Source organism: Colossoma macropomum, unplaced genomic scaffold (genome assembly GCF_904425465.1).
Source record: "Colossoma macropomum unplaced genomic scaffold, Colossoma_macropomum, whole genome shotgun sequence".
Lineage (NCBI taxonomy): Eukaryota > Metazoa > Chordata > Actinopteri > Characiformes > Serrasalmidae > Colossoma > Colossoma macropomum.
Window position 1 is genome coordinate 11,535,490 of NW_023494795.1, and position 288,358 is coordinate 11,823,847.

Here is a 288,358-nt window from a genome sequence, read left to right on the forward strand (position 1 = left end):
GCGGTAATTTGGTGGAGTTGTACTTTCATATCGATTCACCCATAAAGAAACACTCAGTCTCCCTGTCTCTCCTGCACATCAGCACCAGCCTGTTATTAGGATAAGAAACAGCTGAGCAGGAAACTGAGTTTGTGAGAATGATGATCAAAATGATCCACAGAGAGACAGGAGTGAGTGGAGCTCCGGCACCAGTACAGCAACCGAGACCTACAGTTAGCCCACCTTCTCCTCGAAATATTACGACTTTATTCTCGAAATATTACGACTTTATTCTCGAAGTCTACTGTTTTTATTTTTTATTAACAGTGGCCCTAAAACGCCGTCGTGCTCCTTTGTATTGGTTTGACTATAACTAACTTTTCAAAAAGACAGCCGTAGTAACTGCAGTCGCAGTGTTAGGAGTGTTTGGAGTCGGTAGGCGGCGCTATGTCACCGCTGTGTCCGTCATCCGTCAGTGAACTCTGCGAAGAAGAAGCTCAGTTCAGTTCCAGGTTAGGGTGGCTGTGTGTGGAGGTCGTGGTCAGCAGCGCTGCGCGTCTGTACTGGACTGAGCTGTTAAACCCGTGTGAGCCGTGTTTTCACAGGACTCTCTAAAGCGCGGCTTTGTTTTCTGGACGTAGTGGCTGTTTTATGAATTAGAGTCAGCAATGTCGCAAGCGTCTTCGGGTTTTAACCCGACTCCCCAACAGACACATCGGAACACGCAGGCAAGTGGCCAGAAACGCCAGCAACACCACCACCACCAACACTAACAACACCAACAACACCACTAACACCACCACCAACAACAACACTAACAACACCACCAACAACAACACTAACAACACCACCAACAACACTAACAACACTACTAACACCACCAACAACACCACTAACACCACCAACAACACTAACAACACCACTAGGTTAACACTAACAACACCACTAACACCAACATCACCAACACCACCACTAACTACACTAACAACACTAACAACGCCAACAACAACACTAACAACACCAACAACAAGAACACTAACAACAACACCAGCAACACCAACAACACTAACAACACCAACAACAAGAACACTAACAACAACAAGAACACTAACAACAACAAGAACACTAACATCAACAACACTACCAACAACACCACCAACACTAACAGCACCAACACTAACAACACCAACACCAACAAGAGTATTCATAATAATATTAATCATGCATTTTCTAAACCTAATATTGCAGAATATGAACCACTGAATTTACTGTGCTTCGTTCAGGGGCTTGAAAACAAACCGATATCAGTTGATGTTGAGCTGTTCCTGCAGCGTTTATTATGTTTATGTATCTGTAAACACTGTAAGACAGTAACGGTCCTTTGCTCCTGTTTATTCTGCCCTAGTTGTGCTCTTTACTGGGCTTTGTACTGCTGCAGTAGAAGAGTTTCACTCTGGGATTAATAAAGTGATCTCTCTGTCTGTCTATGTATCTGTCTATCTATCTATCTATCTATCTGTCTATCTACCTGTCTATCTATCTATCTATCAGTCTATCTACCTGTCTATCTATCTATCTATTTGTCTATTTATTTACCTGTCTATCTGTCTGTCTGTCTATCTGGCTATTTGTTTGTCTATCTATCTATCTGTCTGTCTATCTGTCTATCTATCTGTCTATCTATCTATCTACCTGTCTATCTATCTATCTGTCTATCTATCTGTCTATTTATTTAACTGTCTATCTATCTGTCTGTCTATCTGGCTATTTGTTTGTCTATCTGTCTATCTATCTGTCTATCTATCTATCTATCTGTCTATCTACCTGTCTATCTATCTATCTGTCTATCTATCTGTCTATTTATTTAACTGTCTATCTATCTATCTGTCTATCTGGCTATTTGTTTGTCTATCTATCTATCTGTCTGTCTGTCTATCTATCTGTCTATCTATCTATCTATCTATCTGTCTGTCTGTCTGTCTATCTATCTATCTGTCTATCTACCTGTCTATCTATCTATCTGTCTATCTACCTGTCTATCTATCTATCTATCTATCTATCTATCTATCTGTCTGTTTATTTAACTGTCTATCTATCTGTCTGTCTATCTGGCTATTTGTTTGTCTATCTATCTATCTATCTGTCTGTCTATCTGTCTATCTATCTATCCATCCATCTATCTGTATGTTTATTTATCTATTTACCTATTTGTCTATCTCTCTGCCTGTCTATCTATTTACCTATCTGTCTGTCTACCTGTCTATCTATTTACCTATCTGTCTGTCTGTCTATCTATTTGTCTATCTGTATATTTCTTGTTTCCAGTATTTTAAAATGACTGGTCTGAATCATCGCTGAGTGCTGTAGTGATTCGTGTAGCACATTTCTTCACCTCCAGTTCGACTACCTGCTCTGGAAGAGGCTGGTTTAATCTGTCCTGTCTGTGTGTGTCGACTTAATCCAGTCTCTTAAAGAGCCTTACCCAGAAAAACCTCCAGCTACCCTGCTTCTCCTCTTAATCCAAACCAAAATGTCGCATGTTGTTTCTTCTAAATTTTCGTTTCACACGGAGACTCGGGTTGCTAAAACTAAAACAGTGTATGTGTTGTCTTGATAAGTTAATAGTAACTTTATTCACTGTTATAAAGTGGATTGTGTTTTGCTTTCTGCTATTTTGCATCTAGGGTCCTCTAGGAGCGGCCTACATTCCCACTGAGGATGAGAAGCGTGTCTTTAGAGAGTGTAATCGTGAGAGCTTCTACTACCGATGTGAGTGATTTGCACCTTTAATGGTGATTTATGCTCATTTGCGCTTCACCTTAGAATCATTGCGTTCTGCTGTCTGTTTCAGTCTGTATAATAAGGTTTTTGTGTTCTAGCCCTGCCATTGTCAGCCATAGCGATTGCAGTCACTCAGGTGATGGTGTCTAGAGGTGAGCGCATGTCCTTTTCTCCAGTTCTCTTTGTTGTACTGGTGTGTTACCTTGTGCCTGTCTTATTGCAGTAGTTTTGGGTGGCCTTCACTGCTGCTGTCTCTTTTTCAGGAGTGTTATCTCCATCCCCGAGATTTGGGTCCCTACCAAAAGTTGCTAGTAAGTGACATGAACTATATTTTACATCAGTGGCTCCAGACCCTGGATGTGGAGCACCCCTGTCTTGGTTATTTCAGTGTTTTGCACCTTTAAAAATCAAATATATCCAATTTTCCATTTAATCCAAGTGGTAACTGATCAGTTAGTCAAACATTTGGAGTCCAAATTTTACTTCTTTAGTTTAGAACTGGAGCAGTGGGGCTAACATTGCTAGCAAACGATAGAACTCAAAAGTCACCCGAATAGTCTAAATGGTTTCTGTACAAACACCATTTTTCGACCTGCTCAGACTGCAGTTCATTATGATTAGTTGTACATTGTTTTAGAAGGCAGTACAGTTTAGTGTGAACTATAAAAAATAACTGTATAGCTGAAAACTACAGGCAGCACCTTTATACACTGATCTAAAATCAGTATTTGTGACAATGACAGTCATAAATACAAAGGAATTGTGAATACTGGCCTTGGTGTTGTCCAAGTGGTGTTCTGTAGTGGTGGAGGTTTTGCTCATTTGTGTGGTAAACAGTCATACTGTGTGCTAAACCATGCATTTTTACATAAATCATGTGTTTTAACATTTGGGTGTTTGGGTGACTAGTGAGTTCTGGAGTTTGTTAGAAACATTAGCCTCTTAGCTCCAGTTGTAAACTAAGGAAGCAGAATTTTGGACTCTAAACATGTCTTGGCTGATCCACTACATCTAGGGTAAGTGGTGTAAATATAATGTTTTTTTTTACAAACTATTTCTTTAAGTTCGTGAGCCTACAAGTTGAATCAGGTATTGTCTGTCTGACATGACAGATACGCTTCCGCTTTAATCAGTGTGGCAGTCGACTGTATGTGCTGTCTTATGTCTGCCTTTTTGTCCTGCGAGTTTGTTTTATTTGTTTCATTTATTTATTTATTTATTTTTTACATTGAGCATTTTTTTTTCTAAATTCATTTCAGATTCATGATGTACTACAGTGTTTTGATCTTCTTGCTGCAGTAGTTGCACTGTACTGACAGTGTCTGGTGGCAGCTTTTATGATCTCAATGTAAAATAATAAGATTGAAAAAAGATTTTTTGCACAGATTTCTTTGTGTGGATGCTTTTTCACATTTTAGATTTTTTTTTTTTTTAGCTCCAGTCTGATAGAGGATAAGCAGAGTTTTCTTCTTAAGACTGTTATGATGAAAACAAGCCTTTCACCTGAACCCAAACAAGGGAAAACACTTGGTTTTGGCACAGGTCTACAGTGATGTTTTAAATGTGTTGTAAAACTATTTATTTAGAAAATATCAGAGGATAGAAGAACTGATAATCTGACCTAAAAAGGTGACGTGACAGAGCGGATTCAGAGTCAGGGTGGATTGGATTGATGTTGGCTTACACTTCGCTTATGCTGATCTCATGTTGCATGTGTGTCATGTCTGGTGTGAATTTGGGGTTATAGCAGGGTAAACAGAAAGGAACCACCATCTTACACCAAACATAATTTCTTGTTTGCAGTACTAGGTCTACAAGACGTCCTCAATGTATGTATTTGTGTGCAGTTGCTGGCCTGTTTGGCTATATGGGAGGAAAGGTGTCTTACATGAAGATTTGTCAAGAAAAGTTTAAAAACCTGGAGAACTCTCCACTCGGAGAGGCACTCCGGCAAGGACGCCTGCGTCATGTACCCCCTGAGTAAGGACTGCATTCCGTTCTTTTCCATATACCAATAATGTTTCTATACATATATATATAATATGTGTGTGTATATATATGTGTATATATGTATGTGTATGGTAGCTTTAGCTTAAGTTATCAATAAACTATTGTGATTATTCCATTTTGATAAAGCTAAATGTTTTATATGGACTCATCCTGTAAAGAACCAAAGCTTAATTATGGTACCTAATTTGTGTTTATTCTTCTGATGAACCAGGCTGAACCAGTCGGAATTTGCAGATCCAAATCCAGCAGCTCCTCAGCAATCAGGCTTTGAGACTGCATTCCAGGCCAACTCTCAGCCAAATCCCTACAGCAGTTACTCCAGTGACTATCCCTATAGCAGCCCGTCTTCTTCATATGACCCAGCGCCTTTCAGCTCTGGACTGAGTGAGCCTGCGCCGTACAGTTCAAGGGATGATGTTGCCCCTCAAGGTAAAACTACTATTAATTTCCTTGTTATTGTGGTGATTAAGTATCTTTTAAAATGATAATTTGGCCAAAATAAATTACACAGTCTTCCTAAGCACTGGCTATGTTGTCAGAAGATTGCGTGTTCTATTCCTGCGGATGCCACAGTCATCCGGGAAGTCTAAGAGACCATAATTTGCCTCACTCTCTCTGGGTGGGTACGATGTCCTTCACCCCATATCACTCAGCATGATGCTCACCAACATGGGCATCTGCTAGGTGACGTAACAGAACTCGCACTTGGCATTCTTGTCCCACTGTGTTCAGCTGTCCAGTGACGTCCAATTAACAGCAGTTCGAAATGATAACCAGGTGGAACCACATGCTTCCCAGCCTTGGTGTAATCATGCAGTGGGGGAGACTAGCTAGCAACTGGAACTGAACATGCCTAAATTGAGGACAAAACTGGGTAAAAGTCCTAAAAAAAAAGTCAGTAATTTTTCCCAAACTATCACTTTTGATCAACAGGGCAATCTTTTGAAAGACAGTGTCACGTCATGAATAAAGGATGTGTTTATTGCAATTTCCATTGTTCTTTCCAGAATATTGAGTTATCTGACTCATTCAAATTGATGGTCAAATTTGCCGTCCTGTAGCTCCACCTTACCAGGAAGATGATGCTCCTAAGAAAAGGACAGTACTGTACGAGGAGCTGCGCAGTAAAAACAGGGAGAACTATGAGGTCACCCTCACGCAGAAGGCTGAAACTCATCTGAAACCACAGGCTGAGGTGCCGACACCAAAGAATGAAGGTGAGCTGGTGCTTAATGGAAATGATCATCAAATTTCTCACGTTTAAAAGATTTTTGGCTTTGGTTTCAGTCATGCACCACTTTTCTAGAGAAAGTCACATTCCACAGGTAATGAAAAACTACTGTGGAAAACTCTTCGCCACATCAATGCAGCTATTAAACTAAACATTTAACGTTTAGAAATACAGATATCATTTTTTTTCACTTAAGACATAAGACATATTGTCTGAAGGGTTTTAAAGAATCCAATCATAGATCAGCACTCCTAAGCCCTGTTTCAGTTCTCCCAGCAGGTTAGCCTCAGTGAGCTAAACAGCTAGCCATGCAAACTTTCCAAATACCGAACGTTTTTTAAGAAGTTTGAGTACAACGTTCATAACGCGTGTGAGTAATTGCGTTGTCTGTCTATAATCTTGGAGTAGAAAAGTGGTGTAAGGCCCTTTTCTTGTTAGCTGTGTAGCCGTTAGCATGCTAACCAGCCAGCTAGCAGATGGAGTAGTTTGCAACCTAAAGCCCAGTAAATCAAATGTTATGATTTTGAAATGTTATAAAGTAGTTTGTTGCTATAAAAAAGCTTATAAACAGCTTTGGTGCCATAATTTTCTGGGTTTGAAAAGGGAGACGTGTAAGGTTACAATGATTTCTCGATCCCTCATCCCTCCGAGGGCTATTCTAACACCCTTCACTTGAGCTAATAAAGTAGTGGAACAGCCCATAAGTTGACGCTGGGGATTCCTTCCCCTGAGGAGAGATGATGAGTCCAAGTGGACGGGGGCTTGTTAAAACCGGTATTGAAACAGGAAACTTCTCTCATGAGCTGCATCAGATGTGTTTCAAGAATCGCTACAAGGATGTAAAGTAGGCAAAATAGGAATATTGCTATATACGGTTGTATGCAAAGGTTTGGGCACCCTGTATCAAATGACGTTTTGTTGATTTTCGAAAGTTAGTTAACTTCTGCATGTTTTAATACACAACTACTGTTTATTTAACATGGGGAGTTTAGGTTTGTCCTCTTTAATGTAATGTGTTGAATTTTTTCACTTAGAAAACCAACAAAACATGCCATTTGACTGGCGGTGTTCAAACGTTTGCATATGACTGTATATGCTACATGTAAAGTGTGCATTTAATTGACATTATAAAACTGGTAATCTCACCAAAATACCACACAGCATGCTGTCAAGTGTGATTACATTCATGTAACTTAGTGACAGCAAGTAAATGCACAGAAGTGTTAGGTTGTGCTGTACCATGTATGTAATGAGCTCATATTTCAGTGAAATTGGGGGGAAACGTACAGGGCACAGTGTGTCTGTTCTGTAATTATTTATTTTTTCATAGGGAGTGAAAGAAGCATTTTTTTTTTTTTGTACACAAACACAGTGTCCCTGTACACATACCCCAGTGTCTATTATTTGAGCATGTCGCCAGCTACAAAATGATGCAGTACTTATATTAGGTATAGTAGAGACGTAATCATACACTATCATGTCCAATATACATGTTTTATAATGTTTTCTGTTGTCTCATCAGTTAAAAAGAACAAGTATGGTGACGCTTGGGACGAGTAAGACAGCCCTGGAGCTCCGACTGCCCTCTGATTCCTGTGGGGTGAGAGCAAGTCAGCGATTTATCCAGTGCAGTGCAATGCAGCTGTTTTAGAAGATGCATAAGATACTTTAATCCCACTAAAACCCAGAGCAGCGTTTGGGGTCTGTTTCTGAAATGAAAATAAACAGCAATATTAATGGGTTCAAAACATTTGGCATTTGGGGTCGAGAAATGAAGATATATATATATATATATATTTTGCTTCATCAAATAGTTTCAGAAGTAAGTCAGGATGTTTTGTGCTTTTTGTCAGTAAAGGGGGGTTTCTTGGTAAATGGTGGGCACTACATACATTTCTCTACTAGTGGTAATTTCATTGAAAAACATTGTCATGAATTGTTTGCCTGTGGAACTAGCCATAAAAGTATTATCAGGGATTTTCCAGAGTAAAAGAGAATGATTATTGTTTTAAGTCTAAATTTGTAGAGTGTTCAAACAAACTGAAGAAATAAACCCAGTAGTTTAATTTCACTCTCTTTTTACTGAATAAGGGCAAAATTGAATGTGTTTTGAAACAAAAGTAATGATTAAAGCTTGAGCCAGAGTGGACGTGCTTTTGGCCTAAAAGCTGTATGAATGATTTCTTCAATGTAGTCTCTGTACAGTCTTCATATTCATTATCAGTGTATAATTTTGCTTTATGATGGATGACTGCTCCAGCTCCAGCACCAGCAATGTTTCTAAAACTGGGAATGAGTGTGTTTACGAATGAGAGAGATTTTGAAATTCAATGCTCATGTACAACAACCACACACTGATTATTCCAGCAACCAACATCATTAAACTACATGGATTTCTGGAATCTATGGATGGTTTGTGTTCTTTATTGTATGATTTAAACAGAATTAAATGTTATATCTGTAAAAAAAAAAACAAAACAAAAAAAAACTATAACCCAAAAATTGTCACTGTCAGGACAAAAATCTGAAAATGCTACCTGTTCTTGACAATGTGTGAACCTTTCATGATGAATGGACCAATAGAAATGGTTTAAAAAGTTACGCAGACTAAAATCTTCATAAATCGTTATAAGTTATGACCAGTTTTACCGTTTTGTAGATACAAGGTTTTGCTTCACCAGTAACGTGTTAAACACCTGGCCAGATGACAGATTTTCATGATTTTTAAAGTGAGAAGAAGTAAACGCAACATCTGCAGCAAACTATAAAAAATAACATGGTTCTGCAGATGTTGAGAACAATAAAAGCTTTATGGTGAATTTCAAGTGCACTATTACTCACTTTTACTGCGCACTGAATTATTTAATGCCTGTAGTCTGTCTCACTAAATCACACTTAAAGGTCTTTGAGCTCAGATTAAGGCTTAAATTTGGAGCAAGACAGGACAGCCTGTACTTGGTAATAAGGAGTGGAAAAATTATTGATTCTTGATGCATCACAACTCTCTTCTGCATCAATGTGTATGAGGTCATAAACTGACTTTTACATGTGCTTCTTTAATGTACAAGCATCACGTGTCTTGCATGTAGGTTACATTCAAATTCAAATGAGCTAATGCTGCCTGTGAAGATGGATGGACATAGAAAAAGTCATAAGCAAGCAAGCAAAGTTTATTTATATAGCGCTTTTTACAACAGGTGTTGTCACAAAGCAGCTTTACAAAACAAAAAAATCAGCATTACAGAAAGAAATCTGGGTCCAAGCCCCCATGAGCGTCACCGATGGCAACAGTGGCAAGGAAAACCTCCCTAAGAGAAACAGAAAGAAACCTTAAGAGGAACCAAGACTCAGAAGGGGAACCCATCCTCCTCTGGCCGACACCGGATAGTAAACATTGTTAGTATAAAGTATTATAGTACAAAAACGGGGTAACAGGTGGAGCAAATGATTAATTTGATTAGTTCATGCAGCATCAGCAGCAGCATCAGTGGGGTCAGGATGTGAGGGTGAGGTTTACATGGCGTTGTACAGCATGAAGCTCAATGGTGGTCAAGCCGGTCCAGAGGGCTGGCAGCAGTGGGCACCCGATCAAGGCAGAAGAGGCAGCAGCATCAGACGCACAGGATGGGCAGCTGTTCAACTCGGCAAAGATAAGAAAGAAAGGAAAACACACAGAGAGTCAGTTCTGTAATGGGTGACTGATCACAGATTACAGTGTTAGCAGAGCAGCAGAGACTCTGGCAGGTCTGACAGGGAAAACTAATCACCAAAGGCTTGACTAAATAAGTAAGTTTTTAGCCTAGACTTAAACACTGAGGCTGTGTCTGAGTCCCGAACATTAACAGGAAGACTATTCCAAAGCTGGGGGGCTTTGTATGAGAAGGCTCTCCCCCCTGACATAACTTTATTAATTCTAGGTACTAATAGTGAGCAGCACCTTGTGATCTAAGTAGGCGTGATGGTTCATAATGGGAGAGAAGTTCACTCAGGTACTGAGGGGCGAGTCCGTTTAGAGCTTTATAAGTCAGTAAGAGAATTTTATAATCGATGCCAAATTTAACTGGTAACCAGTGTAGGTTTGATAGAACTGGGCTGATATGGTCGAACTTTCTGGTTCTAGTAAGAACTCTGGCTGTAGTGTTCTGGACTAGCTGAAGCTTGTTAAGGCTTTTGCTGGGACATCCAGCCAGCAGGGCATTACAGTAGTCTAGCCTTGAAGTAATAAATACATGAACTAACTTTTCTGCATCCTGTAGAGAGAATGCATTTCTTAGTTCTTAATAAGGCTATATAGAAAGAAAACCCTACATGTGTAAAGAGTATTTTGTTATATTTGCTTTTTGGTTCCCTGAATTTAAAGAAAATCTAGCTGAAATGTTACAGATTCACAGCCCTAGTAATCAGACGAAAATAAGAAAATGATATTCATAGTTTTTTTGCCATTTACTTGCCCCAAGTTTTGTATTTCGCTGTTGTCGGAAAAAAACTTTGTTTCTCCAAAGTGGTAACTTTACAGGAGAAGGAAAAACCCTACTTTACTTTTAATGTAAGTCAATGGAACCAGACTTCTTTTCAAGTAATTTTGGGCCGTTTTTTGGTCCATTTGTCATGAAATTTGCACACGTTGTAAAGAGCAACAGGCGTTTTCAAATTAAGTTAAAAACTGAAAAACGACAAAAATGGAGATGTGAGGTTTTGTTCCGACAGCAGCGATTCGATAGAAACAAATATGTTGATAAAAGTTAATCCCAGTTTGTGTTTCTGTGTTCAAAGAAGAATAAAGTTGACTCTGTGTTTAAACGGAGTTGCTTAGCGCCCCCCAGAGGCGAGTCGAATTAAATGCCTCTGCTTCTCAGCGGCTCAGTGAACAGAAGTTTGTGAGGTTGGTGAGAAGCGGACACTCCGTTATTACGGCCCGTCACAGACACGGGTCAGAGTCTCTCAGCGTGTTTGTTGCCGATGAAAAACTTGAAGATTTAAGTTGATAAAAATGAAGAAAAGTGTTTTGACTCTCCCCGTCGGGGAATCGAACCCCGGTCTTCCGCGTGACAGGCGGAGATACTGTCCACTATACTAACGAGGATGAGGTACTAAAGCCACTCTAAAACACTGCCTCAAGACTCATTACTGCCGTTATAAGACAGTGTAGGGAGGGCTGATGTGGCTTCACCTCAGAGCGGACAGAGCTGACTGTGTACAGAAAGCACATCCACAGTCTAACACCCGTGTATCAAACACAGATCAGGCCCGCAGAAGTGTTTTCATTTTCTATCAATATTAGACCGTTTCACGATGCTTCAGCTTCCTGTTCACTTCATTGTGTGCATTACTGCTCTATAAGCCATGTTGCCGGTTATTGTAATGTATTAAATCAGATCGGGCCAAGCTAAACCAGGTTTTCCTTACAGGGACAGCGTTTTTCTGTGTTTAGGATCTGTTATTGGTTCCATTCCATGCAAATAAATCCCTCTGAAATTTCAGCTTCTTATCCATTTCCTTTTACGCACGTTTACTCATTGTGCCATATTGCCAGGTACGTCTGAGATTGGAAAAAACTATTCAATTTAATCCCATTAAATTTAGATTTAGATTAGATTGAAATCTAATCTATAAACTCACCCTTATTTTTTTCTTCAGTCTCACACTTTAAACTACTGGCCATGAAATGAAGCTTTGGAAATGAATTGAAGGAAAATCATATATTTACAGAATTAAATATTTTATTCCTTTTTTAGTCATAATCTTCATGTTCACAATGGTATGACGGACCAGATCTGACAAAATGAAAAATAAATCAAATTAAAAATAAATGACTTAGTAAATTCATATATGAAGTAGAATTGCAAAGAATAATGATGATAAATCTAAAAATAAATAAATATACATAACAATTCATATATAAATGTATAAAATCTTATATAAATGAATGTCTGCATTTATTTATGTCTATTTAGTAATTACCCTTCTCACTAATTTTTTTTTTGTTATTTATGTTTCTTTATTAACATTTTTTTTTGTTTTTCTATTAATTTTTCTTTTATTAATTTATTTCCATAACTATTAATTTCTATATTTATTTCTCTATTTATTTCTGTATGTCCTTGTCCTTATGCTAATAAAGGGGCTGTCAGGCAATGATGTCACAGCGTCTTAATATTCCTATTGGTTGATCGATGTCAGATTCTGGAGATCGATTGTTCATGTCTTGCTCTCTCAGCGGTAACTGAAGACGAGACAGTAGAGTAACGGCTGCTTACAGCAGCAGACAGTCAGAGATCTGAGAGTCTCGGCTGATCTGGCTGAAAATGCAGGTCCGGATTATTCACTCTTTCCTGTGGAGGCTGTGGGGACAGTTTGATCCATTTAGCTGATCTGCTGATTCAGAGGTCGATCAGTAGTATTCAGAGCTTTGGAGGAGGAGACTCATCGTCTTTTTCTGCAAATTTCAGATCACCCAGACATTCGGATGCCTTTCTCACTCACTGCCTGTGGAGACATCCAGAGTTATTTATCGGCAGGTTTGTCTGTTCGTGGCACTGCGGCTCTTTATGGAGTGAAAGAGCAGTTTAATCAGCTCTTCTCATCCTGGTCTTGATTGCTAAGCCTGAACGTGAAAAACACGCCCCCTCATTATCATATGAACGAAGAAATACAGAAATAAATAAATTAATGAAAAAATAAATAAACGAATACATGAATCAATGAATAAAACGAACAATGTGTTAAAAATATAGATATGGAAAAAATATATAAAAATGGCATTAATGAAACAAAATAATACAGAAATAAATGAACTGAGAAATATATAACTGCAGAAAAAGGAAACGTGCATAATTACAATCACAATAAGCAATATATACTTTATTTAGTTTTTATTTATTGATTAATTTACTGAGCAATTTATTTTTACATTTTATTTATTTTTTAATTTGGCAATCCTGGTCCTCCATAGAAGAGAAGCCGCGAACAAGGAGCTGACTTCAGCCTCGTAGCACTGCAACGTAGCGTGCTCTGACTTTCCTACCCCAACAACAATGTATGGGGCAGCGGTTACAGCTCCACACCAGTCATATCGCCAAACACACTAACTGCATCTCAGCTGCAGCCAACATAAACACCTAACGTCAGAAATGCAGTTCCTTCAATATTTTAAGTATTCATGTAATGTTTTAACATCTACTGCTACTAAGTGTCTGTATTTTATTACTGGAGGTTTTTTTCGTACTCTGAATAAACAGTGGCCTGCTTGGGTTTTAATACGACACTGATTAAAAACTATACATATAAATAAACACTGTTTCTCCGGCCCACAGATTTGGGGAGAATTTTTAATTTGGCCCCTTTCATTGTTGAGTTTAACAACTCATTGTTGAGTTTAACATCCCTGCGCCAACAAATACGATTCCATACACTACTGTACTATTGGGAATGTCTGAATGAGTCCGTGTACAGCTTGAGCTCTCTGAGTTAGTTTGTTCTGTTTTTCACCAGTGTAGGAAGCCCCGCACTGAAGCAGGGCATCAAAAAATTAGTTGATACTCATAATGTTCCTCCCCACGGAAATCTTTAGTAAAAGGCGAAAGATTTATACGATCTGAAGAGAAACAAGAGTGAACTGAAGCTGAGAGCGGGCGGCTCAGCGCCTCACTGACAGCAGCACAACTCACAGTTACGGCAGACACACAGTGAACACCACCAACACACTACAGTTCACCCAAAACACCGTAATAACTATGTAATAATCACTAATTACATTTGTTAAACCATGTAAACAGATATAACATTGATATAAAGTCAAACTGTTGTGTGCAGTGCATTATGGGAAAATTGCTTCCACTTCCTGGTTTCCCACGTGGTTATTCCTGAGAGAGAGAGAGAGAGAGAGAGAGAGAGAGAGAGAGAGAGTGAGAGAGAAAGGGAGGGAGAGAGAAAAAAGAGAGAGAGAGAGAGAGAAAGAGAGAAAGGGAGAGAGAGAGAGAGAAAAAGAAAGAGAGGGAGAGAGAAAGGGAGAGAGAGAGAAAAAGAGAGAGAGGGAGAGAGAGAGAGAGAGAGAGAGAGAGAGAGAGAAAGGGAGAGAGAGAGAGAAAAAGAAAGAGAAGGAGAGAGAGAGAGAGAAAGGGAGAGAGAGAGAGAGAGAGAGAAAAAGAGAGAGAGGGAGAGAGAGAGAGAGAAAGGGAGAGAGAGAAAGAAAAAGAGAGAGAGGGAGACTGAGTGCTGATTACTTTTAGCATTACTGCTACTGAGTGCTGACTGGTTAGCATTACTGCTACTGAATGTTGACTGGGTTAGCATTACTGCTACTGAGCGCTGACTGGTTAGCATTACTGCTACTGAGTGCTGACTGGGTTAGCATTACTGCTACTGAGTGCTGACTGGTTAGCATTACTGCTACTGAATGTTGACTGGGTTAGCATTACTGCTACTGAGCGCTGACTGGTTAGCATTACTGCTACTGAGTGCTGACTGGTTAGCATTACTGCTACTGAATGTTGACTGGGTTAGCATTACTGCTACTGAGTGTTGACTGGGTTAGCATTACTGCTACTGAGTGCTGATTGGTTAGCATTACTGCTACTGAGTGTTGACTGGGTTAGCATTACTGCTACTGAGTGCTGATTGGTTAGCATTACTCCAGTAAGAGTCATATGAAAAGGTATTTTCTGGTAAATTTCATCTTATGCATACAAAATTTAGCTATTAATATCAGTGACTTTACTATAAAGTGCTCATTGAGGTTAAATAAAGGGTCATCAGAAGTAATAAAACATAGTGACTTTTAAGGCTAATTTCTTTACCACTCTTCCTTTTTAAGTCTAAATAAAGATCAACGCAGATAGAATAAGAAAATACAGCAAGATTCTGTAGCCCCTTTACAAAAACACAAGCCTCACTCACACTGAAAAAATGACTAAAAGTGCCACTAACGGGGCCGCATCTGTGTAATATTTTATAGCTGCCTTATAAAATTACTGTTATTTTTTATTTTTTTTATTTTTTACGGTTCTAAATTCTGATTGTCTGACCCGCGTTCGAAGCCTTTGTAAAGTACTCATATACGCACACCTATGACCGCCTAACAGCAACTGAACTCTGTTTAAACTGAGGGGTTAACAGTCTGTTTTCTTATCTAGAACCTGGCCAGTCAGCTAGCTAACAGGCTAAACAATGTCATCATTAATTTGACAGGCTTGAATTAAAGTACTTACAACATGATTCATGTAAAACTACAATATCGCTGCTGTCGGAAGAAAACCTTGTATCTCCATTTTTCAGTTTTTACATAATTTCATGATGAATGGACTAAAAGAAATGACCCAAAATGACTTGGAAAAAAGTCTGGTTCCACTGACTTACATTAAAAGTGAACAATGTTTTTTCTTTCTCCTATAAAGTTATGATTTTAGAGATACAAGGTTTTCTTCCAACTACGGGGATATAGAAGTCTAAAGAATGTCACTTGAATGGATTACACGCTTCAAATGTCTGTTTCAGTCAGTAGTCGTGTCAAACCCAGGCCGAATCCCAAACGCCTTCCGTACTTCTTAAATAGTGTGCTAGCTATGAAGTTGAAATTCTAGCTTCTACAGCCAAATAGTGCACTGTTTGTCCAGTACGGATGTGTCTGAATCCCAAATTATTTTTATGACTGAAATTTTGACTATTTCTGGCTATATTTTGCACTGTTTGAGTGCAGAAGTATTTAAATTCTCATGTAGTGCACTATGTAGGGAGCGGGGCGCCATCTGAGATTCAGCCGCATCACGAGAAGAGGGGTGCCGTTGGATTCAGTGGCTCTATACACTGTAATCCCGCATTTAGTTTTAACTCAAATAAAATGAGTCCGTTGTACATAAAACTCAGTATATCCCACATATTACTCAACAATTTTAAGTTAAGGGAACGTTTTTGATGATTTTGTACACCGAAATGACATTTTTGAGTTGAATTAACTTATTGCTATTTAGTTTAGTCTGTTGCCATGGCAACTTTGAAACCCCCGCATTCAAAAATGGCAATATTTCTGTTGGCTTTAATTGTTTCTTTCTCATTAAAGTTGCTCCAGCTAAAACTGGGTGAAACTAAGTAAGCTGTAAAATGCAGTTACATGTGTGTTTTGTTAACACGATTTTAACGTGTATTTCTTAAGTGTATATTTCTTTCCCATTGGCTCTGGGCGCCGTCTATTTGCATATTGAGTGTTTCTTTCCATTTGTTTTATTCCCTGTCAGTGTGCTTTCATTCCACCAGAGTGAAGATTGATGTTCTCTTTGCTGATGAGCGAGTGTTGGTATTGGTCAGTGACCATATTCACAGTAAAGGTTAACATTTCGGTATTTGACAAAGGGGTCAATGGCATTCAAAAACATTCTCAATTGCCCAATGAAACATATAGTTTAATTGCAATATCAAGACGTTAAGTTAAAATAATTAGAATTTATGAGTTGTACAAACGTGTTTATGTTAGCCTAACTCAAAAATTATGGTTATTCTAACTCAAGTTGTCGTTCCACATTACTTATTTTTTTTAAGGCAACCGGTTTCTTCAATTTTTTTTAAAGTAAATTCAACTTATCCAGGCTTACAGTGTATAAGACTCGGGGTGGTAATTTGGTGGCCAAAAAGCACTTATAAAGCGGTATAAAGGTTTTTGCATTAAACAGCGATAAGCTATGATATGTTCATTGTTATACGACAAAAAGTTTAAGATGACCACAATATACAGCGATGGGTGACCGCATTTTCTGCATTCAGCAGTCCATGGTTGCTTGGCAACCATAACGTACACTAAGGAAACTACATTTCTTGGTGAAACATTTTTTATGTTGATTATTATTAATAATAACTTAAATTATTTTTCTAAAAATGTGCATTTCATCATGTTTTATGTTGGCCGCTTGAGGCCGTGCGTTACTGTGATTTTATCATGGGAACAGTGTTCTTAGGTACTACCCGAAGCTGAGTGGCTAAAACTCCCTTCCCCGTGATAAAATCACAGTAAAGCACGACCTCAAGCGCTTATTGATTTAATTTACTACAGTAACCCTATTAACAGAAATTAGTTGTGTAAATAAAAATCTTCTGTAGCTTTGTTGTTACCCTTAAGTAATGAGAGAAGACCATCAGAGACAGAGTCACATACTCTCTTCATTTCAGCATTTGAACTGATATTACCAATCTTTTTACAAAAGTCAGAGCAGGTAATAAAATGATGGTTATCATCAGGTAACTGTTGAATCAACGAAACCCTATTACTAAACCATAAATGTGAGAACAGTGATCTTCCCTTATAGGTAATGTGCTCATTGTTCCAGAAAAAAAGACTGATGAGGTGAAAAACTGTGTTTGTAAATTAATACCCAATTTAACAAAGCTTGTCTGTGAAAAGCTGATAGTTTTATGGGTGGCGTTGTTAACATTGTAAGGGCACATGAGCAAAAATGTACTTTTCAGACGAGGAAATTAGCTGTAAGATCACACATACTATCAGGATTTTTGAGGAGGCGTCTAATCCAGCTCATTTTAATAGTTTAGTTGAGTGTGATAGCCAAGTCCAGGACATTAAGTACTGTATCAAAAATAAATTTGTGGCTGATCGTGTCAAATGCCTTGCAAAAATCAAGAAATAAAGGAGTTACCTTCTAAGATTTCACCATAGTCAATGAGGTCCAATATCAAATGAACATTGTTTGAGATAGGGCCACATTTTATAAATACACAATGATTTGGACTTATAATAATGTGTAAACCCGCTTTAAGACGTGTAGCCAAGACAGACGAAATGATTATTTACATTTACATTTACAGCATTTAGCAGATTATGGAAACATTATTAAGCAGAGTTATAGGACACCAATTATCAATGGACAGAATGTGGTCATCAGGTTCTGGAGTTCGGGTAATGACCCTTTGTCTCAAACTAAGGGGAAACTCTTCCTTAGTAAATGATTCCTCACAAACAGCAAGAAGAAAGACAGATTTCAGAAGTCAGCCCATCATTTCTCCTGAAACATTATTTTTCAGGCTAAGATTGAGAACATTGTTTTGAATTCATAATAAGCAATTATGGGGTCTATAAGCGAGTTAAATAACGGTAAACTATCAGGGTGATTAATTGCTTTATATTTAGACTGTTATAAGAATCAACAACACAAATAGGTACTGTACGAATAGTTTCCCTGATCTTCAGTCCTCTTAACAAACTATGTAACCTTTCTTTTCTCAAGACCAAAGAAGTAACGGTCGCCACATCGTGGCCGCTTTCATTAATGGTCGCCACATTGCGGACTCTTTTATTAACGGTCGCCACATCGTGGCCTCTTTTATTAACGGTCGCCACATCGAGGCCGCTTTTATTAACGGTCGCCACATCGTGGCCTCTTTTATTAATGGTCGCCACATCGAGGCCGCTTTTATTAAAGGTCGCCACATCGTGGCCGCTTTTATTAACGGTCGCCACATTGCGGACTCTTTTATTAACGGTCGCCACATCGTGGCCTCTTTTATTAACGGTCGCCACATAGAGGCCGCTTTTATTAATGGTCGCCACATCGTGGCCGCTTTCATTAATGGTCGCCACATTGCGGACTCTTTTATTAACGGTCGCCACATCGTGGCCTCTTTTATTAACGGTCGCCACATAGAGGCCGCTTTTATTAATGGTCGCCACATCGAGGCCGCTTTTATTAAAGGTCGACACATCGTGGCCTCTTTTATTAACGGTCGCCACATCGAGGCCGCTTTTATTAATGGTCGCCACATCGCGGCCGCTTTTATTAATGGTCGCCACCTCTTTTATTAATGGTCGCCACCTCTTTTTTTAATGGTCGCCACATCGTGGCCTCTTTTATTAACGGTCGCCACATCGTGGCCGCTTTTATTAACGGTCGCCACATCGAGGCCGCGTTTATTAATGGTCGCCACATCGTGGCCGCTTTTATTAACGGCCGCCACATCGTGGCCGCTTTCATTAACGGTCGCCACATCGTGGCCGCTTTCATTAATGGTCGCCACATCGTGGCCTCTTTTATTAAAGGTCGCCACATCGTGGCCGCTTTTATTAACGGTCGCCACATTGCGGAAGCTTTTATTAACGGTCGCCACATCGCGGCCGCTTTTATTAACGGTCGCCACATTGCGGAAGCTTTTATTAACGGTCGCCACATCGTGGCCGCTTTCATTAATGGTCGCCACATCGTGGCCTCTTTTATTAACGGTCGCCACATCGTGGCCGCTTTTATTAATGGTCGCCACCTCTTTTATTAATGGTCGCCACATCGCGGACGCTTTTATTAACGGTCGCCACATCGTGGCCTCTTTTATTAACGGTCGCCACCTCTTTTATTAATGGTCGCCACCTCTTTTATTAATGGTCGCCACATCGCGGACGCTTTTATTAATGGTCGCCACCTCTTTTATTAATGGTCGCTATATCGCGGACGCTTTTATTAATGGTCGCCACCTCTTTTATTAATGGTCGCCACATCGCGGCCGCTTTTATTAACGGTCGCCACATCGTGGCCTCTTTTATTAATGGTCGCCACATCGTGGCCGCTTTCATTAATGGTCGCCACCTCTTTTATTAATGGTCGCCACATCGCGGACGCTTTTATTAACGGTCGCCACATCGTGGCCTCTTTTATTAACGGTCGCCACCTCTTTTATTAATGGTCGCCACCTCTTTTATTAATGGTCGCCACATCGCGGACGCTTTTATTAATGGTCGCCACCTCTTTTATTAATGGTCGCTACATCGCGGACGCTTTTATTAATGGTCGCCACCTCTTTTATTAATGGTCGCCACATCGCGGCCGCTTTTATTAACGGTCGCCACATCGTGGCCGCTTTCATTAATGGTCGCCACATCGTGGCCTCTTTTATTAATGGTCACCACATCGTGGCCGCTTTTATTAATGGTCGCCACATCGCGGACGCTTTTATTAATGGTCGCCACCTCTTTTATTAATGGTCGCCACATCGCGGCCGCTTTTATTAATGGTCGCCACCTCTTTTATTAATGGTCGCCACATCGTGGACTCTTTTATAAATGGTCGCCACATCGCGGACGCTTTTATTAATGGTCGCCACCTCTTTTATTAATGGTCGCCACATCGCGGAAGCTTTTATTAATGGTCGCCACCTCTTTTATTAATGGTCGCCACATCGCGGACGCTTTTATTAATGGTCGCCACATCGCAGATTCTTTTATTAATGGTCGCCACATCGCAGATTCCTTTATTAATGGTCGCCACATCGCAGATTCTTTTATTAATGGTCGCTACATCGCGGAAGCTTTTATTAATGGTCGCCACATCGCGGCCGCTTTTATTAATGGTCGCCGCATCGCGGAAGCTTTTATTAATGGTCGCCACATCGCGGCCGCTTTTATTAACGGTCGCCACATCGTGGCCGCTTTTAATAATGGTCGCCACATCGTGGCCGCTTTTATTAACGGTCGCCACATCGCGGCCGCTTTCATTAACGGTCGCCACCTCTTTTATTAATGGTCGCCACATCGTGGCCGCTTTTATTAATGGTCGCCACATCGTGGCCGCTTTTATTAACGGTCGCCACATCGCGGACGCTTTTATTAATGGTCGCCACATCGCGGCCGCTTTTATTAATGGTCGCCACCTCTTTTATTAATGGTCACCACATCGCGGCCGCTTTTATTAATGGTCGCCACATCGCGGAAGCTTTTATTAACGGTCGCCACATCGCGACCGCTTTTATTAATGGTCGCCACATCGCGGACGCTTTTATTAACGGTCGCCACATCGCGGCCGCTTTCATTAATGGTCGCCACCTCTTTTATTAATGGTCACCACATCGAGGCCGCTTTTATTAATGGTCGCCACATCGAGGCCGCTTTTATTAACGGTCGCCACATCGTGGCTGCTTTTATTAACGGTCGCCACATCGTGGCTGCTTTCATTAATGGTCGCCACCTCTTTTATTAACAGTCACCACATCGAGGCCGCTTTTATTAATGGTCGCCACATCGCGGACGCTTTTATTAACGGTCGCCACATCGTGGCCTCTTTTATTAAAGATCGCGCCATTGCGGACGCTTTTATTAACGGTCGCCACATCGTGGCCTCTTTCATTAACGGTCGCCACATCGCGGACGCTTTTATTAATGGTCGCCACATCGTGGCCGCTTTTATTAATGGTCGCCACATCGTGGCCGCTTTTATTAGCGACCTCTGCCCCTGACACGTTTATTAGCCACTTCTTCTTTAGCATATTTTACTCATCTACAGATCTGTGCTGAGACGTAAGATGAGCCACCACTATCTGAAGGGATTTTCCATGGGCTGTAGGTTTGTGGCGCTTTGTGTTTGGGGTTAGGAGATGAGGAATCACTGGAACCGCTACATTCCGTTGTAAACTGCATCCTACAAGAACTGCCGGCTATAACACTTTATGACGAAGTAAAAAGGAAAAAATTTCGAAGTAAATATTAACCCATCACACGTTACTATTTAGCCTCACTAAAACTCTGTGTAGTCATGTTGGCCTATTATTTTAGTTTTGTACAGTGAATATTTAGCGATGTGGCAATTTTAGTTTACTTCGTGGTTGTTTGGTTGATGGAAGGATTTTCCTGTTTTTTTTTTTTCTTTTTCCATCCTTTCATTTCACTCATCAGTGAATTATCCAGCATCCAGCATTTTTTGAAGTGCTTCTGCTTTTTTTCAGGTGCATCTATTCTGTCCTGTTCACCGAACTGCTCTGCCACCTGAGAAGTTCAGTAAATTGGTGAGGGGGGATCAAAGTCAGAAGCCCCTTTCCAACAAGGCTGAGACTGAGAATGAAGTGAGAGATTTAAAGGCATGAAAACATACCCGATATCTGTAAAAAGACATTTTGAATTTGCGTTATAGTTCTTAAACATTAAATATTAAATGAAATAGTAAATATATTAACTATATACAATTGAAATGAGTTACTGCCAAATTAATAAATCCAAATATAAACAAGAAAAAAAAGAAAAAAGTAAAAAAAGTCATATATAGAATAAACATGATATAATTCAAGTGTTCTTTATTTGACACTAACAAACATAATTTAATACAAGTGTTAAATACTTTGCAAACATTATTTATGTCTTAATAATGTTGATGTTCATGGTTTACTAATGTTATTAAATGTAGTAATTAATTTCCAAGAAAGTATTACCAAAACAATTGGTACAGCAAAAGAGGAAAGAAAGTAGGAGAGGAAATGCAAAAAACTTGGACTCTTAATTTATAAGACAAAGACATCTAGAAGATGAAATGTTCATTACACAATTAAATATTGAATGTTGTAATTTCTACAATAAAACTGCTTCCCCCGTTATTTCCATACACATTATATTATAAATATATATATATATATATATATATATATATATATATATATATATATATATATATATATAAAATATAAAATATATAAAATATATATTTGCAATATATGAAAATGGCCAAAAATGTATTTCTTAAATATATATTGTATGAAATTTTAATAAAGGTCAAAGATGTAACTAAATATAAATGAACTAAATGAACGGTACTGACTTCTGTGTTTTGTATTGTACTTTGCATTACGTATACAGTAAGACTCTCACACAGAATGTAGAATATTTTTCACATGGCAATATATTCCTGAAGTGCCTTTTGTGAATGTATTTTGGCGTGGATTACAATTTATTTGAAACGTAGGTGTAAATTTAAAAGTGTCGGAGCAGCGCCGGTGAAGTGACGGTCGCTAGTAAAAGTAGCTCTGAAGTGGCCGTGCAGAGGCCGTCGATAGTAAAAGTGGCCGCTTCCTGCTGCCACAAGGGCAGCCACTTCTGCTCGTCACCCAGCATGCAGAGATCCAACTCCTAATGTTAAATAGTGCAGCAGTCACTTTCTGGTGCCTGAAGCTGCACCATTTAAGGCGGAACGGGAAAATTCGAACAAGAAGCTGCTGATGCACCATTTAAGGTGGAACGGGAAAATTCGAACAAGATGCTGGCAAATAAGTAGCTAACTTCAGGTTCGTGTAAGAAGGCGCCAACGTTAATCTATAATGAATATCTACACGGATTAAGGAATACTATAACTTACTGAGCTACAAAGCATTAACCATCATTATAAATAAATAAATACTACATAAAGTTCAGATCCCCTACATAGACTAATAAATGAAACAGGCTTAATATAAAACCAGAGGAAAAACAATCACATCAACAGGTTCTCTGTGCTTCACAAACCACACAGCCATATCTACATAAACATCCTATCCCGCTTTCTGAGAGCAATATTCTTGACATAGTATACTTTTGGACAGTATCTTCTTTAAACTGCCGCTCTGTAATGGTACTGAATGCAGTCCAGCAGCGATGCTGACCGCCAGCTCTGTAGAAGGCCAGTCAGGTGAGGAGATTTTTGCCAGTTCAAACACAAAAAAATCAATTCATTGATACTTGAATTCTTGTAAATGTGAGTTACATAATAAAACATCTTACTAAACACAGGCAAGGACACGGAGGTGGAGAACCTGAAGGACACTGACAGAGCTGAAGAAGCAGGTCTGATAAAGGTTAGTGGTCAAGAAGAAAGTGTTGTAAATTAATAGTGTGACGTTGTGCAGAAGAAGAGTCAGGAGAGGCCAGAATTGAGAAAATATCATTTTTGTGCTGTCAGATGTCACTGTGACCATGTCACCTAGACCAGGGGTTCTCAACATTTTCCGCCCCAAGGCCCACCTCTGTGTATCTACAAAGCATAACGGCCCACAAGAAAACTAAAATCAGCTTTTTTTAATACAACTTGATTTTTCTTTTCTTAAATGCTGACACTGAAAACCTGAAAATTAGGTACTGACAAAGATCAGATTGGCCATTCTGATTGTCAGCAGGTTTGCAAAATTTGCAGGTATGTCAAAAAACATGAAATGTGTTAAAACCCACATGGTTATAGTGATCATATAGTGATAGTGTCAAAAAAGAAAGAAAGAAAGAAAAAAAGAATAAAAAATATACAAGGTAGATGTAATTTGGAGCTGGAATCCATCGCGTTATCACTGAAAACACTCCACTGGCTTTTCCAAAAGAGTGACTGTTTGGTTTTGAGTTGTCTCGAGTTTTGAGGGTTTTTGTGATTAATTTGAAATACTAAGTTAATCATTTTTCCACTTATGTTTTTATGACTTACAGTGATGTTACTGGCCCAAATCACTGCCTCACTCTGAGTAAAGGCCCACAGACCACTTCAGGATGCTTCACGGCCCACTGGTGGTCGGCGGCCCGCAGGTTAAGAAACCCTGACCTGGACTATTAAACATGTAAGTGCAATTACAGGACAAAAGTGCAATTACAGGACAAAAATCACACTTTATCTAGTTGCACAAACTGAGGCTGTACCAATCTATAATCTGTGTATTTGAATAACATATTCAGGATCTGAAGCTTATCTACGACAGAAGAGATAGCATTGCTTAAGTTTAATACCTTTGTTTGATTTGTGCTTAGTCCACTATGAAGAGACACATCTTCTGTGTGACAACTTGAGCAAATAGCTGTTTTGTGATCAATTTTCCACCTTACTGGACAGACATGTTTGGGCCATTAAAAGTATTTCTCTACAAGCAACTTCAATGCCCTCAGACCCACTTGGACTTAACCCCTCTATCCATAAATCTCTAGTGATGCCACTGGTGCTATGTGTGCAGCCTGGGCATCAGGCTGCGGGTAACGATATACCTGACTAACCAGGGTCCTCCCTGAATAAGAGGCCCTCCAAAAGGCTTGGAAATAAACTGATTCTGGTGTCTAATTTTAATGCTATAGCTATAAAGTTAAATAGTACAAGACTGCATTTTCCACAATCATCTTTCAAGTTCTGCTTACCCAAGTGACGTGTTATACACCTGGCCAGATGACATATTTTGATGATTTTTGAAGTGAAAAGAAAAGAACACAACATCTGCATAAAAAATATACGTATAACAATAACATGATTCTCGAATGGTAAGAACAAAGAAAGTGTTATGGTGAATTTCAAATTGTCTAAAATTTTATTTTAGGCCCCAACAGTAAATATTTTTACAGTATGTTAAGAATTTAGCACTGTCAAGGTTTACTATTACTCACTTCTACTGTGTACTGGATTATTTAATTAACTATTTAATTATTTAATTAAATCCCCTTTTTCCCCACTCAAAGGCCTTTGAGCTCAGATTAAGGCTTAAATTTACAGCCTGTACTTAGTAATAAGTAGGAGTGAAAAAATCATTTGTCTGCGTCAATACATAAAATGTCATAATCTGACTTTTACATGAGCTTCTGCAGTCATTTTTATTATTATTTTAATGCACAAGTATCAAGTCTTATGTGTAGGTTACGCCCAAATTCATATAAGCTAATGGATGCATCATGCATGATGGGCATGGAAAAAAATCTAAATGTAGGCCACAGAAAGAAAACCTTAGATGCATAATGAGTATTTAGTAATATTTTCTTTTTGCTACGCTGAATTGAAAGAAAATCTAACTGAAAGGTTGCAGATTCACAGCCATTAAATCAGACAAAAATAAGAAAATGATATTCCTATTTTTTTGCCATTTACTTGCCCCAAGCTTGTATTTGATAGAAGCAAATATGTTGATAAAAGTTAATCCCAGTTTGTGTTTCTGTGTTCAAAGAAGAATAAAGTTGACTCTGTGTTTAAACGGAGTTGCTTAGCGCCCCCCAGAGGCGAGTCGAATTAAATGCCTCTGCTTCTCAGGCTGAGTGAACAGAAGTTTGTGAGGTTGGTGAGAAGCGGACACTCCGTTATTACGGCCCGTCACAGACACGGGTCAGAGTCTCTCAGCGTGTTTGTTGCCAATGAAAAACTTGAAGATTTAAGTTGATAAAACTGAAGAAAAGTGATTTGACTCTCCCCGTCGGGGAATCGAACCCCGGTCTTCCGCGTGACAGGCGGAGATACTGTCCACTATACTAACGAGGATGAGGCGCTAACCTCTCTCTGAAACACTGCCTCAAAACTCATTACTGCCGTTATAAGACAGTGTAGGGAGGGCTGATGTGGCTTCACCTCAGAGCGGACAGAGCTGACTGTGTACAGAAAGCACATCCACAGTCTAACACCCGTGTATCAAACACAGATCAGGCCCGCGACACAGTCCAATCCGGCCCGCAAAAGTGTTTTCATTTTCTATTAACAGTAGACCGTTTCACAATGTGCTGCACTACAGTACCCAGCATGCACTGCAATGTAATGTGCGCTGTGACTCTCCTACCCCAACAACAATGTATGGGGCAGCGGTTACAGCTCCACACCAGTCATATCTCAGCTGCAGCCAACATAAACACCTAACGTCAGAAATGAAGGAACTTGCAGCAAAAAAGAAGGCCAGGTGTCTAATTCAAGCAGATAGGTAGGTTTAAAAGACATGGGGGCATTTAAATTTTGAAAATTTTAAGTATTCATGTAATATTTTAACATCTACTGCTGCTAAGTGTCTGTATTTTACTGCTGAAGGTTTTTCGTATTTTGAATAAACAGTGGCCTGCTCGGGTTTTAATACGACACTGATTAAAAACTATACATATAAATAAACACTGTGTCTCCGGCCCACAGATTTGGGGAGAATTTTTAATTTGGCCCCTTTCATTGTTGAGTTTAACATCTCTGCGTCAACAAATACAACTACATGCACTACTGTACAATTAGTAATCTCTGAACAAGTCCACGTACAGATTGAACTTTTTGAATCAGTTTGTTCTATTTTTCACCAGTGTAGGAAGCCCCGCACTGAAGCAGGGCATCAAAAAATTAGTTGATACTCATAATGTTCCTCCCCACGGAAATCTTTAGTAAAAGGCGAAAGATTTATACGATCTGAAGAGAAACAAGAGTGAACTGAAGCTGAGAGCGGGCGGCTCAGCGCCTCACTGACAGCAGCACAACTCACAGTTACGGCAGACACACAGTGACCCCCACCAACACACTACAGTTCACCCAAAACACCGTAATAACTATGTAATAATCACTAATTACATTTGTTAAACCATATAAACAGATATAACATTGATATAAAGTCAAACTGTTGTGCGCAGTGCATTATGGGAAAATTGCTTCCACTTCCTGGTTTCCCACGTGGTTATTCCTGAGCGAGAGAGAGAGAGAGAGAGAGAGAGAGAGAGAGAAAAGACAGAGAGGGAGAGAGAAAGTAGAGAGAGAGAGAGAGAGAGAGAGAGAGTGAGAGAGAATCGCTCCGAATAAGGCCAGATAAACTCACATAGCTGATGCATTTCACTATCTACAAAACAGCTTAAGCATTACAGCACCTGTGAAGGATAAACCGAGTCTATCCTTTATACAGAGCTGCTTTACTCGTAGTTTGTCCTTCACACAAACATTCCACCATCTGACAGCTGACACAGCACACCTTCACTGATTTACTGCTGTTAACTCACAGTATCTTTTAATTCAATAAAACCATTCTTCAACTTTCAGTGGTTTTCTCTAAATCGTTCAGATTTTATTCCCAGTTTTTACCTGGAAACAGACTGTTTTTACCTGGAAACAGCATTCTCAAAGGGGAATTCCAACATTTTTTCATGAGTGAGAGGTCTAGCTATACTGATATACTTTTATGGGCTAAACTGTTGTAATACATGCAGAATGTGGTTTGACATTGTCTTGCTAATATAAGCAAGGACTTCACTGAAAAAGATGCAATCTAGATGGATATGTTACTCAAAAACCTGTATACATCGTTCAGAATTAGTCACCCATGCCATGTGCCCTAATGCACCCAACCCCCCCATACCATCATGGACGCTGGCTTTTCAACTGTGTGCTGACATCAAGCTGGGTGGTGTTTAGCCCAGAGGACGCAGAGTCCATGATTTCCAAAAAGAAATTAAATTTTGATTTGTCGGACAACAGGGCACTTTTCAACTTCACCTCAGTCCATCTTTAATGAGCTCAGGCCCAGAGAAGGCGGCGGCGTTTCTGGATCCTGTTTATATGTGGTTTCTTCTTTGCATGGTAGAGTTTTAACTTGTATTTGTGGATGCAGTGATGAACTGTGTTCACATACAGTGGTTTTCAGAAGTGTTACTGAGCCCTTGCAGTGATTTAAACTACAGAATCGCATCTGAACAAAGATCACGGCCAGCCAATACTTGTTTTTGGCTTTGTCCCTTGCATACAGAGATTTCTCCAGATTCTCTAAATCTTTTAATGTTATTATGTACTGTAGATGATGAAAAGCGAAAGTTTTTTGCTCTTTTAGAAAAAAAATTGAGAAAAGTTATTACTGAATTGTTACATTATTTGTCCGTGCAATCTTTCACAGAGTGGTGAACCCCTCATCATCTTTACTTCTGAAAGACTCAGCCACTCTGGGATGGTCTTTTATACCCAATCATGTTACTTGTTACTGGCCTGCTGCCAATAAATCAGCAGGTGTTTTCCAACTTTTGTCGTGTTGTCAGCATCAAATTCAAAATGGGCACATATTTTAAAAAAAAAAATTCTCTTTTTCAACTTTTGATATGTTGTCTTTGTACTATTTTCATTTAAATATACGATTTAAATGATTTGCACATCATTGCCTTCTGTTTTTATTCACATTTTATACAGTGTCCAAACTTTTTTGGAAATGAGGTTGTATTCACTGAGAACTTTTCATACCTGTGGCAACTCAAAGTGCTTTACAGACAGGTCATAAAGCTTAACAGTAGTTCAAGAAACTTTAAGTATTGATTTAAAATCATATAAGGCAATGACACAGATCAAATTCTGAAGATAAATACCAAAAGAGATGTGGAGCCTTTTTGCAACTTGACTTTAGAGCCTGTTTGGACACTCCCTCATCTCTGTACACCTCTGTACGACGGATTGTTTGAAGGGAGTGGTTTATCAGGTATGGGGGTAAAAGTTAAACAAAAACGAACATGGCCAAACAAATGCACTGTGAAGGAAGGAATGGCAGGGCAATAAAACAATGAGGGTATGATATTTGTGATGACACTTCCGCAGCTGCCTGACAGCATGCATGGCGTCAAAGTCACAGCATTGTGATAGTCACAGGAATAACATTGTGTAGGTCTTGTATGGAGTGAGTTCTAAAGGTCAATATCTTCCAAACATTTAATTCTGCTTCTCTTCAGTTCATGGTCTACTTGATTAAGAGAGAAAAAACTCAGTGTGCCAAAAAACGATATAAGTATAAAGTATAGAGAAAGTGTACTTAAGTGATAGTATGGGTACTGTGTCAAAATCTGTTTATGTTAAAAGTGGCGCTAAGAAGCCTGAAATATACTCAAATATACTGAAAGCCACAAAGCATGTAGCTTTAAGCTTAATGAAGAACATTTAAGTGGTATGTGGTATGTGATGTGGCGACATACGTAGACAAAATGCTGTGTCTGATCCACTCATAGCAGCGCAACACACACTAACAAGCCACCACCACGTCAGTGTCACTGCAGTGCTGAGAATGATCCACCACCCAAATAATACCTGCTCTGTGGTGGTCCTGTGGGGGTCCTGAACATTGACGAACCGAATAAAAGAAGGGCTAACAAAGTATGTAGATAAACAGATGGACTACAGTCTGTAACTGTAGAACTACAAAGTGCTCCTATTTGGTGGAGCTGATAAAATAGTAGATACAAGGTTGGTGTACTTAATAAAGTGGCCGGTTGGTTGGTATTAACGCTATATTATGATTAATACCACCTTTATTAGAGAAATATTGTTATTCTTTTAAAAAAATCTTTTTCTATTAAAAATGTTTACAAATGGACATCATTTTGGAATTAAACTTTTATTATTCAACAAATCAGCACAGCTTTACTGTGTAGTATGGAGAATAGTGATTGTATATTTTTACATGTTTGCCATAGGAAGAGTTCAGCATAATGGACAGAGGATGTTACATGCGGTGGAGGAGAATTGGGTCAGCAGTTCAAAATTGCTAGAGATTGCATGACTAGGCTGGTGGGAAGGGCCTTTTTAATGTGTAGCCAAGGAGGGAGGAGCCAAACGTGTTTTTAAGGCAGAGGTGAAAAAAGTGGCTTGAGTACGCACTGAAAAAAGGAGTGAGCAGGGGAAGTGGGTAAGAGACACAGCTGATAGACTGCACGTTCTGAGAGACGAGGAGAACAATGAGCACCCAAGCAACTGAGAACACAGAAGGAGCTCGGGTTAAAGCAAAAGCAGGTTGGGTGGTAAGTCTGAAAAATATGGGTTGAGTCTGTGTTTGAGGAAGATAAGCAGTTGGCTGACAACTGAACTTTGTGGCTCTCATAGGTGGCACAGCTTACAAAGATGCTGAGTGTTTAGAGTAGTGCTGGGCAGCGCTGATAAAATTCAGTATCACAATATTGTCTTAAAATACATTATATGTCCAAAAGTTTGTAGACACCTGCTTGTCCAGCATTTCTTCTGAAATCAAGGGTATTAATAGGAAGTTTGTCTTCTTTTGCTGCAGTAACAGTCTATGCTCGTCTGGGAATGTTTTACACTAGATGTTGAAACATTGCTGTGAAGATTTGATTGCATTCAATGAGCTTTAGTGAGGTCAGGTACTGTTGTTGGATGATTAGTTGATGATTGGGTCACAAACATCCCTTCAAAGGCAGTGGATGGAGCTCCAATACTCCAGAGTGCACAGTTTCACTGCTCCACAGCCCAATGCTGGTGGGCCTTATACCTCTCTAGCTGACGCATGGCATTAGTCACGGTGACCTTAGGCTCATGTGTGGCTGACCCAGAGAATCCCTTTCTATTGACAATGCTTTTCTACAGAGATTGTACTGCCTATGTGCAACTGAATGCTTTTATGGGCACTGGATGCACCATAAAATAGCTGAATTCACTAAGTAGAAGGGGTGCCTGGATACTTCTGCACATACAGTGAATCACAGTATCAGATGATATTGAAGTGTACATCAACAAAGTTAATGAACCTATTAAGTTTTTGTTAATAAAGTAAAGGGGAATTCTACCTATTTAAAAAAATCTACATAATGAAGTGGTTTAGATGCAGGCAAAGTCATTTGGTGTGGTTTGATGTAAAATGGTTCACTGAAAAAAAAAATTGTCAACCTATTACAATGCTTGTGATAAGAACCAGGAATCACCATATCTATAGCACAAACGTAGCCATTTTATTTACCACCTAAAACCATCAGTGGACCCATATATGTCTTCTGAGTTTTTGTATGTAATGTTGATAACAGTAAAATAGTGGAAAATCTTAAAATATGTTTTCTTTTGGTGCTATTTTGCCGTGGAGTGCCCTATATGTATTTTAAAAGCTAGGTTTTAGGCTAAACTCTTGTCTATAGAGGCATTAGACACTTGAAATGTCTGGTCCCCATCATCGTTGGTGTAAACAATTCTGACTCAGCAAGTTTCTCTAGAATGGCAGATTTCATTTTAAACCTCTTTGAAAAACTTGTTTACATCTCACCGTTTCAATTATGCTGAAATTTTGAAAAAGAACTTCCTGCAAACTGGTGCTCTACGCCAAAAGTATCTCTTGCACACCTGACACAACGGGTTTGATTGTATTGTTGGTAAATCCACTGCAGTTCAATATTTCGCTGTTGTTGGAAGAAAACCTCGTATCTCCATTTTTGATGTTTTTGAGATAATTTGAAAATACCTGTTGCCCTTTACACTGTTTGTAAATTTCATGATGAATGGACTAAAAGAAATGACCCAAAATGACTTGGGAAAAAATCTGGTTCCATTGACTTGCATTAAAAGTAAAGTAGGTTTTTTCCTTCTCCTGTAAAGTTACCATTTTTGGAGATACAAGGTTTTCTTCCAACAACAGTGATATGTTTTATTACCTCTCAAACTAAAAGTACAGATTGCTGTGTGATACTCATCCTAATAGTGCACTGAAAAAAACAGTGTAGGGAATTTATATGATTAAAATATGTCAATTAGCTGCACATAATTAAAATACCTGAAAGAAAAAGATTTGGAGTTTTAACAGCTCTTTTGTGACTTGTTGTCCCATGTTGACTATAGTGTCCCATTGGAGACAAGCATATCCACAGGGAGGATGTGAGACGGGTCTGGAAGGAATGTCAAGAAGAGAGCTTCTGGTACCGAGGTACAACACACATACAAGTCTCTTCACATTGACTCTGACCTTTAGACAATTTTTAATCTCTGTTGTCTGATAATACAACAGCGATTAAATTCGTTGCTGGTTCATTCTCTCCGTGGTCAGATAAAACAGTGATAAAAACCTCTGCTTTTGTTGTTGTTTACTTTTTTGCATAATTTGAAAACTCCAGTTATCCTTTGCATTGAGTATTCAGACCTTAGATATATACAAGGATTATGTTATGATTTCTATCTATTTAAACCCAAGGCATTAATTGAGATAGTAATACACTAAATATATACAAAAATCATGATTCTTAGGGTACTTTCTGTTTGGAGGTGGCTGTCCCAAACCCTAACTCCTACATTTCAACTTACATTAATATGTACATTTGTAATTTTATTTCAATACTTTTTAAGAGTATTTTTGATTTCTTTTAAAGTGAACCCGAAATATGTAGATTTATCATAAGTTTCATTTTTCAGTAAAAAAAACTCAGGTTAAAAAAATGTCCCACTTTTCATGTCACTACCAAAAAACAAAGAGTTTTAATTTGTATGCAGCACCTTGTTTTAGCCACACCCCCGCATTTTAGAGCAGGCGGTGAGACTGCATCCCTGTCCCTCATGGCCACATGGTGAGCAGTTAGATCCCATTGTTTTGAAGTAAATGTGTCCCAAAGTCTGAAAATCAGTAACATTAAGAACTGTCACCACTTAAATACATATTTTTTTGCAATTAAGTAAACTCTTTTGTGTTTTAATGAAAAATATTATGATTTTATGTGTGTATATCTATTCAAAGCTGTGTTTGCTAGTCATGTACTGGCTACCATTTTTGAGTCCTTCTCAAAATGAGTTAACTATTCAGCACTGTTATTACCGAAACAGTCTCTGCCAAAAGGATTGGTATAATTTCTGTAGTGTTATAATTATTTTGTCAGTGACAAAATGCAATTCAATCATTTTTTTTAATTAAATAATAATAATAATAATAATAATAATAATAATAATAATAATAATAATAATAATTAAAGTGTAGGGACACTCAAAGAAAAACGATTTTAGCCTAAAGTCCAAGTCAGTCAAAGTCCAAAATATGTTTTCATCTCTGACTCCGAACCAGTTTGGTATCATGATACACATAGTTTGAAAATATAGCCTATAGAATAAGTGGAGTTGTGAAACAAAGGAAAAAGTTTGGGAGGATGACTATGATGGAAGCTTCTGCTCCCTCCTGTCTAGTTTCCTAGAAATTCTATCTTTAGGTGGGTGTAACTAGTTACATTTACTCAAGTACATGTACTTAAGTAAAATATTGATGGATTTGTACTCTCCTGAGTATTTTCAAATTGTTCAGCTATTTGTACTGAGTTACAAATTCTTTTTTTTGTGTTTAATTTCATTCTGTTTTGTTGGTGACAACATCTGTACTGCTTTGTAATCGGTCACATCTCTAACTTTGGAGCTTGAGCATTTTATTTTAGACTAAAAGAATCCAAAAAAGAGAAAAATAGAGCCATACAAACTTCAGTTTCTATGCTCAAATATTCCGGATTTAAGTTCCACTGCAGTTCTATATGTTACTCAGTACTTATACTAAGTAACACAACTTTTAAGTTGTTTTAGGCTGTTTTATTTAAAGGTACTTTTACTTTTACGTGTTTACTTTAACTCATTGTACCCAAGCATCAGCACTTGAGTACTGATTTATGGCCAACTCTGCTGTGATGTCATGAAAATCAACATTACATATACACACCTATGTAGCCTACAGCAGTGTAGCTCTGCCCCTTTACATTGAAGTTCAGCCCGCTTTTTGAATGAGGCACAGTTCTCTTCCGCTCAGGCATACAGCCTCCTCTCAAACTACAATCGTATGTTGAGGTCGTAGTCTAAACTCACACCGTTTAAATGATACTAATTTATATATTTAAAAAGGTTTAAATCTGCACAGTACATGATGCAGCATGTGTTAGGCTTTGTGTGTATGTTTTCCAAGCCTAGTTTCCAAACTGACCTAATCAGTCAGTGTTTACATCTGGCTTTGGGTGGAATCACTTCCACATTAGCCTTTTGCGTGTGAGTTTCAGCCACATCCCCCTGACAGCAGTTGCTCAGACATGTTGTGTGAGCTTACTGAATGGGAGGAAACTGGCTGTGGGCCCAGATGTCTCAATTTGATTATCCTCAAGCCATGGCCGTCACTGGTGGCCTGACCTACAGTTGTAAATACTGCAGATCTTCACCACTGACAGCACTTTCAAAACTACAGTACTTGTGGTTTGTCTTGTAAATGTAGTGCAGTGTCATGACCTCATCTCAGACAAACCTGTAGTGTATGTACACATTAACACAGAGCAGTTTGCCACTCTAGAATATATTATTTCTCTCTAGTCTTTGTTGATAGATTCTTCAGGCTTTGAAAACATGAGAGCAACTTGTATACTTCATAGGGATATACTAGATGCTGGGTATATAACCACTCATTTATACTGAATTGTCATATGCAAAAGGAGGATAGAGACCACAGATTATATGGCCTCAGATCCTGTGACAAAGCACTGAACTTCAGTAGCTCCCTTGTGAAGGTTAAATATTGTTATATGTTGTCAATATGAATATAAATAATATTCAATTGTATTGTGATAGATTCTCAATATGTTACTTGTTGCATGTAGTGACAAGTGATGTCCTGATTGTGGTATGCAAAAGTCTGAATCCCCCCCTTTCAAGTTGTTTTGTTGATTTTTTGTTGAAAATGTCCTCACCAGGGAACAAACTGTGGCATTTTTCTGCAAATTTAAGGGCACAGTTTCTGAATTTACATTTTTGAATTTAACATATTAGAAAAAATAAAACCATAACTTTTGCACAGGCCACATTTTATGTTTTATTTGTTTTTTTCCTATGGTTAGAATAAGAGAATCAACAAAATGTGCAGTTTGACCAGGGGCGCACAAACTTTTGCATGCGACTGTAGTGATGTTTTGAGCTACGGAATTTTCAAAACAGTATTTTCCCCCCCAGCTCTTCCTCTCTCTCTCGGAAGCATGGCCGTCACTGGTGGCCTAATCTACAATGGTAAATATCGCAGCTCTTTACCACTCACTGCACTTTCAAAACTATAGTACTCGTTTGCCATGTAGATGTAGTGCAGTATCACGTCCTCATCTGCAAACACTTTGGTGAATGTGTTCAGAGTAGAATCACTCCAAACTTCAGCTTAGGTTTGTTTAATACTACCATAGGCCAGGGAAGTTGCTTCACTCATTATTTTGTAACTTGTGTCCACTGGACGGTAAAATAAACACACTCACCATCTGACTCAAAAAAGAACATGGAATTCTCTTGCATATGAGCAATTGAATATTTTACATACTCAGAAGAAGACAGAGGATCAAAATGGACAATCACTGGCCACTTCACCAGAAACACCAGTCTTGTAGCTCCACCTTGATGGTGTACGTTTTGTTTTCATATCCAGAAATGATTCCAGCAGACCCAAACTCTGCAGCATACTGTATGTTTGTTCACAGGTGTTTGGAAACAGTCAAAGAGGTTTGGACCATTCCCTAAACTTGCAGGTAAGTCCCTTAATAAACCAAGGAGGAAATGATTCATTTATATTTGTGTGCAGCTAATTTGTCAAAATCCAGTTCAACTCCAACCTGTTACTTGTCCACTCCGCACTCATATGTTAGAGCAGAAGTTCCCTGGTCAAGTCATGACAAGTTTATTTACACAGCGCTTTTACAACAGCCATTGTCACAAAGCAGCTTTGCAGAAAATCCAAGCCCCACTGAGCAAGCCAACAGCAAAAGGGGCAAGGAAAAACTCCCAGAGAGCAGGAGGGAAAAACCTTGAGAGAAACCAAGACTCAAAGGGGAGCCCATCCTCCTCTGGTCAACACCGGTTAGAAAAACAATAACACAGCACGAGCAAAATGAATAGAGAATAGGATTTTACAATTAATATATAGTCTGATTTAACTAGATTTAACCAGATTAAGTATTTACACAATCTGATTTAACCAGATTAGCCAGTGATAACCGATGACTACTGTTAGAGGCCTATCAGAGTAACAATGAGAAACAAATCTGTGAAAATCTGTCACTGTTAGCAGTGAAAACCAGTGACTACTGTTAGAAGCCTATCATGATGATCTAGTATGAATGTGAAAAGAGCTGAGCGTATTGTGAGGCAGGTGAAACAGTGTCTATGATTTAACCCTTGTGTGGTGTTGATGTGTTTGTTACTCAGTGGTCTGGTGGACCCACCACATTATTGCTTTTTAAATCAATACAGCCATAACGATTTATGTAAAAATACCAGATGTTTAAAATATCACAAGTGACCAGTGTAGGATTCTCCTTTAGCAGCTGTAGCCAGTCAGCAGCCTGTCTATGTTGTCCACCCTCACACACACACACACACACACACACACACACACACACATATACAAACACACACACACACACACACACACACTAACAGCAGGTCATGTAGGAGGAGAACAGAGTGAAGGACACAGCACCTCCACACTTTTATTCCCAGCGGGTTCACCCAACACCACATGTGTAATATAAATGTGTAGGGGGTCAACAGTGTGAGGTCACTGAAAATGGGTTATTTTATATGCTCTTCACAGAAAATGAGCAAAGACCAAGAAATCTGAGGTTGAAATAATAATAAATTGCATCTTTTTCTCTTTTGGTAAACATTAAAAATGGGTCCCACAGACCTGAACACCACACAAGGGTTAATAGTTTGAGTCTGTACAGGCATCGGTATCACCAGAAAGGTGAGCAGCATGCAAGGTAAGGCTTTTAGTACAGCATTAGACAGCAGGAAGCTCAATAGTGGTCACACTTATGCTGCAGTACCCCTGCCCTGCGCATTTAAGTGTTTCCCCTGCTTCCAACACACCTGATCCAACTAATCAGCTCAAAAACAATGACCCTTCAAGTAGGTGTGGTGGGCGCAGGGAAAACACTAAATTGTGTAAAGTAGGAGGAACACCAGGACCAGGGTTAGGAACCTGTGTGTTAGAGTTTAACTCAAATATAAAATAAGAGCCTTTAAATCTCCCCTAGTTTACTTCATTGTCTTAGCTAGTCATTTCATTCTCTTCATGCGTTTTTTGTTCAGATTCAGGGATTCAGACTGAATTCTTTTACAATTGTCAGTGAATAATTGGGCTTAATGATTACTACAATCACTTTGAACAGTAACACTTGAGTATGAGTGACCTGTGTGCTCTCTTCTATACTTCAGTGGCAGGTATTCTGGGTTATGCGATTGGGAAAGCTTCTTACATTGGGACATGTCGAGAAAAGTTTCAGAAGCTGGGACCAGAGTTCACCAATGGCTACGGCCCAGGCTGGGGACCAGGCTTTGGGCCCCCAGGCTTCAGAGGTAGACACAGGTAAGCAATTGTAGAAAATATTTTGACAATATTGATTCCATTTCATTGCTTTTTCCATTTAAATTTCTCCTATAGCCTTAAAAACTCCTCAGTTTTTTACAAGCCACGACTGTTTCAGTCTTGTCAGCTTTCGAGAAGGACCAGCAACTAAATCATTAACTAAATTATCAGTTTATTAGAAACAACTGCCTTGTATCTCATTGGCCATTTAATATATGTATAGGTGTGTTTTGTGGGTGTACAGTTTTGGACTGTAGCCCATTTGTCAGCTCCACTTTACCCCATTCAGCTATGAAAAGAGACCACAAGAGCACTCTTGTCCAGATATTATTTGAGTAGTTGACCGTTCTCAGCACAGCACTGGCAAGTGCTTGTACAAGTCTATCAGGCACAGTGCTGTTGAGAGTTATCCAGCCAGCAGAGGTCCTGTGGTCAGAAAAAAGGGTGACTAACACAAATTGTGCATGTAAAAAGGTGTACAGAGCTACAGTCTCAAAAATTCCCATCAGTACTGCTGTACCTTATACACTCATACCAGCACAACACACACTAATGCCACTACCACACTGGTGCCACTGCTGTGCTGAGAATGATCCACCAGCGAATATCTGGGCCAAATATCAGGTGGTCCTAAAGGTGCACATGTCCCACAGTCTAATTCACTAATTCACAGGACACACTTCTGCAATTCTATGTATCACTTTTTAAAGTTGTATACTTTGTGGATAATTTGGGGTTAGTAATTTACAATTTTCCCCTTTCCTGAATGTAGTCCATCAGCCAAGACATGCATCTGTCTGAAGTACGCTTCTTTACTTTTGTGCTGGAGCTACGAGGCTAATGTAGCTAATAGGGATGTGCATTCTGACTAGTTTTGATATTCAAGTGCCCGTAACGGTTCATGAATGGATGAGCGTGGAAGGAAAAATCAGCAAAAAACAGACTTTGGCTGATATTTAGGGTTTTAGGTTCACCTTTTTAGGTGACAGCACTCGTGTTAGCAGCATGCAGATGAAAACATGTTTCTTCTTTCAGAAATATCTGAGGAAAATTGGTAGGTTTTTGTGTCAGATGAGTAAAGAAATCTGCCCCAGATGAGATAATGAGCTAACAACAGTGAACTAGTAAAACACTGGATGCTGATGAGGACTCATCGTCTACTTACAGGTGGCGTTACCTGCTGACAAAAGCAGCTTTGAATTCCGTGCTGGTCTAAGCTGGTTTATTCTGGTCTGATGCTGGTTTAGCTGGTCACCCAGCAGATCATGCTGGTTGACCAGCATACCAGCATCCAAAACACAAAATATGCTGGTTTTGCTGGTGACCAGCCATGCTAGCTTAAGTTGATTTGGTCACACTTTATTTGGGTGGTCCCCAAAGATGCTCTACAGAGACTTAAATCATTAACAAACTTTCTGGTGATGTTCAGTTGATTGTCATCAACGTTATGGTTATGGTTTGGGTTAGGAGTAGGTTTTACCTTGAGGTTAAGGTGAGGGTTAGGTTTTGGGTTAGGGTTAGATTTAATACATTCTTTCACACTAAACTTCAAATTCAGTTGAATTTAATGGATATTTAGTTGAATATTACTTAAAGGCCAACTGAGCATTCACACAGCACCTACAGTGAACCATCCAAGTAACACTTAACTTCACAGTCAGTTGCATTTAATGACTATTTAGTTTAATGTTACTTAAAGATATACTGAACATTTACAAAGACTCTACAGTGGACCATCCAAATAAAGTGTTACCGTTGATTTTTCAGCAGTGTTCCTCAGGGAAGACGTACCATAATATAAGTTTGTCTGAGAAATATATTTTCACTGTTTCTTGACGTAGCTAACATCAGCTAGAGGAACTTATTTAGACATGTCAGTGATAAAGCTGTGCTATGACTCCTTAACAATGCGTTCTTGCCAATGTGCTCATAATTTGGAGTAACACGTCAAGTCAAGTCAGCTTTTATTGTCAATACTACAATATGTACAGGACATACAGAGTATTGAAATTGCATTACTCTCAGACCCCATGGTGTAAACACTAAACACTAATCGTAAACACAATAAACACTAATTGTAGAAAAATAGAATAATACAAAATAATAAATAAACAATAATAATAATACAAATAATATAAATATAAGAAGGTCTTGAAATTAACACTAAAGTGACATAAGGCACATACAGGTCCGCGGGTATAAACAGTGCAAATATAAACAGTAGTGCAAATTGGAATGAGCTTATGGAGCAGTTAAAGTGATGAGTGCACAACAGAAAGTGATGGGTGCGTAACAGTCCCTGGGAATGTCAGAGTTTAGTATTGGGGAGTGGGGGTCATAAAACATAATATAATAATATAAAAACATAATATACATATACTTACTATCAAATATAAGCAAACTCTCCACATTTTACATTATTGGAGCATAAAACTGTACACCTGTATATTTGGATACTGGATAGACTGTATCTTCCCATGATGAAGCAGAATAGCCAAATGGTGATTTCAATATTCAAATACTGGCATCTTCAATGGTTGACTGAGTACTCAAGTCCCCATGCACATCCCTGCTAGCTAACAAGTAATGGAAGGTTACCTCTCACCACTATAGAACTGTGCAAACTGCAGGCCTAAATCATGACACACTTGCATCAAATTATGTAACATCAAACAGACTCGCTTATGTGGTTTCTGACACTGTTATCTATAAAAATGGCCAAAAGTATGTCACATAAAAACAGCAGTTATTTTGAAGCCTGAATATTGTGTGTGTGTGTTTAGATACCATGACTTCAAATACCTGTTTCCACTGACACTTTCTTTACATTGTACATTGTTTTTTCAGACACTGCAATCATGAATGTCAGGAGTGTCAGAAACTAGAAAAACAAACAGCTGGAGCAGCAACTGAAACACCCACTCAAAGCTGAGGTAGAGTCCCCATATAGTCAACATATAATATATACTATACATATACTATACACACATATACTCCTCACTAGAAAGCTGATCTCATATTCATGCTGTAATACTTGTATGTTTCCATTACAGGTCACCAAATGTCCTCGCAGAAACTTCTGACTAAAATAAGCTTCACCACAAGGGGGAGCCATACCAGAAAACACAGTTGTACAGCGTGATCACAGAGATACAACTTATCTACATAACAAACTTAAAAAAGATGGTTCTTCACGGGTTCTTTTGTAAAGAAAATGGTTCTATTTAGAACCATTTTATGCTTAATGGTTCTTTGCATGCATGGTTCTTTAGACTGAATGTTGAATATGGTTCTATATATAAAACCTTTTTGAAAATAGTTTCATAAAGCATCAACCAGGGTTCTGCTATTGTTACGATGTCAAGCTTGTAACAACAGAAGAACCCTTTTTGGTGCTAGATAGAGCCATTTGCAGAAAGATTCTACATAGAATCATATACAACATGCCGTTTCACCATGCAGAGAACCGTAAAGTATGGAAATGGTTCTATATAGAACTCATGGTTCTAAATAGAACCATTTACTTTACATCTTTTTTAAATGTGTACATTAAAAGACAATAAAAAACAATGAAAAATATGGTCCACGGCTGATCTTTTCCCAAATTTGTATGCTTGTACAGTACCAAAAAGTGTATGAGAGCAATGAGGAATGAAGAACTTACACAGAAAGTTTTAGAATCTTGAAGATTTTAAAAGAAAGAAAGACATTCGACAATTAAAATGAAGAAGACAAATCTGAAATTCTGCATTATTTCTATGTCACTATTCAAACTGAAACTGACCGCGTTAAGGCTTTTGTACAAAAAGGTCAAATTTTTTTTGTCTTATTCCTTCCATTGAAGCACATGTTCACATGACTCTCAAGAGGATTTGATCTACACACATATGGAATCCATACCTGCTTGAATGCACCCTGTCATTAAAGCAAAAGGGGAATATTATATTATTATATTAAGTTGGAGCCAGTGTCTGCCACAGGGGTCTATGCTGCTAAGGGCCTCCCTGCCATCTCCCACTGCCTATACGGCACTGCACTGGTCCCCCATGCTGGACCTTGTGGGTATTGGGCCGCAAGGACCAGAAATTCTGAAATTCAAGTAATTAATCATAGATTCTAATTTTCACTCAAATTATTATGCTGATATTATAAGTAATGAGGACTCCCCTTTATTTTGAGTGGTCCTATTTAGATGAAATGAACACTCGACAGACTCTCAGTGTCCAACTTCATATCTGTAGATTTTAACCTTAGAAGTCACTAAACATATAACAGGTAATATAGACCATCTCAACATCTTCAACAAGCTGTTGAAACTGGATTAGGTTTAGGTTAAGGTTAGGGTTAAGATGGGCGCCAGGGTGAGGGTTAGGATTAGGTTTTGGGTTGAGATTAAAGTTAGTGTTAGGATTAGGGCCAGAGTGGTGGTTAGGATTAGGTTTTGGGTTGAGGTTATGGTCAGGGTTAAGATTAGGCCTATGGTTAAGGTTAGGATTAGGGCCAGGATTAGGATTAGGTTTTGGGTGTAGGTTAAGGTCAGGGTTAAGATTAGGGCTAGGGTTAAGGTTAAGGTTAGGTTTTGGGTTAAGTTTAAGGTCTAGATTTAGGATTAGGGCCAAGGGGAAGGTTAGGTTCTGGTTAAGGTAGGTTTTGCTTAAAGGAATTGACATATTAAGTGTACTTCATTTAACATATTAACAATACATCTGTTTAATGTAAGTAACGAGTCTACAAGATATTTACTTCAACGTAGTCAGATGCTTCACTACTGCTGCTTCACTGATTATTGCTTGATGTGTTACTGATTCTTTGTTAAGAGTTTATTAATCATCTACAAAGGACCACTCAAAATAGTGTTAGAAAAATTTGTATTAAAATATTAAAAAATGCAAAATAGAAACATTTTCAACAGTGATCCCAGACTTTTGGACCCCCCTGTATGTAGGCCAATATTTCATCGCTGTTTCAACATAACCTTGCGTCTCCAAAATAGTAAATTTACATGAGAAAAAAATCTTAATTTTTCATGTAGGTCAATGTAAAAACATTTTAGACAATTTCTTTTGGCCCAGTTGTTATGTAGTCTTCACACAATATAAAGGGCAACGGGCACTCTAGGGCACTCTATGTGCCAAACAACGAGATTTTATGGGCCTTTTATCAGGTAAAACATTAAGTTATTCAGTGTAGCTCTCAAACATTTTTGTTGATTTTATTTTGTTATAGTTTAAAACATAGCATTAAAGACAACCATGAGATAAAAGCAACTCAACATTATCACAGTGCTACAGTCAGACAACCTGGACCCTAAAATCTCTCCATGAGTTCTTTGAAAAACAATATATTTTTTGTCTCTTATATTATAGAACTAGCAATCAAAATGAATCAACAGATAGCTGCTTCACAATAAGCAGCACCAGAAGAAACACATGGCAGCAGTATGAAAGGCCTACATGTAAAACACTGCATAGAAAACAACAGACGAACACCACAGTGATACTTTCATTCACAAGACCACTGCTTTAACCATGTAAATAGATTATTGAACTAGTTAGCCTATTTTAGCAAAAAGGTAATGTTCCAATCCACAAGGCATCCTGGGCCGTTTACAGTGAAGCACAGAAAGCCCCTTCCCAGGGATGCTACAGTAAGTTGGATTTAGTTTGGCATACAAAACTAACCAGACATGGTTTCTACAGTAGTTATGTGAGTCTGTTTCTCAACCTGTATCACACGGAAGGTTAAACTTGCACAGGAGTTGTCACCAGACTTCCTACTGGACGTCTACCTTTCAGTTCAGCTTCAGCACAAAACTCTGAAACCCACAAAAACATCCCACCCACCTGATAAAAGCCCTCTGAAAATACAGGTTCATTTGAGCAGGTGTAGCCAATAAGGGTTGGAACTAAACCATCATGTAACAGAAATGTTCTGACACCTGATTCAACTCCTCTTTAACTTCAACTTTAATTAATTACCATGTTTATTTGGTGTGTTTGACTGGCCTCTAGCTCTTCAGGTCCAGAATTGATGCTGTACGGTGCCACAAATACATTACAGTGCTTTATGTGCTATGCCAATATCAGGGCACAGATATAAAGGAGCAACCTTTAAATGATCTGAAAGGCAGCAACAAGAGGAATGGACTTTGACATACTGTATTCTCAAACTCCTGGAGAGGGTAATGGGAACTGTATGCACAGCGGTCAGTGTGATATCTGACTACATTAAGGAGGAATTGCATGTGACCAGCTTCAACTCTGATTCTTCAATAATTTATCCATTAATTTCTGTAGCTGTTTCAACATATTTGTTGTGGTTTGAACTGACTGTTGAATACAGACGAAGTCTGAAGCTGGTCTAAAGTGCTGTGCTCTGCTGCCATGCTTGGGATCTTAATGCCTTGCTAGAAAATGGAGTCTAATGTAGTCCAAACTGAGAAAATCAAATTGTGATGTTGGCTATTACAAACCATCACGTGTATACGGCCGTACTGCGAGCATAGAGCCCAAAACACGAAGCTATTGACAACATATTTTCCATTAACGGTGCATCTTCATGCGTGGCATGTCTAGCCCTGTCCCCTCCCACTGTATAGTTTAGGAATATGGTCACAATCTGGAGATGAAGCGAATAGCCGTCGTTATTTCGGGCCAGGACGCAGCGCCACATTTTGGGGTTGCAGTCGACGAGCGTTCTTGCATGAACAGCAAAAGTCCAAGAAGACGATGCGAGACGATCGTAAACAAAGGAAATGAATATTTATGTGATATGTGGACACCTCGGTAGCGGTGGCCGCGGAGAGGAGCTCTGCAGCAACGCCTCAGCTTTTTTCAAAATGATCTCTAGTCAGTGTTGGTTGTACTTTTAACGTAGTTTGGGCTTGTAAAATTATCGTAGGGAGTAAAACGCTCCGTCGTAACTTTCTACAAAAATATCTGTGAGGAAATGGACGATCACGCCCTACAGTAAACAAAACTGGCCGACTCGACCAATAGGAGTGCGCGACAAGCCGAATTTAGTTTGATTGACGTGAGCTCCGACCACTGTTATTACCGCTAAAGGCGGGCTCGCGAAGCACAGTAGCCAATGAGGTGTCACCTTGGGGCGGTTTTCTCCTCTGCACGAGGAAACGGTCGTAACGGATTTGTCCGGAGAGAACCTTCGGCCAATGGGCTCGTTCAGGAGGCGGGACTTTGCTGGACCGTTGGCCTATCACATTGCTTCTTGGGAGGGCTTCACGTCTTTGTGTGCGCTACGAGTGATTGACACTTCCCTTAACCAATCACAACCGTCTGTGGGCGTGGTTACGGAACCTGCCGTCCACCTAAATCACTCGGTGGGCAGGGGGAACTGTGACATATCCCGCCCACTGGCCGGTCTGCAGCTGCACACAAATACAGTTGAGTGTTTCATAAAAATGCACTCAGATGCGACAAGTAAGTACAATAGTGTCTTAATAGTGTTTTTTTTCCCAGCGTTGTCGATTCAGGCAGCTAACTGCAAACTTGTTGCACGACGAGGCGTTTCGGCTGATTTCACGGAGGCGCCCCGGTAGCGTTTGACGCATTTTGTGATGTTAAACCAGCCGATATCCGAGCGATAACACAAATCAGGGGAGAGCCTGAAGCTCGCTGGGCTCTTTGTATTTCTGCCTGCGCTGTGGCGGCTGATCGCAGCGACAAAGGCACTGCTTCAGCTAACATCGCCTTCGCCCTTTTCGCTGAAGTCGTTACCCGGAGAGGGAAAGCGGTCTGAGAGAAGGTATCAGATCCTATTCAGACACAATGCACTTGTAGTCTAATGACCCTTAATACCTCAGGGATCTTCTTCGAGCTCCGGTTCGCCTCGCAGCTCACTCGGCTGCAGCGAACACGTTGCAGGAAATTGTGTAACATCGCCGTATTAGCGGTAAATAGGTCAGTTTTTCGAGAAAACTGCGGAAAATTACAGGGGGTGAAAATTGTGACGCAGTTGTGTAAAAATGTGCAGCGCCTGCGCGCGTCTCGTGCACAAAGTGCGAGCGCCGTCTCTGAAAGCCTCTCGCAGAATTACTGAACGCAGCGGTTTAGACTCCTCCGATTAGAGAACGAGTTGTTTTTTGGAGCATTTGGATTGCATTCATCAGTTGGGGTGAGTGTCAGGAGAGAGGGGTGCCGAATAAAATGATCAGACCCGGGCACTCTGGGAAGTGTAGTCCGCCTACCCGGCCGCGGGCGTTCGGGAAAGGAGTGGGGCTACGTCACCGGGACTACAGCTCCCAGAAGCGCTTTCGCTCCGAAGATACTTTCTAAACTCGTTGCAAGTTGTGCGTGCGTGCGTGTGTGAATGTGTATGTGCGCTGTTATGCTAGGTATGTGGTCAGTTCGGTGGCGGCGTTCAGCCCGAGTGTTTTCGGGGCTCAACTCGCGCGCTCCGTTACGGTGGGAATGATCCACCGTGTGGTCGCGCCGCGAGCCCAGCGTCTGGAAAACGTGCGCATACGTGCTGTATGTGCAGCGTTTTACATCTGCTTCTGTTTCTGGCGACTGCGTCACAGGGTCGCGAGCAAAATGTGTTTAGTTTGCACTTCAGTGTGAAACCTTACGGGTTCCTTCCGTTTTTCTATAACCTACGTTCTGCTGCGTGTGGTCTATACCCACAATGTTGACGCTTGTGTTATTATATACATCCAGCGGCGTCTCCGTTCCTCTGCGTTAATGCCACAACAGTCCTCATTTCAAAGTGCGTTAGTTGGGCCGCCATCATTGTCTTTAGTGTTTCACTGCCTCAAACTAAACCTGACATGGGGGTTGTTTCACAAAGCTGGATCTCCCAGTTGGCCAGATCACTTAAGCCGAATGTCAACCCTGTCCAATAGGAGAGGTGATGGACATTCCTGCTGGACACTCCTCTGTCCTTTTGACTTAAATGATCCCGTTTACTGACCTTTTGCTTTGTGAAATGCCACCATGGTCTAAAATGTTCATGTCGAGCTGCTCTTGCTGACACTGACCTGTTTATCTTCATGTGTGTGGAGATTTTACATTAAGGGGCACTCCAGCCAAAATTAAAAATTCACCTATCACCACATCTGTTGTAAACATGCCTACTCGCCTTGTGCAGCTGTGCTGTAGTAAAAGTGAGATTTCTTGTGTTAAAGACTAGATGAACCCTTTTCTGATGAAGGTGGTGGATACTTGGAAGCAGGCTGTTTGAACTATTCACACTTTTATAGAACATTTTTGAAAATGGTTCTACATAGAACCAAAATAGTTCAGTTGTTACGATGTCAGGCTTGCATCAATAGAAGAACGCTTTTTGGTGCTATATAGAACCATTTTCAAAAAAGGTTCTATATGGAACCACATTCAACACATTCTCTATCAATTTGAAGAACCATTTAAGCATGAGATGGTTCTAAGTAGAACTCATGGTTCTAAATCTATAAAGAACCATCTTTTTTAAGTGTGTTCCTTCAACAAAAAAGTTTGATGACCAGTTGACTTCAGTGCCATGCTAACTAGCACCACAGATATGTTTATTCGCCTCTACATCAGTGGCTAGCAGGTTTTCTAAGTGCTGTGGTCATTTCTAATGATTGTGTGAGGTATTTGTGTAATGCATGCTGGGTACTGTAGTCAAAGACATGATAGAAAGTTGTGAATTCTGTCAAAGCATTGAGGCTGAAGAGTGCGATGCTGCATAACAAAACATGTTCAGCGCTAGTTTTGGGTCGGAATTGCCTCTTAAGGTTATTCACAGCATGATTTGACTCAGACAGCACAGAGACTGTCAGTGAATTGTTTGTAACATGTTGTTATGCATGTCCATAAACCGCTTCATAAATCTATAGGAATAAATATATATGTGTGTACTGCAGTCAGTAGCCCAGTTTCTGACTCATAGCTGATGCCTTCATTCTATTGGCTGGCAGAGGGGCTTCAACCCAGAGGGCAATGCAAGCGCACTGGAGCAGATGGCTTGCTTCCACACTATGTATGATGTGCTAACGTTTGAAGACGCGCATGCACAGGCCAGCGAGCACGCACGAGTCATGACCCACATAAGTTGCCGTCCGTATAGATTAATTAGATGTGTGTGTGCAGGTGAGTGATAGGTGACTGACGTTTGCGCTATGGCTGATCCTGCACCTCTCCCTCGCAGATTTTCAGCTGAACTCCCACTTGTCCACACTGGCCAGCATCCACAAGATCTACCACACACTGCACAGGCTGGTAAATACACATCCTCCTCAACTTCTACACATCCAACTCACAAGGTCATCTCAATGAGCTACAGGTTTCCAAGTCAGACACGTATTCTCTAAACACAGCAGTATTTTAGACTATACTCCAGGTCGTCATAGCCAGGCTGCTTGGTTTTCTCTGTGTCTGTAGTAGTTAGATAATTAATCTGACTGACCAGTGTCTGTTTTGGCTTCTGTCTAGGCCTGAACTGAACTTTGTCCGCGTTTGTAACAACAAGTCAAGCTTCACATTCAGACCGACCAGCAGAGCCTTGTTGTTTCCTTATAATCGTGAAATGAACCTGGCAGGACTATCGTTATCACTCACCTAGGAACATGTAAAAAGAAGGATTGCATTGGGTTGAATTTGCTAGTAATTTTGGTGGAATAGTGTGGTTCTCCTTACTTTTTTGTGATGTGGGAGGATGTGAAAGTTCTTTGGTGTAGATGTGGGCGTGTGCTTTTGATTAGCTACGGACTGTTGTGCATCATTCTGTAATCGGCATCTTGCCCATTTTAGGAACTCCGGGCCTGAGCAGATTTCCTCTGCTAGAGAAATGAATGAGATTTTGGATTTGTCATGCCCTGTGGTCAACAAAAATCTTTCACACCTGATGCATTTTATCTGATGTACATTGCCCCCTAATTTTTACTTGATCTTCCGCATTTCGAGGGCCTTTAGGCCAAAATACAATTATGGTATATGCTACGAGCAGGATACCACTCTTGAGCACTGAAATAACCTCACTTGGCAAACTCTAGCTCCTCAAACTGTAGCTTGCTATTGCCAGTTTAACTGCCACATTTGATAAAGCTTGCTGGTTTCTGTTGGTGAGGTTGTTAGTTCAGTGCATAGCAGTGTTAGCTTGCATATAGCAGTAACCATATTTCCGCTCCTTGAGGACTGTGTCGCTCAGAGGATCTAGTGACGTTTGGAGGAAAATTGTCCGTATGGCAAAACATATCAGCTTTGGAACGTTCTTGTTTACCACAGGGCACGATAGCAGCGGTTTGCGAAAAGCCCTTCATTTTTCTCATAGAGAAAACCAGCTATGACCCAGAGTTCCTAATATGGGTAGGACACAGACTGAAGAGTGACGACACAACTTCAGTAGACTGTTTTGAAAAAGCATAGAGGAACTGTAAACAAAGATGTAACTGACTCTGACTAGTCATGTTTGAGTTATTGCTGTCCTTCAGCATGTTTGCTGCATAATATGACAGGCTTTTAAATTCTACTGAAAACGTGGTAGAATGTTCAGTTTGGCCATAAATGCCCATTCGCTGGTCATGATGTAATTCAGTGAGATGAGAGGAGATGTTTCAGCACTTTAGATCATTGTTTGTTGCATGATTTGCAGTCGCCTCAGGGCTATTGCATTTCCTGCCCTTGAGATTCTATTTGATGGGAGGAAGCAAGGAGCATCTGTAAAGGTTAGAGATTGGAGAAAAAGAGGGAGGCATCCTCCTACTTTCCTCACACACTCACACACACACACACACACCACACTCTTCCCCTGCACGGCAGTATGCTAATTTAGTTGACAGTCTGCTGCTGTGTTTGTGTGAGAGAGTGTACAATGCTGTTTCTTTCTCCTCTTAGAATCTGACCGAGGACGTTGGGCCAGACACTCACGCCACAGGTAATGACCTAATCACTTGCCCATGTTCACCAACCTTTTTCGCTTACTTAGTCCAGAAAGGTTTTGTCCAGCAGCCTAAAAAGTCAACTGACCAAATCTATTTGTTTGTCTTTCTCTCTGTTAGCCTGCTGCTCCCGAGCCATGCCCCCCAGGAAAAAGAGGAGGCCCACTGCAGGAGATGACCTGTCTGCCAAGAAGAGCCGCCAGGACAAGTATACGTCACAACTCATCCATTCATCTCATTCACTCATAAGCTCACACATGCAGCCTTGAGTCTGTCCACACACACACGTTGTCTATACTCATCCTGTTCATCCATCAGTCTAGTAGTGCAAATCAAAATATTTCATTTTTTAAACAATATTAATATAATATTTCTATTATATTAATATAATTTAATCTTTAATGTATAATATTTTAGTGAGTAGATTGATTTGCATAATCCAATTTAAAAACTAGGATCTGATATCAGTTGGCCATTACTGAGGTCCAGTGCATTTTGTTGGTATCAGCAAAAAATCCCACCGAAAAAGTACCGATATTGATTGTCTCTACAGAGATTTCCTAACAGACAGTCACCACCTATTCACTTCTATTGCAGCAATACAGGCTGAACTTGTACATTTGAACATAAAACATGTCCTAACCTTAACATGAAGATAATGTTGCACAAAAAATTCTTCTTATTCACAGTTTCCTATTGATAATTAACAGTCATAAAAGCACAGTCAGTAAAGCAGAGTTTAACTAAAATGGAATCTGATTACTTTTGACCAAATAAAATCATATCAGCTGATATTATTAACTGTTGGAATTTTTAATTGCTTGGCTAGAAATGGGTAACGGTGACAAAGTTTTCATATTGCCTATTAGAAACCAAATAAAATTGCTGTTGCAGTTATTATGTATATAAGGATGTATACATCCGTAAACCATGGATATCCCTGTAGAGTTCATGTGTCAAACACAAGGCTCTATCCGGCCTGCAGAAGTATTTTAATTTTCTGTTAATACTAGCCGTTTCACAATGCGCTGCACTACAATCCCCAGCATGCACTGCAACATAATGTGCAGTCTGACTCTCCTACCCCAACAACAGTCTAGGGGACAGAGGTTACAACTCAATTCTACACAATTCTACACTAATCACATCACCAAACACACTAGCTGTGTTTCAGCTGCAGTTCAACCAACATACTATATTATAAACATTACATACATACGTATGTAATATATGCCTTATACACAATAGACACTTAACGTTTGCTCAGCAGCTCAGAAACTGAGCCCAAGTCTTAATGAACTGAGTGAAGGAAGGATGCCAAGTGTCCAGTTCAAGCAAATAGGTGGGTTTAAAAGACTGAGCACCTGGGGACATTTAAATTTTGAATATTTCAAATATTAATGTAGTATTTCAAGGTCTACTATAAGTGTCTGTATTTTACTGTTGAAGTTTTTGTTTATTTTGAATAAACAATTGTTAGCTTGGGTTATAGCAAAAAAACCCAGGTGTTCTGGCCCACAGATTTGTTTTTTTATTTTATTTATTTATTTATTTTTTTTTAATATGACCCTTTTAGTGGTTGAGCTTGACACCACTGCTATAGAGGGAGGGGTGTGTGTGTGTGTACATGTATGCATACGGGTCAGTGTATGTGTGCTATGACCTCTCACTGGACTTATCTGTTGGTTTCAGCGTTTACAGAAAACAGGAGCCGTCACATATTCAGGAGGCCGAGGCTTTTTCCAATAAGAGATGTCTGGAGTGGTTCTATGAGTATGCAGGTACATTCTCTTCTCTTGCTTTCAGTTTATGGATGGGTGATATGGGCATTTTTACAGTGCTGTGTAAAAGCCTTAAACATACGAGAAAGTGATATCTCAGTTCTGAAAAACAGTCATGTGTAAAAAAATGTTTGAATAACCGATTTTGATATGCAGTGATGAACCACGACTGTTAGAGCTGGGCCTTCAGTTCGGGCTAAAAACTCGGTTAAATCATGAGTGAAAAACTCACCTTGGTAATGCCAATTTGTGCTAATGTCCCTATGGGATTTTAGTAGTTTGTTAGAGTTAAGCTAAAGACAATTCGCATAAACTTTTTCGGCCATTCTAGATTAAATGCAGACATTTGAAGCTTCTAAGAGATGTTTCATGTTTTCTTTGAAGCTTGTGACAGACATATTACGATATATTTCACTTTTTTCTCAATGGTTCTTTCAGTAGAGATGCTGGCATAGAGCTGCTGCTGCTGTTGGCTGTTTCTAATGCTCCACTGATTATATTCATATTCAGTGACGTTGATTCCAGTGTCACTTTGTAATTATGGCGATGGTTAATCTAACACGTCAAGACTTCTTGTCAGTCCTAAATAAGAGGAGAGCTTACTTGCCTATATCTATCTAGATATCAGAGGAATTCTACCAATTCCTCCAATTTACCATTGGCCATTTCAAGAACTTCGCCCTGTTTTCTTCTAAAGTTTAATAAACAAGAATAGTACGGGAGACTGGGAGACTCCTCACGCTACTCTCGCCTACTGTAAAGTTAATATAGAGTTAATATAAAGTTAAAGTAGGCTACTGATGCCTGCTGCTTCAGCGCTGGATGGGCAAGCGGTTGAGATTTAGGAGGAAAACTAGCTGTATGTGTATAGGAGACAGAAAATGCAATGTTTTATGTAAATAAAATAAAAGCTGATGTCATTGCCTTAGTTTGATAACTTTTGTTTGTTAGGCTTAGATGAGCCAGTGAACTGTGTGGATTGGCTGCAGGGTTCTGTGTGAGCATCGTGTTGATCGGCTGATTAGTTTTGACAGCCTTTGCATAGCAAATGTTAATACTGATATTACTTGCCAAACACTGAAGTTATTAAACAGTGTCATTTCGGTTAACTGACATAAAAAGACTAAATAGGGGACTACAGAGTAGAGATTTTTATATTCTGATGTCTGCTCTCACATTAAAATGTATGTAAAAAATATTTGATTCTCCTGGTCATGAAAGTGGCGATGCGGTCGTACAGCGACATCACATGGGACAGACAAATACCTGCTTCAGCTGATCAAACCTTCGTTAAATTAAATCAGGTGTGTTGCTGATGGATTTGAACAAATCTGAACAACGGCTGGAGTTCACCGCGAAGTCATGAAGCAAACTTGTGTTTTTCTAACCAGTATATTAACTTTTTGAAGACAAAAATTGAGGTGTATTTACTGTATTTATGTTTATTCCAGTGTTGAATAGTGTTTTACTGGCATAAACACACACACACACAATCTAAACCACTTATCCTTCTGGGTCACGGGGGGGTGCTGGAGCCTATCCCAGCTGTCATTGGGCGGAAGGCAGGATACACCCTGGATGGGTCGCCAGTCCATCGCAGGGCAGACAGACAGACATACACAGTCACACACACACCTAGGGGCAATTTACCAAGTCCAGTTGGCCTGACTGCATGTCTTTGGACTGTGGGAGGAAACCCACGCAGACAACATACACACAGAAATGACCCTGGTCACCCGGCCGGGGATCGAACCCAGGCCATTCTCGCTGTGAGGCGACAGCGCTACCCACTGTGCTATATATTGTAACAGTGGTAAATGGGTATGCATATGGGTTTGTATTAGATAGAGGGTCATGTATATGATGTGAAATGCGGAGTGATAATTATTATAAGTCTGCATGTTTGTGTATGCATTGGTCAGGTTGTGATGACGTGGTTGGACCAGAAGGCATGGAGAAATTCTGTGAAGATATCGGAGTGGAACCAGAAAATGTATGACACTCATCATCATGCTAAATATTATATGCAAAATGAAGGACACTTCGGCCTTGGTCTTTAAAGGGCTCATAGCAGGGAAAAACGAATTGGAAAATCAATTCTTTGAAATGAAAGAGTTTAAAGTAGTATGTAAACGTTGTTAACATTTCAAAGCATATCATTCGCTTCCTAGTCCACATATAGAAACTAAGCCTGTTTTGAACGCACTGTTTATGTGATGTCACAAAAACCTACGCATTTACATATTCAGCCTGCAGCAGTTTAGCCCCTCCCCTTCACATTTAGCTTACAAGGAGTGTCTTATTGAATGTGGCACAACACAGGACAGTCAATCAGAGCAGACATCATTTACATGTCATAAAGGTATTGTAAAAAAAACAGCCTGTCTTATTCCAAGGGATAATAAGAGCTTGGAGAATGGTCACATGAAAAGAGTTTGAGACTGTTTTTTAATACTTAAAATCACACACATGTCATAAATGGACATCTGGGAAGAATTAAGTACAAGAAAAATGTAGGATATGGGTTGTTTAACAGACTTGTGGACCCTGGAACTAATCCACAATGGAAACTCCCTTGCGCTTGTTTTTGCTAAATTAGATTTTTATTTTGCTGTGGTCTTTGAGATGAATTCCAGGGAAAGCCAGCCATTAGCTCCACTGTGCATTGAAAAGCATTGGCAGTTGATCTCAGTGAGGTCATCAGGTGATTATTATAGAATTACATGCTCGTGTATTGTATTATACATTACTTTGAAACATAGGCCCCATTGTAAAAGAGCATTTAGTGTCCCGTAGTGGAATGCATTATGATTTGTTAAATTGGATCATTTGATTTAAAATAAGGGAGATAGGGACAATAACAGCTGGGCCCAAACATCTGTTCTTATAATCCTAAAATTCGTCTGTTCCAGTTATAACTAAAGTTGATGTTTAAACATATTTGTCCTTCTGTTTTTCAACAATAAGAGGAAAAATTGGTGATGAACATGGTTGTTCAGCATTTCCCCCTGTGATAGTCAGGTTTGTGAGTAGTGTCACCATTCTCCAGACTAACCTTACCCTTATTCAGCATCTGTAAACTCCACACTTGTTTATTATCTATGAGGCCTATAAATACATCTGAGTGTGAGACTCTGATTTTATGCGTGTCTGTGTGTGTGTACAGGTGGTGATGCTGGTGTTGGCCTGGAAGCTGAATGCCCAGAGTATGGGCTACTTCACCCTGCAGGAGTGGCTCAAGGGGATGGGCTCATTGCAGTAAGACAGTCTTATGATGTGTTCAGGACAAAGTTGGAGCTAGGAAGTTTTTGACTTCCATGTAGGAAAAAAACATTTGAATTGCCACTCAACTCAGAGTTTCTCAAGAACTCTGGGTTCTCAGAGCTGCAATTGCATGACATCACGTCAACATGACAGTGCCTATAGAACAATAAGGAACAGCATATTTTCAGATTTTTAGACAGACTTTCTTTTTGTGTATGATGGGCTATTTGTGTGATCTATCTAAATGCAGGAGGATACTTAGAAAATTGCACGCTTAAGTCGTACTGTACGTTATTTTTAATCGAACTTCACGCCACCTAAACAAGTGCTAGAGTGCTGTGAGCATCCATTTTTTCTGACCTCGAATAGCTGAAGTTGGGAAGCTGTAAAGTTTAGACGTCTGAGTTTCCAGGTGTCACGAACGCAGCATTCAGCACTTTTTGCTTATCGTTTTACATACTTATACAACTTGTTTATTCGCACCACATCTGAAGACGAAGCTGTAAATACTATCTTATCAAGTCTCTATGATTATTTGATTTGCTAGAAGAAAATACACTGCTGTTCAAAAGTTTTGAATTACTGTTTTAAATAATATAAAACTGATTTGGTTGTAGACAAGTGTATTAAATAAATCTAATATGTTATTCCTGTGCAAATTCACAGGTTTAAAAAAAATTATAGAACACTAGGACGCCATAAATGAAAATAATGAAACTTTAAATGTGTCCGGAATGATGAACATAGCTGTAGAAGATTGTACAATGACTGAGAAAGCTGTATAGCATTAAGAATCAAGTTACACCAAAACAATATATCTAGGAGTCAATGTAATGTAAATGCAGTTTTCATAGAAGTCTTAAAATATTGATTAAAATATCTCAAAGTACCTTTTGGCAAATAGCTTGTAATGCAGATTGTACAAGTTATTATTGTATATAAAACAAGCATTCTTAATATGACAGGTGATTCCAAACTTTTGAACGGCAGTGTAAGCGAACATGCTCCATTATTACCAAATTTAATTGAGGTGTATATATCTATGCGAGCACAATCAACACCTGGAAATCGACAATACTGTTACTTAAATGTCCTACAATACTCTTTTCATGCCAAGTTCTTTCTGTGCCTCTTAATCGCTCTCTTTCTCTCGCTCTGCCGTCAGATGTGACTCAACTGAAAAACTCAGGAACTCTCTAGACTACCTGAGGTCTATCCTCAACGATGCCACCAGTTTCAAGCTTATTTACCGATACGCCTTTGACTTTGCCCGGGTGAGTGAATGCTAATCTGTCCTAGTTATCTTCATCTTTGAATCACCTCTTCATGCTCAGCAGTGGCAAAATGCAGCAGAAAGTCTGAGTTACTTGGTTACCGTTACTTCTACCTTTAATAGACAGGCTACAAAACAAGACTGTGCCAGACAGTGGTGCTTTATTTTGGATTGTAGGTCCCTATATCTGTTTTTCTTTAGCGCCTCTCATACAAAAAAAAAAGAATATATATATTTTTTTATAATTTTTTTTTTTGTATGAGAGGTGCTAAGGAAAAGTTTCAAAGTACAGATTTTACCTATATATATATATATATATATATATATATATATATATATATATATATATATATATATATATATATAGGTAAAATCTGAGGTATACCGGAAGAGACAACAATTGACAACAATTCGACAACAGACAACACTGAAATGAGATGAAAACCATGAGAAAGCACAAATGAATAGATTATGTTACTTACACATGTTTACAGCCTTTAAAAGGGGCCCCTATGAATGAGGCTTATTGAGAAGTTGGTATTTCACTTAAAACAGACTGTGAACAAAGCCCGAGTGTTTACTTCAGTGCTGTTAAAGGATTCCAAGTTTTGATGGAAGAACTCTGAAGGATATGGACAGTAATAGTATTTACTTTCATTTGCAGCCACCTTGCAAATTAAGTTCAGGCTCTTTGGTACTTTGTTCAAGGATAATTGTTCTTCTGACTCTCTAGAACAGGGGTCTTTAATAAAAATTCAATAAGGTCCAGTTAGAGAAAATTTCCTCAAGCAAAGGTCCGGAACATCATAATGACTAACTTGCATTATGATTCAGTGCCATATACTGTTTACTGAAGTAGCCTAGTAGTTAAATCAACATCTTATACAGTCAACAACTGAATATCAAATCAAATAAAGTACAATTCAGTCATATTTCAACAACATTTTTTGTCAGTTTTCTCTTTTTAGAGCATGTCATGTGAAATAACCTCCCTCTGACTCACTTTCTTCTCCAACTGCTGTTTCTCACCTCATTCCTCTCGTGTTTGCGTCACTCACTCGAGTCTCAGTGCTCATTGTAATGCACAGATCTGATTGGCTGAGTTACGTTACGTGTGATATTTACAATGCATGCGATTGGTCTGTGAGTCTCCCGTTCCGCTAAACCGGTACCTAGAAAAGCTACGCCGATTAAAATAGGACCACACCGTTGAAATTAAATAATTCTCCATAGTTTATCGGTTATAGGTCCAGGTCCGCATAGGACAGAGTCTGGGTCCAGACACGGACGGCGGTCCGCCTATTAGTGACCTCTGCTCTAGAACTTTATAGTGACATTCGCTATATATCGAATATAACTGAAACTGAGTGTTTAGATATCAGCTATACACTGCATGCTTTTATTTCAGTCTATTTATGGTGCATTATATGTGCATAAGTACCCAGATTCACTCCCTTCGTAGTGAATTCAGCTACTTTAAGGTGCACCCTTTTCTCAGACAGGCTGTTACTTGTGCATATACAGCTTGTATGACCTCAAACAAAAAGCATTGCAATAGAATGGAACCCTCTGAAGCAGCCCAACATGAGCCTAAGGTCAATATGCCCAGTGCCACGCATCTGTTAGAGGGGTATAACGACCCCCAGCATTGGGCTGTGGAGCAGTGAAACTGTGTTCTCTGGAGTAATAGAGCTCCATCCAATACTGTTCGGATGAGTTGATCTAGTGTTTTTATCCTGAACTAATCATCCAATATCAGTACCTGACCTCACCTATGCTCTTGTGGCTGAATACAATCCAATCCTTATAGCGATGTTCCAACATCTATTGTAAAGCCTTTCAGAAAGGTTGAGGCTGTTACTGCAGCAAAGAGCTACAAACACCCTGTTAATCCTGTTGATTTCAGGTGAAATGTTAAATGAACAGGTGTCTACAAACTTTTGGACATATAATGCATAACCTCTGACATCTGACCTCTCTGTCTATTAATGTGCAGGAGAAGGATCAGAGAAGTTTAGACTTAAATACCGCCAAGTGCATGCTGGGACTTCTTTTGGGGAAGACCTGGCCACTGTTTCCTGTGTTTAACCAGTTTCTAGAGGTACAGTATGACGTCAGTTTGACCTTATTTACACTAACTTCCCTGTTCTCCCGTTCTTTCCCATTCTCCACCAATGATTTCACAGACTCTAAAAATGTTTTAGCTAATCAGTAGTGAATTCTGAATGTCTCAGTTTTGCACTGTTGGTTCAGAATTTAGTTACTTTGAAAGGCAAAAACAGATAATGAGGTTTTTATGGCTGATTTTGATATATTTACAGCCACTTTATGGCCAGATTGTTTGGCCTCACACTATGTGGGCTAAGTGAATGCATGATATACGCTCACACATTTCCAGTACTTTCTGTTGGCCAAAACTGCAATAGTAATAACATTATTTTCTCTTTAAAAGGCCAAACTGGCATTTAAAAATCCTATGTGAAAAAGTAGTTAAATTACATGAAACCAGATAAGGTGATACATCAAAAGTAAGAGGAAACAACAGTAAATACTGTGTGACTGCACTTGTAATCGTAATACCTGTAATTCACATTATTTATTAATGTTATTTATTTAAGATAATTATTATTTAACATTATTTAAGATAAAATTGCAACAGTTTGACCAAAATAAAAATAATAAATGGATTGAGATCATGCACACCTAATGTTAATTTGTTTTTTGTCAATCTATTATTTAAAAATAAATAAATAATTAAAATTAAACACACACACATATATACATTTCACACACAGTGAAATGCAAAAGTTGATCTGTTATGTAAAAGTAAGTAGACATCCTATACAGCAGGGGAGCCCAAGCCTTGTCCTGGAGATCCTGGAGAGTTCAGATCCAACACACTTTGCTCTAATCCTGGAAATCTTCATTAAGTGGATCAGGTATGTTAGATTAAGGTTGATGCTGATCACTGCAGGCTGGTTGGTCTCCAGGACAAGGATTTGGCACCTGTGATCTACAGAAACCACAGTTTTGCATATTTTAATGGATAATTACTGTTTATGTGCTAAATTTAACATAAAACATGAACCATAAAAAACATAAAATGTGGCCTGTGCAAAAGTTTCATATTTTATACATTTTGTGCATACATTTTTATATTTTGTTTCATTTTTCCCCACAATATATTAAACTATATTAAAAATAAATAGAAATGGGTAAATGTACATTACTGTACATATAATGTATAGGACTGTAAAAAGTCAGTAAAAAGGCAGTTAAATCACAATAAATATAGGAAAAAGTAACAAACATTTGTATTCTGGAAAAAGTATTTGATATGAGCTAGTTTGAAGAACCAATTTTGGTTCCTGATTTCTGCCCAAAGCCCCCAGCCATCGCATGGATTTTATAAATTCCATCACCAGCATATTTGAATTGACATAAAGCAGTAATAAATGGCCAAACCAGGTGTTGGATTATAACAACAAATAATACAGCACAGCAAGGAAGGGAAGTTTGGAAATGGTTAAACAAATATACTGAAATATGTAAAATTACTACTTATTATATTAATATTATTTCTATTTCTTGTAATATTAGTGTTTCTTGTAGTATTAGTGAGCAAATAAATGGTTACTTTTTTGTACTGTTTCCTAGACTGGAAGTTCTCAGCCTTTTCTTCCTGAAAGCCCACCTGTTTATCATTAGAGAGCATGAAGGCTCACAGAAAAACAAAACTTTTTTTGCTTAAAAATTTTTTTTTTGGGGCAATTTTCAACACAGATATTTGAGTGCGTACCCCGAAACAATCAACAGATTACGATAACATTAGCTTGATGTATACCAAAAATCAGGATCAATGGTAGGTCATAAACCCAAATGCATATCTTATATGCAGTGCAATTTACACCAGTTGCTTGTGAGTGGGTGGAGTGAAAGTCCGGGGTGGTATATTTTTAAGTGCAATTGATGCCTCACTGAGGACCACTTGCTCACCTTCACTACAGGCCCATTGACCACAAGATGGCCCACTTGTGGTCTGTAGCCCAGCGGTTAACAAATCCTGTTGTATACTACACAGTTGGCTATTCATCAACAGTTTCATATGTGACCACAGCTTATATTTGTCTTTTTCTTTTTCAGCAATCCAAGTATAAAGTAGTAAATAAAGACCAGTGGTGCAATGTTCTAGAATTCAGTAGGACCATCAACTTAGATCTCAGTAACTATGACGAGGATGGAGCCTGTAAGTGGACATGCACATACATTAACTGATATATCATTGTTGTCGGAAGAGCACCTCATATTTCCATTTTTGTCATTTTTCAGTTTTTGACCTAATTTAAAAATACCTGTTACCCTTTACATTGTGTGTAAATTTCATGACGAATGGACCAAAAGAAACGGCCCAAAATGACGTGGAAAATTGTCTGGTTCCATTGACTTGCATTAAAAGTAAAGTAGGTTTTTTCCTTCTCCTGTAAAGTTACCATTTTGGAGATATGAGGTTTTATTCCGACAACAGGTCATTTGTGTATAAAAATACATCTTCAGACATTAGATTTTTTCTTACCTTCCCTCTATGACTCTGTCTTTATAGGGCCAGTGTTGTTGGATGAATTTGTGGAATGGTACAAAGACAGAGAAATGTCATAGCGACAGCTTCTTTGCCTCGACCACCGACAACTAGAAATTAATCGACAACAAGCACCATGGCGGCAAAGACAGAAATGGCTTAGAAACAACGGTCCACAAAGAAACAAAGCATAACAAACCTGAACCGGCTGGGGCAATTTGTAGGTGTCCTGCCAGTGAAGAGCGTATGTGCGTGTTTGTGAATGAGCGAGAGAGAGTGAGAGAGAGCGAGCGAGTGAGTGAGTGTTCTGTAATGCACCAGTTCACATGTTGCCCTTCTCACCATTCTTATGTGAGGGTCACCACTGGTGATATGTAGGAGAAACGGCACCTCGGCCCTAAATCCCCACCTGATGTCCTCCCCAACATGCAGTGCATCATGGGAAAGCACACAGCCAACCTCAGTGCCGCTCCCTCCCACCCTACTGTGACGTGTCATCTTACTGTGAATGTTTTAATGGGTGTTAAAGAGGGTTCAGATACCCAACATGCCAGGCTAACTCGAAACTTATCCCCCTTTTTTATTCTTAAGGCTCAAACGTAAGAGTGCTGTGTTGTACTCACAGGGCCTCATTTATCAAATACACTCAAGTCAGGACAGATATGTGGTTCGGAACGTATCATTCAGAAGCAGCTTTCATCCTCTGTTGCTGATGAATTTCACCTGAAGGCATGGTGGTCAAACACTGGACATTCTCCTGTTTGTTATATTCTGTGGTAAAACTTTACTAGTTTCAGGAGACAAGAATATACAGGCCTGCAAGAGAAATAATTTATAAAAAACGAATCTTCCTTTGAGTTACATAAATCCCAGACACATTTATAGCTGAATTGTGAGCTAGAAATGAAATATGTCATAAATGGACCCTTCTTTCAGAATATTTTGTAAGTGTTGGATGGTTTTTTCATAGTTCAGATTACTCTGAGACCATTATAATAGCCAATAGCCGTAAAATAGCCACATTATTTAAATTAATTGAATTTAATAATGATGCTGTGTGTCATTTTCTGCTGTTTTCCCAACAGGAAAAAAGGACAAGCAAAACTGTGTAATGTTTGGTCATCATATGAATGATTGCTGAGGATGAATTTTGACCTTGCACATATTTGATAAATGAGGCCCACACTCTGAAGAGAACAGGTTATACAGTACTGTGCAAAACGCAGAGACGATCCTCCATTTATTTAAATTTCAGTCAAAATGGCCATTAAATTAGTGTGCATGTATCATGTACACAGAAGCCTGAACAAGTACATAGATCACATTTTTCAGTATTCAGTCTATCCCACTTTTGCCTTTACTACAGTGTCCATTCTTTTCAGCACACTTGCTTTCAGGCTTTTTCTTTAAGAAATCTGCAGGGATACTTTTCCACGCCTCCAAAGTTCAGTCTTCGAGGTCGGTTGCATTTTTTTTGCTTCTCTCATTTCGAGTAATCCCATACACATTCAGTGATGTTGAGGTTCTGAGAACACCAGCAGCTTCTTTATTTGCTGTCCAGAATTATTCTTCCTTTTCTCTGGAAGGGCTTCTTGACAGCTACACATCCTTTCAGACCCATAGTGTTGAGTTGTTTCTCACAGTGGAAGGATGGATGGAAGCACTTGAGACCAGAGTGGAGCTTGATTTTTCTCCTCTCTCTCAAAGATAAAAACTTTGACTACTGTTTACTGAGTACTGATGGGGACAGTTTTGGGGGTCTAGCAGGTTACACAGTTGTTAGGCGTCCCGTTTTCTCCATATCTTTTAAACTCCAGTTTCGGAATGCCCTGTTTTTTCACCGATTATCCTTTGACTTGCCTCTTCCTTATGTAATTGGATCATCTTATACCCTGACAGCCTTAGAAACATTTCTTGAACAATGAAGGACTTTTACTTAGTGGCCATTTTGACAGGAAATGAAATAAATGAAGGGTGGTCTCTGACTTCTGAATAGTAGTGTATGTATCTGTGCATTGAGTTGGTTCGACTGATCACACTTCTCCTTCTCTTCATTTCTGAATGACACATAGTTTACCTATGTGTTTTCGCTGGCTGTCATGCTTCCAGCGTTGCCTATGGTGGTCTCCATACTGGAGGAAGGATGCCAGAGCAAATTAGCATAGCTACATTGTGTACAGTGTCTCACTGTGTATGGGACGCCCCACATGCAAGTGAGAGTCTGAGGACTCCCTCTCTCTGTACACCAGATCGCTTCTGTACCTCTTTAGCACCTGGCATTAGGCATGAAACTGCCTTTAAAGATTAGACGCTAAAGACGTTTTGTGTCCTTCGCTTGTTTTTATAGTTGATTTAATCGGATAAGTTGACGCTGTTCATCTTACCAAAACCTGTAATGACTCGAAAAGACGATAAAGCAAAATGAATTTCAGATGATCAATACGTCAGAGATCTGATCAAGTGCCAACAGTGAGAAAATGGTTGTTATTAAATGACAATTGAGTTAATTATGTTGCCACTCTTCGTCTATTTGTAGGCCTGCTCCATCTTCTAGTTCTTGTGTTTTCTTTTCTCTACTGTGGCTGGTGATTTGAGACAGCATGGTGAAAAGGAGTAAAACTGCTGACAGTACATAAGCGAGGTTAACAGTTAAAAACAGGGAAGACTTGCCAAAAGTAAGTCTTGGATCCTGCTCCCAGCATGCTCTTCTCTGGCCACCTTGGGACTCTCTAGCCACAGATCATAAGCGTTAAATTTCATTTTTCGCTTACTCTTCATGCTGCTTTCACTTTGGGGAGTCTTTGAGACTCAGATGTGTTATTGTCCCTAATCGAAGGACATTTTCATTGAATCTTGTGTGATTAGTGACTTTAGATTGGAGACATTGCTGCACCCATAGACTTGATTTATTGCCCTCCGGTGGCGTCTGTGTGGGTGCAGACTCCAGTTGAGGCCGAAGTCCAATAGATCTCCCTAAAATTGACCGCTGCAAGCATATATTCTCCATTTTCCATTTCCATTTTCTCCTCCCTTTGTTCCAAACATGTGTTCCTTGAACGGTTACTCATGGATCACGTTAGGTAAAACAATTTATGGAGACTCTTGAAATGTAATAAGCTTCCACAGCAAAGACCTTAAACCCATAGTGACTGTTGCATAGCAACCACTTAACACTCTAGTTACATTTGTAAAATGTTCTGTTGTCTCTGGCTGTGGTGTGAAGCTAACTTGTCATTGGAGTGAAACTACGTGTGCATGCATGCTCCCATCAGAGCTGTCTGTGAATGAATGAGTCTTTCTTTCCTTTATTTTTTTTGTTTGTAAATTTTATGGTTCTTTTTTTTTTTTCCTTTTTTGTACAGGTATTTGTGAACTTGTGCTTAATTTTTTTCCACAGTCATGCAGTCTTAATGCTTTATGAAAATCATGGTTGTGTGACGGTATTTAGAGCTTAAACACACTTGTAACCTCATCTGCTGAGATGTTCCTCTTTGCATTACTTTACTCTCCCACCATTTTCACCAAGTGCTGAACTCCTAGACGTCATTGTGGCATTTTCAGTTTCAAGTGCTGCTCATGTCACTTCCATAATAATGACTGATGAATTGTTTTTTTGTTTTTGTCCGTTTGCTTTCTGACAGATACACAATTTAAAAATGTTTTCCTACATTATATGCAGTCCCTCCCCTTGGTTTCTACATCCTTTTTTTTTTTTTACTTTAAAAGTTAATTACACTAATGTTCATGGTCGCCATGTTGGTCAGAAATACATTAAGGCAATAAATGCATAAAAACATGATGCAAATATATAGATGACCACAAGTAATTTATTTATTTTTTTTTTATTATTACTGATAATAATGAACCTTCCTTGCAGTACAATGAAATGAGAACAGAACCAGATGTCTGTTTTTTGTCTGCTTTTTTTGGGAATTGCAATTACTACACTACATGATTACAATTGGAAAATCAGACTGGGGAAAAATGTGATGCGATGATCAGACGTTCATAATAATGGCTTGACTTGAATGCAGTACATGACCGGAATAACTTCACCTTTCTATGTTTTTCTTTTCATATATGAAACTGTACATGTATTAAAGTGCTGAACAACTTGTGTAACCTTTACACCCCTCTAGAGGTATAACATTCTTGGGTTTATGGTATTGGTTGTTGATGCTTACAACATTTGTTCCTTTTACAGAGTTTACCAGGACTGAGGGATATCAGGTGGCGACCCCAAATTTGTGAACTGTTAAGGAAGGGTTAAATGTTTATGCTAGATTTAGGTACATATTACCAAATTTTACGTGAAACGGCAACAAACTCACTGTGATGTGCATGCTAGTTAGAGACCATACAGTCTAACATTGCCATAGACACTTTTTGTAGGTTCTTTCATATAGCTGTCTGTGCCTCTGAACGAAGAAGGGTCTGCTTTGATAGCATGGTGGTTTGAAAAGAAGAAGCGGATCTCTTTCTTATGACTGTTGTTTTTGGTGGGAACGTTGGCTAATGCAGGAGGCTGAACAATCTCATCTGACTGTATATATGTATGGATGTGTGTAAATGTGTTTGTTTTCACTGTAACCTATCAACATTCAGTATATAAAGGGGTTTATTAACGAGTTGTCGTGCCATTTTGTTGTACATTTTGTCAGTAATTTGTAGGGATGTTGCAGTGCATCCCAATATTGCAATGCAAAAATGTGCATCATAGAGAAAGATCGTTAATTATGGCGTCAGAGTTTGCAAACCATCGGTGCTAGTCAGCAACCCACACCAGCATGTTTACTAGTAAGCTGTGCAAGAACAAAGATAGAAACAATCTTAGTTTAGTGGTATAGTGTAGTGGGTAACACCTCCTTCTATGCCGTAGACTGGGGTTCACTCCCTCCCTGGGTAAGCAACCTACGTTATACCAATAAGAGTCCTTGGGCAAGACTCCTAACACTGCCTTTGCCTACCTGTGTAAAACGATCAAATTGTAAGTCACTCTGGATAAGAGCGTCTGCCGAATGCCCTAAATGTACATTTAGTTTTGTTCAAAATATTAAGAGAAAATCTAATTGTGAATCTAGTATTGAGAACTGAAATGCATCAAATTGCTGTATCTTTACACCCCTAGCAATTTGGATTCTTGCATTATCTTATGATGGTATATGCCTTGTGCTATGTACATGCTGCTATCTAAGAATGGAACATTCTTAAAGTATATGTGACAAAAATGACAGTGTTAATATTCTTCCCAGAGTTCTAGATATTGTTAAGATAACAACAATGTTGCAGTTATCTTTGGATTTATTTTATGACTGGCATCATCATATAGGTCAATTTCATAGGTAACATTCATTCCTTCTTATTGTTTTCTTTAATGTGGAGGTCTTGTGACCAACTTCAAAGTAAATTATGAGAAAAAGAATTAAATACTGAAATTAATTTATATAATTAAAAGACAGCACAGTTCATTATAAGTGTATACTTTGAGTTTCATAAGCAAATGGAAAGCAGTCTGTGCCTTCTTAACTCTTCTAATTAGCCTTGGTATGCAAAGAAAATAACATTTTTTAGTGGTCTGTTGTGAACAGCTTGCACAACTGCATAACAGTAAATTATAAAATTTTACAAATATACATAACACATGAAATGTTTAGAAATCTGTACACATACATATAAAATGTTTAAAAAGCATAATCAAACCACTTTTAAACATCACTACGACTTTTATAAGTTCCTTCATGCAGGGCTGATTTGTATTTTAGGGATGAGATGCGCTTGGCACTTAACCCTTTGGATCCTGGGCCTTTTGCATCCATGTGGTTTGCAGAGCTTGCAGGTACTGTAGGAACACCACGGAGAGAGTGCTCTGAGTAAGGTGGGATTGTGCTTTCATAATGATCTGATGAGCCTCCTTGCTTATCCCTTTCTTGTGATGTGGAAGAAGGAGAGGTCAAACTGAACCCATCCATGGCTCTCCTTTTCTGCTGAAACAGTAATCTCCTCCGTTCCTGCCTTTGACGAGCTTGAGAGCTGTCTCTAAGATACTCTCTGGCATCATCCTTTCCTGAGGAGGTTGGGGGTGTTTTGTTTTCATCCTGAAGTGGAATGTCTGTCCCTAGACTCGTTCTCAGTTTGGGGACTTGGTCTAAGTCAGTGACTGGCTCATAAAGTCCTTTTGAGGTGGGGAATTGCAGGGTTCTTGTGGGCATGGGTAAGTTGTAAGGGGAGAAGTCACTGCTTTCAGTGCTGAGGGGGGCACCCAAACTTGACAACCTTGATTCTATTGACTCTGGTGTAGCTAATTCTGGTTGTGATGAAGTAAATAGTTGGTGAGATTGCCCATAAGGATCTGAATTGGAGAAAAAGAGGGGCCTTTTAGGCCTGGAAAGTTGTTCTAACCTACTTGTTTCTGTGGCTGCTTTCACATCAAATGATGAATCATGTATTGGTGAACGAGCTTGTATCTGATTTTCATTCTGTGGATCAGAAGTTGTAAAAATAAGAGACCGTTTTGGCCTTTGTAGAGTACTGAAAGACACGGGTATTTGCCTGAAGGAATCTTCATCTTTTACAGTGAAATTTACCTCAGAATCCACTGATTCTACACTTCTATCTGATGGTGTGGATATTGGAATTCGGGTGTGAGGGTGTGGTGACAGAATTTGGGGTTCAGATTGCGTGAAGTGAATGTACCTCTTTACCTTTGGAACTTCATCAAGAGATGTACCTATTTGCAAGGAACTGCTTCCTATGGTAGTGGTACTGAACTCTTTCTCAGGTAAGGAATCAGATTCACTGAGCCTTTCTGTATTTGGGTATTTAGTATTTGTATTTGGAGGGCAAACTCCAGTTTGTGAAAACTTAATGTATCTGTTCACTTTTGGAAGTCCATTAAAAGATGTATTCAACTGACCAAATAAGCTGTCTTGGTTGTTTGGCCTGATGTCTTTGTCAGCTGAATAACTGGAACTAACTGGTTCTCTTTTTGTTACAAACTCAGTAGTGACTCTTTCTTTGTTTAAAGATGGTGAAAAAACCTGATTTTCAAGTTTTGGATCAGACTGTGTGAACTGAAGAGATCTCTTTACCTTTGGTATATGATCAGGAGATACATATATTCCTTCAAAGAAATTATCTTTGTTGCTGCTTGGCTTTGCTTCATTATCAGAGGTGTAGTCTGAAGAATGAGATTCACACTGGGTGAACTGAATGTATCTTCTTATTTTCGGAATTCCATAAAGAGGAGTGTCTGTGTTCCCAAAGAAACTGTCTTTGTTAATTAGTTTGACATCATGAGGTGAAGAACTGGTTTGCAGTAATTCTGTTTTTGTCAAAAGCTCTGGTGTAGCTATTTGTGTGTCCAAATACTGGGATGAAGGCTGAGTCAAATGTTGAGATTGTGTGAATTGAAGGTATCTTTTTACTTTTGGTATTCCGTCAAGAGATGTGTCAATTTGCCCAAAGAAGCTGTGTTTATCAGCATCTGCTCTGACACCATCTTCAGATGATGAATTAATGTTTATTAGCGTGCCTGCATGGATCTTTGGTTCATTTGGAGGTGTCAGAGTTTGAGAAAGAGGCTCAGATTGTGTGAACTGAATGTATCTCTTCAGTTTTGGTACTCCATCAATTTGCCCAAAGAAACTGTCTCCCTTGGAGGTTGTAGTGAGCTCGACCTCAGATGGAGGATCGGATCTCACAGATTGTATTTTTGTTGCCAACGTTGGTGTGACTCTTTTTGAATGGGAAGATGTTGATGGTGTTTCAGCTGAAGACTGAGGTTCAGATTGTGTGAACTGAATGTATCTCTTCACTTTTGGCACTTCATCGAGTGATGTACCTATTTGCCCAAAGAAATTACCTTCCTTAGTAGTTGAGCTGAGCTCATTCTCAGATGTTAAATTATATCTCCTAGACTGTCCTTTTGTGACTCCTTCTGTTTTCATAGACGATGGTAGCAGACCTGAAGGTTGAGGTTCAGTTTGTGTGAACTGAATGTACCTCTTCACTTTAGGCACTCCATCAAAAGATGCACCTATTTGCCCAGGGAAATTGTCTCCAGTAGAGGTTGGACTGAGCTTATCCCCAGATGTAGATTCAGATCTCACAGACTGTGGTTTAGTCCCTAACACTGGTATGAAACTTTCTGCCTTTAAAGATGTTGATGGGGACTTGACTGAAGGTTGAGTTTCAGATTGAGTGAAATGAATGTATCTCTTAACCTTTGGCACTTCATCAAGAGATGCACCTATTTGCCCAAAGAAATTGTCTCCAGTAGAGGTTGGACTGAGCTTATCCCCAGATGTAGATTCAGATCTCACAGATTGTGGTTTAGTCCCTAACACTGGTATGAAACTTTCTACCTTTAAAGATGTTGATGGGGACGTGGCTGGAGGTTGAGGTTCAGTTTGTGTGAACTGAATGTATCTGTTCACTTTTGGCACTTCATCAAGAGATGCACCTATTTGCCCAAAGAAATTGTCTCCAGTAGAGGTTGGACTGAGCTTATCCCCAGATGTAGATTCGGATCTCACAGATTGTGGTTTAGTCCCTAACACTGGTATGAAACTTTCTGCCTTTAAAGATGTTGATGGGGACTTAGCTGAAGGTTGAGGTTCAGTTTGTGTGAACTGAATGTATCTGTTTACTTTTGGCACTTCATCAAGAGATGCATCTATTTGCCCAAAGAAATTGTCTCCAGTAGAGGTTGGACTGAGCTTATCCCCAGATGTAGATTCAGATCTCACAGATTGTGGTTTAGTCCCTAACACTGGTATGAAACTTTCTGCCTTTAAAGATGTTGATGGGGACGTGGCTGGAGGTTGAGGTTCAATTTGTGTGAACTGAATGTATCTGTTTACTTTTGGCACTTCATCAAGAGAAGCACCTATTTGCCCAAAGAAATTGTCTCCAGTAGAGGTTGGACTGAGCTTATCCCCAGATGTAGATTCGGATCTCACAGATTGTGGTTTAGTCCCTAACACTGGTATGAAACTTTCTGCCTTTAAAGATGTTGATGGGGACTTAGCTGAAGGTTGAGGTTCAGTTTGTGTGAACTGAATGTATCTGTTTACTTTTGGCACTTCATCAAGAGATGCACCTATTTGCCCAAAGAAATTGTCTCCAGTAGAGGTTGGACTGAGCTTATCCCCAGATGTAGATTCAGATCTTAGAGATTGTGGTTTAGTCCCTAACACTGGTATGAAACTTTCTGTCTTTAAAGATGTTGATGGGGACTTGGCTGAAGGTTTAGGTTCAGATCGAGTGAAATCAATGTATCTCTTAACCTTTGGCACTTCATCAAGAGATGCACCTATTTGTCCAAAGAAATTGTCTCCAGTAGAGGTTGGACTGCGCTCAGCCTTGGATGTAGATTCAGATCTCACAGATTGTGGTTTAGTCCGTAACACTGGTATAAAACTTTCTGCCTCTAAAGATGTTGATGGGGACTGAGCTGAAGGTTGAGGTTCAGTTTGTGTGAACTGAATGTATCTGTTTACTTTTGGCACTTCATTAAGAGATGCACCTATTTGCCCAAAGAAATTGTCTCCAGTAGAGGTTGGACTGAGCTTATCCTCAGATGTAGATTCGGATCTCAGAGATTGTGGTTTGGTCCCTAACACTGGTATGAAACTTTCTGCCTTTAAAGATGTTGATGGGGACTTGACTGAAGGTTGAGGTTCAGATTGAGTGAACTGAATGTATCTCTTAACCTTTGGCACTTCATCAAGAGATGCACCTATTTGCCCAAAGAAATTGTCTCCAGTAGAGGTGGGACTGCGCTCAGCCTTGGATGTAGATTCAGATCTCACAGATTGTGGTTTAGTCCCTAACACTGGTATGAAACTTTCTGCCTTTAAAGATGTTGATGGGGACTTGACTGAAGGTTGAGGTTCAGATTGAGTGAACTGAATGTATCTCTTAACCTTTGGCACTTCATCAAGAGATGCACCTATTTGCCCAAAGAAATTGTCTCCAGTAGAGGTTGGACTGCGCTCAGCCTTGGATGTAGATTCAGATCTCACAGATTGTGGTTTAGTCCCTAACACTGGTATGAAACTTTCTGCCTTTAAAGATGTTGATGGGGACTTGACTGAAGGTTGAGGTTCAGATTGAGTAAACTGAATGTATCTGTTTACTTTTGGCACTTCATCAAGAGATGCACCTATTTGCCCAAAGAAATTGTCTCCAGTAGAGGTTGGACTGAGCTTATTCTCAGATGTAGATTCGGATCTCACAGATTGTGGTTTAGTCCCTAACACTGGTATGAAACTTTCTGCCTTTAAAGATGTTGATGGGGACGTGGCTGGAGGTTGAGGTTCAGATTGAGTGAAATGAATGTATCTCTTAACCTTTGGCACTTCATCAAGAGATGCACCTATTTGCCCAAAGAAATTGTCTCCAGTAGAGGTTGGACTGAGCTTATCCCCAGATGTAGATTCGGATCTCAGAGATTGTGGTTTGGTCCCTAACACTGGTATGAAACTTTCTGCCTTTAAAGATGTTGATGGGGACTTGACTGGAGGTTGAGGTTCAGATTGAGTGAAATGAATGTATCTCTTAACCTTTGGCACTTCATCAAGAGATGAACCTATTTGCCCAAAGAAGTTGTCTCCAGTAGAGGTTGGACTGCGCTCAGCCTTGGATGTAGATTCAGATCTCACAGATTGTGGTTTAGTCCCTAACACTGGTATAAAACTTTCTGCCTTTAAAGATGTTGATGGGGACTGAGCTGAAGGTTGAGGTTCAGTTTGTGTGAACTGAATGTATCTTTTAACCTTTGGCACTTCATCAAGAGATGCACCTATTTGCCCAAAGAAATTGTCTCCAGTAGAGGTTGGACTGAGCTTATCCTCAGATGTAGATTCAGATCTCAGAGATTGTGGTTTAGTCCCTAACACTGGTATAAAACTTTCTGCCTTTAAAGATGTTGATGGGGACTGAGCTGAAGGTTGAGGTTCAGTTTGTGTGAACTGAATGTATCTTTTAACCTTTGGCACTTCATCAAGAGATGCACCTATTTGCCCAAAGAAATTGTCTCCAGTAGAGGTTGGACTGAGCTTATCCTCAGATGTAGATTCGGATCTCAGAGATTGTGGTTTGGTCCCTAACACTGGTATGAAACTTTCTGCCTTTAAAGATGTTGATGGGGACTTGACTGAAGGTTGAGGTTCAGATTGAGTGAACTGAATGTATCTCTTAACCTTTGGCACTTCATCAAGAGATGCACCTATTTGCCCAAAGAAATTGTCTCCAGTAGAGGTGGGACTGCGCTCAGCCTTGGATGTAGATTCAGATCTCACAGATTGTGGTTTAGTCCCTAACACTGGTATGAAACTTTCTGCCTTTAAAGATGTTGATGGGGACTTGACTGAAGGTTGAGGTTCAGATTGAGTAAACTGAATGTATCTGTTTACTTTTGGCACTTCATCAAGAGATGCACCTATTTGCCCAAAGAAATTGTCTCCAGTAGAGGTTGGACTGAGCTTATTCTCAGATGTAGATTCGGATCTCACAGATTGTGGTTTAGTCCCTAACAGTGGTTTGAAACTTTCTGCCTTTAAAGATGTTGATGGGGACTTGACTAAAGGTTTAGGTTCAGATTGAGTGAAATGAATGTATCTCTTAACCTTTGGCACTTCATCAAGAGATGCACCTATTTGCCCAAAGAAATTGTCTCCAGTAGAGGTTGGACTGAGCTTATCCCCAGATGTAGATTCGGATCTCACAGATTGTGGTTTAGTCCCTAACACTGGTATGAAACTTTCTGCCTTTAAAGATGTTGATGGGGACTTGACTGAAGGTTGAGGTTCAGATTGAGTGAAATGAATGTATCTCTTAACCTTTGGCACTTCATCAAGAGATGCACCTATTTGCCCAAAGAAATTGTCTCCAGTAGAGGTTGAACTGAGCTTATTCTCAGATGTAGATTCGGATCTCACAGATTGTGGTTTAGTCCCTAACACTGGTATGAAACTTCCTGCCTTTAAAGATGTTGATGGGGACTTGACTGAAGGTTGAGGTTCAGATTGAGTGAACTGAATGTATCTCTTAACCTTTGGCACTTCATCAAGAGATGCATCTATTTGCCCAAAGAAATTGTCTCCAGTAGAGGTTGGACTGAGCTTATCCTCAGATGTAGATTCGGATCTCACAGATTGTGGTTTAGTCCCTAACACTGGTATGAAACTTTCTGCCTTTAAAGATGTTGATGGGGACGTGGCTGGAGGTTGAGGTTCAATTTGTGTGAACTGAATGTATCTGTTCACTTTTGGCACTTCATCAAGAGATGCACCTATTTGCCCAAAGAAATTGTCTCCAGTAGAGTTTGGACTGATGTCATTTTCAGATGAAAAATCTGATTTCACAGACTGTGTTTTAGTCCCTAACACTGGTATGAAATGTTCTGCCTTTAAAGATGTTGATGGGGACTGAGCTAAAGGTTGAGGTTCAGTTTGTGTAAACTGAATGTATCTCTTTACTTTTGGCACTTCATCAAGAGATGCACCTATTTGCCCAAAGAAATTATCTCCAGTAGAGGTTGGACTGATGTCATCTTCAGATGTAGATTCGGATCTCACAGATTGTGGTTTAGTCCCTAACACTGGTATGAAACTTTCTGCCTTTAAAGATGTTGATGGGGACGTGGCTGAAGGTTGAGGTTCAATTTGTGTGAACTGAATGTATCTGTTCACTTTTGGCACTTCATCAAGAGAAGCACCTATTTGCCTAAAGAAATTTTCTCCAGTAGAGGCTGGACTGATGTCATTTTCAGATGAAGAATCTGATTTCACAGACTGTGTTTTAGTCCCTACCACTGGTATGAAACTTTCTGCCTTTAAAGATGTTGATGGGGACTGAGCTAAAGGTTGAGGTACAGTTTGTGTGAACTGAATGTATCTCTTAACCTTTGGCACTTCATCAAGAGATGCACCTATTTGCCCAAAGAAATTGTCTCTTGTAGAGTTTGGACCAATGTCATCTTCAGATGAAGTATCAGATTTCACAGATTCTGTTTTAGTCCCTAACACTTGCATGAAACTTTCTGTCTTTAAAGATGTCAATGGGGACTTGGCTGAAGGTTGAGATTCAGACTGAGTGAACTGAAGGTATCTCTTAACCTTGGGTACTTCATTAAGAGATGCACCTATTTGCCCAAAGAAATCATCTCCACTAGAGGTTGGACTGAGCTTATCATCAGATGTAGATTCAGATCTAACAGACTGTGTTTTAGTCTTTAACTCTGGTGTTGCTCTTTCTGTCTCCATAGATGACGGTATCAGACTTGAAGGCTGAGGCTCAGGATGTGAGAACAGGAGATATCTCTTTATTTTTGGTACTGGATCCAAAGGCACATCAATCTTTCCAATGAAACTTTCTTCTAAGGAGAAGTTCAGGTGGGATATCTTTGAGTCACATCCTGCCTCTACCACAGGTGTACATCCATGCTGAATTGAAGATTTAGGATCAGAGACTGAGAACAGAAGAGATCTTTTAAGTTTTGGCAGCCGACCAAAGGCTTGTCCTATTGTTCCAAAGAAACTTTCTTCATTAGTGTTTGGTTTGTCATTGTCCTCGGGTACCACTGTCTGTTTGTTGAAGGACAAGCCCAAGATACCCCCAATTTTCCAACTGTCTTTGTTTGTTGTTTTGGATGGGGTTTGAACAGCCTTCTTTTCTGTTTCAGGCCCATTTCTGTTAAACAGCAGTGAACTCATTCCACTCAGTCGTTTAAAGCTCTTTCTCTCTCCCTCCTTATCGGTCTTCTCCTCTATATCTGTGCTGCTTGAGGAGTTGTCAAAGTTGATACTGAGTGTGTTGTTTGGGTTTTTGACTGTAATGACACCCTCGCTATAAACCTCGGGTTCTGTTTTTATCTCAAGTCTCCTTGGGTAGTAAGCATTTTCAGCTTGTTCCTCTTCATCTTCACTGGAGCTACAGGCACCTGATCTATCTATTCTCAAATGGCTGGTAGTCTTTCGACCAGTCCTATAAACAGGATGTACATGGTATTGTATAGGTTCTTCATTAATATGTACAATGTCTGAAGAATCTGAGCTCTCATTCTGGTCTGTAAATGGCCCATCATTAAAACTATCCTCTCGAGTAAAGGTCATATGTACATCTGATGGGTCCAGCGTAATAGTATCTTGTCTGAAACGTGCACCTGCGCTTGGCTCATCAGTTAAAGCATCTTGCTCCAGAGTGGAGAGCTTGTTTCCACTGAGGTCTTCATTTCCTGAGTGTGGACCATAGGTTTCTGATTCTTCATCTTCCTCTGGGTTTACAGTGTATTCTGTTTGTTCTTCTTCAGTCAGACCACTTTCACTTGAGTTGCAGGAACTCAGTTTATCAGACTTATCCACAGACATTTCCTTTTCAAAAAGTGGATAATCAAGAACAGCACGTTGTGTTACTCGGCTGCTTGACCTTGGAGATTCATCAGTGAATGAAAAACTCTCCCCACTATCATTCCATAAATCTGGGTCCAGGTCATCCACATTCTGTTCCTTCAGATCAAACAGTGGGTCAGTTGTAAATCCTGGTATTGTTGGCTCCTGGCCTGTGTTGCCTTCTTTTTCTTCATGTACAGTGGCTACAGGAGGATCTACACTTTGCTCAATTGACTCTTTTACTTCATAAGACTCTAGTTCTTGTGGCAATTCTGAGTGAGATGATACGGGTGAAATGCTCCTCTCTTCTAACTCTGTGGTGTCCTCTTGGTCTGGAATGGGCTCAAACTCCATGATTTTGGTAGATTCAGCATTTGGGTACCCACAAGCTGGTTTAGGTTCTGATGTTTTTTTGTTCTCTTTTCTCAAAGGTACTTCTTTGCTGACTTGTAGTGAGCTGCTGGGATGGCCGCCTTCTCTGCTCTTCAGATCTTCCATCTCAACACAATGGTTTTCAACATTGACAGTCAAGAATTTATTCCCCTGTGTGTTCTCATATGATACCTCAACATCTGTATTATTCTCAGAAGAGCTGTCTGACTTGGCATCTTCTACAGTGACATAATAAGGAATATTTCCCCCACAGTCATTTACTTCTGTGACCCCACCAAATGTCACTCTTGATCCCACTCGCACTTCTTGCACATGTTCATCTGTATCAGAATAGCCTTCATTCACGTATGGCCTTTGCCGAGTGGAGGACGTCTGTGAGTTTGTAGACGATGATGCAGTATCCCTCTTAGATCGAATTTTCTTGCATAATTTATCCAGAAGTGGCCTTACCAGAACACCAACGACAAAGGCCACGATGAATGTAATGAAGACAGAAAGGCAGACAGCTAATACAAAGTCTTGCTGAGGCACAGCTCGCACATTTCTCTGCACATTCAGGCTTCCTTCTCTGGTAAGGTCATCCAAAATATTCTGGGCTTCTCGTCGCAGCCTTGTGTCATGAAATCTTTTATGAACATGTAGATTAAATATTGATACATGCTCTTCCTGAAATCCTGAGACACAGACATAAAGTCCTGCATCCTGCTCTGTGACATTGCTGATGAGAAGTACTTGTTGATTTTCAGAGACTTGGCCATGAGGTGTCCACCAACGAGACTGCATGAAGTCTGAGGAAAAGGCCAACAGAAAGATGTCATTTTCTTAGTAGTGCTTTCCATAACAGCTGTGATGGCTTAAAGAAAAGATTTGGGAAAAAATGTAATTTACACAATTTTCCAATTACCAAGATGTAGTTAATCAGACAACTACTTAATCAAGACATGTTTGGCATCCAAATTTTCTTTCTTTTTTAGTGCGGGAGCTACAAGGCTAGCATTGTTAATGAACACAAAATTAATAGTCACCCAAATCATTCTGTAAAATACTTGTCTAAGTGATTTAGGGCACAATGTCTAATGTGGCTGCCTGCAGCGCTCAGCTACATGGTGAAGTTTTGTTTATTTTTATAGCTCAAAGTAAGTCAAACTATGCACTAAACCACACTGACAAGTCTGAGTGACTTTAATGAAGACCTGGATGTGGGTTGAGAGGACTTTATAAGGTGTGTATTTACAGAAAATAATTTAGATGACTATTGACTTCTGGTGTTTGCTAACAATGCTTGTCTGGTAGCTCCAGCACTGAGCTAAGGAAGCAAAATTTGGACACCAAACATGTCTCAGCTCATTGACTACGTCTGGGATAACTGGAAAATTGTGTAATTTAGATTGTTTGCCAAACCATTCCTTTAATTTTTTAGTATATTCAGAAACTATTTTGAAAAAAAGCATGAATCAATACTACATAGCCCAATTTATTCATTAAGAGTAAAGACTGAAACATTTACGTGATAATCAGTACCTTGTGTTGCACAGGAAAGCAATAATTCTGTCCCCTCATCCACTGTCACCTCCTTAGCAAGGCCTGGTGTGCTGTATACAGGCAGTGGACAGGTAAGATCAGATTCCTCCAGATGTAGCAGATCATTTCCAGCATAATGAGGTGGAGAGAAACACACCACTTTCCATCCTGGATTACCCAGTTCATTGTCGAAGCTTAGCCATCTCCTTATTGTCTTTAAGTTACAATCACACCTCCACCTATTTCCAGAAATGGCCACAAATGTATTCAAGTTCCGTAGAGACAAGTAAGCTGGCAGAGGTATGATGGTCAACAGGTTATAGCTCAGGTCAAGGACCTAGGTGGTACAATGAAAACATTAACTGTTAATGTGTTTCAATTTGAAATTGCTATGACTCATAGTTCTCAATTTAGTGATCATCATTTGAACACAGCAGCTGCTCTTAACATTCTCTGAACATTTCATGATGAATGGGCCAAAATCACTTGGAATAAAATCTCTTTATTTTAGCTTAGATTAAAAATTAAGGACGTTTTGTCTTCTCCTGTAAAGTTACTATTTTGGACAAACATGTTTTATACGTAGTACACTTAGGATGATATTTGATAAACAAAAGATACAGCTCAAAGCACTATTTTTTTCTGTGTATACCCTTTCCTGAGGTTTGTTACCTGTAAACTGGGCAGGTCCTTAAAGGCCTGTGGGTGGACAGTGTTGATGAGGTTATGCTGGAGGTGAACTTCTTTCAGGTCAGTACACCCAACCAAGTCAGCAGGACCAAGTTCAGAGATTCTGTTATGGGAGAGCTGAAGCACCTGCAATGATTTTATACTGCCGAGTCCTGTGGAGGACAGAGACGACAAAGATGTTACATTAGAGGACTGCGTACAGGGCGGATTTATTGATTCTGGGGCTCTAGGCAAAAGACAGGAATGACGCCCTCTGGATACACATTTTTAAATTAGTTAAAGCTCTAGGCTTCTGAATGGAGCAACCTCTACACCGCAAAAAAAGAAATATCTTGGCAAGTGAAATCATCTTCATTCTCATGGATATATTCTATATTTCTCATTATAAGATTGTATTTCAGAATAGGTTATTTAACATCAACACGTCAACACATGCAGTATGTCCAATTTGTATTTTCATGGGGGCCCCATGTGCAAAGACCACCTGGACTGTGCAATAGATATCTGTTTTGTCATCGCTAACTCAGCACACCAGCTTCGCACACTGTCAGGTTGGTGGTAGTGCTGTGGCCAGAGAACTATCACAAAACATATTGCACATTTGACCTAATGGCTGCTGCCATTGCACCCCTGATCTAGGTCACAGGTTCTCAACCCTGATTTTAGAGTAGCCCCTGTCCTCCACATTGTAGTTTCCCCACTAAAACATTTACCTCAGTTCAAAAAGGGGTTCTTAATTAGCTGATTAGTTGGATCAGATGTAAAGGTAAGATGAAAAAACACTAAAATGTGCAGTATTCCAGGACCAGGGTTGGGAATCACTGATCTAGTTAATGATCCTTAGTTGATTAACGTTAGTTGTCAAAAGTGAAATGTCTTAGTAAAAAGGAAGTCATCAGGACGTCATCTAATAAGGTATATTTACATCACTATACATTGTGGAATATTTACTACTGTAAATATTTACTACTATAAATTTACTGTAGTTAAATATACAAATATAAATGCTGTATATACCAAGTAGTCAGAAGGAATTAGGAGCATTCAATTTGATGTTAAAGTGACCCACAGGCCAGACTAGAACCGCCCCCCTCTTCTGATGACATCTTGAAGTTGGAGGAATCTTTGAAAAACAAAGGCTTTTGGGTGGATTTTGGGTGGATTGTTTGAAATGTGTTTTCAAGCTTCCTAGCTTAAACCAAAGGCAGCACAAGTGTGTGTATGCACACATGGCCCTCCAGCACTTCCTGTATAGCCCCCAAAAATCCACCACAAAACAGCTGTGGATTTTCAAAAGTTCCACTCATCCTCAAAATACATCATCATCATCATCAGTTTATTTTCCTAGTCTGGCTAGAGTGTCCCTTTAAGTTTGCTTTTTCAGCTGTCTGGTCAATTTCACCTCATAAATGAGCTGTGTGGCTATCGCTCTGTGATGTAACAGGATTAATGCAGCATTCAATTGTTAATAATAGCTTATACTTCCTACAAATTGCAAATTGCTGTAAAATAGAAGAAAAGTGGAAATTGAACTTCATTGAAAGCAAGTTGAAAATCACTTATCATTGGAATAATAAGAAAGAGTTATAATGTATGACTGAGTTACAGTTTTTCCCCACTAAAGGGCTCATATCCTAAATTATTCATAGTCCACTTATGATGGTTGTGTGAGTTTTCAACTTCCCAACTTTATTATTTAGAAATACACAGACTGCTTTTGATACTGTGCTTTTAAGACTAATACATGTATATGAGCTCTGTTATGACCTGCCCTGTCTGTCTGGCTGCCCTGTACAGCATTCTGGGCTGAAAGTCTCCTTATAACTTCCACATGAATGGGTGGAACAAAACTGCAGTAGGCTGATTATGTGAATAATATGTGTATGTGATAATATGTACATATGTAAATGTGTTGGTATTTGTGACATCATGAAAACAATTCAAAATGGGCTGTTTTTGCAGCTTATCTTCCATGTGCGGACTGTGGAGTTACGGTACATTTTAAAACTTTAATAGTGTTTTCACACTGTATCAAATATTTTAGCCAATAAAATTTTATAAAATTTATTTTCCATGAAATGGGCCCTTTAACCTTCTCCCATTTTAACCAGAATAGCTCTGAGGGCATAATAGTTATGGTTAGGCTGGTTCATAATAAATAGTGTATGTGTATTAACTGCCTCCTCATTTTCTGTATACATTTGCATTATGAGCTTGTTGCTGATACAGCAGTAATCAGACATGGATACTAATGGTCTGGCTGTCAGTGCAAATAAGAGAGAGAGAGAGAAATTGAGAAGTCTGCCTCCTCTATTTTGAGTGCTGTATTGACTGCTGAGCAGTACTGAGGGCCTGCTGGTAAGGGATTCGTTGGAGAAGAGAGGCTGTGCACTGACTCACAAACAGCTGAGAGATGCTGTCATCTGTGTGGGACCTTGGCCTACCTTAATAACACTCATTTGAGTAACTCGCACGGACTTGAGCGTCATTTCATTCCACTCAGAAAGCAATCGGTGGACCACACTGTGATAAAAAAAGAATCTCGCTTCAATTCTAAGCAGGATATGTTAAAATCTGCTTGCTCTCACAGCTTTAGCACACTGCCTTAGGAAACAGAAGCATTATGCCTCAGGCCTCTTATCGAGGGTCAGTCTGGGACCTGGGCAGATTTTCACTGATATTTCTTTCAGTGATTTTTGACACTGCTTTTGAGGAAACAGACCTTGGACCCTAAGCCTGTAATGGCTACGACTGGGCTGCGAATACTGATCCTGGTCATGCCAAACAGCCAAAACCCCTGACCATTAATTAACACCACTGTGAAAAAACACAGAGGTCTCAACAGAGGCACTTGAAAAACAGTGAAACCTTTACAGGAAATAGAAGCTGGTATGTCCTAGGGCAAGTACTGACCTAGTTACTGTCTGTAAGGGAAAACTGATTTGAGTATTGCATCTCTGACATAAAGCCCCATATATAACTGTAAATATGGCAGTACACTGACTGAGCATCACAGGCATAACATGGCTTGATCTAACACCCCATTGAATTAAGTTCAGGTGTTTCAGTCACACCTATTGTATCTGGCTTATATATCAGAACATGTAAACAGTCCTGCAATTTCCATAGACAAATGCGGGCATTAGAATCAGTCGTATTAAAGTGTTAAGTGACTTTAAATGTCACAGGATACCACTTTTTCCAAGTCAGTTCACAAAATTTCTGCCCTGCTAGAACTGCCCCAGTCAACTGTAAGTGCCATTATTGCGAACTGGAAGCATCTAGGAGCAACAACAGCTAAGCCACGAAGCAGTAGACTATGCAAACTCAAAGAGTGGGGCTGCCAAGTGCTAAAGCACATAGGACATGAAATTGCCTGTCCCCTGTCCTCATCACTTACTACAGTGTTCCAAATTCTGGAAGCAACATCAGCAGAAGAACGGGGCATCAGGAGTTTCACGAAAGGGGTTTCCATGGCTGAGCAGCTGCACACAAGCCTAAGACCACTATGCGCAATGCCAAGTGTCGGCTGCAGTTGTTTAAAGTATGCTGCCACAAGACTTTGGATCAGTGGAAGTATGTTTTCTGAAGTGTTTTTTGAATTTGAGTTTGGCAGATAGCAGGAGAACACTACCTGCTGGGATGCATAGTGCCAACAGTAAAGTTTGGTAGAGGAGGGATAATCATCTGGGGCTGTTTTTCAGGGTTTGGGCTAAGCCCCTTAGTTACAGTGCAGGGTCATGTTATGATGATTATGATTATGTAATGAATTGGACCGTTGATGGCCTTCTCGTCAAACATCAGTGCCTGACCTTTCATGTTCTTTTGACTTAATGGACACAAGTCCCCATATACACACTCCAAAATCTGGTGGAAAGCCTTAACAGAAGAGTGGGGGCTGTTATAGCTGCAAGGCGGGGGGGGGTTCAACTCCATATCCATGCAAGGTTTTTGAATGGGATGTCTGACAAGCTCATATAGGTGTGATGCCACATACTTTTGGCCATACAGTTTTGGGCAATTTTTTGAGAATTCAGAGATCTTCTGAAAATAAGTGGAACAAGTAAATGATAGGTGTGGTGTCAATCAGATGACATCATAGCTACTGAGGTCCCACTAACTAGCTGCATGAAGAATGAGTGTGCTTACAGAAATACTAATAATAATGAGCACTACCTGATTTCGGCAGTTTCCAAGTAGTTATGTAAACAACATACTAAGATATATTATATTAAAACCAGATTAAGTCAAATCAAACACAGCAGGATTTTACTCCACTAATCATGTCGTTCAATGCATTTATAGCGTTAAGCTATTTTCTTTCAATTTTATGCATCTGCGCAAAAGCAGAAACATAACTGGGTACAGAAGAGCTGGCCCTGAAGCGGTAAACCCATAAAACTAAATTCAACAATACACCTGAATAAACACATAAACTGGACAGTGTATTCACCCATCACTACCTTTTCAAAGTATTCTGCCCAACCTTGATGGTCTATCATCTGATCATGTGATAACAAATACAATATATATAATGATCTCTCATTTTCAGATGATGTGAGGGCTATGAAGGCTATTTCTGCAGAGCCTGGTGAAATACACAAGGGCGATAATCTTTTTAAAACTTGAAAACTGACGATGTTCCCTTTTCTAACAAACTTTCATAAGAAAAATGGGAGCAGTCACAATCTTAGAATCTGTGCTACGTCTTTAAATGTTAACACCCATTTAAATTGCTGTCAAAATAACCATGATAACTGTGACCACAATACCTGTGATAACTCTGGAATGTGTTGAGATCTTTAGACCGAACCATGCCTTCTTTTACAGCCCCTAATGATGCACTGGAATGTCTGTGCCCAGCCCTTTTACTCTGTAGGTGAGCCATCTGATTGGCTAAAAGACACTAGTGATTCAGGAGAGTCAACAATAAATCAAAGGTCTAGTGATTTCCACGTTAACAAGTGACTGACTATAGAATGGTATATGTGACAACTGCATGCATTGTATCTGTCATTATGATTTTCTTGTGCATATGAGATAATGAATGTCCCCTGAACAGTCTTTGTATGTGTGTGAGTGAATGAGTGGCGTTCTGACCTCCTGGTATTCGTTTTAGCTGGTTCCTCTCAGCGGACAGCAGCTGAAGATCAGGTGCCCACGTCACACAGCGCTCTCTCCTTCCTGTAAGGGTCTTGGTGCCTTTCACACCTTTCCCCAAACACAGTGACAGAGTCTCCAGTGCATTATCTCCCACCCAGAGATGCTGAAGCCCTCTCAAACGGGCGCGACCAGAACCAAGAGGAACCAGAGACTGTAGAGCATTATGGGATAGGTCCAGGGCCGTGGCAGTTACTGGGATCTGCGATGGAGCCTCAGATAGGCCAGATGAGGAGCAGTTTAGGAGTGGAGTGCTTTGGCATAAGCAGGGGGTTAGACATGCTGGCGTAGGGGGCAGTGTGTGTGCTCCCCAAAGTTGGAGGAGCAGGACCACAAGCCAGGGCACTAAGCTGGACACTGACATCCCAGCAGGCCCTATACAATGTAAAGACATGACATAAACAATGAAAATTTAATTGACAATATAGAAATAACACACAATAATTTAATTCGTTGTCACTAGGCCAATAAAAATTTGAGTTTAGACTTCATGACTGAAGATTTTTAGATGTTTTAGGAACTCTAGAATGGTATTTACTGCCCTTTTCAGTACAGCTAAATAACTATTCACCTCTATTATTCAGCATGATTTATCATTCATGTTCCTTTTTTTGCTGTTGTGAGGCTTTTTTGATAACAAAATTTGATTCCCCCCCTTAGTTAAACTTAAATTAGGACAATTCAAGACTTTTAAGAATCTGTTGACAATGTAAATACCATGCAGCAAATCACATATAGGAATTAATGACAGGATAATATACCTCTCTTAATAAGTCTTTGCATTGTTACAATATAAACATAGTAAATCTGATCACACTGACAGTCGTACACGATCGCTAACACTCATTAATACCTCGCTTATACGTCAAAGCTGACATTTACCTTTTATAATAGCAGGTAATAGTAGGTTTCAGCAAAGGTAAAAAGCTTTTTACTTACCTCTCACAGCTCACAGTTGTCAGTTCAGAGAGAATTCTATGGTACCTCCTCAGCTATTATCATCAAAACACTGAGGGATGAGTGAAGAAATCTTTGACTTTGACTCGAACTCGCCTATGATCAAAGTCTGCACAGCACTGCTGCAGCTGAGACACACATGATGACCCACGCACACACAATTGTGAATAGCTTTCTACAATCACTCACATATCTGAGTTAATGTCTTACTCTGGTTTTCTTCCTCCTCAGCACTTCTGTGAAAACAGGCATCACAAAGAAGGGTAAAAATTAGTCAAGACCAAGTCCTGGACCACTTTAGTACATACATCATCTAAACCGCTTATCCTTCTGGGTCGCTGGAGCCTATCCCAGCTGTCATTGGGCGGAAGGCAAGATACACCCTGGACAGGTCACCAGTCCATCGCAGGGCAGACAGACAGACAATCACACACACATTCACACCTAGGGGCAATTCAGCATGTCCAATTGGCCTGACTGCATGTTTTTGGACTGTGGGAGAAAACCGGAGTACCCGGAGGAAACCCACGCAGACACGGGGAGAACATACAAACTCCACACAGAAAGGACCCTGGTCACCCGGCCGGGAATCGAACCCAGGCCCTTTTGGCTGTGAGGCGACAGCGCTACCCACTGCGCCACCCGGACCACTTTAATGTTTTTTTCAAAATATACAAATGAAAAAAGGGGAAAAATTGACGATCATTTGTAGTTCATTATTAATTTAAATTCATTAAATGATATAAATTAATAAATAATCTATTATATAAAATATATAATATATAGCCTAAACCACTATTAATTATTACTAGAGTCTTGGTCTAACTTTTTAAGCATTGTAACGTTTGTAAGCAACTGATGGTGAGATTATTCTCGGTCCCTTCGTCTCTAAAACCTTTTTAGAATCAAAGCCTAAAGTAAACAGAAAATAAATCAAACAACATACATCCATTTTATTATTAAGTGAAAACATAGTAATAATAAAATTACGATCTGCCCTCAGATGTTTGAATTTTGGAAACGATGAACATCAATAAACAAATAAATACCCAGGCAGTGAACAGATTCTGTTTAAACATGTAGAGAAAGAACCGTTTTTACGTTTAGGTTTTGTTGATATTCAGTAATGAAAGAAAAAGACCAACTGCAGCTCTGAGCACTTTCTCACTAACTGCACTTCACCTACTAATTAACACTGCACACTGTTCTCTCATCTATTATGCATAGTATAGTAGGTATCATATGCATAGTAGAACAGTATATATTACAGTATAGTATGCTTTTGCACCTTGTTCACTTTATATAGAATTAGACAGAATGTGAAGCTGCTACACTACCTGACTGATGGCATTTGCTACTGCCTATTGCTATATGGCCACTGTTTACTGACTGCATGTCACTTTTGTACTGCAATATTCCAGCCATGGTGCTCCACCCTGAACTATTCTACTACCCCCAACCCCAGAAGATGCACATACTTATGCCACAGGCTTGTCCACATGCACCTCAGGCTGTACTGCACCTTGCATATTTGTTCCTTTGTAAATATGCTGTCTATCTCTAATTTATGTTATCTTATTCTATTTTAATTGGTATTTCATTCGATTTAGGTACACACTGAATCTCACTGCACTTGTACAATGACAATAAAGGTATTCATATTTGTAAAAAGTTTCAATTAATTAGCTCAAACAGAGGCATCACACTCGGCTGGTCTCGAGAACAATTTCTGAGTCAAAATGATATCAAGCCTGAGACAAAACCGAGACCTTGTACTACAACGTAGGTATGAATGTATTTTTCACAGTACTTAATATATTCTGATAGCAGGAGTGTAATATATTATTATTAATAAATTAATATACACTCATATTATTATGAAAGGCATATTATTATATAGTTGATGTATGATTTATGGCCCTCAATATACAGTACTGTATAAAAGACAATGACCACCCTTCTTTTATTTAATTTCTAGTCAAAATGGTCTTTAAATACAAGTTATTCTACAAGTTATTCATTTTTCAGTGTCAGGAAACCAACAGTACATTTTTTAACAGACAATTACACAGAGCCCTCAACAACTGAATATGTGCTTAGGCAGCTGTTTGTGTAAATGTTGGTGTCTCTTTGAAGGGGAACATGATGTCTGAGTCCTTTGGGAACAGTTTTTGTTGGAGGGGACACAGCACTGGTTAAACCAGCTGTAACTGGTTGGTTTTAAGACTGGCAGGATGCAGGAGTTAAAGTGGCAGTAAGGTGCACAAAAGAAATACTGATAGACTTGATATTACATTCAGTGTTTGAGGCTTTGTGTAATTTTGGTGGCCTTTGCCTTCTGCACAGTACCGTATTATTAAATGATTAACCATAAATGCCAAATCCTCCTCACCTTTGGTGTAGTTTTACAAAAAACAATAACAACAAAAAACAAAAGCTACACATGCCATTTAAAATTAATCCAACATTTATTTTTTTGTAGTTATTTATTTATTTGTATCCAATGCAAACACTGCCATGAAAAATGTAACTGTTTTTACCACTTAAAAATGGAGCTGCACAACTGCCTGTCTGTGCACACACAACACCAAACCAATAGAACAAACCTCTCCATTTCAGATGAAGATAAAAACGACTTAAACATGATGCAGAGTTAACAGCCGTTAGTAAAAATGCAGTACGGTCATCTGAACACTTTGGAGTTTAACAAAACAAACAGAAAAATACATCAAATAAATACCACACATGAACACTGAGACCCAAACACATGAATAAGCCTTATATTGCACAAAATATCAAGCAAATTAAACACAGATGCTTTCTACGGTCATCTTATCAAAAGGTATTATTCAAATCACAACACGCGTCCGCATCAGCTGAAAAAATAACTTCATTAAGCTGAAGTGCATTCATGCCCGTTTTTGCAGCACAAGCGTAAAATACTTTTATTCGTATGGCACTCTGAAAAACTTACATTTAACTGGGCACTTTTAATGCAAGACACTTCAGATGAAACTGTAACATATCAGCTTTTATATGTATCTGTATATATGTATTATAGACTTAAAATCTGGTGCAAAACAATAGCAGGTGTAGGACGGAGATGCTCAACCATGCTTACTCCAATTCAGTGTTTACGGTTGAGAGTAAAAACTGTAAAAAATCTGAAAAACAAGTATGTGGCACAGGCAAGAAGGGAAGTCATGACAACACACAGGTTTGCGAAGAACACTGTCAAAACAGTAACACAGCATTATATGAAGTGTTAAATATCTCTATAGTGGTAACGAGATGTTTTAAAATACTGTAACCCAATCCAGAATACTATCATAATTGCTTCCACACTTTCATTCTTGCATACTGTAGAAGACTTAAGTGATATTGCAAATACCCCATCCTTCCTAACACCAGACAAAGTCTGCCTGCACATCTCAGCACAGTTAAGCACTCAACACTGCGAAAAGGCTCCTTGGGAAATGAGCTGAAATTTGTTCTGAGTCTGCAAAACCGATGCACTGAATTTACTTGATCAAATCATTTCCACACTGACAAAATATCACATCAACACATTTAGTCTTTCCATTTGCTTACTTTTGGTAATAACTGTGTTTATGTAATGTATCTCATTCTTGTGTAAATGATGAACAAATGCAGATCAAGTAACATTAATGCATCACTTCTTTCAGCTGCCAACAAGTCTTGAATTTCAGAAGATATAATTTTGCCTGGATTCATGTAGCCACTGCAATGGAATCAGCCCTCTTTCTTGAAGGATGTCTGTTTTTTCTAGTCAATCACAGCCATAAAGGACATGTTCAAAATTGATTTTAAATTCATGCTCTTTAACCCTTGTGTGGTGTTCAGGTCTGTGGGACCCATTTTCAATGTTTACCGAAAGTAAAATGATGTAATTTATTATTATTTCAACCCCAGATTTCTTGGTCTTTGCTCATTTTCTGTGAAGAACATATAAAATAACACATTTTCAGTGTCTTCACTCTGTTCAGCCCCCACACATTTATATTACACATGTGGTGTTGGGTGAAACCGCGGGGAGTAAAAGTGTGGAGGTGCTGTGTCCTTCACTCTGTTCTCCTCCTACACGGCCTGCTGTTAGTGTGTGTGTGTGTGTGTGTGTGTGTGTTTGTGTGTGTGTCTGTGAGGGGGGACAACATGGACACGCTGCTGACTGGCTACAGCTGCTAAAGGAGAACCCTACGCTGGTCACTTTTGATATTTTAAACATCTGATATTTTACATAAATGGTTCTGACTGTATTGATTTAAAAAGAAATAATGTGGTGGGTCCGCCAGACCACTGAGTAACAAACACATCAAAGCCACACAAGGGTTAATTTCCATTTTATAGCTGAGAAACTTTGCAAGCTAGCAAACTATACATCTAAGATAAACTTTTTGTTTGATGGTTGCACAAACAGGACAATCTTCAGAAAGGTATCTGATTGGCTTGGATGGGAAACCAATCAGATTCCATTCTATTCAGGTGCAAATTTACTCAAGGCATCTGTTACCAGGACTAGCTGCCTAAATACACCTGTGTGAATACACAAAAAACAGTGGAACATATCCTATGAAGCAGTGGTTCCCAACCCAGCCCACAGGGGCTCCCAGATTGGTCCACATTCTTCCATCATCCCTATGTGCTGCAATTTGGGTTGGAGCAAAAATGTGGACTGCATGGGTGGTCCTAAGGACCAGGCTGGGAACCACTGCTATGAAGGGATGTAAGACCCGATGCAGTACAGGCTCTAGCTCCACAAAAAGATGAAAGTTTCACTGAGGAAGACGCGAGTGGAGTGAATCTCAGTGATGGCGTTCATCATGAATGTGCTGAAATTGCTGGACAAAGTAAATCCTGTTACAGTTCACTTTTCTTATTTGCCTGAACAAGAAGAACGACAGGCTTGAGTTTAGCAGGAGGGCTGATTCCTGTTTGATGAAGCAGAAAGTCCTGAAGGTGCTATATTAGAGAAACTTTGTTGTTTTCATGTTACAATGTCAGTCACTCCACAAAGGCTTGGTAAACACTGCTATAATACTGCCCAGGCTGCTTATAAATACATCCAACAGAAATCTTCATAAATCCTTCATTAAAAACAAAACAAAACAAAACAAAAACAAAAGTGATGCGAAAGGGCAGGAAGCTCAAAGTCTGTAAAAGATTGCAGAGGTGACAAAGTCAATCTGACATTAAAAATGACCTTTTTACCTTGTTAGTTTATGTCACTGTTGATATTAAGCATGAGTCATCACACTCGTAAAACAAAATTCTTGTTTTTTGCAATCTTCTATCTAAATATATGACATTTGCCCACCTCTAAAACATCTAAAGACCTTCCCTGATACCGCATTCCACAAAAAAATGCATTATTTATTCCTACTGAAGTTGGCTTTAGTGATAAAAGTCAGAGAGTTCTTTGGCCAAAACATTATAATAAAAGAGGGAGTGCTTATGCATGATAAGGTTTATGGTTATGAGTGAACATTATATGAATGTGTGAGAGTGTATGTGCCAGTTTCAGACTGTGTGTGAGATGAACACACATCATAAGGTGATGAGGTCTGTTAGTAGGTATGGTTTTATATAATCATGTCAGTGGATGGAGCTGTATTTAAGCATGGCTGTGAATCTTGTGAAATACACAGCCATCTCCTGCAGGGCTGTCACGATTACTCAACTAACCTCCATTATCAAAAATGATTCATTAAAATTTCTATTTCTAGATCTACAGCTTTCATAGTTATTTTAGAACTTCTACTTCGTTCCATTCATCATTCTGGACACATCTAGGGTGTCATAATTTCTATTTACAGCATCATACTATTTATTTCAATTCTGAGAAGTTGCACAGGACTAGCATATTAGAACAATCTCATACATTTATCTGCAACTAAACTGGTATTATATTATTCCAAACTTTTAGAGAGCGATTCCAAACTTTTGAATAGCAGTGTATTTTTAAGGATGTTCTAGTTTGTCTTTTTCCAAACGCAATGTTTTGTAATTTGGAAAATCATGAATGGTTTGATACTGTTCACTTAATCCAATCATCCCATTTGGCCTTTAAAAAAAAACAGACTGTCCCATTATTTGTAAAAATAATCAGTAGATTACTCAATTATGGACATAGTTAGCGATAGATAGATACTGACAGCCCAAATCTCTGTAACTGATATTTACAGGGATTCTCTATAATACAGACAGGTGTGTGTGTATGTGTGTGTGTGTGTGTGAACATTTCCAGTGGCGTTCCCCTTCTCTCAGTGTGGTGCCGCTCCACAGGGGTTGTCTGATGTTTGGCAGCCCATGTTGTGGTATTTGACCTGAACTCTGAACAGAGTCCCGTCAGCACACATGCACAGCTTGTACCTCTCCAGACCCTCATCGAAGTACAGCTCGCTGCCCGAAGAGGTGTTTGGAATACGGGACGGACTGAACATCACTGAGCCGTTCAGGACAATGCTGTTCTCCTGCACAAAAAAGGGGAAACACAGAACGATTTAGAATCTCTGCGCTTCTTCGAAAGTATTGCTTTTATAATATATACTATTCGTATAAAGAAAAACACAAACTAATCTAATTTACTAGATACATACACATCGCTACCTACATTACTTATGCTATATCACTACTGTCCAAAAAAAAAATGTATTGCCATTTCTGTCCATTTTTAGCTTAACAAGAGCTGTGCTTGACATTGTGTGAACATGTCACAATGAATGGACCAACAGAAATACTCCAAAATTACTTGGAATAAAATCTCTTTACATTAACTTATGTTAAAAGTTAAGCATGTTTTTTCTTCTCCTGTATAGTTACTATTTTGGAGATGCATATTTTTCTTTGGATAGTAATGATATACTATAAGTAATTGTACAGTAAAACAATTCTTGTGTCTTATGATGGTGAGATTACTGGTAGACCTCACTGCATGTTATTAGTAAAGAAAAATAGTTTTTCCAAATTATACGTAAAGCAGTACACAATAGTATATAAACTGCAGTTATACTCAATAGCAGTCTTGGATTAAGTCCCACTGTCAGTGCTGAAAATCCCTGGAACTCAAGTAGTAATCAATGTCCTGGGAAGCTTCTAGGCAACAAGGACAATACTCACAGCTTTGAGCTCGATATCACCGCCCATCCTGAACTCGACGGTCTTGCCCATAATGAAGACACCCTCGTTGCCTCGGATGATTGCCTTGCCGTCACCTTTGATCATGAGGTCAGAGGATGCGTTGCTAGTGATCTGTAAAAGCACAAAATTTATGTATGTGTTAAAACTTCCTTTATGTCACTAAAGATGCTGAAAGCAATACCTTTGTCAGTCAAGTTAGCATTTATGTACAGTATTTATGGGAAGTTCTTAAAGCCTGATTTAAAATTTTGAATAAATAAACCCTTAACCAATAATCAAACAGATTTAGCATGTAATCAATAATCAGATAGTTAAGCATTGACTAAAAGGAAATATTAATTTCTCACTAAGATGTAACATAGGAAAGGCATTCCAGCTTTAGTGAGCTCTCTGAACTTACACGCAGGTGCCCGAGCGAACCTTGCGAACTATAATATCATGATATCATATAAGAATAACCTTGTAGGATGGGATGGACTGGTACGAACTGGATGAAACCAGCTTTTTAGCTTTTTAAAAAGAAATGTTGTATACATCTGGAAATAAGGGGAGCTAAATAATGAATGGGTTTTGTATCTAATGGAAACTAATGGAACATCAAGTTCGATAAGAACAATGAGGTGACATTATAGCACTCCATATAAGGGTATAAAAAGGCGTTGTCCCAACATTGTATTCGCCAGTTGGGTCTCTTGAAACCTTGTGCCACCTGATGCTCAAATAAAGAAGCCGCCTTTTGACCTCTTTCCGTGAACTCAGCGTCTGAAGTCTTTTTTCCTTTTTGATATTTTTTGAGGACTAAGAATTAAATTAGTGTTTAGTCAGCATTAAAGATTTTAATATTATGTCCGAGGCCTGGGTTTGAAGGCGATAGCCCTTGGTCCCGACAAGCCCCAAGGACCCTCCATGATTTCTTATTAATTAGGTCTACCCTAGTCTTAGAGGGCGTGTGTGTTCAGACCTATAGTTTCTTATCTGTCCTAGGGCATGACGGTTCAACTATAACAAACCCTGGTGCGTTAGTGCGGTTCATTAGGACGAGTAAGAATGCTACCAATCAAACCCTGGTGGGCATCACACCAGCGGACCCACTTCCAAACGAATTCTTGAGCAGGTTTTTTGAAGAAAAGACGCAGCATGGATGAAAGACGGCTATGTTGATCAAACACAGAACATACTATTGTCTCCACTGTCTGAAACAGACGAATCCCTGATGGATGTGTTTGAGCTCTGAATTGGTCATCACAGAACGGATCGCTTCAGTTTTAACTGTCAGTTGTAATTGTAATTGTCAAGTTATCTACCCTAAGATCTGATCGCCTTCTGGAAATTACATTTATTATAATTTATTCTCAACGCTAAGCCACTTTTCACTCATTTTAGAGTCCACAATTCCATTCATTCAATAACCAAATCAGTTTTATAACATGGACAACATTGATACATTATAAATTCTCTCTAATCACTTCTTATCTATATGATTTATGTTTACATATTTTGATTTGATGTTCAATATGTTAGTGTGAAGTAGAACTAAAATTCAACAATGTGTCATTTCCTGCTTTGGTCCAGACTGAGGGAATATAGACTACAGATATAAACAAACCTACAGAAAACATTAAACCCAGCCTACTGTCACCAACCCGTGACTGTGCATTATTTGGTGGTGGAAATTCTTAAATTCAGCATCGGTAGGTTGGTAGCTGTGGGGATGAACAATCCTGAATCTCAATAAATTCAGCTGGTTTCTGAGCAGTGTTTTCTCAGATTTCTATCTTGTAATGACTTGTAATGTCAAGCAATGACTTGAAATGTTCATCCTGATGCTGAAGTCTTTTCTGTAACGGCAAAATTTTGAAATAAGTGTAATTAAAACAAAACAAAAAAACCCTAAACATTATACTTCTAAGTTACAACACTTTACCACCTTATAAATGAGCATTTATATTATTTTCTTTAGCGTTATGAGTTTACATTAACATTATGTACCTGTTAATATTCTTGTACATTAGAAGAAGTATGCAACAGTGAAAAAGGCTGCAGGTGTGTTTATGTTTTACAGGTATGTTTATGCTGTGCAGATGCAGATGCTCACCCTTTCTGTGGAGGCTTTCTTCACGTTGAGAACCTTGACCTGTTTGGGCAGGTGGAACTCGTGGTTGTCGAAGTCTGTGCTGAAGAATGTAGTTTGAGTGCGTGGGTCTGTGAATGAAACGCCTAAATCACTGGTGATAGATGTCTTGTCTTTCTCAACGCTGAGCCTGGTGTTGCCTTGCTGGAACACTACCTACACACACACACACACACACACACACACAAATAATAAAATTCAACGTTACTGAGTCACTGAGTTGAGCTTCATGGAGTAAAAAAGCAACAATTATTTACTCTCATTAACACTGTTTTGAATGAATATATACTGTATGTCCAAAAGTGTCTAGACACTCCTAATTAGTGAATTCAGGTACTTTAAGGTGCACTTAATACTGACAGAGGTGCTCAACTGCGCACACAGAGATATGTATGCTGCCAATACAATGAGATGCTCTGAGGCAGCTGCACATGAGCCTATAGTCATCATGCCCAATGGAAAGTGTTGGCCCAGTGCCCCAGCACTGGGCTGTGGAGCAGTAGAACTGTGTTTACTGGAGTGATGAAGCACCATCCAATATCATTGGGATGAGTTAAAGGACCCATTTTGTACATTTTTCTTAAATTTAATTTTTTCCTTTGAGGTCCACTTATAATATAGGTGTGGTTTTATGTACCAAAAATGATTTTATTCATTCATGAATTATTCATTTTTACAGGACCATTTATAAACCTCTCTTTATTGCTAAGAATCAAACAGTTTTTTTGCTTTTTAAGACAGATGTAAGATAAATGAGCTCTGTTCTCTAGCTGTTCTTTATTGGGCCTCATTCAAAAATCACACAGGGCTGAAACACTCCTTATAACTTCAACATGAATAGGCGGGGCTAAACTGATGCAGGCTGAGTAAGTGGATAAGTAAATTGTTTAGTTCACAGGATACCACAGAAACAATGAATGAAACAATGAAACTTCGAGCGTGACTTATTTGGACGTCAGTAAATTAATTTGAGCATGTGTATAACTACATAAAATGTAAAAAAGTACCCAGGCCAAGACTAAACATATATCCTCCAGACTCACCGGGTTGTTGTTGCCAGTGATGACGAGGTCCTGGTCCTTCCTCCCTCCCACAGTGCTCTTGTGTAGCGGATGGACCACGCCCATATCAGCCTTCTGTTTGAAACGCAGCAGACCACTCTCATGGAACTCCATGCTGTCGCAGCCATTGGGACCTATTCGAATTACTGTCCAGATCACCAGAGTTATCTGATACAGAGAAAGAAAGAAGCAGTATGAGGGGAGACGTTAAGGTAAGTCTATGAAACATCCACATAAAAAATAACAGTGACACTCAGAGGCAACAACATGGCCTTTACCACACATGACTGAACACAAATCTCACTTTCACTGTTAATGCACTGCAGCTCCACTCACAATGAGATTAATGAGCGCGAGCAGGAAGAGCAGGACGATGAAGCACACGGCAAAGTTGCCCTTTCGACCCCTCAGCCCCGTCTTGTGCAGTCTCTCCTCCTCTATGGGGACATATCCAGCCTTGAAGTTACTGTTGTGTTCTTTATTCGCAGTCCTCCGCTCAATGGCCTTCTCCCGCATGGACCTCTTCACTGGCCCATTCGAGCTTTCCTACAGGTAGGACATATTAAATACGAAGGACACATCAACACACTTCTGATTTTCTGTCAATACCTAGAAAAATTTTGATATGACTAGATTTTGGTGTAGGTCCTAAGTATGTAGATGGATGTGTCAGTAATTATTATTATTATTATTATTACTATTAGCATTATGCAACATCATGAACCCAGTTCAGCAACTCTATAACCAATACTACTGAAGCACTGTGCCAGTATCACGTGCATCTCTATTAACCCATTCATGTCCAACAATTAATAAGAAAAACTGCCACTGAACTAATTCTGATTGGTCTACAGTGATAATATTTTGTATAGCTGTACTCTGAATAAACATCTAACAGCAGTACTTGTTGGAATTTGTTTTGATGACATATTTTTATACTTTCATTCACAATCAAATTAGGTTTTTCTATGGTTTTGTAAAATTAGTAGACCTATGTAACAACTTGCTATTTAGCTAAATGGTTTGATCGATTTGGAAATTTCCTTCAGATTTGTAATCGAGCAAGCTTATATAAACATACAGACCACTGTCCCTGCTTTCCAAGGTCTGGTACTTTATTTCAATGCCAAATAAAGCACTTTAGGCTACTCAAAGTCCTAATCCATTTGCATAATAATTTGCATGTCTCAACTTTCCAAGACATACGACAATGTCCTAACAAACTAAAGGGAAAATAAATAAATGGACAAACTTCGGCGATACTGAAAATATGGGACTTTTTTGCCCTACAATACCCTGCATGTACCTCTCTGCAACAAATAGCTTTAAGAGAATATGTTTTATGCCAAAACCTTCTCAAAACTATCCTAAAACAATGTCTGAGGCAACAAGCAGCGTGTTCATAATCATTTTATATCATAAACTTTCTGCGAGGGAGCTTTTAGAAGCATAAAACCCTTCATAAGTCTGGTTCCTCAGACCACTGTGAAGAACTCAGACTTGGTAAGTTTCTCTGGAAGGGAAGATTTCACATTAAACGACTCTGAACGACTTTGTTTACCATCTTAACCATTTAATAATGCAAAAACGTTGCAAAATTGAATGAATTCCCTTTCAAATGGTACTTAGGCAGAATGGTTTTGCTGTCAAACCCAATGTGAGCAAAGATATAAAGTAAACCAAAAGAAAATTGCTCTGTATTCACTTTTTTTGTACTGACTGACAGTCTGAAGGGATTTTTTACAAACAGCTATCAAGTCTGAATAGCTTAGGGTGGAGAACTACTAGAAAGGTTTGACAGACCTTTATTACATTACATCTCTAATAATAATTATCAGGCTTATGAGAACTTACAGTTAGAGTTAGATCTGCTACATACATAACGGTAAGGTGCTCTGACTAATCAGGGCGACCTGAAACCATGTAAGTAAGTTAAGAGCTCTAAGTAAACATGAGATAATTATAAGAGAGCCATTCAACCTGAAGAAGCGATTTCAAGTTAAAGCTAGTTAATTACTTTTATTATGATATTATTCTCTTTCATAAGGTGCACTTAAAAGCAAATGTCTTCGGAAACCAATGTATAAATATCATAAATACATGTAAAAAAGGTCAGTGTGCCTGTAAGTCATGAGGACCCTTTTGATGCTGAATGCCGGCCTTACACCAAACGACTTTTCAAGCGATTTCACTGTCGCAGACAAACATCCATGTCGGAATAAAATCACGAGAGTCTTGTTAGAGTCACTTCGCGCTCGATCGTTTGGTGTAAGGTGGTCAAGTTGGCGGTCTTAAGTCAGTCTTTTTCTCGTCTTAACGCTGCGACAAAATCAGCCGTGTTTAATATTATCGTAAGTTTAAAGTCTTGGCTCACGCAAATAGTGACGTGCCAGGGGCGCGCGTGAGGGCTTGTGGGTGAGTGCAGGTGCGCTGCGCGATAGATAGATAGATAGAGAGAGAGAGAGAGAGAGAGAGAGAGAGAGAGAGAGAGAGAGAGAGAGAGAGAGAATGCAGGCGTGACTGCCTGACATCTCTGTAAAAAACGGCAATTCAATACAATAATCATAAAAACTTAAACTGTAAACTGACTGTTTTGATATTTCAGCTTCAATCAATCAATCAATGATTGATTGATTGATTGAAGCTCAGCTTCACTGAGCCTGTAACAGGTAAGGAAATGTGCAGAGGACTTTAAGAATGGCATTACTGAAGAATCATCCATCTTTTTTCTATTTTTTTTCTGTTTTCTGTTACACTGGTTTTTTTATTCTGTTTGTTTGTTTCATATGGTTTAGTTTGCGATGTGTAAATCTTTATATCAAATTAAAAAAGCATTTTTCAGGTTAATTTAAAGATTCTGGGTGATGATCTGCCAGAGTACACAGCTCTATAGTGAACTAATCTGAGTACCAGATCTTTACACGCCCAGCCAGCTTATCTTCCCATCTGTATCACTATAGAGTGGAAGGAAAAGGGTTTATCTGCTTGTAAATTCCCACCAGGTGCATGATGGGGGTATAATCTCAAAAATGTAGTTGCAGTCTTGTAAATAGTGACACTGCAAGATTCCCAGTCTTTGGAAAATCATAGTCTCTGACTAAAAACGTGACACTGTCTTTAGATGTGAGAGGGTGTCAGACTCTTTCAGAAGTCTTTTCAAAGTCTTCTAGTGTATGGTTAGCTTTAAGGAGACACACAGGGGCGCTTTTTCTCTCTGTCAGTAATGTGTGACTCCAGCCTGTCTGTCTGTCTGTCTGTCTGTGAGTGGGTGAGTAGGGGTAATAGGGTAATATGGGTAACGGACTAAAAATAAACAACACGCTCCCGTTTTACAGTCGGAGACTAACGTTAAATAATAAATGACAGTATATCACTCGTCCCTTATGCTCAACAAAATGATCTACTGAAACACCAGCTGAAGCAAAACGACAACAGAGCCCGAAACTGAGTTTCTCATTAAGTCATTTTTTCCATAAACGCTTTGGACACGAACCGCGCATAAAACCACAAACCCAACAAAGACGACTCGTTCACTGAACATGACTATTCCGAGACAAACCCGGCAAACGGCAGATACATTTCTATCCATAACCAGCGCGTTTAAGGGAAGATAGTTTAACTAACGCAATGAGGGATCTGGGATAAAAACAGACCTGCTCGGACGCCATGTTGACCCTCCCTCCCTGCGCTGTGTTCAGAGAGCTGCGCTGAGCTGAGCGCTCACTGGACTGTACCACTCACACACTCTCTCACACAGATACGACACTGATAAATCACACACACTCACACACCGAGCACTGAGTTCAAAACTGTGCCAATATAAACCACCGTAACGACGGTACAGAGGATATTCCGAAAGAAAACTGATAAATACGCAGATATCCCGCCATACTCCAGATGGTTTGGTCTGAGCCGTAGGATGCCACCAGGAGTTGTGATGCGCTCTCCCAAAATAGGGGAGCCCAAATAAAGGAACAGTCATTCTTCCAGAGACAGAAACGGATATATAACATGTGCAAAACCTCGTATTTCCAAAATGGTAACTTTACAGGAGAAGAAAAACATACTTCACTTTTAATGTAAGTCAATGGAACCAGACATTTTTCCAAGTAATTTTGGGTGGTTTGTTTTGGTCCAGTAGGTATTTTCAAAAGCTGTCAAAAACTGAAAAACTAAAAATGGAGATTGGAGGTTTTGGTCCGACACCATAGGGGCTGCTGACAGAACAAAACCTCGTGTCTCATTTTTTGTTGTTTTCCAGTTTTTTGACATAATATAAAAGTACCTGTTGCCCTTTACACAGTGTGTGTATCTCTTGATGAATGGACAAAAAGAAATGCAAAACGTCTAGTTACATTGACTTTTTAATAAAAATAAAGTAAAGTTTTTGAGGTACAAGGTTTTGATCTGACAGCAGCGATAAAGTTAATGTTTTGGAATGGCCAAGTCAAAGTCCTGACCTTAATCATATATGTATATATATATATACATATATATATATATATATATGTGTGTGTGTGTGTGTGTGTATATATGTATATATAGGATCGATTTCTTGCTGTATGACCACGTTCTCTTGAGTTTGAGCTCTTGGACAAATGTCCTGACATCCTGACATTTTTCATTAGAATTTTCTGGTATAATTCAGAGTTCATTGTTCTATCAATGACGGTAAGCCGTCTTGGCCCAGATGCAGCAAAACAGGTCCAAACCATGATACTACCACCACCATGTTTCACAGATGGAATATAGGTTTTTATGCTGTAATGCAGTGTTTTCCTTTCTCCAAACGCAACGCTTCTTATTTAAACCAAAAAGATCTATTTTGGTCTCATTCATCTACAAAACATTGTTCCAAAAGCCTTCTGACTTGTCCCTGTGATCTTTAGCAAACTGCAGATGGGCAGCAATGTTCTTTTTAGAAAACAGCGTCTTTTTCCTTGCAACCATGCCATGCACACCATTGTTGTTCAGTGTTCTCCTGATGGTGGACTCATGAACATTAACAGTAGCCACTGTGAGAGTGGCCTTTAGCTGCTTAGAAGTTATCTTGGGTTCCTTTGTGACCTCGTGGACTACTACACGCCTTGCTCTTGGTGTGATCTTTGTTGGTCAACCACTCTTGGGGGCTCTGACAGTGGCCTTGAATTTCCTCCATTTGTACACAGTCTGTCTGACTGTGATTGGTGGAGTCCAAACTCTTTAGAAATGGCTTTGTAACCTTTTCCAGCCTGACGAGCATCAGCATATTTTCTTCTGAGTTCCTCAGAAATCTTCTTTGTTCGTGCCATGTTGTGTTGTGAAGATCAGACAGTAATAGATCCCAGTTCTTTAAATAAAACAGGGTGATCACTTACACCTTATTGCCATCCAATTGATTGAAAACATTCATCTCATTTGTTTAATTTGGTTTTGTTTGTCTACTATTAGAATTTGTATGAAAATCTGATGAAGTCAGATCAAATTCATGCAGAAATACAGAAAATTTTAAAGGGCTCATGAACTTTCAAGCACCACTGTATCTGTTAATTATCAGGTTAAGTTGGTGTGTTTGAGCAGGAAAACCTTCAAACTATGCTGCACATCATCCCTCCAGGACTGGAGTTATGTACCCCTGCCTTAGAGGCTGTTTTGTGTGAAAATCCCAGGATGGTTAATGTGAACTTTGCCTGAAGCTGCTGTCCTATCTGCATTATTCCGCCCCATGAGTTTCAGTGGTAGTTCAGTTTTTCTTCTAATAAATCAGACATAATGTCTCATCGTTGTGGTAGGTTTTATTTTGTAAATTATCACATTTCATTTCATTATGTAACTCTCGTTGCTCGATAGTACATGATTTGCTGTTTTTGCTTATCAAATCAACAAAAAATTGGCCTGACAGAGCGGCACTGACGTCATTAATGGGCTGGCAGTGCATGTCAGGCTGAGAGTGCATATCTGCAGCCAGACCCTTCTCATTGTTTTATGTACTACGCTGCTGTCACATGATTGGTTGATTAGATAATCAAATGAATGAGTAGGTGTTCCTAATTAAGTGCTCAGTGAGTGTACATATATGCACATACACACACAGACACATATATGTTTTAAATGAAAATAAGTACACATCCTCTACAGATAACACAGTTCTGCATAGTTTACTGCACAATTACTGTTTATTTTCTAAATTTTACATAAAATGTAATATCTAGGTATATCTAATAGCAGTTCTAAGTTTAGTTTTTTTTTATTCAACCCTAAATTTAGCATGACAATGCAAAAATCCACAAATATAGTTCTAATCTTGGTCTAAATTGAGACCAAAATTGGTCTCAAGTTAGACCAAGATCAGATCATTTTAGATCTAAAGTGTTGAAAATTTCTATTGTTATACTTTGGATAAACCTTTATGGGTGCATTTGAATGTTTTTGTAATTTTCATTCCATTATTCACAATCAACTTAGATTTTCTCTTGTTTCTGTTAAAAAGCAGTAGCTCCTTCTGATCAAAACTGTGAAATTAATGCGTTAATTTAAGTGAAAATTTCACTTTTATGCATTTTAGGTTTGACCTGTCTGTTGTCTGTGACACTGTATTTACATACAATTATTGCATTTCACTGAAATACTTCACTTGATAAAACTTATATATCTGACTACTTGAATTTTGTACATTTTATTCTCTTAACAATATCTGACTTCTTGCATTTTTGCACATTTTACTTAATTTAACAATATTGGCTGCTAGAATACTGTATCAACCAAATATTGTATTCCATGTCTGTTCTGGTTGCTATCTCAGTGACTGCTATGCTCATGTATACTAGACTATCTGCTAATCTGCTAATATGTCATAGTATGTAACATCCTACTTTGCACAATGTACATACTCTCAGCACCATGTACTGGCTTTGTGTTTGTATTTATTGCACTGTACTGTCTGCACTGTGCATATTGTATTGTTTCGCCCTTGTGTTCCTGTGTTGCAACATGATCCTGGAGGAATGTTGGATCATTTCACTGTGTACTTGTATATAGCTGAAATGACAACAAAGCCTCTTGAACCTTGGACCAATTTAAAAAAAAATAAATAAATGTTTGCTCAGGCAAGTTTAGGGATTATATGTTAAATTTCAGATTTGGACAATAACAGGTTGTGTGCATTTGTGGATTAAGTGTAACATTCAAGATTATATACTTTATTTGCTCCTTTATTTCAGTTCAGCAGTGGACTATAGTGTTTTATATGGGAAAGGAGGCTAATTGACCTCAATACACTTCACTGAATGTGTGTAAATAAACTCCGCTGACATCTAACACTAAAGTGTGTGTGTGTGTGTGTGTGTGTGTGTGTGTGTGTGTGTGTGTGTGTGTGTGTGTGTGTGTATGTGTGTGATGACAGTGTGACATTTCAGCATCTCATTACATTACAAACACTGTGACGGCCCATGCGCGCGTCACAGAGAGAACGGGCACGCGCCCGGTCCAGCTCTTCAATGAGGAGTAAAACTGTGAGAGGAGGAGAGCAGCTCCGTTTACTCTGAGCCTGAATGCAGGAAAAACAGCTCCGTTGCTACAACTAAAGCGCGTCCGTAGCATCCGGCGTCAAGGGCAAGAACTCTTTCTGTGTGTGTGTGTGTGTGTGTGTGTGTGTGTTTGTGTGTGTGTGCGTGTGCGTGTGTGTGCTGGTCTCTTTCACAAAGGGGGTATAAATACGGAGCGCACTCGCGCCAGATTAAGTGCCCCGGTCGCTCTGGGACGTCCTAGCAGGATTAAGGGTGCAGGCTAACTGCAGACATGGCAGACACGTTGAGGAGGCTGGTCAACACATCATCATACAGCGTTCTGCAGCAAAAACTGGAGGCCTGGTACAAAGACTATCATGTAAGTCCCCCGTAATTCACGGCTGGTGGAGCCCCGTGGCCTCTTCCACCCACGGCTGGAATCTCCACGCTGCAGAGGCGCAGTGGCTGTAGTAGCTAGGTTAGTTCACCACGTGCAGGCTTAACTCTTCGCCTACCGTTAACGGGGTTTGGACGGTGATTTCTGTTACATGACACAACTGGGGCGTTTCATAAAGCAGGAGCTCTCAGTAAGCAGGATAAATCACACTAAAGTGAGAGCGAGAGTTGTCCATTTTATACTGGTATTGGACAGTGGACTGTTAGCTTGAATTATGTGGCTGACTGAGAGATTCTGCTTTATGAAGTATATCGTTTAGATTATTTATTTATCCTAAGTAAATTTACTGATTATCTAGGTAATTCAGTAATAATTAATAATAGACAATGTTTCCACGGTTGTAGTTCGAACAGAGTGAATAACAGCAGTTAGAGAGTAGTTTAACCGTAGTTGGCCAGAAAGCCCAGAGTTCAACGGAATGTTTGTTTTCGCTGCAAAGATTCCGCGGCAGAGTTTGGTTACTATGGACGCCAGTTGCCAGGACAACGGTGGAGCCATTCCTGAGCTTCCTTGTGGCGTCAGACCGAACGTGCTCGCGCCCCACTGGCCTAGTAATGAAGTCAGAATGAGGCTGCAGCCATAAAATCACTGCCTGCTGTGTCCACAGTCCCACTAAAGACAGCCAAGAGCCTACAGTGGAGCAGGCTAAAACAGGGCATGATAGGCAAGCATGGCTAATTTGGGAACTGTGCCACTTTTCCCTACTTGTGGGTCAGTGAGGTGGTCATCAAGACCACCTTTGTTGAGTATAAAAAATTCCAGACTGTGCTCCAGATAGTAAGCATATATTGGTCTGGTAGCTTGAAGAGGTTGGCAGCCCACTGACTGTAGGCCACTGCTGGTCCACCCTTGGACCATGCAAGTTTAACTAGCTTTTAATAGATTTTGAGTGCACATAGCTTTTTATTTTGGGGAAAAAACTAAGACAATTATTATAAACAATTCAGAAAAAATTAAATGACTAGGCCTAATTGAAACTGATTTTTTTGTTGAGATTGGTTACAGCTGTCTAATCAGCTTTATTTATGATTTTACTTTTAAAATGATTTCCTGAACTATTTACAAAGGATTAGGAAGAAAGAAATGAAGGAAAAATAAGTAAACTGGACTGTGAGCAAAATGAGGAATGAAAAGTGGCATTTTGTCTAATACTCTGCTTTACCACCAGTGGGCTGCCTGGAAAATGGTGAGCAAAAAGCCTGTGGGCCACCAGCTTTGTCATCAGTGGGCCAACAGTGGCCCACTGTCCTCTTGCTATCTGGGTCAAGTTTCAAGACTGGGTCAAGGCTGAGTTTAAATGAAAGCAAGACAGAGTCAAGATCAAGACCCAAGCATATCAAGTCCTGTTTAAGGCCAAGCCTTAAGTTGTTTAAGTTGTCTGCATATTTGCCTTTTTCCCCCATTTGTTTCAAGGTCAGGAATTGACACAAGCATGTGACAAAAATGTAAAGGATGGGTTTTTTAAATAAACCTGGTTTCACGACAATAAATATTTATCAAATTCAAATGGTATGATGTCTTCTCTTCTACTTGCAAATGTAGTATGGATCAAAAGTTTAGAATATGGCTCCAACAGTCCATCACTAAATTTATTCAGATGTGGGAAATTTCTCAGTTTTTCAGAAAACAATAGTGCATTAGTGGCCAGAGTTCCTTGGCGTTTGGTGCCTGCTCTGAATAAATCCATCCAATGGCAATGCGAATTGGATAAATCAAACACAAGCAAGGGCAGTGATCAGCTTTTACGATGCCTTAGTAAAAGTTAGTGCATGTTGTTGACAGTCAGGGGAAAAAAAATACAAAAACCCCAAGACTGGTCTTAAGTACAACTGTAGCCTCTGATGAACTTAACTGACTGAAAGGTGGAAAACATCTCAGATGCACTCTGGTTCATATTGGTGATCTCATGTGACTGCAGGTCATCTCATGTGACCAGAACCTGAACCGCTGCTGCGAGCTGGTGGAGCTCACCTCTAAAATCCAAGGGCAGCTGTTCACTATTCTCAACCTCACCGCACAAGAAGGTACAAATCCACATATAACGCATTCTTTCTGCCACCATAATGGGTTATCTGTCCTCCTTCCTCCTACTCAACCCCTTCTACCTATTTTTATCTTTCATCTTCTCTTTCTCATTTCACCTCCTCTATCTCTCCTCTCATTTAGGCCTAAAACTATGTAGAATGTCCTTAGCTTTCCATTTCTATGAGAAGCAAGTCCTGAGGCTGTGTTCTTTTTTTTTTGGCCTCATTCATGTTTTACTCTCTTCTTCAATCACTCCTCCTCCTTTTTACTAGTGGTGGCTAGAGAATGTATATCTTACTCACCTTTTGTTCAACTCTTGTAGTGATCTACAGACATGTTTTGTTTTGGCTGTCTGGCTTTGAGATTCTTCTCTACCCCAGGTGGTCACTATGCTGGAGTGGACACCCTTAAATCTCGCCTGTTGCCATGGCTGGGTACCTGCTTCACCATGGCAACCTCCTCTGTCTCCCCAGACACTAGTCTCAACCTCATTCAGGTCACTTCACTTCTTAAATATCCAAAATATATTTTGTTGAATCGTTTTTGAACCGTCATAAAAAATATTCTTTAAAGCATGCATTCATTTTTAATTGAATTGTATGATATTATGTTGGCTGGGTTTTATTGAAATATGTCACTTCTTGAAAATAAATGAACTCTGAATGTTCTGTTGTCTGTATTTCATTCCTCTATAAACTGTTTATAGAAACATTTTGTATTGAGTGTATTTTTGAAAATAATTCTGAAATATACCAAAATAATCATGTTGAATCAAACATCTTGAGGTCATTGTAGATTTATAACTCCTGCTGTTTGTGTTAGACCTTAGAAGGTTCACTAAAACTCAGAATTGCAACTAGCTTTTGATGCTCAGTGTTAACTGACATCACCGGCTGGATAAAATCATGGTTTTGTTGTGCTGGTGTGTTGTTTAGGACAACGTGGAGAAGGAGCGGAAGATCCGAGAGCTGTCATTGTCTCATGAGAGCGACATGCAGAAGATAGAGGACCAGCTGTGCTCCACGCGTATACAGCTGGATTCTGTCAAACAGGAGTCAGTACCAGTTTGGTTACAAACACACAGAGCCACACTTCATCTGTCAGTACTGACCAAGAAATGTTGGTCAGTGTTAGACTGCAATACAGAGGCAATACAGGACATATTTGGACATTTGTGCCATACTTAAAAATGTATCAAGGTCATTGTGTTAGTAAACGTATAAAAAATACATGTGTGTGTATATATATATATATATATATATATATATATGGAATTTATTTATTTAGTAGTCTCTGTGCTTCATAGAACTCTTAGTGTAGTCTGGTTAGAGTTCTTCTTCAGGCTTCATTAAAGTGTATCAGTGGTTTAATAGGTAAAGTGTCCAAATACTTGTGGGGGTTACTGTATATGCAAGCATACAGTTTTCTAAGCATTTGCTACTGATGTGTTCCCAGGCTAGCTGATGCTAAGAGTGAACTGGACTCTACCAAAAACAAATCAGCAACTACCCTTCTTGCCACCGAAGATGAGATACTGCACCTCAAAGCAGAGTGAGTTTCATGCCTTTTGCAGATCTGAGAATTAGAAATGACACTTCCCAGGCCTCACATTGCCGGAGCTGAGAAGCTTGTTTAAAGGAACGTGTGTTGGTGCAGGTTGCGGGCGGCCTATGAGCAGATGGATGTGTATAAAAGGAAGCTGGATGTGCTGGAGGACTACGAGAGGCAGGTCAGGTTACTGAGAGATGAGGTCACCTTTCTCACTGCGGAGAAAACCATGCTACAGGAAAGGTGAGTTACACACACACACACACACACACGTATTATAACAAGGTGCCCATCCCTGTTCGTGGAGATCTAGCACTCTATACAGTGCAGTTCTAACCTTAAAGGAACAGTTTGGGAAACCGCTTACCCCAAACATAGTCAGTACAGTCAATGGGCCTCATTCACCAACCGTTCTTAAAAATAAATTTCTTCTTAAAACCCACTTATGCACTTTTCACAAAGATTCTGACAGTCACCAGTGTTTTCTTATTGGGGATTTGTTCTCAGGTAAGAACAGAATCTACACACACTCGAGCACAAAAGTGAGATCAGTTCTGCGCTTTAAGAACACATCATGAATTTGAAGTAGACGTTTTCTCAGGACCTTTCTCAAGAACACATTTACGAAAAACCTGGGAAGATATTGGTGAATAAGGCCCAATGTTTGGTGTCTGAAGTTTACTTCGTTAGTTTTGCAGTGGAGCCAGAATGTAGCTAGCTAGTAATGTAAGCTTATACCAAAATATTTGCTATTACACAACATACATGTCTAAATTATCACACTTGCATCAAACCGGGTTGGGTTGTTAAGTAACCTCATGGTGTCTGATACTGTATTACATATTCTTATGTATAAAAATGGACAAATGTGTGTCACATAGCTGTCCAGCTGACAATTTTAGTGATCAAATGAGACTTCATGGTGATTTGCTTAAAATTCCTAAGGAAAATTGCATTAGACATCTGGCCCAGATAAAAAATACAATAGTTACTCACAACATCAAAACTGAGAAGGCTTTTAGTCTTGGATGATAAACGGGAGAGATTTATCATCCAAGAGATATTAAGGAGATCTCTTGATTTTTCTTTCCATTTAATTTTGTCCACATAATAAAGTCTATTTGAGATTACTTAACAACTCAGCGCAGTTTTAAGGGAGTGTGTCAGGATTTAGGCATGCAGTTTACACAATACTAACTGTGAGATATAATTGTTCATTTCTTGTTAGCTACATTTGCCTCATAGCCCCAGTGCAAGACTAAAGAAGTAAACTTCAGGCACCGAACATGTCTTGCCTGATCGACTACGTTTTGCATAAGAGGAAAATTTAAAATTTGATGTTTTCTGAACTATTCATTTAATCATTATTCAATTGGTCACAATACTAAAAAACATCTCAGCTCAGATGACTAACCTGGTCAGGGCAGTATTTGATGATCTTCTGTCTGTCTCTGAAGGCTGGTGAGAAGTCGTTCCCCCAGTCCTCTCCCGCCACGGAGGAGTCGCACCAGCAGCCCTGTGAGGAGCGAGTCTCCCACTCGAGCCCAACTAACCAACTCGTCCCGCCACGCTCGCCTCGTGTCTCGCTTTTCTGACCTATATGCCACTGAGAGGCTAGAGGCCCAGAGCCTGCTGCGCCGCTACATTGATAACTTGGAGACAGTGCAGAGGATCATCTTCATCGCCGCTGTGGTATGAAGCCCTTAGCAAAGCTTACACCAACTACTAGGGCTTTATGGGTAATTTAGACTTTAATCCTTTTGCTGTGAACGACCCTGTACCTTAATTATGTTTATTTTATTAAACAAACCATCGGCCATTCTGTTTTGTCACTAATGAAACAATCATAACACTACCAAAACTTTACCAAATGTTTCAGTAGTGACGGTTTTCGTTGTGACAATTTTAGCTAATTTTGGGCACAACTCAAGCCATGACTAGCAAACATAGCTGTGAACAGGTAAACAAACATAAAATCATATTTTTCTTTAAAATACAAAAGGGTTTACTTAACTGCATATAAAACATGCTTAGGTAGTGACTATTCTTAATGTTCCACACTGATTTTCAGACTTTGGGACACATTTACCTGAAAACAGTAGGATCTCTTCAATACAGGGGCATGGCTAAAACACTCTTTCAATGCACACACAAACATCAGAGTCATCTGCTAGTGGGGGTCTGAGGCATGACCTCTGTTACAAAATGCAAAATGCATGCAATTTCATATTTCCCCCTGAGAGGTCTCCCAATCCCCAAATCTTACATAGTGCAGCTTCAATAAAGTTTTTTTTAATTAAAAAATTAAACACGTGATAAATCTAAATCTTTCAACTTGACTTTAAAAGAAACCAAAGGTTCTTCAAAATAAACAACATACAAAAATATAAGTATTATTTTCACAAATTGAGATTTAAGGGGTTTGGGTTTGGGACAGACACAACCAATAGAAAGTGCCCTATAAAAAATGACTTTATATATATTTAGCTTATTACTATCACAGTTAATGCCTTAACATCATCCTTGTAAATATCTAATGTCTGAATACTGAATTGATTTTATTTTTTTTTTACTTTGGGACCACAGTTTGAGCTAATTTGGTAGAATGGTCCAGATTAGTGTGCCAGATCCACTTGTTTCCTCTTTTATTCTTTTTACTATACTGTGTTATGATGCACTGTTGCACATATGAAAATGAAAACCCTTTTATATTAAATTCTAATGTGTCAAACAGGAATCGCTCCAGGCTGCCAAACTGGCCTATCGGCAATTTAAGCTGCGTGTGAGGAAGACTCTCTCCCCTACACATGTGGGTCCTGAGAGCCTTGAGGACGCAGTAGTGGATTACATTGTTCGAAACCTTGACCTCTATGACGTCCAGACAAGTGTCAATGTATGTTCTCTACGTTGGCCTTTGCAACTTAAATATAAAGTTTTGTTTTGTTTTTTTTTGTTTTTTTTTTTACATATACAGTCATATGCAAAAGTTTGGGTACTCAAACTTTGGGCACATATTGGAAAAATAAAACAAAAAATGTGGCTGGTAAAAATGTTATGGCACATTTCATGATTTAAGTGTACTTCTCTTCTAATATGTTAAACTCAGCAAATAAATTGTGCTCTAAAATGCCATATTTAAGTTTCCTGTAGAGAATGTGTTTCCTTACTTTCAATTAGAAGATCAACATATACTTTAACTGGGGGTGTTCAAACCTTTGCATATGACTGTGTTGTAAGGCTTGTTAGAGAAAGATGTGCTCCATCTGTCGGTGTAGTTGTGATTATGGATCCATCCATGAATTGCGATGAACCATACTTGACTTTTTAAAAATGTTTATTACTGTCCATAGCAGTCCACATCACTGTGCTGCAAAGAACACTCATAAATGATGACACTTTTTTATTATCATTATTTGCATTGTCAAGTGTAGGTGCAAGTCAGGGGCAACAGCCACTTTAGAAGGACAATAAATTCACCAGCTGCTTAAACAAAACAGATAAAAGGACAACAAACCCCACCCTCATCTGTAAAAATTTTAACTACCATATTATTATAAACATTAACTCACTCATACTAGTCACAGTGCTCATTATGTGGAAATTCTGCATAGAAAGACAGAAAGTTTAAGACCCCATTTACATTTAGATGAAAAACAACCAGATGAAAATCTTACAGTACTGCTAAATTAGTTGCAGTCACCGATCAATAGTTTGCACTGTTGTAATAATATTAAAACAATTCATTGAAGGTACGAGTATAAATTATTCTATTATGATGCTATTACTTTACAGCCTTACATTGATGTGAAAAAAGAAGAAAGTTTAGATTTTAGTGTCTAGAATGACAAACAAAGCTGTAGATGATTCTATAATAATAATATAGCTGCAAAAAGTAAAATATAGCTGTAAATCGTTGAGTGTGAAATTTACAACGTCCCCAGTGTTTTCTGTTTGAAAAGTGGTGATCAAATTGTGGTAGATAACTTGAATAAATTTACTATAAATAGATAAAAACAATGTATTAATTTAATAAGAGGGTGGTATTCCTAAAAATTGAAATATCGAAAATTGAACAACTGAATCAAACCATCTGATAATACAATCTGGGGTCTAGCTTATTGTAATTCAGTCTTCATTGTATAAAATGTTACTAAATTAAACTGCAATTGTTAATATGACAACCGATTCCAAACTTTTGCAGACAACTGCAAATGAAAATAAGCCATCTGGCTAAATCTGGCACATTTACATTATGAAATAATGATGTTGCTTAATAGGTATTGTGAATATTAAATAAACAAATAAAATAAACAATTAAATACAATGATCACTTGAATGTTCATAAAACCACTTTATGTCTTCAAACCGGAGAATACGTAGGTTGGAAGTCAGTTAATATAGTCAGTATTTTTTGCTGATTTTGTCTTATTACAGGACGTCATCAACTCAATGAATGTGAACCCGCGTATCTCCTTCCCTCCGGAAGTGGACTTTGTGCTCATCAGCAGCTTCATCAGAGAGATGTGTAGAATCGCTTTTGCTATGCAGACTCTGGATCCCCCTCTAGACCTCGCCTTCAGCTCAGATGGGGAGCTCTACAGTGACGTTAAGTGAGTGGATACACATTCTTACATGTTTTTGCATACAAACACGCTGTCAAGCTGTAAGATTAAAGGTTCTGAACAGATCCAAATGCAGAGTTGTTTCACACAGTGTAAACACACAAAAACACATATAAACACTAACAGATATCGGAACCATATGACAGACCAAGGTCAAAATACACCGATCAGGCATGTCTTTATGACCACCTCCTTGTTTCTACGCTCATTGTCCACTTTATCAGCTCCACTTACTATATAGGTGCACTTTGTAGTTCTACAGTTACAGACTGTAGTCCATCTGTTTCTCTGCATACTTTGTTAGCCCGCTTTTACCCTGTTCTTCAGTGGTCAGGACCCCCATGGACCCTCACAGAGCAGGTACTATTTGGGTGGCGAGTCATTCTCAGCACTGCAGTAACACTGACAGTGTTGGTTGTCTGTTAGTGTGTGTTGCGCTGGTCTGAGTGGATCAGACACAGCAGTGCTGCTGGAGTTTTTAAACACTGTGTCCAGTCACTGTCCACTCTATTAGACATTCCTACCTTGTCAGTCCACCTTGTAGATGTAAAGTCAGAGACGATAGCTCATCTCTTGCTGTACAGTATGAGCTAATCATCCTGTAGTCCTTCATCAGTGGTCACAGGATGCTGTTGGCTGGATATTTTTGGTTGGTGGACTATTCTCAGTCCAGCAGTGACACTGAGGTGTTTAAAAACTCCAGCAGCACTGCTGTGTCTGATCCACTCAGACCAGCGCAACACACACTAACACACCACCACCACATCAGTGTTACTGCAGTGCTGAGAACGATCCACTGCCCAAATAGTGCCTACTCTGTGAGGGTCAATGGGGGTCCTGACCATTGAAGAACAGGGTAAAAGGGGGCTAGCAAAGTATGCAGAGAAACAGATGGACTACAGTCTGTAATTGTAGAACTACAAAGTGCACCTATATGGTAAGTTGAACTGATAAAATGGACAATGAGCGTAGAAACAAGGAGGTGGTCATAATGTTATGCCTGATCGGTGTAAGCCAGACAATAGAAAGTAAACACAGCTCATAAATATCTCATAAGACTTTTTAAATTGAATGTCAGACAATATATCACTGCTGTCAGAACAAAACCTTGTTTCTCCAAAATGGTAACTTTACAGGAGAAGGAAAAAACATACTTTACTTTTAATGTAAGTCAGTGGAACCAGACTTTTTTGCAAGTCATTTTGGGCCGTTTCTTTCTTTGCATTTATTTTGAAATTTATACTCAATGTCAAGGTCAACAGGCATTTTTAAATTATGTCAAAAACTGAAAAGCGACAAAAATGAGGATATGATGTTTTGTTCCGACAGCAGCGATATGCTATGTTCAAATTGGTCCCCTAATTACATTTCTCTGCACTGGAAAATTAGAGGCACTACATAGAAAATGATTTTAGGGAACAGAATTCATGGTTTAAGTTAATGATTTTGTACACCACCAGTGTCTCTGCAACAGTAGCCACATTCCATTGCACACAACAGAGTGCATTATGGGCATTCCATGTCCACTTGAGTACATGCACTGGATACATTTCAGACACCACTATGTAATGGCAGGCATTTAAAATAGCACACTGAGAATAGGGCATAGTTTTGGACATAGCCATAGACTAGTCTAGGGGTGTCTAATCTTATCCACGGTGGGGCCAGAGGGGCTGTGGGTTTTCATTCCAGCAAAGCAGGAGAACACATGATCAGTCATTGAAGACTAACTAATTAAACAAGTGGAAACAGGTGGGCTCCAGTTTTCTGGAAAGAAAACCTGCAGCCACACCGGCCCTTTACGGATAGGATTGGACACCCCTGGACTAGACAATCAGTAAACAAACAGAAGTAGGTGAGCAAAGTCAACCACAGAATTTCTTAGCAATAGTGACCTCTAGAGGCAGGATGAAAGAGACTTGGGTGAGAGACAAAAACACGAAATTAAAAGCTGAACTCTTATCACGCACTAACAGTTTCTTTTGGACTAAACTAACATTAGAGATACATTTGAATCATCTATTTGAATTATGGTAGCTGCACTTTGCACTGTGTGAACAATTCATGAAGAATGCACCAACAGAAATGGTTCAAAATTTCATAACAGTAACACACATTACCCCCTGTTTTCGAGTGTCACCTTGCCCCTTGGAACTGAGTTACAACAGGTAGACGTTGAAATCTTCCCCTGTGAAATGGGACCCTCAAATAAAGAAGAACATTACTTCATTAACAGCTACTAGCGGTGCTCTATAGGCGACCCATCTTCAATGAAAGCAGAGGAGGGTAAAGTTCTGCAACCTCACTGCTGGTCTGGGGGGGGGCGTTATTTTCACCCATCGGGGGGATTTATTATTGCCCACCCCTAATTCTTTGATGATATGTTATTAGCCAGCTTGATGTTTGAATTTTCCAGTTCCACCTTAAATGGAGCAGTAGTTACATTCTGGTGCTTCAGGCATCAGAACTGCTGGACCATTTAAGACATTAACATACTATTAGAGACATTAGCATACTATCAGAGATTTTTTTTATGCTTGGTATGAAGAAAAGGACCGTAATACCTTGAAATTAAATTAAAATAAGATAATACGATGGTTATCGTAATTTTTATCAGAGAAAATAGTCACAATTGTGACAGTGATGATATTCCATATTCACAAAAGCATTCTAAAGCTCATTTTGTCCACCTCTGTTTTTCTCTCAGGTACAGGCGGAGTTATGACTCGGAGTTCACTGCTCCGCTGGTGGTGTATCATGTGTGGCCTGCACTGATGGAGGGAGACAGTGTGATAGTGAAGGGAGAGGCTGTCACCAGGAGAGGGGCACTGGTATGTTCACTGGAGTAGCCTTAGGCTGATGAACGACTTGTAATTATCCAGTCCAGATGTACATTTAGTGCTTATTTCACACTTCTGTGCTCTGTGTGTTACTCTTTGGTTTAGTGGTAAAATTTTATTGTGCTTTGTACAGTCGTGTGCATAAATTTGGGTGCCCCCGGTCAAATTATGTTTTGTTGATTTTGTGAAAATAAATGAACATATCCTCTACAGAAAACACACTTCTGCACATTTGAATGCGCAATTGCTCTTTATTATGGCAGAAAATGCCATATTTAAGTGTGTTCCCTGTAGAGGATGTGTTAACTTATTTTCACTTAGAACATCAACAAAACATGTCATTTGAACTGACTTTTTCACACAGTTGCATGTTAGTGTTTATAAACTTTGGCCACATGCCTTGTAGATCCACTTTGCTGTTAGACACTGCACCTCTCGAACCTTTCGTCAATGGCCAGTTGAACACTCTTCTGTATTCAGCTGACCACAGAACTCATTTTAGCTGGATATTTTTGGGTGATTTACTACTCTAAGCCCAGCAGTGAAACTGACGTGTGTAAAAAACACAATTACATCACTGTGCCTGATACACTCGTACCAGCGTCACACACATTGCCATGTCACTGTGCTGAGAACGATCCACCATCCTAATCTGGTCAACAGATAAACTGACCAATAATGAATTGTGGATCAAATGATGAACTGAGGACAAATCATAGATGAAAACAGATGTGCTGCCATGTATAACTGTATACCTGTTTAATGGATCTATGAGATAGTTAGAGCTCATAAAGTGAACAGTGAATGGAAGTATTAATGTCTGTGTTTCAAATAAAGTGGCCAGTCAGTGTCATTTAACGGTAGTTTTATGCTCCGTGTGCTTTAGTGGAGAAGCAGAAGCCGCAGCTCCAGTCCAGTCCGCTCTCGCTCAGGAAGCCCCACCCGCACACTTGTAAGTTTCTGTGATGACTGATGACCCACCAGTAATTCTGCCAATCACAGTCGATGGTGCATTCACGCTCTTTTCTGGAAAGCTGGATTTTAGTGCATTTTGTTAAGATGCATGTTTGTTTGAAAGTCATGTTTTATATTCCTTTTGCACATGCTTTCTTGGTCTGAGGGTGAGTACAGAGCTATACTTCAGTGTATTACTGATTATTTAGATAGCCCTCTGTCTCTCATTCTCTCTCTCTCTCTCTCTCTCTCTCTCCCTCTCTCTCTCTCTCTCTCTCTCTCTCTCTCTCTCACTCCCTCTCTCTCTCTCAGATGTCCAGTCGTAGTCGGAGTCCGTCCCCTGGACGTCTCTCAACCAGTCGACTATAAATTTGGCCTTTGAAATTCATCCTGTCAACTATAGCTATAATTCTAAAAACTCTAGCTTTTCAACAAAATCATCATTACCACTAATAATAATCTTGTGTCTTCTTCATTTGTTTTAGAGCGAATAGCAAATTTTACAAATAACTTGTTAACTCTCCACTGCTTGATGTTGCCTCAGGGCAACAAACTCATTTTCCTCACTTTACAGTCACATTATACATTATACATTAGTAATAAAGGGAGGAGTTTGAGTGAGTCAATGAAAAGCATGTACGTGGTCCCACTATCTCTTAGTGAGCACGTTTAAACCTCTTTTTAAACATTTAGTATCAATTTTTTTATTATGAGAATTTGCAGAAATATGTTTGTTGCCTAGAAGCAACGCTGTGCGACAGTAGAATGGATTTAGCCAGTGACAAGCCAGGTCTCACCACTTCAGGGAACATGGCTCTGTATCATTTCTTCCCTTTGTTGCACAATGTTGCCTCAAGAGAACATACCCAAAAGGGCCCCTGCACACATTTTTTTAGTGTTTTGAAATTGAATAATTGGTTCTGAAAAAAAAAAATCAAGGACCAATTTATGCAAGAAAAGTGAATTGAATATATTTTTAAATTGCTCTCTTAATGCTTGCAGTAGAGGGTTAACTTGTAATGTGTACAAACATCCCTTTTTCCTAAATGTATAGAAAAAGTTTACCACCCCTTAACATATGGACTGAAACTTGTTTTCTACTCATGACACCTTTCTTTACACAAAGCCAAAGGCCAAGGCATCAGATCAATACATTAAAATGCGTTCAGTCAGGAGGATGGCAGTATTGCAGGCCCTGGGTGCTAATACATTACAGCAGCCTCAGACAACTATGTCACTGCTTTGCCCCTATAAGGGGAAAAGCTCCTCGATCTATATGATCTAAGGTGAAGGTGCTTTGTCTGTCTGGTAAAGAGCTGGACAAACCTTTAAAGGTGCTACAATTTCAGTCTTTCCTAAATGTGTGTTTTTGTGTGCTGTGTTTTTTAAATTTCAGTGTTTAAGTCATTTGGACTAGTCATTGTGTTTTACAGTAGGGTAGTTACTCTGGAGTCTACCACTCTTAATGCCTGCACAGTAGCACTTTTCTGTCTTTCAGGTGTAAATTCTCTGATTTCAATGCAAAAGTGTGCAAAAGAGTAGGAATCTTTTCCCCCTCCATTCCAGTCTTTAAATATTTATTCAACATTTTTAATGCTAGTTTTATTACACTGACAAAGATTTAAGTAGTTAAAGCTCTGTATAATAATTTCTACTTTATTACAAAATTACAAAGAAACTGAAATGAATGCAAAATGCATTCAATTGATTATTTGTTTCTGGTATAGTTGACAGTGTGACATACATAAATAACACTGTTCTTAACCTTAAACCTTAACTCCAGTTTGGCCGATGTTAAGTCTCATGATCTTTGATGATCCTTCAGCCTCAACATGACTGGTTAAACCACTTTTTCCAGATTTTCCCCATGGTGCTTGTGTGAGTAGAGTGGAATTTGTATGGTTAATACATTATTGTATTTTCTGCATGCTTTGCCACTTTATACTTCTGCCAGACCATTATGTTGGCAATGTGGAGGTCAGTCACTGTTTCCACTGGTGCTAAAAACTGAGTTTACTTCTTCTCAAAGGCACTTGATCTTCATCATCGTGGTCAAAACAGATTCCAGTTTTTTACTTTTTGTTTTTGTTTTGTTAAGGTGCTCATCCTTCATTATTAATGATTGCATTTTGTTTGTTTGCTCTGTGATTTTAATGATTTTGTAAGACAACACTGTACTGTATCCTCAAGATTATTTACACTGAAGCACAAAGGTAAAACTGAATAGTAGGATTACCTGAGAAATGATGTAAGTAGACCAATGACTAATAAATCAAACCTGAGTTTAACTTTGTTATTTTGTTATTATTTTGCTGTCAGTTTTCTGAAATCTGCAGGGATATTTTTCCACACCTCTGAAGTTCAGTCTTAGGACTTGGTTGCATTTTCTGCCTCTGATAGTCAAAGTAATCCCTAAGTCATTCAGTGATACTGAGGTCTGTGAAATTTGTGTGTCTCCTTTTCTCAGTGAGGTTCTTCTTGACAGCTACACATCCTTTCAGACTCATAGCGCTGAGTCGTCTTCACAGTGGAAGGATGGACAGAAACTCCTGTGGATGTTTTCAGATCTGAAGCAGCTTGATTTTTTCCTCTCTCTCAAAGATGAAAGCTTTAAGTCCTGTTTATCTGATGGTGACACTTTTGGTGTCTACCAGGTCTTGCAAGGTTGTCAGGAGTCCCATTTTCTCTGTAGCTTTGAATATATTTCCAGTTTTGGAAACTCCTTTTTTATTTAACTTATTTTTCTTTGACTTTCCTTTTCCTTGTGCAAGTTGATTATTTTATAATCTCCTCAAAAATAGACCATTAAAATAAAACAACTTGTACTTAATTACCATTTGGACTGGATATTAAATGAGTGAAGGGTGGTCTCTGACTTTTGCACAGTACTGTAAGTATGTATATAGCTTTCCAGTGCATTATTACTTGAATGGAGACAAATGCTAATGTTACAAACACGCTAATTGCTGCCATACTGATTTTACAAACTCAGTGGGTGGCCCTTTTAGTTTCTTATTTTCCTGTCTAGTATGATTGATCCCTTAAAAAGATATTCAGCTTTCTCCACTAGGGGTCACCCACACCCTACTGCATTCCCTCCATCCACTCACCTGTAGCTCCTCATGAACAACATAAGCAATAGGTTTTAAAAAAGGACTGCAATGGCTTCCAGCCTGTTTGTTCACATAGGGGATGTGGTCAGATATATTTTTGGGAGAATTATAAGCAACAGACGCTGAAGAAATCACATGTGGCATGTTCATTGATGCTGGTCTACAATTATTTTTTTCCTGCTAGGCCTATAGATGACTTCAGGTTGGTTAGGTAACCGTATAATAGCCAGTTTTGGGCAGAATAGTTTGAAAAAGTAGTGATGGCTGAATACGGAACATGCTGTTCTAAATGTATTCAGTAATGTATTTCATCACACTACATAAAAAGTAACATATTCAGAATACATTTATAATACATATTGATAAGGCACATGGGGAAAAATCCTGCGGTTTCATCTCACTTCATGAAATTAAGTCACAAACTTTGGAACATTGTTTTGGCTCTCTTTGCCTGCTTCAGTCCACTGCTGCTCCTGTAATCCTATATTATCCTATAATCCTATATTATAAATTAAGCAAACAATTCATTATGTCCCAATAAAAAATCATGCAAATTTGACTCTACAGTGGGTGATTTTCAGTGAAAGACTCGGATGTAACTTCATCCCCGAGGTGTTCGATGGGGCTGAGGTCAGGGATCTGTGTAGGCCAGTCAGGTTCTTCCACACTAAACTCACCCAGTCATGCCTTTATGGACCTTGCTATGTGCACTGGGTCAGAGTCATGCTGGAACAGAAAAAGTTCTTCCCCAAACTGTTCCCACAAAGTTGGAAGCTTACAATGCTCAAAATGTGTTGGTCTGCTGAAGCATTAAGACTTCCCTTCACTGGAACTAAGGGGCCTTGGCCACTAAAAAACAACCCCATATCATTATCCCTCCTCCACCAAACTTTACAGTTGGCACAATGCAGTCAGGTGGGTAGCGTTTTCCTGGCATTCGCCAAACCCAGAGTCGTCCATCAGACTGCCAGATAGAGACGTGTGATTCGTCACACCACAAAATATGTTTTCACTGCTCCAGAGTCCAGTGGCGGCACTTTACACCACTCCTTACACCACTTGGCTTTGTACATTATGATCTTAGGTTTGTGTGCAGCTGCTCAGCCATGGAAACCCATTTCGTGAAGCTCCTAATGTGCAGTTCTTTTGCAATTTGGAACTCTTCAGTGAGTGATTCAACAGAGGACAGGCACTGTGCGCTTTGGCATTCAGCAGCCCCACTCTGTGAGTTTGTCTGGTCTACCGCTTTGTGGCTAAGCTGTTGTTTATCCTACGTTCTTCCATTTCAAAATAAAAGCACTTACAGTTGACGGGCAGATCTAGCAGGACAGAAATTTCACAAACTGACTTGTGGCAGAGGTGGCCTCCTGTGACAGTGCCATGTTTAAAGTCACTGAGCTCATCAATGAGTCATTCTACTGCCAGTGTTTGTATATCAACACTGCAAGGCTGTGTGCTTAATTTGAACCACCTGTTAGCAATGGGTGCATCTGAAACACCTGAACTCAAGATTTAGGAGGGGTGTCCCAATATTTTTGTCCATATAGTGAACTACATTAATTTATTAGTCTACTCAGGCTTTAACAGACCTCAGTAATCCTGAGATTAATGATGGATCATCACATTTATGTATATGTCTACTCATTTATATGTCTACTGCCATTTTTCTTCAGTTCTTCTTTAGAGTACATCTTTACATGTCGTGCTAATTTAGTTAATAAACAAGTGTTGCTGATGTTTTGTTAAAAAGATAGTATGTATATTTTAAAAAATTTGTGTTTTATAGGTATTCATCTAAAAAAATAAAAGTTGACTGTGTATTCTAAATACTACAAAATGTAACTTGGACTAAATACAGATACTTAATGTATGTATCCTGAATACATATTCTGAATACTTGTATCCCATTACATCCCAACACTGATAATAGCATCAAGCATTGTTTCATCCACATTATACCTACTTTTTCAGGAATTAGAGAGTAACTAATTGTGTTGTTTGTTATTGCCATTTGTTTGCTTAACACAATCATCATGCAAATACTGCCAGATGCAACATGCAGGGAAACAGTGCCTGATATGAGTCGAATATGAACCCATGAGAAGCACCAGTAATATGTTCCACTGTGGAGTAAATCAAATAAGCAGCCTAGGCTATTCAGGGCCTGTGCATAATTACAAGAGGGTGACTTCAGTGTTATCATATAATCACTTCGTCTCCAGAGCACACACGAACACACCGAAACAGTGGCCGCTGAGACAGAGACACACCGCTAGAGAAACATCCCTGTCCAAAAGAAAGCAAATAAAACTACCACTTAATGGTTGCCACAGCATCACACAACCTCCTGCTGCCAAAGGGGGAGGATGAAGAGAGACTGCGATGTAATTGTGGAACAGCTCAAGGCCAAATCAGGCCAGCAAATTATAAAGCACAGGCCGGTAACACGGCACACACAGCATGAACTCACACAGAGGCTTTTCTATAAAAAGAAATAATTTTCTGAAATGAATGGACGGCTGTATTTTGTCCAGAGCCCTTGAAATACCCTGGCTAGAGGTTATTTTTAGTCCTGTTGCTGCCTGAACTCAGCTGGCTTTTCTGGTTGTGCTCTCTCCTCTCCAAGACCTCCAGCTGGTTGGGGTGGGTTTGGAGACGACGTTCAGAATGCCTGTGAAGCCTGCGCAGCCCTGCGCTAATTATCAGGGGTGCATGTTCCAAAAGCACCCAAAGCTTCCAGGGAGCGTTCACAAACTCTACCAAGTGATAATAACTCTATCCGGCTTATGATCATCAGCACATGTTCCAGTCAGACACTATTTTGTGTTTTTTGTTTTTCGGAAGCTGGAATGCTCCATATCCTAACATTGAAAGGAAGTAAGTCTGGCCTCAGATCAGCATAACAGAGAATGCACACTGGGCTGGTCAGGAAAGACTGGAAGAACCATACACTCCTACAAATAAAGGTGCTAAAAAGCAAAGACAGTGAAGAACCACTTTTACTTGCCTGAAGAACCTTTCAGTGGATGGTTCTTTAAGGAATCATTGTTGTAAATAAGACACGCAAGTATAAAGAATCTTTTTAAAGTTTATCCTCCACATAATAAAAGGCAGAGGTCATCAGTTCAAGTCCTGGAGGGCCACTGTTCAGCACAGTTTTCCTGTTTAAACACACCTGAGTCAATCCAGCACTAGCAGGTTTAGTGGATGTGTTGAGCAGGGAAAGAGAAAAAATGGTAAACCATATCTGTGTAGATGTTTAGCACATATAGGATGATGTATAAGCACAGCTGGAACAGCACTCAATTTGGTTTTTATAGTACAAAAAAGAAAATCTTTAAAAGGGGAATCTTGCTACAAGTAAGATGCCCTGCTGGCAAATCTTTTTACAGAATGTAAAATTTATATAGTATATATGTTTAATCATATGTAGTCTGTAAATTGTTTGAAAATTGTGTTATTGACCAAAGAAAAAAAACATTGTTATATTATATCAAACATTATATTTTAAAATAAAAATTGGGCCCTCTGTCAATTTACATCCAAATTATTCCACTTATTTGTAATAAGCCTTCACAAAAGATAAATGATAATAAAAACATGTTCAATAAAATGTCCATTCAATTGATTAATAGCTATTATAATTATAATTATAATTAACAGCATAATGATATTGTGTATATTAATTTAATGACATTATTGTTATTATTATGAGTAGTAGGAGTTGTAATAGTAGTAGTATGGCATCAATAATTTCAAAAACAATTTATACAAAACAATATCATTCAAAGCAACTAGCACTTGCTAATGCTAATGCTAGATAGCCAGCCCACAGCCAGCAACTTTGACACTTTTTAAAGAAATGGAACTAAGTAATATTTTAGGAGCATTATTTAAAAGGGAGGGGGGCTCTTGGCCCTTGTTTGGTGGGACTCCTTGTCCCAAAACTCTATTTTTACCCCAAAAGAAACAAAAAACAACTTATTTTTCCTCTCACAACCAAATGCACTGCTCCCCCATGATGTAGTTTTAACAACTTTTTTTGTACTTAATATAAAAGCACAGACGACTATTATCCAATGACAACTTAGACCAGCTGACCCAATAGCCATCCAGTGTGTGTGTGATTACATCTGGCCCCAACATTTCATCAGGAGAGAAAATAACAGGGGTTGGGAGGCATCTTACCCTGGTGAACTTCTTCCATCAAGCTACCCTACTCACTCAACTGTGCTGGACACTGCCGCTCGCTGACCAGGACTGATGATCCTTAATGTATATGTTCAATATAAATTATTATCATCTTCTAATAGTTTTAGTAATCTTCATTTTTAAGAGGGTAGTCACTCTGCCGGCAGTTGGCTACTCATTAGAAAGGCCTTGGCCTGAGGTCAGCACTGGCCCCAGGATCCACGGAATGGAAGACAATAGAGATAAACAAGGTTAAAACCTCTAAATGAAAGAGAACTTTATGGGGGAAGAGACGGGACCTGGCACTGAATGAGAGTGGAGAAAAGTGTCACTGGTCTCTTTTGATGTCGACTGCAGTGCAGCATTTAGGATCAATTTTGGTTTTGGCAGGTCTGAATCTGGTTTCTGGTTTGGGGGAGTTCCCATAATTCCCTGTGTCAAATCAGTTACGGCCACTGGGTGGCACTCTTGCTCTACTGGACAGAGGGTGGTGGGTCAAAGCAGTTAGGTTTACTTATGCTGAAAATAAGTCTATGAGCTTAGATGTCACAAATAACAGGGTGTGTACTTAAAGGCAGGAGAAAAGGGGGAGAGAGGACATGGACAGGAAGTTTGAGGTTTGTCTTTGAGCTGTCAAAAGTCAGCATGCATCATTTTCCTATAGCAGCATTTGTGAGCTATGTAATTTAAATTAACAGGCTATTCTCAGTCAGGCCTAGAGAAGACGAGGAGTGAGAAAGATAGATAATTAGAGACAGAGAGAGACAGAGAGTGAGACAGAATGCCAGTGGTGCAACAAGGACCTTATGAGCCCCAGGGCAAAAAACTGAATGGTCACCTTTGTATGAAAATAACATTCAATCAATACAAAAAATTACTATGTAATTTGTCTGTTTACTTGCTTGTTTACTATTGTTATCTCTCAAACAATGTGATGCTCTCAAGACCTGCCCCTCCACCCAGTAGCATCTAATGCTAACCTAAATGTTTACATTATACTGCCTATTTAAGATTAATAATGAATATGTCATATTGCATGTTGTAAAGGGTGTGTTTACCACTGAATAGATGCATTATGAATATGAGAAAGATAAAGGGATGTCAGGTGTGTAGTGTTGATGGAACTGAAGGGCTGCATTCCAAAGGCCACATGACACCAACGTAAGCCTTTCATCACAACTGATATGATTCTACATAGGTATTTATTGCATTTAGCAGACGCTCTTATCGAATTCAGAACCCTTGGCCAACTGTGTTCACACACAGAGGAATTAGACCTCCACATTTAACCCATCCGTGCAGTGAAACACCAACATATATGCACACTGGTGAACACACACACTAGGGGGCAGTAAGCACACCTGCCTGGAGCGGTGGGCAGCCCTATCCACGGCACCCAGGGAGCAGGTAAGTGCCTTGCTCAAGGGCACTTCAGTCATGTCCTGTCGGCTCAGAGGATCGAAACGACAACCTTTCAGTCACAAGGCTGGTTCCCTAACCTCCAGCCCATGACTGCCCCCTCCAGAGGCACTCAGAGAAAGTGTCCTAGCTACTACAAATAGGTTAGAATCCAATCTACTCTTGAGCTCAGACACTGCCAGAAACAAGAGCCAGTGCTGATACCTACAAAGAAAGATGCAGAATACAGAAATAAGACTCAGGATAAGTGCAATACAAACATTTCAAATGCTAGATTAGTGTTCATTTAAAAGCATCAAAAAGTGATGGGTCTCCAGTTGGTGTCTGAAAATGGTGAGGGACTCTTCTGTTTGGACAGCCAGTGGAGGTCCATTCCACCACCTGGTGGCAGGACAGAGCAGAGCCTTGATGCTCGTCCTCCGTGTGCGTTGAAGGATGACAGGCGAGGCCTGAAGCTTGAGGGGCTTGAGGTACGGATCGAACTTTGACCATTGCGTTCAGGCAGGAGGCTGGTCCATTTTTTGGCTTTGTGTGGTTTTAAATATGATGCGAGTAGCTTCAGGACCCCAGTGAAGTGAACGCAGCAATGGAATGACATGAGCGAACTTAGGAAGACTGAAGACAAGCCGTGTTGCTGTATTCTGGATCAGTGGAAAGGGCCTGTTGGCCCGGCAATGTCGAGCCCCCCTCATTGCCACTGGCTTATTCCAACATGTGTCAGTTGTCGTTACACTTTCTGAAGTAAAATCACATAAAAGTTGAGAGCTTTTAAGAGAACTGACGCTAGTTGGATAAGCCATTATAGAAGTTTATGTAGGTTTATGTGTAACTGGTGAGGCATGATGTTAAGAAATTAGATCTTTTTTGTGAGTCATGAGTGTACAGTTGTGTTAGTATCTGTATGAGAGGTCCAGATTGTTGTCACTGGCCCCCTTGTGCAATTGCTCCACCCCCCAACCCCTCATTAGTTACATTACTGGTTAGGACTGCAGAAAGGAAATGTATCCAAAACACCCAAAGGAGGGTATTTAATAGGCCTGTGTGGTTGATAATCAAATTAGCTAGTGCAATGTTAAGGGTGTGTATGTTTTCTGTGGGCAAACATTGTTTACACACTTCCCTGAACTCATTAAAACCCTGCTGGTGATGCCAGCATCAGTGACGATGCAGCAATCGCCACTGCTAATCAACACCAGCTCATTAATGCATGCTAGTGAACAGAGAATAGCAAAAATGGACTAATTAAAAATGAACTAATTAGCTCCCCTCAGCAAGATGGCCCAAGCCCTCGCTGTTAGCATGCCTGCTCAAAGAGCGAGAAAGGGAGAGAGATGGACAGAAGGGAAAAGGAAGTGGCAGGAAGAGTGAGCAATGGAGAAATCACAGAGAAGGAGAGATCATGTTAAGGGCATCCAGTTAATCCAACTGCCTGAACACACAGAAGTTTGGTTCAAACTACTATTGCCAGGCAAGGGTCGACACATGCTATTGACCAGTCACACACCAGGAGAATAAACAGGCAACTACCAACAGGGATGTCCTGTTATAGAAGGTGCTGAGAAAGGACACCGCATAGCTACAGGAAATCCAAGAATGACTCAATATAATCTAGCCTAAAATATGCATCGTTTGTTGCATTAGTCACCATCCTCTCATATTTGTCGTGACTAAGAGAGCTGTATAAAAAGACATTTGGTGAAATATGGCTGTAGTTACAGAGCTCGCCTTTAAAACTCTGAAAGATCCACTGTTAGTCACAGGAAGTTCATTTATGTCTTCTTTCATGGAAGGTCATGCATGATGAAGCATCCAAAGGAGCGAATTGCAATCCGTTGCTCTTGTTCTTTTTAGGACATAAAAAGCTTTTAATATAAGGATGTCCAGGTCAGGTCAAGGGGAGCAACAACAATGCAGAGGTTAATGCTACGAGATTTCTCATTGTTTGATCTAACAAACCCATTCAGCCAAAGCAGGGCCAGATACTAGCTGGCAAAAAAGAAGTATACTCAAATACATCAATAGCATACTTGAAGTATATAGAGAATACTACAGGTACTTTTTAATTTTATGTATGTAATTTATGGAATTGCATTTAAGATATACTTTTATGTTGTTTTATATATATTTAAGGTAACACATTTTAAGTTGTACTTGTAACGTACAGCATTTTTTAACATACCGAAGCATACTTAAATGTTTTTAACTTAAGTGTCCTATTTAGAAGTATATTTTAAAGCAACGACAAGTAATGCAATGAAAGTATGCTTAAGTACATTTTAGTTGCAATATATTTCACATGTCTAACTAGCAATCAAATATGGGTATTGGTATCTGTGTGTAGCAGAATTTTTGTATTAGCAATTGCTTAAGTTAATTTCTTTGCAACATAAGTTGTTCCTATTTAGAACAGAAAAGCACTTGTGGGCATATAAAATATTTCAACAATACTTATATAGTTTAGGTATAAATAAGTTGTGTTTAGTTATTCATAATAACATAGTTAAGAGTAGACATAATTATTTTTCATTAAAGTACACTTGAACGTATTTAAATGTATTTAGCAATACTGAAACAATTTAAAATGTATTTAAGTGCATTTTAGTTGCAGTATAACCCAATAAGTAGCACTGAAGTGTCTTACTACATATGCATAATATATGTCAAACGTTATAACAGTTATGTCTGCAAATGACATACTTAAATATACTTGTGCAACTTAAGTGCTACTTAAGATGTTTGAGAAAAAAAGCTTAGTCTGAAATTGTTTTAAATGCTTTGTCTGTTTTGGCTGAATATCTTTGTTAGCTCAACAGACAGAGAGTTTGGACATGCAGGAGTATGGAGATCCTCCACATGCAGGAGTATGGAGATCCTCCACATGCAGGAGTATGGAGATCATCCACTTGGAGAGGTACAGAGGTCCTCTGCATGCAGGAGTGTGGAGATCATCTACAAGGAGGATTATGGAGATCATCAATTTGCAGAAGTATGGAGATCATCCACATCTAGAGGTATGGAGATCCTACACATTCAGAAGTATGAAGATCCTACACATTCAGAAGTATAGAGATCCTACACATGCAGAAGTATAGAGATTATCCACATGCAGAAGTATGGAGATCATCCACATTCAGAAGTATGGAGATCCTACACATGCAGAAGTATAGAGATCCTACACATGCAGAAGTATAGAGATTATCCACATGCAGAAGTATGGAGATCCTACACATGCAGAAGTATGGAGATTATCCACATGCAGAAGTATGGAGATCATCCACATTCAGAAGTATGGAGATCCTACACATGCAGAAGTATGGAGATCCTCCACATGCAGAAGTATGGAGATCCTACACATGCAGAAGTATGGAGATCCTACACATGCAGAAGTATGGAGAACCTCCACATGCAGAAATATGAAGATCCTACACATGCAGAAGTATGAAGGTCCTACACATGCAGAAGTATGGAGATCCTACACATGCAGAAATATGAAGATCCTACACATGCAGAAGTATGAAGATCCTACACATGCAGAAGTATGAAGATCCTCCACATGCAGAAGTATGGAGATCCTACACATGCAGAAGTATGAAGATCCTACACATGCAGAAGTATGGAGATCATCCACATGCAGAAGTATGGAGATCCTACACATGCAGAAGTATGGAGATCCTCCATATGCAGAAGTATGAAGATCCTACACATGCAGAAGTATGGAGATCCTACACATGCAGAAGTATAGAGATCCTACACATGCAGAAGTATGAAGATCATCCACATGCAGAAGTATGGAGATCCTCCATATGCAGAAGTATGAAGATCCTACACATGCAGAAGTATGGAGATCATCCACATGCAGAAGTATGGAGATCATCCACATGCAGAAGTATGGAGATTCTCCATATGCAGAAGTATGAAGATCCTACACATGCAGAAGTATGGAGATCATCCACATGCAGAAGTATGAAGATCCTACACATGCAGAAGTATGGAGATCCTACACATGCAGAAATATGAAGATCCTACACATGCAGAAGTATGAAGATCCTCCACATGCAGAAGTATGGAGATCATCCATTTGCAGAAGTATGAAGATCCTCCACATGCAGAAGTATGGAGATCCTACACATGCAGAAATATGAAGATCCTACACATGCAGAAGTATGAAGATCCTCCACATGCAGAAGTATGGAGATCCTCCATATGCAGAAGTATGAAGATCCTACACATGCAGAAGTATGGAGATCATCCACATGCAGAAGTATGGAGATCATCCACATGCAGAAGTATGGAGATCCTCCACATGCAGAAGTATGGAGATCCTCCACATGCAGGAGTATGGAGATCCTACACATGTGGAGCTTTTCCAAATGAAAAAGTATGGAGCTCTTTCACAAAAGATGTATGAGATTCTCCACTGTAAACACCACCTTCCTCATCAAATTTATCTCTGCAAATTGTTTGCTCAGGTAAGTGGAATCCCTTACATGCAGGGAGCCGGTTTCCACCTCATTAGCAGTGATGTCGAAACATTCCTTTGTAACCCCTCTGTTTGTGCTCCTGCTGATTCCTTGGGGACACATATGGAAAAAAGCGTTTTGCCAGGAAGAACTTTCTGAGCTCCCGGTGATGGAAACAGCAGGATGGAATATTCCCACAGCCTTCCCCACACCCGGGTGTGGCTTTGGTCTGGGCAGAGTGAGATCCCAGGCCCTGGGGTCAGGCGCTAAAGCTTAATGTGGTTGAGTTTGGGTCAGCAGGGCCTGACCAGAACTGACCAGGTCCAACAGAAGCTGTGACTCTTAGCCCTACCAGAGGAATGTTTACCCAGGTGTAGTGTGGTTGGAGCTGAGGAGGGCACTCACACATGGACCTCCTTCTAGTTCCCTGGAGAACATCTCTGTGAGGGACTAAACTCGCCACACATCGTAAAAGAAAGGGAAAAAGTACACGAGTGGTTAGAGACGTCCTCCCTTCTACCATACATCACTTTACCCATCCATTCAGTCCAACACACTGCTTCTACTGATCCTTCTCTTCCCTTGGATCTTGGGTTTTCCTGTGACAGCTCAGAGGCACCTAGCTGTCACAGCTTTTAAAGCAATGTACCAGCCATTAGTTGAGCTGTCGAAACACTTTACTTACCCGACTTTGAAGAAATAGAGGGAGGGACGAGAGAGAAGTAGGAGATGGATGGAGGAGAGAATGATCGTTGGTGAAATAATGAGATCCACTCTGTGAAAGACATAAAATTCAGTGCTGAACTTTGACAGGAAATGGTTTTAAAGAAATTCCAACAGCACAGGGTGGAACTGCAAGAAACAGCTATGATGGGTCACCGATGATCTACAGAGCTTTTACTTACCTGCAGAGATTTGATCTGTTGCCACTGTTAGAGGTCAGTACGATCTATCACTGTAGTATCGGGTCACCTGTGATGTATTGTCTCAGTTACAGGTGTGCGTCGTGAAAACTGGTTGAGGACTGAAGCTCTGAGGTCAAGTATTCTTTTTCCCAGCTCTCTAGTGATTCAGCATGTGATAAACTCATTCATAGCTGTGTCCTGCTTTGGCATTAGAACCATCAAAGTGTCAAAGATCTACTGGAATTTTATAGCTCTCCAAGTCCAGGCCTAATGGACTAAATAGTCACATTTCCTGCTTTAAAGTGGTCTCTATGTCACCAGGAGATCTTTTTGCCAGATCACAGACTCACAGACACAGGGACTGAGGCCTTAAAGGGCCCAAAACATTAAATATGCTATTTGTTGTGTTATCCAGTGTTATGTAGTGCAGCATTACATCCCTCAGCCTCACCAGTTTGACAGAATTCACAATATTATATTGTTTTCATGTTTACTTCAGTGTTCTTTCACAACAATACTCAACATGCTTTACACAAATATTTGTATGAGCACTGGGAATCCCTGTGGTGTCAGCCAGTAGTGATTGCTAGCCTATACACATTTAAAATAATGGTTCTTTAAGAGTTCTTTAGTAAAGAAAATGGTTCTATATAGAACCATGAATGCTTTGCATGATTAAAGCGTTTGCGTCATGAAAGCGTTCTTCAGACTAATGGAGAATATGCTGTAGATGGTTCTATATAAAACCTTGGTTCTATATAGCGTCAAAAAGGGTTCTTCTATTATTACAAGCTTTACATTGTAACAATAGAAGAACCCTTTTTGGTGCTGTATAGAACCCAAAAAGGGGCACAGCTGGGGCACAGCACATTCTTCATCTACATTTCTCTCTCTCTCTCTCTCTCTCTCTCTCTCTCTCTCTCTCTCACTTCCCCCTCCCTCTGATAGGGGAACTTTGATGCGTCCTCGTTGTGTGGAGGAGCTGAGTTCTCCTCTGGCTGGCTCAGAGTGGTTCCCCCCTCCAGACGAGATCCAGAGACCTGGCCCAAATCCCGCGGTCCAGCCTTAGCATTCTACTAAATCACCCACCACGATGACATGGTTACAGGCGACTGCACTGCACTGCATAAATCAACCATGATATGAAAACGAAGGGAGGGTAGAAGGGAGGTTAGGAAGAAAAGGACGTAGAAAGAAGCAAATACTGCCTGTGCTCTCGACTAGAAGAGTTCATAGACTTTCAACTTGTATGCACTATAAGTTTGGAAGAATGGAGCAAAGTTAAGTAAGAGGAAGGAGATGGAGGAAAATGCTAATGTGGTCAACAATGAATGAATACTAGCATTGTCAACCAATATTATGCAAATAGATTTAAGCTACTGCCCACTTTCATGCATTGCCAGTTTCTATTGTTAGCCATGTTGCATTTTTGGTCACACAATTCATTTATAACAAGTGTGTAATACGGAAAAGTCAGTGTTCAAATTCAAGGACTTTTGTGACTGACCAGCCAAGCACACTTGCTTCAGTGGTAGTGGATGTCAGCAGCTACGAAGAGACAGCATAAATAAACGTGTCTCTAAGGAGGCAGTACAAACTTCGCTGAACAAACAAAAAATGCTTCAATTAGGAATGGCTACAAAAAGAATCTTTAAAAATGACAATATATTAAGCATTGTTGATTATTATTATTATTAAAATTTTGTTTTTCACTTCTTAAACCCCAATTTCCCATCATATTTACAAGCTGCTTAACTGTCAATTAGTTTTCTTTCAGTTCTTTTCCCAAAATGGCAATTATTGCCTTTTACACATCGCCATACGGTCTTCCACGCCCATCATTGACAATATTCATCACCCAGGCCTAGTTCGAAGCATAACCCATGTTACAAAATGTTCTTCCATGTGCAGTTACACATTTTCATTTCCAAATGCCCAAATCTTACATAGTGCAGGTTTATATATACAGCATTAGTTATGCTGCTTTTGAGTGCAACTCAATTGAGTGTGGGACCCAATGATGTATACAAAAAGAACAAAATAATGCAATTTATTATTATTTAAACCTCAGATTTCTTGGCCTTTGCTCATTTTCTGTGAAGAACATATAAAATAACACATTTTCAGTGACCTCAGCCTGTTCACCCCCTACACATTTATATTACACATGTGGTGTTGGGGTGAACCTGTGGGGAATAAAAGTGTGGAGGTGCTGTGTCCTTCACTCTGTTCTCCTCCTACATGGCCTGCTGTTAGTGTGTGTGTGTGTGTGTGTTTGTATATGTGTGTGTGTGTGTGAGAGGGTGGACAACATGGACAGGCTGCTGACTGACTACAGCTGCTAAAGGAGAACCCTACACTGGCCACTTTTGATATTTTAAACATCTGGTATTTTTACATAAATCGTTATGGCTGTATTGATTTAAAAAAAAAAAACAATAATATGGTGGGTCCACCAGACCACTGAGTAACAAACACATCGACACCACACAAGGGTTAAGACATGTTTAAAATTCATTTGAACAGTACCATCATCATATATTATATTTGTACAGTGTTATTTGATAGCATTCAGTTCTTCTTCTCTTCTTTCCTCTGTGCTGACATCACAACTTGGCCTATTCACGTTGTATTACAAATATTGATGTACATCAAGCTCACCATCCAACTTCGAAGTGTGTCTCATGTGATACCTCCTGGTGGAAAAGTCGTTTTTCTGATAATACTTATAGCTGTAATGCAGTTCTTGCAGTTCCTCACTGGGGCTTTAAGTTCCAGGTGTGAGCCACATTTCTCACTGGCCAACAGTGTTAAAACTACTTTGTTGCACTTGGACACTGTGATTCTGCTCATGGATCAATGAGGAACTGCATGTACACGGTATATGACAGTGCTGACAGTGACAAATCTAAAGGTGAATTGCATTTAGCAAGTTTAAGACAAACAAGCAGCTGCACTGATATTAATGAGTTCACAGCAATGTGTTCTCCTTTTCGCTGACACAGGCACAAAAACACACACTCACATGTAACATGAGCACTGATTCATGTGACAGCAGTAAGGCTGGTGTTTATGGGTGGACAGAGGCTTCTGGGTGTGGTAACTGTCTGGGCCCACACTACCTTTTACTGAGGTAATGCCTAACCGGACAGTTGCTAAGGCCAAATGGCTCTCTATTGGACATACAGTGCATTATCTGGAAGTAGAAGCCATTATTTCATGGCTTATGTAGCGCACTATGTAAGGAGCAGGGAGTCGTTTGAGAATCAGTCTCTGTCTCGCACACACACATACACACAGCCATCTCCCTCTCTCAGGGCTAGTTAAACACATCTGGAGCAGAAAGTTGTAGAGTGACCATTCAGTTAGACTTTACAATGCCTAGGAGACAGGCTGAAAGAGAGAGAGAGCGAGAGACAGAGGGAAAGTGAGAGTTATGGTTTGGAAGCGTGAAAAGAGAAAGAAAAGGAAGAGAAACAGAAAGCCCTCGAGAAACAGACACGGGTTCTGCAGATAAATTACACAGAATTTCAGTATGTTTCGCTAGCACTTTCACCTCTAACCTTGTTTCAGCCGCTTTTCCTGTTGAGAAATAAAGAACATTTATGAATATTTGGGGACCTGAGGCAACATCCTACTTGGAGCCACCACCCACCCCAAGTAATTTTGTATACAAAGATGAGGAAGAATTAATATTTTTGATTAGACTTGATTAATTCATTTTGATTAGGAAAAAAAGAATAAATGTTGAAATAAACACATCAAAACATATAATTTATCAGTGTGTGTAGAAAATGTTCTAAATCTGTGCATAAGAAAGTCACATTTATTAAAGGTGTAGAGCTGTGCACAATAATGGTTGACAGATACTACGTCCTCTATACTGCTCTGTTGGGGTGCGGGAATAAATCGATTCTTAGATGCATCGCGATGCGGACGTGAACGATTCTGAATTGATTCACAAATGTCAAAAATCGATTTTCTGAATATTTAATTTATAACGTAATGTTGATGGAACGCAAAAGGCGGAACTGGAAGGGTGGAAGTGCAGCGCCTGGACAGTCTGTGACGGTACATAACAAAAACACAATGGATGAGTGAGATATCCGACCGGCTCCCTCTGCATTAAAGCCAGGTTAGATCAGGAGTCACAACACAAATGTTAAGAAGAGACATTTTGCCTTTCAACAAAGTCAGACCACCTTGGGAGCTACAACATTTAATGTCCAGTATGTGTTAATGTCGTAGTATGGGCTAAAGATATAAACGAGAGCGCAGATTTACTTCGCTCTGCTTTAAGCTTCAGCTCTTCAAAACTAGAAGAGTTTCTTGTAAAATGTCTCAGCGTCCGGCTGTTTTACCAGGCTGAAGTCGCTTCTCATTCGCCAGCTTCTCGTTCTAATTTTCCCGATCCACCTTAAATTCTGCCTTAGGCGCCGAATGTAACTGCTGCACCATTTAAGGTGGAACGGGAAAATATGAAAGAGAAGCGGCTTCATTTTCGCAACTTTTTTTTAACTCTCGTTGCAGATTTAACCAACCGCGCTGCTTGTAAATGCGAATAAGTCCTCCAAATGTTCGTCTTAATCTCTTTTTTTTCGTTCGCTCCTGGCGAGGCCAGACCTCGGGGCTATGTGACCTGCTGTCTGTTCTCGGTCGTTGAGAACCAGGGCTTTCACGCCATGCTGCACACTGTGGAGCCGAGATTCAGCGTCCAGTCTCGAAAATACTCCACTGGTGCGAGATGCAGTTAATTTGTTAGAATAATAAATCACCACAACAACCAAGGTCTATGGCAAGCTATAGTCTATCGTTTGATCCAGACGCATAGGCAGAAATCAATTAGCGGGTAGGCCTCTGAAAAAGTGGGTAGGCCAACTTAGTAGATACAATTTCCAAAAATGTAGACCCAAAATTAGACATGTAAGATGTGCAAGGACAAGGAAAAACAACGCATCAAACTTAAAACCCTGAACCTAATCATTGGAGGAAAAGCTGCCATAGCGGGTATAAAATGTGTTTATGGTCCATTCATGTCTTACCTTTGATGCATTGAAGTAATGTTAGATGTTTGCTTTGACAGTTTCACAAAGCCCATTTAAGGCTTTATAGTAAAAAAGCATTGTAAGTACCAAATTACTAAAGAAATTAATAAAGAAAACTGAACATGATGACGGTAGAATTTAACATACTCTACGGGATGGAATCTCACTCACCTACACATACTGAGTTTGTTGCATCTTTTAATTGCGGAGTGACACACATCTGAGTTGTGAGTTGAAGTTGGCGAGGGCGTGGTTAAAAAAGCATTTAAACCAGGCCAAAAGGGCACGCTTGCAACAGCCTGAACTATGGGCTCCTTGTACTTTTTCAACAAAAAATCAGCCCCTAGTGGTTCAGAGGCCTCATGTGCCTGCTTATACCACCTAAGAATCAGCTCCGGGTGAAATACTTGCAGGAGCTGTACTGCTTGCCGCTTAATGCACCCGTGAGGTCATATCTACTTCCCGCCAAAAAAGCACTGGCCTCACATGCATGATTAACGATGGTGCAGCAGGCCCCACGAGAGGAAAAACGCCATTAGCCGTGACACAACAACCCTCCAGTCCAGCTTGGTCACAACCCAGAGTCCCCCTTGAGAGACTCAAACTCAGCTCTGTCCATCCTTTGGCTGACAGTCAGAATCTGTTATAAAAACGGTTCATCTGCTCGGCCTCTTCACTTGAGATTCCACTGTGGGTTTTAACATCACTGTTCTGCCAGTTTACCTCAGGTTATTTGCTAGTTATACTAGCTTACGCTAATTCAGAGCCTTTCATCAGAAAAACGAGAGCCAGTGCAGCTATTAATAGACCAATGTTTTAGCTTGCGAGCTTGGCCACTGAAAAGGTCACTCAGATGTGATTTTTCAGAAATATTTCCACTTTCCATTTGTCAGGCCTCAGCAGGTTTCTCCCCAGTAATGGAGATGTTAGGACTGACTGGCCCACACATTAGCCTGTAACTTGTTGGACAAGTGGCTGGACAATTCAAAAATCGCAAGCTCTGCAATAAAAAGTTTTCATTTAGAAGAACTAGTTTTTTTTTTTTTTGCAGAGAAAAGTGGCGAAGACTTAAATAAACATTTGTGTGTGTCAAAATGAGCTCAAAGTGATGGCAGCATGAGGCACAAGGGGATGGAGCCTTACTTCATAGGCTGCATTGTAAAAAATGAAAAAGAAAGAAAGAATGACAAAACAGTAACTGCGAGGTAGGAAATCCAATATTTCATATACATGGTTCACTGAAGAAGCTGAAGTGAGTTCTTTATTCACATGGTTTCAGTCAGTGATGAAGGTCACTGGGTTTGCCTTCAGTTCTAATTACCCAGAGAACTTCACAGCCGGGCTGTCTTGTTTCAACAAAGGAAAAAAGTTGTAAGGTGTATATGAATGAACAGCAGAGAGAAGGTAAACGAAAGGAGGAGAGGAATAACAAAAAGAGAAGAGTTGAGCTTGAAGACGCAAAGAGAACAAGTTGAAGCCGTGACAAACCAAGACACACAGACGGAGGTCCTATTAAATGATCCTTTTAAGGGGGGCACTCTGATAGCCATTCCCGCAATCCTAAACAATGTAAGCAATAAGTGCTCGTCATGGGTGCCTATGTGAGCTCCTTAGAAGAAACATATGGGCAATTAAGAGTAATGGGAAAAGCAGCAGTGCATTATTACGTGATTTGAGGCTCGAGAGCGGGAGTGGGCTGGCTGTCCAGGTGTGAGTTTCTCTCTGCCTCACAACACCCCTGAGAGCGGCTATTAAACAGGCTGATTCAATCCTCGCACGGAAAGTGGAGACTGGAAACCGAGCATTATTCAGAATAGAACACCATTAGCCAAATCTAGCCTGCCCTCTGAGTTTGACCAAGGAAGAACAGAGGAGAAAAGAACAGAGGAGAAGTTTGTGGGCAATGAATGTAGGCAGACTGGGAGTGTTGCAACAGAATAAGCTCTGGGAGGAGGAGTGCAGTCCTAACGGGCCTTGTCACATTTAATAAATACAGCGTCTCCCAGAGCTGTGCCCTAATCCTGCCCTCCCAGGGTGCATAGCTAGACTTCCAACTGCAGGAGTTTATAGAGCAGCTGCAAAAGCACTCATACTGAATCAAACAGGCACACACACTTGCTGGTATTAGTGTGTTAGTGAGTACTTCCATTGACTCGTGGAGCTGAATAAAATTCTATATCTAACCAGAAACTTAAGCTCAGTAACTAAAGGCAATCTTATGGCTTATTTTTTTTTTTTTACAAAGTAAAAAAAAACTGTATTTGTGGTGAAAAGATCAGTTTTCTTGCAAGGACAAGTGGAATGTCCTCACTCATTTAGAGCATAGTTTTTTATCTTTCCAATGTTTTACCAGTGAGAAATAGTCAGTTCCTTCTAGGCCTTCAGAGACGGCCTAGTGAATTCTGTGAAATTAAAAAAATACATGTCTATAAATGTTAATTTATTACTGTTGCAACTATTGTAGTAATCCTTGCATGTCACTGTTAAGTTTTGCTTAAAAACAAAAGGGTTAAATTCTTGAAATGGTCAATGGAAATGGATCCGATCATGCCTTTTTTTCTTCTGTGGTATCTATGTAGATTCAGCCAAGTCAGTTCTTTCTTTCATTGGTTAGGCCTTCAGGAGCTGAACTAAAGACCTAACATGCCAGACTGACCAATAACACGATTGGGAACAGTATCAACCAATCATAATTTGATTTATAATGGGTGGGACCAATTCTGTAAAAACAAAGGTCACTGACTGCGGTTATGAGAGGTAGCCTGACCAGTGTATTTTAATCAAAAGTTTAGAAATGAAAAGTAGTGGCAGCTCTGTGCCGGAGCTCTTTACTGACGGAGTCACTGTAAAACTGCTATAAGGTAAAGCACATATTAATATGTCTATTATAAGCTTCATAAAACATAGAATGTCTTTTACATGCTTCTGTGTTTAATCTATGTTCTATATTGTTGCTGTTAGCCTAGCGCCATTAGATTAATAATAGATAAATATTTTTAATAAATAATATTAGAATCCCAAAGGTGGGCTAGCAGATTTTATTAGACATTTATGGCCTGAACTGAAGGCCTAGCTCTAATACTCACGATTCAAAATTGAGTTTTATGTATCTTTGTGTAAATTACTTTGGAATTTTCTAATTAAAAGTACTGCATATTTTTTTTTTCATTTATAAATTTATTATTATTATTATTATTATTATTAGTAGTAGTAGTAGTAGTAGTAGTAATAATGGTAGTAGAAGAATTCCTTGCCAAAATTGTCATGTTTGACAAGACATGATCATCCTTGCTCCTCAAAAAGTGTTCACACACACACACACACACACACACACACACACACACACACACACACACACAGATGCATCTTCCTCTCCCTGTACACTCCTCCTCATTCCAATGTAAAACATCCCTTTATATAACCCAACAAACTTGGAACCTGCTCTACTTTCCTAAAGCCTTCCATGTGTGTCTACTTCAAAATATTTCATACTGGTTTTCATGGTCAGGCCTTTCGCTGGTGACCTGGGGCAGCATATAAAAACACTGAGAGCACATCTTTGAATTTCTAAGCTGCTGCAACCATAAACACACTGCTAAAATACTACTGATTCAGCACATGAACATATAAAACCTATAAAACCTTATAAAACCTTCCATTCTAAAGCACAAGATAACAAGGGTGCCAAGTTCATCACAACACAGACCCATTTCTTTCAGAAACACTGATGTCTTACAGTGCTTTTCTGGCAACACGCTGACACTGCATGTTTAGTTTATACCTAATTGAACCTCACAGGTCAGAAATCCCTCAAATTAACTTGAAATGATCTATTATAGCAGTTGCTGCATAGCTGTGCTCTTAGACAGTGAGCATGGGAGCCAAAGCTAAAACAGTTGCAACATGATTGAATAAAAGAACAGAGGGATTAAATGACAAGCTAGCTAGGAAAAACACTGCAGAAATAACAAAGTCTTTTATCATCTCACAATGGAAAAGTCATTGAAAAAACACATAGTGTAACCAGCACTTAATCAGCTGTCATAAAATGCGAACAAAAAGAATGCTGTAAAGTGGTTGCTTTGGCTAAGAACCCGTTTTGTGGCATCTCCGTTTCTTGCCCCTGGCTTTGTTTTGACATCCACATGAAACCCTTCATGATAACGTTATTGCACCAATCTCAGCAAAGCTCACATGGAGCTGTTTAATTTGTCGCTGGAAATGACAGATTCAAACACTTGAAAGCTTTATGGCTGAACAATAAAAGGCCCCGCTCAAGCAGAGCTGCGAGCCCAGTGTTGTGGTGGAGGAGGCTAATTTTAGGGGCTGCGGTAGGGCCGACAGTCCCGGCTCTGGCTTTTTCCCAGCGCTGCATCCTGATGTGTGAGAATAAAACCCATTGTGCTGGTTCTGCGTCTGTTGCTGGATAAGGGCTGTTCACATAGAGACACAGATACAGTTTTCTGATGCTAAAGGCATTTCCTCACAGCAGAGCTGGGATCCCATCTGTGCGGTTATTTATGTTCCACAGTGGAGTGTTAGGGGAGCGTTTGGGGAGCACGAGCAGGACGTTACGGATATGTTTCCTTTCTCTGGGTCTGGAGAGAACACTGGTCATCTGTTGCACATTGAAGGCTCACTGAAGGCTGTGGGTGCAGTTCCATTTATCACCTCTTGATGGCAGTCTTACTCCATGACACAGAACATACCTCACATCACTCAGAAACCCCTAACAGAACTGGGAGAAAGAAAGTGTACACTTAAGTCAATACACAAGGAAATTGCTTTATGATGTCCGATTCACATTAACTTTAAAACTTATTATTTAGCTTCTACTACAAATGATTCAGTAGCTACTGTGACACTGCAGGACTGTGAATAGATGTTTTGAGCAGGTGATAGTAAAGTTACAATTGTTGTAGCACTAATTTAATTTTGTAGCACATGAAAAAGCCTATATAAGTATGAGAGTATTAATCCCAGTAGGTGACACAATTTGTCATTTTAACAAGAAAAACAACTAGTAGCATGCAAAAGTTCTGAATTTTAATATCAATTTAATGAAATGTACGAACAATGTATTTTTTCCTCAGTAATTCAGATTCTTTACGAGGCACTACAAGCATTTTTGTGCATCACCAAGAGAGGAGACCCACACCAGCAGGAGCTCACAAAAACATTTAGGCCTAGGGCTACATTACAAATTTTTAAAAAGGAAGCATAACAGTTTATTATGTAAATGTAAGGCTAGGAGTAATTTAATATATAATTTTAATTTTAATCAGTTAATTCTTAAAAAGGTTATAGGATATATAAACATAGCAAAACCAGTATACACAGCCTTAGCTTCTGAATCCAGAGACGTCTTTGGGCTGACTGTTTTCAGCAGACAAACAATAAAATCCCAAATCATTGCTGGCTTTACAAACAGCATTACAATCTCTAATGTAAAAACTTTTATACTTTGCAAGTCCTCTTGTTTACAAACATTTTGATTCATTCTTTAGTGCTGAAAGTGATGGACTTCAATTCCCATAAACATTAGAATGTAATGATTACACTTGGAGAGCTGGCGTGGGCAGTGGGGAAATGTTGGATATTGCACACCACATTGTGAGAAGAGTTCCCAAATGGATACCTTCAAACAATGGTTGACCAGCACACCAGCATCCAAAACACAACACATGCTGGTTTTGCAGGCTGTGCTGGTTTTTCATGCCGAATTCCATGAGCACTAAGACTTGACAAACACGAAGACATCTTTTGGCTGATTTACAAATAAAAGTTGACAAAAGTACTTTTCCTTTTGTCAAAAATGGGAAAATGTCCACAGCCAAATGTCTCCACAACTTCACAACAGTCATGTGCTCCTCATTTCACACACATGGCCACAAATACACACATTAATAATATTAATGTAATGGTTCTTCTCTGCTTCCTCTGATGTCCTTGCTACTCCTGTCAGCGCTCTCAGAAAGCACTTCAACCAACGGCAGCAGAAAAGCACTTCATCAATCTATTCCACAAACTCTCATATTCAGTTATACATCTAAACACACCCACACATGGTGCACACACACCATGCGCAGCAGGCAACCGGATGTTTATCGTGTCTTTGAATGAGAAGAGAGCTTTCAAACACATTCGAATATTCTCCCATTCAGTCTTTCACCTTTTGAGCTATTGAGTGATGCTAATGTCTTAGCGAGTGGTGCCTGAGGAGCACTTTCCTGATGTCATTTCCTGGCTTGCACAAAAACAGCACCTGACTAAACTTGGGAGCTGGTTTCCCGAGCCAAAGACTCACATTGATTGCAGAGGGTGTTTACTTTATTAGTTGCTTGGTCTTATCGTAGCCAGTGACGATGAAGTCTCCCTGACGTCAAGCTGTACACAGTGGATTTTGCACTTACGCCACCTGTGCAGGCCCATGAGTCTGTATTGAATGACACGCCAGTCACATCTTGGCGTGTATCGGCCGTTTCTGTTCTGTGTTGGGAACTCCGCAGAGGACACATTCGTCTCAGTGCTGATCTCTTTTTGCTTCACTGATCTCATAGCTTATTTGCATTTGTGTAATATTGGCCCCTCAGTACTCATTCACTGTTAGCAACACCAGAATTTTTTTAATCACCTTTCTCGTTCCTGCGTTTTCTCCTGTTTTCCAAACTTATTGAAGGTCTATGAACCATTTTAGTGGAGAACATTCAATATGAGAGGAGTGTTCAGGGTTGATACATTCACAAAATTGTGGTCAATGTACAATAGTTGCAAAACTGGTTGTCAAAGCGTAAACTTATTTCAGCCATGGCAAAACATGACAGGTCACACAGGTGGGGGTGGGGGCAGTGAAGGGGGTGTCCAGCAAGCATCCAATGTGTCCTATGATGTCCCCAATTCTATCTTTTTTGGTATATTTTTGGGTTTTAAAACAGTTTGCCCTGCTGAAAAACCAGCATGGAAACATGCTAAGTTGTTTTCTGTTGGTTTATGCTGGTCCGATGCTGGTTTAGCTGGTCTCCTAGCATGGTCATGCTGGGAAACCAGCACACCAGCATCCAAAACACAACATATGCTGATTTTGCTGGTGACCACCCATTATGTTTTTTCTTGCAGGGTGATAATTATCTTTGGTGTATTTTTTTTGTTTGTTTGTTTTATTATTTTGTGACTAGACTAGACAGTGTATTTAAAGTATCAGTAAATTTAAGGTGGCAGTAAGTTAAGGTGGCAGTGAATATCTGTCTAGTCTACTGTTTGTTTGTTCTGGCATTGTGTAACACAAATGAAACCATTAGAAATTAAAGCTGTTCAAAATGATAAAGGCACCACTGGTGACATAATCATTTGATGTGCCATTTAGCACAGCTTATGCGGTTTGAGACATAGCTCAGATGATCTGATTGCTGGAATATACACCAGCGCAAAGGGTAGAGAAAAGCGCAATGACAGGGCTAGAACAGCAGTTTATTGCTTTAACACATAAAATGCATTTCGCGTGAGACAGTTTAGCATCCAGTGGAAAGTACCAACCATTTGTTTGTCATTTAAGAGGTCAAGTGCACCACCTGATCTTTAAAGTTTCTCCAAACCAGCCTCATAAACAATTGTTTGTCTGCTGTCTGTATGGACAGAGAAAATATGACAAACAGTGCAGTATTTTTCATTATACTAATGCTGCTCATATTTGTGTGGTGACATTGAGAGTTATGAGGCTGGTTTGCAGAATAGACGAAATATTGAAATGTTTATTGAAACATGGATATAAGCTACACATACACATACAGTCATGTAGGCACGTACACACTTCACATCTGTGGTCCTGAGTCCAGCAGGACAGGGGCCATAAATCCTGTCCTGGTGTGTGCTCTTTTTTAGCATCCCCAAGGGTACAGCGGACCAGAGCACGTTGGTTCCCCTCCCTCTGCTAAATTAATTTCAGTGCTCAGGCTGCTAGCAGGATACTGAACACAGCTGCTATTAGACTCCAGAAATATTAATGCCTGCAGAGGCTAGCACCTCTAACCTCCCCCGACCACACTCATAAACCTGTCCCTTTGATCTCCACACACTCTGCGGTTCTCTGAGTTTGGTCTGAACGGCTTTGAACCACCGATCTGACATCAGATTCTTGTCTGTCTGTTCCGTGACTGCAGCTAGCATTCGGAAAATAGAAAACTGTTTGCAGCTCAGTGAAGTTTCCGCACTCTTTTTTTTCCAGACTTCCAGAAAGTCAGCAAGTTTCCCATGCAGCCAGCACTGTACCAGACCACAGCCATAAATATGGCCCGCAGCTCGACAAATCTACTCTATGGCTGAATATATAACATTATATGGACACTGTCAAAGCAGAACAGTTTTTTCGTGACTTCCACCGTTTCTGTGACAGGTTAATGAATAATCTGTGTTTGTGAACGAGGTAATGGCTGTTTTCTACAGCAGTATGCCACAGTGGGGAGTTTTTTCTGGCACATGATGTGTAGAATACCATAGGCTAACACAAGGTTAGCATGCACACGGGTTGCCAGTAAAAGCCTGCTGGGTAAATATGAATATATTGAGAAAATAGCATGTCAAAATACAGGACGGAGCACATGCAAAATAATATATTCTATTTGTATGTTAATATAAAAGTTACATATCTCTGCTGTCAGAACAAAACCTTGTATGTCGATTATTTTATGTTTTTCAGTTTTAAAAATGCCTGGAGTCCTTTATATTGTGTGTAAATTTCATGAAGAATGGACCAGAAGAAATGGCCCAAAATGACTTGGAAAACAATCTGCTTCCATCGATTTTCATTCAAAGTAAAGTAGGTTTTTTCTTTTTCCTGTAAAGTTACCATTTTGGAGATATGACATTTTGTTCTGACAGCAGCAATATTCTATTTTCATTTTGTCAATATACCAACAGCCTTACTTACTCTTTTGCTGGTAGCTGGTTTCAGATAACCTAAGAAGGTCTTTGATGGTCTATGTGGTTGACAAGCTGGACATCCAGTTGGACTAGATGAAAACATACCCTATACTGGTCACATTTGTGTTTAGTGGATTAGCTGGTCTGCCAGAATGACTACCCTGACCAAGCTGGTCAACCATCTCGATCATGGTTGACTAAACTGGTCATGCTGGTCCTGCTGGTTGACCAACTTGGTCAAGTTGGTCATGGTGGTTGCTTAGTCTAGATGGTTAACTGTTGGGTTTGTTTTTGTTTGCATTTGATGGTTTAGCTGGTCGGCCAAAATGCCCTGCATGGCCCAGTTGGCCGACCAATTAAACCATCAAACTAAAAATGAAAACACACCCTATGTTGGTCAACCAACTGAGCTGCTTTACCAGCTTAACCAACTTGAGCTGGCCAAGATGTTTTTTTCAGCAGAAAGCACACTTTCATATTCATAGGATTGAGGTCTGCTGTGCTTAGTTGACCTAACATGATGGTCATGGACACAAACAAAAACTTGCAGTCAGCATCTGTCACATAAACAATTGAAGACCCTGAAATGACACATGCAAAGCTCCAGTACTTGCTCAGTGTAGCATATCAGTGCACTCCCTTGTAGGTCAGCCAATGGCTCCCTTGGCCCATGTGAGGAGAGTTTCTGCATGACATCCTTCGACCCAGACAGCCCCCGCATTCAGCAGTCATGGTCAGTAGACAAGGTCAGTGGTTGCAGCCTTGGTCCATGTCAAAGAACTCTGTGATTGGAAGCCTGTGGCTAGCTTGTTGCCTGTACTGGTGAGGGAGGATTGAGTTTACCAGACGGGGGGCTGGGAGGATTCAAGTGTGCAGGTGGGTTGGGATAGAGGCTGTGGGAAACTGTAGAAATCTGTGGTTGTTTGTGTATTTTCTGGGTGTTGATGTCAGGCCTAGTCCACATGTACACGGGTATTTTTGAAATTGGCCTTTCGTCCACATACACACTGCTTGCTTTAGGTCACTGAAAATGGACCTTTTGCAAAACCAGTTCCAGTGTGAAGAAACTCCATTTTCAGTGTTGGGAAAACAGATTTTTTGGCTTGTAACATCAAGTATGTGTTCCGTTATCTCCTTTGTTTGATGTCAGAGAGTGTGCCATTATCACCCTTGAGACGATTCTGTGCGAGGGTGGACGTAGCCAAAATGCTGGTTTTAACATCGCTAAGAGGACTTGTTACATGTTTACACATAAATGTACAGTAACTCTTACACTATATTGAAGAACAGAGGCGTCAGAATGCACTACGGAGGTCACAGCTCTTCCCAGCACTCCCTCCACACAGACCCCATAACCAACGTTGCCATTTTTGGATGTGACCTGCTCTGAACTCTAGTTGGTGGGCCTAAGAGGACTAAATTGGCCACCCATGCTCTGCCCACAATTGTGTTCTTTCATACTAACTGTTGCCATATTTTGCAAGCTTTGCAAAAATCCCATTAAATGTAAAAATAACCTGTAGTGCACATTTCAGTTTTTACTAAAATATCTAAAGTTAGAGTAAACAATAACACAAGCAACGCAAGCTAGCTACTGAAATGCTATCGTTAGCTAGCAGAACAGCTTTTCTCTTGCAAGAGGTAATGTTTATTCTTACTGCATACAATGTGTTCTTTGCACATCATACAAATCTTCATGATTAATTTGAGTTGTTGGGGGAACATTTAGGCCATGCTAGGTTACATTCATCCATGGGCTAACAACAGGCCGCATAGCCCCAGCTCTACCTTCACTCCGCTCTGCACTGGATTAGTATAGAAACTAAATTCCCACCAAAATTTATCCCAAAATTTCTCATGATTGTCACCAGACATTCTCTTTACAAGATCACGTCTGGCCCTGCTTGTCCAGAGTCACAAAAGTAGCATGAATATAATTTATTATAAATTATCATTTATGTAGTTTGCTGTTTAATTGTAGAAGTGTCTGAATTGATGCCCTTTTCTGGATTTGGTGCACCAAACGGAGCTGGTCAGGTTTATTATATTCATTCATCATAAAGAATGCACACATGTGAAAACACTGAGAAACCTCTGCGAAGACAGACTGAGAGAGACATGTTGGCTGTGTTTGCGTAGCTGCTGAGGAGACGTGTGTGTTTGTGCATGCGTGTGTCAGTAAGATGAATGACTTGTCCAGCAGGAATATATGTTCAGCTGTGGAACATGTTCCCATGTCTGTTTTGCGCATGTGTCCGTGTGTGTTTGCCTATGCGCGAATACCTGCTGATATCCACACAGACACCAACATGTGGCTTTTTTAAAAAAGGCTTTTAATTTGTGTGTTTATTTCAGCATATATGTCTCTCCGCATGCATGTCTAACTGCAAAAATGTGTGTCTGGTTACATTATTTTGCTTTTGCAAGAGTATGTGGATCGTGTGTTTGTAACTGTGTTGGGGTAATTACTCAAAAAAGTAATCCGTTACAGATTATTAATTATCTTGAGAAAGGTCCTAAGAAAAGGTCTACATCAGATTCATGACGTGTTTTTAAACCGCAGAATTGTCAGTGGGTTTTAAGAGAAAATGCCTTCTTAAGAATAAGTGATGAATGAAGCTGTATGCTACTTTTAACTTCATAGTAAAAATGAACCTAATTGAATTGGCTTGAAAAAGCCAACTTGTTGTTTTTCATTTTTTCCTAATAATATTATTCTGTGGTCAAAATCTTGTGATGTTTCTCCACCCACAGCTTTCAAGAAGCACCAACATTTGCACAGCATTCTTTTAACAAAGGAGTCCTGAAACTGAATTCTTCTTATATAAACCTTATATTCCACCTCAGTCATTGTACACTGATTGGCCAAAATTTTGTGCACCCTTCTTATGTCATAACACATGTATACCACCAACAACCTAGTGACTGCCTGCCAGTGCCCTAGCAACCACCTGGAATACCATAGGAATAGTGTAGCAATACCATAGCATCCACCTAGTAACATCCAAGCAACCACCTGCAACTCAGTGTTAACTGCTTGGCACCATCTTAGCAACTACCTGAGGTACCATAGCAACTGTCTAGCAATATCCTAGCAACCATCTAGCGACCATCAAGCAACCATGAGAAAATACCATAATAACCATCAAACAACACTAAAACAATCACCTTTAATACCATAGCAATATATCTAGCACTCTAGAAACCACATGAAACACATTAAACCACCTTTATTGCTTTATTAACTGCTGAGCATCACCCTAGAAACCACCTAAAATACCATAGCAACCACCTATCAATATTTGACAATGCCCTGGCAACCAGCTGGAATACCACACCCACCATCTAGCAACATTCTAGCAATTTAGGTTCTCTCTTCCTAAGCACAGGGTTCTTTATACGTCAGTATCATATTAGTGTGATTAGATTCTTCAACAGATTTTTTCACTAAGTTTAGCTGTTTTTTGTGTTCACACTGCGCAGCTCATTTTCACAAAGTTGTGCAATGAGGAGTTGCAGGTAGCAGACATGCATGCAAATTACGTACATTGTAATCTATGAAGAGGAATTCCTCGGTTAGACACTTGAGTAACAAAATTCTTATGAACTCAGTAACTGTAATATGATTACATATTTCAAACCTAATGTGTTACACTACAGGAAAAAGTAACCACATTGCCGCAATGCGTTACTTTGTAATGTGTTACCATCAATGAAATTAAAAAAACGAATGCATTGAATTTACTTCATTTAAAGGTCCCATTTCTATATTAATACAATATATTACATCAACATAGTTATTAGCTATTCAACTGTGATGTGATATATTTTAATGTACACATTTCAGTCAAGCACATTTGTATATTCATATATGAGAGGATGTGACTGCCTTCAGGAGTGTTTAAACAGATCTTCATGTAAATGTCTAACACACATTTACTTAGCATGGTTTAGCTCTCTCATTAAGTAGAGCTCTTTCCAGCATGGAGATCATAACAAGGCCATCACACAGAATGACTGAATAGAGCCACCAACAGTAGAGATAATTACAGATCCTTTCTTAGAAAAGTCATCTCATATAGAAACACACTCACAAATTACACAAATGGCTCTTTGAAATGCCAGTTTTAGTTCTTTAAACCTTTATCACATTTACAAAATGGTTCATTTACAAATTGGTTCTTTAAAAAGTCCATGCCATACTTTTTTCTTGTAGTTAATTTTTCTCTCTGAGGTTCGCTTACAATGTTTGTGTGGTGTGATGTCCCAAAAATGGTCATAATTCCTTCTTACATCCCCATTTCCCATTCTGTTTATCCCTTAGAATTAAACAGGCTGTTTCTGTTACAATGCCTACAAGACTGACATACGTGAATGACCCTCTATTCTGATTGGCTGCCCTGTATTGTGCCTTATTAAAGAAGCACTGGAACTCTCCTTATAACTTCCCTGGGCAGGGCGAAAGTGCTGTGGGCTGAAAAAACAGATATTGTTAATGAGTGGTTTCTCAGGACATTACAAAAACAATGAATTCAAACGGGCGGGGTCTTTGCAGCTTAATTTAAATATGTGGGCTGTATGGACTGGGGAGTGAATGGTCAGTTTTGAAAAGCTTTAACAATGAGTGTGTTTACATGCACTCAATAATCAGATCATAATCGGATTTCTGCAGTTATCCGATTATTGAAATGGTTATGTAAACACCATCTAGAAATCTGATTAAGAAATCCGATAAAAAGCCTGGATTTTAGCTCAGTAATCAGATTTCTCAGTGCATGTAAACTCTTACTCTGATTTCTATCGGATTTCACAGTCTGCACATGCGGGAGGACAGATGGTGGATGTTGCGAGATGGCATCAAAAAACTTTTGGAGTGGCGCTGAAACCGAACACGAAATAAAGGATTTAAATATTCATCATCTTCTAGATGATGCATGTTCATATTTTCAGGTAAAGTAGCGCGATGTTTTAAAAAAAAAGCCACGGTATGAAGTTTATTGGCTGGTTGTAAAGCAGAAATCCGATTACTGTCTGACTCATGTAGACCCAGAGTTTGCCATTATCTGATTACTCAAGTGCATGTAAACGTGTTGATCGGATTAATGACAAAATCTGATTTTCTGCAGTTATCGGATTACTGAGTACATGTAAACACACTCAGTGTCTACATACTACATCAACTCTTTCATTACAAAAAAGTCAGTTTTTCATGATTTGGGCCCTTTGAAGAACTGTCCACTGAAAGCTTCTTTAAGGAACCAAAAGTGGCTCTTCTATGGCCTCACTCCAAGGAACCCTTTTGGGCAGGAGCCTTTTTTTCCTTTAACCTCTAAAGCAAATGCATAACAGTACTTCTTAAATGATGTTACAGATATTGCACTTTTGTGTACTTGTTTTGCAGATTTGGCAAACTGAGAGAAAGAAGGGACATTAATAAAGGAGTATTCCAGCGTTTTCAATCTAATCTCTCTGTGCTGAGTCTGTAGCATATAGTCGATTACTACAGACAGTTGTTTCCCAGCACATAGTAAAAGATCAGAAAACCTGTTGACTCAGAACGCTTGCAGTAAAGGCCTTTGGGCATTTACTTCAGTTGATAGACTATGTGTTACAGATGCAGCAGACAGGGATTAGACTGGAAAACGCCAGAGTATTCCTTTAAAGATTTCTGGCATGGAATAAGTCCTCCTCCTGCTCAGAGCAGTGACCGGCACCATGCCCAAACGAAAACACTGAAGGGTGGGGTGCTGCTTTCTCTGGCTCTGTAAGAAAAGCAGCAGAAGGAGGTACAGCAAGGAACACATTTGCAGCTGCAGAACCCAGCAGCGCCATAGCAACCTGAGCTTTCCACTGAAATCAAAATCATTTGTGCAGAGTTTTGTTTAATGTCTAAAAAATACCAATTGATCATATCTTGGACGTCTTGCAGTCTTTGTCCTAAAACACTCATACAATCAAATCCTGTCACACACACTCCCCTACAGATGACGACATTCATAAGAAACGAACCCCCTCTTCAATCCCTAATACTGTTTTATTGCTCCCAGTGACTTTGTCAGGCCAGCTCTGGGACTTCATCTATTTCCTGTTGCTGAGAGATGAGGAGGACTCAGCCAAAAGTCTTCTCTGCTCCACTGCCTCAGAGTGAGGATATCCATTTCCACCATTTCACACTCCAAAAAACCCATTAACACCCTTCACTTAGAAGTGCTTCTTTACAGTCTCAAACTGTGAAGCTTAACTTTGCATTAAATTTGCTAGTAGCTTTCAGAGCTCCAGAGATGATGACATTTGTAAGCCTGAAATTGACCTGTCATGTAAGGTTCCTTTTTGAGCAGCTCTGTCAAACAAGCTAGCAAAGATTCATCATCATGTTAGAACAAGAACAGTGTAATGCATTATGCCTGAGGTTATAAGGCAAATGTATTACTTTTCACATAGACACTGTCAAAATCTTGTCTTCTTTTGGAACTTTCTGAACAATGTTTGACTAAAAATAACTTCTTTTCTGACAGCAAAAGCCATAATTCTTTACCAGTATTTTGGGTATTCTATCCAAGACTCAACTTCATGTCTTTCATGGTCTGAAAAGTAGGTTTTTGCCAAAATAACCAATATAAAAAAAACATATAGATGACTATATTAAAAATATATGTCCAATATACACTCACTGAGCACTTTATTAGATACTCCTACCTTCTATATACATTCATTGCCCATTTTATTGACACCACATACCATATAGATGCACTTTGTGGTTCTCCAATTACAGACTGCAGTCCATCTATTTCTTTGCATAATTTATTATTTCACCTTTACCCCATTCCTCACTGATTAAGACCACAAGGACCACCACAGAGGCAGGCTCGGTCATCAAGTTATGGGCCCCTGAGCACAAATGTTTGGTGGGCCCCTACCTGGCTACCTTTTTTTGGGTGGACAGTGGGTGGACAGTGATTTTTTTCTATGATACCACACCCAATGTAGAATTCAGCTATTTTTAGGTGCGCACACTGCTGATACAGGTGTTTGATTGTGCACACACAGCTTGTATAATCTCCATTGCAAAGCATAGGATTCTCTGGAGCAGCCACACATGAGCTTAAAGTCACCATGCCCAATGTCAAGCATCAGCTAGAGGAGTATAAAGCCCCCAGCATTGGGCCGTGGTGCAGTGGATCTGTGTTCTCTTGAGTGATGGAGCTCCATCCACTATCTTTGGGATGAGTTGGAGTGGCGTTTGTGATCCACAACTAATTATCCAACATCAGTACCTGACCTCACTAATCCTCTTATGGCTGAATGCAATCAAATCCTCACGGCAAAGTTCCAACATCTAGTGTAAAGCCTTTTTAGAAGAGTAGAAGCTGTTACTGCAGCAAAGAGAGAACCAAGTCCCTATTAATACCCTTGATTTCAGAATGCTGGATGAGCAGGCGTCTATATACTTTCGAATTTTAGTGTAGTTCATTTGCATGTAGGAAATATTTGACAGTTTATTTTTCCTTTCTAAACTTAAAAAAAAACATATTTGGGATTAAAGAGGTTTAAAGAGCTGAGAAGTTTGAATATAATGAGTGCAAACATCACAACAAGGCAATATGTGGACTACTGCATTTTTCTAAAGGTAGCATTTTCACATATATCATCACAAAATATTGTTTTAAAATTATGCCTGGTTTGTTTTTAACATGTTATGTAATTGTAAATTGATTCATCTGTGTTACAAATCTTTCAAAAAGCTATGTGCACAAAATATGATGGGCAGTACAGTCTGTACAGTGAGAAGAATAGTTTGCTCAGTAGCTTAGATTCAGATTCAAACCGTGTAATTCTATGAAAATTACTGATGTTGTTAAGAAGAGGTTGACAGCTTATTTAATATTGACCTACAACAATCTGCCACAGCTCCTAAGAAGTTAAAATGAAATAACACTTTTGAGAAATTGAAGAAATGGATCCTAAACACCTCAATATAGATAACAGTCACTGCAATTACAGCCTGCATTCAACAGAGGGCGCTAGAGCTATATTAAAACAAGGAACTTTACTACTTAGGCGTTGTAGGGGACAGCTTATTAGATGAAAGAATGGAGATGAAGTGGGAGAGAGAGAGAGAGAGAGAGAGAGAGAGAGAGAGAGAGAGAGAGAGAGAGAGAGAGAGAGAGAGAGAGAGAGAGAGAGAGAGAGAGAGAGAGAGAGAGACTACAATTATTTAGGCATTAAAATCTGCTCTTCAGGGAATTTATCAGACAGTGAGTATTTCTTTGCCATAAAACAACTATTTTTTGTAGAAATTCCCATCAGAATTTGGCTAAAAATTATTGACATCAGTAATTGAGTAACACTCCACAGAGTCTGATCAGAATCCGAATTACAGAAAATCTGAGAGAAAAAAGACTTGAACAAAATCACAAAGTAGCATGCAATACTATCCATCCCTAAAAAGACAGTACACTGTAGCAGAGTACCCGAGCTCAGTGACTGATCTGAAACTGAGGACCACCCTGACATCCCGTCAGGTACAGGAGATCCTGCCTGCCTTAGGAAAAAAGAACTTTCCAGCAGTGCAAATTGAATAAAACAGAGACAGAGCTGCACTTCCTGACAGAATGCTCAAAAGATCCACAAAGATTTCTTTACAACAATAATCAACAAACATCCCACATTCAATAGCCTCTCTAATACAGAGAAACTACAGTATCTGTTAGGGCAGTACAGAGAGAGCTGCACACTTGCAGCCCAATACGTCCTGACCTGCCACTGTAAGAGGGACAGTGAGTGACCATATCTCTCTCTCACACACACACACGGACGGATACACTCACGCACATACAATTGGTTTAGTTTAGACCATGTCTAATATGTGCGAGTGAATATCGCTGTTGTCAGAAGAAAACCTTGTATCTCCAAAATGGTAACTTTACAGGAGAAGGAAAAAACATACTTTACTTTTAATGTAAGTCAATGGAACCAGACATTTTTACAAGCCATTTTGGGCTGTTTCTTTTGGTCCATTCATGATGAAATTAACACACAATGTAAAGGATAACAGCTATTTTTAAATTATGTCAAAAACTGAAAAACGACAAAAATGGAGATACAAGGTTTTCAGCGACAGCAGTGATATACATATATTTAGAATATATATGCCGGTTGTCTCTCCTTTGCTGCTATAACAGCTTGCACTCTTCTGGGAAGCTTTGTACAAGATTTTGGAGTGTGTCTGTGGGAATTTTTGTCCATTCATCCAGAAGAGAGGTCAGACACTGATGTTGGATGAGAAAGCATGCCTTACAGTCTCTGTTCTAGTTCATCCCAAAGGTGTTCGATGGGGTTGAGGTCAGGGCTCTGTGCAGTCCAGTCGAGTTTTTCCCACACTAAACTCACCCAGTCAGGCCTTTATGGACTTTACTTTGTGCACTGGGACTCAGTCATGCTGGAACAGAAAAGGTTCTTCCTCACACTGTTCCCACAAAGTTGGAAGGATATAATTGTCCAAAATGTCTTGGTGCTGAAGCATTAAGATTTCCCTTCATTGGAACTAAGAGGCCTGAAAACAACCCCATATCATTATCGCTCCTCCACCAAATTTTACAGTTGGCACAGTGCAGTCAGGCAGGTAAAGTTCTCCTGGCATTCGCCAAACCCAGACTCGTCCATCAGACTGACAGCTAGAGAAGCGTGATTCATCACTCCACAGAATACGTTTCCACTGCTCCAGAGTCCAGTGGCAGCGTACTTTACCATCCAAACAGAGAGAAAGAGAGAGAGAAGCAGATTAGAAAGGGGAAGGCAGAGCTGAGGTCAGATGTCAGAGTGTGTCATGGCTAGAGTTGCCACCTCAAAATTCCTGGACGCTCATCAGTGGCTTGATTTTTTACTAAATCAGCAGACAGGTAGCTCTGCTCACCATGCAGTCTAAGGCAGACAGATATCAGCTACAAATAACTGTCCCGATTTTGAGGGTGATCTAAACTAATCAAGCGCATTCTTTATATAAAAGTGGTCTGACTGCATAAAAGAAACAGTTTAAACTTCATATTTGTGTCCAGGAATGGATTTTTTCCTGGACAGGAACCCAAAAACCTGGACAATTCAGGGAAACCTTGGGTAGGTGGCAGCGCTAGCCATGGCACAGTTAGCAAACTCAGGCACAAGATTTCCTCTTACACAACACACTCCAAGTTCACACACAACTTAGAGGTCACACAAACACAAACACACACACACACATTCACTCAGAGCAGGAGTTGAGCCGCAGAGTGACCCAGAGAGTGAAAGAAAGAAAGAAAACATGAATAAAAGCAGAAGAAAGGAATAAAAGGGAGGATGACTAAGAGAAAGCCGAAAGCACAAGACATGCACTGCTGAGGGGAAACAGAGCAGGAAAGGAACACTGAGGCAAACAGCAATGAACGGAAATACAAGAAACGACACATGCTGGATAAACAGTTCAGAGAGGGAGAAGGGCACGTACCTGGCAGTGATGAGAGGGAGAGATGAACACATCTGTCCTTACATAAATGCCCTCGTTCTGCCACTCTCTGCTCTCAGCGCTGGGATCTAATGGGTCTATTACATGTACTTCACTAACAGCATTCTGTTTTCTTTTTGTGTGGTCTCTATTTACTTTACCTTGGAATTTGGCATTCTGGTGGTACAATACATGGACACAAGCATATCCATATGAGCTCACTGAACATCGTATCTCAAAACCATAGGCCTTAATACAGACTTTGTCCACCCTTTGCTGCAGTAACAGCCTCTACTCTTCTGAGAAGTCTTTCTACTAGATGTTGGAACATTGCTGTGAGGATCTGCATTCAGTCAATCACAAAAGTATTAATTAGGCCAGGCAGTGATGTTGGGTGAGAAGGCCTGGATCACAGTCACCGTTCCAAAATGTTAAACAGGGTTTGAGGTCAGGGCTCTGTGAAGGACGGTGAAGTTCTTCCATATCAGACACAGTACATAATTTCTTTATGGACCTCAGTTTATGCATGGGGGCATTGTCATGCTGACACGAGAAGATGTCACTGTATGCTGTAGTAATAAGATTCTCCCTTACTGGAACCAAGGAGAAGATAATTATTCCTCCTCCACCAAATGTTACAGCTAGCCCTGTGCATTCAGGCAGATGACAGCACTTACGGTTGACTGGGGCAGTTCTAGCAGAGCAGAAATTTGATTAACTGACTTGTTGGAAAAGTGGTATTTTATGGTTTATCTATGGAGATTACACGGCTGTATTATTGATTTTATGCACTTGTCAGCAATGGGCAGGGCTGAAATAGCCAGACATACTAAATCAAAGGGATGCCCACATGGTTTTGTAGTGTAGATTAACAATGTAAAATTAAAGCTACAGTCTATAATAGTTTATCCTGTGAGTTCACACAATGACAATAACAACCACCTGCATAAACTGATTCCTGTTAGCCATCATTAAAGTGTCTAAAAGCCCTGAATCTGCACTGGGATTGCAATTAAAAATGATGTCAATTCATTATTTGCAATTAACATCATAAGATGATGAAAATCATGGCTATTAGAATTTTGAAGCAACCACAATAATGACCATAATAATATTTGTTGGAAGAGAACTTTCTTCTACTTATGTATGTATTTGAAATCAAGACAATTCTTAAAGGGGGAATTCCAGCAGTTTTTCAAATTTTCAGCATAATAATCTTTAAGATGTAAAGTAAGTCATTCAGAGCAGTTTGATGAGAAATGCTCCATTCTAGCTCACAATGGTGATGATAAGAACCAGATGTCTATAGAGTTTACCGTTACTTGATGTCCGACACATTGGGCTTCATTCACCAATAATTTTTTCTTAAATATGTCATTAAGAAAAAGTCTACATTAGATGCGGACGTGTTCTCATAACTCAGAACCGTTCACACTTTTGTGCTCGTCAGTACGTGCAGATTCTGTTCTTAATTAAGAACAAATCCTAAATAAGAAAACAGTGATGTGAATGTAAGAATCTTCGTGAAAACTGCGTAAGTGGGTCTTAAGAATGGTTGGTGAATGAGGCCCATTGATTTGCAATAGTTGTGCAGTGTTTGACAATGAGATGACATTTTGGCCTGAAACATGTCATTAAATATCATGGCAGAGTGTCACATTTGGGGGGGTTATAAGGGAAATTAATACCCAAAGAAAACTTGTTTGTTTTCCGATTTACCATCATCAACATTACATATAAAAACTCAGAAGACGTGTAGCTTCACTGGTGATGGATAGTGAATGAAATGGCTGTATTTGTGTTGTAGACATCGAGACCCATTGGTTGCTATCACCACCACTGTAAGGAAGTCAGCAAGTTTCTCTACAATGAACCATTTCACATCAAACCACTCTGAAAGAGTTTGTTTACATCTCAATGATGGAATTATAAAGACATTTTGTCAAATTGGTGCAATCCCTCTCTCTCTCTCTCTCTCTCTCTCTCTCTCTCTCTCTCACCCACACACTTTAATTCATCTGTGTGTTATAAGGAAAATGCTGCAGCACCAAAGGTTTCCCTTAAAGCCCTTTGTGCCAGTAAAAAGAGATTCAAAACCAGTGGTTGTCATCACAGTCTTCCACAGTACATAAAGTTCCAGCTAACTGAAGATGTCATGTTCTGTTCCCTCCCGGGGAGTCTCTCACCCTTTAAGTCAGACAGCACGAGTCAACTCTGGCCCTGCAGACCCCTGAGCGTCCTGCAGAGGGTGTCTGCTGACTGACAAACCAAAACCAGCAGAAGATCACATCTGATCCTCAGCGACCAGTTGGACATAATGAGGCCCACGAGTAAACAGACTGTCATCTGCGTGTATGTTCTGAAGAAGTCTGAAGGAGTTTACAGTTACAGATGTGCTATTTTTACCCACGGCTCCCTCTCTCGTGCTGAACTCCAGGATCTATGTTTGGGTGTGTGAATAGATTGAAGTATCACAAAAATAGCAATGATTCATTACCTCAGAGCTCCTGACAAAGCATTCCAGACAAGGCACAGAGGACAAGCATATACAGTGATAACCATGACTTCGCACTCCCGTAGGATGCAACAAATTAGGGCCAAAATAGCACTGATAGACTGAATGGCTTTATTTGGCTAGAGCATTATGTAAACTTGCTTGCCAAAGAACACATCAGTGATAATGGTGGCTACTATTTCAGGGTTTCGAAATTCAAACAAAAGCTGCATTTACATTCAAAAGCACTTTAAAGCAATTTAAAACCCCTTTATATCTACACTATTTGTCCACTTTATCAGCTCCACGTACCATATAGGAGCACTTTATAGTTCTACAACTACAGACTGTAGTCCATCTGTTTCTCTGCATACTTTGTTACCCTGTTCTTCAGTGATCAGGACCCCCAAAGGACCACCACAGAGCAGGTACTATTTGGGTGGTGGATCATTATCAGCAGTGCAGTGACACTGACGTGGTGGTGGTGTGTTAGTGTGTGTTGCGCTGGTCTGAGTAGATCAGACACAGCAGTGCTGCTGGAGTTTTTAAACACCTCAGTGTCACTGCTGGACTGAGAATAGTCCACCAACCAGAAATGTCCAGCCAACAGCGTCCTGTGGGCAGCGTCCGGTGACCACTGATGAAGGACCAGAGGATGACCAACACAGTGCAGCAGCAGATGAGCTATCGTCTCTGACTTTACATCTATAGGGTGGACCAACAGGGTAGAAGTGTCTAATAGAGTGGACAGTGAGTGGACACAGTGTTTAGAACTTCAGCAGCCAAGATGTATCTGATTTAGTCATACTAGATCAACACACACACGCTAACACACCACCACCACATCAGCTTGGTGAGTGTAGTTTAAATATATTATAAGCCATAATACAGTTGGTCATTTTTCCCTATTCAATACCAGATTTGTACCAGGAAAAGAACCGTCACACCTCAAAATTGAACTTGTTTACATTTGATGGTAGTTTCAATAAATGATTTTAGAAATAATAGTTTTATATCGTAATGGCTTTGATTGCATTTGGATGAGCACTATGAAATAGACAAAATAGACTGCAAACAAATGACAAATAACCAGTTTTGCTTAGGGCCCCTTAACAACCTTTTGATTATTACTGTACAATTATGTTGTCTAAGATGTTTGAGGGAAAAAGCAACTGGTTAATTGTGTTTTAAAAAAGAATGTGCACATCTGGAGCGGAAAAGGCAACAGAAAAGGAAAAGATGAAGAGAAAAGCTTAAAGAATTTTTTTGTGTGTGTGGTGTTAATGTTGTGCTATTTTGTTTTGTCTTGTAGGTCACAACAAGAGCTAGTCGATCTGGCCCCTGTCTAAAGAAGCTGGTTGGCCTGGACAGGGCCCCATGGACCCTCACAGAGCTGGTACTATTTGGGTGGTGGATCATTCTCAGCGCTACAGTGACACTGATGTGGTGGTGGTGTGTTAGTGTGTGTTGTGCTGGTATGAGTGGATCAGACACAGCAGTGCTGCTGGAGTGTTTAAACACTGTGTCCACTCACTGTCCACTCTATTAGACACTCCTACCTTGTCTGTCCACATTGTAGATGTGACGTCAGAGACGATAGCTCATCTGCTGCTGCACAGTTTGTGTTGGTCATCCTCAAGGCCTTCATCAGTGGAAACAGGATGCTGCCCACAGGACACTGTTGGCTGGATATTTTTGGTTGGTGGACTATTCTCAGTCCAGCAGTGACACTGAGGTGTTTAAAAACTCCAGCAGCACTGCTGTGTCTGAGCCACTCAGACCAGTGCAACACACACTAACACACCACCACCACATCAGTGTTACTGCAGTGCTGAGAATGACCCAACACCCAAATAGTACCTGCTCTGTGAGGGTCCATGGGGGTCCTGACACCGAAGAACAGGGTAAAAGGGGGCTAACTAAGTATCTAGAGAAACAGATGGACTACAGTCTGTAACTGTAGAACTACAAAGTGTACCTATATAGTAAGTGGAGCTGATAAAATGGACAATGAGCATAGAAACAAGGAGGTGGTCATAATGTTATGCCTGATCAGTGTAAGTGAGCCTGCCCCCTCAAAAACAAACAACACTAACAGTAAACTGTGTGTAAGTGATGAGTGTGTTTCCTGTAGGGACAGCCATGTACCACATCTACCATAGAACCAGCAGAGAAGCCCTGATGTTACTGTGAGACACAGCTACTGTCTCAGTAGACGAAAGATCTCAAACTGGATAGCATAATGAGGCCTATGACGACTGCATAGATCCAGCAAGGATATCCTTCTCTAATTACCAACACCATATCCTCTGAGACAGACTCGCACTGCGATTTCCCAGAAAGAGGTTCGTATTTCAAGAAAAGTGACCTATTTTATTTGAATGGCATTTAAACTACAGTAGATGCTCAGGATTCCATAAGATTAGTTCTGTGTAATTGGGGCATGATCATACAAACACTCTTAATGCGGAGAAGGATGAGGATTTCAGATTGCCTCTAAAAAAGGACACACAGTTGTGCAAGAATGGTACGTCATACATCCCGGCAGTTACAGTTTCACATTTAGTATCATTCTTTTGTACTAACAATAGAAAGAAGTTTAGTCTAAAGTTGCATAATAGTGATATATTGTGCCCAGAAATCCTCTCCCACATGCATAAGCATGGTCTTTCTAGCAGTATCAGCAACAACAATGAAGACCAGTCACATTAAAATAACACAAAAAATAGCCAAAAATAAAGTGGATGAGGGAAATATTAATATTTTGGGTGTGAAGCGGTTGCAAAAACTGTATTACTGAAAAAAGGGTAACTGGATTAGAGCAATAGGCTGTAGTCTATATAATGATTTGTATTTTTGTTTATATGAAACTAAGATTCAGATCATTTTTATGTGCACCTCCTGAACTTTATAAAACATAAAGAAGAAAACAATTGACTCAGTCAGCTGTCATCACTGGTGTAACAAACATCCTATCTCAGGCTTAAATATACATTAACATAATACGTTTTTAATGCAAGTACTTTCTATTGGTCCATTCAGCATTACATTGATTTAATGTAAAGTTATTCATTTTTCAGTACCAGAGAAAAAAGAAAATTACCCAAAAACCACACACACTCACACATTTTCTAAACTGCTTATTCTTCTGGCTCGCGGGGGATAATGTGGGGGGTTGTGCTGAAGCCTATTCCAGCGATCATTGGGCGGAAGGCACACAAAAACCACAACAATTAAATATGATATTCATTTTTTTCAGTATTTATTGTGTCCGTATTTTGTCTGTATTACAGCTTCCATTCTTTTTAGAAGACTTGCTTTCAGTTTTTTCAAAGAAATCTGCAGGAATAGTCTTCTACCCCTCCAAAGTTCAGTCCTAGAAGTTGGTTGCATTTTCTGCTTCTGCTTTTTCTGCTTCCTAAATGTCAAACACATTCAATGACGTTGAGGTCTGGACTGTGAGGTTTTCACCTGATTGTTCTGAGAACACCAAAAGCTTCTTTGTTTCCTTGTCTCAGTAATGGCTTCTTGACCGCTGCACATCCTTTCAGACTCATATCGTTGAGCCGTCTTCACAGTGGAAGGATGGACAGAAACACCTGTAGATTTTTTCAGATCTAAAGTGAGAGTGGAGCTTGATTTTGTGATTGAGCTTTAAAAACTGTTTATTTGATGGGGACAGTCTTTTGCACAGTTTTAGGAGTCCCATTTTCTCTATAGCGTTTAAATCATTTTTTGAAAACTTCTGTTTTTTCCTTTTTTTCTGCAATTTTCTTTGACTTTCCCCTTCCTTACATAGGGGGATTATCTAATATCTAATCCTCAGAAACATGAGTAATGTGTAAATTGTACTGAATGGTTGTTTGGAAGGGAAATTGCATTGTTGTCCATGTAGGTACTGAATAATAAGGATGTAACGAGGCTGGGAATGTAAGGTGTTAACGGTATCTACCGGTTCTGCATCTTTCCGGCCATTTCACAGGAAGCGAACAATCATGGATTGTGTGAATGAATGTTAATTAACAGTTCTTCTTTCAGACGTATCTGCTTTGGAAGGCAGCGTCAGGTGACAAAGTGCCACAGTGCCAGAATCTCCCAACATAGCAGCTCTTTCATGTTCAAGGCCAAATTGGTCCTCATCATCAGCAGAGTTCTGGGAAATAACAGCAGTGGAGCCAAGTTATTTACTGGAATGACCTTGTGTTTGTGCGCAAGCGACTCACTTTAGATGAAGCCCGCAATCAATATGGCTCGGCTCTGAAATTTTAGGAGAAAAACATGGCCTGTGTGCTCATTGAGAGATAAGAAGCAATGACAACAGAGAGGCTCATGGGAACCATGAGACAACTGGAGGCATAAGTGCAGTGGCACGTACAGACAAAATTCCTTGGAGTGGCAAAGGCGTGGCATGGAGTTTTGGCCCCTCCGACCCTCCATTGACAGCGCCACTGCATACGGATGCACTGCATTTTGCTTTATTATTTTTTAACCTTATTTGAAATCACCAGCTGCATTTAACATTGAGCCAAAATTTCATGATGAATAGGCCAATAGAGTTAAATCATTATATATAGTTATAAATCATTTCTCCTTTAACGTCATCTACATAAATCTTATGCACTATATGTTCAAAACACATCTGAACATCCCACATTTCGTATGAATTCAAGACTATTAATAGGGAGTTTGTCCCCACTTTGACACGGTAACAGCATCTACTCTTCTGGAAAGTCTTTATACTTGACGTTGGAACATTGCTTTGAAGATTTGGTTGCATTCAGCCACAAAAGCATTAAGAGGTCAGGTATGTTGAGTGATTAGTTTTGCATTACAAAACAGCAGCCTAAATCATAACTGCAGAGTAAAATACACTCTAAAAAAAAAAAGATGATTTTCAAAGGTCCTTTAGTAAAGACAGTGATTCTTTATAGAACCATGAACACTCAAAGCACAATTTGCACGCTTAAAGCCTTTTTTGCATCACGAGACGGTTCTTCAGGTTGATGGAGGATGTGTTGTATATAGCACCAAAGAGGGTTTTTGTACTGTTACAAGCTTGACATCATAATATTAGAAGACAAATAAACATGATAAAATTAGTAAACATCAATTTTCAACTTTTTATCGATAACTGTGTCCAGATATTTGTGTTGTTGCACAAAATCAATGGCCGCACCCTTAATAAAGTATGAGCTGGTGGGTGAGACGATCAAAAGCCATATCCTTGGTCTTAGAGGATTTAAGAAAAGAGCTGTATGAACAATATTCTTCTTATTCTTTTTCTCATTATTAGGTTTTTTATTATTTTTATGATGTACTTTATTCATACTCAGATATCGTTTGTCCGTGTGTTTCCAGCTGTTGGGTATAAAATACACTGATCTAAGCAGGAAAGTTCCAGGTAATGCTCTGCTTCGACAGGAAGGACCTTTGCATTTCTCTCCTTAGGAATAAATGTGTGTATGTGCATGTGTGTGTGTGTGTGTGTGTGTGTGTGTGTGATTAATTTCTGAGAATAATAATGTCTTGCCATGAGAAGTGCTGATTAGATGGAAAGATGCATAAAAACAGATTAACACACGTGTCTGCACATAGAAAAACACTGAATTCATCCATTCAAGTATATTAACCGAAGGACACGGACCGAACGCATCATTACTGGAGTTTATTATTGATTCTTATAAGCCTTCAAAACTGCACTTACCAAGAAACTCTTAACCTTCTTTCTCTGATAGACTCCCACAGACAGCTGAACCTTGAGTTAACACACACAGACCTATATTTCTTTATTGTCAGAACAAGTCATAAATAATTCCCCTATGTACACTTTTTTGCAAAGCAACATAAAAATGCATGAAATTTAGTATTTCTAATTTAGCAAACAAGACTGAAGCAACATCCAACATAAGTTAAAGGGCCAATATTCTACAATTTTGATGCATTCTATTGTCTTCCCTGAGGTCCACTTGTGGCCCAAAAAACAGTCACAATTAATTGCAATGACGTGGTGGTGACATGTTAGAGAGTGTTGTGCTGGTACGAGTGTATGTAAATGTGCACTGGTATGTAGGAGGATCACATCACAAAAAAAATAAATAAAAATGGGCTGTTTAACAGTTAGCACGGTGTTCTTTTCATCAAATGCTGTTCTTTTTTAACTCCATACATACCTTTGGTAATTGTGGCCAAAGACATCTATTTTTACCAAAGCACTTGTTTCCTAAATGCCTCTGACTCATCTAAATGTTGTTTTGCATATTTTAGACTTTTGTGATGAGGTTTCAGGGAAGGTCTCCTCTGATGACTCTACCTTGCCAATCATACTTGTGCAAGTAACACTGCTCAGCAGATCGGTGCACCTCCACTTATAAGCCGTTCTGGGAGTTTTCTTGGTCTTACAGATTTGCCTTGACTTCACACTTCCTCTTAACTACTATTTGTTGAAAGCCTGCTCATGCTTTGGTGGCATCAAGTAGTTTCATTTTAGGTCCTCAGCCAGCTTCTTAGAGGAGTCTACGGTTTTTAAGTGTTAGCACAAGGTTTGAAGAGTCAGAGAATTTTCCATGCTGTGGAAATATCATAAGCTAATCTTACCCAACCATGAGTCAATAAAGGCCTAATAAGTTAATGAAGTTCTAAGACTTTATAAGTATAACATTTGCATGACACAATTACAACCCCGTTTCCAAAAAAGTTGGGTCTCTGTGCAAAATGTGAAAAAAGAAGGACTGCAATGATGTGCAAATTATTTAATCCCCATGTTTAGTTGGAAATAGTACAAATGTACTCTGCTACTGCCCAAGCAACTACCACACTGGACAAAGTTTGCTGGTTTGTTTGGGGTATTTTGGCAAGGTTGGCAGTCTTGTGATTCAGTTTAGTCAATTCAGTGTGCAGCAGTGTTAGCATGTAGCAAAATTCATATTTCAGCTCCTTAATGACCTCATAATTTAAAGGATCCTGTAACATTCGGAGGAAAATATATGCAGGGAAAAAACATAACAGGTTTGGAACCTTTTTTTACTGTGGGGAACAATAGCAGCAAATTTCAAAACTTCAATTAATTTTCTCTATAGAGAAAACAGCTGAGACCTGGGGCTCCTAATACAGGCATGACGACAACTACAGAATAATGACTTCACCGGTCTGTACTGTTCAAGTCAAAAGTCTGGACACACCTAGTTGAATGTGTGTTTTTCATAAATTAAAGACATTTTGACCTAAATTCTTATATTTAAATGCTTGAATTTCTAAAGGAAAGTATATAAATACATAGCTTGTAGATGATTTGCAAATGATTTAAGGCCTATATTTAGTTGAAAATAACACAAAGACAACATATCATATGTTGAAACTGAGAAATCGTTTTTGTTTTTGAAAAATATATGTGCCCATTTTGAATTAAATGCCAGCCAGGGGTGCAAAGAAACACGTTCTGAAAGGCAATTTTCATCCTGAAAATGTATTTGAACACACACACACACACACACACACACACACACACACACACACACACACACACACACACACACACACTGCTTCCTGTTATGTCCAGACATCTGTGCTACTCCTCCAGGGAATGACGCATATTTCTTTGCCCTTAAGGCTGAACAGAATCCCCCCTGCCTCTCTCCTCATGAAAATCTCAAGCAATCAAAGACTAAATTCCACTCGCATCCATTCTTTCCACTTCACCTCTTTATCCATTCATCCTTTCATCAAGTCACCCCTGAAACGCTCCAGGTGATGAGAGAGAAATCTTTTGTCTTCATTTAATATATTTCTTCATCAGTTCACAGGTCTGGATGAAGACTATCTACCTGTTTATGCTCCAAGATCTTTTTCAACTGTTATCAGTTTGGTTAAAATGTAATTTATATACCGCTATCATCTATAAGGGTTCTTCTGAACTCACCCCAAACCTGCTATAAAGTAACAGCTTTTTCTGACCAGTTTGTGGAATAATGTACGCAGGACTGTTGCAGATGTCATCTGATTCACAATCTTATCTAATGCTATTCTGATTCACCACTTTAAAGACAGAATAGCAGAGAGAAAGCAGGGAAGTCGTCAGCTGAACACTACAAAACTCCATTCACGCCCAGCACGTCACTCCAGTCTCCCTGACTGCAGCATTTAGCTTTTCAGACATGTGCTCTTATCTAACTGCCAATGCAACCCAACTGTGTTGAATTTCTTAAGGCTTATTATGATTATGTGGTTAACCATTAGCGTAATTGTGCATAATGATAGTTATGCAGACTTCTGTTTGAAGGTGCCTGCTGCTTTTGTGAAGGTGGTTGAGCCAGTGTGCCTGCTACACACATCTGCATAGATGAGGACTCTCTTTAGAAGGACAAAGCATGAACAAAATGGGCTCTTTGACTAATAAATCAATCGTGTTGTCTTTAAGTAAATCAAGATTTGTGGACAAGAATGAGTCATTCCATCCAGTGAAAGCCAAATAAATTGCACAGCAATGTTTCAGCTTCAGTCCATCAGCAATTGCATTCTATCTTGAGATAAAGTCTTTATTTGGTCAAATGTACCCTGAGTTTTGCTGAGAAACACACAGACATGTGAAATTGTGTGTCATTCTGTTGGCTTCATTCCCATATTAGGAACTCCGGGGCTAAGCTGGATTTCTCTTCGACAAAAAATTAATTTGATTTTTAATCATTTGTTCAACTCTGTGGTTAACAAAATGTTCCAAAAGCGATACATTCGTCTTGCATGCATTTTTCACTGAACGTCACTGGATCCATAAGCATTAATATGGAGTTGGTCCCCACCTTGCAGATATAATAGCTACGACACTTCTGAGAAGGCTTTCTACAAGATGTTGGAGAGTGTCTGTGGGAATTTTCGCCCATTCATCCAGAAGAGCATTTGTGAGGTCAGACAATGATGTTGGATGAAAGGGCCTGGCTTGCAATCTCCGTTTAGTTCATCCCAAAGGTGTTTGATGGGGTTGAGGTCAGGACTCTGTGCAGGCCAGTCAGGTTCTTACACACTAAACTCACCCAGCCATGCCTTTATGGACCTTGCTTAATGCACTGGGACTCAGTCATGCCAGAACAGAAAAGAGTTTTCCTCAAACTGTTCCCACAACATTGGAAGCATATAATTGTCCAAAATGTCTTGGTCTGCTGAAGCATTAGGATTTCTCTTCAGTAGAATTAAGAGGTCTAGGCCAACCCCTTAAAACAACCCCACAGCATTATCCCTCCTCCACCAAACTTTACAGTTGGCACAATGCAGTCAGGCAGGTAAAGTTCTCCTGGCATTCGCCAAACCCAGACTCGTCCATCAGACTGACAGATAGAGAAGCGTGATTCATCACTCCACAGAATATGTTTCCACTGCTCCAGAGTCCAGTGGTGGTGTGCCTTACACCACTCCATCCGACCCTTGGGATTGTGCTTATTGATGTAGGGCTTCAATGCAGCTGCTCAGCCTTGGAAACCCGTGAAGCTCACAGCACAAAGTTTATGTGCTGATGTTAATGACAGAGCAGGTTTGGAACTCTGTGGTTATTGAGTCAGCAGAGTGTTGGTGACTTTACGCTCTATGCTCCTCAGCACTCGGCGACCCGCTCTGCAACTTTACGTAGTCTGACACTTTGTGGCTGAGTTACTGTGGCTCCTAAACACTTCCACTTTTCAATAACACCACTCACAGTTGATCATGGAATATCTAGGAGGGAAGGAATTTTATGATCTGACTTGTTGCAACACTGCCAGCCTATCATAGTACCACGCTCAAAACCAGTAAACCCTTGAATGATCCATTCTTTCACAAAAGTTTGTAAAGGCTGCACGGCTAGGTGCTTGATTTTATACACCTGTGGCAAAGGGACTGAATGAAAGACCTGAATTCAATGATTAAGAGGTGTGTCCCAATACTTCTGTCCATATAGTGTAGATGTGAGGATTTAGAAGTAATGCTAAGATTACTTCTCCCAGCAAGTAGTGAGTAAAGTAACCAGTAACTAACACTGAAGACATTCTTGACTAGACAATGCCTTAAGAGTTCTGTCACATCGGATTTATGCTTCACAACCATGTTGTAAATGTAACATATATTCATCATTTCAGTGTGCAGGCCCTTGTGGCAACACAATGTCATTTACTGCATAAAACATCTAGCAGTTAATAAATGGGTCATTCTACAGAAATGTCTATTTTTGTGTCCCTAACGTTTATAGAAATATTACACAGTTTAGGGTTACAGTTTATTTATATTTTAAAATAAAACAATAAGTTATTTTAACAAATACACCATCTTGAGCCACAATTTAGCAATATTGGTTTTTAAATCAATTATCTACAATTCCAAGCACCACAGAAGTGCTTGTCCCCACAGTCATGTGTAAAGGCTGAGGCCATATTTTGAAGAAAAAAACATGCTTTTCTGCAATTTTAATGACAATAATCTATACACGACTGTGGAATATATGAATTAAATAGCATAAGGAAAACAAATGGCAAATAAATATTTTAAAATATATAATGAAAGTTGTTGTCCCCAGGAGTCGTGTCACTGGTGTTACTGCGTAACAAAAAATCTCTTATCTTGAAAGAAAAATCACACTGATGACATCACTTGACTTCCTTTTACCTATTTTCTGAAGATTTATGAGGAAAAGCTCATGGTGAGTCCACTGTGTCTTTCAGTTATCAGAGATTTTCTCATTTAGCTCATGATTTCATATGAATGCTTTAGTTGAAGTCACTGGTGTGACTGACTTTATTCTGAGGTAACCGTGAAAAAATAGAATACAAATGGATTACATTATATATTTTAGTGGATATTCCATGATTGACAACATGTGGTTTGATTCTCTGTAGCAGCCATTTTGTAAAATGCATTTTTCATTAAAAATGTCTCTGGTGTTACCTTTCTTATGTGTAACACCAATGAGGACTGGTAACACCAGTGACACCTATGGATAGATGGATAGGTGGAGGTTAATGTAGAATCGCCCAAATATTCAAGTATCGGCCTTTAAATGCATTATTCAAAGGTGCAGTATGTAAGATGTAGTGGCCTCTAGTGGTAAGGCTGCAGACTGCAATCAAATGAATCAACAATCAACTTCCCTCACCCCTCCCTTTCCAAGAGTGTAGTAAAACCTACGGTGGCTGTCAGGTTTTTTGCTGTTGCCTGTCCTGATTTCACTTTGCTTTTTCATGTTTTCACTTCTTTGACGATGAGGATTCACTCTCTCTTGCTTTTTTGTGCTTAATAATAAATAGAAGCCTTCATTTGTCAAAATTTGGGTTCTCAAACTTCTCACAACACAAAATGCTTAGCCAGCGCCGACAGAAACCACTGATTCCTTTTCTTTCATCTTTAATTCTTTCGTCTTCCAACCGGTGCTATAGTGCCACCAAATTCAAGCTGCCACTTTAACGTAAAAACACAAAAGACACTCTTTAGAGTGAGTGTTTGGTTCCATTCTGGGCTGCTGTAGAAACATGTTGGCACAACATGGCGGCCTCTGTTGGAAGAAGACCTGCTTCTTTGTAGATATGAAAGCCTCACTCTAAGCTAACACAAATACAGTGATTCATAGTTAGAGGTAATAATACACTAATGAAAACATAGTTTTGTATACTATATTTCATTTCTGCTAATAGATTCCCCTAAATCTTACACACAGCACCTCTAAGGCTTCTGCAGGTATTATAAAGTCTCTATGCAGCGTGTATGTAGCTTAAAAAAGTTACTAGATTTCTGCCTTCCTGACGGTGCTCTGCCCTGCAGTGAAAACACTTTTTGACAGAACATCCCTAAATCAGCCAGAGCGAAGCCCAGTGTTACACAACAATGACCACCTAACTAAATCTCCTTCAGTCTGCACTTGTTGGCAGGCAGAAGAGAAACAACTCCTCCCAAAGATTTTCTACATCATTGTATTTAAGGAGCTTCGTATGTGCCGTTACTGATTGCTCAGTGACATCTGGGGTTGGAAATCCACAGAACAGCTATTTGGCAATTTCTTCAGGACAAAATAACAAAAACCAAACTGAGTCTATGCACAGGCATTCGGTTAACAATGTCCAGATGCAATGGACAACATCTTATATTACACATACACATGCAAGGGGAACACTTTGATGCCCAGAAGCTTTTACAAGGATGCAGCGCTGATTAGGAAATTACATGGATTTTGAAATGAGCTGTTCTAGAGAAACATGCTGAGTCAGAGTTGTTCAAAGTGGTGGTGATAGGAACCAGACGTCTGAAGAATTTAACGGCTCTAAAAGCTACCCCATAGGACGATTTTACATGAAATGGTTATGAATATGCTGCCTGATGTCTAAGTCATTGTTTTCCGAGAGTTTTGAGATCAGGTTGTGTTGATCAAAATGGCGGAGAGGTACATGCAGAGTGTTGTAAGGCAAAACAGTCCCCAAAGAAAACTTTTTTTTTTTCAGATTTACCACTATTTTACTATTATCAACACAGTAAAATAAGTATCTGTCAACTGGCCTCTAATGCATTTTGTGGAATATGTGGAGCAGTGATAGAAAGATGAGAATAAAGTTAGAACAGACAGAGGGCTGGAGAGGATGAAAGCAATGACAGAATGAAAGAATGAGAATGAGTGGAAGATCTTTTGCAGGATTGCCTGTTAAACCTATTAACCCTTGTATAGTGTTGATGTGTTTGTTACTCAGTGGTCTGGTGGACCCACCACATTATTGTTTTTAAATCAGTACAGCCATAAAAATGTATATAAAAATAAATTAAAAATATCACAAGTGTCCAGTGTAGGGTTCTCCTTTAGCAGCTGTAGCCAGTCAGCAGCCTGTCCATGTTGTCCACCCTCACACACACACACACTCACACACACTCACACACACACACACACACACACACACACACTAACAGCAGGCCATGTAGGAGGAGAACAGAGTGAAGGACACAGCACCTCTACACTTTTACTCCCCGCGGGTTCAGCCCAACACCACATGTGCAATATAAATGTGTGGGGGGTGAACAGAGTGAAGACACTGAAAATGGGTTATTTTATATGTTCTTCACAGAAAATGAGCAAAGGCAAAGAAATCTGAGGTTGAAATAATAATAAATTACATCATTTTTTTCTTTTGGTAAACATTGAAAACGGGTCCCACAGACCTGAACACCACATAAGGGTTAATACAGTTTTGTGAATCCGGGCCGTTGGACTCTTTAAGTATTAAAGAAAATATAAAAAGTCATCGGTTCACCATGACCTACCCCGTTTTTTTTTCTGTTTTTTGTGCATTTTTTATAGTTTTATTCTTTTCTTATATTGTATTCACTTATGTGCAAACGTTTGCATGCCACTAGACAAATTGTGTGTTTCTGAATTTCATAGTGAAAATAAGTAACACATCCTCTACAGGGAACACACTTGTGCACAATTTCATATTTATTTACTGAATTTAACGGGTGAAAAAATAAAACATACAATATGGCCTATGCAAAAGTTAAGGCACATTTTACATTTCACGCCTTATTTTTTATTATTTTATTACAGTCTGTTAAACTCAGCAAATGTCACATTTAAGCTTGTTCTCTTTAGAGGATGCGTTAACTTATCAACAACTTTGACCAGGAGTGTTGAGTACGTATGTATATTTTGGTTTTATTCCATTTATCTAGCCTGTATTGTGTCATTTAGGTCTTAAAATATAAAAACTATTCTATTCAACAGCCATCCCCAGAGAGGTCAGTGAATTAAGTTAATGTAGGAGTCCTGAGACAACACACACACACACACACACACACACACACACACACACAGCAAACTCACTCCCTGCCTGACTCAGTATCATCACAGGAAGCTTGTTGTTGTGTTTTTGTGTAATGACATCACATTCCTCTCAGTATCTTACACACACACACACACACACACACACACACACACACACACACACACACATTTGTTTCTCTGAATTGTGGGGGCATTACATAGACCTCCATTCATTTTCTGGACTTACCCAAACTTTAACCATAACTACTGCTAGCCTTAACCAAACCTTTATCCCAAACCCAACCCTAACCTTATGATTAAGACTGTGGGGACCAGTTTGTAGTCCCCACAATGTAGCATAAACATGGTACACACACACACACACACACACACACACACACACACACACACACACCAGTGGGCGTTAGATTAAAGGTTTTGTGTTGTGTTGCTGACTTATAGCACTAAGTAGGAAGTGATGTCACGGAGAAGGACTTTCTTTTACACAACGCACTGCTAAAATGATATTTCAGCATATTAAATCATCACTCATCTAGTGATTATAGATTTGATAGAGACAAATCTAGTGATTCTCTTAATGAGATATGAAAACATAATATTAAATATTTGACCTATTTCTAAGTTTTGTATTTGTTTGAAATGTTTTATTCTATTAGCTGTTTATTTTGCATATTTCTAGAAACATTGTTTGAAACAGGCAAAATGATCTTCCAGTAGAGTGATATCCCCAGATAAAATGAACTAATTTTTTTAAGCCAACTGTGTCTGAACACATCGGAGTTAGACCGCCGCATTTAACCCATCCATGCAGTGAAACACCACATACACACTAGTGAACACACACACACACTAGGGGGCAGTGAGCACACTTGCCTGGAGCAGCGGGCAGCCCTATCCACAGCACCTGGGGAGCAGTTGGGGGTTAGGTGCCTTGCTCAAAGGCACTTCAGTCACATAGTGTCAGCTGAGGGGATCAAACCAGTGCCCTTCCGGTCACAAGGCTGGTTCTCTAACCTCCAGCCCACGACTGCCCCCAACAAATAAAATCATCTATGAATACCTTAAATAATCTCATAATATTAATGAGAAATGTTACAATGTATTGACTAGATTTATGATTTTACATGCTCACATTATTAATCAGTCTAGATTTTCTTCTCTTCCCATCTGCCACTTCATTAGTCAACCCCCCCGATATACACACACACACACACACACACGCACACACACACACACACACACACACACACACACACACTCTCTCTCTCTGCCCAAGGCCTTTAATGTCCCTGCACTGAAATAACATTAGTTGAAACCTGTTGCGTGTGTGTGTGTATGTGTGTGTGTGTGTGTGTTTAAGTGCCCACATGAGCAGGAGAGAAACAGGGCTGTGGACACAAGAACACGCCAGACAAAGCAAACGTGCAAACAAAAGCATCAGCACTGATGAAGTGAGCACTGCTTTAGTCATGCTTTAATGCGGGGAAACAGAAGAATCCAGCACAAGCCAAGTCATCCTGACTGTGCTAACCATGAGAACTTACAGAAGCCAGACTCTCCAGGCATTCACACGAGTGCTAATACACAGTCTGAACAGCTCTGCTCAAATGACGTTTTGCTGATTTTCTAAGCAAAGATGAGTTAACACATCCTCTACACAGAACACAATTAAATATGACACTCAGTAAATTTCAGTACATAAACTCTACTCATTCACTAAGTTCAACATATTGCAAAAGAAATAAAACAGACAGAGATTAAGTGCCATAACTTTTGCACAGGCCACATCATATGTTTTATGTTAAATTTGGCACATGAACAGTACTTGAGCATTAAAATGTGCATGATCTGTAGGGGATGTGTGACATTTCACTTAGAAAATCAACTAAACTTGCAGTTTGACCAGGGGCACCCAAACTTTTGCACACAGGGTATAATTTATGATATTACATGATTTTATATTACTGAAAACACTGATTCTAAACTTGATAACACGGATTCTGAACAGCACTGCAAATGTAACTGTGCTTCTGCATGAACAGTTTAGTGTCTGAATGGAGTCTAATAGATTTAACATTTCGCTGTTGTCAGAAAGAAACTTTGTACCTTCAAAATGGAAACTTTACAGGAGAAGGAAAGAAACTACTTTACTTATAATGTAAGTCTATGGAACCAGACTTTTTTCAAAGTCATTTTGGGCCGTTTATTTCAGTCCATTCATCATAATATTTACACACACTGTAAAGAATAACAGGTCTTTTCAAATTATGTCAAAAACTGAAAAACATCAAAAATGGAGATACAAGGTTTTCTTCCGACAACAGCGATAAGCAGGTCTGCAACAAGCCATGTGTGATTTGGGACTCGACACACAAGCTTAAGCGTTTGCAAAGCTTTTGTGAGCAATTCTTAATACCGCTCGCTCAGTGACATCAAGTGAACAGCACTCACTTCAATAGCCGCCCTGAAAAAGACCCACTGAAATTGCAGACAGACACTGATGAGGAATGAAAACAGACAGCATCTCTCTTCAATTCGTCATTTATTTGTAAGACACCACCGTCCAGTCTACAGAATAAATCCTTTTAACATTTTACAGCCTTTAGAATTCCAGCTCCTCTTAGGTTTAAAAATATATATTTTCTTACTATCAGACATTCTACATATCTTTATGTACAGTTGCATCCCACACAAATAAAACAGTTTCTTCTTTTTTTTCCTCGGGTTTTCTTCTGTGTTCCAGTTTTAGAGGAGTGTGTGTGTGTGTGTGTGTGTGTGTGTGTGTTTGCACGCGCATGTATGCAGGGATTTGGCACAAAATCAGTTATGTTTGATCAGTAAGGTGGAGAAACGGCACACGATCACAGCTACAGTGAAGGAGAGTTCAGTACCGTTAAGAGAAGGTATCACATGGAACTATGTACACAACACGCTCGTTTCCTTTCACACTCACACAGACGCACACGCTCGCTTTTTCACACTCACACAGACACACAAATATGCTCAACATCTGCTTCCCTCCTTTGGGATGTGCTAAACAGAAGGCTGTTTTGGAGCAGGCAATAAAAGCGCTAAAGGACGTCTCTGCCTGGCCAACGTAATTTCTGCATAGTCGAGCTGAAGCCTCTGCTAATACACAGTGATCATAAATCTGTAGTGTAGTAACGTTCAAAAATAAAATTCAAAACTTTAGAATCTCGTCATGATAACTAGATTTAATTATTATCAATGTTTCAAGCATTTCAGGAACAAGTAAAAGTTTAATATACCGTTTGTATGCAGACATTTAAACATCCCTGGTCAAATGATATGTTTTGTTGATTTTTTTTAAATGGAAAAAAAAAAAAAGTTAATATGTACTCTTCAGGGAACAAACTTAAATGGTGTTTTCTGCACATTTTAGCACACAATTTCTATTTACTTGCATATTAGAAAATGAAATATTAAGTGTGCCATAACTTCTGCACAGGCAACATCATCTTTCCCACTTTGTTAAATTCAGTAAATAAACAGTAAAGTGTTTGTTAAAACATTATATATAATATTCCCTGTACTGGATGTGTTCTTATTTTCACAAAGAAAATGAATAATACATGTCATTTGACCAGGCATCTTTTTTCTGGTCATGTTATCTGCCTTGAGATGTGGTCACCACTTAAATACGAGGAAATCCGGATATTCATTTGACTTTCTTCATTTTAACTTTTTTCCTGATGCTACAACTTTCTTAGTTATTTTGGAATCATGCTTTCATCATCTGTTCATCATTCTAAAGGTTCTTATTGTTCTTTAAAGCTGGAACTTGCTGTTTAAAAGCTATATTTAAACAAGAGGATTACAGTTGTGGAGCCATAGCAACAGCATGTGAGCTGCTGGGCTTCAGGCTGCATCTATGAATGGATGGGAAGTCAAACTAAGAAAATATAAGTGTTTTACTATAATCAGGAATCAGCAATCAGCTGTCAAATGACGTTGCACTAGCGGCAGTTCGAAAAGATGCGGTGGCTGGCTTCACATGACTCTGAGGAAGTATATCACTGTTGTCGGAAGAAAACCCCAAATCTCCAAAATGGCAACTTTACAGGAGAAGGAAAAAAACATACTTTACTTTTAATGTAAGTCAATGGAACCAGACTTTTTTTCCAAGTCATTTTGGGTCAATTCTTTCAGTCCATCCGTCATAGAATTCACCAACGTTGTAAAGGGTAACAGGTATTTTCAAATTATGTCAAAAACTGAAAAACGTCAAAAATGGAGATACGAGGTTTTCTTCCGACAACAGCCATATGCTAGCCGTCTTCCTCCTAGCGCTGCTAGCATCTTTAGGGGACACCTAGCTGGTGGATGAAATTGGACATGACTAAATTGGGAGAAAAGAAAATGTGTTAACCGTGCTGATGCTTCATTAAAATGTTATCCTTTACATACTTCTTACTAATTTTTTGAGACCTAATTGTTTTAACCCTGGTCCAAAGGGGAAGCATTTCACAAGCATTTTATATGTTTCTACACAATCTGGTTTTATATGACTGAAAACACTGATTTCAAACTTTTGAAGGGTATTGTATCAGTTAAGAGGTAAGAAAAAAAAACAAAAACAAAAACACCAGAACGTCTGTCTGATGAGAAAGGGGCAACAAACCAACAAGGGAATCTTTACCTGTGTGCACAAACAGCTAAGGGGCGTCTAGGTGGCTCCTTATACATAAAACTCTAGTCAAAGCATCAAGTGGGTCACAGCTTGGAGTGCCCGGAGGGATGGGGTTCCACCAGGAAAAAGAACACTGAGAACCTATTCAATTCCAAAGGAAAGAGGAATGGGGGTAATAAGGGCTGTCCCCCCGAGGCAACGTCAGGTTAAGTGCCTTGCGCAGAAGAAAACGGAGCCCAAAGAGCTGAGGAGCACTTCTAGCAAAAACTGAACCACCAAGTCCTCCAACAGGTTGACCAACCACTGAGCTGCCAGCTGCTATCCTGGTGGCATAAAGCTATCCAGAAGCTTGAAACGCACACTCTGTGCTCCATGGATTCAAAATCAAAGACATATTCTGATGATTACAGTTACAATGAGTAATATTTTCACAAGTCTGACATTTTTGGCATTTCTGGAAAAGTAACTTCTGGTGATATCCTTCCACTGCATCTTCATATGTTTTTACCCAGCTGCCATACTGCTATGAGTTTTGTCTTCACAAAAAGACTTTCTAATTTATTGCCCTCACGCCATAATCAGTATCATCACTGTCCAAAAAAAACCAAACAAAAAAAAAATACTAAATGAAAATTAACTTTACAAATAAAGGACAATCATTCCTAACCTAATATAGATTAAATGTAAAGTGAATTCATTCCAAGTCATTTTGGAGCATTTCTATTGGTCCTTTCACCGTGAAATGTTCACATAACGTAAAGAACAGCTCCTGCGTTCAAATGATGTAGAAAAACAAAACTGAAAAAAAAAATATATATGATGTATGTTTTTTTTTTTTTGGACAGCTGCGATTTACTTATGAAGAACTTTAAAGGAAAGATTTAAATGAAAAACTGTACTCACTGTAACTTTAACCACTAAATAAGGTCCAAAAAGACAACAGATCTACATTGTAAAGTATGTTGATTGTGCTATGGTGCAAACGGAGACGCGCGGTTTGATGTGTACCAACTGACTATGTGTATCGCAATGCAAAGCCCTCTCTGACAACATGCTCAGTGCACTGTGTCTCAGTGGGTTTAGAAACTCAGAAATGTAGTTATCTCACACACACACACACACACACACACACACGCACATATATCATGGTTCAAGCCACGAATCAGGAATGATAAACACCACCACAAGTCTTGGTAGTGCTTCTCCATTATGAACATGATTTAACAAAAAACACATGAGAATCTATGTAGCGCAATATCAAAATCACGTGGAATGTTGATCTTTGCCCTATAAACTACCTTACTAAACTCAGTGCGTCTCAGCCCTTCATTTATAAGCTTATGCAAGACACAGTCTCTGTTTCATACTAATATGTCCATTTCTTAGACCTCAATCAACGAGGCCTTCTGTTTTTCTCTGCGTTCCTTCTGAGCCTAGAGACTGTCCTCTCAAACACACATGATGAGTAGTGATAGCCCTCTTTGACAAATGCCCTTCACATTTTCAATGGAATATATTGTGCGCTTGTTCTTAACTTTCCTATTAATAAAGGCTTTATTAACCCCTTTACAGGGCCGGTAGCAGCCATTGTGTTACTGGCTCTGGAAGCTGTCTATTAAAACCATATTCATAACCACTGCCATCACAGTAAGACAAAAACAGATGTTAGCATAAAAAGGTACCTTCTGTAGACAGTACCACCTTTATGGTAATGCCAAGAATGCTTAAAGCAGAGGAAACGTCATATGAGTGAAATAGTTACAAGTTACTTGTGAAAGTACTTCCACTGATTTGTCAACAAGTCTGCATAATTAAACAGTTAAGATGTAAACAAAGAGTGGTTTGATGTGAAACGCGAGTCAGAATTGTCCAGAGTGGTGGTGATGGGAACCAGACGTCTGAACCATTTCATCTCCCTATATCACAAAAAGTTATTATAAGAAATGTTTATGGCCACAATGCCTGAAGCCTGAGACAGTGCTAGCTTTGAGATAAGCTTTTGGCCTAAAACCTATTTTTTTAATCCGTTCATGGAAGAGAGGTATATACAGAGAGCTGTAAGGCAAAATAGTCCCCAAAGAAAACTTATTTTTTCAGATTTACCGCTATTTTACCATCATCAGCATTAAATATAAAAATGCAAAAGATGGGTGTTGGTTCACTGGCTATATTTGGTCACAGACATTGTGACCCCTGGTTCCCATCACCACCACTGTATAGAAATTGTGAGCCAGTACCTTTTTTCTGCAATTAACTCTTTCACATCAAACCAATCTAAATGTCTTTGTTTACATCTCAGCCATGAAATGAAGCAGAAATTTTGAAAAACTGGGGGAATTCCCCTTCAAGTAGCAAATGTAAAACTTCTAGACTAAACCAGAGATCCAGAGTTACATGTGTCAGACTGCATGAAGAACACAGGTTCCCAACCCTGGTCCTAGAGAGTACCACCCTGTGTCCCAACCCTGGTCCTAGAAAGTACCACCCTGTGTCCCAACTCTGGTCCTAGAGAGTACCATCCTTTATTATCTTCCCTGCTCCCAAAACACCCTCTTCGAATGGTGAAGGGCTTGTTAAAGAGCTTATTATTGCATCAGGTGTCCTGGGAACAAGGGAACCACTAAAACACAGGGCAAGGGTACTCCACAACCACTGCAGCAGAGCATCCTTTCATAAGCGTTTGCCTTTCATATCTCTGGGAACCTCAATATACAGACAAAAGTGGATTGGTACTCTTTTCCTGAGCCTCTTGACAGATATAAGCCCAGGAGGAAAGCGGAACCTAGTCAGAATGACTCATCTTTACGCAGGTTTAAACCAGTAGGATGAGCCAGACTTCAAATTATACCAAAAGACTGTGACTGAACTGCTTTTAACCAGTTTTACATCGCACTCTGGAGTGGCTAGCAACAGCCCTGCAAAATACAGCCAGTGGTCTTCAATGGCAGTTAGGTAACAACAGTGTTACGTAAGGAAAAGGCAAGATAAAGTGAGAGCAACAAGCTTCAGCCTTGAGTCTTGGCTCTGTAGGAGGATCACTGTGAGTTTAACAGTAACTTCAAAAGGATGCAGGTTTTTCTTCCTTGAACAGTCGACCACTGATGTAAGGCAAGAAGGGCTGTGCTGACCTCAGACGAGTCTGCTCCAGTAATTTCTGAGTATCTGCGTGGCCTGGTGACCGCCATACGCTTTCAGCTAAGGACTAGATGCAGGCATTAGTCCACTTTTCTTCAGAAGGGTCAATCAAGGCTTGATATCAGAAAAATATGAGCTAGGTCCAGTAAGACCTGATAGGCCCTGTAGTTTAAAAGTGGTAAAGACTGGCTAAAGGTATTGAATGTTTTTGGGTTAATTCCTAGTTTGCTAATTGAACTTATTGCAACCACACACCCACACCCACACACACACACACATTTGTTGTTGTAGTGCATAACAGTCAGCAAAACACATTCACACGTTCATGTCCATGTAGTGTGTATGAAATCACACCATACTCACTAACCACACTTATTCTGTACCTCAAAGTGAAGGGCAACACAACACCTACAGTACGAAGTGGCTACAGACCAGTCTGAAGTAGACCGTGGTAATTAGACCATATGCTTTGGGAGAACACGAAGTTAAGGAGCAGAACAGAGGTGCAGTTCACAAAGTAGGATTTCGCAATTGAGAAAACCAAAAGTGAGGAGTGTCTAACAGGGCTTCACAACATATTGTTCATTAATAATTATTGCAACATTGGGCTTTGCAATACTAATATCATAACCGTGCAATATACAGATCAGTCTTTAACCAATCACTGAATGTTTTATTGTGTGCATCACATATGTTTTTTGGGTGTTTGGATAAATCAAGGCTAAGGATGTAACTTCTTTTGACCAATAAATGACCATCATTATTCAGTAATTAATCATTAAGCCTAAAATCTTCTTCTGAAATCTGACTGGCTGAGGATTGTTCAAATACATATACACAGTTAGATTCTGTCATCACTTGAGGATGCTTTTGATATGGTACAGCACTGTAGTTGTGCCATCATCCTCTCCAAAATGTGGTCATTTTTTAGTAGGCCTGTCTGGCAGAACAATTTGAAAACATTCTGCATTCAATTCAAATTCGCCTATTCAAACAGGAACTGTTGGTTATTGAAAATGAAATAAAATGTATGTTTTTTTAACCAACTGCACCGGCCGAACAACAGTCTACTTGTTGGTTAATCAGTTAGTCATTTACATCCCTAATCAAGGGCCATTAACTTTGGTCAAAAAAATCCAAGCCAATCCTCAATGACATCAAGAGTTCACTGATGTGTTTTAAATACACTGGAAGCTATATTGCAATATAACCGCAACACAGTATTTTATTTATATTGTGCACCCCAGAATACTGAAGTACTGCCTTATTTCCCCCTCTTCATACACACTTTACATTGTTAGAGTCAATTAATTAATTAGCGTCATTAATTTACTCGGGTAATTTTTGACTCCTTTTTCGTTGCAGTTGTAATATTTATTGTAAAAAACTAAAATATCTCATCCTCCTATTTTTTCTCAGTATTGTTCAGTCTTTGTGTCTAAGTGGATATAAGTGGAGGTAATAAGGTGCATTCCTATTGAACAATCTTCACTTTTGGCTTAAGCTATCCAACTCAATGGTAAGTCCTCCTTTGTGAAATATCCCTCGGCTCTGAACAACAGAACACACACATACAACACATAAAAGAATAAATTAAAACATTCTGTTCATACACACATTGGTGCCACATAAAAACCCATAGAAGAGAACCCAAAATCTGGAACAAGAGCTCCAAAAAAAGGACAGAGAGGCCCTGTTTTGGGATTAAGTTACCCAGGAAGAGCCCGTTTACAGGCCATAGCAGTACCAAGATCTTGGAGTGGAGGGTTGAGTTTCCAGACTGGCCACACTGCTTCATGGACACTGCACTGGTTCGTTTCCTTCAAGCTTTCTAAAAGCAGCGCTGAATAAGCTGTCGCTTTGTTGCCTCTGTAGTGTTTTGTTGCTGTCTTCGTTGATGCTTTTGTTTATAAAGTGCCTTCAATATGCAGGTGGACTGACTGATGGTCAGTTTAACAGGAGGATGTTTCCCCACAGAGCAGCAACAACAGAGAGAGGAGAATTCTGGGAAATGTAGTGTTGGCAAAGGTAAGGTTCGAGTGCTATTGGCACAGGTTTCAGTATAAAGAGTCCTGAGTGAGGGAGGGAGGGAGAGGGTGCCAGGGGATGTGGAGATTATGGTGAGTGACTAAACTACACTTTTTCTGTTTCCTTTCTCCCTCTCGACTCTTCATTTCCCCCCTTTGCACTTTCCACTCTCTTTCTCCTCTGTTCCTGTTGTCACTCTCTGGACTGATAGAATAGGATGTATCCTGACTCAGAGTTCTTTGAAATGTCAGAAGTTAAACCATAGAACTCCTCTATTGCCTGTGCATCGATTTTCTGTGTGCGAGGGAGAGAGAGAGAGAGAGAGAGAGAGAGAGAGAGAGAGAGAGAGAGAGACAGAGAGAACAACAAGTTAACACACAAACAGATCTATTCATCATATTCAGTGAAAGCACTATGGATGAGCATTTGGACTGTTTTTGCTATTTAAAACATTCACAAAAACATGTAGTATTCTAATATTTTACATTCTTATGAACAAAAAAACGAAAGAAAGTTCATTCCTTGTTTATAGCGCTTTGCCCCAAGACCTACTTAAGACATTTGTATGGTTTTATGTACTGAGAACATCCATAATTCATTTTTACGTTACCACTTTCCAACCTCTCTCAATTTGCAATAGTTTTCTGTGATATATAAAAATTATTTATATGTTTTTGTAGCTTAGTTTTTTTCATATCTGGACTTTACGGACTGTGGAGTGGATGGTACACTTTAAAACTGAAGCAATGTTTACACGCTACAAAAAAAATCAAAACATTTCAAAACGGTGAGGAAAATGTATTTTTTGTGATATGGGCCCTTTAACACTCTACCAGCTGACACACAAAACAATAACTCGCACAGCTTACACTGTACAAATCTGTCATATTTTGTTTGAGACATTCCATAAACAGAGTTCTGTTTAGATGTAGTCATTGCACTGAAAGTGAGATGCAATATCTGCTCAGTGAAACTTTCAGATGTACCAAACACAAAGGTAATTGATATCTGTATATTAAAATAGTCCCATGTTTGTTCCTGCAAATGTATAATGTTAAATATATAAAAAAGGTAAAGAAGTTTACATATACCTCCACAATGTCATCATCAAAAAGCAGCCAGAAGCCATGACTCTTCACTATGGTTATGTAGTGTCCTCTATTTGGTCCACTGTAATGACACAGATAATGCATTGTCAGGTACAAGAAGAGTGTGCATATGAGTGCATTAGTACAGATTTACAAGAAGTACAGTCTAATTCAAAACAAGGACAAATTAACTGAAAGAAGTGACTAGTAAGCCCACAAATGTCAGTGACAGCATAAAAATTTTCCAGTATGTTTAGGAGCCTCTGTAAGTGTGGGTACTGCATGCATGAGTGTCCAGCCACGCACCTGCCACAGTGCACCACCACAGCGACGAGGTCGTACATGCGGTCCAGGTTGACGGCGTCTCCAGACGTATTGAAGAGCCGCAGCTCGAGGGGGAAGACCACACGGTAGCTCAGCTTAGTGTAGCGGTGCAGCTGCTCCATGTACTTAAAGCGCTTCAGGTGCAGAGCCAAGATCATAGGCAGCTTCTTCACTCGCATACTGGAGACACAACACACATGCTTAGGATTAAGATTCGGATTATTCTCACATACAGTCGTATGCTAATGTTTCAATGCTCTCAGACAAAAAAATGTTAACAACTTTGTACATTTATGATGAAAAACCTAAATATTGATATAATTAATATTACTTTATATTGTATTATAATAGGGTGGCACAGTGGCGCAGTGGGTAGCCCTGTCACCTCACAGCAAGAAGTGCCTGTGTTTGATTCCCCGGCTGGGCGACCCCAGGCAATGACCACTGGGATAGGCTCCAGCGCCCCCCGTGACCCACGAGGATATGCGGTTTAGAAAATGTGTGTGTGAGCATTATAATATACTATCATTTCAATATAATTAATTTGTATAGAAATTTTAATTTCATATTTTTGAGGCAATATACTTAAAGGTAAAAAAGACTTATACATTTTCACTTTGACTGTATTTCTCCAAAACCAAATATATTGTTCTCTGCATAACTCCCCATGATCAAATATTATTAACATTTTGGTCTTGTTCAACTTTTTTAAGAATAAATGGAAAGATGACAATTATTCAATGATAAACCAACTACATCACCTGCCTCAAAGAACTTTCAAAGGCAGTAAATCCAGATATTGTGGTCAACAGTATGAAATCTCAGAATTAATCAGATCAAAGTCTTTCAAGTAAATATGTTCAGATACCATTTAGCCCCATCATTTGATCAAATGATGGGGCTAAAAAATTTACCAGCACGCCCTCACAAATATGTGTGTGGGGGGGGTGCTGGTCAATTTTTAATATATTTATGCATAAAAACTTGAACTCACTGACCGTTTCTGGGCCTCTTGCTTGCTGCAGCAGGTTTCACAGTAGTATTTATATTCACTGCACAGCGTCTCCGTGTTGCTGAAGTCCCTGATAAAACACACACACACACGGATAACAATCACCAAAACAGGGCAACAAGTGATGGTGTAACAATCTTAATTGAGTACTGAATTGCAACTGTTTTGCCGCTGTCTCTTCCAAGACCCTCTTCCTTATCATCTTTCTTAGAAACCAGTGAGAGAGATCAAAACTAGGCATCTGCATACAGCCTATAAGAGTAAACTGTGTGTGTGGGGGTGGGGAGGTGGGATGCTTATGCTATGCACAAAACCATGCAGAAATGATAGGAACTGTTATCTGAAGTGGTTATAAAATCTAGGGGTTGTGGTTTAGGGTCTCATTTTATTAGGACTCACATAAGAGGCAGTGAAGAAGTTCGATTTGAGATTTTGCATTTATCAAACCACCATATAACCAACGCAGCATGCATGTGTTATTAAATGTTCCTAATCCAGAGTGTGTGTGTGTGTGTGTGTGTGTGTGTGTGCATACCTGAGACAGTGTGTTATTGAAGTGTTTTGCTCAACGTCCACAGACAAATCCAAGAAGTCCTCATCTTTACTGCTGACCTGTAACAAGCAGAACCGACAATTCTGGTGAGATTGTGTCCATGCTTGTGCTCTCTTTGGCCAGCCTTGTAAACCTGTTTCAGTAGTTCAAGCATTAGTATCAGCCACAGCCCAGCACAGTAAATTTATACTGATACCGATTATTTGTCAGGTATAAACTTGGTGAAGGGAAACTAGCTGCAGTTAAAAAGCTTATTTTTTGTTACTTTGACTTTTTTTCCCTTGACATTTTTTCCACTTAGGTCACGTAGCATGTGTTGTACTGTGGATATCCTTTTCTTAGGCACATGATGACAATCAGCAACAATAAAGCAAGAAAAATTCCACAGTTTAAACACTGCAAAAGTTACATTTCACCCTATTCAACACTCTATTTCAGAGGTAAGTAAGAGTCAAAGGAACATAAAGGATTAGAGATATAAGTGATTAACTGATTAACCGTTAACCAACAAATAAGTAATTGTTTGACTAATACTAGAGGTTAAACAATGTTCATTTCATTTTATTTCATTTCCAACAAACAACAGTTTCAATTCAACTAAGCAGAATTATATGAGGTCACTTCAACTGGTTCTGCTATGAGCCTCCTAAAAATGAAGCACACAGCTAAAAATAGTGGTGTTCACTTTTTGAGAGGATGACAGCACAACTACAAAGATGTACCATACCAAGTACAAAAAGCTAAAAGCCATCATAAAACACAACTGTCTTGTCTGTCTTTTCTTAGAAAAAGTGTGATGCATGGTGTTAGAAAATCACATACGGATGTGCAAAAATATAGAGAAGGATGCGGTAATTGGCAACAGCTTCTGAGAGATACTGGCTGTCAGCTTTAAACAAAACCAGGTTCTTCTGTAGGGTATGTATAAGACTGACTCTTACTTCATATACACCCTGATGTCTGACCCAATCAGTACTACATTCTACAGTACATACATGGAACACTTTTTAATATCCAGGCTGAATTAGTAGACAATTCAGCTGATTAGCGCTCATAATTGTGTGTATTTTATGTATTTTACAATGTAGCTCAGCCAGCCAGCTTTCAGATCTGGAAGTTTCTGCTTTATAACATATTTTGATGGGTCAGGTCCTTGGTTTTAGGCCTGTTGGTTAACAATGAATCACTGACTAATGATGGCCGGTTGGCAGTCAAAAGAAACTGGCAAATTTGCATCCTTAGAAATTACCTTAGTCTCCCAAGGGTTAAAGAATACAATGAACTACTATCACTCATGTCTTACCAAGCATTTTACTCAGCTCTGCAAAGTCAATTATAAAAACCCAGTTCAAAAAGTAAACGTGATCCATATCTAACCATTTATTTCTCCTCATGTGGCAGCAGTTTTTGGTGTTGCTGCATTTCACTCCTTTTCATGGCCAGAGCAGCCTCTGTTCAGGCTAGGCTGAACTCTGCTGACCAAGTTTTCACACATATAATAAGTGAATAAAGGAGCAGAAAGAGCAGCGGAGAAATAATTGATAAATGCTGTGAGGTATCATGCAGAGAGGGACAGACCCCAATGAACTCAAACTGCCTTAGATACAATGGAAAACTGGGTCAAAGACTGAGAAACATACGAAACCAATGCACTCGTCTCTCCTTTGGCTGGACAAAAAGATTTCATTTGATACTTAAAGACTCATGCAATCTAGAACCCAATCTAGAACCCAATCCTGAAAAAATGGGCATATGTATTTCACATAGTCAAAAACAGAAGCCTGAATTTTGGTCAGTTTTTATATATACTTCAAATGTAATACAGTGTTAGAGACCACAATAGAGTTTATCTGAGATTACTTAACAACCCATGATTTAAGTGTGTAGAGCCTTAGGCGTGCTGTTACACTGTGCTAACTGGAGAGTAAAAGTATCATTACATGTTCATTACATTCTCCAAAACTAAAAAAAGCAAACTTCAGACACCAAATATATCTTGGCTGACATTAAGCAGTAATTGGGAAAAGTACTCTTTTTTCAGCCGAACTAACTAGCAGAAGTAACTTTAACTATTACTGTTAACCTGCAGGCTTATAATTCAGCCATTATGAAAGTGAAAAGTCTGAGAGTGAAAAGTGTGAAACTCCCACCGTCTCACAGTTGAGGCAGCGTGTCTCATTGGTCAGAGTGCCCTGGAAGATATCATGAACCCAGGTGGACTCGGCCTTGTTCTCCGGCTCGGTTTCGGCAGTGACAGCGGTTCCGTTGTTCTTCAGCCGGCCGTTCTGTTTCTCCTGTTTCTTCTCTTCCTGCAGGATGTCAGCCACTGTGTTCAGCAGGTAGTTCAGGAACTCGTGAGCATCCTGCTGCATGTAGTTATCAAAAAGGTCTATGAGGAGAGGCAGAGCACAATGTCAGTAACCGTTGTTGTGGTTTAGCTAGCAGTAATAATTAGTTCCATCTTTGTGATATTGCAGTAGAAGCCAAAATACATGTTTTGTTGATTTTTCAAGTGGAAAAAAGTTAACCCATCCTCTACAGGGGACAACTGCGGGAGTGTTAGTCTGCACGTAGCATATATAGATGGGTGACATATTAAAAGAAAAAAAAAAAAAGAGTAAATGGAGTGGAGCAACATAACGGGTGCAGATGCAGATGTACTTTATGATACACATTCACGCACTTAACATCCTACCACACTCCGTGGCAATTAGATCTGTGGAAAAGACATCAGTAAAGGTCTCTTCGAGGATGATAGCGTCCCCATCAACAGGGCACGAGGGGCCACTGAATGGTCTGATGAGTATGAGAATGAAGTAAATCATAAGCTATGGTCTTCGCATTTTTCATCCATGTGTTGGATATCACTCTCTGCCCACTGAGGGAATATCTTTTGGAATTGTGTTTCATCCCTCCAAGTCTGTGAGAATCTATGCCAAGGCAAACTGAAGCTGTTCTGGCTGTTAGCAGCGGTCCAGCACATTAGCATTACTAAAGCTCTATACAAGTTGGATTAGTTTTACCTAATTGACGAATGCACGAATCTTCAATGTTTAAAGTCTCCTAAGTAATAATTTTGGAGCAAATTACTTTCCATTTGCAGAACCCAGAGCTCCCTCAGTAATAGCAGTCCTGTTCGAATCAACTTCATGGCAATGTAACAACGAAACCCCAGTAACAGACAACAGCACCTCTGTTCGTGGTGACCAGGACACAAAGATAAATACTGAAATAAAGTTTGAGAGTTCTTTTAATCTCAGGTGCAAACCGGGACTGTTAAAATCTAAAAAAGTTTTGGTAATGGCCTAATCAGCAGAAAGAAATTGTGAATGCACCCCTCACAACGCAGTGCGATTTCTGTCTTGTTGGGCAGAATTTGGTAAGTTAAATGGGCTTACTTTACTAGCTTAGTGTTTGTTGGTTGGTTGTTTGGATCCAAGTAATTTTAATCTTGATGTCTAGGATATAATGTTTCCCTCTGGGATATCTGGGGTAATTTGGGAAAAGTTACATTAACCCATACAAATCAGCCAGTCAGCCTCCTTACAAATTACAAAACAGGAACTCCTCTGGTAAAACAATTCCAGCACAAATACACAGTAAAGAACCTTTCTATTTTCTACAATAATGTACTTGTTGTTCAAGCCAGAAATGTATGTGTTCAAGCCAGTGTGCTACATTAAATATGTTTTACAGTTTTATATAGTACCCTGTACAGATATATAATACTGTATTAAAAAATGTTATATAGTTCTAACATTGTATTAATACATCATAACATAACAGTATCATCGTTATCAGCGTTACTATAAAACAAGGTGCAAAAAAGAACATTTCTGAAGCAGCAAAGGTCTCCACTGAAAATTAATTTTGAACGAACTAATGCTAGCTAGCCAAGAGTATGTAAGCTTACCTAACACAATGACATAAAGCACAGGATATTCGACGACTTCTTATTTTTTCACTTTGTATGTATATATTTTATTTGTAATTAAATACTGATAAAAGCTAATTTCAGCAAGCTGTGTTATTCACAGCTTTGTAGTGTACATTCACTTTCATACATTGGCTGTGAGACTCACGCAATTCAGTTTAACCTCACGCTTCGCTCGACGTTTCTCATGCTTTTTTACAAAAGCACTTTGTTTGAATACAAGAGAAAAACATCACGCTAGCTATTCCGTGACTGCTGGTCCATGTCTGCTGCAGATCAGTGGGGGCGGGACCAGTTTCCATAGCAACAGGGAAACAATGAGAGCAATGCGATGCGTCAACTGAACACAGTGCATTTGTGTATCAGAGAATAGAGAAAACCTACATTTTTTAATCTGTCACCCGTCTGTTTGTAGTGATATTCGGGGGAAAAGTGTACAAAACAAATTGACGTTGGAACTCATCAGTTGAGCCACTGAGTTTCAAAAATATTAATTTTTCCCATAGACAAAAACAACTTAGACCCAAGACTCGACTGGATGCTAAGAGCAAATTTAAAAATGACTGTCTGTTCACTAAAACACATACATATAGATCCCATATCAGCAAGTATGAGCGAACAACTGACTACATACAGACACTATGCACATGCAGGCTGTGAGTGGTGAGTGACACTGTGTGTGTGTGTGTGTGTGTGTGTGTGTGTGTGTGCGTGTGTCTGTAGTCAGCTGACTGGTTCCTCTGACAGAGGTCTGTATTGTTCATTCATTGAGAGAGCGATCTGAAGTAAGACAGCAGAACAAGTCTCCTTTCATACCACTCACCTACACACACACACACACACACACACACACACCCTTACACCTGTCTCTCATTCCACAGATACACCATATTACACAGGGGCTTACTGTTAGTATTCTAGAGTCGGATGCTAATTCACTGACCATACCAGGGCAACTACAGACCTAATTAACATACTTTCAAAACCACCTTTGCACATTGTTATATTTCCAGATGTCTATGCTACATCTTTTGCTGGACAAAATGACCAAGAGAGCACATGAAGAGTTAAAAAATTCTCAATACTCCCATCACTGACCACATCAGTAAAACTGCTTTTTAAGGAGACCATCAAGTAATTTCACTTGTGTGATATCCAGGAATCAAACTTGTTTTTTCCGCTCCATAAATAAGCACTACCACTGCATCAAGCAGCTCATGATGAGAGCGCTGATTTGCAATTAGGTAGCCAGTGTGTGTAGCACAATCATGGGTCAGCTTTGGCTTCTATATTCAGTAAGGCTGGAAAATACTTTACCTAGTTTGGTCTAAAAAATGGATAAAGACCTCATTTAAAAATTAGCTACCTGTCATCATGCACAACGATGAAGGACACTGTATGGATTCATCTAATTCAGATAAATGAGAAACACACAGGAAATATTTGATCAGTACAGTTTGCAGTACTTTTTCTTAACCTGCTTAAGTCTTAATCTGCGGAAAGGCAAGATAAGTCCTAAATGAGCACTAACGCTGATGCGCTTTATGAATCCAGTCCCAGCTCACTGTGTATATGAGACATCAAGAAATGATAATAGTTAATTATCAGTTTTGCCAACTGATGAGACTGATGCAATATCACTGCTTTCATCTTTAGACAGTCAGTTATTTTCACATTGCCTCCATTAGTGCCACAAAGTGACCTTTTTAAACTTTTACTAGTATCAAAAAGTTTTGTATCAGATTCATGTGTTCTTGATATAACCCCATTTCCAAAAACGTTGGGACACTGTGCAGAATGTAAATAAAAATAGGATGCAATGATATGCAAATCACGTTAACCATATTTTTAAAGGAAAATAGTACAAAGACTACATATCAAATGTTGAAGCTGAGAAATTTTATTGTTTTTTGAAAACTATATGCCCATTTTGAATTTGATGCCAACAACCAGTTCACCAGTTCGGGGGCTCATTTGTTGTATTTTTAATTTTATAATGCGGCAAATGTTTTCAGTGGTGACAGATCTGGACTGCAGACAAGTCAGTTTAGCACCCGGACTCTTTTAATATGGAGCCATGTTGTTGTAACACATGCAGAATGTGGTTCGACATTGTCAGTCCATTTTAAATGAGCTCAGGCCCAGAGAAGGTGGCAGTGTTTCTGGATCCTGTTTATGTACAGTTTCTTCTTTGCGTTTTAGAGTTTTAACTTGCATTTAAGGATGCAGTGATAAACTGTGCACACAGACAGTGGTTTTAAGAAGTGCTTCTGAGTCCATGCTGTGATTTCCACTACAGAATCATGTCTGTTCTTAATGCAGTGGCGTCTGAGGGCCCGAAGATCATGGCCAGCAAATACTGGTTTTTGGCCTTGTCCCTTACATACAGAGATTTCTCCAGATTCTCTGAATCTTTTAATGATATTATGTACTGTAGATGAAAAGCAAAAGTTCTTTGCTATTTTACGTTGAGAAACGTTATTCTTGAATCGTTGCACTATTTGATCGTGCAGTCTTTCACAGAGCGGTGAACTCCTCCTCATCTTTACTTCTGAAAGACTCCGCCTCTCTGGGATGCTCTTTTTATACCCAGTCATGTTACTGACCTGTTGTCAATCAACCACCAGGTGTTTTTTTTTTAGCATTACACAACTTTAACAGCCTTTTGCTGCCCCCCGTCCCAACTTTTTTGGAATGTGTTGTTGGCATCAAATTCAAAATGGGCAAATATTTTTCAATAAAATTTCTAAGTTTTAACAATTGATATGTTGTATTTGTACTATTTTCAATTAAATATAAAGTTTAAATGATCTCCACATTATTGCATTTTGATTTTATTTACATTTTACACAGCATCCCAACTTTTTTTGGAAATGGGGTATTTACTCACCTATTACATTGCATGAAAAGAGAGATGTTTTAATGTCTACACCAAAATAAGAGCAATATTAAATCTCTGCTTCTTTTTCTTTTTACCCAATTTTACCCAATTTTCTCCCTATGTTCATCATTGCTAATTCCACCTGCTAGTTAGGTCTCCCCCACACAATGCTACTAAGTTGGGAGGGTGTAGTGAATGCATCTTTCTGAACTGCTGCTAACGCAATGTCATGGGACAACTCAACGCACTTAGAGATGAACAATAACTGCCAATTTTGTTACGTCACTTTACAGACACTTGCGCTGAGTAGCACTCTATAACTGATTTGGTTGGGGGGAGGCTAATTATGCTCTCTTGGACTCGACACAGACTCTGCTTCTTTGTGACTGCCAAAAATATGTTCCATGGTCTAAGTGCCAAAATCAAATGCATTGCTTTGCTATAATTTTACTGCTTGTCAGCCATTATTAGCAGCAGCTCATGCTGCAAGAACAATACGAGCACCTGCCGAGTTAAATATTAAAATGGGCAGATTACACAGCCAGTACAGGACTGACGTGCTGCTAGTGGAAGAAAACCTGTTCTGATGTTGAATTCTCTCACTTGGGGCAGACCAACGTAAAAAAAAAAAGTGTACATTTGGAAAGGGACTGAGAGCTGCAATTCACAGATCAGGTGTTTGGTGTGCACTGGAGTGTGGGTGGAGTGTTCACACATCAAAACAGGGTGAACTTAAGAAAAGGTCTAATTGGTTGAAGAAGGTTGGTGTGAAAGCACCCTGAGGTTTGTGAGCTGTAATCTTGGACTATATCTATAATCTGGAATTGCCAGGACTGAATGAGTTTTACCTATTATCATATTTTTACTGGTAAAATGGTTGTAGGGCTGCATGATATGAACAAAACACTAACTGTGATTACAAATTGTGTTTGGGACATTGCGATATATTCATTTAAATGGTGATTCAAAAAAATTCATCTGATTTAAAGGCAACATATTTTTACAACCGTGAGGCGCCTAGGAACCAATTGAAACACGTACCAATTGAAAACACATACCAATTGAAAGAGGGGGTCATAGAGTTTCTGACTGTCAGTGGAAGATGGCTCCCTTCAGTCTACGAGGAGATGCCGACCCCTGAGCAGAAAGAGTTCTGCGTTCTCCACTTCAATAAGAGTGAATCCGTCATAACTGTGCAACGTGATTTTCGTCGGCAGTGAATCTCCAACAGCTCAGAGCGTTCGTTGTTGGTTCCACAACACTGGATGATCTCCGAAATCGCATTGAAAGAGCCGTGAGTACAGAGACTGCCAACATGCTCAATCCAGTATAGGATGAATTTGACTATGGTGTTGATCTTGTCCGTACAGCTGGATGAGGTTCATACTGAGCACTTATAAAATTACATAATAAACTTTAAGCTCACTTAAACTATTTACAGTTTACTGCATTGTTCTGTACAAGTGAAATAAATCATTTTCAAAATCAGATGAATCTTTTTGAATCACCCTATATTAAAATATATTAAACATGCCTTGGTAAATCAATAATGTGAGATGGTTAAAGACTGGCTTTCCTTATTTTGGTCAAAATAATTTAGTTTTGTGGATTTTGTTGCCTTCACATAGGCCTGTGTTTAAACATTTACCATGGTTATTTTCCACACAGTTACCTAAATAAGAGGACTGCGTTACCAGCACACGCTTATTTTGATGTCCTGTCACCACCACCAAACCCCAGAAACAAATAAAAAACAATACAAAACAGGCTACAGACATCATCAAGACTACATCTGTGAAACGTCAGGGAAACATTTGAAGTACTCTAGGATTGTGCTTCGAATATTAGCGTATCCTCACCGTTTTCCTTCCGCAGCCGTGAGATGAACTTCTTGGGCGGGATGACGCCCACCTTCTTCTTCTGTGTGGCGATGCTGTGGAAGAGGTCAGCCAGACAGGTGAGCAGATTCTCCTTCTTCTTCTGCTGCGCCTTGTAGGCCAACACGCTCTCCCTGAACGGCCTGCAGAAATAGAGCGCCTGCAGCACCGAGTTGCAGTAACACGTGTTCCCAAACTGCAAAAGAGAAAGAGAGGGAGAGAGAGAGAATTGCCATCATGCTTGTGCTACATCATCCTCTTGTATTTTTACAGAACAGAACTGCATGTGTAATGTAATCAGAGCTGAGGGAACAAAACGGCAGGATGAGAGTCGGACATTATTTTCTGTTCAATGACAAGCGCATCTTTAGTAGCATTAGCTTTGTCATTCTGGTAAGAGGTAATCTTGGCCAATTGACAGTGATCTCTTAGACCGGGTGCTCTGCTGTTGTGTTCTCCGAAGACAACATTTTCTGTCCTCGAAAATGTTCAGTGCTCGAACTGAATGAAACGAAGAGAACTGAAACGATACAGAGGGCCTGCTTAATTAACAGAAGACCTACAAAATATGACTGAAAACAAGCCTAAGAGTGGGATGGAAAGGGATGCTCAGCAAAATAGAGAACTGCCCTGATACAACAGTAATGTAATGCTGAGTCCATACTATTATATTGGTAACACAGTCTTGGTATGGTTTCAAAAAACAGTTCTGAATTTGAAAGTAATACTGTTCTTTAATGCTGGTCTTGCTCTGCCTCATGGGTACACACACAGCATGTGCATAAACAGTTGGCACAGTTTATTACACAATGGCAAAGACGTCTAAGCAGACCGTCGCCTCCTCTCTGCAGAACTTCTTTAGTATGTAAAAAGATGAGTTTCTGATGCTGTTTTGACACATGCATGTGTTTTAAAATCCATTCATGGGATTGAATTGGTAATTGCAGAATGAGGTTTTAAAATGAGCCTGAGGCACATTTGAAGTCATAAAATACTCGATTTGCACGTTTGACTGCAAACATAAATTATATTATGTATTAGGCTTAGCAGTAAGCCACTTGAGGCTGTTACAGGGACAAACAAAGCCAAAAAGCCCCCAGAGAACAGCATGATCCAGAAAGTTCGGTGGACATTATCACAGTTATTCTATGTCATAAAATCTCCCCAACATGTGACATTTTACTCATATGACTTTTGTTTTAAACTTTTAGTTTGGCGATAAATATGTCAGTGTGAATGCAAACCAGAACTAAAATGCAACAACGTATAATTTTCTGCTTTGCTTCAGACCAAAGGAACCAAGGTTAAACATACTGCTAAAACACATTCCCTTATTTTCACCACATGATGCCTTGTTTGAACAGTCTACGATCAACCATAACCAGTTGTAATTCAATTTTAAATGACCATTTTCCAACCTCTCTTTATCCCCTCTGTTTTTGTTACTGTGCCTTTAAGATTGATATATGATGTAAACAAGCTCTATTCTGAATAACTGGCCTTTATTGCACCTCATTCAAAAAACAGTCTGGGTTGAAACACTCCTTATAAATTCAGCTTAACTGGGCGGAGATAAACTTATGTAGATGGAATAGGCAGACATATGTAAATGTGCTAGTCTTTGTAAAATCACAGAAACAATGAATTTAAAATGAGCTGTTTTTTTGCAGCTTAGTTTCCATATATGGACTGTGTGGACTTCAACAGTACGTTTTAAAGCATTTAACAATGTTTACATCCTACATCAAAAAAAAGAAAAAAGGAAAATTATATGTTTTATGACACCGGCCCTTTAAAAAAGGTATGCTAGTCATATTTATTCAGCAATCTGTTCTGAGTAAACAAACGACATTGTCGTCAATTCTGCTGAAAATAGCCTTCGAATCTATCTGTAAAAGCCCTTCTTGTTGACAGGGTGACCCACTTGTCACTACAGCAGGTCACAACCTCCTGCAGCACTGGATAAATATGCAATTGCTTAATTGCTACTGCAATTGGGTTTGATAATTGAAAACATGACTGGAGTGTCAACATGACCAAGAACAGCTTGTTAACACCACACAGTGGCCTTACACCTCATTTCTTTAAGCCATTCACAAAATACAGCATAAAAACAAGTGCTTTCCCTTGAGTTTCCACCCAGGTCAGGCCTCAGGAGAACAACAGGAGTAGAGATTTTCAGTATAAGTCCTACAAACTGCAAACAATATCTAAATTACTCAAGTCTGGTTAAAATTATTCACAGGCCAACCACTTAAATTGCCATTGTTTAGGCTCATGGTGAAACAGACCTTTCTTGCTTTTGGATGTTTTGATGTGTGTTTTGTGGTCGTATTTGAGCTTGGAATACATGAGTAGTATAAAATGGCTTGATCAGCCACAAACAGAGCAAAGAAATCCTCTGCTTTCCAGAGCTCTCACATGCAACACTTTGCCTTATTTGGGCCAAGCGTGGACATGATCCACAAAATCAGCCCAACTTCCCATAGCCGTGATTACTCTGGCTTGTGTGCAAAAACATGTGTCAGTCGGAAAGCTTGAAGGCGTACGTGACACTTACGTTGACCAATCCAAAGTAGTGTTCGTTAATCGGGAACTGCTCTGGACCAATGTCTTTCTCCAGAGCAGAGGCATTGGTGCCCTAAAAGTGGGAGAAAAAGGGAAGACAGACAGAGACAACAATCATTAATTTAATCATAAATGAAACATTTAGGGTAATGTCCCTATAACTTTATTATAAAGCAACACACGCATCATCATTCTGCACCTTGCAATAAGTAGATAGTGGTGAACAGATGATCAGCCCAGGGCACAAAAGAAGCAGGTGTTTTCTAAATATGTAATTGCTTAATTGGTGCTGTCTTCTCACATGGTAATTGAGTTTTCTGCCTTCACAAAAAACGGTACTGCAGCTCGTATATGTGCGAGTGGGTACGTTTTGTTCTTAATGGTGTCGTGAGGAAAATCAGTACCAGGGCAAAAACAGCCTGTCTCAGGCAGCCAAAGAAAGCACTCTGTCCCCTCAGCAATCTACATAAACAAACATGCCTAACTCGATTTTGCCAAGCAAACTGCCACGCCATGCACGCTTATTCCACGTTCAGCCTCTTTCTGATTAAGGTTCAGTTATATTTAAGCCATAACCACATAAACTGATGAAATTATCCTCATACTGGTTTCAAATCAGCCATCATTCACTGCCAGCCTGTCGTGGTCATGTGTTCTGGGGAAATTCGCTCCATCACTTGCTGTGACCTTACAAGAAAAGTATTTGGTGTTGGGCAGCTTACTTTATGGTTTTCACTGGTACTGTGTGCTCTATGAGTAAAGAACTCCTGATTCTTTGTGTGGAAACAATAAAAAAGCATTGTTTTTATATTCAGGCTACTCCCTTTGCCCTATTTAGTGAACTTTGAAAACAGATGCCTTGTGTGAACAAGTTGGGACAGACAAAATGCACCAGCGAATTAGAAATACTACATAATGAAAAACTGTAGGCACAAGATTTTCAAATTTAAGAAGGAATAGAAAGAAAATTAAACAGCTGGCAAAAATAAACTGATTAATAAGCATGTTATAATAGGCTGACATTCAATCAGCTACTTGTTGCTATCGAGTTTCTGCGACTAATTTACTATACTGGTGATGCACAATGAGTACATTTACATGCACTTAATAATCTGATAACTGCAGAAAATCATATTTTGTCAGTAATCTAATCAACACGTTTACATGCATTTGAGTAATCAGATGTGAAGACTACAGGTCTCCATGAGTCAGACAGTAATCAGCTTTCTGCTTTGCAACCAGCCAATAAACTCACAGAAGACGTGACGTAAATGTAACGTAAAACTCGAACTTCATGCCGCAGCTTTTTTTCTAAACATGGCACCACTTTACCTAAAATATATGAACATACATCATCTAGAAGATGAAGACTGTTTGGTTTCAGCTCCACTCAAAAAGTGTTTTGCTGCCATCGTACAGCAACTCTGCTTGCTTATTTACGGTACCGTCGTCTGTTCTCAGACTGAGAAACACAAAGTAAGAGCTTACATGCACTGAGAAATCTGATTACTGGGCTAAAATCCAGCTCTCTTTACCAGATTTCTAGATCGGAGTATGGTGTTAACATGACCATTTGAATAATCGGATAACTGCAGAAATCTGATTATGATCATATTATCGAATGCATGTAAACGCACTCATTGATATTGGAAACATATCTGTATTAAAGATATTTATTTTTAAAAATATTGGTATCAGACAGATGCTTAGTTGTTTAGAATGTTTAGGTGATGTTAGGCAGCTATGCTAAAATGTAATTTGTAAATGTTTTATGGCATTAATAACGGTAGAAATGTACATTAAAAATATTGGATATCGGCAGCGGCCCACAGTTCCCATATTGACGCATCCTTAATACTGTTTTCAGGTTCTGTATAGATGTAAATCTGTCTTTTTAAAGATTCACTCGTTCCGGGTTATAGAAGCATTAACGACACCCACGATACGCTCAGAAAGGTGTAACATTTAGTCATTCATCACAATAAAAATACTGTTTTACGTAACATCCCAGCCGTAAAATAAGTCACACATATAAATATAAATTCTACATTGATTTTAAAAGTATTTATTCAACAAAGTCATCAACAGTCAATCGTTTTAGACTGTTGGAATCCCTTTGGACTGCTGTAGTCCCCCTTTTGTCCTTTCAGAAATTATCAGACTGGATTTTGGTTTTCTGGTCAAAATTAGGCTGAAAATTTAAAAATCCAGTGTTCACTTTTGAAAGACTCATCCCGGAAGTCTTAAAAATCTAATCAAGCAGATCTCAGCTGAACACAAGCTGAGATCTGACAGGGTTAAGGTTCTTCACTGAGGCCAGACTGGTTACTGGTAATACACTACCAGCCATGACATGCACTCTTATTATCTTTAACATTGTGAGATGGAACATTAAAGAACACATGACTACACGAGACTTCAGAGACACAACGGTACTCCAAAGTTAGACATGGTATTCAATGTACGGTCTTAATAATGCATGGACCTGTCTGCTAGGAAACGTTACTGAGTAAGAGAATAGCCTACTGAATAATCAGGAAAAGTCCAGGGTTCCATGTAAAGTTAAGTGATTGGGATTATGTTCCCCATCTAGTGGGATCTTTCACATCTGCTATTTAAAAGTAAATCTTAATATCCATGACTATCAGATCAGGTCTGTCTAAAGTATTAAATGGGAATTCCACTTATTTTTACATTTTCACAGCAGTGGTGAACCAGATGTCTGACAATTTTTTAATAGTTTTGAAATAAGGTTTCTGCCTAAAATGCATTTTTAAAAATCCATTCAGGTTGGAGAGGTACATGATTTTCCCATCATCACCATGACATATAAAAACTCAAAACGTGTACATTCATTGATGGTTTGGACAGTGAATGAATTGCCTATTTCGCACATTATGTTCTGTGGTTTCTGTGACCACCACAGTGAAGACATCTGACTTGGAGAGTATTTTTTTCAGAATTACCTCCATTTTACCTCTATATTATCAACATCACATATGGTTCACTGGTTGTTTTGCATAGTACATAGCATGACTATATTTGTGCTGAAGACACTGTGACCTCTGGTTCCTATCAGCACCACTGTAAAGAAAGCTGAATGAACCATTTCACAACAAACCACCCTGAACGACTTTGTTTACATTTTAATGACTGAATTATGTAGAAATTTGAAACCGGTGGAATACATTAAACAATCGCCCTTGTCATCGGTGTGACAGCCACAATTTAACCCAACACAACCGATTCGGTCTTAAAAGAACGTCAGAGTCACTGCCCGAAAAAGAGCTATGGAGATGACTGACAGGTGATTGATGCCAAATAGCTGCCCTGTGCTTTCTGTGATGGTAATAACCTGAGAAAACAACGCAGCTTTTCTTCTCTTTGAGGAAATATGAATCCAGCAAGGATTCCATTTCAAACTTAACAGACCTTAAGTGGCCACTGACTCAAAGGTATACACGTTTTGCATTGTGTGACAGAGAGATTAAGACCTTAAATGATCTTTGCCTACAGTAGGAGGCATGCTATACCCACACAAAGGCTATTGAATATCAGATGTTCAAAGGCTTTGGAAACAGAACGGTATTATTGTAGAAGGGGTATGAATAGAGACTTCTGCCTGCATCGTCTCTGACTGAAAGAACCAAAAAGCAGGGTTTTGTTTCTCCTTGAACTTCTGAAACAGGGCTGCACAATACTGCTGCATACTGCGATTATGATATGCCATCATCATCATCACCACAGCAGTGAAACAGAAATGTGACATGGTTAAATACTGGCCTACTTTGAACAAAATTATTTAGATTGTTAGATGACATGAATGCCTTGATTCATCCAAAACACCCACAGACACTCATGGGATGTGGGGGAAGTGACATTTAATAATAATAAGTTTGAAGGTTTATTTACATATTGCAAGCATTGGTGACATCATTTCTGCAAAGGCAAATACTGTTATAACAATTAACGAGAAATTTCACCAGTTTCTGAAACTTTCTGCAGCATTCGGCTTAATGGTGATGTAAACAAAGCCATTCAGAGTGGTTTGATGTAAACTGGTTCATGGTAGAGAAACTTACTGACTATATTTCTCTACAGTGGTGCTGACAGGAGCCAGGGATTGTAATGTCTACAATGCAAATACAGCCCATTTTTAACCAAAATGGCCAGTGAACCTACAGGTGTCTTCTGAGTTTTATATGAAACTGAGAATGACAAAATAGTCATAATTCTAAAAAAATAGGTTTTCTTTGGAGACTATTTTGCCTTACGATGCATCTTTCTGCCATGTATGGATTTTTAAAAACATGTTTCAGGTCTAAACGTTATCTCAACACTATAATAAAACAATGTCTCAGGCATCAGGCAGCATATGGGGCTTATTAACCATGAGTCATAGCTGTTTGTGAGGGCACTTTTAAAGGCACTGAATGCTTTAGATGTCTGGTTCCTATCACCATCACTGTGAGGAACTCAGAGTTTCTCTAAAACTGAGAATGTCGCATCAAATCACTCTGAATGACTTTGTTTCCAACTTAATGATTCCAACTTAATGATTTAATTACGTACAAATCTTGGGGAATTGGTCGAATTCCCCTTTAACAACTATACATTGACCCCGAAAAGTATTTGGACATTTGTGCCATACTTAAAAAAAAAAGGTATTAAGTTCATTGTGTTAGGAAACAAAATGTAACACTGAATGGAATTCATTTTAAACAGATCATTCAAATGCTGTCTTTGTCTTTTTAGCAAGTGTTCATTCAAAATTTTTGATTGTTTGAGCTGGCTTCTGCAGGTTTGTATACAGAATGCCTTTTACATATCAGTTCATGATCCCACAAATGAACACGAGCTCTCCAACATCACTGGAAAAAAACAGCACCACATTTTGACAGCATCACACTTCAACCTCTGTGCTTTGCAGTACCCTGTAAAGACCTCAAGACCCTCTTCTCGATGCTTGTTGCACATAAAGACTCTATTATCAGTCTGATGTTGTGCTAAAGGTATTATTCTCTGAAACAGTTATCTTTTTGATAAACAATCTATTTCCATTAAAATTTACCCATGATTAAAGTGTCCAGATACTTTTTGTGGCCACTGTATATTGTGAAACCCTATTTGAATACTTGTGCACACAAGCAAGTGAAGACATACACATAAACTTGTGATTTTCCTGGACTGGTCGCATCGAATGATAGATTCAATTACACATTCAATTAGCTACAGACAGGCCTACTGCAGAGAACTGTATCACAAAGACAAATTAAATGGCTCAGAGCTCTTTCAGGTGCTTCTCAAGGCCTGAAATTGCAATGTTAGCATCTGACATGAAGACACTGAGTAAAAGGGAGCATTACAATTTATATAGGAAGCATTTCAATATCTCTCAATGTGTCTGTGAAAAAAGCAGCCATGTCTCTCATACACAGACAGATCCTGGCAAATGGTAACATAACTAGCACTAAGGAAGTCTGGCCTGTGCAAACCATGAGGGCTACCATACATCCAACTAAATAATGCAACATATCCTAATCGCCACCATGACTGAAACATCACTTGCACCCACCATCTGCCTGCATGAGTGGGGAGTGTGGATTTCACACTGGGCTGCAGTCAGGCAGGCAGCACTACCAAAACATCCTGACTGAAACTTAAGAATTGCATTACACAAAATCTGTATTATCACATTACATTACTGACTGACTACTGAAACTAAAGACAGACTGTGCCAGAGAACACAAAACTACTTCAGTTCAACAGCTAAATCGGTAAAGAACTGCGGTGCAATGATTCACAAAATTCATAACTATGTCTGATACAATATGGCAAAATGAGAAGTACCTGAAAATCTGCCTTATGTTAACATGTTAATGTTTCTATTCAGGGTTGGGATGTAATGAAGACAAGTATTCAGAATACATATTCAGAATATAGAAATATAGTAGGTGTATTCAGTCCAAGTTACATTTTGGTATTAAATGATGTTAGAAAAACCATCAATGTCTGTTTATGAAATATGGAAGATCTGCCCTCATTGTGGGTTTGCTTAATTGATGTTTATTAAACTTGCACTATAATTAGATCATTATTAAACAGGGTTCTTTATTCACTCCAGTCTGTTGAAAGCATTTTTCAACACCTCTGCATTCAGAATTATAAGACTTGCCTGAAATTATTTAATACAGTGTACTGTCACACTCCTTCTACGTAAACAGAAGAAATTTCCCAGCATTATTATTATTGTGTTATTGCAATAATACGGAAAATATCATAACATAAAATTGTCAGTACCACCCTGCACTACCTTCCTGCAGAGCTCGGTTTAGTCTAACACACATAAGCTACCTAATAAATGTCTTGAGGAACATGTAAATATTGGGCTATATCTCAGAACTAGAACTGAACTTTCTTGGTAGACAAGTCTTCAAAAGAGAGCTCAGGCAAGAGTCTGTATGTCTGGAGAAAGTTGAGGAATATGTAAGAAAGTAAAATTCCAGTTCAGTAGTTTGGCAAAGTGTAAATCAAGAGTCAGGCCAGACAACATCTACAGCTATCTCTACTGTGAGTTGTCCAGTTATTCCTCAACGTGCTTTGGACATTCTGAGCACAGCAGGTCACCACACATCACTCAGCTCAGTTTAAAAACTGGCATACAGCTTAGCAATCATACAGCATTAAAAACTGAACACTGACCTGGACCCTGACTTTCTTTTTCTTTATTAATGAAAAGAATTGTGGGAGCGCAGAAAGGCATTTGAGGTTGCCATGTCTGGTTTGCAGTGACCCTGGTGGAGGGTGGGCCTAGTGTGGTTCGGGCTGACGAACGCTGCTTTGACTGCACATGAGCACTGTTCATTATTTACTGCTGTAAACCATCAGGGGCTGTTTTACATACCTGGACTGCTAAGCAATCTGAATAACTATTCTCCTGCTGTATAGGTTTGACTTGTGCCTCCATTTATCTGGCCCACTGAGAAATCAGTGTGTAAAAGTGTGGTCTTGCAGCATTATGGTGATCGTTGTTGCTCTTCTGTTGTGTGGTTTCTTACCTTATGTTACTGTTTTCATCTATGCTTACCATGCTTACCAGGGTACACTGCAGGTGTGCACTAGAAGGTTTGTATTATAAAGTGTGCTGGTTCATCTCACTCCCTGTTCTCCCTGTTCTGCTGTCCTTAATGAACTCAAAGCTTGCAACACCATAAAAATAAGCTGCTCAAAGTTTTCAATTTAAGTCAGTGAGGGTCTTAACTCATGCTTACAACACAGTGCGCGTGGTCAGGCTCCATGGCAACGCCAACCGAGCCGTGAGCTTAGCTTTTAGCACTTCCCAAAACATTACAAATGACCTCTTAAACAGGGATTATCCTTCTCCTACCATCATGACTGCGTCCCCGTTTTCTACATTAGTCTGATATCTCACTGACACTTCGTTACAAAACATTAAAACAGCCAGCAAACTTGCACTGTGAGGAACTTAAGAGCACTGGGAATTTAATGATGTGTAAACCGGCCTGGATCCTACAGAAGTGACCACCCCCTAATCACACCGCATTCGGCCTAACGGACACATTCATTCAGACCGTCAGCCAAAACACCCAGCATCTTAACTCAGTGCACTACGGTCATGTCAGTTATCCAGGCCAGGCGCTCGTCCCCTCCGGAGCACGGAGCAAACAGGTCAACGCGAGAACGGACATCAGCATCCCCGCACCAAGGAAGCGCTCAGCTAGCTAGCTAGCCGGCTAGCAAGCTAAAGGTCGATGTTAAGATCAGTGTACTTACCATATTACAAATGGAGGCGATATTTCTGACAGTCATTTAGTTCACAGGGTACCCCTCGCGGCCATCTTCATAAAACAAACATGACTGGAGGTTGCAGAGCAGGTAGATCTTGCGCAGCTCGGACCAAGAGGCCAACTGCAGCAGCAGCAGCCCCTGTCTGTCTGTCGGAGAGAGAGACCTGACTCAGACACACGGCATGCAAGTATTCACCGTTCACGCAATATGTGCTTCGCATAAAGCGATATAAAACGCGATATAAACGTCTTAAAATGTTAGCTTAGTTCATTTTGTTCGCTAAAATCGTGCCGTTGGATTAAACCCGCTGAGGTATTCGCAGTAAACATCATCATCGCTCTTGGCAGGTAACTAGCTAGCAAAGTCCGAACGGACCGCCCACGCCCCGCCCCTTCTGACGGAGAGCCGCTTTGGTTCGTGTGAAGTGGGGCGGGCTTAACCGTGATTGACAGATCGCTTGACCAATGAAAGCCAAAGATCCAGTACAGCGAGAGGTGATATTCTACATTTTGGCCATTGACAGACCTTTTACAAGAAGTCAGATTTTTCTTTTTTATTATGAGGAAATACACTTTTTGGTACAACGTAAAAGGGGTGCAATAACAAAGATAACACGAGCTGCATTAACTAGATCCACATCACTGCAGAATCTGCCCAGATTTATTGTCTTGGTAAAACAGTCTATTCACTGAAAAATGTGATAATCCTGAAAAATCAAATTACTAATATAGTTTGTAGCAAGAATAAACAGTGATTTAAAATACTCTGTGTAGAAACCATTGAGCTTTCCAGTGTCCGGTGCAGCTGGTCAAGGCTGGTTCAGCATGCCTGTGCCTTTAAAAGTCCCATAATTCAACTCTCCCTCTCTGCTTGGTTCTGTGGTTCTTCCTCCAAATTTCTGACTCCGGTCTTTCGCCTCTGCTCGCTGTGGGAGATGGACGTGTCTGCGATGGCTGATTCACCTCTAGAAGGTTCGAGATGATTCTTCTGAAACATTTTTAAAAAGGCTTTGCTGTGAAACTGGTGCAGTTGTTGGTCTGGTCTGCACTTTCTCGGACATAATCGAATTTAGTTGCCTTTAGACAGGTTTGTTGAGCGGAGTAGGCGGTGTTGAAGTGGCTTGCTAACTCTGCTAACACGTTTAGCTGGATTACAGTGATGTATGCTAGCGTATGTAATGTTGCTCACCCGTTCGTAACCACCTTCAGCTGAATTAGGGGATCCAAACAGAAAAATATGAGTTTGTGTAATGAATATGCGACCATGTCCGTTCTAGGAACACGTGGGGTGAACATGGTCGGGCCTCTCTTGACCCATGTGGTATAGCCAGCTAAGCTAGCATAGCTTGGGTTTAGTGTAGAAGCTTTAGTAGGCCTCTGCGTTTAGTCTGAAGTCTGCAGTCCTGATGTGATTTTTTTATGTTCTAGGTCTGACTTTTGAGTCACCTGGTTGACTAGGATGACTTTGTTGCTTCCACGAGTGAACCTGTAACGGTAAGTGTGGTCAAGCGTTTCTTCCCTTCCAGTCGGAAGAAATACCTAATTTATCTGATAAATATTCCATAAATGCAATGTTGTAATGTCAGTGTTTTGATCTTTCTATCTTGTTTTCAGGGAAGAGAAATGAACATGTAGCTCCTGGCTGGAATGGAGAGTCCTACACAAAATTACAGCAGGTGAGATTTAGTAAACGTGCATAAGTCCGTTTCATTTATCCCCTTTATTGCCCATTTAAGACCATCATGTCCTAAATGGTTAACACAGGGGGGTAGAAGAACTCTCTCAAAAACCTGAAGTAAAGGCTGAATATTCCTTGCTTCGGATCCTGTCGGGAGAAACAAACCTTTTCTTGCCCAAATGTTAGTTTTCCTCATGCTTAGAATACTTATATCTAACGAACATGGACTCAATTTCACTTGTTCACAGGTGCTGAAAGTGGAAAATGTGGATTGTGAAAATGACAGTAGGCCTGCCACGTCACATGTAGCTAGGTAAGTTAATTTGCACGCCTGTATCAACCCCAGGTTTTTTTTTTTTTGTAAAAAAAGTCCAGATAAGACAGCCCCACATTTTGGGTAATTTAGGCAGCGTTCCCTCCTATGCTTTGCCCACTGGAGGCTGCCTGTGTCTCTAGTGGCCATTACAGGGGGGTACAGTGACCCCTTGCTAAAACAGGGGTCAATGGGCTTCTCCATGTGCCTGGATCCTGGGCGAGGAACACAATCTAAAGATGAGTGTTTTATAAACAGCTTCTTTAAGAATTAATACCCGAATATAAATGAGCTGTAACGATCAGACTTCAGATGTTGAGGATTACTTACATTGTCTGTTTGGATTTAAGCTTGAATGAGTGGTTTCTGATGATTAATGATTAAACCTGCTTACTTTTTTCCTCACCAGGTGCTGCTGTCTTAACCCTGATGGACGCATCTATGCTGTGGCGTTGTGCATTTGATACAGATTGTATAAATTTGTTTAGCCTTTGACTTTGTACAGCATTTGTCTGTAAAATGGAGCAGGTCTGTCAGTTCCAACTGGTTTGCCAAATTGTTTCTGTACAAGTGCAGATTAATGTATAGGCTGTGTTCTAACAGTCCAAATGCCTTTTCTCAGGTACATGTAAGCAAGTTAAAACTTATTTTTTTTAAATAAAAGTTCGGCCTTTATTTTTGTGTGTCATTCTTCCTGGGAGACCTGTGTGAATAATTGTCCTCATTAATCTGTAGTAGCCAGTGAGTCCTCTTAAGATGTGTGAAAAGGTTTAAATGCGTTCTACCTGTCAAGAGTGCTAAAAACACCACAAGATGCAATTATTTGTTCCACTTGTAAGCATAAGGCAGTGAGTCATTCTTTCTAAGACCTTTTTGTTGGGGGCTGATTTTTGAAGATTTCAGGAAATGGGGAGAATGGTTAGGGGTGAGAGGCAGTGGGCAGGCAGTTTTAGCAAAAGCCTTATTTGGTGCACCATTATGTTATGTAATGTGTGTGTATATACTTTGTTTTTAAAATGGTTCTTTACATCAGAATCTCAACTACAGAAATGAGTCCTTAGGGATCCAGCAGTGCTTTATCAACGGCAGTGTTCTGGAGATGCATTTTTTTTTTTTTTGAGATCTTTACTATCGAAGGCCTTTCAGATGGACAAAGTAAGCAGGACGTTTTGGGCTCATTTGTTTGGTTCAATGATTAAAAATGTATCTCGCAACTAGTCCAGCCTGATCCTGTTAATGGATATGATGCATCATATTCTAAGTTTTAACTTGATCTGTCATTGTTATTGTAAAACTTCACCTGAGTGTACAGAACCCTTTGAGGTACCATGTATAAAAAGTGCTATATAAATGAAGATGTTAGTCATTTGTTGCATATTACTGCTCTAGTCTTGGCTATGTGCCTCTGCCATGACCTTAAAATAAGAGCTAACCAAATGGCAGGTTGATCTCACCATCGTAGATATGAAAAACACATTTTCATTGTTTTATGTAATTTAAGGGGGACATTTTTCAGTGACAGTTCTGTTCAAATGATAAATCTATTATAAAGGACATTAAAGAACCTGAGCAGCTTAATCACAGGCATTTCAGGGATGATGAGCCTTATTTTGCACATTATGACCTCTTAGTGAATTATGAGAAATGTGCCAGTTCTATGGCCATTTAAAGTGTAAACGTGATTAATGAGCCAATGACAACAGGGTCTTGGAGGTTTTGATGAGTAATATTGAGATTTTATTACAGGCTATAAGCGAAGTAAGGCTAATGCAGAGAGGAGATGCAGGAAATTGCATTTCATAGTTTTGACAACGGAAGGATGCTTCTCGGGATATAGATAAAGTCAAGTTCAAGGCTAAAAAAAAACGAGTTTGAGTGGAGAAAATGAAATTCCATCTATTTGCCTGTATCATGTACACAGATCAGGCATAACATTATGAGCACCTCCTTGTTTCTGTGCTCATTGTCCATTTTATCAGCTCCACTTACTATATAGGTGCACTTTGTGGTTCAACAGTTACAGACTGTAGTCCATCTGTTTCTCTGTTGTTAGCCCCCTTTTACCCTGTTCTTCAGTGGACCCCCATGGACCCTCACAGAGCAGGGACTATTTGGTTGGTGGATCATTCTCAGCACTGCAGTAACACTGATGTGGTGGTGGTGTGTTAGTGTGTGTTGTGCTGGTCTGAGTGGATCAGACACAGCAGTGCTGCTGGAGTGTTTAAACACCTGCTGGACTGACAATAGTCCACCAACCAAAAATATCCAGCAAACAGCGTCCTGTGGGCAGCATCCTGTGAGCACTGATGAAGGACTAGAGGATGACTGTTCAGCAGCAGATGAGCTATCATCTCTGACTTTACATCTACAAGGTGGACTGACAAGGTAGGAGTGTCTAATAGAGTGGACAGTTAGTGGACACAGTGTTTAAAAACTCCAGCAGCACTGCTGTGTCTGATCCACTCGTACCAGCGCAACACAAACTAACACACCACCATCACGTCAATGTTACTGCAGTGCAGAATGATCCACCACCCAAATAGTATCTGCTCTGTGAGGGTCCATGGGGGTCCTGACCACTGAAGAACAGGGTAAAAGGGGGCTAACAAAGTATACAGAGAAACAGTTGGACTACAGTCTGTAACTGTAGAACTACAAAGTGCACCTATATAGTAAGTGGAGCTGATAAAATGGATGATGAGCATAGAAACAAGGAGGTGGTCATAATGTTATGCCTGATCGGTGCATATTCTAAGAACTGCAAAGTTGACAGAAAATGTGGAAGTGTTATTCCAGGGAAGATAGGATCTGCTCTTCTGCATGAGCAAAAAGGCCTACCTGACTGATCTGTCACACCTACAGCACTGCTAAACTGTAAAGGTTGTGTGTGTTTGTGCTGACAGGACCAGCATAAATGCTACAACCTCCTGTGTATGTAACACCATAACACAACAGAGATTTATGACTGGCTTGTTAGTGAGCAGGAACATTCTCTCAAATCAAACACTGAGTTCATTTGAAACATGGTTGTTCTCAGAGGATTTAATTCAAATTAAACAAGCCTATTAAATGAATGCTGTATTGGAGGAGAGCTGGAATGGAGCAGATATGGCCGGCTGTTTGAAGCTGTCTAAAATGTACCAGTGGTTTATTTGAGAGCTCTGAGATTGACAGCTTCACACATGCATTGGTTTGCTTTGAGTCACCTTTGAGTGACAGATGAACAACTAAGAAGGCTGGAGACAGTGTGTCTCTCCGGTACGCTCTGTTCAGAGCACAGTGTAGAATGTTTTTGGCTGTACTGCTGTGTACATGTGAACATTAGAGCAGTGCCCTTTCAGCTAGACTCTGATCCAGTTCACCACATCAGAGTGCAGAAGCATTTAATGTTGTCATGGAGAGCAAGGCAAGGGTGTGAATTTGAATTTGAGTATTACACCAATCAGCCATAACGTTAAATCCACCTCCTTGTTTCTTGTGCATTTTATTAGCTCCACTTACTATATAGGTGCACTTTGTAGTTCTACAGTTACAGACTGTAGTCCAATTGTTTCTCTGCATACTTTGTTAGCCCCCTTTTACCCTGTTCTTAAGAGGTTAGGACCCCCACAGAACAGGTATTATTTGGGTGGTGGATCATTCTCAGCACTGCCGTGATACTGACATGGTAGTGGCGTGTTAGTGTGTGTTGTGCTGGTCTGAGTGGATCAGACACAGCAGTGCCGATAAAATGGAGAGTAAGTGTAGAAATAAGGTGGTGGTTTTAATGTTATGGCTGATTGGTGTATACTAATGGGTGACGAGTCAAAGTAAATAAACAACAAAACGTGTCTTACTAAGGTGTTGCACCACCACAAGCTTCCAGTACAGCTCCAACAGACCTTGGTTTGTTTTCTCTGGAAGCCTCTGTAACTGTACTGGAGGGATGGAACACAGTTCTTTCCCTTAATTGGTGTTTTAATGATGGTACAGAGCACTGTCTAACATGTGTTTAACCTAGTCATTTTCATCGAACTCATCAAGCCTGTGGGTGCTGAACATGCAGTCCTGTATTGTCTCTGTGTGTACACTGCACATGCACTTGTCCACTTGTAGAGCATGTGGTGATGGATGGCTCATGTGACCATATCACTTTTTCCTCTTTAATGTAGATCATGCCAGTGGTTTTTGCATCACTTCCTCTCAAATGTGTATTCATAAATCTAAATGTGTATTGAAACACTAGTCAGTCGATCAGTCTTGTGACTGAAGCTCCTGCCCCCTGTGCCCAATATGCAGGCTAAAGCATTGTTTTTATTTGCCACAGAGTGTGGTAGGATGTTAATATCTTCATTATATAATGCCAAACATCTGTCTGCATGATACAAAGAGGAGGGTCACCATTTTTTTCAAATGTCTGCATAGTTCTATGTTATAGATGCAAACAAAAGTAATTCAGTGTGGTTTGATGTGAAATTTGGAAAAATTTCATTACAGTGGTGGTCATGGGAACCAGCTGTCGTGATATCCATAACACACATATAACCACTTTATTTATTTAATTCATCAAAACCTCCAGAGAACCTACACCTGTCTTTTTGATTTTATATAATGCTGATAAAGGTAAAATAGTGTTAAATTTAACTTTAGGGACTGTTTTGCCCTATAATACTCTTCATGTTGTTAATGGATTTAAAAAAAAGTGTGCTTTTGGGCAAAACCTGATCAGGCAGCTCAGGTGTCATGCAGCATAATAATAACCATTTAATGGAACAATTTATTGTGAGGGAGCTCTCAGAGGCAGACTTCTGGATCCTGTCATCACCACTGTGAACAATTCTGACTCAGGCTCATCTAAGTTTCTCTAGAGCAGGGTGTACATCAAACCACTCTGAATGACTTTATTTACATCTTAACCATTTAATAATGCAGAATTTAGGGCCAGAACACACCAACTGAAAATTCTGCAACAAACACCAGTATTTTAGTATTTGCAGGTGCCCAGAAAAAGAACTGACCAGCCAAATGAATCAAAATGAATAGGGAGAGAACATTTTGAGTCTTCCAACAATCGAAAGCATGTACGGCAAGCCAACCTTATGTTTCTGTTTTTATGTGTATGTGGGTGTTTTTTGGTGGTAGCACTCAGCAAAAGTCTTAAGATAAACTTAGTTAAAATTCTTTAAAACTGTTCAGTAAGAGTGTTTTTTTCTTGTAAAAAACACAGTATATCATTAGAATCCATTCAAATAAACCATTTTACAGTAAAAAGCTACAATAATTTATGTAGCACACCTGAATTCAGTTAATCAAGTGTGATTCAGAGAAATATTGTTTATGAGAACCAAGTACTGAATGGTAATTATCCAAAAACGAGCTGTCTCAAAGAGAGTATTTGTAAATGGTTAAGATGATACACTGACAGATCATAATGTTTTGTATTTATTCTAATATTAGTGCATTTTCTGAGCAAATACAGACTAACTGGCCAGATACACAGCTTTTCATATAAATGTTGCTGATCAAAAAGATTAATCCGATTTCCATGCCATATGCACCTAGGAACCAATCACATACCAATTGAAAGAGGGGGGTCATAGAGTTTTTGACTGTCAGTGGAAGATGGCTCCCTTCAGTCTGCAAGGAGATGCGACCCCTGAGCAGAAAGCGTTCTGTGTTCTCCACTTCAATAAGAGTGAATCCGTCATAACTGTGCAACGTGATTTTCGTTGGCAGTGAATCTCCAACAGCTCAGAGCGTTCGTTGTTGGTTCCAACACTGGATGATCTCCGAAATCGTATTGAAAGAGCCGTGAGTGCAGCGACACCCGACATGCTCAATCGAGTATGGGATGAATTTGACTATGGTGTTGATGTTGTCCGTACAGCTGGAGGAGGTTCATATTGAGCACTTATAAAATTACATAATAAACTTTATGCTCACTTAAACTATTTACAGTTTACTGCATTGTTCTGTAATGATTTACAAGTGAAATAAATCATTATGAAATCGGATGAATCTTCTTGAATCACCCTGTATTATTATTTATTTATTAATGCTTTCGTTTATTATAATGGATTGATTTATTACTATAGCAAAAGACTTGAATGGAGCAGAGCAGTAAAAGACACTGCATGCTATTTTTGGCCTGTAATAACTGCATCGCGACCATATCTTAGACACACTCTTGTTGTGTTTTAGCAATAGCGAATGTTGTTGGTGACAGCAGGCGGTGGGCCACAGCATTTAGACTGTGATGGATGGTTGGGGGCTTGGTTGGGTAGGTTGCCACGGACTGGGCTGTCAGCGGTCTGTTTTGGCGCTCTGTGTTCGGTTACTGTGATGAGTTTCAGCACTGGGCTCTGCTGTGTTTAGACAGGAGGTCAGCCTCAGGTTATGCTGCACGTTTTTGGCAGGGAAGTTGGTCACTGTGGGGGATTAGGCCTGAGCGACCTGGACACCTTTCTGATGAAGAGCACTACGGCTTGTTTGCTTACACACACACACACACACACACACACACACACACACACACACACAGACAAAACATAAATCACCCCATGGCATGAAAACACACATTGCAGCTCTGTATTAAGGAGGCATAGAGCATTTAGTCCTACTTACTGTTATGTTGACATCTTCAATCAAATATGTAACACAATCTTCACCTTTCACCGACTTTCCACACACACACACAGGCATGGCTCTTTTGAAGTGTGCCTCTAAGCATTCTGTGGAAAGACTCCGTTTGACCTTCTGCAGGTCGACTGAGAAACAAAGAGATGAATTATGGATTATTCTTTCCCCTTCCTCTGGAAAAACAAAGAGTTCATCTCACTCAGTGGCGCTTTCTCTCTAACACACACTGCAGCACAGAGAGAGTGTTGTGAGCAGTCACAGGTCGCATGGACAGATGCCATGTGAAGCAGGCTACTCTGTTACTCTATTTCTGCAGACTCCTCTGTTCTACTATGTTACTCCTGTTCCGGTTACATGCAGGCCTCTGGATCAGTGCTACAGAAATGCGCTCGCATGGAAATGAACCTGGCACAAAATGTTACAGTGAAGACATTACAGTAAAGCATTTTCTGAGCAACGAGTTATGAAAATGACTTATAGTGATGTTCATCATAAATGCCCATAGTTCTAGCAAAACTGTAGTATTAGTTCAGAAATAGACCAGACACTCCATCCCACTTTCACAAAATGGTACAGTAATGACATTTATGTTGTAAAATAATTAGAAGTTTTTTTTTTAAAGTCTGATGATCTACCATCAAAGATAACCTTAGTTCTAGCAAACCTACAGTAATGACACTTTATATTCAAGATAACAAATTCATTACTAATAATATGTTAATATGGCAGTGATTACTGTGTTACTTACATATTAGTCAACACTTCATCATGCATAAGTTGTTAGTTAGTAATTGATTAATTACCCAGCAATTAATAATTGAGTGCACTGTTGGTTTAGTCTGTCAGTTCATTGCTTATGTACGCATGAGAGGTAGTACTTCTGCATTGGTCCTTTATCATTTATCATTACATTTTCCCTCTATCGTGCAGCTGTGTATGGAACACATAGCTCAGAGTTATCTTTACATTTTAATCATTAAATACTCCTTAAAAGATTCCAATTTTTCCTCCGAATGTAACTGGATCCTCTGAATTATGAGGCTGTTAAGGAGTTACATGCTAATTTAAAGAGGCATTAGAGGAAGCTTTGTCAAATGTGGTAGCTAAGTTGCTTTGGCAGCAGTATAGAGTACATTTGGAGTACATTTGCTGGTGTAATATAATAGTGATAAAATTAGTAGACTTACTTTCACGCTATGTCATGCCTGGATGTAGCAATGTTCCTGTTTCGACTTCTTAACAACTTCGTCATTCAGAGGAAAAATGTACACAGGGCAAAACGTATCAGGTTTGCATCATTTTTGTTAATCACAGGGTGCAATAGCAGTGACTTCTGAAAATCTCATTCATTTTTGTCATAGAGAAAATCTGAGTTGAGAGTTCCTAATATGGGCATGACACTGACTACACAATGACAACACGACTTCAGGGGTCTGTGACAAACTAAATGATCAGTTAACATTGTACTCAAATACCAGTCACTAAAGTGTTTCATCAATATTATTGCTAAGTAGTTAATATGTGACATTGGTGCTGAAGAAGAACCAGAGGATGTCATTACTTCTGCTCAAGGAAATGCTCTTTTATTGAACAAAACAGAAAAGGCCTCTGAAAAACAGTCCGATTAGACAGGAAGGTCACTTCTAACTATACAACGTCTCTCTTTGGTACGCACACAAACCCATGCTAACTAACCCACAGACCAACACAACAAAACACAGTCAAGACATAAATACATCTTAAACCAACAACAACAGCAACAACAATTGTCCTTTTAATAGAGGGGGAGGCGGGGGGGGTTGCACATGGCATCTTTGCATACCACACTCCTAAAGCCCCTTGTGAAACATGGAGCAAGTAGCAGGTGTTTCAGTCATAAGTAATAAATAATGCCTAATGGACAGTTAGCTAATACATAAATAATGAGTAATCAATGACCTTCAAACAAATAATTAACTTAATTAATAATTTGCGACCCTTAATATACAGACATATCTGAGCACCGTGTTGAAAAAAACAAAACAATAGTTCTACTGTTCATAGTTCTAGTAAATCCCATATAAAATTCTGTGTAAATGACTTTTGGGTTGGATGCTAAAAATAGGCCTAAAGAAGTTGATTAATTGTGAAAGTTAAAATTGGTCTGTATTTAAATCTGATTAAACTACTACATTTCCAAAACAGGACAGAGATTCCTTTCCAGTGAATTGGAGAGGTCAGCAGCCAAACACGGAAAGGTCCACTCAGACTGTTTGTGTGCTGGACATGTGCTTTTTATTATGTGTTCTGTACCTTCTTATATCCAACATATGTTCAAAGGATTTCACTGAGGGACAAAAATGAACAGTATTTTGCCACAGATGCTTGCGTTGTGCAGACCACCTGAAACCAGTTCAGAACAGCTTCGGCACCCGGCTGAATAAATATGATCAAGTACATTTTAGTAAGCCTAATTTATGATATAGTTGCATCTTCTTTTGTTTTTAAAAGGCTTGGACCTAATACAGTAGTACATTAAGACTTCTTGGTCTTAAGGCTTGGTCCTGATGAATGATCACTGGGTAATACTTTATTTTAACAATGAATTGTCTATTAGCAAGCAATTACAATTTACAGTGGTAAAAAAGAAAATCAGTGTAAATTTACAGTAATTTACTGTTTATTTAAACAGTTAATTACTGTATTTCCCTGCACACCTTCATTTCTAACGTACAGCTCATATATGTTCTAGTCCATCCACAGCCATCTGTAGACCCACAGTTTTACCACATTATGTAGTACAACATCTAAAGACACATCTAAACAGGATAAATCTATCTAGCAAGCTTTTGATAGCAAATGTTTGAACATTATACATGATTAAGAGAATAATTACGATACAACAGCGTAAAACTGTTGATCAGCTATTCCATGAACTGAACATCACATTACAGCAGTTACTGCACTTACACCTGTCATCAAGACTACAAAGATGGCAGTAGCCCAATATCTATTAACTTCAACATTACAGAATGAACAAAACACCATCATAGTAAGTATAACGAACATATCAAATGCATTCAAACATACCTTTGTAGTAAGAACTACATGTCGAAAAAGTCTTCTGTGAAAGAAAAATAAAAGCACATTAACAAAAACTAATTAAATGGCTGGGAAGCTCCACCACAGTCACTGCAGCATTCAGAGACAGGTTGCTTAAGACTGCACAAAGTACCAGCCACTTTCCCAGTATGCTTTGCATATAACTGCTAATTACTGTAAAATCCAACATTTTAACTTACTTGACAAGAAACCTTTCCCAGAATGCATCATTCTTTACAGCAAACTGCTGTATATAAGGATTACAGTAGATTACTGCAAACATTACTGTAAATTTCCATCAGTCCTTTACAATATCATTTGTAGGCACATTTAGACATGTAAATAATTAATTTGTAATTGTTAATAAGATCTTCTATAAAAGAATTATTAACTGTTAGTTTACAAACAAGTCAAACATGGATTGTTTGTAATCTTTCAGATGAAAGCATACTTCAGATGTCTTTATGTGACATCTTAATCAAGGATTATGAACCAGTAATTCACAATGACCAAATGTGCTAGTAAATTTTATACATTGTGGATTCTCAAATTACAGTATGTCATTGTATTTTGCTATGACGTCTTTAAGCTAGTGTCTAAAGTAATGCAGTGGTAAATTAAGAGTAAATAAAGTTCCACTTTAGTTGAGGTTTTGCAAAGTATTCATAAAGATCTGACATTTCTATTTTATCGTTTTCACACTGTATTAAGTTTATAAACATTTGTAACCACCATACAGATCATACAGATTGCTTTAGGCCCCTTCTACTAAACAAGTTACATGGACTTTGACTAAAAGCTGATGAATGCCCTCTTCAGCTCATTTGACTAACTGTGTCATGTGATTTTTACACTTTCAAACACAATGGTCTACTGATCATCTTCAAACTAGTTGTCAGCTGTTTACGGCAGGACATGCAAACATATTGCAAATGAACTGACCTTCTGCTACCACATTTGGTCACTGTGAATTCAGAAGATTATTACCTGTTCATATTCCTGTATTGAAGTATGCTTGTAACTTAAAGATGACAGGTAATTAACATTTCTCCCAAAATTCAACAAACAGTTAATAACTACTTTAGAGAAGACCTTATTAACACTTCTTATGAATACATTTAGAACACATTTCTAAGCTTGCTTACAGATGGTGATGTAGCGTGTTTGGGACATGTTTTTCCTGTTAGTTTTAGGAAGTTATGCTACAGCATTTGCTGGGTTTTTTCTGCAGGGACTCTTCTTGTGAGGCGGGGCTAGCCCACTGGATGTGTGTTTATGTTTTGGAGTGGGGAGAGAAGTTTGTGAGAGAGAAAAACTGTGAGTAAACGTTCTCATGTGTGAGACACCCTGTAATAAAGTCTACTGTTGTGGAAAAGCTTTGCCTCCTTCCGTAGTGGCGAAACGCTACAGTATGTTTTTACTGACCGGGCATTATTAGTAACTGTTAAGAAGCAGAACACTTTAAAATAGGGTGTTACTGGTGACTAAAGCTACTGAAACCACCAAAGCTGCTGATCTTTAATCATTAATATTAGCACTGTGCAGCAGTCGCAGGGACTCAAGCAGAGGAAGCACCTTGTTGGATATAAATATTGTAGCAGACTAAATGATGCTTTCAGGAGATGAAATACAACACAGCTAATTTAAATCTGTCTCAGGAAGCAGAATCAGCTGCATTTGGTTATATCTTGACTGGGTTATGTATTAGGAACTGTTTCTACATTCCACATGAATGCTCTTTTGCAGTAAGTGTGTCTATATGTGTGCATTGCAGCTTAATCCTATTCAGGTCAGGTCATTGTTAATGACTGTCACTGTATTTCCTTTCCACGCCTTCCTACTGTATGTGAGTGTGTATATGGAGAGGGTTGTTGATCGTTAGGCCAGGAGTATGTGGATCAGTCCTACCACAAGCACATGGCTCAAAGTGAGCTAATCGACTCTGATTGGAGTAGAATTGGAGAGACACTTGAGCGATCATGACGATTAATAGCCTCTAATGAGGTGAAAGCAAGCAGAGGCTCTCGCACATCCAGAGGGAACAGTTATGTAAGGGAGAAGAAGGCACTCGGGTCAGGGTACCCTCATCTAAACATGCCTTTTGAGTGTAGTATAAATACTGAAGGCTTTTAAAGTAGAGTGGCATACAGTCAGGGGTAGAAAATACTCAGGGGGGGATGGTGGGTAAAACCTAGGGAAGCCTTTTCAGTTTTGTCAGTGTAGAGACTACTGTGGCACTGCTGTATGATGTGATTATGTTTACAACAGATGTGGCAATGGTTACAGTTTTTTATTTTGGCCAGAGTGTGTCTTTAAATGCCCATCCGTAGTGGAAAAGTGGCAACCATGCAGCCTTTTGAAATGATGCTGTGATGCCAGTGATTGATTCACCATGAAGCCAGTGCAATGTCCCTCTGATATCTTAACAACAGAAGACAAAAGAAATGTTAGGCAAACTAAAGATAAGGCTAGAGTTAAGCGAGTTTTACCAGATGTTATCAGTAGTGTTTTTCTGGTCTCCCACATGCACACAGAGCATGGTGAGACAAATGAACCGAGCCTCAAGTGTTTTACAGGCTGGAGACAAACCAGTTCTGCCTTGGATTCACAAACATCCTCGGAAGAACCTCCTGGAAGGGAGAGCTGACAAACGGGACATAAAAAAGGGGGAAACAAAGTGGCAGGCGAGTGGAAGAAAGAAGAAACAGGATAAAACGAGATCAGATAAAGGCAAGTAAACTGGAAAGATGGAGAAAGAACTCAAAGAAAATGTGCCGTTTGTATGTTTCAGCAGAAAGAAGTGCACTTGAATTAGAGTAGAAATATCTTAATGTACTATTGTATTAGAAGTGAAAGATATTTACAATCAGAATTACAAATACTGGAGTTTTACAATAACTGAAGGCCACACATGAAGCTCCTCTGTCCTGGATAATACACAGTCATTTGTCAATGTGTTGGATGCAAGAGAAATGGACAGATGGGCGACTTTGGATTGTTATAGCTAGACAACTGGGTCAGAGTCTCCAAAATGAAAAGGCTTGTGGGGTGCTCCCAGTCAGCAGTGGTCAGTACCTACTGACAGCGGTCAGAGGAAGGACAAACCACAAACTGGCAACAGGGTTTTGGGTGCCTGAGGCACACTGATGCGTGAGGGTAACGAAGGCTATCCTGTTTAGTCTTAACCAACAAAGTTTAAAGGAGTGAATAAGACAGAAGTTTTTAATGACGGTCACAAGAGGAATGTGTCACAACACACAGTGCATCACACCCTGCCGTGTATAAGTCTGCATAGCTGTCCATGCTAACTCTTGTCTACCATCAAACGCACCTACAATGGGCATGCAAGCAATCAAACTGGACCTGGTCTGATGAGTCCCATTGTCTTTACCTCACGTCCATGGCCAGGTACGTGTGCACTATGTACCTGGGGAAGTGATGGCACTAAGACACACTGTGGAAAGAAGACAAGCTGGTAGAGGGAGTGTGATGCTCTAGGCAATGCTCTGCTGGGAAACTCTGGGTCCAGGCATTTATGTGAACGGCAACAATTTGACATGTGCCACCTACCCAAACATTGTTGTGGACCAGGTACAGCCCTTCATGGCAATGGTATTCCTCAATGGTAATGACCTCTTGCAGCAGGATAACTCTCCCTACCACACTGCACACGTTGTTCAGGAATAAGTTGAGGAACATGATAAAGAGTTCAAGAAGTTTCCCTGACCTCCAAATTCTCCAGATCTCAGCCTGATCGAGCATCTGTGGGATGTGTTGGAATAACTAATAGTCTAATTCAGGGTTGCTCCACCTCGCACTTACAGGACTTAAAGGCTCTGCTGCAAACATCTTCGTGCCAGATTCCACAGGGCACCTTCAGAGGGCTTGTAGATTCCTTACCTCGACTGATCAAAATTGTGTTAACGGCATGCGGAGTACCAGTATTTTCATACCTGGGATTAACAGCGAGAAATATTGGCATCCTACAGTTTTCACGTACCCCTGTTATCACCCACCTTCATAGTCTCATGCTGTCTTAGGCCTATTAGTGGCAAAATGCTTTCTGTGATAATTTTTGGGTAGACTGGCCTGAATGTTACTTCTTTTTTCAGTGCCAATAAATCAACCTCACTGGTATTTTTGATGGCCTACATATCAATAGTGCCATTTCCACTACCTGTTCTGAGAGAGCCAGATTAAGGACCTTAGGCGACACTTTATTTTAAGTGGTCTTTTTTAGATGAAACAAACACTCAACCGACTCTCAGTAACATGTCAAAAACATATGAGGATTAGGATTAGGTTTTGGGTTGAGGTTCAAGTTAGGGTTAGGATTAGGGCCAGGGTTAGGGTTAGGATTAGGTTTTGGGTGGAGGTTCAGGTTAGGGTTAGGATTAGGGTCAGGGTTAGGGTTAGGATTAGGGCCAGGGTTAGGTTGGTAAGGTTAGGTTTTGCATAATGGAAGTAACATATTAACAACACATCTACTTAATATAAATAATGTACCAACAGAACATCTACAAGTTATTTACTTCAATGTATTCAGATGCTACTGCTACTTCACTGATATGTTGTTGAGATGTTACTGATAATCTGTTAAGAGTTTATTAATCATCTACAAAGGACCACTCCAAATAAAGTGTCACCGGACTTTATATGTTGTAGCAGCCTGCTACTGGCTAGTGCTCAGGAATCCTGGCCACAAAAAGGCTTATGGCATGCATGCCCTCCTGACAAAGGACTGTTTGTGTTGTTAAATGTCATTGTCAGTCATAAGGTATGTGTATGTGTTAATGTGTGAGTCTGTGTCAGGAAGTGGGGTTATTGTGTGGGTGTTTTGTGTGGGGGTTGGTCACTGTCAGGGAGAACGGTGTAGCTAGAGGTGACCTCCCCCACAAGTTTAGTATGTTGTCATGTGCCTTTCGTGCTGTGTATTCAATAAAGAGTGCTTCTCACAGCAGATCATGGCCACGCTCTTACTCTCTGCCCACGTCACAACATAAATAGTCGTAACCTATACAGCAGCATACTTGCAACACTTTTAACTCTCTACACAAATTCAGCTTATCATGGCCTTAATGAGTTAGATCAGTTGTTATAGCAGCGTAGGACGTGCTGTGAATACAGTGCAGTATGGTTAGGTTAATGAAGAACAGATTACCGTATGGACTGTTGTGTAGAACACTGCTGACACAGTTTTGCTTTTATGTGCTCTGGACTTACCTGGTCTTTTGACAAGACACAACCAGTTATGCTGAACTATGAGCAGCTGATTCGTTTTGAAAAGCAGGAAACTAGCCAGTAGAAACAGTAGTTCTAATGTCAGTGTACCCATCAAACACACAACATTGTCACAACGTTGTCTACTTTCTTACAACATTGCTACAATGTTGTCAAAGGTGGTGCTGTTTACATTGTCTAGACCACAGATAACATGCCTAGATGCCATGTTGTCTGTTGTTCTCTATCTGAGGTGATACGTCTGCATGTCCGCCATGTTGGAGTGGTCAAGATCCGCTTGTGAACAAATTCACTTGTATAGAGAGATGAAGAGTCTCAGGTTTAAATCAGCCACAACTTCCTTATTACTCAACCAATTTTCACCAAATTTGTTTCGTTATAATCCTCAGACATAGATTAATCTAGCCTGTACGGACTGCTCTCAGTAGCTTCAATTTCTTTAATAACTGATCGTGCTAATTAGCCGTCTGGACCAGCAGGAAAGTATTCAGTCTGCAGCTGATGTTAAAAACTGAGTTTAGCGCTCCGGTAGAAACACAAACTCACACACATCAGCAAATCCATCAATGTGTGAATCAGTTCTAATCTTAATACACATAAAAATAAAATAATCCCCCCAAAACACAGTAAGAAGGACGAAGCTAAAGTTGGCTTCCTATTCGCCAGCTTCTTGTTTGAGTTTTCCTGCTCCACCTTAAATGGTGCAGCAGTCACTTTCTGGTGCCTGAAGCTGCAGTACTTAAGGTGGAACAGGAAAATTCAAACAAGATGCTGGCTGATGCACCATTTAAGGTGGACCGGGAAAATTCTAACAAGAAGCTGGCAAATAAGTGCTAATGTTAATCTATTATGAATATCTACACGGATTAAGGAATACTATAACTTACCTACTACAAAGCATAAATATAAAGTTAAGATCCCCTGAATAGACTAATAAATGAAACAGGCTTAATATAAAACCAGAGGAAAAACAATCACAATCAGGTTCTCTGTGCTTCACCAACCACACAGCCATATCTACATAAACATCACACAAACAATACGCATCACACAAACATGAGCGCGGATCACTGTGTTCCCTCCGTTATATAATCCTATGCTGCTTTCTGAGTGCAATATTCTTGAAATAGTATAATTTTGAACAGTATCTTTCTTAAACTGCCGCTCTGTAATGGTTGTGAATGCAGTCCAGCAGCAATGTTGACCACCCTAAAATGGCGACATTTGCGACATTGATGGCCTGGCTGGACCCAACGCGGCGGCTAGGTATGTCTATCTATGGTCTGGACAAGGTTGCCATGATGTTGTCACATTATCATTATTCAGTAACATTGTCATATGGTGTTATGACTACCTGTGGGCAACTTAGCAAAACTCCATTGAGTTCCTTTCACAATATAATAGAACTGATGAGGATTCTAGGAGGTTGTGGCAACGTACTGACAACGTTGCCTTTACATTGTCAGATAACGCTATCACAACTTTCTGACAAATTACATTTTAACATTGTGGCGATGTTGTGGGCACCAAAACAGTAGGTTGTCACAATGTTGTCACAACGTGACTGTGTTTGCTGAGTAGACACGTGACATTACTTTGTTGCAGGAAAGTAATGCTGTCACATTACTATAACACGTTAATTTGCACGGGTGAGATGAGAACTGGCTGGAGCTGACCAAAGGATAACGTTGCGATTCCTCTCTCAGATCACTTAACCTCCAAAGTAACAACGTGTTAGATAAATACAGCGGTATTAGACGAGTGCTCTGATACTGTCCAACTGTGCTGAGCAGAATAGGACAGAGTGTTCTGATGAAACATCTGGAATCCATCCCAGCATGCCCTCCTGGAACTGACATATATAAACAAACTACAGTAGGTGTGTTTTTGGCTAAGCTGGTATGATTCCTCTGAAATGTCTTTGCTTTGGATTTTCTGTTATGAAGTCAAGAGGACATCTCTCTCACGTGCTGACATTCCACTACTTAAAGACAGTTTTATGATACATGATATATATCACAGCTTATTTATCATGATATGTATATAAGATGAATTGCACCAGTAAAAATTATAGGCTATGAAAAATTATAAGTACAGTGAATTTTTAAAGGTTACTTCCTGCAAAAATGAACTGCTTCAGAAGGAAAAGGAGAAACAAGTCAAACAATTGATAAAAGCAATTAATAAAATAAGTTAACTGCATAATAGATGACAGCTAATCAGCTACTTGTTACTGTGCAGTTTATGGAGTTACTATATGACACTATTTAATATGTTCTGTACAAACTGTAAATAAATATGTGGTCAAAATTGGTCTTTTTTATGACACATGCAGTTTTCCAGTGCTCTAAAAGTACTCACGATATCAGCGAATAAGAAAAAACGCACTGTAATGTAACTTATTATGATAATGACAATGTCATATTGTCCAATCGTAGGAACATGTGTGTTCTGCTGGACATATTTGCACTAAGCCCAGGTCAGTGTGAACAATGCTAATGCATACAGATGTGTACACTTGGATGAACAGGCCGTATGTTTCTGTGCGTGCCTGTAAACGCCACTGCAAACCATGCATTTTAGTCAACAAATTGCACTTTAAAATGTAAATGCAAGTTTTAGGAGGTGAATGAAAGGATGTGAGTGAAAGGAGAGAGACAAAGAATGAATGAGAGAGAGAATAAGAATGAGAGAGTGAGAGAAAGAGAAAGACGGGGGAAGAGAGAGAGAGAGAGAGAGAGAGAGAGAGAGAGAGAGAGAGAGAGAGAGAGAGAGAGTGAGAGAAGCTGTGTCCCATTTCAGGGGCTGCATCCTTTGAAGGACACGGTCTACAAAGGCTGAACTGAAATGAGATGGTCTGCTCTACGGCGGATTTCCTGTTTGTGTCACAGAACCACCATTCCCGCTCTTACCATTGCATAATGAAGCGGCACTCCGGTGACGTTCATTTAAAATTCTTTAAAGATGGAGCCAGAAACTTTGATTTTTGTTGTATTATTAGAGCTGGAGATGCTTCTCTCTGTTGGCTCCTTGCTCCCTAAACAAAACAAAATGTTAGTGTAAGTTTTGCTTCAGACCACATTGTCTTTTTTTAACATTTGTATCATTAGCTATTCAACTTTAAACCCAACACTTATATGTAAAAGTGTCTCCTCAGCCGCCGTTCGCTTCTCCGTTGACGCCATCATGTTATCAAATTCTTGTTGGCATGCAATAAACCTTAAATCTACCCGTTGGATAAATCTACCCGTTGGATCTTTCGTTGCCATGGAAAAAGAAGGACACATCTCTCAACTGCATATAAACGCCTTCGAAATAGGACAGTCTAGTCGCGCCACTGTGACGTAATCGGCCTTCAGATGCTGCCTCTGAAGGACGCAGCCCCTGAATTGGAACACAGCCAGAGAGAGAGAAGGAGAAAATACTGAGAGGATTCTGTCTCTTTTGTTCACCATGCTCTACATAACCTTTCCTTTCTTCTCTACTACGTAATTTTGCCAGCCGTCGGCCGTACCCTGCAGCCCTTAATCTGAATGCTATTCAGAGGTAATGTATATAATATATAGTGGAGGTTACAGGAGCTGGTGTGTCCCACTTTCTCTGGAGTCTGTTTCATTCAGTTCCTATCTGCCATTCTTAGAGTTCAGTTTATTCCTGTTCACTGTTCTGTTTAGTTCCATTATATCCACACTCCACACACAGCTGAGTTTGTTCTTATCAACTTTTGTGAGGTTGGACAAGCGTTACAGAACAATAGCAAAAATCCAATCAAAACTGCACAGTGCATTGTTTTATATATGTAAATTATTCCAGTTGGGGCGTATTCAGTCACTACATTGAGTTTCCAGTTTAAATGACTCACTACCCAAAACTCTATATTGCTGTAGTTAATCAATGCAGCTTTGAAATGACCACATAGTATTTTACTCCATGCTAGTTTTCATGAAAAAAAAAAAGTACAGGGGTGTTACTAGATCAGTTTAATGGGGTCTTTACCCTCCCCTTAGCTGCCCCCCCCCACACACACACAAATAAAAGTACATTATTAATTCAAAGTGAGAGAGAAAGAGAGACATTTAGAGAGTGATAAAGACAGTGAGAAAGAGAGACAGAGTGAGAGAGAGACTGAGTGAGAGTGTGAGTGAGCAATATAGAGAAGAGAGTGAGAAAGACAGTGAGAAATAGAGAGAAAGAGAGAGGCAGTGTGTGTGAGAGAGAGAAATACAGCGAGAAAGCTAGTGAGAAGTGAGAGAAAAGGAGTAAGAGAGTGAGAGAAAGAAAGACAGTGAAAAGAACAGAGTTAGAGAGAAAAAGACAGAGCGAGAGAGAAAGAGAGAAAGAGTGAGTGACAGAAAAGGAGAGTGAGAGAGTGTAAAAGACAGAAAGGGAGTGAGGAAAAGAAAGAGAGGGAGAGAAGGAGAGAGAGAGAGTGAAAGAAGGATAGTGAGAAAAAGAAAGAAAGAGAGAAAGAGTGAGAAAGCAAGAGAAGAGAGAGAGTGAGAAAGATAGTGAGAAAAAGAGAGAGAATGAGAAGAAGAGAGACAGCCAGAGAGAAGGAGAGTGAGTGAGAGAGAGAGATGGACAGAGAAAGAAAGAGAGAGAGAGAGAGAGAGAGAGAGAGAGAGGAGGACTCCTAGGGTGAACCTGAAATGCTACATATGAAGATTCAGTCACCTGAGAGACCAATGAGATGGCTGCCATAGCAACAGTTGGACAAAGACCACAGTGTGTGTTTGTGTGTGTGTGTGTGTGTGTGTGAGTGTGTGTGAGTGTGTGTTTGTGTGTGTGTGTGTGTGTGTTTGTGTGTGTGTGTGTGTGTGTGTGAGTGTGTGGGCACAGGAGCTAAGCTTTACCGCCTGAAAATGAATGGAAGTGTGTGTGTGTGTGTGTGTGTGTGTGTGTGTGTGAGAGAGAGAGAGAGAGAGAGAGAGAGAGAGAGAGAGAGAGAGAGAAAGAGAGAGAGAGGGAGAGAGAGAGGGAGAGAGAGAGGGAGAGAGAGAGGGAGGAAAGCACTGTTGCATTAGTGACCTAGAAATGAAGGCAGTAGGTGGGTGTGGACTGATGTTGATGTCAACACTGATTAGTATTATATAAACCAATATGTTTGTGTCTGAAGTTCAGTGAAGTACTCTGAGCTCCTCCCTCACAGCCTAACAAGAGATACACTCTGCTTTTTGACGACTGCTGTTGTGACAGGCCCTGTGTGGAGCCTGAATAGCTGAAGCTTGTGTCTCTGTTATGCCTTTATTTATCCCATCTTACTATTCATGCTTTCACCACACACAGCTGACACGCAGGCCAGAAAGAGAGTCATGGTATTTTAAATAAAAATAGACAAAAAGCTTGAAAGAAAGTCTAGACTAAGTAAGCCATGGCCTACTTTTCCTGAGGCGCACCACTCAAGCGCAGTGACAACAACAGGATCTTAAGTGCTCCCAATGTGTCTGAAAAGAATTAAGGCAGCTGCGGGCTTGGAATGACTTGTAGGTTGAGTGCTCCCAAATTCCCACATAGGTGTGTATAGTTTCAGCAGAAGCTGTAAAAGAACATCAGTAGACAGTGTGGTAGTGGTCTTGGTCTTGAGACTGCCTCATTACCCTTGTCTCTTGGGGTAAGCAGGACTCCAGCCAAGTGGAAGCCCACCTTCTGCAGTCAGTCAGTGGTGATATTTGACTGTAACTATTAAATATCAACAAAATGTTCAAATAGACTCAATCGGTCCTTTCTTTTCATGTTTAAAACAAAATCTAACAGGGAAGAAAACAGGAACCTGCTAATCTGAATCAATATGCCATCAATGAGCAGGTTTTATCACAAATACTCATGCATTAAAGGGGAATTCCACCAACATTTCCACCAAAATATCTGCTAAATTAAATGGTTAAGATATAAACAAAGTAATTCAGGGTGGTTTGGTGTGAAATAATACAGAGTCAAAATTGTTCACAGTGGTGGTGATAGGAACCAGGTGTCTGAGGAGTTTAATGCCTCTAAAGCACAGATATGCATACCTAGATGCCGCGTTGGGTCCAGCCAGGCACGTCAATGGCGCCACCATTTTAGGGTGGTCAACATCGCTACTGGACTGCATTCAGTACCATTACAGAGCGGCAGCTTAAGAAAGATACTGTCCAAAATTATACTGTTTCAAGAATATTGCTCTCAGAAAATAGGATAGGACTATTTAACGGAGTCAACGCAGTGATACACGCTCATGTTTGTGTGATGTGTATTGTTTGTGTGATGTTTATGTAGATATGGCTGTGTGGTTGGTGAGACACAGAGAACCTGTTGATGTGATTGTTTTTCCTCTGGTCTTATATTAAGCTTATTTCATTTAATAGTCTAATAAGGAGCTCTTAACTTAATGTCATAGTAATTCATTTACAATGATGGTTAATGCTTTGTAGCTCAGTAAATTATAGTATTCCTTAATCCATGTAGATATTCATTATAGATTAATGTTAGCACCTTCTTACACTAAGATGAAGTCAGCTTCTTATTTGCCAGCATCTTGTTCGAATTTTCCCATTCCACCTTAAATAGTGCATCAGCAGCTTCTTGTTTGAATTTTCCCACTCCATTTTAAATGGTGCAGCTTCAGGCACCAGAAAGGGACTGCTGCACCATTTAAGGTAGAGCAGGAAAACTCGAACAAGAAGCTGGCTGATGCACCATTTAAGGTGGTACGGGTGGAAGACATGTAGGTTCACTGGAAGTTTTGGAAAGCAAATAAAATGGCTATATTTGTGTTGCAGTCACTGTGGCTCCTGGGTCCTATCATCCCCACTGTAAAGAAACCTGAGTTGGAAAGTTTCTCTACAATGAGCCATTTCACTTCAAACCACTCTGAATGACTTTGTTTACATCTGAAGGATTGAATTATAGAGAATTTTTGAAACAATGATGAAATTGCCCTGTAAGATAGAGGAGAGAGACATATATTAAAAGGAAAAGGTGATTAAAGAGAAATATCTTTAACCTCACCAGCAGTTGCTTCCAAAAGTTATAACTAAGCAGAACTAAGACTGGATAACCATATGGACCAAACATCTCACCAGAGATCCATTCTGAGAATTTGGCCGTGACCGCTTGAACTCTTTAAATCTGCCACCAGAGGAATTACAGCAGGTGCAAGTCCACACTGGCCACAGTGATGCAGGTCAGCACGTAGAATCTGAGCATTCTGTAGCTACTGTGTTTTCTATCACTGTATAAAAGATGCACAAGGCTTCCTTTATTGTTGGATGTACTCCGGAGTGAGTGCGAGTTCATACAGAACATAATTTGGATTGGCAAGCGCTTAAAATCCCAGCCTTGTTACATATTAAAGCTTATTATCCAGTACCTACAGGGACTTCAGTGCAAACTGGCAGAGCTATTTTTAGGTTATAGAAGTGTGTAATAAAACTTTGGGCCTGCTTGTGGGCTGTGGCCATTTAAGGATTACACAGAGTAACAACTGATGTGTAATCTATTCGTGTTTGTGTTTGTTTCTTCAGAAACACAGTTTGTTATAACAAACAAAATAAAAATCGGCTTTGTAAGAGTACATTCTTTATATATCAAATACATGTGACAACAGCACTGAGAAATCATGTAATTAACAGAGAAAGTCACGAACGTCACATTTGTTCTTCAGGCTTAAAGTGTAAATAATATAATTTATTGGTGTCTATCACATATCAAGAATGTAAATTGTACAACAGAATAATTTCAATTCTTAATCTGGTTTTAGGTCTCACCCACTCCTGGTCTTGGTCTTGACTCAGTCTCGGCTACTGCAAAGTCTTGTGCCCTGCCCAATAGTCCACACTTGCTGAGATAAATGGTTTTAAACCATTTTCTTAGGTGCCTAAGACTTTTGCACAGTACTATACTTATCCCAATACTGGTTAGAAGTGGTCTTGCATTCTCTGCTTTTTTCAGGTTTTAGAACTAAGACTTACTTGGACATTAACTGGAAAGCACATGAACATGATGATAACAGTAGTAGTAGCCTGTGAAGAAAGCTTCCACTCCTCCCACCTCCAGCCATGAATGGCTTTCAAAGCTAGGAATAGTCTACAAAAGCTTCACCTCTGGACTGATGCATTTAAGCTCTGGCTCACCTGTGCACGCCTGACTCTGGGGAGAAAAAGTATGAATTTGTGAACATCTGCAGTCTTGGCCTTTTGACCAGTCGTTGAAGAGAGTGGGTGTCGAGGCCTTCACTTTTCTAAAAGCTAGAAAAATCATGCCGGCCCAAAAAAGTCAAATTCATAACCATCTCCAAATCTTTTACTGAGGAGGCATGCAGCACGCTGTGTGTTTGTACTGGTTCATCTAAATGCATTAATGTCAGATTAAGATAAAACAAAAATTCATCCTCCCCGTCCTCCGTGGCCTCATTTTCCCCACCGTCCTTTCTCTCAGCTCTATCAATGAATGTTTATACAACCTACTTATTACAGCGTTTTGACCAGCAGGCCAGTAAACTCATTATGTGGCGCTGACCTCCTTTCTCTCTCAATTCTCTCTCTTTCACTCACCGTGCTTTGCATATACCTTCCTCGCTTTTCTACTACGTAATTTCGCCAGCTATCAGCAGCACTCAGCAGCCCTTCATTTGAATGCTATTCAGAGGTAATGTATAGTGGATGTTACAGGAGCTGGTGTGTCCTCAAAAGCTGTGTTCTGCATGTACTTTCCAAGCTTAATGGGTCTGCTTTGCTGGGTTCCTATCTGTCATTCTTTCAATTCAATCATTTTCTGTTCTGCTCATCTATCCATATTCCACCCTCAAATCAGATTGTTCTTGATTGTTTGGTGAGAAATTGTAGTGCTTATAGAGTCACAACTTAATGTTGAGTTTCTAGTCTAAAATTCCTCACTACTGAGATGCCTTATGTTGCTAATCAAGGCAACTTGGAAATGACAACCACGTAGCATTCGCCCACATGCTAATGTTATCTACACAAAAATAAAAACATTGTTGTTTGCTTTAATCAGCTTTTTCTCATTATTGTAACAAATGCATGTAACTGACTAACATAAATCACTGGCTGTGTTTACAAGATTTTTGCCATTCTGATTGAACACATTCCAATTACAGACTAAGACTGAGGTGTTTTTATGCTCACTCTACTCAGCGACCTGATGGAAAATCTCAGTTTACATGCTCACTACAAGTAATCTGATCCAAAACGATAGAGTACCACTTAGTGTAGACGCTACCATGACAACGAGCATCACGTGAGTCCAGTCAGAGTGAGATGAGCAGCAGTGAGCGGTGCTTTTGTTTTTAATTACTTTAAAATGATGTCAGACTCAAAAAAACGTACTTTACATGTCCTTATTAAAGAAGGCCGAGAGGAAGACGTCGTGTTTTGAGACACATAAGCTGGACGTCCGTCCCACCGCCGTCTTTTAAAGATCAGAGAGTAAACTTCGTCTCCTCTGCAGACCAGTTTCTGCTCCCGCCATGTTGAACGTTATAATCTTTCACTATGACGTGAACATAACTAATTTTTTAGCGTAGATAACAAGAGAAAAGAAAAAATAACTATCCAAACAGTGTGAAGTGTCACACACATACAAACTACATATCATTTAAAACTAATAATCCACTTAAACTGATGAATTAAAAAAAAATGCTATTATTTTATGATAGTTGGAACGGGAAACGGTCTTTAGAAGCTTGTTCAACCTAGCAAGGGTTGCTATGAAAGGATGTATGGATCGAGAGTATGGATAGGATAGTTCAGTGTAGCTGCGTTCAGTTTGATTCCCTAGTTTGCATCCACAGTCCAAATAAATGAATCATAAAATAACAGTACAGTTAATAAACGGCATGACAACCTGTTGCTCAACACCCAGAAAACCAAGGAGATCATAGTGGACTTTAGGAGCTGAGGTAGAGCGTGTGTCTGACTTCAAGTTCCTTGGTATCCACATCTCAGATGATCTCACCTGGTCCCTAAAGTCCTCCATCCTGGTCAAAAAAGTGCAACAGCACCATTACTTCCTACGGAGCCTCAAGAAAGCTCACCTGTGTCCAGGGATACTGTAGGGCTTTTACCGCTGTACCATTGAGAGCATACTCAAAACTGCATCTCAGTGTGGTTTGGCAACTGCTCCACATCTGACCACAAAGCGCTCCAGCGGGTGGGGAAAACTGCCCAACACATCACAGGTGCTCAGTTACCCTCCACTGAGAAAATTTACCGTAAGCGCTGCCTGGGCAGGGCGAGGAACATCATCAAAGACATTTCTCATCCTAACAGGAAGAGCTTCTTTCCTGAGGCTGTGACCCTGCTGAACTCCACATCATCACTTTAACTGCATCTTTGCACTCACTGCACTGTTATTATGCTTTATATCCTAGTATTATTGCACTCGCATCATATTTGCCCAGTCTAATACTGCACTATTCATATTTGCAACGACAGTTACTGTACAAGTTTACACTGCATGCTTATCTTTTACATATGCTGCTCTCACAGAACATACTACTTACATTTGTACACTCTCCACTCACTCTGCATATATGCATATTGTATTTATACTTGCTTATCTTTTTTTTATATTATTTGTATATTATTGTATATTATTTTTTCACTTTATATGTAAATAATGCAGTATTTTGCACTTCTGGTTGGATGCTAACTAAATTTCATTGGCTCTGTACCTGTACACTGCACAATGACAATAAAGTTGAATCTAATCTAATCTAATCTAATATGAGGACAATAAATGATTCCAGTTGATGATACCTTTGGATGGGCTGCTGTATCAAACATCAGTTCACTGTCTGTGTATATCCTGTGTGAAAATGTGGATGTCTGGTTGATTTGTAGCAGTAAAATCTCTAATATAACATCTAATAGCTTATATGCTGTGCTTGGTATAAGTGACCCAAATAGTCCTTTGTGCTTGGCGTGGTAATTTGCCTCCCCCCCATTTTGGCAGCACTGGTCTGGGCCTACTATGGATCTAAGGTTAACCAGTTGTACCCAGATGGACTAGAAGCAAGCTATTGGGATTCACAGTAGTTTAAATAGCTTCTTTTGAATGAATGTGTTGTTCCTTTAGACTGTTAAGGTTTAAATGTGATCGGCTGTGCAGCACACAGTGCATTACAGCAATCTCCTCAGCTACTGTCCACATAGATACTACAGCCCACTTTATCTCTTGTCCTTTAAACTTTCTTCCTGTTAGCTTTCATTTCCAGGTATCAGTGCAGCGTCCATTGTATAGACAGGCCTGAACAGTTTTAGCATAGATAGGTGTTTTTCCATCATGTTCGTGACATCATTTCCCTTTTATAGCATCTCTTTCTTTTTCTTGCGCAATATTCCTGCAGAGAGCATTTCCTCTGACCTTCCGAGATACCGGCCGACAGAGGAAAAAGACGCTGACCGGACTCGTTTGCCGGTAACACCCATCTTGTTGTGAGGAGCTCATGTGGCAGCCTGTGTGTTTTGGTGACGCACATCACATCTCATTTCCTCCAGTCCCTGGTTGCCTCTCACTCTCAGCTGTCGGGGTGATGGAGTGGTGGAGTAATGGAGTGTGGCATGTTTTAAAGCGATAGTTCAGAGAGAAATCAGAAATTCCACTTACCTCAAAATGCAGTCAATCAGCTGAGGCACGTTTGGTGATCAAAGTTTGCTTCTGTACTTTTGCAGTAGAGCTGCACGGCTAATGTATAATAGAAGTTCATACCCACCAATTAGGATTGTGTGAACTACATTCCTAAACCATCACATACTTTACTCAGCAGGTTAAATGCATCACTTCTGTACCATTAATGTTTAACACTTTTTAACATTAATATTTAAGGTAATAGAAGTTATTCATTGCCCTCGCTACAGGTCAGTCTTATGATAAAGGTGTGAGGTAACGTTATGAACGAACAGTGTTTGGATGAGTGACAAGCTGCCCTCTGTTTTGCACGGACAAATTACATTTTGCACTGGATTCACCTGAATATAACTGTGTCAACAAAACAGCATTATCACATTTTAAATGTAATTTTAAAAGAAGAAATTGATTTTGTTCCTGTTTTTTGATAATGTTCTCTAAAAAACTTGATTTCTTGTATCACCATAAATGTAGGCAGGCCAACTTTTCTTTGATGACTATGTCATTGATGATGGCTGTCACTTTAACTCAGGTGGCCAGAAAGGTGGCCATGCTTCACGTTATGGTGGCACTGGCCACCGCTTGGCTGTGCTGCTGTCTGACACTGCACGACATACTATTATCTATAAAAATGGAAACAAGTATTTTGCATGGTTGAAAGATGTAGTAGAAGCCTTGGGCAAGTCTGGAGAAAATGTGTCATGACTGGGATTTAGGGGTGTAAGAAAATATCGATACACTTGAATATCGTGATATTATTTTTTGTGATACTTTATCAATGCTCAAAATCAATGTATCAGTTGTTCATTAATAGTTTGCATGCAAAGATTTGTGACAGAGAGTGGTTGGCGAGCGGAGCAGCTCATTGGCTGTTCACACTCACAGACTTCATGGACGTACACAAGACTTCTGTAACTTGAGTTTAAAAGCTCTTAAAAATATAACAGCAGTGTTAAAATGTTTTATGCTATTCAGTGTTCAGGAAAGAAATTTATTCTTTTACATTAAAAATGTTTAAGCATTGATAAACTATGACTTTGCTCAAATGCTCCATCTTAACCCATTCATTTTGGACTCGCTCGGCAGCGCCCTCTAGTGTTTGAGAAACCCGGAAGACATTACAGAGTGGTAATTCTCCTCTCTACAAGATCTCTGATGTTACCACCGATGGCTAAATCCTAAAGACATAGACCGGTGTTCTAACAATTACTGTCTGATAACCCCTGTGTCATGATACATATCGTATTGCCAGGTTCTTGCCAAAACACAGCCCTACTGGCCTCTCTGTCTCTACGTCTCTGCACTGAACTGCTGCTCTCTCCATCAGGCCCCCTGCATGCATTCCTAATTCTCTCTCATCCAGCACGTCACTAGTCTCCTTTTTATCACCTCAAGTAAGACTCTTTTCCTGGTCGTTCTTGTTCTTTCTCTTTTTTCTGCTCTCTCTCTGGGCTGAAATTGATTTAGCTGAGCGCATGTGAGAGAGTGTGAGAAGACAGGGGGAAGAGAATGTTCTTTTAGGTAGCTGATGGAGTGCCTGTGGTGGAGAGGCCCCAGGGGTTTCCAAAGGGACTCAATAAAACAGCCGCATTACCCACAACTCCACTAGTCAGGAAATGCTGAGGACATTGCTTAATCACTGCTTTGAAACCAGATGCATCCACACTGACAGAGCGTTAAATACAGAACTGATGAGTCTGTATTTACACCACTGAAGTTCCCTTCAGGCACTTTTGGACAGAGTCTTCTGACAGTTATAGAAATTATAGAAATATGTGCAACAGCTGTTAAATTTCTTATATAATAATATGCAAACATTCAGATGTTCCGGTCAAAGTACATGTTTTCTAAGTTAAAAAAAAAAAATAAATAAAAATGAACGTATTCCTCTACAGGGTGCAAACTTGAATATACCATTTTCTCTGCAAATTTTGGTGCACAACTTCTGTTGAGTTTATTATTTTGGAAAAACATAAAACATATAATATAAAATGTGCAATAACTTTTGCACAGACCACATTTTATGTTTTTTTTTTTCCATTATGTTAAATTCAGCAAATAGACTGCAACTCACTTGAAACTTGTTTGCAACTCAACTGCAACCTTCTCAATTTCAAGTTTCATGAATCAGCCAGTCAAAACGCAGGTAATGTACTACATGATCATCATATCAAACTAAATTATCATCAACTGACACATCATGGATAAGAATATAAAGAAGACCATGACTTCTTGGAATAATGTTGCTTGTTTATCCTTAACCTGTTAGCTTAGTTAGCTAGTTCGCTAGCCTGCTAACATTAACCTAACAGCTGTTTGTACACCTACTTGTGCCAGCTTTTGTTCTGCTTTGTTAGCCTGGTATATCATGATTTCCAAAACTAGGTTATTAACCCCCCCTTTAGAAAGAAATGATAGACAACATGCAAATCATATTAAATAACACATTGGATTTTTGAACAGAATTAAATCATGTAAAGTGAAGTTTAATAAAAGTTTAATAAAAGTTTTATTACACATTTCTGTAACCTAAGAATAGCTCACCTAGTAGCATTGAAGTTCCTGTAGTTACTGAACAATAAGCCTCAGTATGTAATAAGCCTGGGATTTTAAGTGGTTAATGCTGCATTCTTGGGAGTGACAGTAACCAATCAAATGTCAAGGGGCAGAATTAGCAGATCGAAGCTTGGTGTTCAGCATATGATTTCTTTGGCCTGGCAGTATCATTGCTGGTGTAGTCATTCTTGAAATCTGTATGATTTTACCAAATGAAATCCAAAGGACAGAATTAAAGGTGGCATTAATTAAAGAGATCTAAAACATTTGCTTCTCCTTCAATTTAGTCAAGTTAAGTAACGTTTACTCATTAAGCACATGTAGTTTATCAATTTGGTAGCAAAAAAAAGTACCATCAAACGTAAGAACAGCTAGTAAGTGAATCCAGATAACATAACTATAAGACGTAACATTTTATAGCACGCTGTTGTCGGACAAAAACCTTGTATCTCTAAAATGGTAACTTTACAGAAGAAGGAAAAAACATACTTTACTTTTAATGTAAGTGAATGGAACCAGAATTTTTTCCAAGTCATTTTGGGTCATTTCTCTTAGTCCATTCATCATGAAATTTACATACAATGTAAAGGGTAACAGGTATTTTCAAATTATGCCAAAAACTGAAAAACATCAAAAGTGGAGATATGAGGTTTTCTTCCAACAACAGCGAGCAGTACCTCCATTGCACATTGGTATTTGGCTATTTCTCTTTGAAAAATGGCTCCGTTTCCTGCTCAGTGAAGTGTGGACACTCCTACAAGGACATGCCTGAGCCTCAAACACTAGAAAACCTGGCAGGCTCACACCAGCTCTGAATGAGACTCAGCTCAAACTCTGGTAAAACTACTGAACTACTATGACCTGATACTGTATGATGTAAACCCTAAAGAAATAATTTGCCAAAAGATATAATTTACACAGTTTTCCCTTACTCTTAATGTATTGATCAGCCAAGACATATTTGGTGTCTAAACCTTCTTTAATTTTACACTGGAGTTATGAGGCTACTGTAGCTAACAAGTAATGGAAGGTTATCCTACAGATTAACATCATGTAAACCGAAAGCCTAACTATGTTCAGTTGTTATCTAATATAATCTCACATAGACTTGCTGATGTAATTTCTGACATTGTATGACACACAGTTCTCTATATAAATTGATAAGTTGCATAGAGAACAGCACAGTAGTTGCTTCCATGTTAAATTTTATCAGCGTGTCATACAGTGTCAGAAAGCACTCAGTCAATTTGAGACTACTTAACAGCTACAACCTAATACCTGTTTGACTGTGGTGATTTTGGCATGCAGCTGGCACAATGCTAATTAGTGTGGTACTCTTCAATTACTGGTTTGCTACTGTAGCATTTTAGCTCCAGTTCAAGTTTAAAGAAGCAAACTTCATTCCAAATATGTCTTGGATGATTGATTACATTTGGGGTAAGACTAAAGCTGTGCAAAATTGATTTTTAAACTATTCCTTTTAAAGCAGGGCTGCAATTTTGGTGTTGGATCACCACTGAGAGGCTACAGCCTATATGCAATGCTGGCACCTACATATGATACAATATTGCGTTTCTTTACCTAATATTAAACTATACAAATAACAATCTGATACTTCTTGTGCAACTGATAAAGATTCTTCTGGCTCTTCTCTGTGTGCGCATGGTGCATTTTCACTTACGCAGTGACCTCCTGTTTTAGCATGTAGTGCAATATTGGTGTAGGACCCTTAATGGAAAATACTTCAAACGTGAGAGAAATCAAATGATTGCTCTGTTAAGATAAGACCCCTGATAAATGTTACATTCCACAGCTTTCAAATTGCTTGCAGCAATGTTGACCTTTGCAGAAACAATGCTAAGCACAGATTTGTGAATGGCAGAATAAGCATTAAAGGCAGTATTTCCCGTCTATTACATTTCTAGTCTTTGGTGGTAACTGCATGAAGGCCTTGTGAGCTGGCTGAGGATTTCCTGGATGCCCTTATATGTCCATGGATGCACGTCACAGTTGGCAGTTACCCCAATACCACTATAAAGCTTTGTACAATGTTACCTGGACTGAGGTATGTGTATGTGTGTGTGAGGTGAGAGAGTCTGTTCTAATGTCTTATGAGAGCTGAGGGCTTTTACACTTAAATTACTCACCCACGCTGTGCAGACTTCCGATGACACACACAATCATGCGCGCACACAGAAACACACCGTCAGACAGTAGGTAACCTTGGAAATCTAGAATTTTCTTTAGCTTCACAGTCAGCGTCATGCAGCTCAGTCTGAGGCATCATGCAGCTCACGTGCTAGCCCGGCTTGTGTCAAGAAAGAATGCAGTAATAAAATTATACGCCAATTACTGTATACTACAGGTTATCTGAATGGGTGCCTACTCTAATGACGGAAATTAAGTTTGCACTGGTCAGAATGTGGTGGAATGTGTGAGTGGGTTATGCACAATATAAATCTCACAATACCATGTACGGTCACTAGTTATTTTCTGCCCATTTGACCTTGTATATAATAACAGCTGGAGCGTAAGCATGCACATTCTTCTCAGCATTCAAAAGAGTCTGCATGTGCACCTATGGTTTATATATGTATGAGTAAAGCATGTGTCATGATAAGCGTTCATAAAAATAATCTACACCATCACTCTGCATATCGTCGCTGCCCAATGAAAAACATGTATCTCCAAAATATGAACTTTACAGGAGAGGGCAAAAACATTCTTACCTTTCAATGTAAGTCAATGTAAAGAAATGTTGTTCCAAGTCATTTTAGAGCACTTCTATTGGTCCATTCATCATGAAATTTATTACATACAACATAAAGGACAGCTGGTGTGATGTATTCTATGATATCGAAAACTAAAAATCAACAAAAATGGAGATATTTGGTTTTCATTGGACAGCGACGATATGTGGTATAATGTGTATGAAAAGGATCAGTGTGTGTATGATAAGGATGCTTATGATTATTTCTGAAGATTTAGGGGCTCCAAGCCACAATTTAATCAAGAAAAAGACTTCATAAATGCTAAGGCATTACAGGGGAAATAAAATATTTAAAAGATTACTTCCTGTATAAAAAAAAGATAAATAAATAATAAATATACATACAATACATTACAATCTGCATTATTCTGCTCACACTGCAGAAAACAGCTGTGTTTGTTGGATGGGCATGTCCGGTGTTCTTTTACACAGGCAGGTCAGTTCAGGGTCATTTTTTTTTGCAAGCCAAGTTAGCAATGGCATCTTCAGATGTTTTTCTCTCAATACTGTGATAAAAAATGATAATAAAAAAGTTAATAATTATCAAATAACAATAATGAAAAAATGCTTGGCCCTTGGTGGCTTTGGGGCTAAAGAAACTACTTATGGCAACAAATGGCTCTGCTTGTGTGTTTAGTCCAGTAGAATAACAGTGGCTGAGACAGATGTAGCCAAAGTCATTAGTGATGTAATCTTAATAGCCTTGTGGGAAAGGTAACAGATAATGTTGGGTAATTCTCCTTTTATTGAACAACGATTGGTTCGTTTAGTAAGAAGCGATTCACAGTGAGTAGGCTGCCCTGGTACCCCCATGACAACAGTGACACAATCCTATCCGGCCCGCAACAGTATTTTAATTTTCTGGTAGTATTAGCCTGTTTCACAATGTGCTGCACTACAGTCCCCAGCATGCACTGCAATGTAATGTGTGCTCTGACTCTCCTACTCCAACAACAATCTATAGGGCAGTGGTGACACCTCAATTCTACACCATTCTACACAATTCCACACCAGTCATATCACCAAACACACTAACTGCAGTTCAGCCAATGTAAACACTGAACGTGAGCTCAGCAGCTCAGAAATTGAGCCCAAGTATTAATGAACTTGCAGCAAAGAAAGGATACCAGGTGTCCAGTTCAAGCAAGTTGGTAGGTTTAAAAGACTGAGCTCCTGGGGACATTTAAGTTCTGAATATTTTAAGTATTCATGTAATATTTTAAGGTCTACTACAAGTGCCTTTATTTTACTGCTGACGTTTTTGTGTATTTTGAATAAACAATTGTCAGTTCAGTTTATAGCAAAATGATAAAAGTGAAATAAAACATAGGTTTTCTCTGGCCCATGGATTTGTTGAGATTTTTTAACATGGCCCTTTTAGCGGTTGAGTTTGACACCCCTGATCTAGACCCTCCATGCTGGTCTAGAACATTCTATCTCTGCTCTAGCTCCACCCCCTCATCATTGCTGTTACAACTTACACAGTCAGCCTCTATTAAATTTAATATGACTGACGTGAGAAACTTATTGGAACAGATTGTGGTGCTGGTGTAGAATAAGACACGGAAAACACTGTGCTTTAAATGCGAATGCTCTTTGATTGAACAGGCAGCAGGGGAGAAACACCACGCAGCACTAGCTGACACAGCTGGGAAGCAGGCAGGTCACTTCAACTTGTACACTTTCACCTGCTGGGAGGCACTAACACCGCACCAACTTCCCCACAGCCCAGAACATAATGACACAAGTCACAGGTGCACATCTTTAAGCTAACAGCAACAAATTATTTGGAATGAATGTCTCACCTTCCACAAGCACGTTGCTTTCCAAGAGCCAGTAGTGGGGTGCTACAATACTAACAATAATATAAACTATGTACTTTTTCCAAAAACCATGCTGCTATCCCACAAAATCTCATAAAATTTCAAAAAGTGAGTGGGACATAATGTTGGGTATTTCTCATTTTGTGGAACAACTTTTGGTTAGTTTTCTTCTTTTCTCTCACTGTTTAGTTACAGGCAATTCACCGTGAGTAGGTTTCCTCAGTACCTCTAGACAATAATGTAAACTAATAGTGTCACAGGGCTGAGTCTAGACCTTTCAATCTGGTCTAGAACCTTCTGTGCTCTAGCTCCACCCCCTCATCACTGTGTACATCTAGGTCTTGTTATGTCTGTATATGCTGGTGTGTTTAGTCTCCCTTTGCCAAGCCCTGTGTTCTAGTTCCTCTTTTTTCCTTGATCCCTGGTTTATAGTTACTGGAATATCCACATTTTAAATGAACAGTATTCAAATATCTTAATGAGAAAGTGTTTTATACTGTCACAGCTGTGCTTAGAGCTAGCATTACAGATGATCTGTACCTGAACAGCCAGTTGATGTAGTGACTTATCTTTGTGTTTTAGATGTATATGATTTAATATACTATTTGCAATGTATATATTTATTATCTTGTTTAAAATATTTCTGTATTACTCCATTGGCATCATTTAGCTTAACCTAACAGGCGATCTCAAGCTGCTTGTGTCATTCTCTATGGTAAAACATCACACGCTTAGTCAAATCTTACTTAAAAAACTGCCTTACTTGAATATCTTACTAAGTACATGAATACTAAGATGAGTTCAGATCTGTATATCTGAAAAACCAGGCCAGTCTTTATGGAGTCATGAGGAAGGAGTTAGAACAGCTTCTAAAACCTCAGCCTTTACCTGAATTAGTGAATCAAACTGGCACTGACCTCCAAATCAGTTTGAATTACACTGGTCCTGCTTATCCGTCTGACTCTTAATTCTGAATCAGTCTGACTCCCCACATGAATCAATTAGGCTCTCTCTCTGAATCAGTTTAACTCCTACTCACCTCTGAGCTGCTCCAGGCACAGGCGCTTACTGCAGCCTCTCAGCTGCGTAATTACAGTAATTTGCACATACATCTGAGCACATGCCCTGTCGCAGAAAGAGAGCGGGAACAACACCAGCAGAGAAATTAAGAACAACTTATCTCTGTGGCTAGACGAGCGCACTAGACGAGGGGAATGACCTTTGAAGAGACATCCGAACACACACACCCATCCCAAAGTTTAATTTATGCTGCTCCGATAGCCAAGAGGAAAATAGCCACGCAGTCACTTGCACATACACACACAGCTGGGTGGGACGTCCCCTACAATTAAGAAAATGAAAGGGAAAGAGTGGTTCATGTAGACGTTGCAGTTCTGACCCTCGTCTGCCGTGCTGTATTTATGGCCGACTCTAAATTGCTATCTGTGCAGTAAGGCCGTGAGTGTGTTGACACTTGAAAAGTGTTTCTGCTTTTAAGTACAGCTTAGGGTCACGACTCGTGTCGCTATGGTGATGATCACACAAACAAAGGCAAATACCATGTTGTAGTTAAGCCTGAAAATCTAGCAATTAGCCATCAGCCCTGTGTAGGAATATAATCAGGAGAAATACAGAGAATAACAGGATTACATAATGCAAATTATGACTTGCAGTATAATACATCAAAGAACTCCCCTGAATTACCTAAAAGAAAGGTACACGCACTGGTTAGTTTATTAGAAACAACCACCTTGTGGGTCCAATTGGTGCTGTACACTTGAGTCTGTAGCTCACCTCTTGATGCACAATTTGTGTTACTCATCCTCCATCCCTTCATCAATGGTCAGTTTTGGCCATGGAGCCACTCTTGGTTGCTTTTTTTTTTTGGATGGCGGACCACACATAACCTAACAGTGACACTGACGTGTGTAAAAACCCCAGCACTGCTGTGCTGATGCCATACCAGCACCACACACACACCACCATCCCAATACCATGTCAGAGTTGCTGCTGCGTTGAGAATGGTCCACCCATCAGTTAAAATCTGATCAACAGCAGTCCTGTGGTCAGAAATTCACCAGTAATTGTCACACAAGTTGGTGGACACATTGTACATGAATAGATGTGCTACAGTGTTCAATAGCACCCCTATATGGTGAACCTGTAAGCTAGGTGAGGCTCATAAAGTGACCATGAGTGGAGGTACAAGTAGGTGTTTCGAATAAAGTCAGTGTATAAACAGGCCCCAGCTACAGTTGAAGTTTTTAATTAGAAATAATCAAATGCAGTTATGATTTTATTATATTTATAATGTACCAAGCCATGTACTGAATATACTAGAGAGAGCTAATTCTTAGAATATGCAGTTACTGCTGGTTAAAGCAATTAATTTGATTACAATTCTGTAGTCGGTCAAGAATGTGGACGCATAATTCACGATTAAAATCTGTTTCCGTAAGCAGAAGAGGAGAAATTTATTATGATATGAATTAATAAAGTTGTTGTGTAGCATGTGATTTTTTGAAAGATGGAAAATTGACAATTATGTGTCACGTTTTTGTTATTTCATGACATTGAAACAAATGGAAAGAGTTGGAAGAGCAGAATTAAACCTGTCGAGACAGAATGTTTAAATCAAATGTAAATGTAATTCACTGTAAATGCAAACTTTCTATGTAAATAAATATGTATTTGCAAGCATTTGAATAGTATAGTAAAAACAAAAGTAAAACTCTCAGTAAAATAATCAGATGATAAATCTCATAAATCAGATTTATCATCCAGTAAAATGGGTCCCACTTTGGATAACCTGCTATTGGTTACCTAAAGAGGTTCTATTTATTAATCTATCAGAAACAGTGAAACAGTGTTAGATTCAGGGTTAGGGTTAGAACCATGGTAAGGATCAGGTTTAGTTTTTTTGGTGGAGGTTAAGGTCAGGGTTAGAGTAAAGGCCGAGGTTACAGTGAGGGAACATGAGGTTAAATTGAGTAGGTATTCAATTTGAAGGTAAGGTAAGCATGTATAAAGCGTCTACAGTGGGGTATCCCAGTAAAGTGCTAACCTGAAATGCAGCAATATTATTGATATCTCTGCAAGTCAGTTCTGTGGTTGTCCTGGCCATGGTGCAGTTTTCTCAATTCAAAGAAAACAAAATTAAGCAGCCTACACAGCCTTGCGGCAAACAACACTGGCTTAGGCAATATTATAATTATGGCAAAGCCTTGAAAACCTTATAGTCTGTTACACGATGTTTGTCTGCTCTAACAGTCTGATGTGGTGAAATAAGGACTGCTAACCACATGCAACCCAAACAAAGTGCAACACCCTTTGTGTCTGCTGCGTTTGGATGTATTTTAGGCCTCTCATCTGAAGAAACACTCTCCCCACCTTCAGTGGCATTAGAATTCAGCCAGGGTTTGTGAGAGACCATTTTCAGAAACAAATCAGCTGTGGCTTTAAAACTGAAGTGAAAAGAAGATGTAATGCTTCACAGCTGCTGTATGTCTTATAGTGGGAGAGGCCAGGACTGTTTGGAGAACGTCCACTCTCTTTCATGTCTCTGTTTGTTTTTTCATGCAGACACATGTTCTGACAGGACACACACACACACATTCTCAGAGAGGCTCACTTAGACTTAGCACAATAACAAAGATGTGACTGTGCAGAAAAACAGTTGACGTGCACAGACACCAAACCAGATGAACAGCTGAAGCCCACAAAACCACACACACCCACATGACATGCACAAAAACACACACACAGACACACAACAGCTGAATGCCGACACTGAACGGTTGCAGATGCTGACACCAGAACACAGCTTCTGGGACTAAAACACAGTCACAGAGGTAGAGCGACGCACAGGTGCACACTCTCTCCTCTCTCTCCACTCTCTACACTCTCTCTCCACTCTCTCTCCACTCTCTCTCCACTCTCTCCTCTCTCTCCTCTCTCTCCACTCTCTACACTCTCTACACTCTCTCCTCTCTCTACACTCTCTCCACTCTCTCCTCTCTCTCCACTCTCTCTACACTCTCTCCTCTCTCTACACTCTCTCTACACTCTCTCCACACTCTCCACTCTCTCCTCTCTCTCCACTCTCTATACTCTCTCCTCTCTCTCCACTCTCTCCACTCTCTCCTCTCTCTCCTCTCTCTCCACTCTCTCCTCTCTCTCCACTCTCTCCACTCTCTCCTCTCTCTCCACTCTCTCCACTCTCTCCACTCTCTCCTCTCTCTCCACTCTCTCCTCTTTCTCCACTCTCTCCACTCTCTCCTCTCTCTCCTCTCTCTCCTCTCCCCATGTTATGAAACATCTACCCTGTTGGCCCACAAAGTCAGAGATGATAGTTATCTGCACACTTTGTCGTTCTTCATCAGTGGTCACAGGACGCTGCCCACAGGACACTGTTGGCTGGATATCTTTGGTTTTTGGACTATTCCCAGTCCAGCAGTGACACTCAGGTGTGTAAAACTCCAGCAACACTGCTGTGTCTGATCCACTTGTACCAGCACAACACACACTATGTCAGTGTTACCGCAGTGCTGAGAATGATCCACCAGCCAAATAATACCTGTTTTGTGGTGGTCCTGTGGGGGTCCTGGGGGTCCTGATCACTGAAGAACAGAATAAAAGGGGGTAACAAAGTATGCAGAGAAACAGATGGACTACAGTCTGTAACTGTAGAACTACAAAGTGCATCTTTGTGTTAAGTGGAGCTGATAAAATGGACAATGAGCGTAGATATGAAGGTGTAATGAAGTTGTCAGTTTGTGCATATTTAACATAATCCCACTAATCATAAACACATTCAATGATGTAGAGGTCTGGACTCTGGGGTGGTCAGTCTGTTGTTCTGAGAACTCCAGCAGCTTCTTTGATTTGCAAATGTTCTTTTTTGTCTATTTCCTTTCACCAGTAAGGGCTTCTAAACAGCTACACATCCTTTCAGACTCATAGTGCTTAGTTATCTTCTCACAGTGGAAAGATGGAGAGAAACACCTGTGAATTGTTCAGATCTAAAGAAAGAGTGGAGCTTGATTTACTCCTCTCTCAAAGATGAAAGCTGTAAGTACTGTTTATCTGATGGGGACGGTTTGGGTGGTCTAGCACCTCTTGCACTGTTGTTGCACTGTCTTTTAATAGGTTTTTCCTTTGACTTTCCCCCTTTATGCAACTGAACTATCAGAAATCTGATCCCCTCAGGATGTCTGAAGAAATGAATGACTTTACTTCATGGAGTTTGAAATTATGAAAGGTGGTCTCAAACATTTGTGTAATTATTAACATGTAATTAATTAAAGATTAGTCCTAATCTTAACATTAGAAACTGCACATGAATGGCTTTACTCTTCCAGTTTAAATCAATAGAACATGAAGTTTTTTAAAAAGCAGTTTAAAAAGTCAGGGACATTTTGTACTTCCTGGTTATTGTAGGTTGACCCTCATTTTCATGGTTTTCCTACAAAGTCAAAACATTTTTGTCTTGAAAATGTACTAAAACAAACATGCAGGTGTGCTCATACCCGTAACCCAAACATGTGACACACTCCTGCACTCCTATTCAAGCCCTCAGGAGTTTGTCTGGCTTACAGGTCTGTCTCTCTCTCTCTCTCCTCCCATCCCCCCAAAACATACACACATTCTCACACATATTTCTAATGGCAGCAGTGCAGTGAAAGGTGAGAGTGACTGCAGTTGTATTTGACAGTATGGGGGTGTTTACATGTATGAATCTATAGTGAGTCACTTATCACACGCGACTTTCTCACGAGAGTTTAGTCTCCTGCCTACAGCTGTAATCACCCCTCACTCACTCACTCACTCACTCACTCACTCACTCACTCACTCACTTCCTCATCCACTCACTCACTCACTGCCTCCCTCACCCTTTCACTTCTCCACAGACTCACTCCCTCACCATTATACTGCTTCATTCCCACTCAATACCAATTTAATTGCTGCTCACTCGCTGATCACCACACTCCTTCATTTACTCATTCAGTCACTCACTCACTTTCTCTTTCACACTTCCTCATCCACTCACTCATTCACTCACTCGTGCTTTCACTCCCTCACACATCATCTCACTTACTCTTCACCTCACTCCTTCACTCACTCACTTCCTCACTCCCTCCGTCCCTCACTCACTTCCTCATGCTTTCACTCCTCAGCTCACTCACACCCTCACACATCATCTTACTTACTCTTCACCTCACTCCTTCACTCACTCACTTCCTCACTCCCTCCCTCCCTCACTCACTTCCTCATGCTTTCACTCCTCAGCTCACTCACTCCCTCCCTCACACATCATCTCACTTACTCTTCACCTCACTCCTTCACTCACTCACTTCCTCACTCCCTCCCTCCCTCACTCACTTCCTCATGCTTTCACCCCTCAGCTCACTCACTCCCTCACACATCATCTCAATTTCTCATCACCTCCGTCCTTCACTCACTCCCTCATCCGTACACTCCTCAACTAACTCACTCGCACATCATCTCATTTACTCAGCACCTCACTCCCTCACTCATTTGTCTTCACACTTAGCTCTTTCTCTCTTCTCTGCATTCAAAAAATTGGATTATTCTGATTATTAGTTAGTTGATCAAGATGGGTGTTTTTAAAGGGCTCACAAAAGTTTACGCTCCATGCAGTCATAAACTCACAGTCATAACCAGTGCTGCTCTGTGCACTATGAAAAAACTCTTTTACAGCACTGTTTTAGTAAAGTGTGTCTCCTTTTGAGGTTGAAGTCTCTCACATTTAACAGTTCCTAAAGTAATTCATCAGTTTAAATGGATGTGGTGCTTTTGGATTGGAATTTATAAAAGAGAGAAAATGCTTTAAAATTGGGTCATAAATTTGTAGAAAATTCTTTTCTGAAATCAAGCATTAACAATTGCATAATTGTATGTGTATAGACACAGTGTGTGTATAGTTGTAAGAGATAGAACAAATAGAACATATGTGTACACACTTAACCCTTGTGTGGTGTTCAGGTCTGTGGGACCCGTTTTCAGTGTTTACCAAAAGAAAAAAAAAGAAAATGTGATTTATTTTTATTTCAGGCTCAGATTTCTTGGCCTTTGCTCATTTTCTGTAAAGAACATATAAAATAACACATTTTCAGTGTCTTCACTCTGTTCACCCCCACACATTTATATTACACATGTGGTGTTGGGCTGAACCCGCGGGGAGTAAAAGTGTAGAGGTGCTGTGTCCTTCACTCTGTTCTCCTCCTACATGGCCTGCTGTTAGTGTGTGTGTGTGTGTGTGTGTGTGTGTGTGTGTGTGAGTGTGTGTGTGAGGGTGGACAACATGGACAGGCTGCTGACTGGCTACAGCTGCTAAAGGAGAACCCTACACTGGACACTTGTGATATTTTTAATTTATTTTTATATACAATTTTATGGCTGTATTGATTTAAAAACAATAATGTGGTGGGTCCACCAGACCACTGAGTAACAAACACATCAACACCACACAAGGGTTAAAAATAAAGGGGCCAAAATAAAGGAGTAATATAAATAAAATAACCACTTTTGATTCCCTAAAAACGTTTGAAAAAGGAATGGGGGAACCTGAAGAACCTTTTAAAGGTTCACACATTACACAATGTAAAGGTTCTATACCAATATAAGGATCCTTCCTAGGTCCTTTACATTTTGTGGAGGTTCTTTATACTTTATACAGTGTATTTATTTCATCTCATTTACAAAAATGGCTCTTTAAAGAGGAAAAGTTCCTTAGGGAACCCAAAGTGGTTCTTTTCGGCATGTTTTTAAGGTGTGTGTGTGTGTATAAAAACACTGCACATTTCTATGTTTGTAAGTTCATTTTAGTGGTTGAAAAACTGAACTAATGCATTAGTTTAGACTTCTACAGAATCAGTAATGCACCTCATGGAGATTTCCCCACTGAAGCATTTCCATGTAGGGATAAATGCATGATCTTGACCCCCAGATGGATGTTTCTCATGTATTTTCCAAGAAAAGCTGTTGTACACGTTGCTTCTTCATGTGCAGAAGTAAGAACACTCCCACTCACAAAGAGAACACGTGTTAATCTCACTGTTTAGTGACGTAAGTCAATCACACACTCATACATTAGGGTAAGAGCCTGATGATTGATGGTACATGGTTCTACAGTGCCAGAAAAATGCTTGCAATTGCACATTGTTTTTAAATGGAACCAGAATTTGGATTTAGGAGCACCTGTGCGAGAACAGATTTCAACCTGAGTTGCCCACCGCTTCATTATGCATATTCATTTTGTATGAATAATAAAGTTATGCCTCTTTTCAACCTTTTTTCTCACAGTTCAGTTAAGAACTGCTGGTTTTTGGAGACTCGTGTGTGTTGCTTTTGCTGTGGTCTCACGGCCGCGAACATAAATATTGCGGGTTCTCATACTCTCAAAAACTGTTTGTCTCACCATGCACTGCATAGCATCATCACAGAAACAGAAACCGAGCTCAGCTGTATGTTTGCAGTGCACTGGTCAGTGTTATTAACCAATATATCCCCATCAAATTAATGCCAAGTATGTTGATTTGGCCTGCTATATTTAAACAGGCTACCAAAGCAGATGTTAAAGTGTGTGTTCTGTAGGAAATTATGTTCACACAGTAGCACTGACAGTTTTTTAATGGAACCATTAGCCATGTTAGTGACATAATCTATTATTTAGTTTAATAACAAGTCAGTCTACTTTCTAACGAACACACAGACAAATTATGTTATAAATGGCTATTTTCAAGACATTACAGTAAGAAATCGCTGTCCAGCAAAAAAAGGCTCACAGGCCAAACTTAGAAGAACTGCTGGGACAAAGACATACTTTGTGTAGATTAGATAAAAGACAGGAACACAGATGAAAGGACATGATACATGTTAAATGATACTTCCTAATCAATAGTTTCTATCCTTTTGAACTACTAAGCTCAAAATTAGACAACATGCCCAACCCCCTTCACATTGTCACTGTCATAACAAAGCCTCACATCTTTGAAAAGAAAACTTCACAGATGAAGGGAAAACTTCCTTAATTTGAACCCGCGTAATTCACGATTGTGGCCAAAATTTTGGTTTGAGTTCATACATTTTTAGAAATAAAGGTTCTGTGCAGGTACATTTTTCGTTCATCAAGGTACAAACAGTGTAAATGTTCCCTCAAAGGTACAACAGTGGTTTTAAGGTCCAATTATAAACCTTTAATAAGTTTTTTTCAGGTGAAAAGTACATATTTGTACCTTTTCATAATCTAATTTTTAAAAATAGAACAATAAAATAAAAAGCCTGGAGACGAGACGGGGTGTGTGGAGTCAATACAGCTTAGAAAATATCATTTCAATGGATTATGGTACAGTTATGTTCTCTGACTAAAGGTACTGAGATGTACCCTTGAGGGTTCCACCCCAGTGACGAGAGGGGCACTGCTCCAGAGACGGTTCAGTGCCTCTATTTCTGAGAGTTTACGGCTCTAAAAGAGTGCTTTCCTCAGAACTCTCAGATATAAATTAATTAAAGTTTGTCTTGATTTCATAAGGCAATGTTTATAATCTTGGAGCTGTTTACTTCAAGCATGCAGCTGAGACAGATGATGTCTGCAGCAAAGCTCTCCAAAAGGAAGTCAGTAAAGCATTTTATAATACAGCTACAAGCACCTTATTTGGTACATAGAATTTTAAAAGGGTTTTTATTGACATTTTAATGAGATCGCACTGCCACATTTATATCACGCTCACAGGAGAGGTAAACATGTGAACAGCCACTGCTGTGATGGGTGGGATAACACAGTGGCTCACATTAACTGTTTACTGTTACTGATAAACTTAACTTTCAACTGTTTTCTTTCATATCGCTTGATTTTGTCTTCATTTATGTCAAATGGTTTGTTTGGCACTGGCAGATAAAACACTGTACACACAAGACACTAAAGCAGTATAAATGAGATATAATTAGCCATCAAACACATCAAACAACTACACCACAGTACACAGTTACACAACAATCAAAATACATCATAACTAAATAAGTGCAATAATGCGGTTGATTCCCTGGAGGGTGAATTTAAGCCAAGACCTCAAGATTTTTTGTAACTGTTTTTTTTTCAGGCCATAGGAACTTCAGTCTTCTGCCTGATGGCACAATCTGGAATGCTGAGTGAAGAGGATCAATTGGATCTCTTTAAAATTGTATGTACAGCCCATATATGGAAACTATGCTGCACAAGCAGCCAATTTTAAAATCGATGTTTTTGTGATGTCACAAAAAACCAACACATTTACATAGCCCTGCCTATTCAGCCCTACGGCAGCTTAGCTCTGCCCTTTCATACTCAAGTTATAAAGAGTGTTTCATCCTGGACTGCTTTCTGAATGAGGACAGAGATCATGTACGTACATCAGTCTTAAAGGGACAGTAACAAAAACATCCTGCTGAATTCAGAGAGATGAAGAGAGGCAGTGAGTAAAGATGAATCATAGCTGGGGTTTTTTTTCCCATAAAACCACACAAATGTCACAAGTAGACATTAGGAAAAACTAATAGTCTACAAATGTAGGATATGGGCCCTTTAAATTGGGGTTGCTTATCTGCTGTGATCTTACTAGCCTGGTTTACAATCCACACCAGTTTATTTTTCTGTTTGACGGAGAGGCTTCCATACTGTGATGTCAGGACACTCTCAAATAAAGATCTATAGATCATAGATATTGAATCCCCTTAATTTCCTGAGAAAAACAAGTGCTGCCTTGCTTTCTTATAGATGTAATTACATTTTTTTCTTGTGTAATTGGTTCTAATTACATGAGAGATGGTAAAAATATAGAATTAAATACATTAATGTACATTAAAGTAAGGAGATTTTATTATATACGTATTTTAGACCATTTCTATTGGTCAATTTATCAAGTCCACACATTGTAAAGGGCAGCTGGTGTTTTCAAATGACACACAAAAAAATGTTATAGCGAGTTATAAAGTTGATATGACAGCGATGAAGTACACACATCTACAGACTATAAAATGCAGAGTCGCATCTCAGTGACAGTGTTGGTGAAGTCATTTATAAATGTCTTACACTTCAGCTCCATCCAGGTATGTGTGAGCTACTGAACCCCCCAACTTACACTCAATACTGTAATAGCCTTGGGCACATTCCACTGTATGTGTGTGTGGTATTGTAATTCAGACCCTAACAGCCCCCACACTCCCCCTTTTCTTCTCCTAAATCCTCAACCTGCTCTCAGTGTGTTGACATGCTGCGGAATGCGAATGGCCCGACGTGTTTGAATGTTAACATTTCAATGAGAAAAAAACATCTCTCATCCTTTGTCAGTGCTGTGAGGGCAAAAGAAGTGGGCAAAAAAAGGGAGCTTCCATGGGCTGCAGGGGGAACGGTAACGGCCGCGTGATTGAGCTGAGCAGATGGAGAGAATAGAACTATCTGCAGCTCTTTGCATTCTTTAAGGAAGTTTTGTGGGAAAAGCGACTGAATGCCCGAACAAAGTACCCACTCTGAAAGAGATCTCTTATCAACAACAACAACAACAACAAGCATTGTCAGCTGTAAACAATCAGTCTTTCAATGAGATCAACTCAAAATGCTAATCATCAGAGGTGGGTAGAGCCCTCAGAGGGAATCCTCTATTGAACGTGTGGTTACTTTGATGATAAATGTACTTAATCTAGTACTGATAAACACATTGATCCTTGTAGTTTAATGGCAACTGTAGTCAGAAAACAGCTAACCTGACAACACATCACTGGAGTTAGAGTGCGAATGTATATGAGATGACTGTCATTCTAACCCACATATTATTTTTGGTCTTTTTTTATGTATTTACTTGGCATTAATTCCTAAATAAATTTATGAATACTAGAAACACCTATTTTTATTATTATTTTGAAAATTGACTGCAATTTCAGAGATTTAATAAAGACATCAAATGTACAAAATGTAATAAATTAGCTTTTTGAGGGTATTTATTAGCACAAAACTGCTTGATTTAATGTTGATTTAAAAGCTCAGTTCAGCCATTCTCCACTTTCCCCACATCCTACTGACCGTGTCACCAGCCATTGCAGGACAGAGAAACACAAAACAGAGCGCTGTTTTCCACAGATAGCATGGCTTTAAAGCCACCTGAAACATGAGCTTTGAATCAGTTGAGATTTTGCAGGTTAAGCAGCTCTTCTAGACGAGATATAGGCTTTACGCCACATTTAGGAAATGAGGCCTCACTTGTATCAAGAAGGGTATCCCCCGACAACAGACAGAAAGCACACACACACACACACACACACACACACACACGCACACACACACACACACACACAGTTCAGCCATTCTGTCAGCATTAAACTCAATATTTAAGATACATTCTAGACTTTAATTGGGCAAACTTTACGCAATCATAACTAAACAACAAATCTGAGAATAGATTTTAAATTTGAAAACATGGTTGCATAAACTAAACTTGTTTGAATTTTTTATGGAAATCCAAGTCCAGACTAGGTAAGCACTAGGTAAGAGATGGTTCTTCAAGGGTAAGATGGTTCTATATAGAACCATAAAAAATCAAAGAACCCTTTGCATGATCAAAGGGTTCTTTGCATCATGAAAGAGTTCTTCAGAATAATGGAGAATGTGCCGTAGATGGTTCTATATTGAACCTTTTTGAAAATGGTTCTATATAACATCAAAAAGGGCTCTTCTACTGCTACGAGCTTGACATCGTAACAATAAAAGAACCCCTTTTTATATATAGAACACTTTTCAAACAGCTTCTATATAGAACCAATTACAACACTGATCAGAATAACTGTTTTATAATGTGAAAAACCCTTTAATCATGCAAAGAGTTCTTTGAATGTTCATGGTTCATTTTCTTCACTAAAGAACCCTTGAAGAACCAAGCGTGTACAATGAGTTAATGAGTTAATAAGTATTACTGTGTTAATAAGATTTCAGTCTCTTAAAATAAGCTACCAATCAAACATATCACTGTTGTCGGATCAAAACCTCGTATCTCCAAAATGGTAACTTTACAGGAGAAAGAAAAAACTTATTCACTTTTAATGTAAGTCAATGGAACCAGACTTTTTTCCATGTAATTTTAGATCATTTCTTTTGGTCCATTCATCATGAAATTTACATACAAGGTAAAGGCCAACAGATATTTTCAAATTATGTCAAAAACTGATAAATGACAAAATGGGAGATACAAGGCTCCTCCAACAGCAGTGATGGTTAATGTTGGAGGTCAGAAAATGTCTTATCCCTTTTAGTTTTAATTTTACAGGATTTTGGGAGTTTTGTTGAGCTATATTTTGGGGACATAAGAGGTCTATCAGCAGAATAATGCTTGAAAACTTTATACAAAAGTGGGCAAGCTAACAGTGCTGATAACAATAAATGCTTTAAAACATCACCTATAATAATAACAGCAAGACAGTTATGGGGTGATAGAAGAGGAATGTTACATTAATTTACTATGTTTATTATTTATATTTTTAAAACACATTTGTGGGGAACAGATATGTTCATGTCCTCAGGATCATTAAACATGCCAAACACAGTCTTAGAGCTACACTGCCACGAAGCTGTCAGCATGATTGTATCATTTTCTTGATGTGGAGCTCAAAGTTCAGACTGGAAGCAAACGGCACCCGAAGGTTTCTGGAGGATGGATTCGTCAGCAGAAAAAGATCAATAGCACTAGCTGTGGTAACTTATCTGCTGGAATCTGTCAGTTTTCCTGTGAGGGAGAATCATAACTCTGCAGTGCCTAATGGTTTGAAAGCACAATTATCCCACTGTTTAAATAAATTCTCAAAAAAAAAACCCCATATAATACAACATAAAAATAATAATAATAAAGTAATGTGTTTAAAAAGAAATGAACCCGCAATATACTTCAGTATGTAAAAGACTTACAGTTAAACTCCAGTTAGAAAGTCCATCACTGTAAACCTGCTAAATGTATTTATATCAGCAAAACAAGCCATGAAAAAGTTAGAGAAAATCCAATTTGGCCAACACACAGATATAAATAACAGGAATGACCATGTGGCTGTGGCTGGTTGGTGAGTATCTGAATTAACAGTGGCCCATAAGCCACGTGCTTCACAGATGTAGAGAAGGATGGAGGGAAAACAGAGTGTGAGAAGAAAAGACAGCTGACTGATGTTTCTGTACACTTTCCCCACATCCTACTGACCGTGTCACCAGCCATTGCAGGACAGAGAAACACAAAACAGAGTGCTGTTTTCCACAGATAGCATGGCTTTAAAGCAACCTGTGAATCATGAGCTTTGAATCAGTTGATCAGTTGAGATTTTGCAGGTTAAGCAGCTCTTCTAGACGAGATGTAGGCTTTACGCCACATTTAGGAAACGAGGCCTCGCTTGTATCAAGAAGGGTATCCCCCGACAACAGACAGAAAGCACACACACACACACACACACACACACACACACACACACACACACACACACAAAATCTTGTCTTATCCTCCTTGTGAGGACTTTGATAAGTTTCTATTGATTTTTGTATTACTGTAGTGAAGTAATACTACACCTACACCCAAACTCAACCTTAACTTACACCTCAGTATACAGAAGTTAACTTATCTGCTCTTTTAGTTTTTTTCAAAAGAAAAGAAATAATAGTTTGTGGTGAAAACAAAAAATGTCATGTTGTCCTATCACTGTAAGGATATGTAGTCCTTACAGTGACAGTAAGATGAGCCTACATACACACACACACATACACTTGTTTTTATGCAATATCAGGACATGGACACAAACATATGTACCATATATATTCTATATACTCCCAGTAACCACTTTGTTAAGTACACCTACCTTGTATCAACACTGTCAGCAGGGTCTAAAACAAAATATAAGAAGTGAAAAGTAAGTTTTTCTTTTTTTAATTAAAGGTATTCAGTTTCAGTTTTGATCAGGTGCCTTTATTGTATACATGCACTGAAGTTCTACAATTACAGACTGTAATTAGCTACCCCCCCTTTACCCTGTTCTTCAATGGTCAGGATCCCCACAGGACCACCACAGAGCAGGTATTATTTGGATGGTGGATCATTCTCAGCACTGCAGGGAAACTGATGTGGTGGTGACATTAGTTGGTGTTGTGTTGGTTTTAGTGAATCAGTGAATCAGAGTTTTTAGACAATTTAATGCCACTGCTGGGCGAGTGTGGAAATGACTTGAGTAATTGTACTTTGTGGTCATACTTAAGTATTATTTTGGAGGATTTGTACGTGAGTATCGTTGAAACTTACTTTTCAATTCTTATATTTTCCTTTAGACCCTCAAATCTTAAAGGACAGGAGATTCTGCTCGTTTTGTTGTTTCACTCAGTCAAGCTTCTATGCATTTCTACGGGTTTAAACTAAGTTCATATCAGTCTATAATGAAACTGCCTACAACTGTGTCCATTCATAGCGAGGTCTAGTAAAGCTTCCATTTTGGAGATACATGTTTTTCTTTGGACCACAATGATGTGTAAGTGCCTAATAATATCTAATAATAACTAATAATAATAAAAATAATAATATATTTCAAGTATGTATGTATGTATAGACATATTTAAGTATAGATAAGTATAAGAATTTTCTAAGCCTGAGCTTGAACCTCAGTAAGCAAACAGAAATGGTTTATCTCTTCTTGTTTTGAAAACCCACAAGTCAGGGCCGTTTTGCTGGTCAGCTCTGTATTTCTCTGGTTTTCCTACAAAGTCAGGACATTTTTGTCCTGAAAACTTACAAAAACAGACACACACCTCTGCTTTTTTAATCATTCTCACTCCAACATTCCACACTGTTCCCCTTATACCTGCTCTACCCTTCAGACCTCCCCCAACAGCCTAGGGATTTCCCCACTGCGCCCTGTGGGACACTACTAACCTGCCCCCCTCCAGTTCTTTTGTTAGCCCTGTGAGTGACACCTCCCAGCTCATATCCCCGCAGCTTCTCCTCACCTCAGTGTGGATTCAGCCTGAAGCCTGCCTTCTTTCACATGCATCCTTCTGTTCCTCCCTTCCAGAAAGCGCATCTGTCTAATATACAAACACAAACTGTTAAAGCGTGTTCTGTGTGGGATGCGTCTCATATTGTGTTTAACGCCTTTGAATGGCTGCCTTCTGGTGTCCAGACCTGAAAACAAATTGTACGATGTCCACTGTTGTGTCAACAGCTGTTAAACTGTCTAATGTTAGCACACAGGTGGTCATTAATGCTAGTTAGTCTTCTCCAGTTTGTCTGGTACTCTTTTAGAGTTATCTTTTTTTGGTGATAACTGTGGTTAGTGTAAAATTATACTGGCAGATAAAATTATCTTTTTATCGATTGATTAACCCACTAAAGACACAGCAAAATACGCCCAAGGCAATCTACTGATCTAACATCTATTCAGCTACTTTAAGGTGCTCCCATTGCTGTATAATTTGTAAAGAAAGGCACTGGCAACAGAATAGGACACTCTAGAGCAGCCACTCATGAGCCTAAGGTCATCATGTCTAATGCCAACCACTGGCTAGAGGGGTAAAAACTGCAACTCCTGGAGTGATTGAGCTCCATCCAACACCTTTGGTATGAGTTGGAGTGGAGTATATGATCCAGAACTAATCATTCAATATCAGTACCTGACCTCACTATAGCTCTTGTGGCTGAATGCAATTAAATCCTCACAGCAATGTTCCAACATCTAGTGTAAAGTTTTCCCAGAGAGAAAGGCTGTTACTGCAGCAAAGGAAGGACAAACACACTATTAATACCCTTGATTTCAGATGAAACGCTGGATGCGCAGGTGTCTGCAAACTTTTGGACATACAGAATCTTACACCTACGTCTATCTTTAAACGTTAACTCTAGCCTCTAGATTTGACCTTGGGCCAAATTCTTGTGAAGCGAATACTCTTTGGGCCGGACCCCTGCTTACATAGCCAAACTGTCTATCTAAACAAATATGGTGGATGACAGCAAGGCTACTGTTATGCTGGTGGTGGGTGCCTTTTGTACAGCCTATCGTAACACCTTCAGCTCGTTCAGCTTGGCTCTCATTGGTTGGCGGTCTTTCACGCATGACATCAACATCACATTTCAGCCAGAGACTGAGCGCCCACCTCACACTACAGGAGACTGAGTCTTAAATCGTAAATGTTTAATATTTACCATTCACAATCGGGGTGACCCTAACTGGACTGGGAGCAGATGAGTGAAGACTGGATTGCAGACACCCCACCTCACAGGATAATCTGGGAAGATCATCATTTAAGATCACCTTGATAGTGGGAGACCTTTTGTGATTGTTAGGAGGAGCAAATAGTCGTCAACAGTGGCCCAACTGTCCAGTAATGTGGGCCAGGCATTAGTGCACCACGTACCATCGTGTCATGACATAATGCTCTTTATTATGGAATTAAAGTGCTAGAATATTCCCTATATGCATTTATACATTTCAATAGATGTTGATAGGGATGTGCATGGGAACTTGAGTGCTCTGTTAACTGTTCACGATTTCAATATTTAAATACTGCAATTCGTTTTTGGGTTTTCGATACATTCCATCATGTAAGGATGGAGAAAATATACAGGCCAACAGTTCAGTTTTGATGGGACTGTAAAATGTGAATTTTGCTCATATTTGTCTGTATTATATTATATTAAACACGAACGCTTTAACATGACTCTGATTCCAAGGATGCATTGTTAGGGATGAGACTGAGAAGGCAGAAAAAGCATGTCCAACTCTGGTGTGGCTTTATTGCTAACTACTCCAGCTGATGTTAGCTTTGTCCAGAAATGATGAAAATATATTTCTCTCACAAACTAACATGTTGGCACATCGTCCACTAAAGAGAAAAGACCTTGTGTAGAAGATGAGGGTCTCCATCAGCGTCTGAGTGCCTGTTAGCTCTAGTTCAGCTCATCAGCTCATCAGCCTCCACTACTCATCCGACGCGAAAACCTATCGAGTTCCCTCTGCTATTTTTGAAAATTGCGACACATTTAAACTGTATTCCTCTGTTTCATGCTATTTTTGTGCTGCCGAATTCAACACCAGTGTCATCATCTAAAATAGCAGGCTTACAGCCCTGTGGTAATTTTGCACGAAGTCGTTTTTTTCTCGTCTCTTTAGATAACCAAATATCTGTCCGTTAACATTTAGACTCAATACGGATATTTGAATTTCAAAATAAGTTACAATGCACATCCCCGGGAGATGCTAGAACTTGTTCAGTGCTTTACCCGCCCACACGATTTTAAGAGAACTGATAGAGAGTGGACTCGGGCCAGAACTCGCTTGTTGGCCTGATTTGGCCCAAAGGCCATTATTTAATAATCCCTGCTCTACAGGAATGACCAAACTGAAAAATAGTCATCCTTAATGCATAAATATTTCTTCTGAGAAACAGGCCTCTATCCTCACAGCCTGATTTTAGGCTAAAGAATGTTAATATATCAGTAGAAGACAGTAGACGACAGCAGCAGAAGGAGAGCCTGTACACAATAAGATCACGTATCATATCTATACCTCCTAATATACGCCTATAATAGCCTAAAAGAAAGTCGACATGCCACAAATGGCTCCAGGTAGATGACGTCCTTTTACACTGATCTCAGAATATTTCGCTCTTCTTAAATTGGAATCAGAGTCATAGTTTAAGAATGTTTTAGTTTGCTATGTATGTTACATATCTTGGTGAACAAACATGTTTACCACGTAACATACTAAACAAACTAAAAAAACAATGCTAGACTATTAATAAGTGTTCCAGAGACATATAAAATACTATAAAGAAATATATCTTTAAAATAAAAGCATAATAGAATAAGGGATTAAAAGGGATAGTGCAAATATACGCAAGCTCTGAGTGGACACACGACAGGCCTACAGAATGTAGAAAGTACATTATAGTGTGATATATGTTCAAAAGATAAGGGGAATCACCAAACCCTTACCAGCATCTACAAATGTGGATTGAAAAACAGGGTCCTCAAGAAAAAAAACAAATTCAGACCTAAAGATGGGAATCTACTTCACACCGGCTCTGTGCCAGCCCACCACAAAGCCTGATTTGATGCCTCCTCAACGAGATGTTAAACAAGTCTGACCTCACACCTCGGCCCACTCCACACCTTAGACGAGCGCATTGACACGTCACCGAGGCTGGGCAGCACCTGGGGTTTTTGTTAGCAGCTAGCATGCTGGCAATTAGCATGTGGACATTAGTGCTAGCAGCAATCCAAGAAACTGCTGCTACCGTCACATCTACTGACTCGGCAGTGCAACAATATGGAGACAAAGTGAGGGATTTGTAAGGAGACTGTCAGCTACTGAATACAGGGCCATGGCTAAATATGCTTTTTTGGTATTCACATTGAGTTTTGAACAACAACAATGCTACAGTATAGCAACAGTGGAGATTTTTGTACACTGCCCATCAAAAGTTTGGAGACACTTTGTCTTCTTTTACAATTTTCCAAGTCATTTTTGACTTTGACTGTTATTTTTCAAATAAATAAGAAAAAGGATTGGTTAACATAAAACAGCTAGTTGTGAATCCTTTGGGTCTATTTTACAAAACTGCAGCTTCTTGTTTGGCTTGACGAATATATGTTCCCTAAATAATAATTTGACAGTTTTTCCCTCCAAACTGCTGTTAAAAGCACATATTAAAAATCATTCACCTCCAAGGTGAGTCAAGCTGAAACATTTGAATGCCTGACAAAAGGATAAAATGTGTGGGGTGTGGCATGATTTCCGAAGTTGCACTGTAAGAAATAAATATTTATATGCATGATATTATTTTTGTCAGTATGAATCTGGATAGTTTTTAATATGTTCAGGTAAAGAAAAAACAAGAAAAAGAAAATTGATAGTTTTTTTTTTTAATTATGAACATTTTTAAAAGCTATAGGTGTCCGTTGATGGATAATGTACATTTTCTATGCCTGTTAGCAAAAAAGACAGGCCTCGGATTGCTTTGGTGCATTTTTGAAATTGGGACTATTTCTCTGAGAGTGGCAGATCTCAAAACCGCCCAGCGTTTAATTTCATCTTTTTGTCTGTTGTTTGCTTCCCTCCTACTCTCCATTTCTGACTAGGACTGTCTTTCCTACTTCCTGCCATTGCATTGTCTCTCTCTGCTTATTCACCATCCTCTCTATGTCATCCTCATTTTCTCCTGTCCTCTGCTGTATCGTTCTTTATTCCCCCCTCTCTGATACCCACCCCCCTCTCTCTCATCACCAGCGTATTGTGCCGACACTTCCATGGCAAACGGCCAGGTTCTCCGAAATATGTGGTGTTGTAACTGCTAGAACGGAATGAATGAAAACCCAGTCTGGATAGAGAAAGATTGTATGATCCAGTAAAGGACTATTACATGGATACTCACAAGTGATGTATTGAGGTCTAAAGTAGTGGGTACACTGTGTCTGTTAGCAGAACTATCCTAGCTAGCATTAGCATGATAAATGTGGTTGTTGTGGTTGATGTAAAACTACATCTGCTGATGAAATTGCGTCTCTGGAACAAATAAGGTTTTTTTGTTGACTGAATAAAACACAAGTAGTAGTAGTGGGTATACTGTTTCCAACTGTTAGCAAGGCTAGCTAAGCAATCACTAGAATAACTAATAATGTGGTTAAGTAATGTAGCTAAAAAATACTATTGATAACATCACAGTATATGTTTTCACTTTGTGATGTTGATTAATATTATAGTATTAATATTCATTTGGGACAAATTTGAATGTAATCCACATAGCTAGTAAAAATGCTGACATTGCTCGAATACGCTCCTTATTTCAGGATACGCCTCTTTTTGAGACCTAAAAAACGTGTTCAGCTGGGATTACTAAGTTGCCTAAAATGTCCAGGATGTGGCTTTGGTTTCATGTTGATTTTTGCTTTCTGCTGTCTGCCCATTCTGCCCTCCTGCCCCAACCGTCTTTCTAGAAAACCAAAATATGCCCACTCTAGGAAGCTCAGAGATTTTCTCACTCATTGGAAAATGCATTATTTTACCAAACTGTGATATTACGGTGGATCAAGATTCTACAAAGGTGCTGATATCTGAATAGGCTAAGCTGGAAAAGGCTAAACTATTTCTTTTAGGGAAGAAGCATTTCTAAGAATAATGCCTCACGGTTTTGTATCTCTGATAAAGACACAAGCCATGTAAAGACTGCACACCTGAGGGAGAGAAAGGCACTATTGGGTTCTAGGTCGGGGTTTAGTTGCCAGTATTTGTCTCTGCAGGTTTTGAGTGCTATGAGTGCTGGAAACCAGTGACCAGTTATATTCAGTGTTTAACATCCCACATGTAAGTCTTCGGCCTTTTTTTACATGCTCACTCTGGGAGAGAAGAACAGCACACACCCACTGAAAGAACTCTGATGTGGTGAGCAAAAGTATGTAGCGTGCGTGCGCTTTGCGTGTGTGTCTCAACAGCGCGATGCTGACGAATCAGCCCCATTAATTTTGAAATTCAGCAGGAGCCACCTGTCATCATCCCGCTTATCAAATATACATACCAGCTGCTAATCACACGGGGCCCACTGCCAACATACCTGCACAGGCCAATGCATGAGTACGGATGAAAGACAGGAAAGAGAGAGAGAGAGAGAGAGAGAGAGAGAGTAGGACATAGAAAAGGAGAAAATAAAGGAAAACATGTAGGTTACCCAGGACCAGTGAGCGAACTTCACGACAAACTGAAAAACTAAACCGGTGGAACTCCCCCCACTCTGCAACCCTGTGTGTGTGTAAGAGAGAGAGAGAAGATTGTTCAGTTCAAAAACATGTCTGAGACTTTAATCTTCTGAAGCACTCTTCCTGACACGACCGCAGACCAGCACAGCGCAGTGACATTAAGCACATGTACTACACGCACACACAACATTGAAATGTGAGGGAGACTTCAAACACCGAAAAACACTTACACTGACAAACCAAATAGAGTCTGACATAAACATCTCAAACAGACCGCACGCGAGCACGAGCACACACACAGACGCACACACTCGGAGTAAGGTGACAGTCTTATCTCCAGGCATCGTGGCTGTGGGCCTGAGCAATTGACTGATTGCCTTAAATGACGGCCTAAATGTTGGACGGTAATTGTTGTACTTTTGTGGCTGGTGAGCTGACAGTGCATGACGGTCCGTCTGGGGATGATTGTGCTTGCTGTTGAGTCGGCTGTGTGTGACTAAAATGGCTTTCTGAGAAATGGCATTCCCTAACACACACACACACACACACACACACACACACACACACACACTGTACACAGGCTCCCCCACCTCCCTGATGGACAGACCTGGGCATGTCAGTGCATGCCAGAAACATCAGAGCAGACCAAACACACAGTTTAGATAGACCACAGTTAAAGAGAAGGGGCTGGAAACAGTAGACTGGATTCAGGTGTAATGGCCCATCCAGACTCTTTAAGAAACGCTTGTTTATTGCAAATATATGTATTTTTTTAAACCGAGCAAAAACAGACTATAAAGGGGTGCTCGGGGCAATAAAATAAAGGCTTTGTCATTTGAGTTAGTCTCACAAGCATGACAATTACTGGGACCCAAATTGAAAACATTTACATGATTAAAACTTAATATTTTCTATTCTTGGTGAAACAGAATCATTGATATCTGGTAAAATAACTAGAAATAAACCTGAATGATTTAGAATAATGTTTTCAAAATAAATTGATTATATTTTATTAACTGCAGCAGAGTAAGATTTGAATATAAATGTGTGAGTGATGTTTTTTCCCAACATCTTCTTTATCATCTGTACACTGTTGTTAGATAAAGTACCTCGAAGCGACACAAAATAAGATCTGGGGATTTGGGGACCGCTCTGGTGGAAATGTGAAACTGTATGCAAAGTGTGAAGAATATTTTCCACTTCTCTGATTGTGTGCATGTTGAAAAAAAAACTCTTATCATTATATTTACATCAATATAATGTTAATTTTACATTTGAGGCCTTAACATCGAGCTGGACCGTCCTTTTGTGCCTGTGTGTGTGCCCTTATTATGTAAAGACATATCATGTGGTCCGAATCATGATTTCAGGCTTCACAGTTAGACTCGCAGCACACACACACACACACACACACACACACACACACACACACACACACTATATTTCAGTGTGGCTTTTTTCCTCCTGATTCAGTGATGCACTTCTTTCATTTCATTTCAATTTTAACTTACATAGTGCAGCTTTAAGGCTGACTATTAGAATGTGCAACTTCTACAAAACAGTATTTTGCAATTTTATCTCATTACTGCAACACATTTACAGCCACTGACATTTTTCATTTTACATGTGCCACATAATATTGTGTTGTTTTGGTTCACTTCTTTATGATTTACAAGAAAGAACAAAAAGGGTTTTGGGGTTCAGCAGTTAAAAGCAATACAAACTCCCCTTTTCTGATAAATAAGGCAAAAAAGAGCTAAATAGCAGCAGTGAGAAATAGGTATGTGTGCACATCGCTGTAATACGAATTAGGGTAACAAATGCCAAAAACCTTTTAAATAGAAAGACATTTTAACTTTTTGCTGCACCATATATCTCCAATCAATCTCTTAGGTGAATTATCTGCATGATGATTATGCCACAAACGTTTTTGAACATGGTTTGAGGCTGTTTCTCTGGGTTTATGTCATGTGTGCCTTTATGACCACACTGCAGTTTCCTATACTAGCACAGAACACACTGTTCTATATGACCCTGAGCCGAATGAGCAAACTCAGCTGTCTCCCTGCACCAACCCCATATTATCTGACGTCCCATACTAGCCCAATCTACCCTTTCTACCCCAAATCTACCCTTTCTCAACCAAACCCGGAGTAGATTTAGAGATTTAGAGTAGAGTTAATCAGATGGAACTGTGGCCGGTCCCAGTACAGCAGCATAAACTGGGCATGGCAGTGTCCAGACTGTCAGCTGCTACATGGCTGCGCACAGATGTTTGGTCAATCAGCCGTAGAAAAGAAAACAGGTGATGACAACACCTTGTTTCTGATGAACACAGACCAGACAGCTGACAGAAAATCAGACAGGTTTTAGAAAGAGAGGTTTTTCTTCTACAAAACCCGTCAGCACTGACCCTCGCTGTGTTTTTATGTGGGATGGCGGTCGACACAGGTGACAACGAGGAGAAACGGATAAAAATATGAACTGAATAAAATGCTGGACTGGTGAAAAAACACATTCGCGTCAGAGCAGCAAAGTCAAGGACTCTCGACTCGGGCAGGTACGTTACTGCGGCTGCTGCCCGCGTTTACCCAGGCTCACCGAAAACCGTCATCTCTCACACAACATAACGTTGTTACAACGTCGTCTGCTTTCTTACAACATCGCTACAAAAGGTGGTGCTGTCTACGTCGTCTGGACAAGGTGGTCACAACGCTATGACTACGTTATGAGGAGTTATGAGGAGTTGTGAGGAGTCTAGGAAGGTTGTTACAACGTACTGACAACGTTGTCGCAACATTGTCAGATAACATCGTCACAACTTTCTGAGGAATTACATTTCAGCGTCGTGGGCACCAAAACAGTAGGGTAGTGTAAAAACAGGATCTCCGCCGCTCTCCTGTGTTTCTGTCAGCCTGTGCTGAATAACGGCTGCTTCTCAGCTCGCAGGTCTCGCTCATCCACGAGTCCACGTGAAGCAGAGGGCGGAGTCAGGGCGCGCGACCGTTCTCCGCAGCAGCCAATCAGAGGGCAGCGCCGCCGAGGCGCTATAAAAACAGTGGAGCCGCTCGATTCCCTCAGAAAGCCGAAGTCCTCACCGAGAGAAGGAGGCTCTAAACCTGAAAACAGTTTTCTCTGGAATACTCAAGCCAACCTTCCCAGCTGAGACGACATACTAGCGTTTCTGAGCTCGACTGACTGACTGGATATCGCGCTGTATTTCCGTCTGGACTTTATCTTTCTTTCGTGTCAGAGTAGCCGCTGTTAGTCAGAATGCGCCTGGTTCAGAACATGTCCACCATAGCGGAGTACCCCGGCACCGACTGCCTGTCCAACCGGGTCGTCAAAATAGCCGTGGTCGGGGGAAGCGGAGTCGGCAAAACAGGTGAGGTGAACCAGTTCGTGGTTAGTTTACCAGCCAGGCTGCATTTACAACTCTTTTATTCAAGACTCCGAGCAAGCACAGTATTCCTCCATGTTGTTGTTGTTGTTATTGTTGTTGTTGTTAGCCGTTGACTCACTCTCTCCTCTCCTCTCCTCACAGCTCTTGTTGTTCGCTTCCTCACCAAACGCTTTATCGGCGACTACGAGAGAAACGCAGGTGAGTGAGACTGTATTCTCGCCTTATGACGCTCATGAACTCTCTGTGAACACAGCACCGTTTTCTCCTGCTCTGCTGCTTTGCTAACGTCTTCGCTTCTCCGCACTGTAGGTAGTTTGTACTCCAGAGATGTCCAACTGGACGGAGAGCAAGTGGCGATTCAAGTTCAGGACACGCCAGGAGTTCAAGTAAGTTTAACCCCCGAGAGAGGCTGCTCGGTGTTTAATGTGTTTAATGTGTGCGCTGATGTCCACGTGAAGTGGTCAAGCGTGGTCGGTTGGATCAGTGGGCAGCTGTTGTTGGAAGAGCGCATAGCTTCGCCTTTTGTCTTCACTCTCCTTTTGTGGTTTTTGAACACTTGGGGGTGACTGATCACTCTTAAGGTTTTGAGGGGGGTGAGCCTTCAGGCTTTCAGCGCTCAAAACATCCCCAAATCCGGACCCTTATCATTAGGTTTAAAGCGCTCAGCTTGTGGCTGTGGACACAAGCTCGGTCTTGGCCAAAACCGAAACGATTTCTTACACATAACGATTTTGAGAGCGTTTTAATTCAATTATAGGGTCATTTGGGCGACGCTTTGCTCTGAAGTCTGTAGATTCAGAGCCAAGTTTTGGGGTGCGAGGGTTATTTGCTCGCTCTGGGCAGCGGTCCAAAGCCGCAGAGTGGCCGAGACTGTAAGTCTAGCCGGGCTTATTTTCCCTCAGTTCGTCTAAAGCCAACCGATACTGGCTCCCCCTTAAAGTCCTCAATCAGCAGCACCCTAACACTGCCCGCCCCGGTGAGACTGACTGCTTATTCATGAAACGGGATAGTCTACAAATCTTTCACGGCTCACCTCGTCAGTTTTTCCTCTAGGTCAGCTTTGTTACGCGAGTTTGATTGCTTTTATTGGTCTCTCTGTCTGTAACTGTTAGTTCAGTGTTCATTTATGTTCAGTGTTCATTTCACCCAATAAAAACTTTTCACTGGGTGGTGATTTATATTACCTTTTTGAGTTCATCCAAGAATCAGACAACTGACCTATTCACTTGACTCTCTTTCAGGTAAACGCCAATGGCCTTAGCTGCACTGACCACGTGACCCGTTCCATCCAGTGGGCTGACGCCGTGGTCATGGTGTACTCTGTGACAGACCATCGCAGCTTTGACCTCATCGGCCAGCTCCATCAGCTGGTCAGCCACGCACATGCCGAGCGCTCGACCCTCCCACCCATCATCCTCCTGGCCAACAAGGCCGACCTGCTCCATGTCAGGCGGGTGGACGCCCAGCAGGGTCCACTGCTGGCCTCTGCCCTCGGCTGCTTCTTCTATGAGGTGTCGGCCAGTGAAGACTACAGCCAGGTCCACGGTGCCTTCCACAGGCTGTGCAGGGAGCTGGCCAAACAGCAGCCGTTGCCCTCTCAGCCCTCTGTGACTGTAGCAGTGTCCGAAAAGAGAAGGTCACCACTCATCCCCAGACCAAAATCACCAAACATGCAGGACTTGAAGAGGCGCTTCAAGCAGGCACTGTCCGCCAAAGTGCGGACAGTGACCTCCGTGTGAGGAATGAAGAGGGAGAGAGAGCCGTGGCCCATATGGGGGTCAAAGAAGACGGAAAAGCAAGGGACTGATGAAGGGAGCTCAGCGGAGGAGAAGAGACCAAAAGGGCTGAAGCGGAGGTGAGATTTCGGTCGTGTTCCTCAATACGCTCCTGAGCTCAGTCACTGATCAGCAGGCCACGCCTAAATGAAGGCTGCTGAACTATGACCTCTGAAACAACAGTCACTGTCGCTGAAATAAGAGGTTTTGGCAGAGTTTGTGACCTCTGACTTGTGAACTTTGACCTTCTTGGTGGTGGACACTCCACCTGTGCTGCTGTCAATCATGGGAGAGCAGGTGAAGCAGGATGTTGGGAACTGATGTCCAAAACTGCCTTAAAGAGGATGAATGCAAAAGACACTTGGACTGAATGAAACGTCATGTACGCACACACTGATTAATACCTGCGGACACTTTTTTCCTGGCAACAGAGCTCGTGAAGGACAGAGGCCCGAGTATTTTTAGTGACTTATAAAAGGCAAGCGAGAGTTTCTCTTGCAGTTTTCTTTTTCTTTTGGTCAAGGCTTTGACCTCTTGCAGCAGAGGCGAACTGAAAGCAGGCATTGTTAAAGGAGCGAGGCAGTAAAGCTGAAGTGCACAATGTGTCTGTGTGCTTCACTTCTCACTCACTGTGTGCATTTGTTGGTTCTGTGTATAAAAAATAAATCAGTGCCAATTTTGTACAACTTGCTTTTAAATGCACTTTAAATTGAGCCAAAGGGCTAAGGCTTATTATTATTTATTGGTTGCAGCTGAAAATACTGTGGTTGAAAATAAAACTGTGTGAATGGATCTGTCTGGCTCCAGGCTGTTGCTTTCATTCATTGAATACACAACACAAACTCATGACAGTAGCAGACTTGTATCATCAGTTAAACATCACTTGTAGTCCAGAGCGTAAGGCGGTGCAGGAATGGGGGTAAGCAATATGTAAACCACTCCAACATAGCATTTTAAACTTATACTTCAAAGGAGTAGTGTGCAGTAGTGTTTTTCAAACTAATCTGCTGCACCTTTAGCATGCAGCATGTAATCTATGGCCATGGATGATTCAGCATGGTTCAAGGACCCTATAGTAGATGGAAATAGTTTTTCTTTAAATATACAGTTGTATGCAAAAGTTTGGGTGACACTCAAATTATGTTCTGTTGATTTTTGTCAGTGAAAATAAGTGAACACATTCTCTACAGAGAACACACTTCTACAAGTGTTAATGCACAATTACTGTTTATTTGCTGAATTTAACACATTGTGATACACTGAATTGCTTAAAATGTACATACATTGTGCACTTATTTTCACTTAAGTCAACAGAACCTGACTGGGGAGTTCAAAATTTGGCATACGAATCTATCTAGCTCTTTCATACATTTTATTTATATATATATATATATATATATATATATACACATATACACACACACACATATATCACTGCTGTCAAATCAAAACACCAGCTAGCATTTACACTGTCAAAATTGCATGACAAATAGGCTACCTGAAATTTTGACAGTGTAAATGCTAGCTGGTGTTTTGATTTGACAGCAGTGATATCGAAGAAAACCTTGTATCTCCATTTTTAACATTTTCAGTTTTTGACATAAATGCCAGTCGGCCCTTACATTGTGTGTAAATTTCATCCAACATTACTTGGGGGGAAAAAAGTCTGGTTCCATTGAATTACTTTAAAAGTAGTTTTTTTTTCCTTCTCTTGTAAAGTTACCATTTTGGAGATACAAGGTTTTCTTCCGTAAAACAGCGATTCAAAGCAATGTTGTAGTATTTCTATCAGTACATTCATCATGAAATTTTTTACACAATGTAAAGGGCAGCTGCTGTGCTCAAATAATGCAGAAATCTAAAAACCAAGAACAATGGACAAACATGTTTTTCTTTGTACCGCAACAATATATGTAACCAAAAGCACTCAAATAACCATTCAAATGCATAAATAGTTCTTCTCTATGATTTGACACATCATAGAAGCCTATGAGTGGGTGCTAAAACTAACTGTAACTAGTACAATACAGAGAAGGTACCCTAATAAACTGTTTGTGTATGCGGCAAATACTGAGAGGATGCCTTCTGGGACAGCATACTGCGCTCACCATGCCACCAACAAGAGTGAAGCAGCATCTTTCATCTTGCTACAACACACGGTTTGTGTCCGGCCATGATATATTAACCCATTACTACTCATCAATATGTGTGTGAGGACAAGAGAAAGATCAGAGAGAAAAAGCACTTGCAAAACTACATTAAAGTATCACAGCCCCACATCTATCTGCTCTCTGTTAACACCCCCCAACACACCCCCTTACATGATCAGAAGCAGCGCTGAGTGGAGAGAAATGTGAAGATGCAGAGAGAACAGAGAGAGAAGAGACTAAACAAATGAGGTGAGAACATCAACACTTCCCAGACTGTGAGCAATGTGTGAAATCTGCTCTGTTCCCACTGACTGTGTGCGAGTGTGATGTGTGTGTTTGTGGTGAATGGTGTCAATGTCAAGTCATTTACATACTGCAGCAGAAACTGATAAGCATTTACCGCAAACAGATCTGATAACTGTGTCTCAAACACACACAAGCATGGGAACATTCTTCAATTTATTTAAACCAGTTAAGTTACACGTATGTTATAACCCTCTAACACTCAGCCTCCTTTAGGGTTTTTGGTCACATACAACAAAATACGTATTTACAGTTTCTTCTTATTTTTCACGTTCACTGTTTGCCCACAGTCACCAGCTCGTCCCCAGTTGGACCACAGAACTGAAAACACCTGTAACCACTCAAGATCTACCTAATCCACCCTGTTTGGCACTCTGCGCTCCACAGTGCTTTTGTAGCGAGATGTTTAGGTTTTTGTTTGAAGCACTCTTAAAAGCTTAATGTGAAAAAAGCATAGTGTGGCTTAATGTGCTAAAACAACAAACTAGGAACACCAAACTTCCTTCACACTTTGCTGGTTGTAACACTGCCTAATGCCAAAATGATTAAACCATAATGCAGAGAGAATTTGGTGTTTATAGGTCATTGTTTTAGTACATTAAGTCATGTTAAGGTTTAATTATAATGGCTTTCAATGGAGAGGAAAACAAATTAAATAAATGTCCCTAAAACGTCTGTGTTTTTGTGTGGTGAGAACTTTTAAAGAAATAATTGCTAAGTGCCTCTGTGTTTTTAACATTTTACTGATTGTGTATTTCAGAGTTTGAGTGCATGTGGTCTTCATCCTCTTCTCACACTCCTATATCAGGCGAGAGTCTGTTGGTGTTGAAAAGCAGGTGTGGAACATCAGCCGGCCTCAGCAGCCTGGTAGAGACCACCAAAACCTACAAGAGACACACACACCACACATTATCTCACATTACAGCTGCAGCAGACAAGAAAGTATCAGAATCAATCAGACATACATACAGTGGGGTCCAAAGATCTGAGACCACATTGAGAATCTGGGATTTTTTTCATTTAAACCTGGAAATAAACAAATAAATAAAACAAAAGAGGGCCGGCATGGTGGCGTAGTGGGTGGTGCAGTCGCCTGGAACCCACTGCACACTCTCACAAAGAGAAGCCACTGCACATTAAGCTATACAGTAAGATATACTGAAATAAATAATTGGGAAAGTACAAGATACGGCTAACCTGGATTTCATGGTCAGTACTGGTTCATAGTGGGGGAAAAGATCTGGGTGTATACAAAAAAAAACAAAACAACAAAAAACAAATGAACAAACAACAAAACATGCAGGCAAAGTTGTGACTTATGCCTACATTCAGCTGAATGGCAGGGGCTCGAAACAAAGTCCATATTTTCATTTGCAGCATAGATGTGTACGTTGTTTTTTTTTATAAAAATAATGAATCTTGCTCAAATATTTCACAAATTATTTTAAAGTTTGAAAAATGGTAAAGTTGTATTGTAATTTATTTACTCATAATCCTTTAGCACACGTTTGATATAACATGGATATGACCAATATAGTAAGTAGATAACAACGAAATCTCATCATTTTTAATGGGAATTAAAAAAAAAACATTGTGCCACAGCCAACATGGGGCCAACATGGGAGATGTGTAATTAAAAGAACATGCATACTCTGGAATAACATTCATTCAAATAGGAAATCAAATTTACAGCACATGAATCCAGAGCCTGAGATTTAATTAAAACTTTCAAACCTCAACTTGACCTGCATTCAAGTCGGGTTTAGAGAATAGGGTACTGACCTTCCTCTGAATTCATGAAGTATTCAACACTGTATTTTTATCTAGTCTAAAGATAACACATGAATCAGTCTCTGAGCAGCCAAAGCTAGCTGTAACATTAGCAACCAGAATGAGACACATTCCAGAGTAAATAAGAGCTTTTAAAACATGAAGATCAGAGCTGAGAAGGCCAGAAAGTTTTTGCTCAGCAATTATAGATTTTTTCAGGGCTATCTAACGCTGACCATCAAACCAGCTACTAAAGCATTACTTCCAGAGTTACCATCTAATGCTGACCAGCTAAAGCATTATTTTTCAGAGTTACTATCTAATGCTGACCAGCTAAAGCATTATTTTTCAGAGTTACCATCTAATGCTGACCATCTAAAGCATTATTTTTCAGTTACCATCTAATGCTGACCATCTAAAGCATTATTTTTCAGAGTTATTATCTAATGCTGACCATCTAAAGCATTATTTTTCAGTTACCATCTAATGCTGACCATCTAAAGCATTATTTTTCAGTTACCATCTAATGCTGACCATCTAAAGCATTATTTTTCAGTTACCATCTAATGCTGACCATCTAAAGCATTATTTTTCAGAGTTACCATCTAATGCTGACCATCTAAAGCACTATTTTTCAGAGTTACCATCTAATGCTGACCATCTAAAGCATTATTTTTCAGAGTTATTATCTAATGCTGACCATCTAAAGCATTATTTTTCAAAGTTACCATCTAATGCTGACCATCTAAAGCATTATTTTTCAGAGTTACCATCTAATGCTGACCATCTAAAGCATTATTTTTCAGTTACTATCTAATGCTGACCATCTAAAGCATTATTTTTCAGAGTTACCATCTAATGCTGACCATCTAAAGCATTATTTTTCAGTTACTATCTAATGCTGACCATCTAAAACATTATTTTTCAGAGTTACTATCTAATGCTGACCATCTAAAGCATTATTTTTCAGAGTTACTATCTAATGCTGACCATCTAAAGCATTATTTTTCAGAGTTACCATCTAATGCTGACCATCTAAAGCATTATTTTTCAGTTACTATCTAATGCTGACCAGCTAAAGCATTATTTTTCACAGTCATTGAATGCTAATCAACTAAAGCATTATTTTTCAGAGTTATTATCTGATGCTGGCCATCTAAAGCGTTATTTTTCACAGTCATTGAATGCTAATCAACTAAAGCATTCTTTTTCACACTGAACGCTAACAAAATAAAGCATTATTTTTCAGAGCCATATAATGCTAACCGGTCCATAAAGCTTTTTTTCCGAGTCATCTAACACACACTAGCAAACAAACCTTTTCTCAGAACCATCTAATGCTAATCCATTCATAAAGCATTTTTCAGAACCAGTAATAAAACATTTCTTCAGAGCGATATGATGCTAACAAACTCAATTTTTTTTATGAGCTCCTTAATGCTAATAAGGAAATAGTCCTTTTTTCAGAGGCATCTAATGCTAACCAGCAAAATACAACCAAAAATAATGAGCATAATGTGGGCCACTTCAATTCATGCTACTGAATTTAGCATACTGCATCTGAGTGGAGAGTTGACGTAGGTGTTGAGGTAAGCTGTTTCACTGCACCATTATCTTCCTCCGACACTTTTTAGGGTCCGTCTAAAAAAAACCTTTAATAAATGATTGATTTGAGCTCTATTTATGGTGAATGAGCACATTTTCTTTTCACTAAGTGCCATGAAAAGACCTGAACTCAGCTAAAAAGCTTTTACAGTTCTGTGGAGGAGAAGAAGGAGATTTACAGCAAGTTAGGCTTGGTGTTTGATCTTAGGCATTAGCCCTGAAATTCAACATAAATCTCACACTGAGGACGCATAGAAAAGGGGCACAAATGCACACTCGCGCATACGAGTGTGCACACTGAGGTCGAGCAGTGTGTGTGGGCTGCCCCGTCTGCGAGCTTCTCTGTTTTCTGCTTTTATGATTTTCTGATTTATTCATGACACAGAGCTTTGATCCACAATAGCCCTTTCATTCTGTCTGGACTCAATTATATCTCTTTTCAGTCTGAGGGAGACACACACTTTCTCTCTCACACACATTTTAATCAGCTTTGATACTCTATGATAATAAGCAGCATGAATAACACTGATACAGGACCTCTGATGTCCTAATGAATACAGGTCAGCATGCTTGTGTGGATGCAAACAGGCACCCTGCCGTCACCCACACCCACACCCACATACACACAAACAATCTGAGCACACAACAGATTACAGAAATATAAACATTTGTAAATAGGACTCTCTTCACCCATGCAAGGGATTACCATGTTAATAACAATAATCTAAACAGGATGGTGCTTGATAAGGTCTTATTCCCTTTGCGGATGAATTGAAACATATTTCATGAGTTTTTTTTTTTATGGGATCAAGCAGAAAGCAATATAAAATGTAGGTCAGTGTCCCCTGCTGCCTCTTCTCATACATTCCCTCTCTTACTAAAAGGCTTTATTCATTTCTAATCATCTGAACATCTTGAACATCTGTCACATCCTTGCATTGCAAACTAAAGCTCTGCAGTAGAGCAGTAAAGTGCTGCACCACTGAACCTCCACTGCAAAGCCTCTATGGTGTAGTAAGTAAGTAAAGTAAAGTTTATTTATATAGCGCTTTTTACAACAGGTGTTGTCACAAAGCAGCTTTACAAGGAAATGAGCATTACAAAAAGAAGTCCGGGTCCAAGCCCCCATGAGCAAGCCAGTGGCGACAGTGGCAAGGAAAAACTCCCTAAGAGAAACAGGAAGAAACCTTGAGAGGAACCAGGACTCAGAAGGGGAACCCATCCTCCTCTGGTCGACACTGTCCACTGTTTATCTTCAGGCTGAAAGTTAATTAACACTTTCAGTCCAAAAGCACCACGGTGTTAAAATTGGCTTTAACTGTCGGACTGAACGTTCAAAGTGGCACTCACTGTGATGATCATGGTGCAAAACAGGAATAGAATTATTTTAGCAAATCTGACTGATTTTTAAAAACGTTTGAGAGACGAGAGAGAACTGGGAGGCAATGTGGCTTATCCTCTCAAATGACAATCATATAAAGTGGGGTAAATTTGAGTTTAGACCTTCCCAGTTCTTTATATTGTCCCCAATGGCATCCAGTCAAAATGCCCAGGCAAACTTTTTGTTAACACTTTATTTGGATAGTCCACTTTAGATGCTTTGTACAACTAAATATCTACTAAATTGACCACAATTTCTTTAACTCTAAACCTGCTCTGATCCCACCCAAAACCTAGACCCAACCCTCACCCTGGTCCAAATCCTAACCCTGACCTCACCACTGTTTAGAATCTACTGAGTTTCAACAGATATTTTGTTACCAATTTGAACATCTGTAGATAATCTATAGGGGACTGTAGTGGACTGACAAAATAAAGTGACACCAACTTTTTTAATGTCCCAAATACAATATATGTCCAAAAGTATTCAGACACGCCTCCTAATTAGTGAATTCAGCTACTTTAAGGTGTACCCATTACTGCTACAGGTGCTCAACTGCTTGTATAATCTCCACAGAAAAGCCTATAGCATGAGACGCTCTGGAGCAGCTGCACATGAGTCACCACGTCCAATGCCAAGCGCCAGTTAGTCAGCACTAGGCTGTTAAGCAGTGAAACTCTGTTCTCTGAAGTGATGGAGCTCTATTGAGTACCTTTGGTATGAAATGCGGTGGAGTTTCAGAACTAATCATCTGTTGAGGCTGTTACTGCAGAAAAGAGAGATAAACTCCCTATTAATAGCCTTGATTTCAGACAAAATGTTAAGCAGGTGTCTATAAACTTTTGGACATATGATGTACATTTGGTTTAGGTAGCACACTAAGCTCCAAAAGATCATTTCGTGATCCCACTGTTATTTCCAGAGAGCAATTATTTTGGTCTATTTTGGTTTATTTTAAACTGGACCACTTATTTTTATCACACATATTTGAGTGACAGTTCTATTTTTGACATAATGAGGCTGATGTCACAGTCTACGACGTGGTTCCCAACATGGGCCCTGTGTACCCCTGCACACTTTAGTGTACAACAGGACCAGAGTGAGGAACCTGTAATTTAGTCCTGGAAGATCTTTACTGGTTTTATGTCATATGACAAGCTTGATGTGGGAGCAGTTCAGAAATTTCTTGCCAAACAAAAACTCAGTTTACACTCAATGCAGCTTGAATCTGAACTGTATCCTGATAAGGTTTTGGTAGTCAAATGCATCTCCAGTCAGTCATGATAAAACAGGTACTTTATTGAGTCTAATACACAAATCAGCTCATAACATGGTAACTAATTGCCTGTGTTGTTCCTAGTTTGTGTTTTTCCTTTTCTGTGTAAAAGATGGCGGCCTTAATTTTCTTAAACTTAAGTTTACAAAAGAAGTTGTTTTAGGGCGTTTTCACACTTGGGCCGTGTCAGTGTCTGAAGTGGACCGCTGAGTCATGGTTTTCTGTGCATATGTGAACACGCCAAACAAATTCAGACCCCACTAAACAGCCCCAAAAATGACTTGAACTGAGACCATCTCTCGAGGTGTTTGTAGTTCATTCTGTGGTTCGATTGATTTGTGCATTGTGAAAACAAAACAGCCCCAGTCCGCTTTTGTTTTGCTTTTTGGTGAAGACCTTGAGGCTGACCGTACACACAGCCACAGTCTTCCAGCACTTCAGCAGGTAAAACAGGGTCATTTATAAGGTTCTATTGAGGATAAAGCCTGTCCGCTGATCTGTGACAAGACAGCAGCCTGACATATTAGCCACGATGTGCGAAAGCTCCCATGATTTTACCATGTTAAAGGCTCATGCTGGACATGCAACACAGAGTTTAAAGCTGCTTTCACAATGAACGCTAAATGAATGAAAATTCCCTGCTTCTCTTTCAAACATTACTTCATTGCAGATGTGGATTTTTGCCGGGTGGAGCTCAGTAATGACACGCAGGGCCATGTTTCCAATTTTGTGCGATGAACTTCGGCCAATCGTTTCAGTGCAGCAAATTGGAGAGGAGCCAGCGTGTCTGGTGGTTCCTCTCGCCACCGGAAAGGTCAGTTTTATCAAATAAGGCTGCCCACTTCGCGAGCTCTGCGCACACCATGAGTGGTGTGAAAGGGGTCTGAGCTCTAATGGAGTTGTGGTCTGAATAAGAAGTGGTCTGAGATCTCAACAGTGCTGAAAAGGACTAGAAAGAAAACTGAGTCCTCTTTATAGTTCACTTTCTTTTTGAACACAAAATGAACTGAGGTCATTTGCAGTTGGTTCCCTTTCAGGATCACTTTGACAGAACTCAGTTTGGTTCATTTGAAAAGAACTATATGTGAAAACACACTTAGTCAACATGGTTGTGGATCACATGCGTTGTGATGTAATGTGATGTATTGGGAGGGGGTTTCGGTTGTCAGCTGTGGTTTGGAGAAACATCGTATTTATCTGTATGACGTATTTATTATCTGGCTAAAATGCATCTCAGAACAAAAACTGAAGTTTGCTGAATATAATCCTGATACTCAGGATGAATTAAGTCAAACAAGTAGGCTTGGAAGACACAAGGAGCTCTGGAGTGACCATTCTGAATGATGCGTCCACTTCTGCCCTGCATATTTTGTGTACTTTCCCTGTTCTAACACTCCTGATCCAACTAATCAGCTAAGATTAACAGCTCTTCCTGAGTTGAGGTGGTGTGTTAGAGCAGGGCAGCACTAAAATGTCCAGGACAGCAGTTACTCCAGGACCAGGACTGTCAACCACTGTATTATATGGAAGTATATGTACTCACCTGTGTCCCCGCTTTATGGGAGGAGACGGCCTCACGAATGAGGCGGAGCTCTGAAGGGGTGACTCCGCCCACCAGGACAAGAAACAGTAAAGGATGATCTCTCGGGTGGGGCCGATTGACCTACAAGACAGAGGGGCAGTTGTGAACAGTAATGAGTTTAACGTGTCTGTTTGCTTAAATTCATTCAAAATCAAGAACATTCTCTCTCTCTCTCTCTCTTTCTCTATCAGTCTCTTTCTCCCCTCTCTCTCAGTTCCTCTCTTATTCTTTCTCCCACTATCTCTCTCACTTTCTCTCTACCTCTCTCTCTTTCTTCTTATATCACACTATCACTTTGTCTTTCAATCACTTTCTTCCCCTCTCTTGCTTTCAATCACTTTCTTTCTCTTTCTATCACTCTTACTCTTCTCCATCACTTTCCTTCTCCCTCTCTTGCATGTTTAATTCACTTTCTATCTCTTTTTTCCACTCACACTTTCTCTCTCTATCACCTTTCTCTCGCACGTTCTTGCACTTTCTTTTTCTATGACTCTTTTTCTCCCTCTCACATTTTCATTCAATTCAATTCAATTCAATTCAATTCAAGGTGCTTTATTGGCATGACAAATATGCTACATTTGAACAGAAATCAATGATTTAAGGTGAACATTAGATTCTAGGAATTAAAAAAATAAAAAATAAAAAAAAACCTTTCATCTTAACATGTTAAACATTGCAAAATTGCTAAGTTGTAGAGCTGTAATTTTAAAAAGACAGGATACAATAAAAATAGAACAATAATCAATACATGAAAAACAAACGTGTATTCATGCGTGCGTGTATATATATATATGTGTGTGTGTGTGTGTGTGTGTGTGTGTGTGTGTGTGTATGAGACGTTTTTTTTTTATGAGACATCATTCTATCACTCATTCTCCCTCTCTCTTATTCTTTTTCTCTCTACCTTTCTTACATTGTCTCTGTCTATCAGTCACTCTCTCTCTCTCTCTCTCTCTCTCTCATACTTTCTCCCTCTATCTCTCCTGCTTTTTCCCTCTGATGTTCTCTTTCTCCCCCTCACACTTTCTCTTTTCTTCTCTTGCCCTCTCTCCTGTCCTTTCTCTTTATCACTCTCTCTCATTCTTTTCTCCTCTATTGCTCTTACTTTTTCGCTGAGTTTCTCCCCCTTTCTCTCATTCTCTTTCTCCTTCTCTCTCTTGCACTCTCTCTCATTCTCTTTTTTCTTCCATCTCTCTTGACCTTTCTCTCTTACTATCACTCTCTTGTACTTTCTCTCACTCTCTCTCTATCTCTCAAGCTTTTTCTCTCACTTTGTTTCTCCCTCTCTCATTCTCTTTCTTCCTGTCTTGCACTCTCTCTTTCTCTTTATCCTTCTATCTCTCTTGCCCTTTCTCTCTCTTTCTATCACTTCCTCACTCTTTCATTCACTTCCTCCCTCTACCTCTCTTGCCCTGTCTCTCTCCTCTTCTATCTTTGCAACATTTTCTCTCTCTTTTATCACTCTCTCTTTCTCTCTCTATCCAGGTTGTCACTAGACCCAATGTACTGTTGCCGTGCTTCATTATAATCGCTGTGAATAAATTCAGTACATGAGCTATAAAGTTTCCCATTTTAACTTTGATTACTGGGATAAACATCATGATTGTGCAAATGAACTACAGACACCATATTTTCCACAGTGCTCCAGCATCTCTCATTCAGATGCTTGCAGTTTTCATTAGGAGGTACAGCAACTGTACTCAACATGGGACAGTAGGTGGACATGAACATAAGCAAGTATTTAACAGCAGAAATAAGCAAATGTTTGTATAAATGTTTAAAAGCAAATGAACCATTGAACAGCCAGAATAATACTAATGCTTATCGCTGTTGTCGGAAGAAAACCTTGTATCCCCAGTTTTGGACATAATTTGAAAATGCCTGTTGTTCTTTACATTGTGTTTAATTTCATGAAGAATGGACCAAAAGAAACAGCCCAAAATGACCTAGAAAAAAGTCTGGTTCCATTGACTTACAATAAAAATAAAGCATGTTTTTTCCTTCTCCTGTAAAGTTACCATTTTGTAGCCTTAAAACGCATATTATACCACTACATTAAGGTCAATAATACTGTATTTCCTACTGTATTTACTGTAACTTCACACAATGATTCATACTATTCTGTAAACCACATTGACAAGCCTGTGTGACCTTAATGAAAACCTGGATGTGGTTTGCGTGAACTGAGTGAAGTTCCGAGGATGCATTTACAGAAAAGATGACTATTGACTTCTAATGTTTATTAGCAATGTTAGCCTCACAGCCCCAGTGCTAAACTACAGAGGCCCAGTTTGGACACCAAACATATCTTGTCTGACCGTCTACATCTGGGGGGAGTTGAATGCTGTGTAAATTTGATTTCTCGACAAATTATTCCTTTAAGATTAATAACTGAATAATAGGTGAGCAGTACAAGGCATTATGCATGCAGACCTGGTGGTCAGTCTTTCTCTCTCTCACTCTAGCAGTGTAGTGAGTCAGACCTCAGTTAGAGGGCTGGGGTGAGATTGGACATTTCCACACAAACACAGCTTGTACCCATCCATTATGACTGACACATGCACACGTACACGGAGGCAAAGGCTCACATCCACAAAGGAATAAAGACGAGCCAATAAGTGCAAATACAGAGAGAGAAGAGCAGATTCTTTCAACTCGCCTGCACACACAGACACTCAGACACTCTCTGAAACACACACTCAAAAAGAGCCAAAAAACACACACACGCTCTCACACACATGCAGATGCTCGGTTTGAGCAAGCCACGCTGGAGCTCGGTCAGTCCTGCTGTGCGTGATTGGCCTGTCAGACATAATGGCAGTGTGCGATTGGCTGAGTGGAGTGGCGAGTCTGTGAATAGTAATCAGGCAATCAGAGGGACAGGCGCAGGAGGGCAGGGCCTGAAGATAGGCTGCAATGCAACGTGCTGCACTGGAAACTAACCAGGCATGGACAAACATGTGTTTCAGAGAAAGAAAGAGAAAAAAGCAGACAGATGAACATTTGCATAGCACCCATGTGGCTCTGAAGGTTTCATCTAATAATGTCTTATTGATTAAGATATCATCTAAGGGTCATTTGACTCTCCAAGACCAATACAATTAGACTGGTGGTCATGTGTGCGTGTGAGGATGTGTTAGACACACTTCAATAGAGACGCAAACCCCAAAGGACGAGAACACACACAGCATGAACATGTGCACCTGCAGCAACGTGTTCACATCACCACAAAGACACACACCTACCTGTTGCCATGTGTATCAGACAGAAATATAGAGAAAATGAGTGAAAGACAAGTTGGAGATAGACAAGAAAGACAGGGGGAAAGAGAGAGAGCAACAGAGAGATAGAAAGAAAGAAAGAAAAAAGAGAAAAACAAGGAAAAGGAGAAAGATTTATTTATTTATTTATTTATTCATCCATCCTTCCTCAGTCATTATGCACAAAGCAAACAGCACTTCACCAGACTAACAGGGTAGGCTGTAAGATCTCTCAGCACTGAGAGAAGAAGATGTGTTGTATGATATTAAAGCACACAGCATGGGTGTGTGTAAGTATGGTTGTGGGGGAGAGGGGTTAGTGAGAAAAGCTATAGACAAGCTCGAGCAGCTCTCAGCTGCGTTTGCTGGTATGTAATCAAAGATAATGCAGTAGAGTTTACATAACAACCTCCCACAGCTTGGAATGACAGGTCAGTTCAGCCTCCGAGACTCAGCCCAGCCCCACTCACCCCTGGGTATGACTGACCTCAAACTTACAACTAACTACAGTCACCCTAAACTATATTCATGACTGACTATAATCCACCTTAAGCTATAACAATTACAACAAACTGTAATTAACCCCAAACTATACCTGCAACTAACATTACATCTCACCATAAACTACACCTACAATTAACTTTAAATCATCTCAAACTACACTTACAACTAATTATAACTCACCCCAAACTACACCTACAACTGTTTCACCCCAAATTACACATATAACTCTCACCCCAAACTACACCTATAACTATCTCACCCCAAACAACACCTATTACTCACACTCCAAACTACACCTATAACTATCTCACCCCAAACTACACCTATTACTCACACCCCAAACTACACCTATTACTCTCCCCCAAACTACACCTATAACAATCTCACCCCAAACTACACCTATATCTCTCACCCTGAACTACACCTATAATAATCTCACCCCAAACTACACCTATAACAATCTCACCCCAAACTACACCTATAATCATCTCACCCCAAACTACACCTATAATAATCTCACCCCAAACTACACCTATAACAATTTGACCCCAAACAACACCTATAACTCTCACCCCAAACTACCCCATAACAAGATCACCCCAATCTACACCTACAATTCTCACCCCAAACTAAACATATAACTATCTCACCCCAATCTACACCTATAACTGTCTCACCCCAAACTAAACCTATAACCATCTCACCCCAAACTACACCTATAACAATCTGACCCCAAACAACACCTATAACTCTCACCCCAAACTACCCCATAACAAGATCACCCCAATCTACACCTACAATTCTCACCCCAAACTAAACATATAACTATCTCACCCCAATCTACACCTATAACTGTCTCACCCCAAACTAAACCTATAACCATCTCACTCTAAACTACACCTATAACTATCTCACCCCAAACTACACCTATAACAAGATCACCCCAATCTACACCTATAACTATCTCACCCCAAACTACACCTATAACTATCTCACCCCAAACTACACCTATAACTCTCACCCCAAACTACACCTATAACAATCTCACCCTAAACTACACCTGTAACTATTTCACTCCAAACTACACCTTTAACTAACTCTCACCCCAAACTACACCTATAACTCTCACCCCAAACTACACCTATAACTCCCACCCCAAACTACACCTATAACAATCTCACCTCAAAGTACACTTGTAACTATTTCACTCCAAACTACACCTTTAACTAACTCTCACCCCAAACTATACCTACAACTAACATTACATCTCACCATAAACTACACCTACAATTAACTTTAAGTCATCTCAAACTACACTTACAACTAATTATAACTCACCCCAATCTACACCTACAACTCTCACCCCAAACTACACCTATAACAATCTCACCCCAAACTACACCTATAACTGTCTCAATCCAAACTACACCTATAACTACCTCACCCAAACTACACCTAACAATCTCACCACAAACTACACCTTTAACTAACTCTCACCCCAAACTACACCTATAGCTATAACACATCCTAAACTATACCTATAACCAACTATAAGTTACCCCAACTACATCTATAACTAATCATAACCCACTCCAAAGTACACCTATAACAATCTCACCCCAAACTACACCTATAACAATCTCACCCCAAACTACACCTATAACTCTATTACTCGAAACTATCCCATAACCAACTATAACTCCTATACTATATAACTAACTATAATCCTAAACTACACCTATGACTTTACCCCAACTAAATCTGTAACTAATAATAACTCACCCAAACTATACCTATAACTATCTCAATTTAAACTACACCTATAGCTATCTCACCCCAAACTACACCTATAACTATCTTACTCTGAACCACACCTATCTTGCTCCAAACTACACCTATAGCTATCTCACCCCAACTACACCTATAACTATCTTACTCTGAACCACACCTATCTTACTCCAAACTACACCTATGACTATCTTACTCTGAACCACACCTATCTTGCTCCAAACTACACCTATAGCTATCTCACCCCAAACTACACCTATAATTATCTCACCCCAAACTACACCTATAACTATCTTACTCTGAACCACACCTATCTTGCTCCAAACTACACCCATAGCTATCTCACCCCAATCTACACCTATAACTATCTTACTCTGAACCACACCTATCTTGCTCCAAACTACACCTATAGCTATCTCACCCCAAAGTACACCTATAACTATCTTACTCTGAACCACACCTATCTTACTCCAAACTACACCTATAGCTATCTCACCCCAAAGTACACCTATAACTATCTTACTCTGAACCACACCTATCTTGCTCCAAACTACACCTATAGCTATCTCACCCCAAACTACACCTATAGCTATCTCACCCCAAACTACACCTATATCTATCTTACTCTGAACCACACCTATCTTACTCCAAACTACACCTATGACTATGAGGAAAAAAGCCAGACAGATGAACATTTGCATAGCACCCATGTGGCTCTGAAGGTTTCATCTAATAATGCCTTATCTATAACCCAAGCAACACCTACAACTAACTGTAATTTATTTCAAACTGCACCTACAACTAACATTCCATTTCACCCCAAACTACATATATAACAAACTCACCCCAAACTACACCTATAAATGACTTGCTCACCCCAAACTACACCTATAACTAAGTCACCTCAAACTATACCTATAACCATCTATAACTCACTCCAAACTGTACCTACAACTAACAATCCATCTCATCCCACACTGCACCTATATCCAGGGTTGAGATGTAACAGAATACAAGTATTGGGAATATATATTCAGAATACAGAAATTAAGTACCTGTATTTAGTCCAAGTTACATTTTGAAAAGGCTGTTTTCAGAATACAGTTACCTTTTACATTTGTAGGAGCACACTTATTCCCAAAATAATAATTAAAAAACTGACTGTGGTTTCCCCAAAAGATATGAGAAAAGAACGAGAGACACTTGAAAGAGACCCATGGATGTATGACTGATAAACTTCGAAATTTCAGTATACTGCCTTAATGCTTATTTTAAAAATGTTTTAGCACAATACTGAAATTGGTACACGCTTAATAAGAACCTTTGGCGAACGCTTAATAAGACATGATTAACAACTTGCCTTCATTATTGCACTTAACTGAAATGGTTTATGTCTGTTAGATTATGCGAATGTGTTCTTCAGAACACACAAAGAACATCTGTGGCTGCTCACAGCACGCAATAAAACATTCAGTTTGGTCAGAGGCTCCTTTGCATATTGCAGACTGTGATATAATGTAAAGGCTGATCCTGTGATAATAATTAGCAAAGACCATATCGTCCAGGCCTCACAGTTAGGTACATGTTTTTGTATTATCTGGTATATTTGTTAGCATGTAGACTGTATGCCTGTATTTGTGCATGCGTGCTACCTTCATGAACATGCTGAAGCCGGTCTTTAGCAGGTCAGTCAGTCCTCCTGAAGTGTGTTCTATGTCAGGGCACTCAGGTCGGTTCGGGTTGAAGATCTCTTCCAGAACCTGCTTCAGGAATGGACGATATGTGGCCTGCACAGATAACACAAAACGGGATTAAGGAGATTAATCCAAGAGTGCTATGGGGACATGGGGGCTCAGAAATAGCAAAAAATAATGGACCGGACCAAACACACACACACACACACACACACACACACACACACACACACACCATGGGTAGCACCCAGTCTCTGCTGATTCTGGGATTAGTATGCATGAAAGGATACTCCTCGCTGAAAGAGCTCCCATTGAGATGACCTCAGTGTTCTGAGCTGGATCAGAGAAGTATGCGCAAGGATACATGTGTTTATACCAGTGAAGCAAAGATGGAAATATATATATATTATGGCAAGCCAAACAGGAAATATTTAATGAACATTGATATATATGGAATGAACATTGATATATATATAATGAACTTTGATATTTATGGAATGAACATTGATATATATTGAAGTCGAAAGTCGCTGTTGAAGGGTTGAGGATGGCCAAGAAAAACTGTACATCAATAAATGGGCATTAACAAACTCCAGGTGGAGCTTAAAGGAAGGGAATTCTGATAAAGTGACCAGTATCTATACACAGTAATCCCATGGACAGAGTGACCTGAGAGTGGCTGATATATGATGTGAAGACACAGATGGGTGGAGTTTCAATATATACATAATTTGACATGGTGCTGAAGAAAAGTCAGATGAGGCCATAATTTCTGCTTGAAAAATGGTCTTTTATTGAGAGCAAGGGAAAACAGTGCCACTTGAAAAGCAACTGAAAATTGAGGTAGGTCACTCCTAGCCCTACTCTTTCTTCTGATGGTCACCAAACACAAATACACTCTCCCTAACTCTGAGCTGGACACAAAATAACAGAGTAAACACATACACACACTGTAACTGAGGAACAACAACATAGCAACATTAAATAACAATGTAAACAGTCTGTTTGAAAAATGCTCTTTTATTGAGAGCAAGGTAGGGGATGGGTGCAAGGCTACAACACACACACAGCCCCATAAGTCCCTCTCTGTCTAAACTAAACATTTTATGAATTATTATTTTAATTAATTATTATGAAGACACAGATGGGTGGAGTTTCAATATATGCATAATTTGACATGGTGCAGAAGAAGAGTCAGATGAGGCCATAACTTCTGTTTGAAAAATGCTCTTTTATTGAGAGCAAGGTAGGGGATGGGTGCAAGGCTACAACACACACACAGCCCCATAAGTCCCTCTCTGTCTAAACTAAACATTTTATGAATTATATTATTCATTTTTTCAACTCAGTGTTCGATCCATGTACATCAAGGTTCATTCAATATATATATATTTTCATTCAATATATATCAATGTTCACTCCATATATACCAATGTTCATTCCATATATATCAATGTTCAATCAATACATATCAATGTTCAATCAATATATATCAATGTTCATTGTATATATATCAAAGTTCATTGTATATATATCAAAGTTCATTGTATATATATGGAGTGAACATTGATATATATTGAATGAAAATTTATATATATGTTGAATGAAGCTTGATGTACATGGATCGAACATTGAGATGAAAAAATAAATAATATAATTCATAAAATGTTTTGTTCAGACAGAGACAGACTTTTGGGGTTGTGTGTGTTGTAGCCTTGCACCCATCCCCTACCTTGCTCTCAATAAAAGAGCATTTTTCAAACAGAAGTTATGGCCTCATCTGACTCTTCTTCTGCACCATGTCAAATTATGCATATATTGAAACTCCACCCATCTGTGTCTTCACATCATATATCAGCCACTCTCAGGTCACTCTGTCCACAGGATCACTGTGTATAGATACTGGTCACTTTATCAGAATTCCCTTCCTTTAAGCTCCACCTGGAGTTTGTTAATGCCCATTTATTGATGTACAGTTTTTCTTGCCCATCCTCAACCCTTCAATAGAGACTTTCATTCAATATATATCAAAGTTCATGCTATATATATCAAAGTTCATTCAATATATATTAATGTTCATCCAATATATATCAATGTTCATCATATATATATATCAAAGTTTATTCCATGCCAAATTTAAAAATACAAAAAGTTGCATTTAAAAGATTACAGATACAAAAATCTAACTAAGGTCTTAAAGAAATTCACAAAATTTTACCTTTACCTCAACTGCAATTGATGAGCAAACACGTCTGCCATTTGTGTCTTTAATTTTCCGTAGGAGTTAATGTAGCTAACATGTAATGGAAGCGTATAGCCTCCAATTAGTGTTCTGCAAATGACATGCCTGAAAGTCTAAAACCGTGTTGACTTGCTCAGTAATCTCTAAAAGACTTGCTTGTGTAGTTTCTGACACTATATAAGTTATCTTAAACAGTAGCAGCCTGAACTTTATCTGTATTCTGTCATTTTTTATTGTACATTGTTGCTGTAATGGCATAACTGAATACGGTATAGATTATCCCCTGTAGTTACATTTGCATTCCTTCAATATAGTATATTTTTAAATATATTTCTTACATTTAAGTATATTTTTCTTTGGCTTTTGTGTCTCTATGAGGTCTGTAGTCTGTTTGTGTGGTGTTTGGTCTCTTTACAGACATCATGACGCTTGGAGGCTTATAATTCCTTCAGAACGTTATTGTAACATGAGAATAGGACTTGTTTATGCCCATCTCCAAACTATTCCACACATGATGGCGTAGCATTATGGAGCTGGAACTGGGTATTTCCATCGTTGTGTAACTGGGTGAAATATGACTGAAGGTTACCGGGGACGCTTTAAGCCCTGAGAGTGCTGTTGCAGGCGTCATTAGGATACGCATAAGGCACATTATTATTTTGACTAAACTTAACCAGTGACTGGGTGATATTCTCATTTCCCCCTCCCTCATGTCTCTTTCGTTTGGCTTTTGAACTTTTCTACTTCAGATATGTTGCATCCATGTTCTTAATAATGTTTCCTTTTAGTTTTCCTGTAATCCTGAAAAAAAATTTCTTCAATTAAATTTTACTATTTTTATATTCGAATTCGTGATCTCCTCTTCTTTGCATTTTAAAGTATATGACAGGTATTATGAATGGGAGTTTATCATACATTTGTAATTTTTATCTTATTTATGCCGTGTGAATTCACCCAGCATAGCAAAAGTGTTCCAATTCCATGAAAGGTTTGCAGTCCAGACCTGTATTTTACTTTAATATACGCAATGCAGGCAGACTTACATGACCATCTATTTTATTCTGCAATGTGCTAATGTTAGCGTCTACACAAACTCCATGAAAAAACTAAACAAACTGAACAAATATCTATCTTAGCAATTCAGTGCTGCTCAGCCACCCAAACAGGCCAATCTATTTTTAAATTCTAGACGACCCAGCTGAGGGCCGTGACCCAGGGTTTGAAAACTATGGTTCCTGAACGTTAAGCTCTGTGTAATGAGCAGTTCCGCAGGCAAGGCCAGAGACAGTGGTCATTAATGTTAGAGACGTAGGAGAACGTTTAAAGCTTGGTGTACTGTTATCTGTGAACAGTCATCATCGGCGGCACATATAGCAAAAGTGCTGCTGTTTATAGAGATGAACAATGATAATAATAACATGATGAGTCATATATTGTGAGCATATGACTGAGCAATGTAGGGCCACTCCAATCAACAGCTTCTGTTAAGCGCTGACCAGTAACGATCAAAAATAGTACCTGCTCGGTTCAGCACTGACCTCTAGATAATGATGCAGGCAGTTAGGAATGTGGGTGTGTGTGTGCGTGAGGGAATAGTCCAACGTAAAATCTGTTTTAGGGCACATATTTCTGCCTGTTTAAGACCCTAAATAAACAAAGGGTTTTTTTGGGGTCCCACAATGTATACAATAACTGAATATACACCAAAAGGCAATAACTACTTGAATCAAATCATAAAGATTACAAAAAATGGAAGAATAATGAATGAATGGATGAATAAATGAATGAATGAATGAATGAATGGATGAATAAATGAAGTCAGTCAGTAGGTAAATCAGTCAGTCAATCAGTTAGTCAGTCAGTCTAAGTTGTGTAGCATTTAAATCTGATATTAAAAGGTATTATAAAAGGCTGACTGTTACTGAGTTACTATTTCTTATTGTACATACATACTCATGTAAATGGGACTATAAACACTAAACAGTTTATACTTATATGCAAAGTTGTTCTCTAAAATAGCTACATGCACTCTACAAGTAAAGGATCCTAAATGGGTCTCATCTGTTAGTACCTTTATTTTTAGAAGTATAGCACAACCGATAAGACTATCCTATAAAAAGTTTTAAAAAGTTATTTTAGCTTTAGTTATAAAAGGATGATGCACTTGCACACATGAAAGCAATCTGAATAGTAATGACTCAGAAATAATGAATTAAACAGCACTTTTTCTCTGTGGTCTGCTAGTTTCTTTAAGGCCCTTTTAAAAAAGCCTGTCTGTCGTACCTAAAAGCCTGTTAAAAACATCACCATGACTGTGATAAGAAAGGCCACTAGCTTAAAAATAGTACAAATAACCTCAGATGAACATGAAGGGCCTCCATAGTCATACTGACAGATTAGTTGTCAATTATAAACAGTCCCTCATCATCAGTTCTCATTGATTCCTCCAGATTGAGACATGAGACTGAAGAAAGGGCTCTAGTCTTTTCCAGATGTGTATCACACGGTGAAATCAGATACTTTTCACTTGCAATAATTACTGTTACTATATAACTGTGCGATAATATCAAATGTTATTGATAACAGAAAAGACAGAGTACAGATGGCACATATTTTTCATTTCTTCTGTTTTCTTTTTCTCTCCTGAGGTCCCCCTATGACACCTGTGAGGGTATATTTTTACATGACAATTTTCCAACCTTTCTTTATCCCAGGCTGTTTTTGTTACAGTGTGATGTATGTAAATGACCTTTGTTCCCATTGGCTGTTCTGTATTCTGCCTTATTAAGAAGGCAATCAAGAGTGAAGCAGTTCTTATGGCTTCAGTGTTAATGGGTGGAGCGAAACTGTTGTTGAATGGTGGTAAAATAGGCTGATATATGTAAAATCATTACATATGACAGAAGCTTTTCATGACATCACATTTATAGGGAATTCAAAACAGGCTATTTTTGCAGCTTAGTTTCTGTAGGTGGACTGCATGTACTGGGGAATAAACAGTACATTCTGAACAAACAATGTTTACATACAACATCAAACTTCAAAAAAAAAAGGGAGGAAATTTTTTTTTTATGATATGAACTCTTTAATTCTAAGAATATATTGTTGACCTCCTGATGAAATACACCACTTTCCAAAGTCACATGAAATTTACATAATGCTAACTGGTACCTGTGTAGTCTCAAGTAAGCAATATGCATTCTACACACTATTTATAACTTATTTATATATATATTTATTTATAGAACCATTTCTATGGATCTATGGGTCCCTTTGTCATGGAATTGGCCATGAAATGTTCATAAATTGTAAAGGGCAGCTGGCATTTTAAAATTGTGTAAGAAAATAAGGTAATGTTTTGATATGACAGTGGAAGAATAACGTCACTCTCGCACAAAAACCTTGAATATCCATTTTTGGTGTTTTTTACTTTTTTTTGCATAATTTGAAAACTCTAGTTACTCTTTGCATTGCATTCAAATTTTATGAATAGACCAATAGAAATTGTCCAAATTTACTTTAAAAGAAATCTTCTTACATTAACTTCAATTACAATTTAAGAATGTTTTTCTCTTCTCCTGTAAAGTTTCAAATTTAGAGATATGAGGATGATACGTGTGTTTACACAGCTTAGTGTAACAAGAGCTATAATAATGTGAAAAGCGAAAAAAATAAATATCATAAAGACGAACATATTAGGACTGCATCGATATCAGTACTGGTATCGGGTATCAAGACAATACTGCGCTCATTTACTCGTGGTCATAGACCGTGTGCCATAAGCCGAGTGCAGCTGCCACGCTAATGAACAAACGACTCAAGCTGGCAGGGACTAAGGCACAGCTCACACAGAGACAGTCAGACACAAAGTCTCTGATCACGTTAGACATTCTGCCTTGGCAGATTCCTGCACTGTATGATTTTAGACCGTTTTAAACACACAAACACAACCACTTCCTCGATATAGGTGGAGACACGGAGGCTGGAAAAACGGAGGCAAAAGAGTAGATACTTCTTACCAAAGTCCATCTATGCTGACTTTACTCTGTTTGATTTTTTAATAGTGTGAGTATATAAATCATAGGCTTTGTCTCTACACGACGGGCAGTGCATTCAGATGTACAGTGTGAGTCACTGAAGAACAAGACTTCTGAAGTCACACAGTGCATGTCTGGCTTTAGAGGACATTCAACCACAGCTCAACCAGCCACACAAAAGACTTCAGACGTAGCATTCCACATGTGAGCTCCTCAGATGTGATTCCTGCTGTCACTGTGTTGAAGGAGACAGATCAGGGTTTAAAACTGTGACACAAACTTTACTTACAGCTGTACAGAAACGCTTTTCTTACATGGAACAAAATCCACTCTTCTCCACTGCAGTGCTACTCAATCAAAGGTACCTAATGTAGCATAGCCACCCAGCTCACATCATTTAAAATCAGCTAGATTTAAATGATTTAACTCTTAAGGTGCATTCACCTACACTAACAACTACTTCGTTCTAAGCAGGGTACTCAGTGACTATTCTGAGTGGTCCTGTGTAGACAAACACATACGAGTGTTAGGATTAGGACCAGGGTGAGGGTTAGGATTAGGTTCTGGGTTAATGTTAAGGTTAGGGTTAGGATTAGGTTTTAGGTTGAGGTTAAGGTTAAGGTTAGGATTAGGGCCAGGGTTAGGGTTAGGATTAGGTTTTGGGTTGAGGTTAAGGTTAGGGTTAGGATTAGGGCCAGAGTGAGGGTTAGGATTAGGTTTTGGGTTGAGGTTAAGGTCAGGGTTAGGATTAGGGCCAGGGTGAGGGTTAGGATTAGGTTTTGGGTTGAGGTTAAGGTCAGGGTTAGGATTAGGGCCAGGGTGAGGGTTAGGATTAGGTTTTGGGTTGAGGTTAAGGTTAGGGTTAGGATTAGGTTTTGGGTTGAAGTTAAGGTTAGGGTTAGCATTAGGGCCAGAGTGAGGGTTAGGATTAGGTTTTGGGTTGAAGTTAAGGTTAGGGTTAGCATTAGGGCCAGAGTGAGGGTTAGGATTAGGTTTTGGGTTGAGGTTAAGGTCAGGGTTAGGATTAGGGCCAGGGTGAGGGTTAGGATTAGGTTTTGGGTTGAGGTTAAGGTTAGGGTTAGGATTAGGGCCAGGTTGAGGGTTAGGATTAGGTTTTGGGTTGAGGTTAAGGTTAGGGTTAGCATTAGGGCCAGAGTGAGGGTTAGGATTAGCTTTTGGGTTGAGGTTAGGATTAGGGCCAGGGTGAGGATTAGGATTAGGTTTTGGGTTGAGGTTAAATTCAGGGTTAGGATTAGGGCCAGAGTGAGGGTTAGGATTAGGTTTTGGGTTGAGGTTAAATTCAGGGTTAGGATTAGGGCCAGAGTGAGGGTTAGGATTAGGTTTTGGGTTGAGGTTAAGGTTAGGATTAGGGCCAGGGTGAGGATTAGGATTAGGTTTTGGGTTGAGGTTAAATTCAGGGTTAGGGTTAGGGCCAGGGTGAGGGTTAGGTTTTAGGTAAGTTTGGTAAGGTTTGGTTTTGCATGATGGAGGTAACATATTAACAATACAGCTACTTAATGTAAGTAATGTATCAACAGTACATCTACAAGATATTTACTTCAATGTATTCAGGTGCTTCACTACTGCACCAATATGTTGTGGATGTGTTACTGATAATCTGTTAAGAGTTTATTAATCATCTACAAAGCACCACTCCAAATACAGTGTTACCGGTTACTCAGTATAGTATCTGACTCTCTATCGGAAAGTACTAAAGAATGTGTACTTGTACTTGGCCTAAAATAATGCTATTGATGCATCCCAATATACTT

At 39.6% G+C, this 288,358-nt stretch overlaps 9 protein-coding genes, 1 long non-coding RNA gene and 5 other non-coding genes across 17 annotated transcripts in view; 7 read left to right on the forward strand and 8 right to left on the reverse strand.

Annotated features, from left to right (window-relative positions):
• Positions 1-471: 471 nt before the first annotated feature.
• On the forward strand, positions 472-8,403 carry ociad1 (OCIA domain containing 1). Its single transcript, XM_036581462.1, has 8 exons — positions 472-707; positions 2,664-2,748; positions 2,859-2,912; positions 3,024-3,071; positions 4,608-4,740; positions 4,982-5,199; positions 5,832-5,987; positions 7,524-8,403. The coding sequence occupies exons 1-8, from the start codon at positions 648-650 to the stop codon at positions 7,559-7,561; spliced, it is 792 nt and encodes a 263-aa protein (XP_036437355.1). The 5' UTR covers positions 472-647; the 3' UTR covers positions 7,562-8,403.
• Positions 8,404-11,012: 2,609 nt separating this feature from the next.
• trnad-guc lies at positions 11,013-11,084 on the reverse strand. Its single transcript has one exon. It is a non-coding gene; the product is annotated as a tRNA-Asp (tRNA).
• Positions 11,085-13,499: 2,415 nt separating this feature from the next.
• On the reverse strand, positions 13,500-13,615 carry LOC118816342. Its single transcript, XR_005007858.1, has one exon. It is a non-coding gene; the product is annotated as a U5 spliceosomal RNA (small nuclear RNA).
• A 12,296-nt stretch (positions 13,616-25,911) lies between these two features.
• trnad-guc lies at positions 25,912-25,983 on the reverse strand. Its single transcript has one exon. It is a non-coding gene; the product is annotated as a tRNA-Asp (tRNA).
• Positions 25,984-26,781: 798 nt separating this feature from the next.
• Positions 26,782-26,897, reverse strand: LOC118816343. The gene has a single exon (XR_005007859.1). It is a non-coding gene; the product is annotated as a U5 spliceosomal RNA (small nuclear RNA).
• A 3,160-nt stretch (positions 26,898-30,057) lies between these two features.
• ociad2 (OCIA domain containing 2) lies at positions 30,058-40,854 on the forward strand. The gene is made up of 7 exons (XM_036581463.1): positions 30,058-30,221; positions 32,038-32,122; positions 35,149-35,202; positions 35,658-35,705; positions 37,396-37,546; positions 40,394-40,479; positions 40,600-40,854. The coding sequence occupies exons 1-6, from the start codon at positions 30,159-30,161 to the stop codon at positions 40,476-40,478; spliced, it is 486 nt and encodes a 161-aa protein (XP_036437356.1). The 5' UTR covers positions 30,058-30,158; the 3' UTR covers position 40,479; positions 40,600-40,854.
• Positions 40,855-44,909: 4,055 nt separating this feature from the next.
• dcun1d4 (DCN1, defective in cullin neddylation 1, domain containing 4 (S. cerevisiae)) lies at positions 44,910-64,943 on the forward strand. 3 transcript variants are annotated; one of them, XM_036581467.1, is made up of 11 exons: positions 45,289-45,310; positions 47,693-47,763; positions 49,378-49,417; positions 49,542-49,629; positions 51,114-51,202; positions 53,125-53,195; positions 54,369-54,460; positions 55,632-55,740; positions 57,736-57,840; positions 59,883-59,985; positions 60,340-64,943. In XM_036581467.1, the coding sequence occupies exons 4-11, from the start codon at positions 49,559-49,561 to the stop codon at positions 60,393-60,395; spliced, it is 696 nt and encodes a 231-aa protein (XP_036437360.1). In that variant the 5' UTR covers positions 45,289-45,310; positions 47,693-47,763; positions 49,378-49,417; positions 49,542-49,558; the 3' UTR covers positions 60,396-64,943. The 3 variants fall into 3 exon arrangements, with proteins under 3 accessions (XP_036437357.1, XP_036437359.1, XP_036437360.1); XM_036581464.1 differs by lacking the exons at positions 45,289-45,310; positions 60,340-64,943 and adding an exon at positions 44,910-44,985 and having other exon boundaries at positions 59,883-60,029; XM_036581466.1 differs by lacking the exons at positions 45,289-45,310; positions 47,693-47,763 and adding an exon at positions 44,937-44,985.
• An 8,785-nt stretch (positions 64,944-73,728) lies between these two features.
• LOC118816092 lies at positions 73,729-83,740 on the reverse strand. Its single transcript, XM_036582601.1, has 6 exons — positions 83,412-83,740; positions 82,413-82,847; positions 77,295-77,464; positions 76,623-76,959; positions 74,483-75,889; positions 73,729-73,763 (listed from the first exon to the last, which is right to left on the reverse strand). The coding sequence occupies exons 2-6, from the start codon at positions 82,834-82,836 to the stop codon at positions 73,729-73,731; spliced, it is 2,373 nt and encodes a 790-aa protein (XP_036438494.1). The 5' UTR covers positions 82,837-82,847; positions 83,412-83,740.
• Positions 83,741-85,881: 2,141 nt separating this feature from the next.
• Positions 85,882-97,524, reverse strand: sgcb (sarcoglycan, beta (dystrophin-associated glycoprotein)). Its single transcript, XM_036581468.1, has 6 exons — positions 97,433-97,524; positions 94,116-94,325; positions 93,762-93,947; positions 92,683-92,874; positions 90,567-90,698; positions 85,882-89,920 (listed from the first exon to the last, which is right to left on the reverse strand). Exons 1-6 carry the CDS (start codon positions 97,445-97,447, stop codon positions 89,711-89,713), a joined length of 945 nt encoding a protein of 314 aa, XP_036437361.1. The 5' UTR covers positions 97,448-97,524; the 3' UTR covers positions 85,882-89,710.
• Positions 97,525-101,555: 4,031 nt separating this feature from the next.
• Positions 101,556-114,257, forward strand: spata18 (spermatogenesis associated 18). Its single transcript, XM_036582650.1, has 12 exons — positions 101,556-101,642; positions 103,639-103,744; positions 104,126-104,241; positions 104,681-104,799; positions 105,201-105,296; positions 105,402-105,536; positions 106,751-106,985; positions 108,028-108,186; positions 109,728-109,903; positions 112,623-112,746; positions 113,642-113,707; positions 114,022-114,257. Exons 1-12 carry the CDS (start codon positions 101,556-101,558, stop codon positions 114,076-114,078), a joined length of 1,476 nt encoding a protein of 491 aa, XP_036438543.1. The 3' UTR covers positions 114,079-114,257.
• Positions 114,258-171,959: 57,702 nt separating this feature from the next.
• usp46 (ubiquitin specific peptidase 46) lies at positions 171,960-200,725 on the reverse strand. Its single transcript, XM_036581469.1, has 9 exons — positions 200,346-200,725; positions 192,544-192,624; positions 189,966-190,179; positions 183,442-183,680; positions 181,274-181,350; positions 180,725-180,808; positions 179,709-179,906; positions 179,406-179,484; positions 171,960-178,608 (listed from the first exon to the last, which is right to left on the reverse strand). The coding sequence occupies exons 1-9, from the start codon at positions 200,379-200,381 to the stop codon at positions 178,507-178,509; spliced, it is 1,110 nt and encodes a 369-aa protein (XP_036437362.1). The 5' UTR covers positions 200,382-200,725; the 3' UTR covers positions 171,960-178,506.
• A 519-nt stretch (positions 200,726-201,244) lies between these two features.
• On the forward strand, positions 201,245-203,025 carry LOC118816141. Its single transcript, XR_005007847.1, has 5 exons — positions 201,245-201,331; positions 201,788-201,853; positions 201,974-202,035; positions 202,286-202,350; positions 202,760-203,025. It is a non-coding gene; the product is annotated as an uncharacterized LOC118816141 (long non-coding RNA).
• On the forward strand, positions 202,083-202,202 carry LOC118816351. The gene has a single exon (XR_005007867.1). It is a non-coding gene; the product is annotated as a small nucleolar RNA SNORA26 (small nucleolar RNA).
• Positions 203,026-260,907: 57,882 nt separating the features above from the next.
• Positions 260,908-263,786, forward strand: rasl11b (RAS-like, family 11, member B). Its single transcript, XM_036581470.1, has 4 exons — positions 260,908-261,201; positions 261,361-261,417; positions 261,529-261,605; positions 262,461-263,786. The coding sequence occupies exons 1-4, from the start codon at positions 261,090-261,092 to the stop codon at positions 262,956-262,958; spliced, it is 744 nt and encodes a 247-aa protein (XP_036437363.1). The 5' UTR covers positions 260,908-261,089; the 3' UTR covers positions 262,959-263,786.
• Positions 263,787-265,590: 1,804 nt separating this feature from the next.
• scfd2 (sec1 family domain containing 2) overlaps positions 265,591-288,358 on the reverse strand; it is a 236,551-nt gene continuing 213,783 nt past the window's right edge. The window contains exons 7-9 of the mRNA XM_036581471.1: positions 280,266-280,400; positions 273,023-273,142; positions 265,591-266,331 (exon numbers count right to left, since the gene is read on the reverse strand). Of these exons, the coding sequence (XP_036437364.1) occupies positions 266,239-266,331; positions 273,023-273,142; positions 280,266-280,400 (348 nt within the window). The 3' untranslated portion in view covers positions 265,591-266,238. The remainder of the gene's footprint in view (positions 266,332-273,022; positions 273,143-280,265; positions 280,401-288,358) is intronic.

Coding starts and splice junctions, on each gene's coding strand:
- dcun1d4 (XM_036581464.1), top strand. Junction 47,764..49,377: donor ACCACACACTGCACAGGCTG/GTAAATACACAT, acceptor TTCTCCTCTTAG/AATCTGACCGAGGACGTTGG. Junction 51,203..53,124: donor GTGGTTCTATGAGTATGCAG/GTACATTCTCTT, acceptor TGCATTGGTCAG/GTTGTGATGACGTGGTTGGA.
- usp46 (XM_036581469.1), bottom strand. CDS start 200,381: ATGACTGTCAGAAATATCGCCTCCATTTGTAATATG. Junction 179,485..179,708: donor GTGGTGGTGCACTGTGGCAG/GTGCGTGGCTGG, acceptor GTGTCATTACAG/TGGACCAAATAGAGGACACT. Junction 178,609..179,405: donor TTGATGATGACATTGTGGAG/GTATATGTAAAC, acceptor CCTCGCACACAG/AAAATCGATGCACAGGCAAT.
- rasl11b (XM_036581470.1), top strand. CDS start 261,090: ATGCGCCTGGTTCAGAACATGTCCACCATAGCGGAGTACCCCGGCACC. Junction 261,202..261,360: donor AAGCGGAGTCGGCAAAACAG/GTGAGGTGAACC, acceptor CTCTCCTCACAG/CTCTTGTTGTTCGCTTCCTC. Junction 261,418..261,528: donor CGACTACGAGAGAAACGCAG/GTGAGTGAGACT, acceptor TCCGCACTGTAG/GTAGTTTGTACTCCAGAGAT.
- ociad2 (XM_036581463.1), top strand. CDS start 30,159: ATGAGCACCCAAGCAACTGAGAACACAGAAGGAGCTCGGGTTAAAGCA. Junction 30,222..32,037: donor AAGCAAAAGCAGGTTGGGTG/GTAAGTCTGAAA, acceptor TGTTGACTATAG/TGTCCCATTGGAGACAAGCA. Junction 35,203..35,657: donor TGGTGGCCTAATCTACAATG/GTAAATATCGCA, acceptor GTTTGTTCACAG/GTGTTTGGAAACAGTCAAAG.
- LOC118816092 (XM_036582601.1), bottom strand. CDS start 82,836: ATGTCAGTGTCCAGCTTAGTGCCCTGGCTTGTGGTCCTGCTCCTCCAA. Junction 76,960..77,294: donor AGGACCTGCCCAGTTTACAG/GTAACAAACCTC, acceptor TGTACCACCTAG/GTCCTTGACCTGAGCTATAA. Junction 75,890..76,622: donor GCTTTCCTGTGCAACACAAG/GTACTGATTATC, acceptor CCTTTTCCTCAG/ACTTCATGCAGTCTCGTTGG.
- sgcb (XM_036581468.1), bottom strand. Junction 90,699..92,682: donor AGAAAGCCTCCACAGAAAGG/GTGAGCATCTGC, acceptor GTGCTTTTACAG/ATCACTAGCAACGCATCCTC. Junction 89,921..90,566: donor GTGATATCGAGCTCAAAGCT/GTGAGTATTGTC, acceptor TTTTTTGTGCAG/GAGAACAGCATTGTCCTGAA.
- ociad1 (XM_036581462.1), top strand. CDS start 648: ATGTCGCAAGCGTCTTCGGGTTTTAACCCGACTCCCCAACAGACACAT. Junction 2,913..3,023: donor TCAGGTGATGGTGTCTAGAG/GTGAGCGCATGT, acceptor TCTCTTTTTCAG/GAGTGTTATCTCCATCCCCG. Junction 3,072..4,607: donor GTCCCTACCAAAAGTTGCTA/GTAAGTGACATG, acceptor ATTTGTGTGCAG/TTGCTGGCCTGTTTGGCTAT.
- spata18 (XM_036582650.1), top strand. CDS start 101,556: ATGGCAGACACGTTGAGGAGGCTGGTCAACACATCATCATACAGCGTT. Junction 109,904..112,622: donor GAGCTCTACAGTGACGTTAA/GTGAGTGGATAC, acceptor TTTTTCTCTCAG/GTACAGGCGGAGTTATGACT. Junction 112,747..113,641: donor TCACCAGGAGAGGGGCACTG/GTATGTTCACTG, acceptor CGTGTGCTTTAG/TGGAGAAGCAGAAGCCGCAG.